The following is a 245,419-nucleotide window of genomic DNA, read 5'->3' on the forward strand; positions in this document are numbered from 1 at the left end:
AGAGTTCAGTTATCCAGATCAGAGTCCGAAAGGTACAGAACGGCAGGCAGTCTCAGGATCAGGGCAGACAGAGGTCAATAATCCAGTGTGGTAGGACATGGTACAGGACGGCAGGCAGGTAGAATGGTCAAAACTAGAAAACAGGAACTAGAAACAGACAGGAGCAAGGGGAAAACCACTGGTAGGCTTGACAAACAAAACAAACTGGCAACAGACAGAGAACACAGGTATAAATACACATGGGGTAACGAGGGGAGATGGGAGACACCTGATGGGGTGTGGAGACAAGCACAAAGATACAGTGGGGGAAAAAAGTATTTAGTCAGCCACCAATTGTGCAAGTTCTCCCACTTAAAAAGATGTGAGAGGCCTGTAATTTCCATCATAGGTACTCTTCAACTATGACAGACAAAATTAGAAAATAAATCCTGAAAATCACATTGTAGGATTTTTAATGAATTTATTTGCAAATTATGGTGGAAAATAAGTATTTGGTCACCTACAAACAAGCAAGATTTCTGGCTCTCACAGACCTGTAACTTGTTTTTTAAGAGGCTCCTCTGTCCTCCACTCGTTACCTGTATTAATGACACCTGTTTGAATTTGTTATAGTATAAAAGACACCTGTCCACAACCTCAAACAGTCACACTCCAAACTCCACTATGGCCAAGACCAAAGAGCTGTCAAAGGACACCAGAAACAAAATTGTAGACCTGCACCAGGCTGGGAAGACTGGATCTGCAATAGGTAAGCAGCTTGGTTTGAAGAAATCAACTGTGGGAGCAATTATTAGGAAATGGAAGACATACAAGACCACTGATAATCTCCCTCGATCTGGGGCTCCACGCAAGATCTCACCCTGTGGGGTCAAAATGATCACAAGAACGGTGAGCAAAAATCCCAGAACCACACGGGGGGACCTAGTGAATGACCTGCAGAGAGCTGGGACCAAAGTAACAAAGCCTACCATCAGTAACACACTATGCCGCCAGGGACTCAAATCCTGCAGTGCCAGATGTGTCCCCCTGTTTAAGCCAGTACATGTCCAGGCCCGTCTGAAGTTTGCTAGAGAGCATTTGGATGATCCAGAAGAAGATTGGGAGAATGTCATATGGTCAGATGAAACCAAAATATAACTTTTTTGTAAAAACTCAACTCGTCGTGTTTGGAGGACAAAGAATGCTGAGTTGCATCCAAAGAACACCATACCTACTGTGAAGCATGGGGGTGGAAACATCATGCTTTGGGGCTGTTTTTCTGCAAAGGGACCAGGACGACTGATCCGTGTAAAGGAAAGAATGAATGGGGCCATGTATCGTGAGATTTTGAGTGAAAACCTCCTTCCATCAGCAAGGGCATTGAAGATGAAAAGTGGCTGGGTCTTTCAGCATGACAACGATCCCAAACACACCGCCCGGGCAACGAAAGAGTGGCTTCGTAAGAAGCATTTCAAGGTCCTGGAGTGGCCTAGCCAGTCTCCAGATCTCAACCCCATAGAAAATCTTTGGAGGGAGTTGAAAGTCTGTGTTGCCCAGCAACAGCCCCAAAACATCACGGCTCTAGAGGAGATCTGCATGGAGGAATCGGCCAAAATACCAGTAACAGTGTGTGAAAACCTTGTGAAGACTTACAGAAAACGTTTGACCTCTGTCATTGCCAACAAAGGGTATATAACAAAGTATTGAGATAAACTTTTGTTATTGACCAAATACTTATTTTCCACCATAATTTGCAAATAAATTCATTAAAAATCCTACAATGTGATTTTCTGGATTTTTTTTCATTTTGTCTGTTATAGTTGAAGTGTACCTATGATGAAAATTACAGGCCTCTCTCATCTTTTTAAGTGGGAGAACTTGCACAATTGGTGGCTGACTAAATACTTTTTTGCCCCACTGTAGGTAAAACAGATCAGAGTGTGACAGGTGGTTATAAGGTCTACGAACCCTAAACCACTTCCGGCAGTCTTATCCAGCTGGCCGTACACCGCAGACGGGACAAGACCATTCACCACAAGCACTCATCTTCCACAGCCCACCATGCCAAACACCTTTGCCAGTGTGCCCCATAAAGGACTATAAAATAAATATGGACCTTTTCAATCAATCCTCAAAATTCGTCTGCCTATATGGATTCACAGAATATATTTACACAATCTGTACAGGGCTCTGTAGCAACAAACAGATGTTAGACATTCAGATATATCTAAATATCAAATCGGATTTATCACATGCTACAAATACAACAGGTGTAGACCTCACAGCGAAATGCCCTTATCCAACAATGCTTTAAGAAGACTTAAATAAATGTTAAGTAAAAATAAATGAGAAAATAAAAGTAACAAGTGGTTATACTGCAGCAGTAAAAAAAACAATATCGAGGCAATATACAGGGGGTACAGAGTCAATGTGCGGGGGCACCGGTTAGTCGACGAAATTGTGGTAATATGTACATGTAGGTTGAGTTATGCATAGATAATAATCAGAGAGTAGCAGCAGCGTAAAAGAGGGGTCTGGGTAGCCCTTTGATTAGCTGTAGAAGCTGTTAAGAAGTCTTTTGGGCCTAGACTTGGCGCTCCGGTACAACTTGCTGTGCGGTAGCAGAGAGAACAGTCTATGACTAGGGTGGATGGAGTCTTTGACAAAGGCCTTCCTCTGACACCGCCTGGTATAGAGGTCCTGCATGGCAGGAAGCTTGGCCCCAGTGATGTCTGGGCTGTACACACTACCCTCTGTAGTGCCTTGCGTTCGGAGGCCGAGCAATTGCCATACCAGGCAGTGATGCAATGAGTCAGGATGCTCTCGATGGTGCACTTGTAGAACCTTTTGAGGATCTGAGGACCCATGCCAAATCTTTTCAGTCTACTGAGGGGGAATAGGCTTTGTTGTGCCCTCATTATGACTGTCTTAGTGTGTTTGGAGCATGATGATGTGAACACCAATGAACTTGAAGCTCTCAACCTGCTCCACTACAGCCCCATCAATGAGAATGGGGGTGTGCTCGGTCCTCCTTTTCCTGTAGTCCACAATCATCTAATTTGTCTTGGTCACATTGAGGGAGAGGTTGTTGTCCTGGCACCACACGGCCAGGTCTCTGACCGCCTCCCTATATGCTGTCTCATCGTTGTCGGTGATCAGAACTAACACTGTTGTGTCATCTGCAAACTTGATGATGGTGTTGGAGTCGTGCCTGGCCATGCAGTCATGAGTGAACAGGGAGTACAGGAGGGGACAGAGCACGCACCCCTTGGGGAACCCCGTGTTGAGGATAAGCGTCAAGGATGTGTTGCTACCTACCCTTACCACCTCGGGCGGCCCTTCTGGATGCCCAGGATTCAGTTGCAGAGGGAGGTGTTCAGTCCCAGGGTCCTTAGTTTAGCAATCGGTTTGTATTGCTATTACTCTACGGATTGGGATTATTGTTGTTGTTTAGCTGGCTAGCTAGCTAGCTAAATTACAAACACCCCAAATTAAAGCGTGATGTTAGCTGACGTTAGATGGCTGGCTAGCTAGCTAACATTACGTGTATGAACTGTGTGTAACATTAGTGATGTTTTCTCAGAATACCATTTTGCATTGTCAGTTATCACCTAATGTTAGCTACAGTTGAAGTCAGACGTTTACATACACCTTATAGAATTGAGGTCAGGGCTTTGTGATGGCCACTCCAATACCTTGACTTTGTTGTCCTTAAGCCATTTTGCCCCAACTTTGGAAGTATGCTTGGGGTCAATGTCCATTTGGAAGACCCATTTGCGACCAAGCTTTAACTTCCTGACTGATGTCTTGAGATGTTGCTTTAATATATCCACATAATTTGGATGATGCCATCTATTTTCTGAAGTGCATCAGTCAATGCTGCAGCAAAGCACCCCCACAACATGATGCTGCCACCCCGGTGCTTCAAGGTTGGGATGGTGTTCTTCAGCTTGCAAGCCTCCACCTTTTTCCTATAAACATAACGATGGTCATTATGGCCAAATCGTTCTATTTTTTTATATTTTTTTCATTTCACCTTTATTTAACCAGGTAGGCTAGTTGAGAACAAGTTCTGGCCTGCGACCTGGCCAAGATAAAGCATAGCAGTGTGAACAGACAACACAGAGTTACACATGGAGTAAACAATTAACAAGTCAAAAACACAGTAGAAAAAAAAGAGAGTCTATATACATTGTGTGCAAAAGGCATGAGGTAGGCGAATAATCACAATTTTGCAGATTAACACTGGAGTGATAAATGATCAGATGGTCATGTACAGGTAGAGATATTGGTGTGCAAAATAGCAGAAAAGTAAATCAATATAAACAGTATGGGGATGAGGTAGGTAAATTGGGTGGGCTATTTACCGATAGACTATGTACAGCTGCAGCGATCAGTTAGCTGCTCAGATAGCAGATGTTTGAAGTTGGTGAGGGAGATAAAAGTTTCCAACTTCAGAGATTTTTGCAATTCGTTCCAGTCACAGGCAGCAGAGAACTGGAACGAAAGGCAGCCAAATGAGGTGTTGGCTTTAGGGATGATCAGTGAGATACACCTGCTGGAGCGCGTGCTACGGGTGGGTGTTGCCATCGTGACCAGTGAACTGAGACAAGGCGGAGCTTTACCTAGCATGGACTTGTAGATGACCTGGAGCCAGTGGGTCTGACGACGAATATGTAGCGAGGGCCAGCCGACTAGAGCATACAGGTCGCAGTGGTGGGTGGTATAATGTGCTTTAGTAACAAAACGGATGGCACTGTGATAAACTGCATCCAGTTTGCTGAGTAGAGTATTGGAAGCTATTTTGTAGATGACATCGCCGAAGTCGAGGATCGGTAGGATAGTCAGTTTTACTAGGGTAAGTTTGGCGGCGTGAGTGAAGGAGGCTTTGTTGCGGAATAAAAAGCAGACTCTAGATTTGATTTTTAGATTGGAGATGTTTGATATGAGTCTGGAAGGAGAGTTTACAGTCTAGCCAGACACCTAGGTACTTATAGATGTCCACATATTCTAGGTCGGAACCATCCAGGGTGCAGGCACTGAACGGTTGAAAAGCATGCATTTGGTTTTACTAGCGTTTAAGAGCAGTTGGAGGCCACGGAAGGAGTGTTGTATGGCGTTGAAGCTCGTTTGGAGGTTAGACAGCACAGTGTCCAAGGAAGGGCCGGAAGTATACAGAATGGTGTCGTCTGCGTAGAGGTGGATCAGGGAATCGCCCGCAGCAAGAGCAACATCATTGATATATACAGAGAAAAGAGTCGGCCCGAGAATTGAACACTGATGCACCCCCATAGAGACTGCCAGAGGACCAGACAACATGCCCTCCGATTTTTTCGTTTTGTTTGATGAGACCAAAGAACATTTCTCCAAAAAGTATTATGATCTTTGTCCCCATGTGCTGTTGCAAACCGTAGTCTGGCTTTTTTTATGGCGGTTTTGGAGCAGTGGCTTCTTCCTTGCTGAGCGGCCTTTCAGGTTATGTCAATATAGGACTTGTTTTACTGTGGATATAGAAACTTTTGTACCTGTTTCCTCCAGCATCTTCACAAGGTCCTTTGCTGTTGTTCAGGGATTGATTTGCAATTTTCGCACCAAAGTACGTTCATCTCCTTCCTGAGCAGTATGACAGCTGCGTGTTCCCATGGTGTTTATACTTGTGGTCTATTGTTTGCACAGGTGAACATGGTACCTTTAGGCATTTGGAAATTGTTCCCAGGGATGAACCAGACTTGTGGAGGTCTACAATTTGTTTTCTGGGGTATTGGCTGATTTCTTTTGATTTTCCCATGATGTCAAGCAAAGGGGCACTGAGTTTGAAGGTAGGCCTTGAAATACATCCACAGGTACACCTCCAATTGACTCAAATGATGTCAATTAGCTTATCAGAAACTTCTAAAGCCATGACATATTTTTCTGGAATTTTCCAAGCTGTTTAAAGGCACAGTCAACTTAGTGTATGTAAACTTCTGACCCACTGGAATTGTGATACAGTGAATTATATGTGAAATAATCTGTCTGTAAACAATTGTTGGAAAAATTACTTGTGTCATACATGAAGTAGATGTCCTAACCGACTTGCCAAAACTATAGTTTGTTAACAAGAAATTTGTGGAGTGGTTGAAAAACAAGTTTTAATGATTCCAACCTAAGTGTATGTAAACTTCCGACTTCAACTGTAGCTAATATTGAACCTATTTGGTTAACTTTAGCTTGCTATGACAATCGGTTTGTATTGCCAGTACTCTATGGATTGGGATTATGGTTCATTGTTTAGCTGGCAAACTAGCTATCTACATGTCTAAACAAAAGACCCCAAGTAAAGCTTGCTGTTAGCTAGCCAGCTGACTTTATAGTAGATTGCTGGCTTGCTAGCTAAAATTACATTTATGAACTGTGTGTGTTGATGTTATCTCAGAATGCCGTTTCGCATCTATAGTATAATAATGCTAAAATATTTTTACCTGGAATGTGTCTTTCAGCATCAGTAGAACATGCCTGGCTCTCCTCTACCAGTCATACAAGGAGAATGGTCTAATGCCTCCAATCAAAAAGAGAGCTGGCCAAAGCAAGCACAGGTTGGTTACACCTGAAGCACAAGACCTTGCAGAGAGTGGTGAGCTTCATCAACAACTACGCAGAGAATAATGCAATGGTATTACCAGAACACCACCCAGGACAAATACTTTGGTGGAAAGCTGCTGCCATCTCATGTGACAAAAGCAGTAGTGTGGCATCTCCACAAGAAATTGATGACAACACTTGGTATGTAAAGCAAAAACACGTTTTGATTATTTAATTGACCTCCAACATGAATGGCACTACTTTTATTGATCTCACATTATTTCTGTATTTTCCAGAGGCACGTGTAGTCAGGCTGTCTTCCTTCAAGAATCTGCTGTCCCACATCTCAAGCACCAAGCCCAGGACAGACCTGTGCTGGCAGTGCAATGGGAACAACTATGAGGTCTTCTGATCTGCCAATCTGCCAGAATCTGTTAAGTCAGCCAAGCTGAAGAAGCAAGAGCAGCATCTCATGCTTGTTCAGTGAGTGGTCTGTCTACCAGAAGATGGTTGCTATCTGCAAAACCACCTGTCAAGACCTGCAGATGGCTCTGGTGGCCCCTACTGAACCAGCAAGCAAATACATCAGGATGCATTACAGATTTGATTTTGCTCAACAAGTAAGCAACATGTTCTCCTTTATACTGATTAAGGCCATAGATGGATAGATAGATGTAAGATCAAAAAAATATATTTTTTAATATAAACTCAGCAAAAAAAGAAACGTCCTCTCACTGTCAACAAACTTAACATGTAGAAATATTTGTATGAACATAACAGGATTCAACAACTGAGAAATAAACTGAACAAGTTCCAAAAACATCTGACTAACAGAAATGTAATAATGTGGCCCTGAACAAAGGGGGGGGGGGGTCAAAATCAACAGTAACAGTCACTATCTGGCCTCCAGCTGCATTAAGTACTGCTGTGCATCTCCTCCTTACGGTCTGCACCAGATTTGCCAGTTCTTGCTGTGAGAGGTTACCCCACTCTTTCACCAAGGCACCTGCAAGTTCCCAGATATTTCTGGGGGGAATGGCCCTGGCCCTAGCCCTCACCCTCCAATCCCAGACGTGCACAATGGGATTGAGGTCCGGGTTCTTCGCTGGCCATGGCAGAACATTGACATTCCTGTCTTGCAGGAAATCACGCACAGAACGAGCAATACGGCTGGTGGCATTCTCATGCTGGAGGATCATGTCAGGATGAGCCTGCAGGAAGGGTACCACATGAGGGAGGAGGATGTCTTCCCTGTAACGCACAGCATTGAGATTGCCTACAATGACAACAAGCTCAGTCCGACCATGACGGACACTCAAATTGATCCCGCTCCAGAGTACAGGACTCATTCCTTCGACGATAAATGTGAATCCGACCATTACCCCCGGGGAGACAAAACCACAACTCGTCAGTGAAGAGCACTTTTTGCCAGTCCTGTCTGGTCCAGCGACGGTGGGTTTGTGCCAATAGGCAATGTTGTTGCCGGTGATGTCTGGTGAGGACCTGTGTTACAACAGGCCTACAAGCCCTCAGTCCAGCCTCTCTCAGCCTATTGCGGACAGTCTGAGCACTGATGGAGGGATTGTGCGTTCCTGGTGTAACTCGGGCAGTTGTTGTTGCCATCCTGTACCTGTCCCGTAGGTGTGATGTTCGGATGTACCGATCCTGTGCAGGTGTTGTTTAATGTAGTCTGCAACTGCGAGGACAATCAGCTGTCCGTCCTGTCTCCCTGTAGCACTGTCTTAGGCGTCTCACAGTACGGACATTGCAATTTATTGCCCTGGCCACATCTGCAGCCCTCATGCCTCCTTGCAGCATGCCTAAGGCATGCTCACACAGATGAGCAGGGACCCTGGCCATCTTTCTTTTGGTGTTTTTCAGAGTCAGTAGAAAGGCCTCTTTAGTGTCCTAAGTTTTCATAACTGTGACCTTAATTGCCTGCCGTCTGTAAGCTGTTAGTGTCTTAACGACAGTTCGACAGGTGCATGTTCATTAATTCTTCATGAGAATCAGTGTTTAAACTCTTTATAATGAAGATCTGTGAAGTTACCTGGATTTTTACGAATTCTCTTTGAAAGACAGGGTCCTGAAAAAGGGACGTTTCTTTTTTTGTTGAGTTAGTATACACTACCGTTCAAAAGTTTGGGGTAATTTAGAAATGTCCTTGTTTTTGAAAGAAAATCTACTTTTTTGTCCATTAAAATAACATCAAATTGATCAGAAATACAGTGTAGACATTATTGATGTTGTAAATGACTACTGTAGCTGGAAACGGCAGATTTTTTTATGGAATATCTACATAGGCGTACAGAAGCCCGTTATCAGCAACCATCACTCCTGTGTTCCAATGGCACGTTGTGTTATCTAATCAAAGTTTATCATTTTGAAAGGGTAATTGATCATTAGAAAACCCTTTTGCAATTATGTTCGCACAGCTGAAAACTGTAGTGCTGATTAAAGAAGCAATAAAACTGGCCTTTAGACTAGTTGAGTATCTGGAGCATCAGCATTTGTGGGTTCGATTACAGGCTCAAAATGGCCAGAAACAAAGAACTTTCTTCTGAAACTCGTCAGTCTATTCTTGTTCTGAGAAATGAAGGCTATTCCATGCGAAAAATTGCCAAGAAGATCTCGTACAACGCTGTGTACTACTCTCTTCACAGAACAGCGCAATCTGGCTCTAGCCAGAATAGAAAGAGTGGGAGGCCCCAGTGCACAACTGACCAAGAGGACAAGTACATTAGAGTGTCTAGTTTGAGAAACAGACGCCTCACAAGTCCTCAACTGGCAGCTTCATTGAAAAGTACCCGCAAAACACCAGTCTCAACGTCAACAGTGAAGAGGCAACCCTGGGTTGCTGACCTTGGCAGAGTTACAAAGAAAAAGCCATATCTCAGACTGGCCAATAAAAATAAAAGATTAATATGGGCAAAAGAACACAGCCACTGGACAGAGGAACTCTGGCTAGAAGGCCAGCATCCCGGAGTCACCTCTTCACTGTTGACGTTGAGACTGGTGTTTTGTCAATGAAACTGCCAGTTGGGGACTTGTGAGGAGTCTGTTTCTCTTGAATTCAGGGCCGTTCCTTACTTTATTCCCCTTCTACTTGCCTCTTCCATTTTTGCGGTAATGCTGCAATTAGTTGGATTTAATTTTGAGTACATACATTTTTAGCTTGATATTGTTTGTTAAATTAGCAAACGATTCCATTGTATCACTTATTAGTGGACAGAACCGTTAGCTAAAATTAGCTAGCAAATTATCTAACTATCTAGCTAGCTAACATTAACAGAGAACAAACCAGCCAAGTTATTTAGCTGGCTAGCCACAAACTTGCAACCTTCGGCAACACAAAACCGTTACCAACTAGTTACAGGCTTGCTCGTTAGCATTACATTCCTCCTGTTAGTAGTCTCTTTGCTTCGAGAGACAGGGGTGTATTCATTAGAGAAACCATTTACCGCTTTAGAACCAAACGGAAGCAAACAAGAAACACAACGAAACGGGGAGGGACCTACCTGAATTTTTTGCATAGAAACTCTCATTTGCGTTTGTAGTAAACAGTTTCTGTTGCAAGCCATTTTGCAACAGATGACACATTTTGCAACAGAATCAGCTTAATGATAACACCCCAAGTCTCCCGGAGGCTATCCTGTTAGCTGACATTGCCAATAGTAGTTTTTCCTGTCAGCGAACACATCTCGTTTTTAAAAGTTGTGATGTTAGCAACCTGGCCAGTTATTTAACTATATAGCTATGTATGACTATGCCAGAAATACTCATATCTGGCTATACATTGCTTTGACCAACTAGTTAACATTATCAACCAGAGAGACTTTCAGGTCTTAGCTACGATTCCTAGCTAGTTGTCTAATGCTAGCTGTAAACAGCCGAGTTGACTACCTATTTTAAAATGCCTAGATGGGTGGAATAGATATATCTTTTTACTTCGACCAATCAGGAAGAAGATCAGCAATGATCCGCAATGGACGTCACCAATAATGCGAGGTAGGCTACACCTGAAGTCAGACTGTTATTAGGAGGGTGTGTGTGGATGTGGTTAGTGTTTCTTTATCTCATCTCTCAATGATAATTTCTGTCATGCCCTGATCTCTCATTCCGCTTCTCTCTCCCTCTCCTTCTCTCTCCCAGTGTGAAGGCTGTGTGTAATGAGCTCCACAACACTCTCATGGCCATCAATAAGAAGGACAAACTGCGTTGGTGGAAGAACATCCACAGACCAGGCATACTCACTGACTCACCTCAGTTCCAGGTGCAACACACACACATACACACAGCGGGGCTAATGGAAGTTAATGGGGCCTAATGGAGTATACTGTAATATGGGATGATGTAGACTTCAGCCCCTTTGATATTAGTCTAATGTATTGAACAGTGTTACAAGCTAATGTAGCAGACTGTTTAACAGTAATGTATGGTCCAACAATGTTACCATTATTAGAGACTGCTGGAGAGTAAGACTTTATACAATCTGCCTTGTTGTTCAATGGAGTCGAATGAAACCCCTTTCACGAGCGGGCACCAAAAAAGAAAAGCAAAAAAGGGGAAAAAATAGGTAGAGGCACAACAAGGCACAATAGAGGGGATGGGTATTTTAAATGGATACTTCAGTATTTTAGCAATATCTACTTCCCCAGACAAACTCATGGATACCATTAGTATATCTCTGGATCCAGTATGAATGAAGTTAGAGGTAGTTTCGTGAGCCAATGCTAACTAGCGTTAGTGCAATGACTGGGTGTAAATGGTATCTACTAGCATGATAGCAATTACCATAGACTTCCAGTCATTGCGCTAACACTAGTTAGCAAATTCCTTCAAACTGCACGCAGAAATACAAATGGTATCCACAAGTTCATCTGACTCTGGGGAAGTAGATAAAGGGACAAAATACCCATCACATTACAAATTTAGTAAGGACAGCACTTTCTTCCTAATCTATACGTTTTTCGAGTGATTGGATTTTGAAATTTCCCAAAGGCAAACTGACAGTCGCAACCAACAATAGACATGTAATCCATAGATGGCAGTTCTCATTCAAGTCTAGACTGATTCAGATTCAGTGTTTAATAGTCATATGTACAGGGTTGCAGGTGTGATTGCAGGGTACAGTATAAATCTTAGGCTTTGAGCCCCAACATGCAGGACTAAGTGAAATAAAATAGTTAAAATGGTCATAAAAAACAACAATACAAATAGCACTATATACCAGTGGAGGCTCCTCAGAGGAGGAAGGGGAGGACCACAATTTTTTTAATCATTTTTAGATAAAAGTATTCTTAATATATTCATATATCTCCAAATAATTTATTAAAACACACTGTTTTGCAATCAATGTCTACTGTAGCCTCAACAGCACTCTGTAGGGTAACACTATGGTGTAGCCGGAGAACAGCTAGCTTCCGTCCTCCTTTGGGTACATACAAAACCTAGGAGGCTCATGGTTCTCACCCCTTTCTATAGACTTACACAGTCCAGATAGAGTCTGAATCGTGTAAACCTGCAGCACTTTCCTGTGTTGTGCTCGCCTCTCCCAGTGTCCCTAGGCAAAAGGTGTGTCAACCCAATTGTAAAGCAGTCTCTTAAAATTTGGAATCAGTTCCGTTTAGCCTTTAGCTTCCGAGGCTTTTCTCTATCAGGCCCAATCAATCAGAACATTTTATTTCCTCATGGGGCTTTTGGCATTTGGCACTCACTAGGCCTCTCCTCGCTAGCCCAATTATTCTTTGATGATACATTTGCCTTTTTTTCTCAGCTGCAGGAAAAGTTCAATTTCCCCCAATCCCACTTTTTCCGCTATCTCCAGACTAGAAACTTTGTCAGAGCTATCACACCTGGATTTCCCCATAGGCGTGCGAATACAGCTATAGAGAGCATCTTGGAGTTGAACAAGCTTCCTAGGGGCGCAATTTCAGATGTATATGCAATCATTCATGACTTACAGAACCCTTCTTTGGTGCCTTTAAAGACTCGATGGGAACTTGGGGAAGACGCCTGGGAATCTGTGCTGCACAGGGTGCACTCGTCCTCTTTTAGCACTAGACACAGCCTCATTCAATTCAAGGTGGTTCACCATATCCACCATATATTCTTCCAAGTTTGGGGGCCAAACTTGGAAGAATATTCTCTGATTTTGATCCTATCTGTGTCAGATGTAAAGTGGAACCAGCCACACTGTTGCATATGTTTTGGGGCTGTCATAAACTGTCAGGTTTCTGGGAATTCATATTTAAATGTTTCTCTGATATATATGACACTGTTATAGATCCGTCTCCCCTTACAGCCCTTTTTGGAGTACTGCCCATAGGTACCCCCCTATCAAGAATCCAGTTGGACACGGTTGCTTATACAACTCTTTTAGCTAGACAGCTAATACTACAGAATTGGAAGATGGCAGCTCCCCCATCTTAGAAATATTGGGTGAGAGATGTGTTGTGCTCTCTGAAACTAGAAAACATTTCATTCAATTCACGTGGGAACCCCAAACTGTTTAATGAGGCTTGGGCTCCATTCCGGTCTTACTTTAAACAGTCCATCCTCTGATGGCATTCCAATTAAAACTAAAATAAGTCTGTATTTGACCCCCCTGTGACTTAAGGGTTGGAGGAGCTTCTCTCTGTGTTTTTGCTGGGGGGGCATTAAGGTCCATGTGCTTATTGATTGTGACCCGTGGATGCCTTGTTCATCTTGCCCGGGCAGACACTGAAGTGTGAGCTTGTTTTTCCCAGTTATTTTTACATTTTGTTCACACTTACATGAATAATCATTCTATTTTTTTTTCAAAGCATTGTAAAGTTTATTTTTGGTCCAGTGGATGGTCGGTCTGTGGCCATGACTGTCTGTGAGTGGTTGCATTTCTCCACCCTTAGCCCTTGACTGTTTACAGGAACAATGGTGAGGTGTTAGCTCTGTCCCTGTACTATAGATTGCCCTTTAACCTTTGTAGCCTTCTGCCTGGTGTGTTTAACTTGTCTAAAGTATGGTATCTTTAAAGCAATTTCTTTATTTGTATTTCTTTATTTTTTTCTATTTTTTTTCTAGTTGAGTATATTATTTATATTGCTTTGTGTTGTCTTGTCTGTGTGTGTGTGTAAAACTTAATAAACCAAGTTTTTTTTAAAGAGAAAGACAATAGTTGAATAGTTTTGAACAAAATTAATGTCTTCAAAAATTAAGGAGAAACAAGATAGAGAGAGGGCTACCTACAGTTAAAGTCAGAAGTTTATATACACTTCGGTTGGAGTCATTAAAACTCGTTTTTCAACCACTCCACAAATTTCTTGTTATTAACAAACTATAGTTTGGCAAGTCGGTTGGGACATCCACTTTGTGCATGACACAAGTAATTTTTCCAACAATTGTTTACAGACAGATTATTTCACTGTATCACAATTCCAGTAGGTCAGAAGTTTACATACACTAAGTTGACTGTGCCTTTAAACAGCTTGGAAAATTCCAGAAAATTATGTCATGGCTTTGGAAGCTTCTGATAGGCTAATTGACATAATTTGAGTCAATTGGAGGTGTACGTGTGGATGTAAATGCAAATCAATCCCAGCAAAGGACCTTGTGAAGATGCTGGAGGAAACAGGTACAAATGTATCTATATCCACAGTAAAACAAGTCCTATATCGACATAACCTGAAAGGCCGCTCCAAAACCGCCATAAAATAGCCAGACTACGGTTTGCAACAGCACATGGGGACAAAGATCATACTTGATGGAGAAATGTCCTCTCGTCTGATGAAACAAAATTAGAACTGTTTGGCCATAATGACCATCGTTATGTTTGTAGGAAAAAGGGGATGCTTGCAAGCTGAAGAACATCATCCCAACTGTGAAGCATGGGGGTGGCAGCATCATGTTGTGGGGGTGCTTTGCTGCAGGAGGGACTGGTGAACTTCACAAAATAGATGGCATCATGAGGTAGGAAAATTATGTTGATATATTGAAGCAACATCTCAAGACATCAGTCAGGAAGTTAAAGCTTGGTCGCAAATGGGTCTTCCAAATGGACAATGACCCCAAGCATACTTCCAAAGTTATGGCAAAATGGCTTAAGGACAACAAAGTCAAGGTATTGGAGTGGCCATCACAAAACCCTGACATCAATCCCATAGAAAATATGTGGGCAGAACTGTAAAAGCGTGTGCGAGCAAGGAGGCCTAGAAACCTGACTCAGTTACACCAGCTCTGTCAGGAGGAATGGGACAAAATTCACCCAACTTATTGTGGGAAGCTTGTGGAAGGCTATCCAAAATGTTTGACCCAAGTTAAACTATTTAATGGCAATGCTACTAAATACTAATTGAGTGTATGTAAACTTCTGACCCACTGGGAATGTGATGAAAGAAATAAAAGCTGAAATAAATCATTATCTCTACTATTATTATGACATTTCACATTCTTAAAATAAAGTGGTGATCCTAACTGACCTAAGACAGGGATTTTTACTAGGATCAAAGGGAAAACTGAGTTTAAATGTATTTGGTTAAGGTGTATGTAAACTTCCGACTTCAACTGTATATGTCACATTTGTTTCACTTTCACTAACTTAGCTAGCCAATGAAGCTAGCTAGTTTAGCATACTCAAACACCCAGCTCAAACAGATAGGGATGCTATGGTACCTAGCTGGCTATGCAACACTGGAACTCTTCCAAGTCAAGGTAAGGTATTGGTTTTATTAATTTATTGCCCCCGGGGCCTGCCGGTGTAACTGATAGACTGCTTAATAACTGTACAGTGTACTGCATGATTGTTGCAGGTTTACTAATGTGTTCATTCTAGTAGCTATGTTGACTTGACGTTAGCTAATATGGTGACAACAATGTAGGCTGTGTGCAGCGGTTAGCAGTTATGATATGACCGTTTGGCTTGGAAAGTTTTTTTTCACCTGGTCACAGAAAGCTGATACGTTGTGCACTGAAGTTCACAAGTGAAGGGAAAATGTGAGAGGAGGAGAGCGTATAGATTTGTATGTGGCTGTTATGAAAGTAAACTGTGTTTGCGTGTAATCAGGGGTGTATCCATTTCACAGATTCTGTGGAAAAAGGTTTAAACAGAAGCAAACGGAATAAAACAGGGATAAACATACCTGAAATGAACCAATACAAACTATTGTTTGCAACTTTTGGACTAATGAATACACCCTAGATCAGCTAGATGCAGACAAGAGTGTACAAGACAGTACTAATTTGTCACTTACTGTCTGTCATCTTTATTACTCAAATTTCTCTTTACCTGTGTACCTACGTTGTAAACTTTCATTCATAGGCTAGGTTGTTGCAACCTTATAATGGGTATAGGGGCAATTTGAGTATCTTGTAAGGGGGCCATAGGGGGAGTAGGGGAGGGGGAGGGGGAGCTGGCTGCTGACTAGTGGTGGTTTGAGATTAGAAACTATTGGCTAGTGTTTGCCATGATGCTTCTGTTATGCCCGGATCTGAGTGATTTGAAGCGGGGAGTACAGGACATGGCTTGGTTGGCTGGGGTCCTTGATGATCTTCTTGGCCTTCCTGCAACACCTGGTGTTGTAGGTGTCCTGTAGGGCAGGCAGTGTGCACTCAATAGTGTGTTTGGATGCACGTATCACCCTCTGAAGAGCCTTGCGGTCCGCGGGAGTGGGTTGCCGTACCTGGATTTGATGCAGTTCGACAGTATGTTCTCGATGGTGCTTCTGTGAGAGCCCTTGGGACAGGCCAAATTTATTCAGCATCCTGAGGTTGAAGAGTCAATCTCGTGCATTCACTACAGTGTCCATGTGGTTAGATGATTTCAGCTTCTCTGAGATGTGTACGCCAAGGAATTTGAAGTTATTGACCATCTCCACGGCGGTCCCACTGGTGAGGATGAGGGCATGTCCAGCCTGGTTCCTCCTGAAGTCCACAATCAGCTCTTTTCTTTTGTTATCGTTGAGGGAGTGCCTACCTACTCCCTGTAGACAGTCCCGTCATTGTTGTTAATCAGGCCTACTACTGTCATGTTGTCAGCGAACTGGACTGGACTTGGGGACTGTGAAGAGACCTCTTGTGGCATGTCTTGTGGGGTATGCATCGGTGTCCGAGCTGTGTGCTAGTAGTTTAGACAGACAGCTCGGTGCATTCAACATGTCAATACCTCTCATAAATAAAAGTAGTGATGAAGTCAATCTCTCTTCCACTTTCAGCCAGGAGAGATTGACATGCATATTATTAATATTAGCTCTCCGTATACATCCAAGGGCCAGCCGTGCTGTCCTGTTCTGAGCCAATTGCAATTTTCCTAAGTCCTTTTTTGTGGCACCTGACCACACGACTGAACAACTGAGTCAAGGTGCGACAAAACTAGGGCCTGTAGGACCTGCCTTGTTATTAATGTTGTTAAGAAGGAAAAACATCACATTATTATAGACATAAAGACTTCTCCCCATCTTAGCCACTACTGCATCAATATGTTTTGACCATGACAGTTTACAATCTAGGGTTACTCCAAACAGTTTAGTCATCTCAATTTGCTCAATTTCCACATTATTTATTACAAGATATAGTTGAGGTTTAGGGTTTAGTGAGTGTTTCGTTCCAAATACAATGCTTTTAGTTTTAGAAATATTTAGGGCTAAAATGATTCATTCTTTGAAATTAACTGCAGCTCATTGTTGAGTGTTGCAGTCATTTCAGTCACTGTAGTAGCTGATGTGTATAGTGTTGAGTCATCCGCATACATAGACACTCTGGCTTTACTCAAAGTCAGTGGCATGTCGTTAGTAAAAGTTGAAAAAAGCAAGGGGCCTAAACAGCCACCTTGGGGAATTCCTGATTCTAACTGGATTATATTTGAGAGGCTTCCATTAAAAAACACCCTCTGTGTTCTGTTAGACAAGTAACTCTTTATCCACATTATAGCAGGGGGTGTAAAGCCATAACACATACGTTTTTCCAGCAGCAAACTATTATCAACAATGTCAAAAGCTGAAGTCTAACAGGACAGCCCCCACAATAATTTTATCATCAATTTCTCTCAGCCAATCATCAGTAATTTGTGTAGGTGCTGTGCTTGTTGAGTGTCCTTCCCTACAAGCATGTATACATTCTGTTGTCAATTTGTTTGCTGTGAAATAACATTTTATCTGGTCAAACACCATTTTTTCCAGAAGTTTACTAAAGGTTGGTAACAGGCTGATTGGTTGGCTATTTGAGCCAGTAAAGGGGGCTTTACTATTCTTAGGTAGTGGAATGCCTTTAGCTTCCCTCCATGCCTGAAGGCACATGCTCTCTAGTAGGCTTAAATTGAACATGTGGAAAATAGGAGTGGCAATATTGTCTGCTATGATCTTCAGTAATTTCCCATCTAGATTGTCAGACCCTGGTGGCTTGTCATTGTTGATAGACAATGTTTTTTTTTCACCTCTTCCACACGGACTTTACGGAATTCAAAAGTACAATTCTTGTCTTTCATAATTTGGTCCGATATTCTTGGATGTGTAGTGTCAGCGTTTGTTGCTGGCATGTCATCCCTAAGTTTGCTTATCTTGCCAATGGAAAAAGTTATTAAAGTAGTTTGCAATATCAGTGGGCTTTGTGATGAATGAGCCATCTGATTAAATTAATGAAGGAGCCGAGTTGGCTTTTTTCCCCAAGATTTCATTTAAGGTGCCCCAAATCATTCTTTATATAATTTATATTTGTTTCATAGTGTAGTTTCTTTTTCTTTAGTTTCATCACATGATTTCTTAATTTGCAGTACGTTTTGCCAATCAGTTGGGCTGCCAGACTTAATTGCCATACATTTTGTCTCATCCATCTCAACCATACAATTTTTTTATTCTGAATTTTTAAAGTCTGAATACTTACATAAATAAGGTATTTCTGTTTAAATGTTAATTTTTAAACCTGTTTTTGCTTTTTCATGATGGGGTATACTGTGTATATTGATGAGGATATATATTTTTACAAAATGTGGAAAAAGTAAATTGGTCTGAATAGTTTCCGAAGGCACTGTATGTTGAAGATTGAAACTTAGATAGGTGCTTATGGAATCAAATATAAATGTAATGAACAATGTTTTCAATATCCAACTTTATCCTCTTCAATACTTTTTACGGTAGGTAATATGGTGTTGTCAGGTGGTCATTACTAGGTTATGGTGTGGTCTTATTAACTATGACCCATACATAAAATACCAGTAGCACAAAATATAGTGATCAGAATTATGAACAGCTGATCAGATAGAGGTCACAATTAAGACAACATTGCAGCATTGGGTTGGTTACTTTCTAAAGGTAATCTGTTACAGTTACTAGTTACCCGTCCAAAATTGTAATCAGTAAAGTGACTTTGAATTACCCAAACTCAGTAACGTAATCTGATTACATTCAGTTACTTTTAGATTACTTTCCCCTTAAAAGGCATTCGAAGAAGACTAAAATGTATGTTACCAATTGAACGACATCTATTGCAGGATGAATCAATGTTAAAGTTTACATAGCTGGCCATAAATAGATGTTAAATTATACTTTATGGGTTGGTTATGTAGGCTTCTTCTAACCCATTGCTTTCTACTACATATAATATTTAAATTATATCTTTACATTAAAAACAAAAGTCTATCAGACCTCCAGTCATTCCGATAAATGTTATACCCCTTGATCTTCAAGAATAGGACTTGGAAATATGGAAGTATAGATTAGCCAAATTGTTTTACCTGAGCATAACCCCAAAACTAAGGACTTATTAGCCAGCCCTACTCTATTGTTTATGATTTTGTTGTCATGGAGGACTGATTGGGCTCATTGATTCAAGTTGAAAAATAAATGCTGCGCTCATGGAATGGCATGCTTTGAGCACTACTGAAAAGTGATATTTACATGTGAAAAATGAATGCCATGTTGATTTTGCTATAGGCCCATTGTGTACCTTTTTGTTGGTGGCACTTTGATATCTTGATAATATTCTGCTGTTTAAAGGGTAAATCCACAAATGTAACAATGACAAGACAGCCGCCCCGCCTCTGTTCAGATGAATAGACAGAGCTATGTATGCACGGACTGACCATCCATGACATTAAAATGATTGTTGTAACCATGTTATGAGGCTATACAGTGTTTGTTAACATTTACAATGTTTACAAACATTGGAGAAAAGCAAGCTTATATTTTGGGTTCTCATCGAGTTTGACAGTTGAACTAAGCTCATGAGGCATTTATTTATAAGTTCTATTCTTCAATAATTAATGAATATATTATTAGCCCAAAAATGGATGTAGCAACTAGATTGCCCCTTTCAGTCTATCAAAACTGTGCGAGTTTGAGCATGTGTCCATTAGGCCTATGGATTTTTTTTATCAGCATGAATTAAATTGAGCAATAAAAGCCTAACTTTTATTCCATAGGCTGGGATCCGCACTATGCAGCTGTTGCAAGAGTGCATTTTCCACTGGCTGTCCACTGGTTTCAAAAACAAAGATTCATAGGCAGCTTAAACTTCTTGAATTATTGGGTTCAAATACACATTTGGATTTGTGAACAGCCATATCCGTAAGGCGCAAATAGGTAAATGAGAGAGCAGCAGTGTGATTCACATCAATGCGCTATGTAGATATCAATAATAAGTGATATCCGTATCGCCATAGACTACACCACTGCTGTCATCCTTACCTCCAAGCGGTTATTCAAGTTGTATAGTCTTTGGATGCTGACAGCAGTCACACCATTGGAAGGCATACCTTAGTCTGTAGCCTACAAAAGCTTATTCCTCCGCTTTTCCCGCGATCGATAAAACACATTTGGTGTGTCATCATAGTGGTCTCTGACTTGTGGTCAGACTCGCTCAGGTGGAACAAACTTAAATTTGCGCCTTTTTTCAATGCTGATTTGAATGTCATTGAGAAAACAGAATTGTCAAAGATTTTTTTTACGCAAATATCCTTTCTGAATTTAAAAGTAATGCTTGAAGTAATTATCTCGTTTTTCAAAAGTATCATAATCTGATTACAATATTTTTGCTGATAATTTAACGGATTACAGTTTTTGTTTTTTGTAATCCCTTACATGTAATCCGTTACTCCCAAATCCTTCCAATTTGTAATGTGGTGGTATGAAACACTCCTCTGGTCAGTAAAAATATGTAAAAACCCTTATTTTTCAACCAGTTTGCTACCAGAATAAATCATAAAAAGACATCATACTGATGTATTTTCAACCAGGTTTTGCCAATCTGGTAGGCAACATGAATTTTAGATACATTGATGCAATGTGCTTTGAAATTTAAGTATGCTTGTAAAACATAGGCTACAAAAGTTGTATATGCCGAATCTTATGCATTAAAACATCAGACTACAGTAACTACATGGTTATGACATCTGAAATATTAGTCATAGATAAGTTTCTAAGTTCTCTGTCTGTCAAATATATCTGGTTGACAAGTTACATTTACCGAGGCCCTGTAATATGAGTTAGCCTACTGCTTGACACACGCTCCAGACAATGTAGCCTATGGAGGGTGTGCATGAGGCACTAGGTCTTACCTCCCGTGTTTGTGCGCTTGGTACAACAGTCTTCCTCGGTCGGAGTTAGTGGTCGTTTACGAGAGTCTGGGGGCACCGACTCCATGTGGTACTGTTGACTGTGATAATGAGGTTTCAAGAATATCCCGTTATGTTCAACTGCCATCATTAACCGACCAGTTTGTTGGAAAATTTCGTTATTCCACCGCGCTGGCACCACATGAATGGAAGAGAGTTGTTAAAAAATTATCCAAATCTTTCAGTTTTGACTTAAAATGTCTTGGACCACGTGTTCCTGTTTGAGAACACCAAAATAAACAGGCAATACAGCGCATTCGGTCTTGCTTGTTCTTCACGAATCTGCTTGCAGTTGGCTGATAGAGCGTCACAGAAAGCTAAATATAAAAATCCATTGAGTGAACTGCATCCATTAGCGCGCTCCTGTCACTTCAAAACATTTGTGTTGAGGAATTGTCATCTTGCCCGTGATTTACACGCAATAGTCAAGGTGACTTTAAATAATGCCTTTAAGTCAGTAGTAACACTGATGAACGATCCTATCAAAAAGGTAACCATTTGAAAGATTTTCGCCTAGGAAATATATATATTTTTAAGTAATCTTCACGCCATCTTCTAGGATAAACATAGGCTACAGTAAGTCCACGGCAGTTCGGTCGCTGTAAGTGCAGCTGTTTTTATTGTTGTCTTTGAAGTGCAAGAGGAGGGAAATATTGTTTCAAAGCTGCAAGTAGTCCTAGACCACACTGCCGCTGACAGGTGAGAGATTAAGCAAAACGACCCACCAGGCCAGGGCATCTTCTTTTATTTTTTTATGCATACAGTACCTAAGATACTGTTTTAAAGGGACATACAGGTCTGCTCTGAATTACTTTACACTGTTATTGTTCTATTTATTTATTAATACTTATTTCCAAGTGAGAAAGGAATGTGTATATATATATATGATTTATTTTGTACTTTAGATTTTTTATGATCACTTTTCATATGCATCAGCTATTTTCACTTTAAGTTGACTTAAATGGTGAAGATCTCGGTTCCTTATAGCTTATATTCACTGCTCCTACATTTTTGACTCATCCGAAAGTTTATACTTTTATATTATCTTTGTTGTTTTGTCTTTGTCTGTAGTTTATCTTAATGCTAGGGGGTTACGAAACAATGTGAAGCGCAATGCCTTATTTTTATTTGCTAAACAACTTCGAACCGATTTTTTTTTTTTTTCAGGAGTCGCACTCAATTTCTGCTGATGCCAACTTCTGGAAGTCACAATGGGGCAACGATATTTGACTTCCCCATGGCTCTGAACGCATCCGCTGAGGTCATTACTGTAATATTCATATGTGTAAACATACTGAATTGTAATTGGATGCATTTTACCGCCATATCATACTGTGCTATGATTGGTTAAGACCACCCAAATGGTTAGGTCATGGGCAGTTTGATCCTGGTTGGCGATACGTGAACATGCCAGTTATAGCTAGCTAATAAAGCGCTACGTTAAGAAATATCCTGTAGTGCTGAACCGACTGACTGGGTGGACGCGTTAGTGGTGGTGGAGAAACCACGCACAGGCAAGCTCCGAGTATGTTTCGACCCAAGAGACTTGGAACAAGGCTATCAAATGCTCCCATTATCCTTTACCGACGCTAGATGGCATCACACACAAGCTAGCGGGAGCACACTACTTCAGTGTCATGGACGCTAGATCAGGCTACTGCACTATCAAGCTCACAGAAGATTCATCTAAGCTCACAACATTCAACACACCGTTTGGACGCTATAGGTTCCGTCGCCTGCCTTTTGGGACTATCTCAGCACAAGACGAGTTTCAGCGAAAGATCGACGAAGTGTACGAAGGCCTCGACGGAGTTGTGGCAATTGTAAACAACATCCTTGTCTATGGCCGAACCAAAGAGGAGCATGGCCAAAACCTCCGCACGATGCTGCAAAGGTCTCGCGAGAGAGGAGTCCGGCTCAACCCCGAGAAGAGCACAGTCGGCGCTACAGAGGTCAGCTACTTCGGACATCTTCTCACAGCGACTGGAATCAAGCCAGATCCACAGAAGACCTCAGCCATAAAAGAAATGGAGCCACCAAAGAACCGTGCAGAGCTGGTAACAGTGCTTCGCGTGGTCACCTACTTAGCCAAGTTTGCACCCAGCCTCTCCAATGCTAATGCACCCCTGCGTCAACTGCTAAAGCAGTCCAGTGAGTTTCTCTGGGACAAGCAACACGACATTGCTTTCCAGAATGTGAAAGACTTGATCACGAGAGAACCAGGACCAATCCTTGCCTACTACGACCCCGACAAAGAGCTCAGACTCCAAGTGGACGCGTCGAAGTATGGACTAGGTGCAGTGCTACTGCAAGAAGGAAAGCCCATCGGCTACGCTTCCAAATCTCTCACAGACTGTGAAATCAACTATGCTCAAATCGAAAAGGAGCTCTATGACATTCTGTTCGGATGTAAACGTTTCCATCAGTACACATATGGACGACAAGTCATTGTGGAATCCGACCACAAGCCCCTTGAGTTAATTATGAGGAAACCACTAGCCGCAGCCCCGCCAAGGCTACAGAGAATGATCCTTCAACTACAAAAATACGACTTCACAATCACTCACCGTGCAGGCAAAGACATCCCTGTCGCAGACACTCTCCAGGAAGTTTCTTACCTATAAGGACAGCAGCCTCAGTGAAGGCATGGACATGCAAGTGCACACTGTGTACAGTAACTTACCAGTTAGTGACACATAACTGAAGGAGATCCAAGCAGAAACAGAAAAGGACTCACAACTCGCACAGCTGAGGAAAGTCATACAGGATGGATGGATGGCCTGAGGAGAGGAGAAAATGCCCTCACAGCGTCTCAGGATTCTGGAACCATCGTGATGAACTATCACAGATCAACAGAATAATTTTCAAAGGAGAGAAAATCATTATTCCTACCAGTCTCAGAGAAGAGATTTTGACAAAGATCCATGCTGGGCACATGGGCATGGAAAAGTGCAAACAGAGAGCATGGGACATTTTGTTTTGGCCCGGAATGTGCAAACAAATAGAGGACATTGTTGGTAAATGCGCTATATGTCTTGAACGACGCCCCTCAAACACCAAAGAGCCAATGTTACCTCACTGTATCCCAGACCAACCTTGGCAGGCCGTGGCAACCGATCTGTTCACCTGGAACAACGAGGACTACATCGTAACAGTGGACTACTACAGCAGATACTTCGAACTCGACAAGCTTCACAGCACCACATCTGCAGCTGTGATACAGAAGCTGAAAGCAGCCTTTGCCAGGCATGGCATTGTATAGACTTTAATATCTGACAATGGGCCCTGTTACAAATCAAATGAGTTTGAATCCTTCACAAAAGCATGGGAGTTCACACGTCACCACAAGCCCACATTACCCTCAAAGTAATGGCCTTGCTGAAAAATCGGTGCAGATTGCTAAATCACTCATGGACAAAGCAAAAGCAGACAAGAGAGACCCCTACCTCAGTCTCATTGAATACCGCAACACTCCAGTTGACAACTTCAAATCCCCAGCCCAGCTATTGATGAGCAGCAGACTTCGCTCAATCCTTCCCAGCACCAACCAGCAGCTACAACCTGAGGTCGTCAGCTGCAAGGAAATGCATGAAAAACGTGCACAGAGACAACAACAAAAGCGATACTACGACAGGTCAGCTAGACCACTGCCACCACTGTGGCAGAATCAGTTAGAATCCAGGAGCATGACCTCTGGAAGCCAGCATTCATCATCATCCAGCCAGCTGACACTGAACGTTCATATCACATCCGCACCGCAGAAGGAGTGGTGTACCGCCGAAATCGTCGTCACCTACTGAACACAAAAGAACAACACACTGATGAGATTAACTGTTCCCCTGAAAGAGAATGTGATGGACTAAACACACACCATTCTTACCTGCAACACCACAATAACTGTTGACTGACACAGAAGCATGCTCAGCATCATGTCGCACAAGGTCAGGAAGAGAGGTCAAGCCCAGAGCTGTCCTAGACCTGTGAAATGTCAAAGGGTGTAGGAGGATCGCTGCCCTAAAAGAGTTCCAGACTGTAAACTTGTTATTGAAAGTTCACTTGAAATGCTTTGGTATTGTATTTGTTTGAAATGTTAAGATGTTATTTCTACCATGAAAGCTGAGTTGCTGAGAATCCCTTGTTTGAAAAGTAACAGTATGTTGGATTATTGTTTCAGAGTCTATGTTGATTCAGTTGGTATAGTATGCAATATAAATGGTTACTTACCTTGAGTTCAAACTACAGAGCATGTATTCAAAAGAAACACTTAGAATATGTAAACATTTTTATTTTGTTTTAAAAGAAGGGGGATGTAATATTCATATGTGTAAACATACTGAATTGTAATTGGATGTATTTTACCACCATATCATACTGTGCTATGATTGGTTAAGACCACCCAAATGGTGGTCATGGGCAGTTTGATCCTGGTTGGCGATAGGTGAACATGCCAGTTATAGCTAGCTAATAAAGAGCTACGTTAAGAAATATCCTGTAGTACTGCATTTCATTATTTTGTACAAAGTGTACAAAGTGTGCAAAACAAGACAATTACAATGAAAAATACCTTTGGTGGTAATATTCTACATTCGGACTGTGACCCCTTTGGTCACTTTATTTGTCTTGTGATCAGTTACAATGACAGTGTCACGTTCTGACCATAGTTCTTGTGTGTTTTCCTTGTTTTAGTGTTGGTCAGGACGTGAGCTGGGTGGGCATTCTATGTTGTGTGTCTAGTTTGTCTGTTTCTGTGTTTGGCCTGATATGGTTCTCAATCAGAGGCAGGTGTTAGTCATTGTCTCTGATTGGGAACCATATTTAGGTAGCCTGTTTTGTGTTGGGTTTTGTGGGTGGTTGTCTCCTGTGTCAGTGTGTACCACACGGGACTGTTTCGGGTTTACACGTTTGTTGTTTTTTTGTAGTTTATTCATGTATAGTTTTCTTATTAAAAACAAACATGAATTATAACCACGCTGCGTCTTGGTCCGATCCCTGCTCCACCTCCTCTTCAGAGGAGGAGGAAGAAGAGAACCGTTACAGACAGTAAACTTCTACGGGTACAAAACCAAACATGAGAATGATGAGTTGCTTGAATCTGGAGAGAAACATATACTTCATTGGTTATCTAAATTTCACAATTCATTATTATTGATAGGAGGGGACTTTAACATTGCTATAGATAACTCAATTTAGATGGCCACCAGGTAGGCCAACCAATCAGAATTTGGGTTTAATACTTTTTATGGAGAAGTTTGATCTTACTGATATATGGAGAAAGAGATTTCCCGGCCGACGATCATTCACTTGGAGTGACAAAACAGGTTCCAAACAGTCCAGAATAGATTATTGGCTTATATTGAATTGTATTGCTCGTGTGTTACTACAAATATTTATGTTACTACAAATATTTGTACTATTCCCCTCACAGACCATAGGGCCATTTACATTTTTGTCAAAATATTTACCCCTGATAACTTGGTAAAGCGTCCTACTGGAAGCTAAATAGCTCCTTATTAAATAATGATATAGATAAGTTTGAAGTTAAAGCGCTGCTCTCACACTTTTGGGAAAGGGCTTGTTAAGAAAAATCTTATTGCATGAACTGGGAGCTCTTTAAATTTGAAGTGGCCAAATACCTTAGAAAATATGGTGGTAATCTTGCTAAGACCAGAAGAGCTAAGGAGGAAAAGGTGATCATTATGAGAACTTCCCTTTCTCAGAGGTCCACAGCCGGCTTCACAGGGGAGGCGAAGATGGAACTGATTGAGTTACAAAATAAACTGGAAAATATATATAGATTAAATAAACTGTATAATATATAGAATAAATAAACTGGATAATGGATATAGATAAAATCAATTGGATAATAGATATAGATTAAATAAACTGGATACTATATATAGATTAAATAAACTGGATAATATATATAGATTAAATAAACTGGATAATATATATGTTAAATAAACTGGATAATATGTATATTAAATAAACTGGATAAAATACATACAGTTGAAGTCGGAAGTTTACATACACATTAGCTAAATACATTTAAACTCAGTTTTTCACAATTCCTGACATTTAATCCTAGTAACAAGATTCTCTGTTTTAGGTCAGTTAGGATCACCACTTTATCTTAAGAATGTGAAATGTCAGAATAGTAGAGAGTGATTTATTTCAGCTTTTAATTATTTCATCACATTCCCAGTGGGTCAGAAGTTTACATACACTCAATTAGTATTTGGTAGCATTGTCTTTAAATTGTTTAACCTTTCTAGGGCAGGCATTCCGCTAGCGGAACCCATCGGCAACATTCCTCTGAAAAGGCAGAGCGCGAAATTCCAAAATATTTTTTAGAAATATGTAACTTTCACAACATTAACAAGTCCAATACAGCAAATGAAAGAAACTTCTTGTTAATCTACCCATCGTGTCCGATTTCAAAAATGCTTTACAGCGAAAGCATAACATATGATTATGTTAGATCACCGCCAAGTCAAAAAAACACAGCCATTTTTCCAGCCAAAGATAGGAGTCACAAAAAGCAGAAATATAGATCAAATTAATCACTAACCTTTGATCTTCAGATGACACTCATAGAACATCATGTTACACAATACATGTATGTTTTGTTTGATAATGTGCATATTTATAAAAAAAATCTCAGTTTACATTGGAGCGTTATGTGCAGTAATGTTTTGATCCCAAAACATCTGGTGATTTTGCAGAAATAATCATAATAAACATTGATAAAAATATACAAGTGTTATTCACAGAATTAAAGATAGACTTCTCCTTAATGCCACCGCTGTGTCAGATTTTTTTTTAACTATACGGAAAAAGCATAATCTGAGAACGGCGCTCAGAGCCCAATCCAGCCAGAGAAATATCCGCCATTTTGGAGTCAACAGAAGTTAGAAATAACACTATAAATACTCACTTACCTTTGATGATCTTCATCAGAAGGCACTCCCAGGAATCCCAGCTCAACAATAAATGACTGATTTGTTCCATAAAGTCCATAATTTATGTCCAAATAGCCACTTGTTGTTAGCCCAGTAATCCATCTTCATGAGGCGTGAGCACTTCGTCCAGACAAAAACTCTGTTACAGACTAAGTTCTGTTTCAGGTCGTAGAAACAAGTCAAACGATGTATGGAATCAATCTTTAGGATGTTTTTGACATAAAACATCAATAATGTTCCAACTGGAGAATTCCTATGTCTGAAGAAAAGCACTGGAACAAGAGCTAACTCTGTCGGAAAGCGTGCGTCACGAGCCTGAGACACTCTGCCAGACCACTGACTCAAACAGGTCTCATGAGCCCCTCCTTTATAGCAGAAGCCTGAAACAAGTTTCTAAAGACGGTTGACATCTAGTGGAAGCCGTAGGAAGTGCAATTTGACTCCATAGACACTGTGTATTCGGTAGGCCAAGCTTTGAAAAACTACAAACCTCAGATTTCCCACTTCCTGGTTGGATTTTTCTCAGGTTTTCACCTGCCATATGAGTTCTGTCATACATACATTCAAACAGTTTTAGAAACTTCAGAGTGTTTTCTATCCAATAATAATAATAATATACATATATCAGCATCTGGGACAGAATAGGAGGCAGTTCACTCTGGGCATGCTATTCATCCAAAAGTGAAAATGCTGCCCCCTATTCCAAAAAGGTTTTAACTTGTGTCAAACATTTTGGTTAGCCTTCCACAAGCTTCCCACAATAAGTTGGGTGAATTTTGGCCCATTCCTCCTGACAGAGATGTTTTTTAACTGAGTCAGGTTTATAGGCCTCCTTGCTTGCACATGCTTTTTCAGTTCTGCCCACACATTTTCTATGGGATTGAGGTCAGTGCTTTGTGATGGCCACTCCAATACCTTGACTTTGTTGTCCTTAAGCGATTTTGCCACAACTTTGGAAGTATGCTTGGCATCATTGTCCATATGGAAGACCCATTTGCGACCAAGCTTTAACTTCCTGACTGATGTCTTGAGATGTTATTTCAATATATCCACACCATTTTCCATTCCTCATGATGCCATCTATTTTGTGAAGTGCACCAGTCCTTCCTTCAGCAAAGCACTCCCACAACATGATGCTGCCACCCCCGTGCTTCACGGTTGGGATGGTGTTCTTCGGCTTGCAAGCTTCCCCTTTTTCCTCCAAACATAACAATGGTCATTATGGCCACACAGTTCTATTTTTGTTTCATCAGACCAGAGAACATTTCTCCAAAAGGTACGATCTTTGTCCCCATGTGCAGTTGCACGTAGTACCTTCAGGTGATTGGAAATTGCTCCCAAGGATGAACCAGACTTGTGGAAGTCAAAATTATTTTTCTGAGGTCTTGGCTGATTTCTTTTGATTTTCCCATGATGTCAAGCAACGAGGCACTGAGTTTGAAGGTAGGCCTTGAAATACATCCACAGGTACACCTCCAATTGACTCAAATTATGTCAATGAGCCTATCAGAAGCTTCTAAAGCCAAGATCCCTTTCAGGAATTTTCCAAGCTGTTTAAAGGCACAGTCAACTTAGTGTATGTAAACTTCTGACCCACTGAAATTGTGATACAGTGAATTATATGTGAAATAATCTGTCTGTAAACAATTGTTGGAAAAATTACTTGTATCATGCACAAAGTAGATGTCCTAACCGACTTGCCAAAACTATAGTTTGTTAACAATAAATTTGTGGAGTGTTTGAAAAACAAATGTTAATGACTCCAACCTAAGTGTATGTAAACTTCCGACTTCAACTGTAGATTAAAAGCAGAAGGAGCCTGTCTATACGAATGGTAACAGGTCTATCAAACTGAAACATGGCTCTTCACCTAGATTTGAGTTAAACCGAGGAATTTGGCAAGGTTGTACTATCTCACCGTGTCTGTTTTTATTAATCACCCAACTTCTTACAAATTCTTTCAATTATAGTCTTTTACAAGGTATTTCCACAGCTGGTAAATAAATTATTATAAACCAGCTGGCTGATGATACTTTTTCTGAAAGACCCTAGTCAGATTCCCATATCGATCAATGTGATACAGTCCTTTTCTAAAGCATCTGGTCTATGTCTTAACATTAATAAATGTGAACTCATGGCTGTCAAAGATTGTGTGACATCCTCATATGATGGTATTCCAGTGAAAGAAGAACTTACATATTCAGGCATAACCATTACTAAGGATTAGAACTCTAGAGGCTTGCTAAATTTTAACCCTCTTAATTTTTTTTATGTTTTAATTTTTATTTTTAAAAGGAAAAGTCCTAATAACCAAGACTGAGGGTCTCTCTAGGCTAGCATATGCTGCTCTATCTTTATATCTTGACAGTAAAATAAGCAGAGATAGACCAGATGCTTTTAAACTTTCTGTGGAGAAACCGTACCCATTACAATACGAAAAGTGTTGCAATGAACACTTATGAGTATGGTGGGCTGAATTTTCTGGACATTACTGCCTTAAACAATACTTTTAAGATCAATTGGATAAAACAATTCCAAAGAAGACCCACTACTATGTAGAACTTTATTCCTCATCATGTCTTCTCTACTTTTGGTGGTCTTAACTTCATGTTGGTTTGCAATTATAGTATTGACAAAGTTCCAGTGAAACTCTGCTTTTCACCGGGAGATTTTCTTGTCATGGCCCTTAATTTATAAGCATCATTTTTATCCACACAGATATTATATATGGAATAATCGGGACATCTTGTATAAAAATACTTTTTTTTTTGTTAATATTTGTTCTGAAATAATATCCAATTGGTGAGCCAATTTTTAAATGGAGAGTGTATTTTACTTAATTAGAAGGAATTCTTATCACTTTAAAAGATCTTTGTAACACCTAAAGATTTTTCAATGGTTTTAGATGCCATTCCATCACGTGTTGCTTTATTATTCTGGAACGCATCAAGACCTGACACTCAGAACATACCTACGAATAACCCTGTTGACTAATCAGTAGGAAAGATTTGTTTTTCTTTTGGTCCATTCAACAACAACAATAGAGCTATACGAGCCTCGTTTCAGCAGGAAGTTGTATCCATACCTTATGCCATGCCTTATTGGAATGGTTTTGTTGATAATGTCTATAATACCTGTTGGAAAAGTTTGGATGTTGCCACACATACAGTGGGGCAAAAAAAGTATTTAGTCAGCCACCAATTGTGCAAGTTCTCCCACTTAAAAAGATGAGGGAGGGCTGTAATTTTCATCATAGGTACACTTCAACTATGACAGACAAAATGAGAAAAAAAATCCAGAAAATCACTTTGTAGGATTTTTAATGAATTTATTTGCAAATGATGGTGGAAAATAAGTATTTGGTCACCTACAAACAAGCAAGATTTCTGGTTCTCACAGACCTGTAACTTCTTCTTTAAGAGGCTCCTCTGTCCTCCACTTGTTACCTGTATTAATGGCACCTGTTTGAACTTGTTATCAGTATAAAAGACGCCTGTCCACAACCTCAAACAGTCACACTCCAAACTCCACTATGGGCAAGACCAAAGAGCTGTCAAAGGACACCAGAAACAAAATTGTAGACCTGCACCAGGCTGGGAAGACTGAATCTGCAATAGGTAAGCAGCTTGGTTTGAAGAAATCAATTATTAGGAAATGGAAGACATACAAGACCACTGATAATCTCCCTCGATCTGGGGCTCCACGCAAGATCTCACCCCGTGGGGTCAAAATGATCACAAGAATGGTGAGCAAAAATCCCAGAACCACACGGGGGGACCTAGTGAATGACCTGCAGAGAGCTGGGACCAAAGTAACAAAGCCTACCATCAGTAACACACTACGCCGCCAGGGACTCAAATCCTGCAGTGCCAGACGTGTCCCCCTGCTTAAGCCAGTACATGCCCAGGCCCGTCTGAAGTTTGCTAGAGAGCATTCAGATGATCCAGAAGAAGATTGGGAGAATGTCATATGGTCAGATGAAACCAAAATATTACTTTTTGGTAACTCAACTCGTCATGTTTGGAGGACAAAGAATGCTGAGTTGCATCCAAAGAACACCATACCTACTGTAAAGCATGGGGGTGGAAACAGCATGCTTTGGGGCTGTTTTTCTGCAAAGGGACCAGGACGACTGATCCGTGTAAAGGAAAGAATGAATGGGGCCATGTATCGTGAGATTTTGAGTGAAAACCTCCTTCCATCAGCAAGGGCATTGAAGATGAAACGTGGCTGGGTCTTTCAGCATGACAATGATCCCAAACACACCGCCCGGGCAACGAAGGAGTGGCTTCGTAAGAAGCATTTCAAGGTCCTGGAGTGGCCTAGCCAGTCTCCAGATCTCAACCCCATAGAAAATCTTTGGAGGGAGTTGAACGTCCGTGTTGCCCAGCAACAGCCCCAAAACATCACTGCTCTAGAGGAGATCTGCATGGAGGAATGGGCCAAAATACCAGCAACAGTGTGTGAAAACCTTGTGAAGACTTACAGAAAACATTTGACCTCTGTCATTGCCAACAAAGGGTATATAACAAAGTATTGAGATAAACTTTTGTCATTGACCAAATACTTATTTTCCACCATAATTTGCAAATAAATTCATTACAAATCCTACAATGTGATTTTCTGGATTTCTTCCCCCTCATTTTGTTTGTCATAGTTGAAGTGTACCTATGATGAAAATTACAGGCCTCTCTCATCTTTTTAAGTGGGAGAACTTGCACAATTGGTGGCTGACTAAATACTTTTTTGCCCCACTGTACCTACTTATTAACAAAATTAAGGAAGTTTATTTTTAAATTATTCATAACTATTATCCTGCAAACCACTTATATGAAAAAGTTTAAGAAAAACATATATTCAAATTGTACTTTTTGTAATTACCACACAAACGGTGTTGCATCTTTTTTGGCATTGTATTCATGTAAGGAATCTTGAAAGACATTAGTAGATGTTTAATTTAACACATTTATGTAGATTTACGCTATAATGGAGAGATGTACTGCTTGGAATCTTTACCTATGAAACAATTTTATGTAAGCTAGAGGTTTTACTCCGTCCAGACCGGACACTGAAGGCCTAGTTTTAACATGGACATAGTCACAGTCGGTATTATATATACTGAACAAAAGAATAAATGCAACATGCAACAATTTCAACGAGTTCACTGAGTTAGAGTTCATATAAGGAAATCAGTTAATTGAAATAAATTCATTAGGCCCTAATCTATGGATTCCACACAAGTGGGCAAGGGCGCAGCCATGGATGGATCTGGGAGGGCATAGGCCAAGCCACTTGGGAAAAAGGCCCACCCACTGGGGAAACAGGCCTAGCCAATAAGAATTAGTTTTTACCCACAAAAGGGATTTATTACAGACTGAAATACGTTCATGAGCTGAAATACTTTCATCAGCTGTCGGGGTGGCTGGTCTGAGACGATCCCGCAGGTGAAGAAGTTAGACGGGGAGATCCTGAGCTGGCGTGGTTACACGTAGTCTGCGGTTGTGAGCCCTATCAAAGTCCAGGTCTGTGACCAGCGCACTGCGTCCCCCTGTTCACACAGAGGTACATAGGCGACTCACACTATACTCCTGGACATCCCTGAGAACACAATGTACTGACCATTCTGACCATAGAAACAAAACTGGCCACACAGTGACCATAGACTAGAAAGTGCCTGGACCACCTAGAGAACACAATCACTGAGCCGAACAAAATAGAATATCCTTACTGACCATGAAAAAGCTTTATTCAACAAATGACTGGAATTCTACCACTGCAATAAGATATGGGTGTGCGACTTTAATCTAATTCGATGTCTGAGGTAATGTTCTGTTAGTTAGCCTCTCTCAAATGGTTTGCGTTCTATATTAACGTACTCTTAGTATCTAATAGCAGTCCTGCCAACCCTGTCCAACTTTTTAAGAGTACCAGACGAGTGCAGCAAATTGGATTTGGATTTTCTTTCCCCCACCATACTCATGCGCGCGCTGTTTATGAGTCTGATTGCAATTACAGAATTGTACCAAATCAAGTCTATAAAAGGTTGGAAAACTTTCTATCTTGACAGCATTCTTTTTACACATATGGTAAAAGTCACTAACAAGATCCAATCACTAGGGCCAGCTCACAAATATTGGCTTTTTAGAAACGGTTCCTAATCAACACTAAAAAAGCTAAATAATTTTGCAAACATAGAAACAAAAGATCGCATCAACACAGACTGCAAACTGGCTACACAAAGTTTAAGTAGGCTACCACAAAGGGAATTTAAACACTATTCACTAGAAGAATCAGGTGTTTCAGCCTATGTAAAGGTGCCTAATGTATTTGTTTGTAGGGCATACATAATTTCAGATTTTCTAAATTGATAAAATCTCAAATCTAATGCAAAGGCATTTTAGAAACATTGCCTCTATAGCCAATACCAGACACTCATTCATTCTCAATCGTGCAGTCTTCTAAACTCCTGACTCCATTTAATACCAAGATGTTAATATTTATTTTTGAGTATACTTTTTGTGACGTACAGTTACAGTCTATCAGGTTGCGTGATCCTCGTAATATTACGTGGAAAATACAACTAATTGGAAGCAGAATTAATTGTAAACTCAGCAAAAAAAGAAAAGTCCACTCACTGTCAACTGCGTTTATTTTCAGCAAACCTAACATGTGTAAATATTTGTATGAACATAACAAGATTCAACAACTGAGACATGAACTGAACAAGTTCCACAGGCATGTGACTAACATAAATGGAATAATGTGTCCCTGAACAAAGGGAGGGTCAAAATCAACAGTAACAGCCAGTATATTGTGTGGCCACCAACTGCATTAAGTACTGCAGTGCATTTCCTCCTCATGGACTGCACCAGATCTGCACTTTTTGCCAGTCCTGTCTGGTCCAGCAACGGTGGGTTTGTGCCCATAGGTGACGTTGTTGCCGGTGATGTCTGGTGAGGACCTGCTTTACAACAGGCCTACAAGCCCTCAGTCCAGCCTCTCTCAGCCTATTGCGGACAATCTGAGCACAGATGGAGGGATTGTGCGTTCCTGGTGTAAGTCGGGCAGTTGTTGTTGCCATCTTGTTGCCATCCTGCCTCTTTGGTGTTCCAAGTTTTTATAACTGTGACCTTAATTGCCTGCCGCCTGTAACCTATTAAGTGTCTTATTAACGACCTATCCACAGGTGTATGTTCATTAATCGTTTATGGTTCATTGAACAAGCATGGGAAACAGTGTTTAAACCCTTTACAATGAAGATCTGTGAAGTTATTTATTTTTTATAAATTATCTTTGAAAGGCAGGGTCCTGAAAAAGGGACGTTTCTTTTTTTGCTGAGTTCATATCACACTTGCACATTTGCATTTAATTTCTTTCACTTGCAAATGCGAGTAAACTGCTGGCTCTTTAGAGCCCACTGAATGTCCATCTTATGTTCGCTAACGTTAGCTTGAAACATTTTGTGTTTACCTTTCCACAACACACAGAGTCAAAGGGATTTGTCCACGTGTTTACGTACAGATGACAGTCGGCAAACTCAGCATCACAACAAACAGGAGGGGCAGACACGGGGTAGCGACGTCGAATAATGATGTATTAATCTCCATGTCCGTTGACACATGTCTGTGTGTTGCAGCTCGAGAATCGGGATGTTAGATTTACTCAGTGGATTTATTTTTTATTAAAAGTTTAAAAAATAATAAATCAGGCTCTATTCATTCATACATACTTTTAACTCGGCTCTCGTACCTGAGTACATGGACAGAGACTTGCGTAGTCGGTACGCAAAATGTGTGCATGTTGGCAGGTCTGTAATAGGCCTGTGACACTAACCTGTAAACAACAGCCATCTCTATAGTGTTGGTCACCAGGAGGTTGTAACCAACGACATCAACTTCTGAAAAAAGTATTTATGTCGTTGTTCTCAATTAATCCTATTATTACATTTCATTTTTTTGTGATTTTTCACAGTTCTACAACGATTGTCAGTGTAACCAAACATTCCCTCTCTCCCACCTCTACATAGAATGTTCAATATACAGGGATGCAAACTGGTGAGGGGCCAAAAAGGTAAAACTTTTTTTTGCACTGAATTAATTCATTAACAAAGAATATGATCTACATGATCAGTCTCGTGAACCTAACTCACAGCTAAAAAATGTAAAGAAAGCAATCCAATGTTATTTGTGGGCCAGAATTTACCACAAATGACACTCAAGTCTTGAGAAAAGAAAAAAAAACACTAATATTGCAGTTAGCCATGACAGCCTTTATAATAGAACGCTTGTGACCACACACATCTAAATATTGCACTTGTGAAAAAAACTAAGTAGAAATAGAATGAAACAAACAGGCTTTCTATTTTTTCTCTATTATAGTGGCCACTGTAGTAGACATCGATCAAGTGCACAAGGCTACATGTGTACAAAAATAATATTCACTGAGTAAAAAATGTAATAATCACCCCTCACTCACACCTGTAACTGTCAAGTTCAAAACAACAAAAATAATATATTTGGGCTACACTGCACATTATTACAGATGCCTGTGGACATCTGTTCTACAATGTGCTAGCAGAGCACGATACCCTTTGTTGGCATAATTGATCTCTTTTAGGCAGAGAGTACACCTGGCATACCCCTTTTTATCCACTGTATTGAAAAGTGAGAAAGAGGTTAGGTATGTGGTGTTCCTTTCAACTCTATAGTGGCATCCAGTTTAAGCCAGGCCCAGCTCCAGCTATACTTGATCCCTGAATCCACTCGTTTAACAAGTAACGACTCATTTTCACCCACTTCTCTTATTCTGAAAATTGACCACATACTGTAGAGGGAAAACATTAGTTCACAGATAATAGTTAGTTCGTTAGCTATTTAACATTTCACGGATTGCCAGGGTCCAGAAAGCTACTAACGCGTTATAACTTGAGGAACGGCAAGGATCCGTATACCAGTTAATACTAGAGCGAATTGGTTAGGTTAGTAACGTTCGCTCACCTGATGTTGTAACGTTAGCTAGCTGACTTCATTAGCCATCAATTTTTCACACCATAAACTCAATTATTTGATCAGTGAAGTTGGCTAATGTTGCTCAACATTTTTCTGGCTAACTAACGGAGAATTCGATCAAACTAGCAATGGTAAAAATACTTGTTCCACCACACTTTCTCCCTCACCTAAAACTTTCCAAATGCCAGTTGTTTTTCGGTTACAGCTCATGAAATACGCTTCATCAATTTCTCGCCCCCATGGTCAGGCTTCTCACCTACCTCTTTGTTATCGTTCAGGAGACGCGCTGCTGTAGCTGGCAAACTGCCATTCCCCTCTCCTCTCTTTCCAGAGCGCACGCTGATGCTAATTGGTTGCCTCTTCTCTCTTCAGTCGCGTGCTGCATTCTGTTGTTGTGTAAACGATGGGCTGAGCTTTGGATACAGCCAGTATTGCCACAAACACGCATCACTCGTTCGCATACAGCCAGTAGTGATCCAAAGCCACCCCCTCGCCCAAACTTTTCTCATCGGATCTACACGAATCACATAGGTCACCTATTTTGGATTCAAAACAGCGGATTTCGGAAAGGTGACTAGTTAGCATCCCTGAATATACCAATAGCTCCACCTAGCCCAATGTTAGGCTAGGGAGAGGTTCTGACCAAATGCTCTCTCCTCCCATCTAATCATTTCAGACGGGGGATTTAACCAAGTGGGTGTTTGAGATTGATTGCAGTAGTGATGTGATGCTCTCGAACAGAGTTTTGTAAGGAAATGCATCAGCAAATCATAGGTTGTGTCCCAAATGGCACCCTATTCCTTGCCATTTGGGCGCAACCATACCCAGATGTCAAAGGACATAGCAGTGCTGCTCAAAAATACAGTACACTCCCGCCTCTCCGACCCTGTCGGGGTCGGCCGGCTCTGCCCTGGAATGCAAAGGGGTGAGCAGCACAGTGGAGATGGGAATGTCCTGCTACACCCACCAACTCTACACAACCTCTAATCCGTGCGGACGCATGTAAAAACAGACACAAGATGGATGGGTGACCACAATGGAGAAAAAAAACAAACACGGGAATTCAATGCATTCCAAAGTGATGTAGCTAAACATCCAGCCTTGCTTTTTTTGGTGAAAGGGATAGTCCACTCAAAGTACCCCCTTTGTTACCTTGCTAGCTATGTATAGTCATAGTAAGAGAGAGTGAGCAAGGTGGCCACTGTTAGGTTAGGTCGCAAATGGCACCCTTAACCCTATATAGTGCACTACTTTTAACCAAAGCCCTATGGACGCTGGTCAAAAGTAGAGCACTAAATATGGAATAAAGTACCAATTGGGGCGCAATTTTTGATGGGGTAGTTTGTAAGTTGTGTATAGGCCATCCTCACCAGGTACAGTCTGGTCCACCAGAGTCAGGCCCACGCAGCTGTTCTGACAGCTCGCCGAGAGACGACGACCGCCGGGAATACTCAGCACATCCAGCCACAACACACTGCAGAAAGAGGGAACAGTGAATACACACACACAACTGAGAGGCAACAGCAGACAGAGGGAACACAAACTAACTTGCTGGGCAGCTCAGGGATGAGTCTCCACTGGCTGCTCTTCAAATTGGTGAAAGAAAGAGTTCTATTGGAGAGAAAAGATGTTTACTCGTCTCCCACACCAAACATGACAAAACTCACTGTACACACACACAGGCACATAGGCTTACCTCCTTGAAAAGATGAATCCACTGGTCATGACCACTGAGCAGAAACACTGTCTCACTGCATCCATCTCTACACTGCACTCTGGCAGAGTTGTTATTCATGTCATTAACAATGTAAGGAAGTGATAAGCCAGGCTTTTTTATACATTTTATGTAAATAGTCCAGTGGCCATTCGATTAATTGTTCAGCAGTCTTATGGCTTGGGGGTAGAAGCCGTTAAGGAGTCTTTTGGTCCTAGACTTGGCACTCCGGTACCGCTTGCCGTGCAGTAGCAGAGAAAATAGTCTATGACTTGGGTCTGACGATTTTACGGGCTTTCCTCTGACACCGCCTATTATGTAGGTCCTGGATGGCAGGAAGCTTGGCCCCGGTGATGTACTGGGCCGTACGCACTACCCTCTGTAGCGCCTTACGGTCAGATGCCATAACAGGCGGTGATGCAACCGGTCAGGATGCTCTCGATGGTGCAGCTGTAGAACCTTCTGAGGATCTGGGGATCCATGCCAAATCTTTTCAGTCTCCTGTGGGGGAAAAGGTTTTGTCATGCCCTCTTCACGACTGTCTTGGTGTGTATAGACCATGAAAGTTTGTTGGTGATGTGAACACCAAGGAACTTGAAACTCTCAACCAGCTCCACTTCAGCCCCGTCGATGTTAACGGGGGCCTGTTCGGCCCACCTTTTCCTGTAGTCCACGATCAGCTTCTTTGTCTTGCTCACATTGAGGGAGAGGTTGTTGTCCTGGCACCACACTGCCAGTTCTCTGACTTCCTCCCTATAGGCTGTCTCATCATTGTCTATGATCAGGCCTAGCACTGTTGTGTCGTCAGCAAACTTAATGATGGTGTTGGAGTCATGTTTGGCCATGCAGTCATGGGTGAACAGGGAGTACAGGAGGGGACTAAGTACACACGCCTGAAGGGCCCCAGTGTTGGGGATCAGCGTGGCAGACGTGTTGTTGCCTACTTTTACCACCTGGGGCGGCCCGTCAGGAAGTCCAGGATCCAGTTGCAGAGGGAGGTGTTTAGTCCCAGGGTCCTTAGACCACAAAGCTTAGTGATGAGCTTTGTGGGCACTATGGTGTTGAACACTGAGCTGTAGTCAATGAACAGCATTCTCACATAGTGGAAAAGGGCAGTGTGGAGTGCGATTGAGATTGCGTCACGGTAGTGTGTACAATACTACTCTTTGTGGTAAAGCTGGAAGGGGGTAAACTGCAGCTCCAGGTTCAGACAGCTCTCTAAGAAGACAAAGCAATAGGCTATAATCATGTTCACTAGGCATTAAACAGAAGAAAATTATTCATAACAAAGTGAAAGGGGGAGGTACTATCTGAACTGTCCGAAAATAAATTCTTGTTTTCCATCATATAACATTTTGAAACACTTTACTATGGTGTTCTTAATTAACACAACCCTGCAGAACTACGTGAATACCAGAAGGGAATTGTGTGTTAACTTCTATGTGATTCAACTGCAGCGGGTGACAGATAACTTATGTGCAATGAACTCCAGGTTAAACTCTGACCATGGCTTGTAGTCACAGTAGATGTTGAGGAAAAGAGTGGCTTTGTCACCAGAGTCCTGGGGGGAAACGAGTGAAGACAAGTGTTATGGATACAGTCATGGATGAATACACTTTCATCTACCAAAGAGAGAGAGAGAGAAGTGATCAGGGTCATATTATGTTCAGTAGTCAAGAAATATAAGAAAATGTCCCAAAACAGATAGAAACATGGAGGCACTGAACTTTCCCATTAGAAAAGCTTTTTTCCAGTTATCCTACAGTGTTGCCTAATGAACATGACCCATGGAGGATATGTGTATGGGTTGGATATGTGTACAAATCCACTCACTAGGAGAAGGGTAGGGAATTTAAGAATATCTTGATGGACGTTATGCCTACGACCAGCCCCCTGTTTGGTGGGGATTTGTTGATAGCATCAGTTGATACAATCTCTGCATCAACTGAAGAGACAGACATACATTAATTAGCAAGTTGACTGACGTTACACATTTTGTACACACGCACGCACATTTTGAACTTGTATGAGTCGATTAACTTTTATGGCTTTAAGGCTTTTATGGCTTTAAGACAGGATAGTACCTATCTCCTCTTGGGCAGGCGTTTATAAAAAATAAAATAAATCACTGTCTTTCTTACCGAGAGCACACCTCACTGTCACAACCAAGTTCACCAGTGTAGCAATAATGCAACAGTAGCAGGATACATTACGGAGCTATCTCATCTTCACCTGGTATGTAGATGTACTTCTTTGGCAACAGGTCTGATTTTCTGTTGGAGGTATTGGTACATGAAACAGACAACTTTGCCTTTCAGAGTAGCGGTGAGTAACGTTAGCTCTTGCTCTCCAGCCAGCAGAGTCCGTACATGTGTTACTCTGGGACAGAAAAAGCGGCTGAAACTATCCTCTGCGAAGGGACACACTTCTTTCCCCTCACGCAGCATGCTCTTGACCTAGTAAATACCATGTATTTCATATGTATTTGCCAAAACTAGTGCAACTTCGCAACTTCCCATCACCAGCATAGGAGCAATCGAAAAGCACAACATCCGGGTGTGGGAGGAACCACGAGTAAAATGGTCAACAACTTCTAGCAAATCAGCGTGGAGTTCTTCAACCAATCACTTCACTTCATAGTTCAGTCACTGCAAAGCAATTTGTTAAATCAACCACTAGCTGTCAGCAAAATCTCAATAAAAAAGTATATGATCCTGTCTGTGGATGTTCCAAAGCAACGAAAGAAAAAGCATACAAATTTCTTGGCGTTGTATATAAATCGAAGTCATCCGTTAGTTTATTCAGTTTATATATTGACTTATTTGACTCAATGTCCTCAAACGGTTTTCATTTGTGGCTTTAAGACAGGATAGTACCTATTACTTCTGATTGGATGTGGGCTCTCCTCTTGAGCAAGCGTTTATAAAAATAAAAATAAATCACTGTCTTTCTTACAGAGAGCACACCTCACTGTAACAACCAAGTTCACCAGTCAGTCCCTGACACATTTCTACATATATCTCTGTGAGTCAAGCATCTCTAATTAAAACAATTGTTATATTGTGGAGGTGAGATGAATGATGAGTTTTTGAAGACCCCATATCAGACAGTAGGCTTAAACAATTTAGAATATGGTTATCAGTGTGTGTGTGTGTGTGTGTGTGTGTGCTAGTGATGTGCGGGTCAGTTGTTCATAACCCATCCACAACGGGCCCGACTATATGTGATTAAGTGAAAATCTGAGACCTGACCTGACCCGACCCTAACCCGCAAAAATATAAAATGCGCTTTACATTCAGTACATTTTTTGACAGGGGGTGCAGGATCTTTTTTAAAGCCTTATTTAGATAGACCTATGTTCCTGCTTAATATTTCCGACAATTTGGTAGGCTATGTTAGACAACTTGTCTATACATTCAGCTCTTCTGTCTTTACTTGTTTCCCTAGAATACTAAATAGGCTGGGTTTCTGTATAGCACTTTGTGACATCGGCTGATGTAAAAAAGGGCTTTATAAATACATTTGATTGATTGATGGATTGATAAAGAGCCTAAACCCTTGCTCACCAGAAAATATGTCATACATCGATAGAATGCTTTAATCTAAGTGATATTGGTAAAGTTATCTTTCATATCTGCTTCTCTTGAGCAGCAAAGACATTTACAGACCGGGGAGAACATGCAATAGCTCAACAACAAAAAAACAGGAAATATATTCCATGCAAAACTTCCAAATGAGATCATTTTGACCAGTTTTAAGGGAACTAAAAGCTGTGAAAACGATGCATATTTTATTTGGATGAAATAGCCTACTAGCTGTTATGATGTTGATAAAGATAGGCCCTAGCACATTTCTCCACCCCTGTTCCCAAAATGTACATTTGATGTAGAATCTTTCCAAGAACTGCTTAATTTTGTTCATATTTTATTAGGCTATGTGAGAGGTTATAGACCAGGAGTCAGTGTCCAGATTTCATTTACTGTTCCATTTAACCCATCTGAACAATAGCCTAGCCTAGTTCCTTTGACATGCCATATTTGAAGTCCCCGTCTTATGACTGTCGAATTTGTATTGTGCCTCACAAAAATCCACATAACATATTTCCCAAACATTAGGGTACCGTTCTGGCCCTCCCTTCTCTTTATTTTCTACTCTCCATTTTGCAGATTTTCTCTTATTGAATTAAACTCTGACATAGTCCTTTTTGCCTCAGTTGATCAATGTTAACATTTTCTGCCCAAATTCCCAAAAGCATTTGGCAATTGGCCTGTAGTTGGCGCCCATGTAGTAAGGCCCTAAGGAACAGGAGGGTTTCTAGGTCGAATCCAGGTCTGACTGAAAAGATAGGGTGGAATCATTTTGTGCTCTGAGACTTGACGACTGTCGCCTCATCCATAGTGAATTGCACTCGTAAACACCCCACTGGGCACAGGTGCAAGTTAAACATTTACATTTGGTTGAGTTGTCAACTAACTGAATTCAACGTGAAATCAAAAAAAAAATTCGCCATGACGTTGGCATAGGTTAAAGTTGGGTGAAAAGAGGTAGGTAGGTGGCGTTAATGCACAATGACGTTGGATGCCGGACGCCTAAAAACTCCACCGAAGAAGGGGAGGGGGCGACAATGATAGCTAGCTAGCGAACAACACTGTGTGCTAGCTTAGCCAGCTAGTCTGGTACACAGCAGGGGGGACAACACTGTGTGATAGATGCTAGCTAGCATCTATCACATGTGCTAGCTAGCACATGGTGTCCCTAACTAGCAAGCTAGCTAGTTAGGCAACACACAGTGTGCCCCAGCCTCCCGCCTGCTGTGCTAGCGACCGGTAGACAGAAGGCAGGAGGCAGGGGCCACACTGTGTGCTAGCTAACTAGTTAGCTAGCTCATGGTGTCACCCCAGCCTCTCGCCTTCTTTGCTAGCGTGTGGCAGGGGCGACTGGTAGACAGTGCCCTTTGCCCCTGCCAGACGGGTACTATTTTCCAACAGTTCTGTTAACGACGGTGAGGCGTTCATGCAGGAACCAATAGGTGCTCGAGGGGGGCCGTTCAAGCAGGGAGACAGTTCCAGAAAAAAAGGAAGTCTGTTTTTAATGAAAAACTGACTTTGTCTTGTCCTGTATTAGTCAGTGAGATCATTGGCAGTTCTTGCGGAGTAATAATGAACTTGAGTATTGAATTGAAGAAGAATATGGAGAGAAACTAGGAGCAGATACATTTTTATGTATTGTTGAGGTTAGGCTACTTAAATTGCACTAGGAGATGAATGGATATACTGTGTCATGGTGTAATACAGATTCAAAATGTTTGTTTTTTCTGGAGATGAGATGCTGAATTATTCTGATGACACCAATACCCTTCACAATTTTATTAGAGACAAATGACATGTGATCTTTCCAGTTGTGGATTCCTAGGAACTTGGAAGATTGTATATGGCATATTGGACATGCAGATATCCTCATGGAATTTTATTTATTTAAGGTTAAGAAATCACATATGTGCATTTTTGACTTATTTGCTTTGAACCAGTTGTCTATCAAGTTCAATATGACTATACGTTTTAGGGTATCTTTATCTGATATAAAAATACTGGTGTATTTCATCATTTACAAATAGTTGAACTCGGAAGTTTACATACACTTATGTTGGAGTGTAACGGCTTTCATTGGTAGAAGAGGAATCATCGGACCAAAATGCTGCAGGGTACGTGTTCATCTTTAATAATTGCACTGAACACTGAATATAGAAAACAACAAAAGGAAAACTGAAACAGTCCTGCAAGATGAAAAACACTAAGCAGAAATGAACTACCCACAAACTAAGATGGCAACACAGGCTACCTAAGTATGATTCCCAATCAGAGACAACGAAAGACAGCTGTCCCTGATTGAGAACCATACCCGGCCGAAACATAGAAATACAAAAACCTAGACAAACAAATATAGAATGCCCACCCAAATCACACTCACAAAAACAGAAACATACAAAGCAATCTATGGTCAGGGCGTGACAGTACCCCCCCCCAAAGGTGCGGACTCGGGCCGCAAAACCTACAGGGGAGGGTCTGGGTGGGCATTACTCCGCGGTGGCGGCTCTGGTGAGGAACGTGGACCCCGCTACACCTTTGGCTCGGCCCACTTAGGTGATGCCTCTAGAGCGGGGACCCTCACCGCCGACCCCGGACTGAAGGACGCCTCTGGACTGAGGGGCTGCGACTCTGGCGGCTCCGGACTGAGGGGCTGCGACCCTGGCGCCTCCGGACTGAGGGGCTGCGACTCTGGCGCATCCGGACTGAGGGGCTGTGACTCTGGCGCCTCCGGACTGAGGGGCTGCGACTCTGGCGCCTCCGGACTGAGGGGCGACTCTGGCAGCTCCGGAGTGAAGGGCGACTCTGGCAGCTCCAGAGTGAAGGGCGACTCTGGCAGCACTGGAGTGAAGGGAGAATCTGGAGGGAGAGGACGGAGAGACAGCCTGGTGCGTGGGGCTGCCACAGGGCTGGGGAGACCTACAGGAGGCCTAGTGCGTGGAGGAGGCACCGGATGAACCGGGCTGTGGGGGAGCACTGGAGCTCTGGTGCGCAGCCTTGGCACCACTCCTCCAGGCTGGATGACCACTTAAGCCCGGCCACTCCAGAGTGCAGGCACAGGTCGAACCGGGCTGTGGGGGAGCACTGGACATCTGGTGCATACCAATCTCACCTCTCCCTTAGGCTCAATGCCCACATTCGCCCGGCACGAGCGGAGCGCAGGCATAGGGCGAACTGAACCCTCCCAACACCCCGGAGACACAGTACGCAGAGCCGGCGCAGGATACCCTGGACCGGCCCTACGCACCAGAGACCAAACGCACTGAGCTGGCATAATCCGCCCTGGCTGGATGCCCACTCTCGCATGGCACTTGCAGGGGGGCTGGCCTATAGCACTCCGGGCTATGAACGCGCACTGGAGACACTGTGCGCTCCATCGCATAACACGGTGCCTGACCAGTACCACACTGCTTCCGGTAAGCACGGGGAGTTGGCTCAGGTCTCTCGCCTGACTCCGCCAATCTCCCCGTGTCCCACCCCCCCAAAAAAATTGGGGGCTGCCTCTCGTGCCTGTTGCGCTGCCTTACCTCATATCGCCGCCGCTCAGCTTTAGCTGCCTCCAGTTCTTCTTTGGGGCGGGGATATTCCCCAGCCTGTGCCCAGGGTCCCTTGCCGTCCAATATCTCCTTCCATGTCCATGAGTCCAACACTTTCTGCTCCCTGTTACCCCGCTGCTTGGTCCGTTTGTGGTGGGTAGTTCTGTAACGGCTTTCATCGGAAGAAGAGGAATCATCGGACCACAATGCAGTAGGGTACGTGTTCATCTTTAATAATTGCACTGAACATTGAATAAACAAAACAACAAAAGGAAAACCGAAACAGTCCTGCAAGGTGAATAACACTAAACAGAAATGAACTACCCACAAACTAAGATGGCAACACAGGCTAGCTAAGTATGATTCCCAATCAGAGACAACGAAAGACAGCTGTCCCTGATTGAGAACCATACCCAGCCGAAACATAGAAATACAAAAACCTAGACATACAAACATAGAATGCCCACCCAAATCACACCCTGACCAAACAAAAATAGAAACATACAAAGCAATCTATGGTCAGGGCGTGACACTTACTATACTAATTGCCTTGGAGAACTGAGAATGAAGGGTTTGGAATTATGAAGTGTCTGTTTATTTTCTGTGTTGATTTCCCTTACTTTAATAGGAGTATAGAATATTTTGATATAGAAGCTAAAATCTAAATGCCTACATTAAAATGTAATGTCTATTATCACACAAGTGATAAGAGGACGGAATGTGATGCAAAATTTTATGTTGGTGCATTTCTACATTATACATTTCTGTGTTCAATGTTTGCGCTTTTCTATAAACCTATTTCCGTGTTAATGTAAGTGACTTATTGAACAAATCCTCACTATCAGTATCTGCAATTTGGCAGTACGCCCAGACCCTGGTTTTGAGAACCATATCACAGTTTCAAGGTATCAACTTAGAGAGAAGAAGCCTTGTGAGGTATTGGTCTGTCACATGCATGACCCATTATTGGTTTTTCACAGGAATGAAGCAGACATGAATGATGAATAAGCTAAGTCATGCAAATATGACTTGTCAGTACATAAGAGAACTAACGGGACTGCCCCGTTAGCGCTCCTGACAGATGTTCACTTTGGTGCATCAAGTTTGTTGGAACCTCTCCAACGTGCTGACAATAAACAATGATTAATTTAAGATTGACTTTGAATGTCCCTGTTTAAGAGTTTCCACAACAGTGTGTTGTATGTAGAGACAGTGAGATCTCCTGTTGGACTATGTTCTCCAGTTCAGGAATAGCTTGTGCCACACTCCCAGTTGCCCTAATACCACCTGGATAATCTCCAGGCAGGATTACTGTCCACTGTAATCAGTCAACCACATTGTCACCTAAGATAGCATCCTCTGACTAAACACACACACACACACATAGAGAGAGAGAGAGAGCCGGCCCTAGCCTTTTGGGGGCCTAAGCAAAACAGAAAAAAAGTATATTTCCTGCAATTCTACACATTTTGCCATGGGGCGTAGAGAAAGTGATGCAGTTTTTAAGCAAGTTTACTGCAATTCAACACATTTTCCCATGTTAGCAGAGAGAAGATGTTTCAGTTGTATAACTTATTTTCATGCAATTCTACTCATTTTACGATGGGGTGGAGAGACAAATGTGCAGTTTTACAGCTAATTTCTTGTAATTCTGCACCATTTCCATGGGGTGAAGAGACAGTATTTGCAGGTTTTGAAACTAATTTACTGATATTCTAATAATCTTGCCCTGAGTTATTTCTTGAAATTCTGCACCTTTTCCATGGGGTGAAGAGACAGTATTTGCAGGTTTTGAAGCTAATTTACTGATATTCTAATAATCTTGCCCTGAGTCATGTTAATATGATATTTGAGTGAGAGTGACGAATAAAATCAATGGGGGCCCCCTGGAGGTCAGGGCCTCTGGGCAAGTGCCCTGCGTGCCTGGTCGTTAATTCGACCATGATTAGTACAAGTTTAGATAGTCCAGTCAGCTAACATACCAATCTAAAAAAATTAGCTGACATGGGCTAATTGAGTGATTGTCAGTGACTGACATAAAAAGAGAAAAACTGCTGATGCACAACCAAATTCCAGAATTGCACCTTATGTGTTCTACTATTCTAACTCTCAAAAGTAAGTTGAGTGGCTAGGGTGTGCTCTGCAGACACACACATGCACTCGCACGCACTCACACGCACTCGCACACACACACGCACACGCACACACACACACACACACACACACACACACACACACACACACACACACACACACGCACACAAGCATGCACACATGCACCTTACACACAAATGCACGCAGGCATGCACACACACACACGTATGTATGCACATTACTATCTTACTCATCTCACTCTCTGTCACAGAAACACACACCCACACATAAAGAATAACACACACCATGTTTTGTTTTCCTTTACTTTGTCTCAAGTCGATTGTGTTTGTTCTTCGTCTTGTTGAGGCAAGGAGCAGAGAATGTCTGGATTGTGCCTTTAATTATTCTGTATCAAATGATAAAAAGTAGTTCAAGTGTATTGATTGAATGATTGATTACACACATTACCATTCATGGGGAACTGGGGTTCAAATGCAGGGACAGAGCCACTGGGTACAAGCTGGTTGAATCAATGTTGTTTGAACGTAATTTGTCAACGTATTGCAAAAAATGAAATATACACTAACGTTCAAAAGTATGGGGTCACTTAGAAATGTCCTTGTTTTTGAAAGAAATGCAATTTTTTTGTCCATTAAAATAACATAACATTGATCAGAAATACAGTGTAGACATTGTTAATGTTGTAAATGACTATTGTAGCTGGAAACGGCAGTTTTTTAATGGAATATGTACATAGGCATACAGATGCCCATTATAAGCAACCATCACTCCTGTGTTCCAATGGTACATTGTGTTAGCTAATCCAAGTTTAGCATTTTAAAAGGTGAATTGATCATTAGAAAACCCTTTTGCAATTATGTTAGCACAGCTGAAAACTGTTGTTCTGATTAAAGAAGTAATAAAACTGGCCTTCTTTAGACTAGTTGAGTATCTGGAGGATCATAATTTGTGGGTTCGATTACAGGCTCAAAATGTCCAGAAACAAAGTACTTTCTTCTGAAACTCGTCAGTCTATTTTTGTTCTGAGAAATGAAGGCCATTCCATGCGAGAAATTGCTAAGAAACAGGAGATCTCTACAATGCTGTGAATACTTATGTAAATGTGATATTTCATTTATATATATATATATATATATATAAGTTAGCAAACATTTCTAAAAACCTGTTTTTGCTTTGCCATTATGGGTATTGTGTGTAGATTGATTGGGGGGAAAACAATTTAATCAATTTTAGAATAAGGCTGTAACGTAACAAAATGTGGAAAAAGTCAAGTAGTCTGAATACTTTCCGAATGCACGTTATATAGTGCAAGAGAACAGCAAACCTGGTTTTAAAAAACAAATAAAGCAACACCTCATGGCACAACACCTCTCCCCCATGTGACCTACTTGTTGTGTGTATATACTGACGTGTATGTGTAACTGATAGATGCACACACACACACACACTACATTACATGATAATGTTTTTAAATGTATGTAAATTGAGTCTTTTGTCTGTAATGTATTTTTCGTTATATGTCGGACCCAAATAAGACTACCTGTTGTCATTGGTGTCGGCTAATGGGGATCCTAATAAATCAAATCCTACTGAAAAATGATCTATCTACAGCTAATGGGGGATCCTAATAAATAACAAATACCAACACTACCAGGGTTTTAACCAAGCCCAGCCTGCTTAGCTTTGATATTTGTCACTGACCACTACCAATGTGCTATCATGAGAATGATTATTAAGCGATCACTTAATAACTAAATATAATCACTGTTCCTATTGAAATCAGGGTAGGTTAAAAAGAGCAAATGAAATGTAACCATACTTTATAAGTAATGTATCATCAATAATACTATTTAGGCCTATATAGCATTTGCAAAGTCATCAACAGCTATTGTTTCAATTCAACCCAGGATTAAATTTTAAAAATAGACAATACATATAAGCCTAGGACTTCAAGCTTTGGTTGATTTCAAATATTAAATATCAAATATCAAGTTAATCATTAAACTGATGGATTTTGATGGGGACTTTTTTGTATTATGTTAATTAAGGATTTTTAATGTTGGATTCAAAAATCGAAGTTAAAGAATAGGGCTAAATCAAATTTAATTTAAAGTGGATTTAAAGTTTGATTAGATTAGAATTAGGCCTATTCTTTCATTTAGATTTTTGGTTCAAATGGAGACATGAATCCGACAATATCAATGACTCATTTGTAGACAAACTGTATATTGAATTGTCAACAACCAAATATAAACATTTGAAGGAGATGTATCTTCTGCTTGGATAGTTCCATCTCTGCCAATGACTTAGTCTGGTTTTAATTCCAGTTTGTCTACAAATTAGAAATTGACATGTTGGATTAACGTCTCCATCTCTACCAAAAAATTGCAATATAATTGCAACTGGGTTAGGGATATGTGTGTGTGTGTGTGTGTGTGTGTGTGTGTGTGTGTGTGTGTGTGTGTGTGTGTGTGTGTGTGTGTGTGTGTGTGTGTGTGTGTGTGTGTGTGTGTGTGTGTGTGTGTGTGTGTGTGTGTGTGTGTGTGTGATTGGGACTGACAGCAGTCTGTATTACTGGCTGGCCAGCAGATTTAGCCGACCCATTTTAGACACTCTAATCTGGATTAACCACTGCAGTGTGTCAGTGGGGACACGGCCCGCACCCTCCTTCACCCTCTTTATTCCTTCACCTGCTTCCCCCTCTCCATCCCTCCCACCCTCCATCCACCTCACCCCAGCTTCCCTCTGCCACCTTGTTCCTCCTCCCTCCAACTCTCCCTACTCTCAATCTCTCTGAGTTTACGTGTTTTTCCTCCCCTCCTCTTTCCTATCCTCCTCCTTGACCGCCTTAGCCGATTCTCTGTAATCACTTCTGTCTACCTGTCCCCTTCCCTCCCTCCCTCTCTCTCTCTCCTCTCTCCCTCCCTCCCTCCCTCTCTCTCGGTTTCTCTCTCTCACCTGATTCACTCTGTCCTCAATCTGTTTCCATCTCCCTGTCTCTCTAACTGCACCATCTTCAACAATTCCGTCCCAAAGCTCTACCGTAGCGTAATTTGGTGTGTGTGTGTGCGTGCGTGAGTGCGTGTGTGCATGTAGGGTGCGGCACGTGGCAGCATGTGGCCAAGGATTATGGGGGCTCAGTCCTCTTCCTCTACTTCCCTAATTGCTCCTGCAGCTGTTCCACAATCTAGCTGCCTGTCTGAATCATCTGTATTGCGACAGTGTAACGGTTTTCTTGCGGTGAAGGCGAGGCGGACCAAAATGCAGCGTGGTTTCTATTCATGGTTCTTTAATAAAGACTCTACACATGAACAGACTAACAAAACAAGAAACGTGAAAACCTAAAACAGCCCTATCTGGTGCAAACACAGAGACAGGAACAATCACCCACAAACACACAGTGAAACCCAGGCTACCTAAGTATGATTCTCAATCAGAGACAACTAAGAACCATACTAGGCCGAAACATAGAAATACCCAAATCATAGAAAAACAAACATAGACTGCCCACCCCAACTCACGCCCTGACCATACTAAATAATGACAAAACAAAGGAAATAAAGGTCAGAACGTGACAGACAGTATGTAGACACTGAATAGTTGCTGACTGTCAATAAAAATGAAATATCAAAAAAGTTTAGAACAAAAGTGGTTAACTATTGGATTTGACCAAATATTTATTTGACAACAAAAAAAATCCAGAGGAAAATATCCAGCCTTAAAATGATTGTTTTGTCCAAATATTAGTCAACATTGATCTCCAAAAAGACAGCTAACGAAAGCCACAACCACGTAGTTCATTTTCTCTTAGCTTGAACTGTTGACCAACACATTGGCACTGGCACACTCACACTCACACACACACACATGGGCATCAATGATGTTAGTCCACAAAAATACGGTCGGTCGTTGTTCCATCTCGCTTGTTTAATGAGTTTAGTGACTTGTCTTTTCTGTCCATGTAAAGTATTTTTGTTATTGTTTTGAGTTGCATGTGTAGAATATATCTATATTTTCTTCATTTCTATCTGTCTGCCAGCTGTCTGTACATCTCAACACCTCTCTGTCTGTCTTTATACCTACATGCCATTCTGTCTTCTTGTCTGTCTGTCCAAGTTGTCTATACTTCTCTTTATTCTATCAGCTGATAGCTCATTCTCTCTATCCTTGTTCTCTCCCTCTGCCACTGAATGGATTGCTCTCTCTTGCCTGACTTTATTTGGAGATAAGATACTTACTTTTCAGATAAAGTATATTATTATAGCTAAATTGAATGAGCTGTGTGGATGTTTGTGAATCTGTGAGTGTGTGTTTGTTTTTACACTGGTTTATTACAGCTCACTGTAATCTTTTGATGATGTGTCAATGAATGTGTGAAAGGCTTGATTTGATGAACGGCAATTTAATGTGTGATACACCTGTTCAATAACTGATTGAAAACCTTGAGTTGCAATTCATAATGAAAGTTGAAGCCACATTCCTGAGTTTCAGCCAGGCTAAAAACCAAAATATAAATGTTGGACATTTAGGCTACAAGTTGTTATATGCTAATAAAGCATAAGTTATATTCTTAGAGAATGGTTATATAATTGAAATTACCATTAAACAGAAGAAAATATTGAAGATTGTGCAACAATCACCATCCTGTTTACAGTTGTGGTCAATCGTTTTGGTGCTATTTTTACAAGTTTCTGGTGAATTTTCAAAACTCTTACTACAAAACTCCAAACTGGTAACACTTATAACAGAGCAAGTTTCATATTCAAAACTTTTTTCCAGATTTTTTTCAATCACTTTGGTGCAATTTCCACAAGTATGTGGTACATTTTCCCAACTCTTAGTACAACATTCAAAACATATCATCAAAAAAGCAGTTGTTTCAAAACTATAAGCACATTTTCAATTGACTAAGTACAACACACAAAACCATGCAGACACTTTTTCATCAAATGTCATTTGTGTTTCGTCTAGAAATACACGTTTCACATTGCAATACATGTTAATATAAAGTAATTGCCTTTCACAAGGCAATGATCACATTACTTTTGATATGACTCATTTGTTAAAATACATTTTACTATTGCTTAATATGACTGCTCTTAATTGATAATCACTTACAAAATGTAAATCTGATATGGACAAGATCAGATATGTACTGTACTGTATGTAACAAATGCATCCCCTATCCAAAATAACGTTTTTTTGATGGGGAGTTAGGTAACACTGCGTTACTAAAATTGCATTGGCCAATGCAATACTGTAACACCGTAATATATGCCATTTACGTACGAGCCACTTTTACCCAAAGTGACAACAGAGTCCACAAATGTTCATATGTGACCCCAGTAGGAATCAAACCCGACAACTCTGCTGTTGCTAGTGCCATGCTCTTACGAACTGAGTCACGTACAGGAGCACTACAATACATAAGTACAATACAATACTGTAAAATACAATACATGATTACAATAGAGGTAGAAGATGTATGATTGTAATCCCCATGAGCCCCACCCTCCTTGGGGGCAAGGATGAGGCATGCAATAACATCAATCCAGACCTGTCAGGCAAAATCTATATTCATCATCATCATAATAATACATTACGGTATATATCATACTTTATATGTTTATACACTATAGACATACATCGACAATCCAGTTTAAAATATATATGATTACCAAACGGTTAAATTATTATAAATTAAGAGCAGTCGGATTAATTCATAGTAAAATGTATTTTAACAGATTAGAAGAGGATCATTTCAAGTAATGTGGAAGGCAACTATTTTATATGAACATGTATTGCAATGTGAAACATGTAGGCCTATTTCTAGATGAAGCACTGATTCAGTTTGGTGAAAAGTGACCGTATGATTTTGTGTGTTGTACTTAGTCAATTTAACATGTGCTGTTGAAACACCTGCCTTTTTGATTATCTGTTTTTATTTTTGTAGTAAAAGTTGTGAACATTTACCACATACTTGTGAAAATTGCACCAAAGCAACTGAAAAAAACTGCAAATCAGGGCTTAATTAGCTTAATTTGTCAAATTATTGGCAACATGTTTATTGTCCACCATATTCTAAATAAAAATGCAGTTTAGTTGGGCCAACATAACTCTACGAAACAAATCCCGTGAAAACCTCGCAAAAACACAATCAAATTAAACGAATATGAAATATTTTTCGGCGTATCACAAAAAATTGAAAGTCAAAAGAAATGATGAATAAAATGTTGGTTCAGAGGATAGTTGATTACATCAACGTTTTAATTGGATTCCAAAGTAGGCTAATCGAAATGACTCTGGACCAACATTAACTATTTTCTCATTGATTTTCAAATTATAATTACAAATTGAAACGTAAAATTTAATGGGAATATACTTTTTGAGTAATGCAATATATTAACCATGGACTCAATTCAGTCATTTTAATTACTATATTAATATAGGCCAAATATGTCCTCGGCTGTATAATTTATAATATTATGTCTTGATTTCAAATGTTTAGAGGACGAATGTTTATCAGTTGTCGTTATAAATCCTCGCATTTTAAAAAGTAGACTTACTAAATATTATTTTTTTGCTACAGCCCTGTATGTATAGTTTGAAATATACATATGTTCAACAAAAACAAAAAACGTTACCCAACCCATTACTAAGCAAAGATAAATCAGCCCAGGGCGTATACATCAGCAAATGCTTATTTTGTTCCATGGAAATGTGATGAATGCGAAAATCTTAATGTGACACATTTCGTTTTCTACTACGAAAAAGTAGACCTATCTGCAAATTTGTTTTGTAAATGTATCTGGGAATAAAAGTTTAATAGATGATGCGATGATGTGTAGTGGGATGGGCAGAGACAAAAGAGAGCGAGAAAGAGAGAGAGAGAGGGGGGGGGGGTTCTGTGCGTCCACTTGGTACCTTTAATTAGCTCACCGTGTCTGTAAAATAAGTCAGTGTCGTGGCATCACCCCGCTCACCGGCAGCACGCACCTCTTTACCTACTCCTGGCGCGCCAAATTATAAGTGTCCGCGCACTCTACTATGTCCTAAACTGCGGTGCGCAATTATCACGAGGGTTGCACTTTGTATTTTTTTGTGTTTTCGACAAGTCAAGTGAGAAAGAGTAAGAGGGAAAATAAAGAAAGGCAAATAACTTTGAGACATCTCAAGATACCTTTGTCCCTTGGCGAGGTCGATTTGGAGCGGGACCTAAACTTCAATACATTACCGACGGAGAGGGACTAGTGGGAAATAGCCAAGTAAGTCCGTCGTGTGTGCCTGTTCAGAGAGACGACCAAGTGAGGGAGAAGGCATAAAAACCCGGTGCGAGGATGATGTCCTACATTAAGCAACCCCATTACGCCATGAACATGTCTGGGATGGACCTGCTACACACCACCGCTGGATACCCATGTGAGTAAAATAATATTACCTTTTTTTTATTGTCATTTACCTCCTTTTGTATTTTTTTTGTCAGAATTGATAAAAAAACAAAAAACAACACAAAACATACACATAAAACGACGATAACATCACCCATGCCCAGACCCACCTGCTCATACCCCCATCTCCAGCGCACATATCATTCTCGGCCACATGGCCTCAAACTGCACCATAGTGTTTATCTCCATTGCCCACGCACTTTCAACATTTAGATAATAAAGAATTTACCACATTTTTTTCAATTTACCAATGTTTTTTCATTTTTCAAATATATATATATATATTTTCATTTTATATATATATATATATATATATATATTTGAAAAATGAAAAAACATTGGTAAATTGAAAAAGATTTGGTAAATTCTTTATTATCTAAATGTTGAAAGTGCGTGGGCAATGGAGATAAACACAATAGTGCAGTTTATATATATATATATATATATATAAAAATATAAATGCAACATGCAACAATTTAAACGATTTTACTGAGTTACTATTCATATAAGGAAATCAGTTAATCAAATAAATTCATTAGGCCCTAATCTATGGATTTCACATGACTGGGCAGGAGCTTAGCCACAGGTGGACCTGTGAGGTCATAGGCCCACCCACTGGGGATCCAGGCCCAGCCAATCAGAAGGAGTTTTTCCCCACAAAAGGGCTTTATTACAGACAGAAATACTCCTCAGGGTGGCTGGTCTCAGACGATCCCGCAGGTGAGGAAGCTGGATGTGGAGGTCCTGGGCTGGCGTGGTTACATGTGGTCTGAGCTTGTGAGGTCTGTACTGCCAAAAAAATTGTGTTGGAGGCGGCTTATGGTAGAGAAATGAACATTCAATTCTTTAGCAACAGCTCTGGTGGACATTCCTGCAGTCAGCATGCCAATCGCACGCTCCCTCAAAACTTGAGACATCTGTGGCATTGTGTTGTGTGACAAAACTGCACATTTTAAAGTGGCCTTTTATTGTCCCCAGCACAAGGTGCACCTGTGTAATGATCATGCTGATTAATCAGCTTCTTGATATTCCACATCTGTCAGGTGGATAGATTATATTGGCAAAGGACAAATGCTCATTAACAGGGATGTAAACAAATTTGTGCACAAATTTTGAGAGAAATAAGCTTTTTTGTGCGTATGGAACATTTCTGGGATATTTTATTTCAGCTGATGAAATATGGGACCAACACTTTACATGTTACATTTATATTTTTTCTCAGGATACATTGGCCAAAGCTTGACGCTGCTCATGCGTAAAACAGTGTGCAGTGTATGCATTATGTCCATGCACCATGGATTTTTCAGCCCCTAAGGATTGGACCCTTTTTTTCAATTTTCGCCATAAATGACATGCCCAAATCTAACTGCCTGTTGCTCAGGACCTGAATCAAGGATATGCATATTCTTGATACTATTTGAAAGGAAACACTTTGAAGTTCGTGGAAATGTGAAATTAATGTAGGAGAATATAACACATTAGCTCTGGTCTCCCCATCATCTTTGAAAAGCAAGAGAAAGGCCACAATGTATTATTCCAGTTTAGGCGCAATGTAGATTTTGGCCACTAGATGGCAGTGTATGTGCAAAGTTTTAGACTGATTCAATGAACCATTGCATTTCTGTAAAAAAATATTGTATCACGTCTGCTCAAATGTGCCTAATTGGTTTATAAATACATTTTCAAGTTCATAACTGTGCACTCTCCTTAAACAATTGCATGGTATTATTTCACTGTAATGGCTACTGTAAATTGGATAGTGCAGTTCGATTAACAAGAATTTAAGCTTTCTGCCCATATCAGATATGTCTATGTCCTGGGACATTTTATTGTTACTTACAATCTCATGTTAATCACGTTAGCGCACGTTAGCTCAACCGTCCCACAGGGGGACACCGATCCTGTAGAGATTTTAATAATGTATAACAACATAACATAATAATAATAATAATAACTACAACAACAATAAGAATAAGAATATCAATGATAATATCAATAAGAATATCAATACTACTAAGAATAGATTATTTTGAGACTTGTTCATGTGACAATATTCAACAAAGGGTAGGCTAATAGCAAATAATAGCGATTCCTATTCAAAAAGAAAATATAAAATCATTGTGAGAATTGAAAAGAAAAACAATGTCGATAGTCCAGGTTGGATAAATGTCAGAGTAGTCCTTTACATTCGGCTATGCATTTCTGTGTCAAAATTTCTATTTTTGCATCTGCCATTACCATCATCACCAGTTGTAACAATTCTTCAACTAGCACACAATCACCATTTAGTGTAACCTATATCTTCTCATATATGGGGTAAGACTAGTCAGGAAACTAATAGTTTTCACATAGCCAACATTAGCATAGGTGTCTTTCTTTTTTGCCTTTTTGTATTACTAGGCTAATACCTGCTATGATTCATTTGAATATCTCAAAATACCATAAAGATAATAGAAACTATAGGCTATGACATTGCCCAATGACTTGTTTTACCATAGAGAGTGGTCATGATAGATATTGAAACCAATACCACTGTTATCAACAGATATAGCTACATCCCTTTACCAATGAACTGTATGAATGAACAATGAACTGTACTTGCCAGCCTAATGAAATGCAATGTGAATGTCAATCACTTTGAGCACTGAGGAGTGCTACTGTCCATTAATGCCATTCCATCATACCATTATTGTCACACAGTCTCTGTGTCTCTGGATTTCTCAGCCACCCCGCGGAAGCAGCGTCGCGAGCGCACCACTTTCACACGCAACCAGCTGGATATCCTGGAGGCCATGTTCTCCAAGACCCGCTACCCCGACATCTTCATGAGGGAGGAGGTGGCCCTCAAGATCAACCTCCCGAGTCGCGTGTACAGGTACAGTCTAATGATGATGGAATTATGTTTAACCTGATTTTTTCATGACTATCTCATCTCTGTACCCCACACATACGATTATCTGTAAGGTCCCTCAGTCGAGCAGTGAATTCCAAACACAGATTCAACCACAAAGACCAGGGAGGTTTTCCAATGCATCGCAAAGAAGGGCATCTATTGGTAGATGGGTACAAATAAAATAAGCAGACATTGAATATCCCTTTGAGCATGGTGAAGTTATTTATTACACTTTGGATGGTGTATCAATACACCCAGTCACTACATAGATACAGGCGTCCATCGTAACTCAGCTGCCCGAGAGGAAAGAAACTGCTCAGGGATTTTACCTTGAGGCCAATGGTGACTGTAAAAAAAGTTACATGGCTGTGATAGGAAAAAACTGAGTTAGTTACTCCACAATACTAACCTATTTGACAGAGTGAAGAAAAGGAAGCCTGTACAGAATAAGACTATTTCATCACATGCATCCTGACAAATTGAGTGTTCCCGAGTGGCCTAGTTACAGTTTATACTTAAATCAGCTTGAAAATCTATGGCAATTGTCTGTCTATCAATGATCACCAACCAAATTGACAGAGCTTGAAGAATTTTTTTTATTTTAATTTTTAATTTTACCCCTTTTTCTCCCCAATTTCGTGGTATCCAATTGTTTAGTAGCTACTATCTTGTCTCATCGCTACAACTCCCGTACGGGCGAGAGAGACGAAGGTTGAAAGTCATGCGTCCTCCGATACACAACCCAATTAAGCCGCACTGCTTCTTAACACAGCGCCATCCAACCCAGAAGCCAGCCGCACCAATGTGTCGGAGGAAACACCGTGCACCTGGCAACCTTGGTTAACGCGCACTGCGCCCGGCCCGCCACAGGAGTCGCTGGTGCGCGATGAGACCAGGATTTCCCTACCGGCCAAACCCTCCCTAACCCGGACGACGCTAGGCCAATTGTGTGTCACCCCACGGACCTCCCGGTCGCGGCCGGTTACGACAGAGCCTGGGCGCAAATCCAGAGTCTCTGGTGGCGCAGCTGGCGCTGCAGTACAGCGCCCTTAACCACTCTTGAAGAATTTTTTAAAGAATAATGTGCAAATATTAGACAATCTAGGTGTGCCAAGCTCTTAAAGACATACACAGAAAGACTCACAGCTGTAATCGCTGCCAAAGATTATTCTAACATGTATTGACTCAGGGGCCTGAATACTTATGTAAATTAGATATTTCTGAATTTCATTTTCAGTAACTTTGCAAAAAGTTCTAAAAACATGTTTTCACTTCGTCATCATGGGTTATTGTGTGCAGATGGGTGAGAGAAAAAAATATATTTTATCCATTTTGAATTCAAGCTGTAGCACAACAAATTGTGGAATAAGTCGGAGTTGAATACTTTCTGAAGGCACTGTAGATAAAGTAGCCAATATGAAAATATAAAGAAGAGATAGTGGCATATGCTCGAAGAGGACAATTCACCAGTATTGTGGTAAAGACTGTAGAAGGACATGTAGCCTACTAAATGCTCTGTACATACACATCCCACACTCGTGACAGTTTAGCTCACAGTTCTGTCTGGTACGGTTTTGATACACAAATACTATCACAGAGTATACAGATGTAGGATCTTAAGTTGAGCCAGTATATTATGTGGATTATAATTCATGTAGACAGCCAGTATGAGGGTTTGCTCTCAAGCTAGTAAGAAAGGTGGGTTGTGCGTAGGAGAAAAAAATCAAGTTCAAAAGGTTTTTCCCTTACAAAAAAATGAATCAACCCTGACAAAAATGTCCATTCATTACAATCGAGAGTTCAAAAGGTACTCGCACTCAAACCATACAAAGGAATAACCCAAGGAGGCTGATTTATATAATTTAAGCATGGATTAAATAAAGTATATTATTTTAGCATATCAGCCTCCTTTGATTCTTCCTTTTCATGATTTGAGTGCGAGTACCTTTAGAACTCTCGATGGTAATTAATGTACATTTTTGTAGGGAATGATACATTTTCATAAGGGAAAATCAACTTCAGAAGCATTTTTAAACCTCAAATATACAACAAGTTTTAAAGTTGTAAAGCCTTCTTAAACCTCAAATACACTACAAGTTTTTTTCATTTCAATAAAGTTCTCTTGCAACAGGGTGATCAAATGAAGATCCTACATCTGTAGGTGCACATTGGCGTAGTGACAGATATATCAACAATTATGTAGTAACATGATGTCCTTTTCCCTCCACCAAACAACTTACTTTCACAATCAGAGAATTTCTACATATTTTCTTTCTCTATTCTAAGGGGTTGTGTTTGTCTGTCTCGGTATCTGCAGGTGTGGTTCAAAAATCGCCGTGCCAAGTGCCGCCAGCAGCAGCAGCAGAGCAGCGGCCAGAGCAAGCCCCGCCCGCCCAAGAAGAAGGCGTCACCGGCCCAGGACCAGCCCAGCAATGGCCCCGACCCCTCATCCAACAACCCCTCTGGCTCCTACAGCCCCTCCCCCGACCCATCAGGCCCCTCACTGCCCACTAGCGGCAACAACCCAGGCAATGCACCCATCTCCATCTGGAGCCCAGCCATCTCGCCACTCCCTGACCCTCTGGCCTCCTCGGCGCCCTGCATGCAGCGGCCCTCTGCCTACCCCATGAGCTACGGCCAGCCTCAGGCCTACGCCCAGGGCTACGCCGGCACCTCCTCCTATTTCACAGGCTTGGACTGTGGCGCCTACCTCTCGCCCATGCACTCACAGCTGTCGGCAAACGGTGCCCTCAGCCCCATCACCGTGCCCTCCATGGGGGGCTCGCTGAGCCAGTCACCCGCCTCGCTCTCCTCCCAGGGCTACGGCACGGCCGCTTCGCTGGGCTTCACCTCCGTCGACTGCCTGGACTACAAAGACCAGCAGGCGTGGAAGCTGGGCTTCAGCACCATGGACTGCCTGGACCACAAAGACCAGAATTCGTGGAAGTTCCAGGTGCTGTAGAGAAGAACAAGAACAAGAACAAGAGTGGGAGGAGTTGTGAATGAATGAGGCCCTCACCAGATACACGATCAAATACGATCAAATTATTCTGACAGATTACTTTGTTTTGGTTATTTCTTGTTTGTAAGTTTTGTTTCTCGTTTGTAATCTTGGTTTTTACAACCCCTGTAGAATGTGTTTTCCATTCAGGTGAGAGAGGAGAAGATAGACGCAGGGATATAATTGATACCTCCTGACTGTGAATGCAGGAGATCAGATCCAGTTACTTTCTCATACAGTAGAAGGGAAGGATGCCCCTGAGGATCATACTATATGGAAAGACACTCAACTAGAAACGGACTTAAACACACAGGCCATGGTTCAGATGCATTGATTGGTCTGTCATGGAAAGACATCCTCAAGAGAATTCTATTGATACAACCACGCAATACTCAATCATTCCTCTGTTCTTTTTTCTGCTGTTTTCAAGAAACATATCAATAGATCATATTCACAGGGCTTTAATACTCTCTTAGTCTCTCTCTTTTTTTGTTCTGAAAGACTATCAGTGTTAATTTGAGTTTAGTTGTTGTTATATATGCTACAATTGAAATCTTAATTTGGTTACTTTTAGGCTATTGGAGCTAACATGTTACTATGGTGTTAGGCTAGCATCGTTGCTATTACATTTTGATGGGAGAAAAAAAAATGGCTTCTATGTTTTTTTGTGTGAAATATTAAAGCTAACTTTGAATCTACATTTATGGCCAACGAACGTCATTGTGATTACAAGTTTGAGTGACATTTTCGTTTCACAATTTATATGAAGGGGTTCAGGTTTTTTTGCATTCAAATGTACTGTACATCATGTATTGGTATTCCCTATTCGGATTTTAAATTGGTTGAGTTGAAGTACAAAACTGACCCAGAACTTAACAAGTGGCCATGTTGTTATGTGTTATATTATGTGAGTGTAGTTTCTGTTGTGTTGCCCCCTTGGCCCACGAGTGCGTCTTGCTGTCAGGTATTTTTGCTGATCTGATTCTGGAGTGGCTCAATCCTCTTACCCTCCCTTTAGCAATGTCCTAAGTGAATTAGTCAGGATTACTCCTCTGTCCCCCTCTATCTCTCTTTCCTTATCTCTCTCCCTCCTTCATTCCCTCCCCATCTCTCTCTTTTCTCTTTACCTCTATCTCTCCCCCTCTTTTCCTCTTCCTTCTCTCTCGCAGTCTCTTTCCCTGTTTGTCGGTCATCTACATGTCTCTCAATCTCCTCTACCAATGGTCTCAATTATTCCCTTTCTCCTTGAAAAAAGCTAAGTATACCCTATAAAAAGAAGGAAGGACACCCTTGATGATAATACTATATGGGAAAGACTTAACTAGAAACTGATTTAAACACACAGGCTCAAACTCTGCTATAGAGGAAAATGAGTGACTCAGAGATGTCATCACTTCCTCTTTATTTATTTCCTTCCAAAAATTGTTCAATGTCCAAAGAACAATCAAGGCTGTCATCTGTGACATAAAGTATTGTCTATCGTCCCTCAGGGTAACACAAAGAACATTTACTTCCTGCCATATCCCACCCCTTCCCTCAAACCCATCTATTCTCCTTCATCTCTGCCAGCCTCTTATCCCCCTTTGCCTCCCTCCACACCCCCACTACTCCACCTCACCCCCCTCTTCTGACAACTCTGACAACTCAGTAATCCCTAGTTGACCTGGTTACATGCCATGCAATTTGACCACAAGTGGACATTTGTGTGCGGGTGTATACTTGTTTGTGAGTACAATATGTGTATTCAATGTGTATGCGATGTGTGTGTGTGTGTTCGTGTGTGTTATAAAATAGATGGGCACTGAGTTACCCTGCAGCAATGTTCCTATCTTTGCCAATACGGCATCTTCATTACAAATGTGTGTTGAAATCTAGACATTGCAAATGATGGATTCCATAACATATTTTACAGTATCTGAAGATGACTAGATTCCTCATTAGGTGACAGAGTAACAATTTGTTACTTTAAACTTGGACAAATATGGACTCTAAAAATGAAAAACCTATTAATTTATTGAACAGAATAACTTTGTTTTTCAGAGTGGAACAAAAGTATATTTATCTAACAATGTTGCGAGTGAATAACATAGGAGGGTAATGAATTGATGAAGAGTTCATTTGAACACAAACATAATAGAGTATAGCATTGAGACGTAAAAGGGAAACTGGAGAGTTTTCCATAGCGCACTCAATACGCACACCACATACGCACTCAACTCGCTGGGTTAATCCCACACTTTAATCCCTCTGCCCTCCCTCTCTGTGATCTGATTGGTTAATCCCTGCCCTCTCTGTCTGGGTCCTGATTGGTTAATCTCTCTCAGAGGGTGCAGTGTGGTTGTAATCTGCCCGTCATCAGCACAGAGAGTTTTAGACAGACAGACATGTTGCCGGTAATCTCTGAAAGGAGCAGATGTGGTGGGGGATGGAGGAAGGACAGCAGCACTCAGCAGACCTTGGGGAAGGTGAATATAGAGACACAGCATTCCCAATGTGGGTCGTGTTCATTAACCACCAAACAGACACACAGGGAGGGACTAGCTGGAGTTGTCCAATCACAAACAACATCACAAACAACAACGTCCTACTACATACCCCAGCTGCAAAACTAACCCCGATTTCTTGTTTTCCATTGCAAAGAGTTTTAAAATGTTGCCCATTGTGTGCCCTTCTCTCTGAAGTATACTCACAAACTGTAAACCCTTAACACATAAGACCTAAATCACCAAATCATGACCCCTTAAAATATAGCATTTCCTTTCTCTTTAGGGAATAAGGAACACAAACACTCAACCACATCAGTTTAAACTTTTGAGTCCAATGACTACTCTAACTCAATGATGGAGAACTTAGTTCAGACGAGATGTGCGTACCCTAATGCAAAGAAACACTTATTCACACAACAAACGCTATTTACAAAATAAAGAGTGGGTCAAGTGGTATATGTATACAACATAAACCTGTATAAACCGGTTTTAAAAAAACAAACAATTGTAAAGCAATGGTCACCAACCCTGGTGATCATTGGAGAGCTACTGGACGTGGAGGTTTTACCTCCAGCCCAGCACAAAACTACTTCATTCATCTGAGTTTATCGAGACCTTGAGTTGATTAGCTGTATCAGGGTGGTATACATTCCACCGATTCTGTTGCAAAACATTTCTTAAACGGGAGAAAATGGAATGAAACGGGGAGGGACATACCTGAATGTGTTCAAAATAAACTCTAATTTTGCTCTGTTTGCCTCCGTTTGGTTCTTAAACAGTAAATGGTTTCCGTCATGAATACACCCCAGGTGTTTTGGTGCTGTGTTGGCCGGAGAAAAGCCCTGCACACCACCGTACCTCTGCAGGACCAGGTTGATATTCATTAGTATCAAATTTGAGAGAATTTGTGCCTTTTGTGATAGAGGCACCACATTTCACACACAGCTAGGGCAAGTCCTACTACCTTCCCCAGCTGCCAAACTAACCCTGATTCAGATGACCATCCTACCCATGCTAGATTACGGAGATGTAATTTAGATTTTTTAAAATCCTAGCCCTTGTAGGAGGATGACTTGCCTATTTAAATAAAGGTGAAATAAAAAATGGAAGAAATAAACATAGGCTACCTGGGTCATATTCACTAAGCAAGAAACTGAAGGAAAAAAACAGTCCAAAACAGAGAGATACTATTTTAACTTCAGAAACACTCATTTTCATTTTCCACCGCACGTTTGGAAACTTTTGGCAACTATATATCCCTACTAGTTGGTGGAACTGTAGCGCAGTACAAACTGTGCCAAATCTACTGCTGTTCAACTTCTTACCCCTCTGGTCAGGCATTGTAAGAGGAACTAGGAAAGAAAACAGGCACGTCTACCTACGCACACGGATCTCTGATGATGTAACAAAAATAAATACATTTACAAAGCTAATCTAACTTGGGAATCGCTATCTTTCACTGCTATATAGCACATTTTCGACAATTCCTCGGAGTGGGCCACTAACAAAAGTGTAAGCAAGGAGCAAAGGATTGCAATGCATATTCACATGCAAATAGCAATTGGTTTCTATTGTGCTTTAGGAATGACATTCCATGAGAGCAACATTACTTTCAAAAACATGATTTCAAGCTGTATATCATTTGTTTGCCTTGCCTTATTGGCAAAGATAGGAACATTGGTGCAGAGTAACTCAGTGCCTGCAAAAACAAACGTTTGCGTTCTGGCTCCTTAGTTTTTTGGTTACGACAGGGCAGGGATGGGCAACTGGCTGCCGGCGGACCGCACCCCTTTTGAAGGCACTCATTCGGGGTCTCAACTTACTGTCTCAACTTACTGCAAGATAGAATAAACAGGGTGCAATTTCAAAATGTGGTTGCGCATCAAATCAAATCAAAGTTTATTTGTCATGTGCGTTGAATACAACAGGCAGACCTTACAGTGAAATGCTTACTTACAAGCTCTAACCAATAGTGCAAAGAAAAGGTGTGTGTGTGTGTAGGTAAGTAAAGAAATAAAACAGTAAAAAGACATTTGAAAATAAGAGTAGCAAGGCTATATACAGACACCGGTTAGTCAGGCTTATTAAGGTAGTATGTACATGTAGGTATGTTTAAAGTGACTATGCATATATGATGAACAGAGAGTAGCAGTAGCATAAAAAGAGGGGTTGGCGGGTGGTGGGACACAATGAGGATACCCCGGTTAGCCAATGTGCGGGAGCACTGGTTGGTCGGGCCAATTGAGGTAGTATGTACATGAATGTAAAGTTGAAGTGACTATGCATATAAGATAAACAGAGTAGCAGCAGTGTAAAAGAGGGGATGCAAATAGTCCGGGTAACCATTTGGTTACCTGTTCAGGAGTCTTATGGCTTGGGGGTAAAAACTGTTGAGAAGCCTTTTTGTCCTAGACTTGGCACTCCGGTACAGCTTGCCATGTGGTAGTAGAGAGAACAGTCTATGACTAGGGTGGCTGGGGTCTTTGACAATTTTTAGGGCCTTCTTCCGACACCGCCTGGTGTAGAGGTCCTGGATGGGAGGCAGCTTTGCCCCAGTGATATACTGGGCCATTAGCACTACCCTCTGAAGTGCCTTACGGTCGGAGGCCGAGCAATTGCCATACCAGGCAGTGATGCAACCGGTCAGGATGCTCTCGATGTTGCAGCTGTAGAACCTTTTGAGGATCTCAGGACCCATGCCAAATGTTTTGTTTGCTGAGGGGGAAATCGGCAAGTTTCTCTTATGTCAGTCACTGCTAGTCACTCAATTAGCCCATGTCAGTTAACATTTTTTAGATTGGTAAATAAGTCTAGCGGCCAGGTATCTAAATTTAGTAATCATGGTTGAATTATCGGCCAAGGGTTTCCACATTGATTGTTTTTATTTAACTAGGCAAGTCAGTTAAGAACATATTCTTATATACAATAACGGCCTACCCCGGCCAAACACTAAACCGGACGACGCTTGGCCAATTGTGCGCCACCCTATGGGACTCCTAATCACGGCCGGTTGTGATACAGCCTGGAATGAAACCAGGGTCTGTAGTGACGCCTCTAGCACTGAGATGCAGTGCCTTAGACCGCTGCGCCACTTGGGAGCCCTGTCAGTCTCACTCAGATATATTAAAAACTGCAAACATTTCTCTCCAGTTAATGGCAAAATGTGTAGAACCACAGGAAATTAGCTCTAAAACAGTTATTTCCTCTCTACCCCATAGCAAAATTAGAATTGCATGATGCACATGTGGGCATACAGACACGTGAGCAACCCCAGCCCCTCAATGACTTCAGATTTTTTGTGGCCCCCACCCCCATCAAAAGGTTCCCATCGGTAATCTAGTTGCATTTATAAGTCATATTCTTTCAAATCAAAATGGGTAGCTCACCGGAATGTTTCATCAATCAAAATCCTACATCTCTTAGACTACACACACACAAGAAGTAAAGAGCGAAACATTTGTAGAAAAGGAAACGGACAAAGACACCCATTTGGATATCTATTTATTACCACCATAATATGAGAAATTTGGAAAATACAAACATCAGCTTATTTAAACATCTGAAAATCTGGAGGAATAAGAAAAAATATAAGAAAACAAACATGAGGTTATATTGTGTATCACAAATTTCGAGGAAAAGGACAGATTCTATGGTCAGAGCTAAAGACGTGAGAGCAACAGAAAAGAACCCAAACGTGCAGAGTAACTCTTGCTACTACAAAGTCAATTTATACAGATGTGACAACTCTAATGCTCATCTTAAGAAACAGTGATCAGGTAAAGAGATTGAGAGTAGCATCATGGATAATGACAAACTGATAGTGAGAAAAACTAAATAGGAAGGCGGCTGGTATATATCGGCCCCGTGTGGCTGCCATTGGAACAGGAGCTCGCTTATGAAACAGAGCTCTTCCTGATTGGTTTAAAAATAATTCTGTAAAAACAAGAGTTTCCCATGTCTTAAAAAGTCAATCACTTTTTTTTCCTCCTTATTCCTATTTTGACATCTGGCAGTTGTAAAAAGAAAATATATGTATGAATTATATATATCTTTTTTAATGACACCATATCCACAATGATAGTAATAATAATACAAAAAATTAAGTAGCCAAGAAGAGATACTCGTTTGCCTTTGAATACAATTTGCTTGGCTGATCAGAGCTCTCACACCAACAGACTAACGGCGCTCCACAGACAACCACCCCCCAACCATCAATTTAGAGGGGCAGGAGAGTGTGGAAGGGCTGGATAGGGATCAGGGGAGTAGGCGGGGAAGGGGTCTGGCTGTGGTGGGCAGGAGGGTGCATGGGGAGAGTACCCCAGATCAGGTGTAGAGGATGGAGCAGGAAGTGGGTGAGAAAGGGAGGTGGGCAGACAGGGCAGAGGCCCTGGGGTTAGTTTAAGTAGCACCCTGCTGTGGAAGTTGCCACTCCCCTTAAGCAGACTAGCCCCGGGCAACACCCCTCTGGTCTGCCCCCCTGTGTGTGTGAGTGTTGCAGAAACCCGACGCCTGTCGCAAAACACACACATGCCTGATATCTCCCCTGGTCAATCAGAGTGGTTTTGTTGTAGGAGAGCTGAGGATGCATGGTTCTAAGCATGTGTGTGTATTTGTCTGATCAGCGACTCCTACTACATGCACAAAAAAAGATACCCTAAAGCATCTGCTGAAGACAAAAACTATGAGAGACGAGACTTTTCAAACACATTTCTATCTCATCATAATCACCATTACTCTAAAGTCTACCAAGAAGAATACAGCGAGAGGGGGCTGAGGAGAGAGATGGAAGGGCGGGGGGAACGAGAGAGTGAAGGTGAGGACAGTTAGAGGTAAAGAAAAAAAAAGAGAATAGAGCTGAAACATTGGAGAAAAGAAAGGGCGGCATCTAAGCACGCTCTCCACGGATGCGGCGTGCCAGCTGGATGTCTTTGGGCATGATGGTGACACGCTTGGCATGGATGGCGCACAGGTTGGTGTCCTCAAACAGACCCACCAGGTATGCCTCGCTCGCCTCCTGCAGACAGAATCATTTTCACACACACACACGCATGGTGAACAGTGGGTCAGCACAAAAATAGGAATTTTGAGATGTGTATAGGCCAATTAGGACATGATCTGGGTTAGGAGGAACAGAGCTTCACTCACACACAGCCACTGACCTGAAGTGCTCCGATGGCGGCGCTCTGAAAGCGCAGGTCGGTCTTGAAGTCCTGAGCAATCTCCCTCACCAGGCGCTGGAAGGGCAGCTTGCGGATAAGCAGCTCAGTGGACTTCTGGTACCGACGGATCTCACGCAGGGCCACAGTGCCGGGCCTGGAACCAACACACTGTCAGTATGACTAGGGGGAAAAAGTCATTATATTCTTTTCTCTTTTACTATAGTACTTCACTGCTCATATCCCCATGCTGAATGCTACTGCCCTGGTCGTTTCTGGCCATGGTAAACACTGAATGGTGTCGACCGTTTACCAGCAGTCACTGCTTAGTTATAAGGCTTGTTGAACGGCTAATTGAAAACAGTGTCTGCGTCTGAAATGGCCCCCTATTTCCTATGTGTCCTGGTCAAAAGTAGTGTACTATATAGGAAATAGGGTGGCATTTCGGACACATGGGGACTTATAGGATTGTCAAGTCATTTCCATAACAATATGGATTGGTAGCACCTGTGTGGTTTCACACAAGCTCTACATGTCATAATAGGGCTGTATCCACGTGTGTACTTTCAATGGTGAACACAAACTTTTATTTCTAGGGGTGAACCGATGCTTTACCTGTAACGATGGGGCTTCTTGACCCCACCGGTGGACGGCGCACTCTTGCGGGCAGCCTTGGTGGCCAGCTGCTTACGTGGAGCCTTTCCTCCAGTGGATTTACGGGCGGTCTGCTTGGTACGAGCCATGACGAGTTAGTTATACTTGAAAGACAGGAAAAACCACATTGGAAACATGTTGAATATGTGTCAACAACGCTCTGTTATACACATTCTGTGAGTTGCAAATATATTGAAATATAATTTTCCCAAGTGTTAAACGTACTAGTCTGATTAATCAGACTGTAATACACAATTCATTGGAATATACAGCCTGAGACATTTGTGTGGAAAATCTTGTAAATGTTCCTTACGAGCCAGAATGTTAAATAAGATTACATTTAAACTTACTGTACCAGTTGTCTGTGCGGTTTGTCCTTCTGCTACTCAAAATGAGAAAAAACATCCATAGGAAAGTATTGCTAACCTGACTTTTTAGAGAGCTGGTATATGGTTCAGTTCAGCACCTAGGCAGTTTGTTTTATATTGGAAATTGAATAAAAAAACATCGTTCTCCATCCTCCCCTGATTCAGAATATACAATTTTCTTTGTCATGTCATGCTTGCTTCAATAGCTACTGATGGAAAAAATATATATAAAACTAATTTTACCTAGGTCCCAAACAAATATAGGGCGTGTTCGCAAAGTATTCAGACCCCTTGACTTTTTCCACATTTTGTTATTTTGCAGCCTTATTCTAAAATGGATTAAATGTTTATTGTTTTCTACCCTTTATCAATCTACACGCATAATGACAAAGCAAAAAAAAATTGTAGGAATTTTTGCAAATTTGCACAAAAAAAAAAAAACACATTTAGGGAAACTACTCAATCCTGAGTAGTTTCCCTGTCCCCGACGCTGGAAAAACATCCCCACAGCAGAATGCTGCCAGCACCATGCTTTACTGTAGGGATGGTGCAAGGTTTCTTCCAGACGTGACGCTTGGCATTCAGGCCAAAGAGTTCAATCTTGGTTTCCTCAGAGCAGAGAATCTTGTTTTGTATTGGATATAAAACCTGGCTGGGGAGCCAGCTCTAGGAAGTCTTGGTGGTTCCAAATTTCTTCCATTTAAGAATGATGGAGGCCACTATGTTCTTGGGGACCTTTAATGCTGCAGACATTTTTGTTACCCTTCCCCAGATCTGTGCCTTGCCACAATCCTGTCTCAGCGCTCTCGAGACAATTTTTTCAACCTCACAGCTTGGTTTTTGCTCTGACATGCACTGTCAACTGTGGTACCTTATATAGACAGGTGTGTACCTTTCCAAATCATGTCCAATCAATTTAATTTACTACAGGTGGACTCCAATTAAGTTGTAGAAACATCTCAAGGATTATCAATAGAAACAGGATGCACCTGAGCTTAATTTCGAGTCTCGTAGCAAAGGGTCTGAATACTTAAGGTATCTGTTTTTCTATTTCTAATCAATTTGCAAAAATGTCTAAAAATACATTCTCGCTTTGTCATTATGGGGTATTGTGTGTTGATTGATGAGGACTTATTTATTTAATCCATTTTAGAATAAGGCTGCAACGTAACAAAATGTGGAAAAAGTCAAGGCGTCTGAATACTTTCAGAATGCACTGTACCTACAAGCTCTCTTAAAAAGTCAGGTAAACAATACTTTCCCGTGGATATTTTGTCTAAAATTTTGAGCAGCAAAAGGCCAAACCACACGTACAACCGGTATAGTAATTGTAAATGTAAATTCATTAAACATTCTGGTTTGTAAGGGATATTTACCCTATTTTTGTAAACAAATGTCTCAAGTTTATATACCAATTTATTGTGTATTACAGCCTGATTAATCAGACTAACTATTAATCAGACTAACTAGTATGTTGCTATTATGGAGAAATGATGATTGAAATGGTTCCATCTGGAGTACTACTCTGTTATGACAACTTTCTATTTTGCTGAACAGCTGAAATGCTACAGCAACAGTGGGCCAGTCATGGAAATCTATTTCTCTGGGCCAGTATCCTACCCGTGAACACTCGGATACTGCCCAACCAATCAAACTAGTATGCAGATCGCCTATCGAAAAACATCCAATCCAGTGGGCATTTTTCTCGCTGTCGACCAATCAAGATACACTACTTAGAACGTAGGGATGGGTCCACAAACCATTGTGCCGCCTCTAACCGCAAGATTATGGCCGCAGATGAAGAGGCAATCGAATAGTCTACCAATGTACTGGCAAAGAGCGGGACATGAACTTTGAAAAATCTAATAAAAACAAAGCAAAAATCAGAACTACGAGTATTAAAACATCAAAATAGACAACTGTAGCTATCCAAAAAGTTGCTTTGAGTTGTATTTGAATGTTTGTTTACACCGTACAAGCGAAGTAAAACTATACATGAAATTGGATCAGAATTGTATATCTGCTTCCGCCAGTGGAAGTAGAAAGCTTCTGGCATCGCGGCAGTCGCTTTTCCATTTCTACACCGACGGAATGGAAGGATATTTGGAAATAAAATGAAGTTTAACCAATCTAAAACTTATATAAAAATGTGGTTAAGTGTTTTAGACAAAACAACATGCTAAAATATGCCACTTACCTGACGTGAATATAAATGTTTTTTCGCAAGGAAATAAATGTTATGGTTGTCTAGCAGTTTCAGTATTTACTATCTCTTACACAATGGTGGGAACACGGCGTCCAGCAGGAAAATGGCTGCCGTGTCAATCATTCTACTCCCATAATGCAACGTGTTTCATTTTTGTAAACACCGTTTTCTGATGATTGAATCTTTCCCTGAAAGGAACATTTCCATTGCTTTCTAGTGAATTGTCTATCAATGTGAAGTAATATAATAAGAAATACCCTAAAGTGCTCAATCAATTATCTGTCTGCTTTTCCAACAGCGTGTGCTATGCCAAGGAGGCAGTCTCCTCTTTCACTGCAACAGCCTACATTTATTTGTAGGCTAAAACATGTACGTAGGCCTATATTATGCAATAAGGCATCAGCTGGCGTATAAAAGTTTGCTAACAATTTATTAAGCAAATACAAGATATTCAAAACTATGAGGATTCTGTGTTATGCAATATAGCAGTTACCATATATGTGATTGAATATTATCTGCTGTTGGCTTGTGTGGATGTATGTGTTATGCAACATTGCTGACTTGAGACATTGTTAACAGTTTCAGGCACATGGGCCTTTCTCATGATGGAAAAATACAGAATAACATGAAGACAGGAACTGTGCAATGAGTTGGGGGGGGCACATTCAGAACGTAGTGTTGCGAGAACTAACGGTCTTTTGTTAGATAACAGGAGCCAGGTGCCTGATAACAGTATATTCTACACAGCTACAACGACTGACCGCTGAAGCGCTTAGGGGGCTGGGACCAGCCTCTGCGCCAACAATCAACGATAGGCTGGGTGAGTCTAAACCACTCCCAGTCTCTACTCTGACAGGCCGGCTCGGAAGCAGGAACTACCTCTGTAAGAGTATATTTATAATATCTTTGTCAGGAACAAGTTAGTTCTCTGTTTTGCCCTGCGAGGTGTGACAGAGAGCCCGTATATACGAAAATTGCATTTACCACTTATTGCTTAGCTAATAAAAAATACATAGTATACAATCGGTGACTCAGTGTCATACTTATCCAGATACCAGATTCGAATTGATGCAACCCTAACAAAACAACCACACAATCTGGGAAAGGGTTAAGAAAAAAGGAGAGAGGCACAGACTGGTGTCAATGACCATCAAAGTGAGTGTCATGGACATTTAAAGCAAAAATCAAGGATAATTTAAGGTTTTGTTGATTAATCATGGCTGATCTGAGAGTTTCATAAAAAATATCATTTTATCGTTTAGAGATTAAGTAAATAATGTTAATTTGCCTTACTGTAGGTCTGCTTTACAACAGCCTTCCCATTGTGTGTGATGAATCGGATCACTGAATTACAGTGTTATTAAGAAGTTGTAACCACTGACATTTAATTCAAACAAAAAACAACACTTGATTTTGTAGGATGGTTTATTTTTTATGGTGGAAAGGCATGGTGTAGAAGGGTCAGACTTGATTTATGACTCGACGCTAAAAACCACATGAACAAGCAGAGTTTAATAGGCTATTGAATTCGGTTTTAAAATATTTGTAAATATTTGTAACAAACAGTGATATTGCCTCTTGTTTCTAATATTTAAAGTGAAGGTCTTTTAGGGGAGTATGCGAGGCACAGACATTCGCTTAGGCTAGCAAAATTCTGCTAGGAGCAAACCATTAGATGTTAGTTTCATGTGCTCTGTCTCCCTCTAGTGGTATGGTTTGCTTCTGCTTCTCTGAAGTTCATCATCATGTGAATATTGTTTTGGAGAAAAACTACATCAACATAGATTGATTGACAAGTGTGTAGGCTACAACTGATGTCTAATAAATTATACATTTATTCCCCTATGTATTTATTTGGACAGTGAAGCTAAACCTTTTAATTCGGCTCTCTCAGCATTTTGGATATGAGATACAATGGCTACAGTACAAAATGTCACCTTTTATTTGAGGGTATTTTCTTACATATTTGTTTTACCATAGAAATGAAAGCCTTTTATGTATATAGTCCCCATTTGAAGGTGTCATACTGTAAGTATTTGGAGAAATTCACTTATAGTATATTACATTTAGTCAAAAGTTTAGTATTTGGCCCCATATTCCTATCACGCAATGATGGGAGCATGATCTTAGTTGAGTCTGTAACTTTCTCACTCATCATTAGTAATTAATGATTATCTGTAATCATTGTAGCATTCACATTAATGTAGAAGTGTTCAGAAACATATTCTATTCTTATTTACAATAAAATTGACTCCAAAATCACCCAATGCATTATTTACTGTACATTTCTATTGGGCACAACATAATCCGAAACAACCAAAACCAAATGCAAATGCTTCCAACAAATTTTCAGTTTGCACAAGCTTGATTTAGTTATTGCATGCTAGGAATATGTGACCAAATTCTAAACTTTGGACTACATTTAATGCACTTTGTTCAAATACTTATGACACCCTCAAATGCATTCATTTCTAAACTATAAAACAGATATATATGAAAATACCCTCAAATAAAAGGTGACATTCTGTACTGTCGCCTCATATAAAACATTTGATCTGAAATCCAAAATGCTGGAGTATAGAGACCAATGAAACTTTTTAACTTCACTGTCCAAATATATAAGTAGGGGAGTGTATTTTATACATATTTCTCTATGCTTTATATCATAAAAGAAACGGCTGCTACCCTAAAGAGACACGGAGGAAAAGCCAAGAAGATGAAGGACTGTGGAACACCATCACCAGACAGGCTGAATACAGGCAACAGTGATGCACTCTCATGAAAGCCTTATATTCCACATAGGAATTACGATTATGCAAGTAAGTATTCTGTCATCTTATATACATTTTCATAGCCATGGTTTTGAAACTATTTTATTCAATTTGAAAGTAACAACAGCATTGCACTCAAACATTGTGAATGGAAAACTGTACCTGAAATTAAGTAAAGGATCTAAGGTTAATAAATGTAATCAGCGTTTGCACCTCAATGTTTCAAGTTAAAAAAGTATTGCAGTCAAGGGTTCTGTGGGGTGCCATAAACCTCAAGCAGCTGAATATGCAAGTCGGGTCATTTACGTTTTTCATATATGTTGCATGACGTATACGTTTCATATAGAGTACCAGTCAAAAGTTTGGACTCATTCAAGGGTTTTTCCTTTTTTTTATTACTATTTTCTACATTGTGGAATAATAGTGAAGACATCACAACTATGAAATACTCATTCAAGGGTTTTTCCTTATTTTTTAAACTATTTTCTACATTGTGGAATAATAGTGAAGACATCACAACTATGAAATAGCACACATGGAATCATGTACAGTATTAACCAAAAAAGTGTTATAAAATCAAAATATTTTGAATATTTTTGATTATTCAAAGTAGCCACCCTTTGCCTTGATGACACGTTTGCACACTCTTGGCATTCTCTCAACCAGCTTCATGAGGAATGCTTTTCCAAAAGTCTTGAAGGAGTTCCCACATATGCTGAGCACTGGCATCTTTCTCTTCGCTCTGCGGTCCAAGTCATCCCAAACCATCTCAATTGGGTTGAGGTCAGGTGATTGTGGAGGCCAGGTCATCTGATGCAGCAATCCATCACTCTCCTTCTTGGTTAAATAGCCAATACATAGCCTGGTTTGGGTCATTGTCCTGTTGAAAAACAAATGTTAGTCCCACTAAGCACAAACCAGATGGGATGGTGTATCACTGCAAAATGCTTTGGTAGCCATGCTGGTTATGTGTGCCTTGAATTCTAAATAAATCACAGTGTCACCAGCAAGCACACCGACACCATCCCACCTACTCCTCCGTGCTTCACGATGGGAACCACACATGCAGAGATCATCCGTTCACCTACTCTGTGTCTCATAAAGACACGGCGGTTGTAACCAAAATCTCAAATTTGGATTCAGACTAAAGGGCAGATTTCCACCGGTCTAATGTCCATTGACATTATTTCTTGGCCCAAGCAAGTCTCGTCTTCTTATTGGTGTCCTTTAGTAGTGGTTTCTTCTAAGCAATTCGACCATGAAGGCCTGATTCTCGCAGTCTCCTCTGAACAGTTGGTGTTGAGATGTGTCTGTTAGTTGAACTCTGTGAAGCATTTATTTGGGCTGCAATCTGAGGTGCAGTTAACTCTAATGAACGTATCCTCTGCAGCAGAGGTAACTCTGTGTCACGAACGTTGTTGTAAGAATCTGACCAAAATGCAGCGTGGTTTGGGTTCATCATCTTTATTACGTGAACCGGCAAAAAAACAAAAAAGAACAAAAAGAACATGACGCTATGCAGTGCTCAAGGCAACTATACACAAACAAGTGGGAAAAAGCTGCCTAAATATGATCCCCAATCAGAGACAACGATAGACAGCTGCCTCTGATTGGGAACCATACCAAGCCAACCTAGAAATAAAGAAACTAGAAAGCCCACCCTAGTCACACCTCAACCTAACCAAAATAGAGAATAAAGGATCTCTAAGATCAGGGTGTGACACTCTGGGTCTTCCTTTCCTGTTGCGGTCCTCATGAGAGAGCCAGTTTCAACATAGCGCTTGATGGTTTTTGCGATTGCACTTGAAGAAACTTGAAGAAACTTTTTGTCATTGACTGACCATGTCTTAAAGGAATGATGGACTGTCGTTTCTCTTTGCTTATTTGAGCTGTTCTTGCCATAATATGGACTTGGTATTTTACCAAATAGGGCTTCCTTCTGGATACCACCCTTACCTTGTCACAACACAACTGATTGGTTCAAACGCATTAAGAAGGAAAGAAATTCCACAAATTAACTTTTAACAAGGCATACTTGTTAATTGAAATGCATTCCAGGTGACTACCTCATGAAGCTGGTTGAGAGAATGACAAGAGTGTGCAATGCTGTCATCAAGGCAAAGGGTGGCTAATTTGAAGAATCTCAAATATAAAATATTTTGATTTGTTTAACACTTTTTTGATTACTACATGATTCCATATGTGTTATTTCATAGTTTTGATGTCTTCACTATTATTCCACAATGTAGAAAATAGTAAAAATAAAGTAAAAACCTGGAATGAGTAGGTGTGTCCAAACTTTTGACGGGTACTGTACATTCATACTAAATATGCTGTGTGAATTTAGCCTATGTCATTAAGGACAAATGCACAACAAATGATGATACACACACACACACACACACACACACACACACACACACACACACACACACACACACACACACACACACACACACACACACACACACACACACACACACACACACACACACACACACACGTGCACCCATATTCTGCAATGGCAGTGGTCTAAAGTACTTAAGTAAAAATACTTTAAAGTATTACTTAAGTAGTGTTTTGGAGTACCTGTACTTTACTATTTATTTTTTGGAGTGTGCCCCTGGCTATCCATAAAAGTTATTTTTTTAAATTGTGCAGTCTGGTTTGCTTAATATAAGGAATTTGAAATAATTTATACTTTTACTTTTACTTTTGATACTTAAGTATATTTAAAACCAAATACTTTTAGAATTTTTCTCAAGTAGTATTTTCCTGGGTGACTTTCGCTTTTACTTGAGTCCTTTTCTATTAAGGTATCATTACTTTTACTCAAGGATGACAAGAAAATAAGACTTTTAGGAGTGATGCCTACAGCAGCACTCCTACATATATGCGCCTGGGAGTTTCCCAGCCGTGCCTCCCTGCTCATAGAGGCCTTCTATATCAGCAGAAAAAGAAGGGCATCCAGAGAAAGGAGCGCATAGCAGCGCCTGCCGCCATGCCCGCCAGTAGCCCCAGTGCCACCTGTTCTCCTATGCCATCGTATGGGTCTCTCTGGATCAGTATGTGGTGGGTACCTGAGAGAGATGGAGGATGAGACAGGATGCTTAATATATGGTGTACTACTGTATACAGGAGCATAGGTGAATATATGAGTGTGTTTTATCAGAATTTCCGGATTTGACAAAACCAGGATAGTTTTCTCAACAACTGATTTCAGGGAGGATTGCTAGATTCACACCTTTTACTTGCTGACATCAGTCGTATTCACTAGGCACCAAACGGAAGAAAACGGACTGAAACAGGGAGGGACTACCTGAACTTGTGATAAGCAATGTTTTGTTTTTTATTGCAAAAAGTTTTGCTACGGTGTGCAGTAATGAATATGACCCAGAGCTCGGGTGTGTTGTCTTTACCTGATCCAGGAGCCAGGTACATGGTGTTGTGGCCGTCCATTGGGACGGACGGGTAGGAGTCGTTATACGGGTCATACACAAACTGAAAAGGATGAGAAGATAAGATAAGGCTAGGGATAAAACAAGACTGTCCTCTGAGCATCCCAATAAACATTGATCATATACTGTATGCTATGGGTTTATGGATATGGGATATATTGATACAGTACTCAGTGGTGCACGTTGTAGAAATATACTGGGTTACTTACTGGGTTTCGTCTCACCTCTAGAATTGTCAATTTCCACGCTCTGCCAAAACAGAATGAGAAAATGAGAAAGAAAGGAAGGGAGAATTAGAGAGAGAGTGAGAGAGAAATAAAGAATGTGTACTGTAAAACCGAGGGGTGTGTGTGTGTGTGTGTGTGTGTGTGTGTGTGTGTGTGTGTGTGTGTGTGTGTGTGTGTGTGTGTGTGTGTGTGTGTGTGCGTGTGTGCGTGTGTGTGTGTGTGTGTGTGTGAGGGAAAGAGAAAGAATACAGACTCACAGTGCCTCATCCTCACTGTTGGCACACAGGATCACTGTGGTACTGTCTCTAAGCTGCACCACCACCAGGTTTTCCCTGGGGTGGTTCTCTGGGGGAGAGAGACCTGCACAACAACAGAGACAGATAGGGTTACACACACTTACACACACATTATTAGGGTGTCCATATTAGGACAGCCTCAGTATAAACTGGTGTTGTGTCAGTCTAATATGGACACCGTACATTTCAATGCTTTATTTGGATCCACAGCAAAGGCACAAATCTTTTGTAGGTCAATAAAGATATTTGGACTCCACGTTCTTTCTGTAATAAAGAATACAGCATGTCTCAAGAAACTCTGGTCAAAAGTAGTGCACTATAAGCCCAGGGAATAGGTTGCCATTTCGGAAGCATCCATTGTCTGTTGAACACCCCAATCTTTCCATACACTCCCTCCTCACCTGCACACTCCAGGCCAGACTTGACGCTCACACAGCTGGTCTTGAGGCCCACTCGGTGCTCAAATTCTCGCCTACTGTCCGTCTTGTAGAAGGCCAGGGTTCCATCGATCCACAGGTCACACCAATTCAGCTTCCAGTGTTTTAGGATAGAGGCTGAAGGAAGTAAGTAAGGAAGAGAGGGAGGGAGGAAAGGAGAGAGGGAGGGGGAGATGGAGTGTGAAGTGGAGTAGAGTAGATTTGGGGTTAGTTTATGATGTCTAGTTTTCAATCGGTCAGGTCGAATTTGACAACTGTGGATACTTGTATTTAGTTTATCCACATTAACTGAAATGCTCTACTTAATTTATCCACATACTGAAATGCTCCAGCTATTTCATTTATTCACATTAACTGAAATGCACCGTCAGACAGATTCTGTCTCAATTCAGCACATACCCATTTTAGTCAATGATTCTGTAGTGGGTAGACCTACAGCCATTTTAAGTGGTTTTTATTTATATGGTTGAAGCTCTAAATCCGTTGTTGTTTTTCTCCGGCGGTTGTGGTTGGCTTGTGGCCTGTCTGTGTGAGTCACTGATTCGCTAACACTCATTAGATTATGGCCAGGCTGCACAAGTAGAGTGAGGATTGGAATTTCATAACCATCGTAACATTCACCTTCTAGAATGATTCTGATCTTATTTAAAAGTCCAAATCAATCGATCTTTATGGCATCAACAGTCTTAAGAACATGGGAGAACAGTTTTTGGAGTGAGTGGCATAGACTGCGAATGGGAGAAAAGATTTCTACAGACCTCACACGCCACTTAACCTGTCTTTCAAAGTGTACTATATAGTGCTGATATCACTCTTATACTAGTGCCCCACATAACTTCTTATGCTTTGTTGAGCTGTTGAGGTCTATACTTGGTAAAGATAGTACCTGTAAAGGCTAAGGCTGTATCCAAGACCAAAACATGTAGACACTAGGTTAGACTACAACATGACATTATTCGAGAGACATTGAAGCTACAGTACTCACTCTGTCTCCAGAGCCAGCCTGACTTCAGTAGAGCCATGGGTACGGTCAGTGAGCTGTCCACAACACAATTCCTCAAATAATATGTTTGTGACAGGAGTGTTTGTCCTGTGTATGTTGAGAGTTTGTTCTTGGTTGTGGAGCTGTCTGCAGAGAGACAGAGGGACATACGGTGCCTTTATTTTGATTCTGGCCCACACGTCTAATCTGAGAACGAGGGGCGGAGACGGGGGCTAAACTAGATAATTTGGGATTAGTGGGCCTGGATTGGCCACACCTTTTCTCCTGACTCATCTACCTCTTCCCTCTCGGACTGGAATGTTCTCACTTCCTGTCTCCTCCACCTCCTCTTCTTCCGCCTCGATTTACTCTGCTTTGCCTCTATTTATATTTTATGTATTTATGTATTTATGTCATCTCATCTGCCTTTAGGAACTAGGGTTATTGGACTACTGCATATGTTGATAGTGTGTAGTGAAAAAGGCATACCACACTAACACAACTTAATCCCTGCATGAATTAGATAACTGTTACAGTTTCTTTGGGTCACTGGTGAGAACCTTTTTTCCTTAAACCCCCATTATTAGCCAAATAGTGGTCCTTCTGCATAAATTAATTTTTTGACTGAACCACTGGGCTAAAGTTTGACTAGCCCATCTGGCATTTTCTCAAACTGCCCTATGGCCAGTCCATTTCTGCTTCCTGTTTTAGCTCAGATGCACTTGTGACCCGAGTATTCTTGAGTCACTGTAGTAATATCATTATGAAAGCTGTCCAAGTATTTTCACAAGCAGAAATGTGGGTCTGCTGAGAAAGAAATCATGATGCCAATTATATGACGTGAACCCAGTGGAAATGCTAAGGCGTATCAGATTGATTCAGTAGGGAATCACCTTGGCTCTATTTTAAACCTTACTAGAAGACTGTCTATTCTGTCCAAGTGAGCCAATCCCATGGAGGTATAATGATGACCTCCTTTCTGTTGCCTGTATCATGGACACTGCCTCAGGTCAGTGCGTTATATAGAGGGTTTGAGTTTGAGATGGTTAGAATGATCTGGATATAGCCAATTAGAAATTGCAAAACAATATCAATAACTGTATTTATAGAAGTACGAAACAATATCAGTAACTGTATTTATAGAAGTATAGATACATTAGGTATTTATTGATGCATTATTACTAATCATACTGTAATATTACACAATGAATGCCTCTATGACATAGTCCATCCCTGCCATGGTGGAACTGGGAATTTTGGGAAGTTGAAGCTCATGTACTGCAAGGAATTTTCTGGAAGTTGAAGCTCATTTATTACATTCCTACACTATTTAAAACCTCTAAAATGCTATTTGGAGAACAGCAAAAACAAGCACATATCAAATAAAATTGTATTTGTCACATGTGCCAGTGAAATGCTTTCTTACAAGCCCTTTAACCAACAATGCAATTTTAAGAAAAATGTGTTAGGTAGAAAGTAGATAAGTAAGAAATAAAACTAAAAGAGCAGCAGTAAAATAACAGTGGCGAGGCTATACACAGGGGTTACCAGTACAGAGTCAATGTGCGAAGGCACAGTTTAGTCGAAGGTAATTGAGGTAATATGTACATGAGGTAGAACTAAAGTGACTATGCATAGATAATAATCAGAGAGTAGCAGCAGCGTAAAAGATGGAGCAGGGGGGTTGTTCACGAGTCTTATGGCTTAGGGGTAAAAGCTGTTAAGAAGCCTTTTGGACCTAGACTTGATGCTCCGGTACTGCTTGCCGTATGGTAGCAGAGAGGACAGTCTACAGTTGAAGTCGGAAGTTTACATACACCTTAGCCAAATACATTTCAACTCAGTCTTGTAAACCTAGTAAAAAATTCCCTGTCTTAGGTCAGTTAGGATCACCACTTTGAATTAAGAATGTGAAATGTCAGAAAAATAGTAGCGAGAATGATTTATTTCTGCTTTTATTTCTTTCATCACAGTCCCAGTGGGTCAGAAGTTTACATACACGCAATTAGTATTTGGTAGCATTGCCTTTAAATTGTTTAACTTGGGTCAAACGTTTCGGGTAGCCTTCCACAAGCTTCCCACAATAAGTTGGGTGAATTACGGCCCATTCCTCCTGACAGAGCTGGTGTAACTGAGTCAAGTTTCTAGGCCTCCTTGCTTGCAGACCCTTTTTCAGTTCTGCTCACAAATTTTCTATGGGATTGAGGTCAGGGCTTTGTGATGGCCACTCCAATACCTTGACTTTGTTGTCCTTAAGCCATTTTGCCACAACTTTGTAAATATGATTGGGGTAATTGTCCATTTGGAAGACGCATTTGCGACCAAGCTTTAACTTCCTGACTGAAGTGCACCAGCCCCTCCTGCAGCAAAGCACCCCCACAACATGATGCTGCCACCCCCATGCTTCACAGTTGGGATGGTGTTCTTCGGCTTGCGAGCATCCCCCTTTTTCCTCCAAACAAAACAATGGTCCTTATTGCCAAACAGTTCTATTTTTGTTTCATCAGACCAGAGGACATTTCTCCAAAAAGTACGATATGTGTCCCCATGTGCAGTTGTAAACCGTAGTCTGGCTTTTTTTATTACGGTTTTGGAGCAGTGGCTACTTCCTTGCTGAGCGGCCTTTCACGTTGTGTCGATATAGGACTCGTTTTACTGTGGATATAGACATTTTTCTACCCATTTCCTCCAGCATCTTCACAAGGTCCTTTGCTCTTGTTCTGGGATTGATTTGCACTTTTCGGCGCCAAAGTACATTAATCACTAAGGAAATATAACGTGTATCCTTCCTAAGTGGTATAACGGCTGCGTGGTCCCATGGTGTTTATACTTGCGTACCATTGTTTGTACAAATGAACGTGGTACCTTCAAGCATTTGGAAATTGCCCCCAAGGATGAACCAGACTTGTGGAGGTCTACAATTTTTTTCTGAGGTCTTGGCTGATTTCTTTTGATTTTCCCTTGATATCAAGCAAAGAGGCACTGAGTTTGAAGGTAAGCCTTGAAATACATCCACAGGAGCACCTCCAATTGACTCAAATGATGTCAATGAGCCTATCAGAAGCTTCTAAATCCATAACATCCTTTTCTGGAATTGTCCAAGCTGTTTAAAGGCACAGTCAACTTAGTGTATGTAAACTTCTGACTCACTGGAATTGTGATACAGTGAATTATAAGTGAAATAATCTGTCTGTAAACAATTGTAGGAAAAATTACTTGTGTCATGCACAAAGTAGATGTCCTAACTGACTTGCCAATACTATAGTTTGTTAACAAGAAATGTGTGGAGTGGTGGAAAATGCGTTTTAATGACTCCAACCTAAGTGTATGTACACTTCCGACTTCAACTGTATGTCTAGGGTGGCTGGAGTCTTTGACAATTTTTAGGGCCTTCCTCTGACCCGCCTAGTATAGAGGTCCTGGATGGCAGGCAGCTTGGCCCCAGTGATGTACTGGGCCGTATGCACTACCCTCTGTAGTGCCTTGCGGTTGGAGGCTGAGCAGTTGCCATACCGGCAGTGATGCAACCAGTCAAGATGCTTTCGATGGTGCAGCTGTAGAACCTTTTGAGGATCTGAGGACCAATGCCAAATCTTTTCAGTCTCCTGAGGAGGAATAGGCTTTGTCATGCCTTCTTCATGACTGTCTTGGTGTGTTTGGATCATGATAGTTTGTTGGTGATGTGGGCACCAAGGAACTTGAAGCTCTCAACCTGCTCCACTACAGCCCCGTCGAGGAGAATGGGGGCGTGCTCGGTCATCTTTTTCCTGTAGTCCACAATCATCTAATTTGTCTTGATCACGTTGAGGGAGAGGTTGTTAACCTGGCACCACACGGCCAGGCCTCTGACTTCCTCTCTATAGGCTATCTCATCGTTGTCGGTGATTAGGCCTACCACTGTTGTGTCGTCTGCAAACTTAATGATGATGTTGTAGTCGTGCCTGGCCTGCAGTCATGGGTGAACAGGGAGTACAGGAGGGGACTGAGCACGCACACCTGAGGGGCCCCCGTGTTGAGGATCAGTGTGGCAGATGTGTTGTTAACTACTATTACCAGATGGGGACGGCCCGTCAGGAAATCCAGATCCAGATGCAGAGGTAGGTGTTTAGTCCCAGGGTCCTTAGCTTAGTGATTAACTTTGAGGGCACTATGGTGTTGAATGCTGAGCTGTAGTCAATGAATAGCATTTTCACGATGGTATTAATTTTGTCCAGGTGGGAAAGGGCAGTGTGGAGTGCATTAGAGATTGCATCATCTGTGGATCTGTTGGTGCGGTATGCAATTTGGAGTGGGTCTAGGGTTTCCGGGATAATGGTGTTGATGTGAGCCATGACCAGCCTTTCAAAGCACTTAATGGCTACAGACATGAGTGCTACGGGTCGGTTGTCATTTAGGCAGGTTACCTTAGAGTTTTTGGGCACAGGGACTATGGTGGTCTGCTTGAAACATGTTGCCATTACAGACTCAGTCAGGAACAGGTTGAAAATGTCAGTGAAGACACTTGCCAATTGGTCAGCGCATGCTCGGAGTACACGTCCTGGTAATCCATCTGGCCCTGAGGCTTTGTGAATGTTGACCTGTTTAAAGGTCTTACTCACATCGGCTACGGAGAGCGTGATCACACAGTCGTTCGGAACAGCTGACGCTCTCATGCATGCATGGGGCGGCAGGGTAGCCTAGTGGTTAGAGCGTTGGACTAGTAACTGGAAGGTTACAAGTTCAAACCCCTCGAGCTGTCAAGGTACAAATCTGTCATTCTGCCCCTGAACAGGCAGTTAACCCACTGTTCCTAGACCGTCATTGAAAATAAGAATATGTTCTTAACTGACTTGCCTAGGTAAATCAAGTTTTTAATTTTTTTTTTTTTTTAAATAATAATTTTTAAAAAATGCTTCAGTGTTGCTTGCCTCAAAGCAAGCATATAAGTAATTTAGCTTGTCTGGTTGGCTCGTATCACTGGAGTGCTTCCCTTTGTAGTCTGTAATAGTTTGCAAGCCCTGCAACATCCGACGAGCGATGGAGCCAGTGTAGTACAATTCAATCTTAGTCCTGTATTGAAGCTTTGCCTGTTTGATGGTTCGTCTGAGGGCATAGCAGGATTTCTTATAAGCGTCTGGGTTAGAGTCCCGCTCCTTGGAAGCGGCAGCTCCACCCCTTAGCTTTGTGCGGATGTTGCCTGTAATCCATGGCTTCTGGTTGGGGTATGTACGTACGTACTGTCACTGTGCGGACGATGTCATTGATGCACTTATTGATGAAGCCAGTGACTGATGTGTTCTACTCCTCAATGCCATCGGAAGAATCCCGGAACATATTCCAGTCTGTGCTAGCAAAACAGTCCTGTAGCTTAGCATCTGCGTCATCTGACCACTTCTTTATTTACCAAGTAAATGGTGCTTCCTGCTTCAGTTTTTGCAGAAATCAGGAGGGTAGAATTATGGTCAGATTTGCCAAATGGAGGGCGAGGGAGAGCTTTGTATGCATCTCTGTGTATGGAGTAAAGGTGGTCTAGGATTTGTTTTCCTCTGGTTGCAGATTTAACAGGCTGGTAGAAATTAGATAAAACTGATTTATGTTTCCTGCATTAAAGTCCCCGGCCACTAGGAGCGTTTTCCTGGTTTTTAATAGCCTTATCTAGCTCATTGAGTGTGGACTTAGTGCCAGTATCGGTTTGTGGCAGTAATAGACAGCTACGAAAAATATAGATGAAAACTATCTTGGTTAATAGTGTGGTCTACAGCTTATCATGAGATACTCTTCCTCGGGTGAGCAAAACCTTGAGTCTTCCTTAATATTAGATTAGATAAACAACAGCACCAGCTGTTGTTTACAAACATACACACACCGCCACCCCTTGTCTTACCGGAGGCAGCTGTTCGACTTGCCGATGCAGCGTAAACCCTGCCAGCTATATTTTATCCATGTCATCGTTCAGCCACGACTCGGTGAACCATAAGATATTACAGTTTTTAATGTCCTGTTGGTAGGATAGTCGTGATCATAGCGCATCTATTTTCTTATCCAATGATTGCACATTGGCTAATAGGACTAATGGTAGAGGCAGATTATCCACTCGCCGTCGGATCCTTACAAGGCACCCCAACCTACGTCTCCGATATCTCTTTATCATGAGAATGACGGGGATGTTGGCCTTGTCGGGTGTCTGAAGTAAATCCTTCATGTCCGACTCGTTAAAGAAAAAATATTTGTCCAGTACGAGGTTAGTAATCACTGTCCTGATATCCAGAAGCTCTTTTCGGTCATAAGAGACAATGGAATAAACATTATGTACAAAATAAGTTACAAATAACACAAAACGACACACACACAATAGCACAGTTGGTTAGGAGCCTTTAAAACGGCAACCATCTCCTCCAGCGCCATTCAGTTTCCTCAGCCATTAATTATTTAAGGGATAATCAACAAGGAGCTATGTGTTCTCTGGAAAATAATGAATGACAAGGTAGGTGTGTTCCACAACACGCTAGCGGATTGGTTAAAACCGCATTCCAGCCGACACAAGTTACCACTGGCTAAATCTATGTTAAATCTACGTTAAAATGCCTATTTACTCTGTTCCATCTGACGGCGTAATCCACTGTCTCATCAGCCCAGCCAAGCAATTTATAAACTTGATATCCACTATAAAAAGCATCTTGACATTATCTCACATTTCTTATAGACTAACATTTAGTTTTCAACAGCGTAGAATTGTATAAACCTTGCCGTCTGTCACTCCAACATTTGCAACATTGTTTCAATATTCAAATTCGATCTCCAGTTGTCCTATAGTAATGAACGAGTCAGGATGAGACAGACATGCAGGCAGCGTTTCTCAGCCAGTCGAAATCATGAATCAGCTGGCATCATTTTTTTTATATATACAAAGAAATAGAAAAAAAGTGAAATGAAAAGAAGAGCAACTAGCTTGCTGTCTTTCCATCTTTAGTTTGTTATTGGCTAGCTCCTCTGAACAACAGTGTCCTGACGAGTGAGCACATTTTCTACGCCAGGCGAAGTCGCGTCTCGTTCGTTCATTGTTATGGATGTATCCAAATAAATCTCACTATAAAACATCTCAAACAAATGCAAATGCAGCTACTTTGCTTTTATTCTGGCTTCACTTCTTGACGTGACTGTAAGTTAGCCATAGTTGGCTAGCTAGCAAGCAAGGGATAAGAACATTGCCAGCCAGGATGGCAACGGAACATTTCAAACGAATGAGTGGGTCACATCCATAGTTACAGAACAAAAAGACTGAACGACTGGGTTATGTCTCTGGCAACGGAACCGTTAGAACAAATGATCAGCTGGTTTAGGTAGCAAACCTAGATTAGACCTAGACTATATCTTGTGGAAGGATTAAATAGTTTTATTGTTTTTCATGAAAATATGTCAATCATTATTTGAATATGTTGGTAACCCGTTGTATAAAAGTGCCTTCGTCTTGGGTCTATAGGGATAGGGGTCCCGTCAGCGGGACACCTGTCGACAACATCCGGTGAAATTGGAGGGTGCGCAATTCAAATAAATAATCGTATTATTAAACATTATGAACATACAAGTATCTTATATCGGTTAAAAGCTTACATTCTTGTTAATCTAACTGCATAGTCCGATTTACAATAGGCTTTACAGCTAAAGCATACCATGCGATTGTTTGAGGACGGCGCCCCACATCAACATATTTGTCAACCAGCACAGGCTTCATAAAATCACAAATAGCGATTAAATAATCACTTACTTTTGAAAATCTTCTTCTGTATGCAATCCCAAGGGTCCCAGCTACAACATGAATGGTTGTTTTGTTAGATCAAATCCATCTTTATATCCCAAAAAGTCTGTTTAGTTATAAAACTCATTTTTCAACCACTCCACAAATTTCTTGTTTAGCAAACTATAGTTTTGGCATGTCAGTTAGGACATCTACTTTGTGCATGACACAAGTAATTTTTTCAACAATTGTTTATAGATTATTTCACTTAATCACAATTCCAGTGGGTCAGAAGTTTACATACACTAAGTTGACTTTGCCTTTAAACTCAAATCAAATCAAATGTATTTATATAGCCCTTCGTACATCAGCTGATATCTCAAAGTGCTGTACAGAAACCCAGCCTAAAACCCCAAACAGCAAGCAATGCAGGTGTAGAAGCACGGTGGCTAGGAAAAACTCCCTAGAAAGGCCAAAACCTAGGAAGAAACCTAGAGAGGAACCAGGCTATGTGGGGTGGCCAGTCCTCTTCTGGCTGTGCCGGGTGGAGATTATAACAGAACATGGCCAAGATGTTCAAATGTTCATAAATTACCAGCATGGTCAAATAATAGGTCTGGGACAGGTAGCACGTCCGGTGAACAGGTCAGGGGTCCATAGCCGCAGGCAGAACAGTTGAAACTGGAGCAGCAGCAGCATGGCCAGGTGGACTGGGGACAGCAAGGAGTCATCATGCCAGGTAGTCCTGAGGCATGGTCCTAGGGCTCAGGTCCTCCGAGAGAGAGAAAGAAAGAGAGAAAGAGAGAATTAGAGAGAGCATACTTAAATTCACACAGGACACAGGATAAGACAGGAAAAGTACTCCAGATATAACAAACTGACCCTATCCCCCCGACACATAAACTACTGCAGCATAAATACTGGAGGCTGAGACAGGAGGGGTCAGGAGACACTGTGGCCCCATCCGAGGACACCCCCGGACTGGGCCAAACAGGAAGGATATAACCTCACCCACTTTGCCAAAGCACAGCCCCCACACCACTAGAGGGATATCTTCAACCACCAACTTACCATCCTGAGACAAGGCTGAGTATAGCCCACAAAGATCTCTGCCACGGCACAACCCAAGGGTGGGCGCCAACCCAGACAGGAAGATCACATCAGTGACTCAACCCACTCAAGTGACGCACCCCTCCTAGGGACGGCATGAAAGAGCACCAGTAAGCCAGTGACTCAGCCCCTGTAATAGGGTTAGAGGCAGAGAATCCCAGTGGAAAGAGGGGAACCGGTCAGGCAGAGACAGCAAGGGTGGTTCGTTGCTCCAGAGCCTTTCCGTTCACCTTCACACTCCTTGGCCAGACTACACTCAATCATATGACCCACTGAAGAGATGAGTCTTCAGTAAAGACTTAAAGGTTGAGACCGAGTTTGCGTCTCTCACATGGGTAGGCAGACCATTCCATAAAAATGGAGCTCTATAGGAGAAAGCCCTGCCTCCAGCTGTTTGCTTAGAAATTCTAGGGACAATTAGGAGGCCTGCATCTTGTGACTGTAGCGTACGTGTAGGTATGTACGGCAGGACCAAATCAGAGAGATAGGTAGGAGCAAGCCCATGTAATGCATTGTAGGTTAGCAGTAAAACCTTGAAATCATCCCTTGCCTTGACAGGAAGCCAGTGTAAGGAGGCTAGCACTGGAGTAATATGATAAAATTTTGGGGTTCTAGTCAGGATTCTAGCAGCCATATTTAGCACTAACTGAAGTTTATTTAGTGATTTATCCGGGTAGCCGGAAAGTAGAGCATTGCAGTAGTCTAACCTAGAAGTAACAAAAGCATGGATAAATTTTTCTGCATCATTTTTGGACAGAAAGTTTCTGATTTTTGCAATGTTACGTAGGTGGAAAAAAGATGTCCTTGAAACAGTCTTGATATGTTCGTCAAAAGAGAGATCAGGGTCCAGAGTAACGCCGAGGTCCTTCACAGTTTTATTTGAGACGACTGTACAACCATTAAGGTTAATTGTCAGATTCAACAGAAGATCTCTTTGTTTCTTGGGACCTAGAACAAGCATCTCTGTTTTGTCCGAGTTTAAAAGTAGAAAGTTTGCAGCCATCCACTTCCTTATGTCTGAAACACAGGCTTCTAGCGATGGTAATTTTGGTGCTTCACCATGTTTCATTGAAATGTACAGCTGTGTGTCATCCGCATAGCAGTGAAAGTTAACATTATGTTTTCGAATGACATCCCGAAGAGGTAAAATATATAGTGAAAACAATAGTGGTCCTAAAACGGAACCCTGAGGAACACCGAAATGTACAGTTGATTTGTCAGAGGATAAACCATTCACAGAGACAAACTGATATCTTTCCGACAGATAAGATCTAAACCTGGCCAGAACTTGTCTGTGTAGACTCATTTGGGTTTCCAATCTCTCCAAAAGAACGTGGTGATCGATGGTATCAAAAGCAGCACTAAGGTCTAGGAGCACGAGAACAGAGGCAGAGCCTCGGTCTGATGCCATTAAAAGGTAATTTACCACCTTTACAAGTGCAGTCTCAGCGCTATGATGGGGCCTAAAACCAGACTGAAGCATTTCGTATTCCTTGTTTGTCTTCAGGAAGGCAGTGAGTTGCAGCGCAACAGCCTTTTCTAAAAATGTTGAGAGGACTGGAAGATTAGATATATGCCAATAGTTTTTTAAATTTTCTGGGTCACGGTTTGGCTTTTTCAAGAGAGGCTTTATTACTGCCACTTTTAGTGAGTTTGGTACACATCCAGTGGACAGAGAGCCGTTTATTATGTTCAACATAGGAGGGCCAAGCACAGGAAGCAGCTCTTTCAGTAGTTTAGTTGGAATAGGGTCCAGTATGCAGCTTGAAGTTTTAGAGGCCATGATTATTTTCATCATTGTGTCAAGAGATATAGTACTAAAACACTTGAGTGTCTCTATTGATCCTAGGTCCTGGCAGAGTTGTGCAGACTCAGGACAACTGAGCTTTGAAGGAATATGCAGATTTAAAGAGGAGTCCGTAATTTGCTTTATAATAATCATGATCTTTTCCTCAAAGAAGTTAATGAATTTATTAATGCTGAAGTGAAAGCCATCCTCACTTGGGGAACGCTGCATTTTAGTTAACTTTGCGACAGTATCAAAAATAAATGTAGGATTGTTCTTATTTTCCTCAATTAAATTGGAAAAATAGGATGATCGAGCAGCAGTATGGGCTCTTCGATACTGCACAGTACTGTCTTGCCAAGCTAGTCGGAAGACTTCCAGTTTGGTGTGGCGCCATTTCCGTTCCAATTTTCTGGAAGCTTGCTTCAGAGCTCGGGTATTTTCTGTGTACCAGGGAGCTAGTTTCTTATGAGAAATGTTTTTAGTTTTTAGGGGTGCAACTGCATCTAGGGTATTGCACAAGGTTAAATTGAGTTCCTCAGTTAGGTGGTTAACTGATTTTTGTCCTCTGATGTCCTTGGGTAGGCGGAGGGAGTCTGGAAGGGCATCAAGGAATCAATGTGTTTGGATGCTCCTTGGTTGGGGTGTGAGCAGATTATTTGTTGCAATTGCAAACATAATAAAATGGTGGTCCGATAGTCCAGGATTATGAGGAAAAACATTAAGTTCCACAACATTTATTCCATGGGACAAAACTAGGTCCAGAGTATGACTGTGACAGTGAGTAGGTCCAGAGACATGTTGGACAAAACCCACTGAGTCGATGATGGCTCCGAAAGCCTTTTGGAGTGGGTCTGTTGACTTTTCCATGTGAATATTAAAGTCCCCAAAAATTAGAATATTATCTGCTATGACTACAAGGTCCGATAGGAATTCAGGGAATTCAATGAGGATGATGTATATGGCCCAGGAGGCCTGTAAACAGTAGCTATAAAAAGTGATTGAGTAGGCTGCATAGATTTCATGACTAGAAGCTAAAAAGACGAAAACGTCATTTTTTTGTAAATTGAAATTTGCTATTGTAAATGTTAGCAACACCTCCGCCTTTGCGGGATGCACGGGGGATATGGTCACTAGTGTAACCAGGAGGTGAGGCCTCATTTAACACAGTAAATTCATCAGGCTTAAGCCATGTTTCAGTCAGGCCAATCACATCAAGATTATAATCAGTGATTAGTCCATTGACTATAATTGCCTTTGAAGTAAGGGATCTAACATTAAGTAGCCCTATTTTGAGATGTGAGGTATCACGATCTCTTTCAATAATGACAGGAATGGAGGAGCTCTTTATCCTAGTGAGATTGCTAAGGCGAACACAGCCATGTTTAGTTTTGCCCAACCCAGGTTGAGGCACAGACACGGTCTCAATGGGGATTGCTGAGCTGACTACACTGAATGTGCTAGTGGCAGACTCCACTAAGCTGGCAGGCTGGCTAACAGCCTTCTGCCTGGCCTGCACCCTATTTCATTGTGGAGCTAGAGGAGTTAGAGCCCTGTCTATGTTGGTAGACAGCTTGGAAAATTCCATAAAATGATGTCATGGCTTTAGAAGCTTCTGATAGGCTAATTGACATCATTTGAGTCAATTGGATGTGTATCTGTGGATATATTTCAAGGCCTACCTTCAAACTCAGTGTCTCTTTGCTTGACATCATGGGAAAATCAAAAGAAATCAGCCAAGACCTCAGAAAAAATTTCTGGTTCATCCTTGGAAGCAATTTCCAAATGCCTGAAGGTACCACAAGTTCATCTGTACAAACAATAGTACGCAAGTATAAACACCATGGGACCACGCAGCCGTTATACCGCTTAGAAAGGAGACGCGTCTCCTAGAGATGAACGTACTTTGGTGCGAAAACTGCAAATCAATCCCAGCAAAGGACCTTGTGAAGGTCTGGAGGAAACGGGTAGAAAAGTATCCATAGCCACAGTAAAACGAGTATATATCGACATAACTTGAAAGGCCGCTCAGCAAGGAAGAAGACACTGCTCCACAACCGCCATAAAAAAAGCCAGACTACGGTTTGCAACTGCACATGGGGACAAAGATCGTACTTTTTGGAGAAATGTCCTCTGGTCTGATGAAACAAAAATAGAACTGTTTGGCCATAATGACCATCGTTTTGTTCGGAGGAAAAAGGGGGAGGCTTGCAAGCCGAAGAACACCATCCCAACCGTGAAGCACGGGGGTGGCAGCATCACGTTGTGGGGGTGCTTTGCTGCAGGAGGGACTGGTTCACTTCACAAAATAGATGGCATCATGAGGTAGGAAAATGATGTGGATATATTGAAGCAACATCTCAAGACATCAGTCAGGAAGTTAAAGCTTGGTCGCAAATAGGTCTCCAAATGGACAATGACCCCAAGCATACTTCCAAAGTTGTGGCAAAATGGCTTAAGGACAACAAAGTCAAGGTATTGGAATGGCCATCACAAAGCCCTGACCTCAATCCTACAGAAAATGTCTGGGCAAAACTGAAAAAGCGTGTGCGAGCAAGGAGGTCTGCAAACCTGACTCAGTTAAAAAACATCTCTGTCAGGAGGAATGGGACAAAATTTGTCCAACTTATTGTGGGAAGCTTGTGGAAGGCTACCCAAAACATTTGACCCAAGTTAAACAATTTAAAGGCAATGCTACCAAATACTACTTGAGTGTATGTAAACTTCTGACCTACTGGGAATGTGATGAATTAAATAACAGTTTAAATAAATCATTCTCTCCAATATTATTTTGACATTTCACATTCTCAAAATAAATTGGTGATCCTACCTGACCTAAGACAGGGATTTTTTACATTTTCATTTTGCACTAATCTATGAATTTCACATTACTGGGAATACAGATATGTTGGTCACACATACCTTAAAAAATGGGCCTCACAATGGGCCTCAGATGCGTGTTGGTGGCAGGGAAGTCAGGCGCAGGAGAACGAACTTGGTATAACGAACCTCCCAGTAAGACAGCGCACCGTCTGACCGATCCCAGGATGACCAGAGGAGGGTGACGTATGGTCCCAATAGATCAGCCGATCGTGGACTGCAGACGGAACGTACAGACGCCCAGCTAGACACTGAGGGGGAGTGGGCTCTGCACGTGACGCCCGCTCAATGTCCACGTCCAGCTCCCACACTACCGACTCCACCAAACAAGAGGCGGGGAGTATGTGAGTGGGATCCATGGGCCGCTCCTCTCTGTCATACAGCCGGGACAATGTGTCTGCCTTAACGTTCTGGGAGCCTGGTCTGTAAGAAAGGGTAAACACAAAATGGGTGAAAAACATGACCCACCTTGCCTGGCGAGGGTTCAGTCTCCTCGCCGCCCGGATGTACTCCAGATTGCGGTGGTCAGTCCAGATGAGAAAGGGGTGTCTAGCCCCCTCAAGCCAATATCTCCACGCTTTCAGGGCCTTGACAACAGCCAACAACTCCCGGTACCCCAAGTCATAGTTTCGCTCCGCCGGGCTGAGCTTCTTTGAGAAGAAGTCACAAAAGGGCGGAGCTTCCGTGTCGTACCCGAGCGCTGAGAGAGCACAGGTCCTATCCCAGCCTCGGACTCGTCCACCTCCACTATGAACGCCAAAGAGGGATCCGGATGGACCAGCACGGGAGCTGAGGTAAACGACGCCCTCAGGTGACTGAAAGCCCTGTCCGCCTCAGCTGTCCACTGCAAGCGCACCGGGCCCCCCATCAGCAGTGAAGTAATGTGAGCCGCTACCTGACCAAAACCCTGGATAAACCTCCGGTAGTAGTTGGCAAACCCTAAGAATCGCTGCACCTCCTTAACCGTGGTGGGAGTCGGCCAATTACACACAGCTGCAATGCGGTCACTCTCTATCTCCACCCCTCACGTGGAAATGCGATTCCCTAGGAAGGAGACGGACTGTTGGAAGAACAGGCATTTCTCAGCCTTGACGTACAGGTCATGCTCCAACAGGCGACCAAGCACTTTGCGCACCAGGGACACATGCTCGGCGCGTGTAGCGGAGTATATCAATATACACCACTATACCCTGCCCATGCAGGTCCCTGAAAATCTCATCTACAAAAGCTTGGAAGACTGATGGCACATTCATAAACCCGTACGGCATGACGAGGTACTCATAGTGCCCAGAGGTGGTACTGAAAGCCGTCTTCCACTCGTCTCCCTCTCGGATAAGCACCAGATTGTAAGCGCTCCTGAGATCTAGTTTGGTGAAGAAGCATGCCCCGTGCATTGACTCTATCACTGTGGCTATGAGCGGTAGCGGGTAACTATACCTCACCGTGATCTGATTTAGACCCCGGTAGTCAATACACGGATGCAGACCTCCCTCCTTCACAAAAAATAAACTTGAGGGGACGGGTGAAGTGGAGGACCGAATGTACCACTGACGCAAGGATTCGGAGACATATGTTTCCATAGCCTCCGTCTCCGCCTGTGAGAGGGGATACACGTGACTCCTGGGAAGTGCAGCATCTACCAGGAGATCTATCACACAATTGCCCCGTCGATGAGGTGGTAATTGAGTCACCTTCTTTTTAGAGAAGGCAAGAGCCAAATCGGCATATTCAGGGGGAATGCGCACGATGGAGACCTGGTCTGGACTCTCTACCGTAGTAGCACCAACGGAAACCCCTAAACACGTACCTGAGCACGACCACCCCGTGAGAGTCCTCTGTGGCCAAGAAACAGTGGGGTTATGACAAGCTAACCAGGGTAGGCCCAGCACCACGGGAAACGCAGGAGAGTCAATAAGGAAAATACTAATTTTCTCTGTGTGACTCCCCTGCGTCACCATGCCCAAAGGAGTGGTGACCTCCTTAATTAACCCTGACCCTAATGGTTGACTATCTAAGGCATGAACGGGGAAGGGCACATCCACGGGAACAATGGGGGTCCCTTAACTATGAGCTAACACTCTATCAATTAAATTCCCAGCCGCGCCTAAATCTACGAGCGCCTTATGCTGGGAATCTCAGGAATGCTGGAAAACTCAGGAAAAGTGACAGACAAACATATGTGCAACAGAGGACTCTGGGTGAGAATGGTGCCAGTTCACCTGGGGTGACGCCAGAGTGCCCTGCCTGCTGCCTCGAGTCCCAGAGGAACCAACCCGGCACTGACCAGCAGTGTGACCTCTGCGGCCACAGATGGTGCACGAGCGGAAACCCCCTCCGGTCTCCCTGCACACCGCCCCTCCCAGCTCCATGGGTATCGGAGGGGGGGTGCGGGAGGATGGAACCACCAGACCCCGATCTGGACGTCCGCGAGTAGCCAGCAGGTTGTCCAGCCAGATGGACAGGTCCACCAGCTGGTCGAAAGTGAGGGTGGTGTCTCTGCAGGCCAGCTCCTGCCGGACGTCCTCGCGCAGACTGCAGCGGTAGTGGTTGATCAGGGCCCTGTTGTTCCATCCCGCCAGGGTCCTAAACTCCAGGGCAAACTCCTGGGCACTCCTCTTCTCCTGCCTCAGATGGTAGAGGCGCTCACCCGCCGCTCTGCCCTCGGGCGGGTGGTCGAAGAATGCCCGGAAACGGTGGGTGAACTCCTCAAAATGGTCCAACGCCGCATCTCCCTCTCTCCACACGGTGTTGGCCCACTCCAGGGCTTTCCCGGTGAGGCACGAGACGAGGGCGGACACCCTCTCACGGTCCGATGGAGCTGGGTGAACCGTGGCCAGATAGAGGTTTAGTTGGAGGAGGAAACCCTGGCAGTTGGCAGCACTGCTGTCGTACTCCTGTGGCATGGAGAGACGGATCCCACTGGGTTCAGGCGGGAAAGGGGCGCTCAGGATAGACCCCGGTTGTGCTGGTGGAGGCGGTGGAAGAACTCCCTGTCTCTCCCAGCGGTCCATTGTCTGGACAATGCGATCCATGGCGGTGCCCAGATGGTAAAGCATTAATGCATGCTCCTGGACGCGCTCCTTCACCTCCATGACCGGGGTACCTTCTCCTGCTGACTCCATAGGGGGTTGGAGATTCTGTAAGGGGTGCGTGTTGGTGGCAGGGAAGTCAGGCGCAGGAGAACAAACTTGGTATAAACGGAGTTGTTTAATAAATGCAGACCAAACTCCAAAACAATCTAAATGTACAAAATAACAAAGTGGGTACAAAACCTGTCGCACACCAACAGTAAATAGCACATCACATACAAACAAAACAATCTCCGACAAGGACATGAGGGGTAACAGAGGGTTAAATACACAACATGTAATTGATGGGATTGGAACCAGGTGTTTATTTTTTATTTTTTTAAATTTATTTTACCTTTATTTAACCAGGTAGGCAAGTTGAGAACAAGTTCTCATTTACAATTGCGACCTGGCCAAGATAAAGCAAAGCAGTTCGACAGATACAACGACACAGAGTTACACATGGAGTAAAACAAACATACAGTCAATAATACAGTATAAACAAGTCTATATACAATGTGAGCAAATGAGGTGAGAAGGGAGGTAAAGGCAAAAAAGGCCATGGTGGCAAAGTAAATACAATATAGCAAGTAAAACACTGGAATGGTAGTTTTGCAATGGAAGAATGTGCAAAGTAGAAATAAAAATAATGGGGTGCAAAGGAACAAAATAAATAAATTAATTAAAATTAAATACAGTTGGGAAAGAGGTAGTTGTTTGGGCTAAATTATAGGTGGGCTATGTACAGGTGCAGTAATCTGTGAGCTGCTCTGACAGTTGGTGCTTAAAGCTAGTGAGGGAGATAAGTGTTTCCAGTTTCAGAGATTTTTGTAGTTTGTTCCAGTCATTGGCAGCAGAGAACTGGAAGGAGAGGCGGCCAAAGAAATAATTGGTTTTGGGGGTGACTAGAGAGATATACCTGCTGGAGCGTGTGCTACAGGTGGGAGATGCTATGGTGACCAGCGAGCTGAGATAAGGGGGGACTTTACCTAGCAGGGTGAAGACGTGAAGGAAGACAAGACAAATCCAATGGAAAATAAAAAATGGATCAGTGATGGCTAGAAGGTTGGTGACGTCGAACGCCGAACACCCCCCGAACAAGGAGAGGGACCGACTCCGGCGGAAGTCGTGACACTCAGGATCTCGTCACAATATTTTTGTGCATTCAAATTGACATTCGTTGTCTGTAGCTTATACCTGCCCATACCATAACCCCACTGCCACCATGGGGCACTCTGTCCACAATGTTGACATCAGCAAACTGCTCGCCCACAGAACGCCATACACGTACGTGGTCTGCGGTTGTGAGTCCGGTTGAACGTACTGCCAAATTCTCTAAAATTATGTTGGAGCGGCTTATGGTAGAGAAATTAACATGACATTCTCTGGCAACAGCTCTAGTGGACATTCCTGCAGTCAGCATGCCAATTGCAAGCTCCCTCAAAACTTAAGACATCTGTGGCATTGTGTTGTGTGACAAAACTGCACATTTAAGAGTGGCCTTTTAGTGTCCCCAGCACAAGGTGCACCTGGGAAATGATCATGCGGTTGATGTATTATCTTGGCAATTGAGAAATGCTCACTAACAGGGATGTAAATACATTTGTACACAACATTTAGAGAAATAAGCTTTTTGTCCGTATGGAACATTTTTGGGATATTTTATTTCAGCTGATGAAACATGGGACCAACACTTTACATGTTGCGTTTATATTTTTGTTCAGTGTAGATGCATAATTCAGCTATCAAGTCACAACAAGGTCGACTTCAAATGCCGATATCCATAGGCTCGGCACTTGAGTTTCAAGTTCGGAGAAGCAATTTTTTCACTATAAAATTGCATCTTTATAATAAACGATTGCATACATCTATCATCGCATTACTAGACCAATTTAAGATGGGCTATTATTCCTAATGTGATGAGTAGATCATAATTTAGGATAATAATGTAACTCAATCCCTCTCTGCTGGTGTCAATTGGGAGACAGATTAGAGTATTTTCTTTGTCTTCTCGTTTCAGCAATAGCCATTTGCTTTCTAAACTTTGTTTTTCTTATGATTGTATTGTAAAATATTGCAATTGGCCTATTTAACTGCCTTTCACTGACCGCTGCAACTCAACAATCAGCTATTTTGTAGACCATATGCTTCACACACTGCCCAAATTACACACTTAAAACAATCTAAAGCTAATGATTCTCTGTGGCCAAATCATGCTCTCTGGTCTAGTATTTTGAATGATATAGCTAATTTTGAATCGATATAGCTAATTTTGGTACATTTAATAAAATGTACTTTAGGGGAAGCGTATCTTCTCCTAGCCAATTGGATGTGCCACCTATGCCAACATCAATGTGAAAGTAACCAGTGCATAAAACAGCTGGCTGAGTTCAAATTCAAAGCAATAAACGCCTGACCAGCAAAGCAAACTGTCTGGCATTGTCTCTGCGCTCTGCTTTCTTAAAGTGAGAGAAAGGGGCGCAGGCTGACAGCTTCTCTCCGAGCGATTTAATCTAGATTGGAATGATTTTAGTCTACATTTTTGTAGCCTACTTTTACATTTTTTGGTCTTGAGCTAGGGTATGTCAGCATACCCTGCCTAACCAAACTGAAGCCCCTGTCTCAGGGTTTGACCTTGAACTAGACTCTATTTTCTATCTCTGTACACTCTGTGGCCACTAGATGGTCCTATTCCTACCCCTATCAGTACCACACACTATTGTATTGAAGATCATGGTCAGCAAAGTCAGCAGTGACCCACTGAGTTCCATGACATTAAATTACATAACATGACAGTCCCTCAACATTCATCATAGCCCACCAAATGCATTTCTCTACTAGTGTGTTCTGTAGGATATAGTATCAGTGGTCAATGGTACAGATGTTGGTGACAGTAGCCCTATGTTTAGAGTGTAAGTGTTTTTAGACACAGCCCACCAACTTCCTGTCCTGTTAAGATAACAGACCCTCTTTAACCCAATCCACTGGCCTGCCCGAAATAACACTGACTTCTAGCTGTCTGGAAAGCACACGTCGAAAGGGGCTACATAACGCATATCATGTGTCAATAACATTCATGACAGCTAGTGTCTTGACAATTATCTCAACAATCATGATGACACAAACCAATGTGTGGTTCAGCTAATTTGCTTGGTAAAACACCAGCCAACTTGTAAAATAACTATCAGCTGTCACCTGTTATGACATTATTATGACAGCAATCAATTATATGGCTTCTAGGAAAGAGTGCTCAAGTCAAGTCATTCTGTAAACTGCACAGGCCTATCACATTACTTGTGGTGATAAAAGCAGAATTAGACTGCAGGGTCTGCAAATGTCAATAGATTTCAGAAGACTGTGCTCTCTGCAAATGAACACTTAGAGTTGAAGTCGGAGGGCTACATATACCTTAGTCAAATACATTTAAACTCAGTTTTTCCACAATTCCTGACATTTAATCCTAGTACCAAAATTCCCTGTTTTAGGTCAGTTAGGATCACCACTTTATTTTAATAATGTGAAATGTCAGAATAATAGTAGAGAGAATGATTTATTTCAGCTTTTATTTCTTTCATCATCATTCAAATCAAATCAAATTTATTTATATAGCCCTTCGTACATCAGCTGATATCTCAAAGTGCTGTACAGAAACCCAGCCTAAAACCCCAAACAGCAAGCAATGCAGGTGTAGAAGCACGGTGGCTAGGAAAAACTCCCTAGAAAGGCCAAAACCTAGGAAGAAACCTAGAGAGGAACCAGGCTATGTGGGGTGGCCAGTCCTCTTCTGGCTGTGCCGGGTGGAGATTATAACAGAACATGGCCAAGATGTTCAAATGTTCATAAATGACCAGCATGGTCGTATAATAATAAGGCAGAACAGTTGAAACTGGAGCAGCAGCACGGTCAGGTGGACTGGGGACAGCAAGGAGTCATCATGTCAGGTAGTCCTGGGGCATGGTCCTAGGGCTCAGGTCAGTTGAAACTGGAGCAGCAGCACGGCCAGGTGGACTGGGGACAGCAAGGAGTCATCATGTCAGGTAGTCCTGGGGCATGGTCCTAGGGCTCAGTTCCTCCGAGAGAGAGAAAGAGAGAATTAGAGAATGCACACTTAGATTCACACAGGACACCGAATAGGACAGGAGAGGTACTCCAGATATAACAAACTGACCCTAGCCCCCCGACACATTAACTACTGCAGCATAAATACTGGAGGCTGAGACAGGAGGGGTCAGGAGACACTGTGGCCCCATCCGAGGACACCCCCAGACAGGGCCAAACAGGAAGGATATAACCCCACCCACTTTGCCAAAGCACAGCCCCCACACCACTAGAGGGATATCTTCAACCACCAACTTACCATCCTGAGACAAGGCTGAGTATAGCCCACAAAGATCTCCGCCATGGCACAACCCAAGGGGGGGCGCCAACCCAGACAGGATGACCACATCAGTGAATCAACCCACTCAGGTGACACACCCCTTCCAGGGACGGCATGAGAGAGCCCCAGTAAGCCAGTGACTCAGCCCCTGTAATAGGGTTAGAGGCAGAGAATCCCAGTGGGAAGAGGGGAACCGGCCAGGCAGAGACAGCAAGGGCGGTTCGTTGCTCCAGAGCCTTTCCGTTCACCTTCCCACTCCTGGGCCAGACTACACTCAATCATATGACCCACTGAAGAGATAAGTCTTCATTAAGGACTTAAAGGTTGAGACCGAGTTTGCGTCTCTGACATGGGTAGGCAGACCATTCCATAAAAATGGAGCTCTATAGGAGAAAGCCCTGCCTCCAGCTGTTTGCTTATAAATTCTAATCATCATCTAATCATTCTAATCAAATCATTGTTTTGGGTAGCCTTCAACAAGCTTCCCACAATAAGTTGGGTGAATTTTGGCCCATTCCTTCTGACAGAGCTGGTGTAACTGAGTCAGGTTTGTAGGCCTCCTTGCTCGCACATGCTTTTTCAGTTCTGCCCACAAATTTTCTGTAGGATTGAGGTCAGGGCTTTGTGATGGCCACTCCAATACCTTGACTTTGTTGTCCTTAAGCCATTTTGCCATAACTTTGGAAGTATGCTTGGGGTCATTGTCCATTTGGAGACCTATTTGCGACCAATCTTTAACTTCCTGACTGATGTCTTCAGATGTTGCTTCAATATATCCACATCATTTTCCATTCTTCATGATGCCATCTATTTTGTGAAGTGCACCAACCCCTCCTGCAGCAAAGCACCCCCACAACATGATGCTGCCACCCCCATGTTTCACGGTTGGGATGGTGTTCTTCGGCTTGCAAGCATCCCCCTTTTTCCTCCAAACATAACGAGGGTCATTATGGTCAAACTGTTCTATTTTTGTTTCATAAGACTAGAGGACATTTCTCCAAAAAGTATGATCTTTGTCCACATGTGCAGTTGCAAACCATAATCTGGCTTTTTTATGGCGGTTTTGGAACAGTGGCTTCTTCCTTGCTGAGCGGATATAGATACTTTTGTACCTGTTCCCTCCAGCATCTTCACAAGGTCCTTTGCTGTTGTTCTGGGATTGATTTGCACTTTTCGCACCAAAGTACGTACATCTCTAGGAGACATAACGCGCCTCCTTCTTGAGTGGTATGACGGCTCCGTGGTCCCATGGTGTTTATACTTGCGTACCATTGTTTGTACAGATGAACGTGGTACCTTCCGGCATTTGGAAATAGCTCCCAAGGATGAACCAGAAATGTGGAGGTCTACAAATTTTTTCTGAGTTATTGGCTGATTTCTTTTGATTTTCCCATGATGTCAAGCAAAAAGGTACTGAGTTTGAAGGTAGGCCTTGAAATACATCCACAGGTACACCTTCAGTTGACTCAAATGATGTCAATTAGCCTATCAGAAGCTTCTAAAGCCACGGCATCATTTTCTGGAATTTTCCAAGCTGTTTAAAGGTACAGTCAACTTAGTGTATGTAAACTTCTGACCCATTGGAATTGTGATACTGTGAATTATATGTGAAATAATCTGTCTGTAAACAATTGTTGGAAAAATCACTTGTGTCATGCACAAAGTAGATGTCGTAACCGATTTGCCAAAACTATAGTTTCTTCACAAGAAATTTGTGGACTGTTTGTAAAATGAGTTTTAATGACTACAACCTAAGTGTATGTACACTTCTGACTTCAACTGTACCTGCTGCTAGCTCACCTCACATCAAACCCTTACACCAAACTAGCTAAGGTAACTTAATAGATTCTTTGTCTGGTGTGTTTATCTTCAGTTGCCACTGTAAAGCTTGGCCCTAAATTCCGTTGCATGTTTTTGTCCCTTTACTTAACCTCCTGGTAGCTTTCTGGGGCTGAGGCTTTTGAGTTTTTGTTGAGTTTGGTATTTTGGGGTATTTTATTAGGATCCCCCCATTAGTTGTTGCAAAAGCGGCAGCTACTCTTCCTGTGGTCCACACAAAACATAAAACATGACATAATACAGAACATCAACAGACAAGAACAGCTCAAGGACAGAACTACATCAAAGTTGTTTTTTAAAGGCACACATAGCCTGCATATCAATACATACACAAATTATCTAGGTCAAATAGGGGAGAGGCGTAGTGCCGTGAGGTGACTTGCCTAGTTAAATATTTTAAAAAACAGGTTAGAATTTGGTTTTCTGTTGACTTGCCATGTTTGTCTGATTCTATAAAACTCAGTCAAACTATCAAAAAAAAGTGGGACTCCCACTGTTTGTTATTCGCATACAAAACATATTATAGTGCTATTATGTCCATCACTCATGATTGCCATGGCAATAGTGAAAACACAACAGAGCTCAAAAGGCAGGAAGGCCAAGTATGTTTTGCAAAGTCATCTGGCACAAATCTCCAATTTGATTTCCAATATTTCTTATAGGAAACCCTCCCTGCTATTGTCATGCTCATTCTATAGAGCAAAGGTATTCAACTCTTAGCCTACGAGGTCCATAGCCTGCTAGTTTTCAGTTCTACCTGATAATTAAATAGAATGGAATAAATGGAACCGAGTCAAACATGTTGTTTCCATATGTTTGATACCCTTACATTCCATTCCAGCCATTACAATGAGCCCGTCCTCCTATAGCTCCTCCCACCAGTCTCCTCTGGTAGCGACACTTCTGAATTGGTCCCTGTTTGACATTCACCTATAAGAAAAAGTTCCTCCCATTGTGTTTTCAAGGTTTTACCCAAGACAGTACAATATGATTATAACTGATTTTCCAAAAGATAGCCTACGAGGTCTTAGCCTGCTGGTTTTCAGTTCTACCTGATAATTAAATGGAATGGAATAAATAGAACACTACGTTGGCTAGCTAAGATCATGCGCATAGTCATCCGCTCTAACGGTCGTCTTGCGCTGAACTGCGCATATATGCAGACTGTCAAATCAAGGCTCTCATTCAATATAATGTTGTTTTTGACGAAAGCTTGTCAGTTTGAAAATAACTTATCTAAATTACTTCACAAACCCCAAACACCGGCCTGGTCTGCTTGGTCTGCTTCGCAAGCGTTCCCGGAAGTATCGCGATGTTGCGCTTCTGGGTTTAGAAACTCTGTGGTTTTACTGCCACTCCGATACCTCTCCTTTGCTCTCTCTCAATATTCCCATCCCCCCACTTTGTATGGATGTCGACGTTACCAAAACGCTACTTAGAGAACCCACCGAAGTAAACCTTGGAGAAAACTGCCAGCACTGATCAAGGGAAAACAGTGACAACACCGAACTCGGCATATAATTAAAGGCAAGGTGCTCCACGATAACAAATTCCCTTTGACATTTGGTGAGTTTGATATTATAACGTGATCTAATATTTTAGACAGATGTGCCCTGAGAATGTAAATATATAGATTTGCTATGCATATATAAAATATGTAATGGTCATGCATGGTTAAAAATATTACAGATGGATGAACTAGGCTACACGTTGCACGCCATAGATCCAAGGGCAAAGAAAACAAGACAATAGTGTTTGTGTGTAGCAATGCGGCTTGATGTGTCCAACAATGTAGCCTGATCGCGGTTGCAACGGCTTTGGATCTAAATGATGCATTGTAAAACATGACAGGGACCGAGAGTGAGTGCAAAGGAATTGCTGCCGACCTCTTGTCCCGGCTATACATTTTTCCTACTCATGCAGCAACATTTTGGCTGTTGGTAAAGGTTCGTGCTGCTCAAAATGGTGTCGGGACGTTGAATGTGTGACATAAAAAAACAAGTACATTTCTGAGCGCTGTAATTATTTCAGGACCGCGTCCACATGATAGAGAGGACAGATAGGGAAAACTATTTATTTCACTTTCTCACATCAGCTGAATCCAAGTCAATCTTTCAGTTTGATATAGGACAAGAGCTGACATTCATTGACGTGTTGTAGACCTATGCGTGCAATAGCTGCCAGGGAAATGTTTTGTTATTACTTCTCCTATTTGCGGTGGTGATTATGCTTTTGGAATGTAGGCTAGTACGATGGCAAAATAGCCCCTTAAGTAGCTATGAAGTTACAATAGGCCTAGGTGGGCAAATTGTGCTTTGTGCAAGGTAAAAAATAGGCCTATGATCAAATCTAAACTGTTCAGTGATAATAATAAAACGCCTAATATTCATAATATAAGCATGCATAATAAAAATGATACTGTAATAACACTACAATATAACGAGAATAAGAATAATACCACAAATATTGTAGTTGTGATTTTCATTTTGAAGGAACAGATCACTGGCCAATAGCCTGTTGCATGTCCAAACAATTCACATTTTGAAAAATGTAGATGTCATTTGCTGCTGCTTTTAGAGAGGATGGGCAATTGTTAACAAAACCAAATATGTTGCTTTATTGACAATGCCCTTTGCTTTAGGACTTTAAAACCATAATTTAGGCCTGTGTAGGCTTGCCACCTTTGTGCATCTGAAATGGCACCCTATCCCTACTTAGTGCACTACGTTTGACTAGAGCCCTATGGGGAGCCTTAAGGGGATGTTAGTAAGACGACACAAGGGGTGCATCTGAAATGGCACCCTTGGGCTAGGGGAATAGGGTGCCATTTTGGATGCACACCTTGTGTTGGGTTGGTAACACCCCTTTATTGTTCTGGAAGGACAGGATGGACTGGCATGAGTGTCATCTTTATATTGATGAAACCTCAGAATCCATATAGACTTGTCTCTTGCCTTAGATTTAGTGTAAAGAAAATGCAAGCATCTGTATTTGAGATCTATCCCTTTCACTGTGCACTAGTAGCTACACTTGCAGTTACTTATACTTGCAGATACTACAGTTAACTGATGTAGCTTACAGGAAGGGCTAGATAGAGATTTGGGGGTATATCAACTACTTTCAATGTTGTTTTCAATTGCCAAGTACTGTATCTGCAGTGATATAACCCACTACACTCCTCCTGCCTCTCCTGGCTTTATCAAACCATGGATGTGCTTCACAATCACCCCTTGGGCTCTCCCTGCCTTTACCAACAACACAAGGGAGGGAGCGAGAGAAAATAATGACTGAGCAGAGCAATAGAGGAGAACGAGAGAGAGTGATGAACCAACATGCCCGCGGCTATGACCAACTGAACAATTCCCCTGTCTCTGTCTTTGAAGACACCCCAGGGATGTTGAGGATTTTTTTCTTTGCTGTTTTTTCTTCAAATGTTTTATTTATATCCCACTTTATCTCTCCACGCTGTGTATGTGTCTTTCTAGTTGGTTTACCTGAGGCTGATGGGGATCTCCAAAGCTCACTGAGTCATGCAGCAAGGCCTAGGGCAGAGGCACTGAGACTAGTCTAGCTTAATGTCTCAATGTCACAATCTGCTTTTTTTGTGGTTTGTTTCACATCTACCATAAAGCGAATCTACAGAGATGACTTGTAAAAATGTAATGAAAACTCAGAGATGACTGCATTGGGTTAGCACTGGACACTGCGAACAGACACATTGGCAATGCAGGGCATTGTGGGATTTGTAGTTTGGTGTGAAAAGGCTCATGCTGTCCTCACCACAGGACTGAAAGTCACATCAAACAAGATGCCCCACATGGTCATGAACCTGAAGACATCATTCAGTGCAGCAGAGCCATGTTCAATAGGCAAACATTGTGGAACATTTTAGATAGAAATGACATGAATCCCTATTCCACCCGTCAGAGGCATGTTTGTTCTACATAACATATTTCTACCTGAACGGTCCAGTTCCACTTCGTTGTGGCCTGCAGAACATGTTCCAGGTGTACACTGTGGCGTAGTATTGTGTCGCGCGAGGTGAATCTGCTACTCCACCATCTGTGAGTGCGGGTGCTGCTGTGTGATCTGCCGGGCTCCAGAGGGCAGTGAGACAAAACACACCACAGAGATGTAGAGATGCTCCAATGTAATGAAAACTCTGTGGAAAGGCACTTGTTCCCGTGTTACTGTTTTAATGTGTCTAAATGGCTGATTTCTTCGTTAATGATACACCGTTTCTCATTGTTTAATGACAAATCGTTTAATGTCTTGTGTAGCTCAGTTGGTTGAGCATGCAAGAGTTGTGGGTTCGATTCCCATGGGGGACCAATACAGAAAATGTATGCACTCACTACTGTAAGTCACTCTGTATAAGAGCATCTGCTAAATGACTAAAATGTCAAATGTAAAAATGACTAAGGCCTACCCTGTTCCACCATGTCATGTTAAAACGGTTGTTTCTGCAAGTCCTTTATCTGGATATGTACATAGTATATTGTAATTAATGTGTTGTTGGCCAGTGGCCAGGGTGTTTGTAGTGAAAGGCACAGTGCTGTAAAGTTGCTTTGAAGTTTTATCCGCTAATAGTTATAGTTAAGATTGGAAGAGGGGGAGCTGATCATTAATCTGTACTTAGGGGAAATTCAATCGCAGAGTGAAGGGGAGGGGTCAGGTCAGTAGGAGGATTGGATCCGGCAGTAGGAAGCTGATTGGCTCGTTGCTCGGTCCTCTGGGACAGATGTGTCAGAGGGAATCTGAACTCTCTCTCACCTTAGGTAGCCCTGGGCCGCTGAAACAAGTCTCCACACACGCATACTGTCGAACACTCACAACCCAAACACACAGCAGGCAAAAACACTAGCATTTGCAACTCACACACACACACACACAAGTTCTTTCTCTCTCTCTCTAACACACGCAAAGTGCACACACTCTCTCACACATTCACTGACTATACAAAACATTAAAAACACCTGCTCTTTCCTTTACATAGATTGACCAGATGAATCCAGGTGCAAGCTATTGTAAGAATATTTCCTATGTTTCTCACCCTGATTTGCTTTGGCGTCTGTGTTATTGAAGAGTAACATCAACTGCTAACACCGATCCCTTATTGATGGCACTTTTTAAATCTATTCCAATCAGTGTTGATGAAAGGGAGGAGACAAGTTAAAGAAGGACTTTTAAGCCTTGCGATGTGGATTGTGTATGTGTGCCATTCAGAAGGTGAATGGGTAAGACATAAGCATTTAAGTGCATTTGAACGGGGTATGGTAGTAGGTGCCAGGCGCACTGGTTTGTGTCAAGAACTACAACGCAGCTTGATTTTTCACGCTCAACCATTTCCTGTGTGTATCAAGAATAATCCACCACTGGCCTCCCGGGTGGCGCAGTGGTTAAGGGCACTGTACTGCAGCGCCAGCTGTGCCTCCAGACTGTCGTAACCGCGCCCAGACTCTGTCGTAACCGGCCGCGACCGGGAGGTCCTAGGGGCGACGCACAATTGGCCTAGCGTCGTCCGGGTTAGGCAGGGCTTGGCCGGTAGGGATATCCTTGTCTCATCGCGCACCAGCGACTCCTGTGGCAGGCAGGGCACAGTGTGCGCTAACCAAGGTTGCTAGGTGCACGGTGTTTCCTCCGACACATTGGTGTGGTTGGCTTCCGGGTTGGATGCGCGCTGTGTTAAGAAGCAGTGCGGCTTGGTTGGGTTGTGCATCGGAGGACGCATTACTTTCAACCCTCGTCTCTCCCGAGCCCGTACGGGAGTTGTAGCGATGAGACAAGATAGTAGCTACTAAAACAATTGGATAACACGAAATTGGGGAGAAAAAGGGGTAAAAAAAAGAAGAAGAATCCACCATTCAAAGGACATCCAGCCAACTTGACACAACTGTGGGAAGCATTAGAGACATGGGCCAGCATCCCTGTGGGTTGAGTCCATGCCCCAATGAGGGGGTGCAACTCAGTATTGGGAAGATTTTCCTAATATTTGGTATACTCAGTGTGCATACACACCTCAAAGTTATGAGGCGTGCAGGCTCACAGTGAATAGAGAAGTCTCTTGGCTGACTGCTGGCTGAGGAATAATTTTCTCCTGGAGGAGAGCCATCTTGAGATGGTTTCTATTCTCAAAATTGAGGAGAGAGAGAAATTGCGATTCCTTGGCGGGTTCTATGCGGGCTCTAGTTAAAACTAGTGTACTATATAGGAAATAGGGTGCCATTTCGGATGCATCGTAATCCCCTCTCTCTCCACAGCCCTGCAGTTCCTGTAACTGCTCTGTTTTGCTGTAAAGGAGGCACAAAAAACTCACCCCTCTCTCTACCGCTGACGTCATGGGTTCACTCCTTTCCTGTCTTCCTCTCTTCCTCTAACCTCCACATGTTCATTTGAGCCCCTCCCTTCATTTGTGTGCTGTGTTTTGATGCAGAGCTGAGGAGCTGACAGACACAGGGTTATTTTCTATGGGGGAGATCTGCTGGAATGTGTGTACAGAATTCTCCGCTGCTGTTCCGTAGGCCTCCTCCTGTGGAATGATGGAATGTCGGAGTTGTTCTTTTGGAATGTTGTACCTCTGAACCCTGTCGAGGAGGCTGCCAAAGGGTGTGTGTTCGAGTCTACAATGACTCCGTAACATGCCCATAGGATTAGGGCTGTGGCGGTCACAACATTTTGCCGGCTGGTGATTGTCAAGCAAATAACGGTCGGTCTCACGGTAATTGACCATTTAACATAAACACATTTAGCATCTCTTTGCTTACACACACAGCCTCCAAGCCATCTAAAAAATTCTAATAATTACAGTTGAAGTCAGAAGTTCACATACACTTATGTTGGAGTCATTAAAACTCGTTTTTCAACCACTCCACACATTTCTTGTTTACAAACTATAGATTTGGCAAGTCGGTTAGGACATCTACTTTGCATGACACAAGTCATTTTTCCTACAATTGTTTACAGACAGATTATTTCACTTATAATTCACTGTATCACAATTCCAGTGGGTCAGAAGTTTACATACACTAAGTTGACTGTGCCTTTAAACAGCTTGGAAAATTCCAGAAAAGGATGTTATGGCTTTAGAAGCTTCTGATAGGCTCATTGACATAATTTGAGTCAATTGGAAGTGTACCTGTGGATGTATTTCAAGGCTTACCTTCAAACTCAGTGCCTCTTTGCTTGACATCATGGGAAAATCAAAAGAAATCAGCCCAGACCTCAGAAAACAAATTGTAGACCTCCACAAGTCTGGTTCATTCTTGGGAGCAATTTCCAAATGCCTGAAGGTACCATGTTCTTCTGTACAAACAATAGTATGCAAGTATAAACACCATGGGACCACGCAGCTGTCATACCGCTCAGGAAGGAGATGCATTCTGTCTCCTAGAGATTAACATACTGTGGTACGAAAAGTGGAAATCAATCCCAGAACAACAGTAAAGGACCTTGTGAAGAAGCTGGAGGAAACGGGTACAAAAGTATCTATATCCACAGTAAAACGAGTTCTATATCGACATACAGTGGGGCAAAAAAGTATTTAGTCAGCCACCAATTGTGCAAGTTCTCCCACTTAAAAATGAGAGAGGCCTGTAATTTTCATCATAGGTACACTTCAACTATGAGAGACAAAATGAGAAAAAAATCACATTGTAGGATTTTTAATGAATTTATTTGCAAATTATGGTGGAAAATAAGTATTTTGGAAAATGTCCTCTGGTCTGATGAAACAAAAATAGAACCGTTTGGCCATAATGACCATCTTTATATTTGGAGGAAAAAGGGGGATGCTTGCAAACTGAAGAACACCATCCCAACCGTGAAGCCTAGGGGTGGCAGCATCATGTTGTGGGGGTGCTTTGCTGCAGGAGGGCTGGTGCACTTCACAAAATAGATGGCATCCTGAGGTAGGAAAATGATGTGGATATATTGAAGCAACATCTCAAGACATCAGTGAGGAAGTTAAAGCTTGGTCATAAATGGGTCTTCCAAATGGACAATGACCCCAATCATATTTAATGGCAAATTTAATGGCAATGCTACAAAATACTAATTGGTTGTATGTAAACTTCTGACCCACTGGGAATGTGATGAAAGAAATACATCTGAAATAAATAATTCTCTCCTATTATTCTGGCATTTCACATTCTTAAAATAAAGTGGTGATCCTAACTGACCTAAGACAGGGAATTTTTACTAGGATTAAATGTCAGGAATTGTGAAAAACTGAGTTTAAATGTATTTGGCTAAGGTGTATCTAAACTTCCGACTTCAACTGTACTTGTAATGTAGCCTACACCTTCACAATAAATCCATGATATATTTTAGACGGGTTTAAAGAAGCATAATATGAAGAAAATGTCTATTTCAGAAGAAAATAATAGCATAGAGTAGAGCTGGATGATATGGCCAAAATCTCATATCCTGATAGGTAATTTCATATCCCGTTAACGATACATATCACAATATAGCACATTTTCTGTAAATTCAATGAATAAATAGTTTATATTAAATTACCACTTGTAAAGGCCTATTTCTTATTACATTTTGAATTATTTTCAACAAATTAAAAGGTACTTACTCATATTTGATTATTTTATTTAGAACCTGTGCAAATTGTCAATTGAGCAAGTAACAAAATATGAATATCTAAAATGGGTAAATAGAAAACACTTAAAATATAGCCCTAAAATATATACACTGCTCAAAAAAATATAGGGAACACTTAAACAACACAATGTAACTCCAAGTCAATCACACTTCTGTGAAATCAAACTGTCACTCTTAGGAGGCAACACTGATTGACAATAGATTTCACATGCTGTTGTGCAAATGGGATAGACAACAGGTGGAAATTATAGGCAATTAGCAAGTCACCCCCAATAAAGGAGTGATTCTGCAGGTGGGGACCACAGACCACTTCTCAGTTCCTATGCTTCCTGGCTGATGTTTTGGTCACTTTTGAATGCTGGCGGTGCTTTCACTCTAGTGGTTGCATGAGACTCTACAACCCACACAAGTGGCTCAGGTAGTGCAGCTCATCCAGGATGGCACATCAATGTGAGCTGTGGCAAGAAGGTTTGCTGTGTCTGTCAGCGTAGTGTCCAGAGCATGGAGGCGCTACCAGGAGACAGGCCAGTACATCAGTACATCAGGGGACGTGGAGGAGGCCATAGGAGGGCAAACAACCCAGCAGCAGGACCGCTACCTCCGCCTTTGTGCAAGGAGGAGCACTGCCAGAGCCCTGCAAATTGACCTCCAGCAGGCCACAAATGTGCATGTGTCTGCTCAAACTGTCAGAAACAGACTCCATGAGGGTGCTATGAGGGCCCGAATTCCACAGGTGGGGGTTGTGCTTACAGCCCAACACCATGCAGGACGTTTGGCATTTGCCAGAGAACACCAAGATTGGCAAATTTGCCACTGGTTCCCTGTGCTCTTCACAGATGAAAGCAGGTTCACACTGAGCACGTGACAGACATGGCAGTCTGGAGACGCCGTGGAGAACGTTCTGCTGCCTGCAACATCCTCCAGCATGACCGGTTTGGCGGTGGGTCAGTCATGGTGTGGGGTGGCTTTTCTTTGGGGGGCCGCGCAGCCCTCCATGTGCTCGCCAGAGGTAGCCTGACTGCCATTAGGTACCGAGATGAGCTCCTCAGACCCCTTGTGAGACCATATTCTGGTGCGGTTGGCCCTGGGTTCCTCATAATGCAAGACAATGCTAGACCTCATGTGGCTGGAAGGTGTCAGCAGTTCCTGCAAGAGGAAGGTGTTGATGCTATGGACTGGCCCGCCCGTTCCCCAGACCTGAATCCAATTGAGCACATCTGGGACATCATGTCTCGCTCCATCCACCAACTCCACGTTGCACCACAGACTGTCCAGGAGTTGGCGAATGCTTTAGTCCAGGTCAGGGAGGAGATCCCTCAGGAGACCATCCGCCACCTCATCAGGAGCATGCCCAAGCGTTGTAGGGAGGTCATACAGGCACGTGGAGGCCACACACACTACTGAGCCTCATTTTGACTTGTTTTAAGGACATTACATCAAAGTTGGATCAGCCTGTAGTGTGGTTTTCCACTTTAATTTAGTGTGACTCCAAATCCAGACCTCCATGGGTTGATAAATTTGATTTCCATTGATAATTTTTGTGTGATTTTGTTGTCAGCACATTCAACTATGTAAAGAAAAAAGTATTTAATAAGAATATTTCATTCATTCAGATCTAGGATGTGTTATTTTAGTGTTGCCTTTATTTTGAGCAGTGTATATTGTCATATCGCCCAGCCCTAGCATAGTTGTCCTTATGTTAGGTACTGTGATGGCTATGCCCAATGGCTGTTGGCTACACTAGTTAATTTATCAGACAAGTTTAGAATTCCATGGAATATTTTATATTGTTTTATAGTATGACGGATACAATTGAACAAAGCTGAATAAAATATATATTTTCTCCAAACGATTTGAGGGAGTGCGCACATGCGGTTAACAAATAAATAGGTACTCCTATATGCTTAATTTAGAGTTATTCATGTAACTTGTTCTACAAACGTTGGGCTATATGTATTGATTTTTAATACATTGTAAGGCTGCATGATGACATTCTAATGATGATTTGGTAGGCTACTAATGACCAGCATCAGAGCTGGGAGAAGCCTAATTACCTTGACTAAATGGTAATGTGGAATTTGACAGCCTTCATGACTTGTGACCGCCGGTGTGGCGTTGATACGGTCACCACAACAGCCCTACCTAGGATGCCTATCGGCTCTTAACCTGTAGGGTCATAGCTTTGTCTCCATAGGTACAGCCAGGTATGTCAAAATAGACAAATCTCTACTTTACAATTCTACTAATTTCTCATCACTTATAGTTGAGGATTCAGCACTGGACCTCAACAAAAAGAAAAACTATGGAGTGAGCTCGGAAAACATTGTTTGCTTTGACCCGATCATAAGTCACTCTCTCCCTCTTGCTCTGCCATTTTGTTTACCTTGATCCAAGTGTCAGCGTCTGAGGAAACTAGAACAGCTTCTGTCGTGCTTCCCATGGCTGGTAAACACTTGTTTGCCGTCAGGGAGAGAGAAGTTAATAATTATTTATCTCCTTCTTGGGAGGCACTCTTGTGTTCGATACATGGGGCCTGGCGACAGACAGCCCACAGCAATCAGGAGTAGAGTAGTCCTGGCTGCAACGCATTCCAATCATGCACGGCTATGCTACAACGCTCCCCCAATGCTCCAACAAAGTTCCGGAGCTTGGTGTGCAATAGTGTTCTGCACTCCAGTCGTCTCTCCTCTACATCTATTAAAGTGTTGCTCTCAGTGGTGTGTGCTACTAAAATGAGAATATAAAAGGCAATAGATGGTGCTGGGTGATAGGGTGAGGAATGAGGAATTCTGGGAGGTTCTGAAGGTAGGCTATCAGAATTGGGCAAATCATCACATTGACCTTCTAACCTGGCTGTGCTAAATATCAAGGTATTATCCTGGATGGGATCAGATCTATGTAGATGTATGGTATACACAGTAGAGGTCGACCGATTAATCAGAATGGCCGATTTAATTAGGGCCGATTTTTCAAGTTTTCATAACAATCGGAAATCGGTATTTTTGGATGCCTATTGTTATCTTTTAATAGATATTTTTTACACCTTTTATTTTACTAGGCAAGTCAGTTAAGAACACATTCTTATTTTCAATGACTGCCTAGGAACGGTGGGTTTACTGCCTTGTTCAGGGGCAGAAAGACAGATTTTTACCTTGTCAGCTCTGGGATTCAATCTTGCAACCTTACGGTTAACCAGTCCAACTCTCTAACCACCTGCCTCTCATTGCACTCCACGAGGAGCCTGCCTGTTACGCGAATGCAGTAGAAGCCAAGGTAAGTTGCTAGCTAGCATTAATCCTATCTTATGAAAAACAATCAATCAATCATAATCACTAGTTATAACTACACATGGTTGATGATATTACTAGTTTATCTAGCGTGTCCTGCGTTGTATATAATCGATGCAACGCTGGGGGATGATTTAACAAAAGTGCATTTGCGAAAAAAGCACAATCGTTGGACAACTGTACCTAACCATAAACACCAATGCCTTTCTTAAAATCAATACACAGAAGTATATATTTTTAAACCTGCATATTTAGCTAAAAGAAATCCAGGTTAGCAGGCAATATTAACCAGGTGAAATTGTGTGACTTCTCTTGCTTTCATTGCACGCAGAGTCAGGGTATATGCAACAGTTTGGGCAGCCTGGCTCATTGCGAACTAATTTGTCAGAATTGTACGTAATTATGACATGACATTGAAGGATGTACAATATAACAAGAATATTTAGACTTAGGGATGCCACCCGTTAGATAAAATACGGAACGTTCCTGTATTTCACTGAAATAATAATGTTTTCGAAATTATAGTGTAATGGTTTTCTTCTGGGGAAAGAGAGGCGGACCAAAATGCAGCGTGGTTAGTTTTGTACATCTTTAATAAAGATGAAAGTACAACAATCTACAAAACAAGAAACGTGAAAAAAACAAAACAGTCCTATCTGGTGCCACAAACACAAAGACAGGAACAATCACCCACAAAACCCAACACAAAACAGGCTACCTAAATATGGTTCCCAATCAGAGACAATGACTAACACCTGCCTCTGAGAACCATATCAGGCCAAACATAGAAATAGACAAACCAGACACACAACAGAATGCCCACCCAGCTCACGTCCTGACCAACACTAAAACAAGGAAAACACACACGAACGATGGTCAGAACGTGACAGTACCCCCCCAAGGTGTGGACTCCGAACGCACAACCTAAACCTATAGGGGAGGGTCTGGGTGGGCATCTGTCCGCGGTGGCGGCTCTGGCGTTGGACATGGACCCCACTCTATAATTGTCTTAGTCCACCTCCTTAGCGTCCCTTGAGTGGCGACCCTCACTGCTAACCTTGGCCTAGGAACCCTAACAACGGGCCCCACTGGACTGAGGGGCAGCTCCGGACTGAGAGGAAGCTCCGGACTGAGAGGAAACTCAGGCAGGTTGATGAATCTAGCAGATCCTGGCTGGCTGGCGGTTCTGGCATATCCTGGCTGACTGGCGGTTCTGGCAGATCCTGGCTGACTGGCGGTTCTGGCAGATCCTGGCTGACTGGCGGTTCTGGCAGATCCTGGCTGACTGGCGGTTCTGGCAGATCCTGGCTGACTGGCGGTTCTGGCAGATCCTGGCGGTTCTGGCAGATCCTGGCTGACTGGCGGGTCCTGGCTGAATGGCGGATCTGGAAGATCCTGGCGGATCCTGGCTGACTGGCGGATCCTGGCTGACTGGCGGATCCTGGCAGACTGGCGGCTCTGGCGGATCCTGGCGGATCTAACTGATCCTGGCTGACTGGCGGCTCCTGGCTGACTGGCGGCTCCTGGCTGGCTGGCGGCGCTGGGCAGACTGGCGGCACTGGCGGTGCTGGGCAGACTGGCGGCACTGGGCGGCTCAGGCGGCGCTGGGCAGACGGGAGACTCCGGCTGCGCTGGAGAGGAGGAAGGCTCTGGCCGCTCTGGACTGAGGAGCGCAGGCGCCTCTGGACTGAGGAGCGCAGGCGCCTCTGGACTGAGGAGCGCAGGCGCCTCTGGAGCGCAGGCGCCTCTGGACTGAGGAGCGCAGGCGCCTCTGGACTGAGGGGCCCTGGCGCCTCTGGACTGAGGGGCCCTGGCGCCTCTGGTAGCGCCGGACAGGCGGGAGCACCTTTGTTGATAGGATGGAGAGACAGCCTGGTGCGGGGTGCCGGCACTGGTGGTACCGGGCTGGTGACACACACCTCAGGGCGAATGCCTTGCATACTACGCCAAATCAACTGCTCGCTCTCTTCACACTCCCCCAATTCTATTAACACCTCCTCGAGTGTCTCCTCATCTCCCATCCGTTCACTCTCCTCCATTCTGTCCAATAACTCCTCAACCCTCTCAGACTCAGCCCTCCGCTTCACCGATAGCTCCGATAACATCCATGGCTCCTTACGGTAAACAGGGGGAGTTGGCTCAGGTCTGGCTCCTGACTCTGCCACACTCTCCCTGTGCCCCCCCCAATACATTTTTGGGGGTGTCTCTCGGGCTTCCAGCCGCTCTGCCGTGCTAGCTCCTCATAATGCCGCCTCTCTGCTTTTGCTGCCTCCAGCTCGGCTTTGGGGGCGGCAATATTCCCCTGGCTCTGCCCAGGGTCCTTTCCCGTCAAGGATCTCCTCCCAAGTCCATTTCTCCAAATAGTGCAGCCTCTGCTGCTGCTGCTGCTGCTGCCTCTGTTGCTTCTCCTGCTGCTGCCTTTGCTGCTGCTGCTGTTGCTCCTGCTGCACCTGTCACTTCTCCTGCTGCTGCTGTTGCTGCTGCCTCTGTTTACCACGCCGCTTGGTCCTTGGTTGGTGGGTGATTCTGTTGGTTTTCTTCTGGGGAAAGAGAGGCGGACCAAAATGCAGCGTGGTTAGTTTTGTGCATCTTTAATAAAGATGAAAGTTACAACAATCTACAAAACAAGAAACGTGAAAAAAACAAAACAGTCCTATCTGGTGCCACAAAGACAGGAACAATCACCCACAAAACCCAACACAAAACAGGCTACCTAAATATGGTTCCCAATCAGAGACAATGACTAACACCTGCCTCTGAGAACCATATCAGGCCAAACATAGAAATAGACAAACCAGACACACAACAGAATGCCCACCCAGCTCACGTCCTGACCAACACTAAAACAAGGAAAACACACACGAACGATGGTCAGAACGTGACAGATAGTTTCTGGATTTGACCATATTAATGACCAAAGGCTCGTATTTCTGTGTGTTATGTTATAAATAAGTCTATGATTTGATAGAGCAGTCTGACTGAGCGATGGTAGGCAGCAGCAGGCTCGTAAGAATTCATTCAAACAGCACCTTCGTGCGTTTTGCCAGCAGATTTTCGCAAGCACAGCGCTGTTTATGACCTCAAGCCTATCAGTTTAATGGCTGGTGTAACCGATGTGAAATGGCTAGCTAGTTAGCGGGGTGCACGCTAATAGCGTTTCAAACGTCACTCGCTCTGAGACTTGGAGTAGTTATTCCCCTTGCTCTGCAAGGGCCGTGGCTTTTGAGGAGCGATGGGTAACGCTGCTTCGAGTGTGGCTGTTGTCGGTGTTCCTGGTTCGAGCCCAGGTACGGGCGAGGAGAGGGACGGAAGCTATACTGTTACACTGGCAATACTAAAGTGCCTATAAGAACATCCAATAGTCAAAGGTTAATGAAATACAAATGGTATAGAGAGAAATAGTCCTATAAATACTATATTAACTACAACCGAAAACCTCTTACCTTGGAATATTGATGTCTCATGTTAAAAGGAACCACCAACTTTCATATGTTCTCATGTTCTGAGCAAGGAACTCAAACGTTAGCTCTTTTACATGGCACATATTGCACTTTTACTTCTCCAACACTTTGTTTTTGCATTATTTAAACCAAATTGAACATGTTTCATTATTTATTTGAGGCTAAATGTATTTTTATTGATGTATTATATTAAGTTAAAATAAGTGTTCATTCAGTATTGTTGTAATTGTCATTATTACAAATATAAAACAAATCGGCAGATTAATTGGTATCGGCTTTTTCTGGTCCTCCAATAATCGGTATTGGCGTTGAAAAATCATAATCGGTCGACCTCTAATACACAGTATTATAAACTGGGTGGTTCGAGCCCTGAATACTGATTGGCTGACAGATGTCGTAAATCAGACCATATATCATGGGTAAACATTTTATTTTTACTGCTCTAATTACGTTGGTAACCAGTTTATAATAGCAGTAAGGCACGTTGGGTGTTTGTGGTATATGGCCAATATACCACGGCTAAGGACTGTATCCAGGCACTCTGCATTGCGTCGGACTTATAAACAGCCCTTAGTCATGGTATATTGGCCATATACCACACCTCCTCGGGTCTTAATGCTTAAATACACTCTGGTGGCATGGCTTTCAAGTGTCATTGATCATTAAATTCAATTATATTGCTTTGTTTGGTTTCCTTCCATCCACAGTTTTTTTGCATTTGCGCATCTGTCATGCTGTTACGTGTGCTCTGTGCTTCTACTTTAGAGGTGACCTACCTTGGCTTCTTCTGTTCAATTATCATGACCTATCTCCCTCACTCTTTCTCCACCTCTCTCGCTTTACCCCTTCTGTCTCCCCCTCTCCTTCCCCCCTCAATGTCTCTTTCTCCTTCCATCTCTCTGCTTATGCTACAGTCATACCCTCTCACTGCTACCTCTCTCCCAGTTTCTCTGCTTCTGTTATAATCATGGTTCATTTTCACAGATTTGCATTGCCATTTCCTCCTCCGCTCCTACACTAGCATTGCCCCGAGAATGGCCGGCGGGCACCCCACCGACCAATTCAGTTTCTTGTACCAACCAGAAAGTGCTCAGAACCTGAAGAGGTCAGTGTAGAACAACTTTGATACTTTAACCCCTCCATCCTCCCCTACCAATGTGATGAAATGGCCCAGAGTCTGTTCAGGAACGGAAATACGTTACAGAGCGTTGAGCTAGAAATAGACTGTGTAGAATAGGGAATCGTGCCAGCTCTATCTGTTACATTTTTATCTGCAACGTTATGAAAATGTTAACCTCACTGAATAGGCTACAGGTGTGAGGTTGAGGTTCACGAACTTTGACCTTGCTGACCTCCAAACATGGACCTCCACCAAATGAATATCTGAAAGTGATGAAAACAAAATTAGCAAAATGGATGACCACATCGTAAGTCCTTACAGTATGTATATATTACAGTGTATCATGCTAACCAGACAGCACGTGTGCAAGTTGATTTTGTCCACCCACACCAGGCGCGATCAGGACAAGCAGGTTGAAATATCAAAACAAACAACAAACTAATTATATTAATTTGGGGACAGGTCGAAATGCATTAAACATTTATGGCAATTTAGCTTGCTGTTAATTTGTCCTGGGATATAAACATTGGGTTGTTATTTCACCTGAAACGCACAAGGTCCTCTACTCCGACAATTAATCCACAGATAAAATGGTCAACTGAGTTCGTTTTTAGTCATCTCTCCTCCTTCAGGCTTCTTCTTCTTTGGACTTTATATGGCGGTTCGCAACCAACTTTAAGGTGCATTACCACAACCGACTGGAGTGTGGACCTCAGTTCATCTTTCAATCACCCACGTGGGTATATGCTAAAAATCATTGAGGACATGATACATGGTTATATGCTCCTAAAAACCAATGAAGAGATGGGAGAGGCAGGACTTTCAGCGTGTCAAGCATCACAAATAGAACCAAGTTGTATTTTAGCGCCTGGCTACGCAGATGCTCGCGAGCAGTATGGGTGCAATGATTTAATGACATGTATGTGTACATTTATTTTGCAACGCTAGTGCATGCGACGCGTCCGGGTCTGGTCAGCATGTAATGGTGTTATATAATTTTTTTCTATCTGCAGTATATGCAAAAATGAGTTGGTACCGAATTAACTGAATATATTGTAATTTTATTTCTGCATTTACTCGGTCACGGGTTTGGGTGGATGATGGATGTCCTGACATGTTCGCTACTTGTTTTTCTGTGTTTGAGATTTTTTGCCTCAGACATTATTTTATTTCCCAACGTCTATGCACAGTTTTATGTACAGTACCAGTCACAAGTTGACACACATACTCATTCAAGTGTTTTTCTTTATTTCTACTATTTTCTACATTGCAGAATAATAGTGAAGACATCAACACTATGAATTAACACATGGAATCATGTAGTAACCAAAAGTGTTAAACAAATCAAAATATATTTTAGATTCTTCAAAGTAGCCACCCTTTGCCTTGACAGCTTTGCACACTCTTGGTATTCTCTCAACCAGCTTAAACTGGAATGCTTTTCCAACAGTCTTTAAGGACTTCCCACATGTGCTGAGCACTTGTTGGCTGCATTTCCTTCACTCTGCGGTCCAACTCATCCCAGAACATCTCTATTGAGTTGAGGTCGTGTGATTGTGGAGGCCAGGCCATCTGATGCAGCACTCCTTCACCCTCCTTCTTGGTCAAATAGACCTTACACAGCCTGGAGGTGTGTTGGGTCATTGTCCTGTTGAAAACAAATGATAGTCCCACTTAGCGTAAACCAGATGGGATGGCGTATCGCTGCAGAATGCTGTGCTAGCCATGCTGGTTAAGTGTGCCTTGAATTCTAAATAAATCACTGACAGTGCCACCAGCAAAGCACCCCCACATCATCACACCACCTCCTCCATGCTTCACGGTGGGAACCACACATGTGGAGATCATCCGTTCACCTACTCTGTGTCTCACAAAGACACAGCGGTTGGAACCAAAAATCTAAAATTTGGACTCGTCAGACCAGACCAAAGGACAGATTTCCAATGATCTAATGTCCATTGCTTGTGTTTCTTGGCCCAAACAAGTCTCTTCTTATTATTGGTGTCCTTTAGGAGTAGTTTCTTTGCAGCAATTTGACCATGAAGGCCTGATTCACGCAGTCTCCTCTGAACAGTTGATGTTGAGATGTGTCCGTTACTTGAACTCTGAAGCATTTATTTGGGCTGCAATCTGTGGTGCAGTTAACTCTAATGAACGTATCCTCTGCAGCAGAGGTAACTCTGCGTCTTCCTTTCCTGTGGCAGTCCTCATGAGAGTTTTTGCATCTGCACTTGAATACATTTTCAAAGTTCTTGAATTGACTGACCTTCATTACTTTAACCTGTTGCGACGAGCAATCCCGTATCCGGGAGCGTAATTATAGCCTCAAGCTCATTACCATAACGCAACGTTAACTATTCATGAAAATCGCAAATGAAATGAAATAAATATATTGGCTCACAAGCTTAGCCTTTTGTTAAGACATGATGGACTGTCATTTCTCTTTGCTTATGTAACGGATGTGAAATGGCTAGCTAGTTAGCGGTGTTCGCGCTAAATAGCGTTTCAATCGGTGACGTCACTTGCTCTGAGACCTTGAAGTAGTAGTTCCCCTTGCTCTGCAAGGGCCGCAGCTTTTGTGGAGCGATGGGTAACTATGCTTCGTTGGTGACTGATGTTGATGTGTGCAGAGGGTCCCTGGTTCGCGCCCGGGAATGGGCGAGGGGACGGTCTAAAGTTATACTGTTACACTTATTTGAGGTGTTCTTGCCATAATATGGACTTCTTTTACCAAATAGGGCTATGTTCTGTATACCAACCCTACCTTTTCACAACACAACTGATTGGCTAAAACACATTAAGAAGGAAAGAAATTGCACAAATACACTTTTAACAAGGCACACCTGTTAATTGAAATGCATTCCAGGTGACTCCCTCATGAAGCTGGTTGAGAGAATGCCAAGAATGTGCAACGCTGTCATCAAGACAAAGGATGGCTACTTGAATAATTTGTTTAACACTGTTTTGGTAACTACATGATTCCATATGTGTTATTTCATAGTTTTGATGTCTTCACTATTATTCTACAATTCAAAAATAAAGTAAAACCCTGGAATGAGTGGGTCTGTCCAAACTTTTGACCGATACTGTATATATATATACAAAAAATTAGCTTCGGACCCATTGGTTAATATATGCATTTTTGACCGGACACCCTACATACATGTGTTTTACGTGAAAACGTAAGTATATGATCCTTCCTCTCTCTCTAACTGATACTCAGGGACAGAGTATAGGCCTTGAGTTATACAGTGAAGTATAATCCTATACATGGACAAAACATACATGAGTTATGTATGAAAAAACATAAGGGATTTCAAGCGTCTCCGTGCTATTTTGTGTGTGTATATTTGGACAGCCATTCGCTGGCGCTCTGCTGTCATATGAATCCTCTGAGCCCACAGTCTTGATGCTTTTTGTGTGTAGCAGAGCAGCCTGTTTTTCTCAGCAAGAACCCACCAGTTTATTTAGGGAAGGCTGAGGTAGGTGCCGGCCTTACTGCAGTGAGTGGGTAGCAGCTTGGAAGCCCTGCAGTGCTGTACCTGGGAATCATTGTATGTTTCAAGCTAGGTAAAATATGTACATTATATAATATGCATGATTTATATGTGTAGTACACTGTATATGTGCAACATATAACCAATATATTTGTAGAATATGGCAAATATATTTGTGAAATATGGTCAACGTATTGTATAGCCCATATGTGTAGTATATGGCCAATGTAGTATACAGTCAGGTCCAAAATGATTGGCAACCTTGATAAAGATGAACAAATAAGACTGTATGAAATAAATTGTACAAATTCTGAGCTACAGTGCATTAGGAAAATATTCAGACCTCTTGACTTTTTCAACATTTTGTTACCTTAGTCTTATTCTAAATTTGATTAAATTGTTTTTTTCTCTCATCAATCTACACACAATACCCCATAATGACAAACCAAAACCAGGTTTTTAGACATTTTTGCAAATTTATATACATTTTTTTTAAACTGAAATATAACCTTTACATAAGTATTCAGACCCTTTACTCAGTACTTTGTTAAAGCACCTTTTGCAGCAATTACAGCCTTGAGTTTTCTTGGGTATTGTAGAAACATCTTGGGTTGTAGAAACATCTCAAGGATGATCAATGGAAACAGGATGCAACTGAGCTCAATTTTGAGTATTATTGCGAAAGGTCTGAATATCTATGTAAATAATGTATTTCTGTTTTTTGTAATACATTTGCAAAAATGTCTACACCTGTTTTTGCTTTGTTATTATGGGGTATTGTGTATAGATGAGGATTTTTTTATTTATTTAAGCAATTTTAGAATAAGGCTGTAATGTAACAAAATATGGAAAGTCAAGGGGTCTGAATACTTTCTGAGTTCCCTGTATATTGCATTAACTTGGTAGGTTGCATGTATCTTTCTTTCAATGCCAAACCCACCACTGATGGGTGTGGCTAAAGTTCTCTATTTACAGTCATGGCCAAATGTTTTGAGAATGACGCAAATATTAATTTTCACAAAGTCTGCTGCCTCAGTTTGTATGATGGCAATTTTCATATACTCCAGAATGTTATGAAGAGTGATCAGATTCATTTCCAAGTCCCTCTTTGCCATGCAAATGAACTGAATCCGCCCAAAATCATTTCCACTGCATTTCAGCCCTGCCACAAATGGACCAGCGGACATCATGTCAGTGATTCTCTTGTTAACACAGGTGCGAGTGTTGACGAGGACAAGGCTGGAGATCACTCTGTCATGCTGATTGAGTTCGAATAACAGACTGGAAGCTTCAAAAGGAGGGTGGTGCTTGGAATCATTGTTCTTCCTCTGTCAATCATGGTTACCTGCAAGGAAACATGTGCCGTCATCATTCATTGCACAAAAAGGGCTTCACAGGGAAGGATATTGCTGCCAGTAAGATTGCACCTAAATCAATCATTTATCGGAGCATCAAGAACTTCGAGAGCGGTTCAATTGTTGTGAAGAAGGCTTCAGGGTACCCAAGAAAGTCCAGCAAGTGCCAGTACTTTCTCCTAAAGTTGATTCAGCTGCGGGATTGGGGCACCAACAATACAGAGCTTGCACTCACACCTGCCTGTTGCCATTCCTGAGCATCTGCACGCACAGTGAGGCGAAGACCTTTGGAGGATGGCCTGGTGTCAAGAAGGGCAGCAAAGAAGCCACTTCTCTCCAGGAAAAACATCAGGGACAGACTGATATTCTGCAAAAGGTACAGGGATTGGACTGCTGAGGACTGGGGTAAAGTCATTTTCTCTGATGAATCCCCTTTCAGATTGTTTGGGGCATCCGGAGAAAAGTTTGTCCGGAGAAGACCATGTGAGCACTACGATCAGTCCTGTGTCGTGTCATGCCAACAGTAAAGCATCCTGAGACCATTCATGTGTGGGGTTGATTCTCAGCCAAGGGAGTGGGCTCACTCACAATTTTGCCTAAGAACACAGCCATGAATTAAGAATGGTACCAACACATCCTCCAAGAGCAACTTCTCCCAACCATCCAGGAACAGTTTGGTGACGAACAATGCCTTTTCCAGCATGATGGCGCACCTTGCCATAAGGCAAAAGTGATAACGAAGTGGCTCGGGGAACAAAGCATTTGATATTTTGAGTCCATGGCCAGGAAACTTCCCAGACCTTAATCCCATTGAGAACTTGTGGTCAATCCTCATGAGGCGGGTGGACAAACACAAATCCACAAATTCTGATAAACTCCAAGCATTGGTTATGCAAGAATGGGCTGTCATCAGTCAGGATGTGGATGTTAATTGACAGCCTGCCCGGGCGGATTGCAGAGGTCTTGAAAAAGAAGGGTCAACACTGCAAATATTGACTCTTTGCATCAACTTCATGTAATTGTCAATAAAAGCCTTTGACACTTATGAAATGCTTGTAATTATACTTCAATATTCCATAGTAACATCTGGCAAAAATATCTAAATACACTGAAGCAGCAAACGTTGTGACACAAATATTTATTTCCATTCTCAAAACTTTTGGCCAGGCTGTACATGTCATCCAACAAATGTAAATGCCTGGAATCTGCTAAACGGCATTGGCACTTCGATTGGAACCGGTTCTATGGTCAGGTGACATGAAAATAGAGCTCTTTGGCCACGCACATCAGTGGTGGGTTTTGTGTCGAAAGAAAGATGCATATGCAGAAAAGAACCCCATAAAAATGTATTTGGTCATGGATCTTTGGTGTTCTGGTGCTATTTTGCTTCTACTGGTCCTGGGGTCATTCTTAAAGTCAACTATTGAAATTTGAAGAGGGCAGTCCATTGGCACAGAGGAAGGATTTCAAGGATCTGGAAAGATTCTGTATGGAGGAATAGTCTAAGATCACTCTGTGTGTCCAAGCTCATAAAACATTTGAGAAAAAGGCTGTGTCGTTATCCTCGCAAGGTGTCTTGCGAAAATCTCTGAACAATTTTATTTAGTACAAAATATTTCCCTTTTTTTTTGAGCATACAATACAGGTCAGTATTTGTAATATATACAGTTGAAGTTGGAAGTTTACTTACACTTAGGTTGGAGTCATTAAAAGTCATTTTTCAACCACTCCACAAATTTCTTGTCTTAACTGACTTGTTAACCAGCTATAGTTTTGGCATCTACTTTGTGCATGACATAAGTAATTTTTCCAACAATTGTTTACAGACAGATTATTTCACATATAATTCACTCTATCACAATTCCAGTGTGTCAGAAGTTTACATACACGTTGACACCATGAGACCACTCAGCCGTCATACCGCTCAGGAAGGAGACGTGTTCTGTCTCCTAGAGATGAACGTACTTTGGTGCGACGAGCAAATCAATCCCAGAACTACAGCAAAGGACCTTGTTAAGATGCTGGAGGAAACCGGTACAGAAGTATCTATATCCACAGTAAAACAAGTCCTATATCGACATAACCTGAAAGGCCGCTCAGCAAGGAAGAAGCCACTGCTCCAAAACCGCCATAGAAAATCCAGACTACGGTTTGCAACTGTACATGGGGAAAAATATTGTACTTTTTTGGAGAAATGTCTGATGAAACAAAAATAGAACTGTTTGGCCATAATGACCATCTTTATGTTTGGAAGAAAAAGGGGAGGCTTGCAAGCCGAAGAACACCAACCCAACCGTGAAGCACGTGGGTGGCCGCATCATGTTGTGGGGGTGCTATGCTGCTGGGGAGATTGGTGCATTTCACAAAATGGATGGCATCATGAGAAGGTAAATTTATGTGGATATATTGAAGCAACATCTCAAGACATCAGTCAGGAAGTTAAAGCTTGGGTCTTCCAAATGGACAATGACCCCAAGCATACTTCCAAAGTTGTGGCAAAATGGCTTAAGGACAACAAAGTCAAGGTATTGGATTGGCCATCACAAAGCCCTGACCTCAATCCTATTGAAAATTTGTAGGCAGAACTGAAAAAGCATGTATGAGCAAGGAAGCCTACCAACCTGACTCAGTTACACCAGCTCTGTCAGGAGGAATGGGCCAAAATTCACCCAACTTATTGTTGGAAGCTTGTGGAAGGCTACCCAAAATGTTTGACCCAAGTTAAACAATCTAAAGTCTATTTTACCAAATACTATTTGAGTGTATGTAAACTTCTGACCCACTGGGAATGTGATGAAAGAAATAAAAGCTGAAACAAATCGTTCTACTAATATTCTGACATTTCACCTTCTTAAAATAAAGTGGTGATCCTAACTGACCAAAGACAGGGAATATTTACTAGGATTAAATGTCAGGAAATGTGAAACTGAGTTTAAATGTATTTGGCTAAGGTGTATGTAAATTTCCGACTTCAACTGTATTGTACATTCTTTGTTCATCTTTATATTTTTGGACCTGAGTGTATATGTCTGGTTTATCACCTCTCTGTTTGTCTGCTGTCCTGGACTTTCCCTAACCAGTTGTAAATATTTTCTCTTTAATATACCCCTCCTTCAGTTCATCAACCTTTTCTTCTCACCTTGTCCATGCATCAATCCAGCATCCCATCTCATCTAATGTCTTTTTCAACATCCCCTTATCTCATCTGTCTGTCACCTCCCTTCCTCCACCTTTCCAGCTCCACTGTCTGGCCATCATGTGATCATGTCTTTTTATTCTGTTTGTCAGTCATCTTTTTCTATTTCACTCTATTTTTTATATTGCTTATCTTATTGATTTGTTTATTACTCTTAAACTCCCCCAGCGCATGCGCGCGCGCACACACACACAACCCATCCATCTCTTCACTCCTCTATCTGTCCATTCCTTTTGCTCTATATCTCTGTCTCTGCAGTGGTTTCTTGGTTATTACATTTTTCTCAATTGCAAGTAAGTATTTTTTGGAACTGAGGTCCAAAGTATCAACAGTAGAACAACAATGATCAAAATGCATGAACACATTTGCCCAAATTCTTGCCTTTGTATCTGGAATGCATATCTTTACACCCTTTTGCAAAACTATTAATTTAATTGGCATCAGGGAAATACTCTCCATCACGGTTGACAACTCCACAGTGCAATGAACCTTGGCGTGACGTCGGGCAACAGCCTACCATTCTCTGCTAAACAAACATCAGAGCAGTGACTCGCTCCTGCAGGTTCATGCTCTACAACATCCGTAGAGTACGACCCTACCTCACACAGGAAGCTGCGCATGTCTTAATCCAGACACTTGACATCTCCAGTCTGGCCTACTGCAACTGGCTGTTGGCTTGGCTCCTTGCTTGTGCCATCAAACCCCTGAAATGTATCCTGAACGCCGCAGCCCGCCTGGTGTTCAGCCTTCCCATGTTCTCCCATGTCACCTTGTTCCTCCGCACACTTCACTGGCCTCCAGTCGAAGCTCACGTCCACTATAAAACCATGGTACTTGCCTACGAATCAGCAAGAGGAACTACCCCTCTCTACCTTCAGGCTATGCTCAAACTCTACACTCCAAACCCGAGTACTCCGTTATGCCACATCAGGTCTCTTGGCCCTCCCATCCGTATGGGAGAGCAGCTCCCTCTCACCCCAGTCAAAGCTCTTCTCTGTCCTGGCACCACAATGGTGGAAACCGCTTCCCCTTCAAGCTAGGACCGCAGAGTCCCTGCCCATCTTCCCAAAAACATCTGAAACCCTACCCTTTAAAGAGTATCTGAAATAATCCCACAGCAGTGGTGTGTCTGTCCCAGGTAAGGTTGTGGAACTTAAATTCAAAGTTAATTAGTGAAAACAACATGAATACAATTCCCTTCACCCACTCTTGTTCTTATGACACATAAGCATTTTCAAGAAACAGTAGTCCCCATATCTATTCAATATATTTCCAAATAGTTCTGATTGATTACATTTTGTCCCCAAAATCAATGTCCACATGGTGTGACAGAATTGTGATTAAACAATGAGCCAGCATTTGGGCACCTTTGCATGGGGAGGGTTCTCTTGCATTGAGGAGGCACAGAAGACATGAGTGGAGCATGTGGTCTGAACCAACGATGTATATAAACCCTGGATTACTGATGCTATGGTTTGGCCATTGAGAGGCTTTGAAGCCACTGGTCAGCCATATTAGCACACTCCATTTGGAGCAGTCCTCCATAGTAATGACTGGAATTCTACAGTATTTCAGTTAAATGTATAAAGGAAAAAATTACATGTATTTCAGTATTTTGTTGTTGTCGTGGGGACAGTAACATATATTAGTAATCTCAAAAAAATTATACTTTAAGTAAAATGTTTGTTTTCTTAGCTCATATTATGTAATTTAAAAGTATGCATTAAGGTGTATTTAATAATAGAATAAACATGGCAAAGACTAATGTAGACATTAATGAATGCAATTCTATAGTGGTGGAGTGCCAAGATGCAGGCACAGTGGCTTCAACACAGCGCCCCCTATCAGTCATCTAGTGTGTGCCTCTGCTCCCACGGCTTCGGCTGTCGGGCCTCCCACTGGGTGTGCTTGGGTCTTTTCCATCACTAGAGGACTGTGCCATTTTGCCTTGTTGCGCAGCCAGGTACACCTCAATGTTGTGGGGGTCTACCTGAGTGATCCTGCCAGTCTTGTCTCAAAGATTAAGCCACTCGATTCTTATTACACACGGTCGGTACAGTGAAACTGCTAATGGCTCATTTTAAATTGGTTATCTTTCCTCTAATTGCTCCAACGTTATTTGGATGACTGCAGCAGGTACTTGCGGGCACCACAGGCGCATTTGGTGACTATAACCTCGACCGGTGATGCGCTGACGTCTACTTCCAATATCAGCCCTATCAACTTTATGTGCATGCCATGGTGAACACGGGTAATGGAATCAGAGTTAGATTCCGGGAGGGAGCTACCACATCCAAGGTAGGCACGCAAATTACCCACTGCTGACTCTGGGTGATAGTGGTGAAAAATAACAATACAGGACTCTTTTGAGGCCCTTCAATTCGAATGAGTACGCTTTAAATCCTTTAATGAGGATCCATTGCTGATGTTTAGAAGTTGCATTTTACAGTGGTCTGAAACTCCTGAAAGTGTAATTAATTATGTTTTAACCTTTAAACTCTGACTGCCTTTTGTGTATTGTCCATCGGTGTGACATAATGTCCTATGGGGTGACACCAATAAATATAGTTGCCTTGAACAAAATACAAAAAAAAATGTTAAGCATGAGGCAGGTGACATCATCATAATACACAAGTAAACAAATAGCTTTTTATCTAGTTTTGTCAAGTTACTTGATCTTCATTATACAACTGAAATTCCAGAATATAATTACTGATTTAAAAACAGAAGTAGCTAATGAGTAAAAATAATTTTGTCTATTTGAGAATCATTAAACATTTTTATATTAGCATTAATTGTCACACCAAAGGACAAAATCAAGGCTTAAATGCCTGAAATGGTTCATTTAAATTAGATTTTTTTTAAATGAATTGCAGCGGTGTATAAAAAAACTTTAATTATGGAATAAATATTTTTTAAACTTTTGTTTTGGCTATATGGCAACTACCCAAATACTAGTGGACAGAATTCTAAATGACTCTATTCATGTACAATATAGGGAACGATCTAGGCAATGGGGGACTTTTTTAAATATTTTTTTTATCAGGAAAAAATATTTGTGTATGACATTTTTTGTGACATATACAAAAAAAGTAGAGAGCGCCCATAATATTGCACTTCTTGATAAGTGTTTCCAATTTTGATCGTGATTATTTAGTGACTGCAAAGAAAATCTCTTGATTTAAATGGGATTTTTTTATACAAAGACTTGCTTTCTGTTTTGTTGGCTTGACTCAATGTGTTTGTATGTATGGTTGTAATCTCAGACACTCAGAACTAAAATCTTGTGTATGTGTCAGATGCTCGATTAAGTTCTGGACAGATGTTAGAAACGGGGACTACCTGAACTATTCCAATAAGAAACGCTCGTTTTCATTTTACATTTCTAAATGTTTTGCTACGGTGTTCACTAATGAATATAACCATGCTGTGAGTGGAAGGGTGACAGGGTCCATTTTCTCTCACACATTTTCTCTCACACGTCAAGTGTGCGCACACATATTCTCGTGTATTTTTTTTATCTGACTTAGTATTATTGCATTGTTGAGGAAAAGCCTGTAAGTAAGCATTTCACTGTACTGTTTACAACTTTGATTCAATTCCACACACACACTAGGAGAGATCTCTCTAATGTGAGGGAGGTCCTTTTTGTTCCTGGTATACCCTCTAGACTGGGGATAGGCTCCTGGCTGCTTGGGTTACAAACAGGACATTATACATTTTTGTCAATAACCAGACACTCTTATCCAGAGTGACTTACAGGAGCAATTAGGGTTAAGTGCCTTGCTCAAGGGTACATCGACAGATTTTTCACTTAGTCAGCTCGGGGACTCAAACCAGAGACCTTCCTTTCGGTTACTTGCCCAATGGTCTTAGCCTAGCGGTTAACTGCCTCCTAGAACGAGGATAGAAGTGTGTGTGTGTGTGTGTGTGTGTGTGTGTGTGTGTGTCAAATCAAATGTTTTTTGTCACATACACATGGTTAGCAGATGTTAATGCGAGTATAGTGAAATGTGGGTGCTTCTAGTTTCGACAGTGCAGTAATATCTAATTCACAACAACTACCTTATACACACAATTGTAAATGGATGGAATAATATATGGATGAGCGATGGCCGTGCAGCATAGGCAAGATGCAATGATTACCGTATATCCTGTCTAGGACTTGAACCCCGTTCCGCTAGCACCAAATACAAATCAACAGAAATCTCATGAATCAAATTTCTCAAACATACAAGTATTAGATACCATTTTAAAGATAAAATTCTCGTTAATCCAGCCACGGTGTCTGATTTAAAAAAAAAATACTTTACAGCGAAAGCTCCACAATCGATTGTTAGGTCACCACCAAAACACAGCCATTTTTCCAGCCAAAGAGAGGAGTCACAAAAAGCACAAATAGACATAAAATGAATCACTAACCTTTGACGATCTTCATCAGATGACACTCATAGGACTTCATGTTACACAATACAAAGTAAAGTAAATATTTATATCCAAAAATCTTATTTTACATTGGCGTGTTACGTTCAGTAGTTCCAAAACATGCAGTGATATTGCAGAGAGCCACAATTTCACAGAAATACTCATTATAAATGTTGATGAAAATTCAAGTGTTATGCATGGAACTTTAGATACACTTCTCCTTAATGCAACCGCTGTGTCAGATAAAAAAACAACTTTACAGGAAAAGCATAATCTGAGAACGGCGCTCAGAGCCCAAACCAGCCAGAGAAATATCCGCCATGTTGGGTAGTCAACATTATTCATAAATATCATTATAAATATTCACTTTTTGTTCTTCATCAGATTGCACTCCCAGGAATCGCAGTTCCACAATAAACGCTTGTTTTGTTCGATAATGTCCATTTATGTCCAATAGCTTCTTTTGTTAGGGCGTTTGGTAAACAAACCCAAAAGCGCGATCTGATCCAGTCGGACGAAAAGTTGAGCATTTTATATTAAAGGTCGAAGAAACTTGTCAAACTAAGTATAGAATCAATCTTTAGGATGTTATCATAAAAGTTCAATAATGTTCCAACCGGAGAATTCCATTGTCTGTAGAAAAGCCATGGAACGCAGGTTGCTCACATGTGGTTGACATCTAGTGGAAGCCTTAGGAAGTGCAAAATAACCGATATCCCACTGTATTCGATAGGGGTGAGTTCAAAAACTACAAACCTCAGATTTTCCACTTCCTGTTTGGATTTTTTTCTCAGATTTTTGCCTGCCATATGAGTTCTGTTATACTCACAGACATCATTGAAATAGTTTTAGAAACTTCAGTGTTTTCTAGCCAATACTACTAATAATATGCATATATTAGCATCTGGGACTGAGTAGGAGGCAGTTCACTCTGGGCACACTATTCATCCAAAAGTGAAAATGCTGCCCCCTATCCCAAAGATAATATACATATGAGATGAGTAATGTAGGATATGTAAACATTATTAAAGTGACATTATACCTTTTATTAAACCCATTTATTAAAGTGGCCAGTGATTTGGGTCTATATGTTGGCAGCAGCCTCTCTGTTAGTGATGGCTGTTTAGCAGTCTGTTGGCCTTGAGATAGAAGCTGATTTTCAGTCTCTCGGTCGCAGCTTTGATGCACCTGTACTGACCACGCCTTCTGGATGATAGCAGGGTGAACAGGCAGTGGCTCGGGTGGTTGTCCTTGATGATCTTTTTGTTCTTCCTGTGTAATTGGGTGTTGTCGGTGTCCTGTAGGGCAGGTAGTTTGCCCCCCGGTGATGCGTTGTGCAGACCGACAGGATGCTCTCGATTGTGCATCTGTAAAAGTTTGTGGGATTTAGGTGACAAGCCAAATTTCTTTAGCCTCCTGAGGTTGTGAGGTGGAAGAGGCGTTATTGCGCCTTCTTCACCATGCTGTCTTTGTGGGTGGACCATTTCAGTTTGTCCGTGATGTGTATGCCGAGGAACTTAACTTTCCATCTTCTCCACTACTGTCCCGTCGATGTGGATAGGGGGGTGCTCCCTCTGCTGTTTCCTGAAGTCCATGATCATCTCCTTTTGTTGATGTTGAGTGAGAGTTTTTTCCTGACATTACACACCTCCCTATAGGCTGTCTCGTCATTGTTGGTAATCAAGCCTGCAACTGTTGTGTCGTCTGCAGACGTGTGTGTGTGTGTGTGTGTGTGTGTGTGTGTGTGTGTGTGTGTGTGTGTGTGTGTGTGTGTGTGTGTGAGAGAGAACGAGTAGTCTCACGAACCTTCTTTGAAATCTTGAACGAGCTAAATATGAATGGCTGTCAAGAGAGACGGAGAGTATGTGTGTGGTTCAGTTCTTGCATGCGTGTGAAAGAGATGGGTGGTGGAAACAGGTTGAGAAAGAGGTGGAGAAAAGTGTTGCAAACAAATGAGCTCAGGTTGAAGAATGTCCTAGTATGTCAGTCATGTTTGTGCTAGTGTCTTCTTATGTGACTGTTGAAGATGTTCAAAACAGTAAGAAATACCATAATACTCAATACAGAAATATTTGTATTTTACTCATTTTTATTTAGCAACAATTGTATTGTATGCTTTCGCATTTTCTACCTGATTTACTTTTATCCTGCGGAAATAAATTGCTGCCTTCTCACGAACATCGAAAAAAACAACTTTCAAAATCAGACCTGCTACAATATTGTGAGTTTAACGGTAGTTTTTAGTACCTTTTAGTTTTTCAGATGTCAGATGTCTTTAAGCTGGCTATGGAACACTTCCAAGATGGAGACCTCTGAGCTTATGCATATTCTCAATGAATAATCATTGAATGCCATGACTTTCTTCTCACCATATGTTTATATCTCGCTCTGTCTCTCGGTCTCTCTCTCTCTATCTGTTCTCCTTGCAGTAAGGGTAGACTATCTTCCAACATGAATCCTGTGTACAGTCCTGTCCAGCCCGGGACACCGTACGGCAACCCTAAGAACATAGCATACGCAGGTGAGTGCCAAATCAACATCAGCAATAACAGCATCAATGCCATACCAATACTGTGTGTGTATGCATGTGTGCAGGAATGCGCATGCCCCGCCCACCTATTTCTTGTGTTTGAGGGGTGCAAAATCCACTTGTCACTTAAATCTCGCTGGATTGATTGCTTTCATTTGACACTTTCCCACTCTTGCTTGTGCCATTCTTTTTATTTTTTATTTTTTTTACCGTTAATGTAACGACAGCGGAAACATTTGACCTCTCAAATGTGACCTCTCAAACACACCAGTAATGGCTGAAATGGGCTCAATGGAACACATTGTCTTTCCGTTCAATCTATAAAAACAATAATGCTTCGTCAGGGATTAAACTCACGTTCTAGACACAGTCGCTAATGAAAGTCTACATACCCTTTGCATAGTCTTCACATTTAGCTGCCTTGACATCAAAATAGGAATACATTAGATTTCTTCCCTTCAGATCTACACATCCTACTCCACATTTTCAAAGTGAAAGACAAATTATAGAAAATCTTGCAAATAATAATAATAACAATAACAAAACAAATAGACCAGTATTGATTGCATGTCTCCAAGCACCTTTGACAGTCATTACAGATACTACCAATCTTGCACAACGCTTACGGTAACATATTCTCAGTAAATTTGTTTGGGGATCGTTGACGGACAACAATGTTCAAACCTTGTCTCTGATTTTCAAGCAGGATTTAAGTCGGGGCTGAGACTGGACCATTAAGGAGCACTCAATACCTCTTGGAACGCGTTTGTAATTGTCCCACTGAAAAATATAACTGTATCCCATGGTTAGGTTTTCAGCAGACTATGACTGGTTTTCCCCCCAACATTTTACCCGGGCTTAGCGCCTTTCATATTTTTGATCCTGACAAACTCCCCAGTCCCTTCCAGTGACAAGCATACCCATAACATGGTGTTGCCACCACAATATTTGAAAATCAAAGATCCACCACCATATTTTACAGGTATATGGTTATTTTCTGCTTATGCATTGTCATTTCGACGCCAAACCCACCACTGGTCTTTGATTTTCAAGTATTGTTGTGGCACATTTTGTTGCGTTACAGCCTGAATTTAAAATGGAATAAATTGAGATTTTTTTTATCATTGGCCTACGCACAATAGCCCATAATGTCAAAGTGGAATTATGTTTTTAAAAATGTTTACAAATGTATTACAAATGAATGCTGAACTGTCTTGAGTCAACCCCTATGTTATTGCATGCCTAAATAAGTTCAGGAGTAGAAATGTGCTTATCAAGTCACATAATAAGTTGCATGGACTCACTCTGTGTGCAATAACAGTGTTTAACACGATTTTTGAATGACTATCCCATCTCTGTACCCCACACATGCAATTTTCTGTAAGGTCCCTCAGTCGAGCAGTGAATTTCAAACAGATTCAACCACAAAGACCAGGGAGTTTTTCCAATACCTTGCAAAGAAGGGCACCTATTGGCAGATGGGTACAAAGATACAGGCATCCTTCCTAACTCAGTTGCCTGAGAGGAAGGAAACCGCTCAGAGATTTTACCATGAGGCCAATGGTGACTTTAAAATAGTTGCAGAGTTTAATGGTTGTAATAGGATCACTGAGGATGGATCAACAACATTGTGGTTACTACACAATAATAACCTAATTGACAGAGTGAAAAGTGGGAAGCCTGTGCAGAATAAAAATATTCCAAAACATGCATCTGTTTGCAACAAGGCACTAAAGTCATCTGCAAAAAATGTGGCAAAGCAATTCACTTTTTTGTCTGTAATACAAAATGTTATCTTTTGGGGCAAATCCAACACGAACACATTACTGAGTACCACTCTCCATATTGTGTTCTTGTAATCATTAAGGACTGGGGAGTTTTTCAGGATAGAAAATAAACCGAATGGAGCTGAGCACAGGTAAAATCCTAGGGGAAAACATTGTTCAGTCTGCTTTCCACCAGACACTGGAAGATGAATCCACCTTTCAGCAGCACAATAACCTAAAACACAAGGCCAAATCTACAATGGAGTTCCTGAGTGTCAAAGTTAGTTTTGACTTAAATCTGCTAGAAAATCTATGGCAACACCTGAAAATGGTTGTCTAGCAATGATCAACAACCAATTTGACAGAGCTTGAAGAATTTTGAAAAGAATAATGAGCAAATGTTGCACAAGCCATGTGTGGAAAGCTATTAGAGACTTACCCAGAAAGACTCACAGCTGTAATCGCTGCCAAAGGTGATTCTAACTTGGATTGACTCAGGGGGTTGAATACTAAGACATATTAGTGTATTATTCTTCGTAAATGTTTTTACAAATGTTAGAGTTTTTTGGACATTAGTGTATTTTGTGTAATCCATTTTAATCCCACTTTTGTAACACAACAAAATTTTGAAAAAGTCACGGAGTGTGAATACTTTCTGAAGGCACTGTATCTACCGCTACCAGTCTACCACCCCTGCACATTGTAAATATGGTTTTGGCACTGACCCTGGAACTGACTCTGTATATAGCTTGCTTATTTTCTCGTGTTTTTTGCGTTCTACTTAACTTTTTTATTTGTATAGTACTACTGATATTGATTACTGCATTGCTGGGAAAGAGCTTGCAAGAAAGACATTTCACTGTACTTGTGCATGTGACAATAAAAACTTGAAGGCGAGGTCGGTATCCTCCCAAGGCGAGGTATTAAAAACAGGGGTGTCAATAATTTTGACCTGCCTTTTCGAAAAGAAAAGTATTATTTTCTAAACAAAATCTTTCTCTGAGTACTAGTATTGTATGATATATTTTTAGCATAAAGTATAGCTCAGTAATTGAATTATTTTATACAGTAATTTTTGCTGATCTTTATCAAGGGTGTCAATAATTTCGGACTCCACTCCATATCCTTTCCCTGCTCTCTTTCTGAAAAAAATAAAATTACTTACTCTCTTTTGCGCTTTAATTCATTTGAGTTGCTTTCCATTTTCTCTCCTGTCATCCCCATGACTGGGTTTACAATGGAGATTAATTGTTTTTCGTTTTACAAGGACAGTGCAGCATTGAAGGTGTCCCCACTGATACAAACTTTGCAGTTTCTTAGTCCCTCCTCCCCTTTTCCCCATTAAGCAGACTAATGTGGGTCATAAAACGATTGGGTGCCTTCAATAGATTTTTGAAGGGGAAAACCTATGTACGGAAATGGTGTAGTGGTGGTATATTGTGATCTGTTTACAAAACAAACCCTTGTAGTAAGAATGGTAGAATGGTAATGATTAGTAAGCTCCTCTAATGGCTGGTTGGCATAATGGGCTGTTTTGTCACCGAAAGCCAAATGTCAGTGTCACCGCCTCTGTCACATACTGTATTAGGATGTATGAACCATATGCATGTAGAAGTAGTGCATCCACCACCGGATGAGTCTATGCATCAAATGAGCTGTCTGTGCAACAAAATAATAATTCACATGGTATGTCCAAAGAAAGGTGAAAAAAGGGAGGGCAGGAAAGGTGGAAATAGAAATGTGATTTCTCTGGTGGTGTTTTCCTCCACTGGCTCAGGAGGGCAGGGCTGGTTACTTGGCTTGTGATTCATAGGCCAGGCTGTTACCACATCACTGGCTTTCATAAGAGAGAGATTATTTTAAAGGTGCCCTCAGCTCTCAATGTTTTTTTTTTTCTCTAGTCGCTTCTTCCTACCCACAATGTATTGCTGCTCATCCTTAAGTTACAGCTGATCAGGGAGTTAAGAGAAAGGACAGACGCTTGCAGTGGTTGCAGTAGGCTTGTGTTATGGATGCTGTGTGGAGGGAGGCAGGAGGTACATATGCAGGAGCTCACACACATACACAGACACACATGTACACACACACCCCTGGGGACAGCAGACCAAGGGAGTGCAGTTGTCGTTCTCAGATACTGCTGACAGTAGGGATCCCTCCCTCTATTCCATTCCTCCCTCAGTTCCTCCCTCCTTTTCAGTGTCGCTCTCTCTCTACTGCTCTCTCTCTACCTCTCTTTCTCTAATTGTCTCTGGCTGATTCTCTTTTGCTCACAATTAGTCCACAGTCACACTGTTCCATAAATACGAGGGCTAATTAGTGTGTGTGTGTGTGTATAAATACTGAGGCTCTGACTGTGCGTGCGTGTGGGCTGTCGGATCAGGTTGCGTAGGTGTTGTGTAGCCTCAGGATTGAGACACACACACAGGCTGCTCCTGCATTCTATGTTATTTCCAATAATATGCTACTTTGGTTTAGTGTGATTGCTATGCGATCAGTACAATTCATAGTCATATCAATAGCACCTGTCATTATAGCATAGAGAAGGCATACATTCATAATATATAGGTCTGCCTAACCTTAAATAAATATTGTCCCTTTTCTTCCATATTCTCTCCACATTCCAGACCCCTTTATTTTGCTTATAGGCCGCCTACCATCAAGTAAATATGTCTTTATGTTCCTCTTCTATATCGTCCATACCCCATATTTTCCACTTACAGGGAAATGCTGTGTGCTTTTTAGTTTAGTTTGCATCTGATTGCTTTTTGACTATACTATAATCTAGGCTTTGCAGTGTCTTTGGATGCATCCCAAATGACACTCTATGCCCTATATAGTGCACTAGCTTTGACCAGAGCTCTATGGGCCCTGGTAAAAAGAAATGGACTATATAGGGCATAGGGTGCCATTTGGGATGCAACCAAAGACACTTCTATGCCTAGATTACTAGCGTAGTATATAGTGCACTATTCACAGTGTACAAAACATTAAGGAACACCTTCCTAATATTAAGTTGCACCCCTTTTGCCCCGACAAGATTGTGGTTATATGAAGAAACCGATAGATTAATATATATCCAAGTAACCAGGAGAGAGTGAGCGGTCCGTTACAGTGGCTTGCGAAAGTCAAATCAAATTTTATTTGTCACATACACATGGTTAGCAGATGTTAATGCGAGTGTAGCGAAATGCTTGTGCTTCTAGTTCTGACAATGCAGTAATAACCAACGAGTAATCTAACCTAACAATTTCACACCAACTACCTTACACTTGTGTGTATAAAGGGATGAAGAATATGTACATAAAGATATATGAATGAGTGATGGTACAGAACGGCATAGGCGAGAGGCAGTAGATGGTATCGAGTACAGTATATACATATGAGTAATGTAGGGTATGTAAACATTATATAAAGTGGCATTGTTTAAAGTGGCTAGTGATACATTTTTTACATCAAATTTTCCATTATTCAAGTGGCTGGAGTTGAGTCAGTATGTTGGCAGCAGCCACTCAATGTTAGTGGTGGCTGTTTAACAGTCTGATGGCCTTGAGATAGAAGCTGTTTTTCAGTCTCTCGGTCCCTGCTTTGATGCACCTGTACTGACCTCGCCTTCTGGATGATAGCGGGGTGAACAGGCAGTGGCTCGGGTCGTTGATGTCCTTGATGATCTTTATGGCCTTCCTGTGACATCGGGTGGTGTAGGTGTCCTGGAGGGCAGGTAGTTTGCCCCCGGTGATGCGTTGTGCAGACCTCACGACCCTCTGGAGAGCCTTACGGTTGTGGGAGGAGCAGTTGCCGTACCAGGCGGTGATACAGCCCGACAGGATGCTCTCGATTGTGCATCTGTTTGAGTGCTTTTGCTGACGAGCCAAATTTGTTCAGCCTCCTGAGGTTGAAGAGGCGCTGCTGCACCTTCTTCACCACGCTGTCTGTGTGGGTGGACCAATTCAGTTTTGTATTCAACCCCTTGGCATTTTTCCTATTTTGTTGCCTTACAACCTGGAATTAAAATTGATTTTTTGGGGTCTTTATATCATTTGATTAAACACCCAGATGATTGAAGATGAAGAATATGTTTTTATTGTCAAACCAAACAAGGAATAAGACAAACTGAAAACTTGAGTGTGCATAACTATTCTATTCACCCCCCAAAGTCAATACTTTGTAGAGACACCTTTTGCAGCAATTACAGCTGCAAGTCTCTTGGGGTATTTCTCTATAAGAGTGGCACAACTAGCCACTGAGATTTTTGCCTATACCTCAAGGCAAAACTGCTCCAGCTGGATGGGTTCCGCTGGTGTACAGCAATCTTTAAGTCACACCACAGATTCTCAATTGGATTGAGGTCTAGGCTTTGACTAGACCATTCCAAGACATTTAAATGTTTCCCATTAAACCACTCAAGTGTTGCTTTAGTAGTACGCTTAGGGTCATTGTCCTGATGGAAGGTGAACCTCCGTCCCAGTCTCAATTCCCCTGAAGACTGAAACAGGTTTCCCTCAAGAATTTCCCTGTATTTAGTGCCATCCATCATTCCTTAAATTCTGACAAGTTTCCCAGTCCCTGCCAGTGAAAACATCCCCACAGCATGATGCTGCCACCACCATGTTTCACTGTGGGGATGGTGGGGTGTTGAGTTTGCGACAGACATAGCGTTTCCATTGATTGACAAAAAGCTACATTTTAGTCTCATCTGAACAGAGTACCTTCTTCCATATGTTTGGGGAGTCTCCCACCTGCCTTTTGCTTATTTTTTTCTTTAAGCAATGGCTTTTTTCTTGACACTTCCGGAAGTCCCAGTTCTATGGAATGTAAGGCATAAAGTGGTCCTATGGACAGATACTCCAATCTCCACTGTGGAGCTTTGCAGCTCCTTCAGGGTTATCTTTGGTCTCTTTGTTGCCTCTCTGATTAATGCCCTCCTTTCCACTTTTTAATAATGGATTTAATGGTGCTCTGTGGGATGTTCAAAGTTTCTGATATTTTTTTATAGCTCAACCCTGATCTGTACTTCTCCACAGCTTTGTCCCTGACCTGTTTGGAGAGCTCCTTGGTCAGAATAGGTGTGTATATATACTGAGATCATGTGACACTTAGATTGCACACAGGTGGACTTTATTTAACTGATTATGTGACTTCTGAAGGTAATTGGTTGCACCAGATCTTTTTAGGGGCTTCATGGCAAAGGGGGTGAATACATATATACGCACCACTTTTCAGTTTTTTATTTTCTGGATTTTCTTTTAAACAAGTACTTTTTTTCATTTCACTACACCAATTTGGACTATTTTGTGTATGTCCATTACATGAAATCCAAATAAAAATCAATTTAAATTACAGGTTGTAATGCAACAAAATTGGAAAAACACCAAATGGGGATGAACACTTTTGCAAGGCACTGTATTCACAACAGTGAACCAATCTGTGAGTAAAGTGACACTGAGACTCGAACCCAGCACGCCATGGCTTCCCTTAGAGGAAAAGTCAAAGAACAACTTGGAGACGCAAATGAGAGCAGTTGCCAGCTGAATTATATCCAGAAAAACACATCTAAAATCCTCTCTAAATCTGTTGTTAAGTAGATTTGCTCGAAAGGAAAGTAGTCTATCGAGTCAGATATGCATATACAGGGTGGGTGAGTGGACGAACAAGACAAAAGTCAATTGTTCTGTGTGTGTGTAGGCGAGAGGGTGTGAGTGGGTGTATGTGTGGGTATGTGTCTGTGCATATGAATGGGAGAGTGGATGTGTGTGGGCGGGAGAAATGTGACGAGGCGTGGGTTGTAGAGATACAAAAGAGGTAATTAGAAACAACAATGAGATTAATGATGATTTCTGATAATAAGTTTCTATGAACATTTATATAAATCAGAATTAATCAGCAGTTGGATGGATCCTATAGCCTTCTTAGACTCAACAACTCTGAAGTAACTATCAGCAGACAAAAAAATAATCATTAAAAACAGGTCACCCAGGATGAAATATTAGATACGGTTAAAACATTTGCCTGTACAAAAGCACCAGGAATGGATGGCTTTCTCAGAAATCTATTCAACATTTTGTGACAAAGTAGCCACCTTATTTACACATGACAACACATGTCACTTAATTCAGTACTCCCTAGTTGCATGTATCAAACAGTTATTTCAGTTATATTAAAACCAGGAAAATCTGGAGTCCCTTGCTGATTTATAGACCCATAAGTTTAATTCATTGTGACAATAAAATAATAACAAAGCTTATAAGCAATAGAATGGCAAAAATATTACCAGACTTGATACATATTAATCAAACTGGGTTTATTAAAAATAGACACTTACTGTACAAACAAATACAAGAACATGTTCCAGTTTAAACCTCCTTAGGGATTCCGTAGGATCGGTGTGTCCCTATACCGGGACGGTTGTTGCTAACGTGCGCTAATGTGACTAGAATGACATTGTAAGTAACAGCAAACTTTCCAGGACATAGACATGTCTTATATGGGCAGAAAGCTTAAATTATTGTTAATCTAACTGCACTGTCCATTTTGTTGTTTGTATAGAGTGCACAACAACAAAACACTAATCACGGCAACTGGTTTGATACATTCACCTCTGAAGGTAAATAATGTACTTACATTCAGTAATCTTGCTCTGATTTGTCATCCTGAGGGTCCCAGGGATAAAAATGTAGCATAGTTTTGTTCGATAAAATCAGTTTTTATATTCAAATGTGGGAACTGGGTTCTACAGTTTGAAGCCCTGCTGTCTCTGGCTCCACACCCACCCCTCCCGGCCATCTAGATGTGTGAAAGTTAGTGTATAAGCTAATGATCCATTATGCATGACATTTCTGGGAGTGTGTAAACTTACATTTTATATTACCATATCATTTTTGTATGTTCTCTATAGTTATGTACTTAAATGTATAAATTGACCATTTTTAGGCAGACTTGATAGAAAATATTGTGCAGTATTGCAACACTTCATTGGATCAATCTGAAACTTTGCACACACACCTCTGCCATCTTGTGGCCAAGATCAAATATGTCTAGACTCCTATATTATATTATGGCCTTTCTCTTGGATTTCAAAGATTATGAAACAAAAATAAATAATAGGAAACACATGGATTTTTTTCTTTGTATTAGCTTTTACCAGATCTAATGTGTTATATTCTCCTACATTAATTCTCCTACATTCACATTTCCACAAATTTCAAAGTGTTTCCTTTCAAATGGTATCAAGAATATGCATATCCTTGCTTCAGGTCCTGAGCTACAGGCAGTTAGATTTGGGTATGTCCTTTTAGGCAAAAATTGAAAAAACTGGTCCGATTCTTAAGACGTACAATACGCAAAAAAAATGGATATAGATTTATCAATAATGGCTGTTGATGTAGAAAAGGCTTCACATCGTCTTGAATGGCCTTTTCTATTCAAATGTTGAAGTTTTCAACTTCCAGCTAAATTAATAAATATTGTATAAATGTTCTAAAGCAAAAATATACACAAATAATACATTATTTTATTATATTGCTTTACAAAGCGGCACAAGACAGGGATGTCCCCCCTCCTGTTTGTACTGTATTGAACCAGTTGCAGAAAATTAGACAGGCCCCAAACGTAACAGGTACCAGTATTGGTAAACATGAATTTAAACTAAACTAATTTGCATCACCTGACATACCTGACCAATACTGAACTCAATGTCCCCTTTGCAAAAAATATTTTCAGAATACAAAAAAACCTCAGGTTATAAAATTAACATGGGGAAAAAATAAAGAAATAATGGCAATGAGAAAAATAATAACTCGATCTACAGCAATCCTTTAAGTTGACCACAAAAAAATATTAAATACTTGGGAAGCTTAGTAAGTGACAACAAACAACACATATATAAAGAACTTTAATCCATTACTCAACAATATGAAAGCAGATCTAATTCAAATGGAATAAAGCTTTTTTTTTCTTATTTTTTTTCTCGGTGCTACCAATTACCCCACCAAAGACATTATTTTTAAAAAAGTATACTCGGTCATAAGACTTTTTTTATATGGGCGAATAAAATTCAGAGAATAAAAAGGAAAGTTTTACATCTTCCTAAGTCTTAGGGTGGTTTTAACTCGCTACCCAAGGCTTTTACTTATAACATATAGTTAAATGCACTGAGGAACAATGGGTACATATTGAAGATGCGCATGCTCATCCCCAGCATTTGAAGGTCCCCAAGAACAGAGTGGCCTCCATCATTTTTAAATGGAAGAAGTTTAGAACCTTCCAGAAGGACAACCATCTCTGCAGCACTCCACCAATCATGCCTTTATGCTAGAGTGGCCAGACAGAAGCCACTTCTCAGTAACAGGCACACGATAACCCTCTTGGAGTTTGCCAAGAGGCACCTAAAGGACTCTCAGACCATGAGATACAAGATTCTCTGGTCTGATGAAACCAAGATTGAACTCGTTGGCCTGAATTCCAAGCGTCACGTCTGGAGGAAACCTGGCACCCTCCCTACAGTGAAGCATGGTGGTGGCAGCATCATGCTGTGAGGATGTTTTCAGTGGCAGGGACTGGGAGATCAGTCAGAATCGAGGGAAAGATGAACGGAGCAAAGTACAGAGAGATCCTTGATGAAAAATATTGTAGCGTCATACCCAAGAAGTATTTTTACTGTAATCGCTGTCAAAGGGGCTTCAACAAAGTACTGAGCAAAAGGGTCTGAATACTTATGTAAATGTGATATTTCAGTTTTTTAATACATTTGCAAAAACTGTATACTTTATCATTATGGGGTACTGTGTGTAGTTTGCTTATGATAAAAACAACAATTTAATCAATTTTAGAATAAGGCTGTAATGTAAAAAAAAATGTGGAAAAAGCCAAGAGATTCTAATTCATTTTCTAAAAACCCAACAGACCTGAATACTCTCTTAATGTATGTATTTTTACTTTAACCTTTATATACCTAGGCAAGTCAGATGAGAACAAATTCTTATTTTACAATGACGGCCTACTCCGGCCAAACCTTCCCCTAACGACGCTGGGCCAATTGTGCACCGCCCTATGGAACTCCTGATCACGGTCGGTTGTGATACAGCCCGGGATCGAACCAGGGTCTGTAGTGATGCCTCTAGCGCTGAGATGCAGTGCCTTAGACCACTGAGCCACTTTGGAGCATTATATGTGGATGGGTTGCATCCACTACATTGCCCAATCCATATGTTTTATGAATCCGGTGCAGGAGGGTGGTTTAGGGCTGTAAATCACTGTGACAGGTATGTGGGGAGATGGAGGCTCCATAGAGTAATAAACTGATTTTTCTCCTCCACACAGGCACTCTGGAACACTGTCTTTTTGCTGTCCTCCCTTTGTCCTTCCATCTCACAACACACACATTCACTTGTATACTAATGTGCATTCACGTACATATACACACTCACACGCGTGCTGCACACACACACACACACTCACTCAGTGGATGATGTTCTAAATAGCTTCTATTCTCTGTCCTCAGGCTATCCTGCAGGTTATCCTCAGGCTCCTACCTACACACCCAACCTCTACCAGACTGGCAGCCCAGGCTATCCCCAAGGTAAGAACACACATGCACACATGAACATGCACGGAAACACACATCTGCGGAAACACACATCCGCGCAAGCACACACAGACATGCTTGCAAGCACACACAGACATGCTTGCAAGCACACACAGACATGCACATAAGCACAGACAAGCCTGCACACACAGTTTTATCAAACTAGAAATCCACTCTATCTCCGCAGGTAAGAATATACACACATGTAATAGAACACACACTACATGACTGAGATTGTTGGTGCATGCTATTCAAAGGTAAGAACACCTGCATGCACAGTTCTTGAGTGCATCACTCACAGCACTCCCGCAGCACGCCAGAACGTCTCAATCCACATATTCACAGTATTCATGGAATGGGATCTAGACATTGTCATGTGTCTAATCTTGGCACCTTCTCAGAACGTGGAAGGAAAAGGTGAATTTGCCCCTAGACACTGATCTTGGATCAGTTTGGCATTTTCCCCACTAATGGTTAAGATTAGGTGAGGGGATGCTGATCCAAGACCTGTACCTATGGGAAACTTCACCCCAGAGCCTTCACAATGCCTTGAGTACTCTTATGTAGAGCTGCTAAAGAGGCTTTGTTCATATTGCATCCACACAGTGCTCTAGAAAGTTCTGTTCAGATTCCCAAAGTGTGTGTGTGTGTGTGTGTGTGTGTGTGCTGTGTGTTAAGTCATAGGGAGTACATGTTGGCCATGGCCACAAAAAAGATTGTTAATAAGATAATTCCTAATTTATTTTCTGTTTTATTTGGATAAACGATTTTCAGATGTAGGCCTTAGTATGGTTGTTGGTTAAGTTTGCCCTTTGTTGTTAGATGATGGCTTGAGATGTTTGTCACTTAGTGAAACTGAAATAACCTGGGGTTGAATTGGCTTTTTATTATCATAAATACTGTAATACTATTTATCATTGAGATGTCTAGAAGCAGGTCTCTCTATCACCTCCTTGTGCTAGCTAGTACACATGAATATAGTTCCAATGTAATGCATCTCTCAACCCCTGTGCATGGAGAGGGAAGGGTTGTGTAGATACAAGGGTTGGGGTCAATTCCTTTTAAATTCAGTAAGTACATTTCAATTCAAATTTCATCCATGGTTCTCTGAGAAAAAAATGTACCTGAAATTTCAGTTTACTTCCTGAATTGACTGAACTGAGATGGAATTGACCCTAGCTGTGGTAGCTAGTGGTTTGTGTCGTGGTTGGTGGTGATCCATATTTGTTATGTGTAGTGGTTTTACTGCATTTCTCCTGGAGCTCCAGTGGGTTTGATGGGCTTCAAAGAGTGTAGTGAAATAGGTCAGTGAGAGCTGGGACAGCTGTGCCATGTTGTCGTCGACAGTGCAGTGCAGCACTGCCTTTACTGGGTTGGGTCATGTTTACTAGGCATGAAACACAAGAAAATACGTCCAAAACTAAGCCCAAGTTCTGCAATAGAGGAGTGTGTGTGTGTTGATTGTGTGAAACGTTATGTATTCTACTGTATATGTGTACTTTCTGTGTGTGTACTCTCTGTGTGTGCACACTTTGTGTATGTACTCTATTTCTGTACTGTGTGTGTGTAAAGTTTCTAGTGAAAGTCTACATAGTCTTCACATTTTGCTGCCTTAAAATGTAATCTAAAAATGTATTTGAAAATGTTTTCCTACCAATGTACACAACGTACTCCACTTTCAAAGTTAAATATAAATTATACAACATTTTCCTAATTAATACAAATTATAAAACAAAGATGTATTGATTGCGTATGTCTTCACACCCCAGAGTTAATACTTGGTGGAAGCACCTTTGGCAGCCATTACAGCTGTGAATCATTTTGAATACGATTCAACAAACTTTGCAAAACTCTTAGGGCAACATATATCCATTGTTTTTGTCAAAATTGCTCAAGCTCAGTAAACTTGTTTGGGAGTCATTGATTCACAGCAACATTCAAATTATCTCTGATTTTCAAGCAGGTTAAAGTCAGGACTGAGACTGGACCATTGAGGAACACTCAACACCATTCTGGTGTGACTTTGGCATAAACATTTGTAATTTTCCCGCTGAAAAATCCCAGGGTTAGGTATTCCGAAGACTGAGGCAGGTTTTCCTCTAACTTTTTATCTGGGGTTTACTCCTTTCATATTTATTTTGATCCTAACAAACTCCCCAGTTTCCTTCCAATGACAAACATACCAATAACATGATGCTGCCACTACAATACCAGAAAATATTTTATCATTTTTCTTTCACTTTGAAAATGTAGAGTAAGTTCTATAGATTGGTAGGAAAATTATAATTTGTTACATTTTAAAAATAATAATAATTTCAAGGCAGAAAAATGTTAAGACTGCAAGGGGTGTGTAGACTTTCTCTAGTGACTGTATGTGTACTGTTTACTCTGTGTGTATTCTCTATGTGAGTGCTTGTGTGAGTTCATTTGCATGCGGTGTGTGTTCTATTACTATCTATCCATGTCTGTCTTCTGTGTCTCTGTGTTCTATTGTATGTGTGTGTGAGCGTGTGTGTGTGTGTGTGTGTGTGTGTAATCTCTCTGTGTCTGTGTCTGGGACAGTGCTGCTGGTGAAGCAGGGCTGGCCCCAGGCCTCCGGTGCTGCAGGGGCCCTAGAGGGCTCCTATGACCTGGCCATGGACGCGGGCTCAGAGGGCCGCCAGTACCAGGCCTCAGCCGCAGCTTTCAGTAAATATGACCCTATGTACTCTACACACTCACACACAAACACAGATCCTATATGTATGCACACAGACATACACACACGTTTGTACGCACACACACGTTTGTACGCACACACAGATGTATGTACACACATGTTGCACACGCTGGCATGGCTGGGGTACATTCAATGCTGGACTGGGTTTTTGAGCTGTTGGGAAATGGGTTAGGAAAAGGTTTGGAGTAGGACAGGCTGTAGAAAGATGTGAGGTAGTGAGTGAAATCACAGGGGCAAGTGACATCTTAGGGGAAGGGGCTGTGTGTTGGCATCATGCTTGGTTTTGTGCTGTATCATATAACACGGATGCTGGATACTGCAGCAAACGTTCTTCTCACATAGGGAAACGACGTTTCAGTTGGATAGGTAATGTGTGTTTCAGTCATGAAAGTGATTTGGTGGTGTCCTAACATGAATGTAATGATCCGTGTCCTATCACCCACCAGAACGGACAGTTATGTGTGTGCGCGTGCCTGTGGGTGTTTTGAGTATTATTTGTTTTGGTTTTGGTTAACATTCTGTGTGTAGTTAGTCATCGCTAAGTTGTCTAACATGTGAAATGTTCACCATTGCAGTTGACTACCGACTGATAAATATAGAAATTACCGTGCGTCACAATAACTACTAATTATTATTTGTAGATCAGTCGGTCACAATTGACCAAAACTGCATCACGTCTGCTGCAATGTCGAACAAACCCAGCAGGTTGAGGTTTATTGTGATGAGTCTTGTCCTGGGGGAATAACTGAGGGATTTCCCCTTAGAAAGGCCAGCTGCACAGTCAACATTTGATATATTGTTAAAAATTCATGAAAGCAAAAATGTTTTTGCTCTTAATTTAAGGTTAGGGTTAGGCATTAGGTTTAGTAGTGTGATTCGGGTTAGGTTTAAAGTCAGATTTTGTGGCTTTGCCAGCTAGTGACCACTCTGCGGAGCTGTTTTCTGAACCAGATTCATGATGAAAAACACTTTGGGCATTCATACCGCTGGTTCTGCTTCAAGTCTATGGAAACCATAGACTTAGATAGACAATGCATCATTATATCTGTCCCATTATGGCGTCTGTGACAGCACGGGCAGCATGCCATTGAGACCTTTTTTATTTTACTGCTATGCGTTGGCAAACAAACAAAGGGTGCACACTGCCATCTAGAGTCTGTTGTTTGAACAAGTATAAAGCCAAGGTTGGCAATTTACTTGTCACCTGTAGTTATGGAGTATAATTCATTGGCTGATGCCTCAGGGGGACCTGGATGGAATTATGTGATCCTTCCTTAAAACTTCTTAGGGCTGAAATCCCGTTAACGGGATCGATATGACAACAGTCAGTGAAAGTGCAGGGCGCCAAATTCAAAACAACAGAAATCTCATAATTAAATTAAAACATACAAGTATCTTATACCGTTTTAAAGGTAATCTTGTTGTTAATCCCACCACAGTGTCCGATTTCAAATAGGCTTTACAGCGAAAGCACCACAAACGATTGTTAGGTCAGAGCCAAGCCACAGAAAAACAGCCATTTTTTCCAGCCAAAGAGAGGAGTCACAAAACTCACAAATAGAGATAAAATTGATCACTAACCGTTTATAATCTTCATCAGATGACACTCCTAGGACTTCATGTTACACAATACATGTATCTGTATCTCATGTATCTGAGTTTACATTGGCGCGTTACGTTCAGTAGTTCCAAAAACATCCGGTGATTTGGCAGAGAGCCACATCAATTTACAGAAATACTCATCATAAATGTTGCTGAAAATACAAGTGTTATACATGGAATTAGAGATATATTTCTTAATGCAACCGCTGTGTCAGATTTCAAAAAAGCTTTACGGAAACGGCAAACCATGCAATAATCTGAGAACAGCGCTCAGAAAACAAATAAATATATCCTCCATGTTGGAGTCAACAGAAATCAGAAATAACATTATAAATATTCACTTACCTTTGATGATCTTCATCAGAATGCACTCCAGGGAATCCCAGTTCCACAATAAATGTTTGATTTGTTCGATAGTGTCCATCATTTATGTCCAAATAGCTTCTTTTGTTAGGGTGTTTAGTGCACAAATCCAAACGCACATTCAGGTCCAGCCGAACGTTAGACGAAAAGTTATATTACAGGTCGTAGAAACATTTCAAACTAAGTATAGAATCTATCTTTAGGATGTTTTTATCATAAGTCTTCAATAACGCTCCAACCGGAGAATTCCTATGTCTGTAGAAAAGCAAAGGAACGCAGCTCCCTCTCATGTGAAATGCGCGTGACCAGTGTGTGGCGCTCTGCCAGACCTCTGACTCATTCCCCTCTCATTCGGCCTCACTTCACAGTAGAAGCCTCAAACAAGTTTCTAAAGACTGTTGACATCTAGTGGAAGCCTTAGGATGTACAACAACCAATATCCCACTGTATCTTTAATAGGGGCTGAGTTGAAAACCTACAAGCCTCAGATTTCCCACTTCCTGTTTGGATTTTTTTCTCAGGTTCTTGCCTGCCATATGAGTTCTGGTTATACTCACAGACATCATTCAAACAGTTTTAGAAACTTCAATGTTTTCTATCCAATAATACTAATAATATGCATATATTAGCAACTGGGACTGAGGAGCAGACAGTTTACTCTGAGCACCTTATTCATACAAGCTACTCAATACTGCCCCCAGCCATAAGAAGTTAACCCATAGGAAGTCCCAGCCAGTTGACTACTTCAAAATCGTGAAAGTACTCAGTGGCTCTGCCCATGCTAAAACAGGCTTTTGGGCTCTAGAGTCCTATATCTACGTCTGTGGTAGAAACTCAGCAGAAAGTGTTCATGGGTAGTGTAGTTCTGCATGACCAACTCCATGGTCCAGGGACTAGATAACCTCATACACTTATATGCATGGTTGACATCATTTACATGTCTTGAGCCCTCATCATTTTGTATCATTGAAAGGGGTTAATGGTAGAAGATGAGTAGTCACCTTGTATCTCCCAAGTTAGGCCTAGATAAGCTTTCACTACAAATGGACTAATTAATTTATATGTATATTGTATAATGATATATTTTATATATTTTTGCCAAAGGTAACTGACAAAATAATGGAAACGCTTGAGTAAATGAGGGATTCAAAGTATATTGCAAGCAGGTGCTTCCACACAGGTGTGGTTCCTGAGTTAATTAAGCAATTAACATGCCATCATGCTTAGGGTCATGTATTAAAATGCAGGGTAGACCATTATTTTGTCTAGCATGGCTATGCCCCCAAGGGTTGACAATGCCCCCATCCACAGGTCACGGGTGGTCACTGAATGGTTTGATGAGCATGAAAAATATGTAAGCCATATACCATGGCCGGCACAGTCACCAGATCTCAACCCTGTAAAGCTTAGAGAGGATCTCATGTCAAATGCTGTTGAAGTAATTGGCTACAGGTTCACCTGCCTCATCTAAAGCCTGTTCTGGTGGGAAGCTGCTACAGACCACCAAGTGTTAACAGTTAGTATCTGGATAATATGTGTGAAAGGCTTGATAATATATGTGGTATCAACAAAGGTATATTTTCTGGGTGATCTAAATATTGACTGGCTGCTCACTCAAGAAAAAGCTTCAAACTGTAACCATGCCTGCAACCTGGTTCAGGTTATCTATCAGTCAACTACCATGGTATTTACAAACAACAGGAATAAAATCATCCACATGTATTGATCACATCTTCACTAATGCTGCATAAATCTGCTCTAAAGCAGTATCCAAATCCATTGGATTTAGTGATCATTATATAGTAGCCATATCTAGGAAAACCAAAGTTTCAAAGGCTGGGCCTAATATAGTGTATAAGAGGTCATATAATAAGTGTTGTAGTGATTCCTACGTGGAAGATCTGTGGTGTGTAACGAGGGGCAACCAGACGCTGCAGTTGACACATTAACAAAATAAATAGCTTATTCCAGTTACTAATAAGCATGCGCCTATTAAGGCAATTACTGTAAAAACTGTTAAAACCCTGTAGATTGATGAGAAATTGAAACATTGTATGGTTGATTGATGAGGGAAAAGGAATGGCAAATAAGTCTAGCTGCACAGCCGATTGGCTAACATGCTGTAAATTGAGAAATCATGTGACTAAACAAAAATAAGAAGAAAATACTATGAAACAAAGATGCATGATAAGAAGAATGATAGTTAAAAAGCTTTGGAGCACCTTAAATTACATTTTGGCCAAAAGTACAAACTCTGCTTCATCATTCATTGACTCAGATGGCTCATTTATCACAAAACTCACTGATATTGCCAACTACTCTAAAGATGTTTTTCATTGGCAAGGTTAAAATCCTTAGGCATGACATGCCAATAACAAACCCTTAACTTTTTCCACATTTTGTTTTGTTACAGCCTTATTCTAAAACAAATTAAATGTTTTTCCCCCCCATCAATCTACACACAATATCCCATAATGACAAACCAAAAACTGTTTTTTACATTTTTTTGCAAATGTATTTATAATTAAATTTTTCACATTTACATAAGTATTTAGACCGTTTACTTAGTACTTTGTTGAAGCACCTTTGGCTGTGATTGAAGCCTTGAGTCTTCTTGTGTATGACATTTGGGCAGGTTCTACCATTCTTCTCTGCAGATCCTCTCAAGTTCTATTAGGGTGGATGGGGAGTGTTGCTGCACAGCTATTTTCAGGTCTCTCCAGAGATGTCAGTTTGGGTTCAAGTCCGGGCTCTGGCTGGGCCACTCAAGGACATTCAGAGACTTGTCCAGAAGCCACTCTTGCATTGTCTTGACTTTGTGCTTAGGGTTGTTGTCCTGTTGGAAGGTGAACCTTCACCCCAGTCTGATATCCTGAGTGCTCTCAAGCAGGTTTTCATCAAGGATCTCTCTGTACTTTGCTCCATTTATCTTTCCCTCAGCCTGACTAGTCTCCCAGTCCCTGCCGCTGAAAAATATCCCCACAGCATGATGCTGCCACCACAATGCTTCACTGTAAGGATGGTGCCAGGTTTCCTCCAGACTTGACGCTTGGCATTCAGGCCAAAGAGTTCAATCTTGGTTTCATCAGACCAGAGAATCTTGTTTCTCAAGGTCTGAGAGTCCTTTAGGTGCATTTTGGCAAACTCCAAGAGGGCTGTCATGTGCCTGTTACTGAGGAGTGGCTTCCGTCTGGCCACTCTACCATAAAGGTCTGATTGGTGGAGTGCTGCAGAGATGGTTGTCCTTCTGGAAGTTTCTGACCTCTCCACAGAAGAACTCCAGAGCTTTATCAGAGTGACCATCGACTTCTTGGTCACCTCCCTGACCAAGGCCCTTCTCCCCGATTTCTCAGTTTGTCCCGGCAGCCAGCTCTAGGAAGAGTCTTAGTGATTCCAAACTTCTTCCATTTAAGAATGATGATGGCCACTGTGTTCTGGGGGACCTTCAATGCTGCAGACATTTTTTTGGTGCCCGTCCCCAGATCTGTGCCTTAACAAAATCCTGTCTCGAAGATCAATGGGCAATTCTTTCGACCTCATGGCTTGGTGTTTGCTCTGACATGCACTGTCAACTTTGGAACCTTACATAGACAGGTGTGTGCCTTTCCAGATCATGTCCAATCAATAGAATTTAACACAGGTGGATTCCAATCAAGTTGTTGAAACATCTCAAGCGTGATCGATGGAAACAGGATGCACCTAAGCTCAATTTCGAGTCTCAGCAATGGGTCTGAATACTTATGTAAATAAGGTATTTGTTTATTTTTTTAAATACATTTGCACAATGTTTTAACCTGTTTTCGCTTTGTCATTATGGGTTATTATGTGTAGATTGAGATTTAAAAACAAAGCTGTAACGTAACAAAATGTGTAAAAATGGAAGGGGTCTGAATACTTTTCGAATGCGCTGTACACATCCATGCATAACTGACCGAGTTATGAAAGACAGGCATTGTAATTTTTAATTCTGTAAACTAAGTGTCGAAGAGGTGATTTTTTGTTTGTTGTCTATCAACAATGACAGGCCACCTGGGTCTGACAACTTGGTTGGAAAATGACAGGATGATAGCGGACGATATCGCCACTCTTATGTAGCAAAATTTCAAATTGTGTTTTTTTTTTTACATTGAATTAAAGTAGAGACTCAGAGCTAGAAAATTATATATCATACACTGCATTTGAGGAACAATGGGGAAAGTAATTCTGCTTTGAAAGTTGATCAACCCCATTTAAAAAAAGGCCCTTGAATGTTTTGGTACACCTACTGGCGAGCTCTTCTTTGTCTACACCCATTCAGCATCATTCACATCCTATTACACCTTAGTCCCACCCATCTCTTTAAGGATTCACAAGTGAGGCCATGTGCTAAACAGAGTGAGTAGTGTAGTAAACAACCAAAGATTAAGACTAATTGTGATTTCAGGACTAATTGTGTTTAAAAGTAGTAGCCTACAATAAGGGAAAAACCCCAGGTAAATTATATATTTTATCTAGTCCTTGGCCTATATCCTAATCTGACTTTGGTGCAGGTCATGTTGTTCTTCACATCACCATCTCTGGTATACAAAAACTATATGAAATAAAATCTACTCAAAATGGTCTATGACTAGGGTGGCTTTGACAATTTTTAGGGCCTTCCTCTGACACCGCCTGGTATAGAGTTCATTGATGGCAGGAAGCTTGGCCTCGTTGATGTACTGGGCCGTACGCACTACCCTCTGTAGTGCCTGCATTGCGATCAGAGGCCGATCAATTGCCATACCAGGCAGTGATGCAACCCATCAGGATGCTCTCGATGGTGCAGCTGTAAAACCTTTTGAGGATCTGAGGACCCATGCCAAATCTCAGTCTCCTGGGGGAAATTGGTTTTGTTGTGCTCTCTTCACGACTGTGGACGACTGGACTAGGGATGCATGATATATCGGTGAACATATCGGAATCGGACGATATTAGCTAAAAATGCCAACATCGGAATTCCCCGATGTCTACTTTAACGCCCCAATGTGCAAAACCGATGTCAAAGCTGACGTGCACTGTCTTAAAAATGAGGGTTATTTTAGATGATGTCACCTAGCTATATAAACTCAGCAAAAAAAAGAAACGTCCTCTCACTGTAACTGCATTTATTTTCAGCAAACTTAACATGTGTACATATTTGTATGAACATAAGATTCATGAACTGAACAAGTTCCACAGACATGTGACAAACAAAAATGGAATAATATGTCCCTAAACAAAGGGGGGGGAGTCAAACTCAAAAGTTAGTCAGTATCTGGTTTGGCCACCAGCTGCATTAACTACTGCAGTGCATCTCCTCCTCATGGACTGCACCAGAGTTCTTGCTGTGAGTTGTTACCCCACGCTTCCACCAAGGCACCTGCTATTTCCAGCACATTTCTGGGGGGAATGGCTCTAGCCCTCACACTCCAATCCTACAGGTCCCAGACGTGCTCAATGGGATTGAGATCCGGGCTCTTCGCTGGCCATGGCAGAACACTGACATTCCCGTCTCGCAGGAAATCACGCACAGAACGAACAGTATGGCTGGTGGCATTGTCATGCTGGAGGGTCATGTCAGGATGAGCCTGCAGGAAGGGTACCATGTAAGGGAGGAGAATGTATTCTCTAACGCACAGCATTGAGATTGCCTGCAATGACAACAAGCTCAGTCCAATGATGCTGTGACACACCACCCCAGACCATGACAGACCCTCCACCTCCAAATTAATCCCGCTCCAGAGTACAGGCCTCGGTGTAATGCTCATTCCCTCAACGATAAACGCAAATCCGACCATCACCCCTTGTGTGACAAACCGCGACTCGTCAGTGAAGAGCACTTTTTGCCAGTCCTGTCTGGTCCAGCGACGATGGGTTTGTGCCCATAGGCGACGTTGTTGCCGGTGATGTCTGGTGAGGACCTGCCTTACAACAGGCCTACAGCCCTCAGTCCAGAGGCTCTCAGCCTATTGCGGACAGTCTGAGCACTGATGGAGGGATTGTGCGTTCTTGGTTTAACTCATGCAGTTGTTGTTGCAATCCTGTACCTGTCCCGTAGGTGTGATTTTCGGACGTACCGACCCTGTGCATGTTGTTACACGTGGTCTGCTACTGCAAGGACGGTCAGCTGTCCGTCCTGTCTCCTTGTAGCTCTGTCTTAGGCGTCTCACAGTACGGACATTGCAATTTATTGCCCTGGCCACATCTGCAGTCCTCATGCCTCCTTGCAGCATGCCTAAGTCACGGTCACGCAGATGAGCAGGGACCCTGGTCATCTTTCTTTTGGTGTTTTTCAGAGTCAGTAGAAAGGACTCTTTAGTGTCCTAAGTTTTCATAACTGTGGCGTTAATTGCCTACCGTTTGTAGGCCGTTTGTGTCTTAACGATCGTTCCACAGGTGCATGTTCATGGTTCATTGAACAATCTGGGAAACCGTGTTTAAACCCTTTACAATGAAGATCTGAAGTTTTGGGATTTTACGAATTATCTTTGAAAGACAGGGTCCTGAAGATGTCCTGAGTTTAGTTAGCTAACTATAGCTTCTGAAACAGATTGTCATTTTGCTATGTTTTTGTGGAAGAACATTGTTTTCACCCATGAGCTTTTTATGACCAGCACTGTAAGTGCGCAAGACAACTTTATCAGCATCATAGCGTACGTATTGCTGAATAGTTGTGATAATTGAAATACGTATGTTAGTGTAATCAATGTGTAATAACTATGTAAAAAATTGTATGAACGCGTTAAATTATTATGTGACGTGCAGTCATATTCAGGTCCTGATTGGTCAACAAGCTTATTTGACAGGCAAAGACCCAAACAGCGTTCCATAGTATGAGAAATCCTGGTTGAGAATGAAACGACTGAACAAATGAACAACGAAACAGCACAGAAAGTAAGTGAAAGAAATAGGTTTGATTATGTTTTACTGGTAATGGGGACATACGTAAATGCCAACACAAAAACTTTTTTGTGTGTGTGTGTGTGTGTAACCTTTATTTAACAAGGCAAGTCAGTTAAGAACAAATTCTTATTTACAATGACGGCCTACCTTGGCCAAATCCGGACGACGCTGGGCCAATTGTGCACCGCCCCTATGGGACTCCCAATCACAGCCGGATGTGATACAGCCTGGATTCGAAATGGTGACCGTAGTGACGCCTCTTGCACTGAGATGTAGTGCCTTAGACCGCTGTGTATGTGTGTGTGTGTTATCTATTTAACTGTACTAGATTGCTTAAATGGCTGCTAAAATTAAAAAATATATTTTATCGGTATTTGGTAAGGAAAATATTGGATATCGGTATCGGCCAATAATGTCATAGCGGTGCATCACTAGCTTGGACCAGGTTAGTTTGTTGTGGATGCCTAGAGAGTTTATCTGTATCTCATGATAAGCTGTATACCACACTACCTCAGACGAGCAAAACCTCGAGACTTTCTTAGATATCGTACACAAGCTGTTGTTTACAAATATGCACAGGCCCCTGCCCCGTGTCTTACCAGAGGCTGCTGTTCTATCCTGCCGATTGTGTATAACCAGCCAGTTGTATGTTATTGATGTCGGCTTTCAGCCACGACTCTGTGAAATATAAGATATTACGGTTTTTAATGTCCCGCTGGTAGGATATACGTGCTTTCAGTTCGTCCCATTTATTTTCCAGCGATTGAACGTTAACTAACAGTACAAGGCACCACAATCTCTTTCCACGAAATCTCAGTTTTTCTCCAGCGAATGACTGGGATGAGGGCCTGTTTGGGTGTTTGGAGTATATCCTTCCCGTCCGACTCATTAAAGAAAAATTATTAGTCCAATTCGAGGTGAGTAAACTGCTGTTCTGATGTCCAGAAGCTCTTTTCGGTCATAAGAGACGGTAGCAGCAACATCATGTACAAAATAAGTTACAGGTGGTGGGTTTGGCCTTCGAAAGAACAATGCATATGCAGAAAATACCTTAACCTCTCTGGGATATGTGAAGGCAAACGATGCTATTATCTGAGGATAGCACCTCCATAAACAAAGAGAGGAACCATTAATCAAACCCTGCAGGCGTGACACAAAACGCAGAATAAAAATATAATACATGCCTAACCTTTGACGAGCTTCTTTTGTTGGCACTCCAATATGTCCCATAAACATCACAAATGGGTCCTTTTGTTTGATTAATTCCATTGATATATATCCAAAATGTCCATTTATTTGGCACGTTTGATCCAGAAAAACACCTGTTCCAACTTGCGCAACGTGACTACAAAATATCTCAAAAGTTACCTGTAAACTTTGCCAAAACATTTCAAACTAATTTTGTTATACAACTTTTAGGTATTTTTTAACGTAAATAATCGAAAAAATTGAAGACTGGATGATCTGTGTTCAATACAGGAAGAAAACAAACTGTAGCATGCTTTCTGGTTACGCACCTCTATCTAACAGTACACTTCAAGTGACCCTCGTTCAAGATGGCCGTACTTCTTCATTACATAAAGGAATAACCTCAACCAATTTATATAAAGACTGTTGACATCCAGTGGAAGCGATAGGAACTGCAAGAAGGTCCCTTAGAAATCTGGATTCCCAATGAAAACTCATTGAAAAGAGTGACCTCAAAATATATATCTGAGTGGTTTGTCCTCTAGGTTTCGCCTGCTAAATAAGTTCTGTTATACTCAGACATGATTCAAACAGTTTTAGAAACTTCAGAATGTTTTCTATCCAAATCTACTAATACTATGCATATCTTATCTTCTGGGGATGAGTAGCAGGCAGTTGAATTTGGGCATGCATTTCATCCGGACATGAAAATACTGCCCCCTGTCACCAAGAAGTTAACTATCTTGTGTCTAGCTCTTTTAATAAACGTAGGATAGGCCTAAATTCCCTTCTCTCTCCATTTGATAGGCTATTTATATGATTTTGGGCAAGACTACCCTACACTTCATCCAGATCAAACAATGAATGAATCTAACGGAGTTCCATGTCCTAAAGTTGCCACTTTAAAAATAAAATAATTAGTCAGTCTATAGACAGGTTAGCTGAGAACATCACGGAACGATGTGCAAGCTTCAATGGGACAGAAGGCCGTGTGTAGCTAGCAGAAATGACAAACTGCCATGTGGGGAATTTAAAGTGGCACGTTTCATCTTGTTCTTAATAGCAGGAATTGTTTTGAGTTTTCACTGATGTCATGTCTATGCTAATATGACTCAAATTAGATATCCAACAACTGCAACGAAGTATTTGAGAATCAGGTGCTCATTGTGCAACTTAATGTTTTAAATAAACGTTGGATACCATATTTTACATGTCAATTTAAGCCAACCCTGTCTGTTTTGCCCCGTAGTTGCGCACACATTGGATTTGTTGCTAAACAACCAACCCGTCTACAGGCCTAGGCATAGCATAAGGAATGCGCTGAGAGTCAGGAAGCAAGTTCAGGGCGTGAGTGTTTTTAATAAATTAACAAACCATGAAACAGAGTCAATAACACCTGAGGAAAGAACCAAGGGTAGTGACGGATATATGGAAGATAATCAAGGAGGTGATGGAGTTCAGGTGAGTGTCATGAGGCGCTGGTGCGCAAGACGATGGTGACAGGTATGCGGGATAATCAGCAGCCTAATGAACTAGAGGCCGGAGAGGGAGTATATGTGACACATTGGCTATTTTCAATCACAGATTTATGAGAGATCAAGAGATTGAACAAACAATACTAAGAGAGGAGGATAAGGCAAATAGTCATTATTATCCAGTTCTGAAGACAGTAGACTTTGCTTCTATCTAGCCCATGATTTATAACTTAACTCACTAAAGTAAAACATCCCGTTCCTCATCAGTTGACGGTCACTTTTCTCCATAATGTGCGTGCCACACAGATGCAGTGTCACGTGTGCTCCCTCCCCGGCCTCTAGGTCACCAGGCTGCTCATTATGGTGCACACCTGTCACCATCGTTATGCGCACCTGCGCATCATCAGACTCACCTGGACTCTATCACTTCCTTGATTACCTGCCCTATATATGCCACTACCTTTGGTTCTTTCCCCAGGCATTATTGTTACTGTTTCATGTCTGTGCGGCGTTCGTGGTTTGTTTATTGATTAAATCAATCACTCACTCACTCCCTGAACTTGCTTCCCGACTCTCAGCGCACATCGTTACATGCAGACAGACGCACACAAACTTGTTTCATGCTGAAGCTCCACCAGTAGTCTCTGTCCAGGGTTCCAAAACCATTATCTCTCATGATTCGTACAGTTGTAGCATGTGTTTTTTGCGCTATAGCCCAATGTTTTTTTTAGCAGCATTTTGTTTATAATATATATATATATATGATTATGTTGGCCAATAGAGGGCATTACCATTATATATCCCAATGTTTTGTGAGTACGTAATCGCAAAACAAAAAAAGTTGCCCAACCAGCGCTTTGGAGCAGGCAGAATGTTTTCGTGTTATTTAGTCAGTGAGACGTGTGCCCTCACTGTTCTGCTCCTTCAATGAGACACTGAATCTCAAGAGAATGACAAATGATCTGAAAACTGAAACTAGGTCTCTCACCCCATCTTTTCTTCCCCTCTCTTTCTGCCCCTCGCTTTCTCTTTCTGCATCTTTCCCTTTCCCCTCCTGATATCTCTCTTCTTCTCTATCTTGCCCCCCTCGCTTTCTCTCACATCTAGGATACACTGCTGGGACACCCTACAAGGTGCCCCCTGGCCAGTCCACTGGGGCGCCCCCTCCGTACTCCCCATCCCCTAACCCCTACCAGACGGCCATGTACCCAATCAGAAGTGCCTATCCCCAACAGAACCTCTACGCTCAGGTAAGGACCTGACATGGGCTCTATTCACTGGGGTTGGTTGTCTGTTAATATCGCCTACCTGCCTCTAAGACGTGATTGATTTACTCCCTGTACTTGTTTTTGGATTGTTAGTAGACGGCTAGCTTGCTGAGTAAAATGATCTGTGCTATAAAAGTAAGAGGTCAATTCTCCCTTTGTTCCTTTTCTCTCACTTCTTTCTCTTCCTCCCTATCCTCTCTCTCTCTCTGCCCACCCTCTCGCTTGCCCTCTCGCTCCTTTATTGTATTATCTCCTTCTCTCTCTACCTTCTTCCTCTCTCTCTCCCCTCCCTCCCTATCTCAGATCAATTCAAGATGCTTTATTGCCATGACATACATTCTTCAATATTGAATATTGCCAAGGCAATATTCCAAAAACCACTTATATCTTCTCTTCTCTTTCTCTCAGGGTGCGTACTACACACAGCCGATGTATGCGGCTCAGCCTCACGTTATCCACCACACAACAGTGGTGCAGCCCAACAGCATCCCCTCCACCCTCTACCCTGCCCCTGTCCAACAACCCCGCTCCAACGGCCATATGGCCATGGGCATGGTAGCCGGCACAACCATGGCCATGTCTGCTGGTAAGAAGTCAACACTCAACTACTAGGGTTGAAAAATTCCCAGATTTTCCAGAAATCCCAATTGGAATATTTGTGGAATCAGGAGGTAATAACTAGGAAATACTACAACCAAGATTTCTGTAAAAACCTGGGAATTTTGGGAAAGGTATTTGAATTTTCAACTCTACAAACAACTCAAAAAAATTGTTCACACTATAATTTGCAGTCATGTTTCTGTTTGGGGTGAAGGCTCTGTGTTTATAACAACTTTATAACAGTACTCGGCAACCAGCGTGTTTCCTTAATGATAACTGTCTGTCCATTGTTACCATGGTGACCTCTGTCTGATTGACCCTCTCTGCCCAGGTACTCTGCTGACCACGCCTCAGCATGCCACTCAGCACATCGGTGGGCATCCGGTCACCCTGCCAACGTACCGGCCCCAGGGGACGCCTGGGTATAGCTATGTGCCTCCTCACTGGTAGACCCCACTGGACCCCATTCATGTAAGTTACTGTTCCTATAACCCAATGTTATCCCAGTCTATGGTTAGGAGAGTTAAGGGTCGATGCATAAGTGCTTAGATTTTGTATGCATTTTTTATTATGATAACTCTAATTTTGAGTAATTGTTACATTTGCTTTTGGAAAATGATTTGCAAGACACGTGATATTTTCTTTGTAAATTACATGTACTGTGTGTATAGATAGACGTGTGTAGTATATATACAGTGGGGCAAAAAAGTATTTAGTCAGCCACCAATTGTGCAAGTTCTCCCACTTAAAAAGATGAGAGAGGCCTGTAATTTTCATCATAGGTACACTTCAACTATGACAGACAAAATGAGAAAAGAAATCCAGAAAATCACATTGTAGGATTTTTAATGAATTTATTTGCAAATTATGGTGGAAAACAAGTATTTGGTCACCTACAAACAAGCAAGATTTCTGGCTCTCACAGACCTGTAAATTCTTCTTTTAAGAGGCTCCTCTGTCCTCCACTCGTTACCTGTATTAATGGCACCTGTTTGAACTTGTTATCAGTATAAAAGACACCTGTCCACAACCTCAAACAGTCACACTCCAAACTCCACTATGGCCAAGACCAAAGAGCTGTCAAAGGACACCAGAAACAAAACTGTAGACCTGCACCAGGCTGGGAAGACTGAATCTGCAATAGGTAAGCAGCTTGGTTTGAAGAAATCAACTGTGAGAGCAATTATTAGGAAATGGAAGACATACAAGACCACTGATAATCTCCCTCGATCTGGGGCTCCATGCAAAATCTCACCCCGTGGGGTCAAAATGATCACAAGAACGGTGAGCAAAAATCCCAGAACCACACGGGGGGACCTAGTGAATGACCTGCAGAGAGCTGGGACCAAAGTAATAAAGCCTACCATCAGTAACACACTATGCCGCCAGTGACTCAAATCCTGCAGTGCCAGACATGTCCCCCTGCTTAAGCCAGTACATGTCCAGGCCCGTCTGACGTTTGCTAGAGAGCATTTGGATGATCCAGAAGAAGATTGGGAGAATGTCATATGGTCAGATGAAACCAAAATATAACTTTTTGGTAAAAACTCAACTCGTCGTGTTTGGAGGACAAAGAATGCTGAGTTGCATCTAAAGAACACCATACCTACTGTGAAACATGGGGATGGAAACATCATGCTTTGGGGCTGTTTTTCTGCAAAGGGACCAGGACGACTGATCCGTGTAAAGGGAAGAATGAATGGGGCCATGTATCGTGAGATGTTGAGTGAAAACCTTCCATCAGCAAGGTCATTGAAAATGAAACGTGGCTGGGTCTTTCAGCATGACAATGATCCCAAACACACCGCCCGGGCAACGAAGGAATGCCTTCGTAAGAAGCATTTCAAGGTCCTGGAGTGGCCTAGCCAGTCTCCAAATCTCAACCCCATAGAAAATCTTTGGAGGGAGTTGAAAGTCCGTGTTGCCCAGCAACAGCCCCAAAACATCACTGCTCTAGAGGAGATCTGCATGGAGGAATGGGCCAAAATACCAGCAACAGTGTGTGAAAACCTTGTGAAGACTTACAGAAAAAGTTTGACCTCTGTCATTGCCAACGAAGAGTATATAACAAAGTATTGAGATCAACTTTTGTTATTGACCAAATACTTATTTTCCACCATAATTTGCAAATAAATTCATAAAAAATCCTACAATGTGATTTTCTGGATTTGTAAAAATTATTTTGTCCGTCATAGTTGAAGTGTACCTATGATGAAAATTACAGGCCTCATCTTTTTAAGTGGAAGAACTTGCACAATTAGTGGCTGACTAAATACTTTTTTTGCCCCACTGTACATATATCACATTTACATAACTGTTCAGACCCTTTTTTCAGTACTTTGTTGAAGCCTTGAGTCTTCTTGGGTATGACTTTACAAGCTTGGCACACCTGTTCTTCTCTGCAGATCCTCTCAAGTTATGTCAGGTTGGATGGGTAGAACACTGCATAGCCATTTTCAGGTCTCTCCAGATATGTACGATCGGGTTCAAGTCCGGGCTCTGGCTGAGCCCCTCAAGGACATCCAGAGACTTGTCCCGAAGCCACTCCTGCATTGTCTTGGCTGTGTGCTTAAGGTTGTTTTCCTGTTGGAAAGTGAACCTTCTCCCCAGTCTGAGGTCCTGAGTGTTCTGGAGGAGGTTTTCATCAAGGATCTCTCTGTACTTTGTTCATCTTTCTCTCAATCCTGACTAGTCTCCCGGTCCCTGCCGCTGAAAAACATCCCCACAGCATGATGCTGCCACCACAATGCTTCACCGTAGAGATGGTGCGAGGTTTCCTCCAGACGTGACACTTGCCATTCAGGCCAAAGAGTTCAATATCGGTTTCGTCAGACCAGAGAATATTGTTTCTCATGGTCTTTAGGTGCCTTTAGGTAAAGTCCAAGCAGGCTGTCATGTGCCTTTTACTGAGGAGTGGCTTCTGTCTGGCCACTCTACCATAAAGGCCTGATTTGGTGCAGAAATGGTTGTCCTTCTGGAAGATTCTCCCGTCTCCACAGAGGAACTCTGGAGGTTTGTCAAAGTGACTATTGGGTTGTTCGCCACCTTCCAGACCAAGGACCTTCTCCCCCGATTCCTCAGTTTGGCCGGACGACCATTTCTAGGTAGAGTCTTGGTGGATCCATAACTTCTTCCATTTAAGAATGATGCCAGTCACTGTTCTTGGGGACCTTCAATGCTGCAGAAATGTTTCGGTACCCTTCCCCATATTTGTGCCTCGACACAATCCTGTCTCGACCCTCTACGGACAATTCCTTCAACCTCATGGCTTGGTTTTTGCTCTGACATGCACTGTAAACTGTGGGACCTTATATGGACAGGTGTAACTTTCCATATTTTTTATTTAATTTTTAATTTTTTTTAACCTTTATTTAACTAGGCAAGTCAGTTAAGAACAAATTCTTATTTACAATGACGGCCTAGGAACAGTGGGTTAACTGCCTGTTCAGGGGCAGAACGACAGATTTGTACCTTGTCAGCTCGGGGACTTGAACTTGCAACCTTTCGGTTACTAGTCCAACGCTCTAACCACTAGGCTACCCTGCCGCCCCATATCATGTTTAATCAATTGAATTTACCACAGGTGGACTCCATTCAAGTTGTAGAAACATCTCAAGGATGATCAATGTAAACAGGATGCACCTGAGCTCAATTTTGAGTGTCATAACAAAACGTCCAAATACTGTAAATACGGTATTTCTTTATTTTTATTTTTTTTGCAAACATTTCTAAAAAACCTGTTTTCGCGTTCTCATTATGGGATATTGTGTGTAGATGGATGATGAACAAAAAATGATTCAATTTTAGAATAAGACTGTAACATAAAAAAGTGTGGGAAAAGAGAATACTTTCCAAATGCACTGTATATACTTTTCCCACATTTAGTTTGTTACAGCCTTATTCTAAAATTGATTAAATAAATAAAAAATCAGCAGTTTACACACAATACCCCATAATGACAAACCGAAAACAGGTTAGAAATGTTTTCAAATAAATAAAAACTAAAGAACAGAAATACCTTATTTACAAAATTATTCAGACCCTTTGTTATGAGACTTGAAGTTGAGCTAAATTCAATTGATTGGACAGTTCCTCTGTGGAGATGGGAGAAACTTCCAGAAGGACAACCATCTCTGCAGCACTCCACCAATCAGGCCTTTATGGTAGAGTGGCCAGACGGAAGCCACTCTTCAGTAATAGGCACATGTCACTCTGACTCTCAGACCATGAGGAACAAGATTCTCTGGTCTGATGAAACCAAGATTGAACTCTTTGGCCAGAATGCCAAGCATTACGTCTGGAGGAAACCTGGCACCATCCCTATGGTGAAGCATGGACCTCAGACTGGGACAGGACATGACTTAAACCCGGTCAAACAGCTCTGGAGAGACCTGAAAATAGCTCTGCAGCGACGCTCCCCATTCAACCTGACAGAGCTTGAGAAGATCTGCAGAAAAGAATGAGAGAAACTTCCAAAATACAGGTGTGCCAAGCTTGTAGCGTCATCCTGAAGAAGAATCAAGGCCGTAATCACTGCCAAAGGTGCTTCAACAAAGTACTATTTAAAGGGTCTGAATACTTATGTAAATGTTATTTCAGTGTTTTATTTGTAATAAATTAGCAAAGATTTCAACAATCTGGCTTTTGCTTTGTCATTATGGGGTATTGTGTGTAGATTGAGAAAAAAATAACTATTTTATCAATTTTAGAATAAGGGTGTAACGTAACAAAATGTGGAAAAAGTCAAGGGGTCTAAATACTTTCCGAATGCACTGTATATAATACATTGTTCATGTGAAATTTTTCTTCTCCATCCCTCTACTTCTCTCCATCTCTCTCTGTACCTCTTTCCCCTCAGATCGGGAGTCAATATCACTCACAATAACTCAAGTCTTACATTGGTGCAGGAGGCCTGGCATACAAGCACCAAGTTTGTCTGCAAGAACAAAAAACTAAAGTGCAAGGATCACTTTATGCATTCTTTTGTGATTTGGAAAAGCTGCTTTTTCATGTTTTTATTATTTTTGACCAGCCTCAGTTTTTTGGGGATTAGTTTCTTTGATTTTTGACTCTCTCTTATAATCCAGACACACACTGACCAACAGTATGGTACATTTATAGTACATTTGTGCTTATTTTGTATGTTTGTGTGTGTGTATTTTTGTGTTCTGAACACTGGTTCTGACGCAAAGCCAGTCCCTTCGCCGTGAGAATGTACACGTCTTTGTATGCTGCCAAATTCTAATGTTGGAGAAAAAAATCATACTTTTTCAGGCGAGTACCGGTCGTTTATTTTCCAGTCATTCGTACAAGTATCACGCCTCAATTTCCTTTCACCCTTTTTGATTTGCCTTCCCATTTGTGTTTACGTTCACACACAATCATCTTCCAGCACAAGATAATAAGGGTTGTCTTCCAGCTTGTAGCAACAGTGCATTAACTTGGCTTCTTTAATATTTTACCCACTATATCAGTCAAGTTGGGTGCACATTTGTTTTTTTTGCCCTAGCACTACGCAGCTGATTCAAATAACCAACTCATCATCAAGCTTTGTTTATTTGAATCAGCTGTGTAGTACTAGGGCAAAAAATTAAATGTGCACCCAGAGGGGCCCCCGGAACCGACTTTGGGAAACCCTGCACAAGGAGAAAGACTAATACCGTAAGTACCATAAAAGTTACACACCATGTAGAGGATATTTTCAGTAAGTTCAGTGGACATAGTTAGCTTGTAAGTCTACTAGAGTAGAGTAAGAAATTGAAATATCTATACATGACTATATTATATATAGGTATACTGATGTGACAGCGAGCGCCTGTGCGCGTTTGTAGTTCTTTTGTACACATAAAAGCTTGCCGAACATGCAAACGCACTCGCATTTAGGTATTTCAGTTGGCATGCGTAAGGTGCGCACTGACACACTTGCTCACAGATATACATTACAGATGTATAGGACATCGCACACATTTTAAAAGTGTAGATGGTATAGGATGCGATGGATAGATGACTGGATAGGGTCTCCCTCGTACCTTGCAGGCTATGTTGTGAACTGAATCCAGTTCTAGTGTCGTATCAACGAAGGTGCATGGAGTTTGAGGGGTGAGGCAAATTGTCAGTAGGACCAGGGATAGCTAAGTCAAAGGATTCAAAAGGGATTTTAAAGTCAATAGCTGGCCGGCACACTTAAGAACAGCAGACTTGAAAGAGGGAGAAAGGAGTACAAGGGGGAAAAGGAAGAAAATAATCTAAATTGTTTAGTGGTCAAGTATCAATACCCATAGCCCTGTGCTGCATGCCTCCCATCAATCTCACAGGCTAGAGATAAGTGTTATTCGCAATAAAGATCCCATGTGATGTCATGTTTACATGTTTAATAGAGATTTAGCCCCTGATCAGTGTCATCAGTTCCTCAGGTGACCAGGAGAGAGCAGAAGTGAGGGGTGCACGGCCCCCTATTCCTTACCAATATAGGGCTCTGGTCAAAAGTAGTGCACTATATAGGGAATAGGTTTTAGAAACCTGACTGACCTCAACACAGATGTGTCCCAAGAGAATTGTGTTCCAGAGAATTGTCTCTATGTGTATGTTTCTGAGTAGTCCATGCAATTGAAACTAGTTCACCAGTCTGGTGAATGCTTTTAAACAATGGCAGGTGGAAAAACACTTTATTTTGGACCTAGGTCTCATACAATTAGTGAAAGGAAACATTTTGTTTGCATGTTGGTCAACCTGCTACCTTGCTAGGCCCTCCCTCCTCTGCCCTCCCTCCCTTCAGAGTAGCTAATAGAACAGGCCCAGGACATCATTGTTTCCAGGGCAGACACCATGGAAGGAAGTTAGGATCATGAAGGGAATCATGCGTATTAGGGAAACATTTGTGTTGAAACAGGAAATTGGGGGGGAAAATTGAATGGTTTCATGTCCCTTTAGTCCGTGGGGCAAAAACCCTATGACTGGGGCACTGGGTTGGGAGAGGCCCGTGTGGGACATGTGTTGACTTCCAAATCGAACCCTAGCCCCCAGGGTTGGGCTCAATTCCAATTTTATTTAAAATTTCAATTAAATTCTTGAATTCACTATGAAATGGAGAATTTGTTGAATTCAATTTGAATAAAAATATTTTGGGGGAATTTTATGGAATTGTAATTCAATATTTGTTAGTTGATGGAACTAATGCACTTAGTATAAAAAATGGACTGCAGGATTTGTGTTGAATCATTTCAACTTGTAATTTTTGGGGATAATATTGAATTATGAATTGAATTATTGGAATTGACCTAACATTGGAATTGAGAGGAATTTAATTATCTCTGGATTCAATGACTGACCTGGCATTTGAATTGTATTTATTGGAATTTACAGGGAGAGGGAATTGAATTAGTGGAAGTAACCCCAACACTGCTAGCCTCAACTCCCTCCCTAGTCCCTACAACTGCAGACCTGAGAAGATTGGGATAGGTGAACGCAATATGGCTGACATTTCTACCTAGCCAATCAGAAGGCAAGATGAAGCTTTTACTGTAACACGTACGGTATATTGACCCAGTCCGCCTAGATCCACAAGAGTGGTTATCGATCCATTTGGAATTTATAAATGGAGTTGGCAAGGAAACAGGGTTCAGCTTGGGTTGAGTTCAGCTTGGGTTGTGAGGAGGAGTTCCATACTCTGTTATTATGGTTCAGCACTAGCTTACTGTGTCATGACCACATATCAGTTATCATGTGAGTGTGTAAAAAAATGTATTGCACAAACATCTAAAAGTAATAATCTATGCTAAATAACAGGTACTTAGCTCATCTTTTAAGAGACATCTTACGATTTCTTAAGAGTTAATTTAGTTCAGTGCATTTTGATAGTGTACTCTTTGGTCTCAATAAACAACTGTACATTTAAGATATCTGTTGTGAATAATTGCTACTGCTTCTTTCAATCTGTTACAATTAGTTAACCACTATGTACAATTCAAAATGTTATTTTATTTGATGCCACGTTACCTCGCCAGTAAAAAAATAACATAAAGGTATCCTGCACCCAAAATATTACAATTTATAGAGTATCATTCACTAGTGAATGGGGTATAGATGTGTGTGTTGACTGTGTGAGGAAAGTTATCAGTGGGCAGTGTGGTATCAGCACCTCACCTCCCGTGTAGTGTGTCCGTGTGTGTCTGTGCGTGTGAAGCATGTATGCAGTCCTGTGTGAATTTCCTCCCAAAATTGCACTGGTCAGGCTGTAGAGCTAACGTTGCCCAACCTCCACTTTCCCCTGTCAGTAGCATATCACAAAGCCAAATAGAAGAAGAACATTGAAAACAAGTCTCAAATGTACATTTATTGTGCTACATTTAGGGGGGGGGGGCATTAGAGCAAAGAAACACAAACAACCAGACAGCTTTTTTTTGAGACCATTGACAAATATTGTTTTGTAGTGCTATTCACTAGAACATGTAATGTGATGCAAGAACTGAACAAGGCATATGACTAGTTGCACAGGCCCAAATGTATGTGAATGCTATGCTGAGTGCTAAATATCTGGAGGTTCAAAACCTCCAAAATAACCATGTGTACTACGAGTATAACCTCTGTGTTAAAAAAAAGGATTAAAAGAATGATACACTTTTCATTTCTGGTATGTAATTTAAGAGCTTTTTACCATAAGTGTTATTTAAGGTTTTGTTGATTGATTAATGTTTATTATTCTTAAAATAGAAGATCATTATGGTTGAGCTGATGTGGGTTGTCTCTTAGGGCTTCAGGGGGCATTTCAGAACACAAGTCTGTAGGATGAGTGGAGCAGATGTGGGGAGGGGCACAATCTGGCAACCTGGTCAGAAACGACTGGCATACAGTCCCCACTCGCTGGCCTTTCCCCTCAAACACCCAGGGCATTGAAACACACGAGAAATGTTCCCAGAACCTAACTGACACCATAAACAGATGTTCCCTGAACATCTAGGGAACCGAATGTGCTAACTGGGCATATTGTAGACTGAAATCTAGCCTGGAGTCAAGTCCTTACACTACAATTCATGTTTATTGAAAAATGTTAAAGGGTATGGGTCCAGAGATTGTGGATTGAGGCATGAGATTTGTAAACGGGGATCAAAACTCCTTTTGCTACAGTATGTTTCACCGCTGTTCACTTCATGTTATGTGTAACATCCCTGCAACGTAGCAAACTCAGTCTGCAATTTTAAGAGCTGGGAGCTGCCCTGGGTGTCTCATTGCCTGGAGGTCGAGAAGCAAGCAGCTCCACCAATGTTGAACATGAAAGAGTAACAATCCCTATGCCTTTTCTGTTTCCTTTGGTCACGATGAACTTCGGCCTTGTCAAACTTTTGATTTGAACACTAATTTCGAGAGAGAGAAGTATACTCGTCTTCACAAAAGAGTATCTATTTTTAAGACCGACTTTATAAGAGTCAGCACCTTGAGATTAAAACTACTTCCCAACTAATGGCCCCCAGAGTCTTTGCTATGTTCTGTCACTACGTTGCAGCAATGCTGGCAGAACGTTTTATAACATGCGGTTGGGACGTTCTTGAAGCAAAGACCCACATCAGACTTGTGTATATGAAGTGTAAATCTGTTTTTGTTTTTGTTCTAATGAGGATCGGATAGTGGTCCTGGTGACAAGGCAAGTTTGTAATTGTATAATACTTACTGTACGATGTAGAACATTCAATAACTATTAAAATATTTCCCAAAAAGCCCAGCTTTTACGTGTTTGTGTCCTGCGCCAATTCATCATAAAGGAACATTGTGGCCTCTCTTGATTTGTAAATTATTGTTTTGACTGTAAACTGCAAAAAAAGCAAACGTTCAAGGGATAAGATGTACACTACACATCAGATTTCTAACAGCCGCTATGCTATTGAATGAGCCGGTGTGGGAGCCTTGAGGAGCCGGGGCCGATTTCTGGTCCAAGTCTGTCCCTGTTCACAATTGCAATGCAATTGCATTCTCCCATGAATCTCTTATCAGACTCAGTGCACTGCTATCTACTGATAGCCTATAATCATAATAGTAGGCCTGTACAAAACAACCTGGAAATGGTTTTACTCAACCATGTTGAATCTGTATGCTTTTGCCTTGACATGTCACTTATCTGTAGGAATAAATCTCTATTAATCTCAGATAATTGAGGGGAAATTATAAAATAGGTGTTTTTCTGAGGGCCACAGCATAGATTTAAACGCACAGATGTGCAGTGGTCAGATATGATTCACCTAATCTCCAACGAATCCCCATGTTTATGCAGCGGACATGGCCACGGTGAGTCTACATCACAAATTCCTAACAATAAACAATGCAATCCCCAGGAAAAATCCCGTGTACTTCCTCAGTGTGCCGCCATCCCTCCTCCACCGGAAACCCTGCTGTATCGCAAACTTCGCTGTTATGTTCCCGGAGGCAGTCGATTTTCAACAGGACTTCATCGGTGTGTTGAGTTGGGTCGACATGGCCGCCTGAACCAGACTAAATTCACCCAGTGCGTGGTTCTCATTCTGTAATTTATATACAATCGAAAGTTTTTTTGCGGATTAACTTCAATATTTGTTAGGGGGGAAAACATCAATGTAAAAATTCTAACATGCAGCCTCCGCCAAGAAAGGTGAGTTGGCCCGGTTTTACTTTTCTCTGCAAATGTTTCGACGAATGTTGCTTATGTAGCCTAATTGTTGAAAGATGCACGCTTTGTTATAGTCCAATTTTAAGATATGCAACCACCAGGTCGGCACAACGTGTTATAACGTCAGTTCTTATCAAACGCAAACACGACCTTTTGGTTAGTGAGTTGTTTTTAGATATTCTAAACTTGAATATTTTTATTATGTTCCAAAGTAGCCTAAGAAATGTCCTGGGTAAAATGGTACCGTGGGGTACTCAATTCAATAAAAAAAAACGAATGTTCTCACGGTTCCAAATTGTAGCTTTTGCTTGGATTAAACTATACAAATATATATACATACATTGTAACAGTCTTAGTGGAGAGTTGTTACAAGCGAACGCGGTGCTGGATGGCAGAATTTAGACCTCTAAAGATTAAAGGTAACTAAAACAGCAACAAACATATGGAATCCTGTTATATGTCATGTTCCAAAAACATTACACAGAAGTCTGTTGCTGTTTGGATAAGAAATTGTACTTCTGTTAGAATTCCTACAGTCGAGGTTCAACTATATCAAATTATTTAGAGTCAAGAGTTGTTGTTAATGAAATAGAACTTGATTTTATACTGGACAAAAAATGAATGCAACAAGTGTTGGTTTCATGAGCTGAAATTAAATATCCCAGGAATGTTTCATATTCACAAAAAACCTAATTTCTCTCATTTTTTGCACACATTTGTTTACATCCCTGTTAGAATTTCATCCACTTGACAGGTGTGGCATATCAAGAAGCTGGTTAAACAGCATGATTACTACACAGGTGCATCTTGTGCTTGGAACATTAAAAGGCCACTCTAAAATGTGCAGTCACAACACAATGCCACAGATGTCTCACATTGAGGGAGCGTGCAATTGGCATGCTGACTGCAGGAATGTCCACCAGAGATGTTGCCAGATAATTGAATGTTCATTTCTCTACCATAAGCCGCTTCCAACATCCATTTTAGAGAATTTTGCTGTATGTCCAACTGGCCTCACCACCGCAGACTACATGTCTCCACATCTGCCTTCTTCACCTGTGAGATCGTCTGAGGGGGCCCTGAGGAGTATTTGCATCTGTAATAAAGCTTGTTTGTGGGGAAAAACATTCTAATTGGGTGGGCCTGACTTACAAGTGGGTGGGCCTATGCCCTTGCCCAGTCATGTGAAATCCATAGATCAGGGCCTACTTCATTTATTTCAATTAAATGATTTCCTTATGAACTGTAACTCAGTAAAGTCTTAGCAATTATTGCATGTTGTGTATGAATTATCACTGTTACAGTACATTTGCCAATTGTTATGTTCATGATTGTTTATGGATTACATTTCTCTCACAAACAGGGGAGCTTTAGCATACTAATTGCTCAGGAATAGGCTAAAGCCATTCAGATGTCAGTGGTAGCGCTACAGATGATTCATTTCCTGAAATAGAAACACACCGTGGCCTATTAGATCAACCACTTGACCTGTTTTTGTAGTTGTCTGAATATAGCCTTATTTTAGCCTCAGTATATTTTCCCCTAATGATTGGCTGTGTTAGTCAGACAACTAATGCTCATGTGAGATCATTGAATAGTGTTCGACCTGACCATTCGTTTCAAGTTTTTAATGTCACGTGCACAAGTACATTGAAATTCCTTTCTTGCATGCTCCAAACCCAACACTGCACTACTCAATATAGCACTAAAAATAACATAAGGTCAAAGCTGTGGGAAGTAGGAAAATCTGAATTTAATATACACCACATGACCACAAGTATATGGACACCTGCTCGTCGAGCATCTCATTTCAAGATTATGGGCATTAATATGGAGTTGGTTCCCCCTTTGCTGCTATAACAGCCTCTACTCTTCTGGGAAGGCTTTCCACTAGATGTTGGAACATTGCTGTGGGGACCTGCTTCCATTCAGCCACGAGCATTAGTGAGGTTGAGCACTGGTATTTCGTATTTTATTACTTGGCTACTTGGCTACTCAGAAGCACATTTTGTAATAGTGTTGAATAATTTCTACAGATGCCTTGAAGATCGACCAGTCGATAGTGATCGACCGGTTGGCGACTACTGGTCTAGAATGTGATTGTATGCTGTAGCGTTAAGATTTCCCTAAACTGGATCTAAGGGGCCTAGCCCGAACCATGAAAAACAGCCCCAGACCATTATTCCTCCTCCACCAAACTATACTGTTGGCACTATGCATTGGGGCAGGTAGCGTTCTCCTGGCATCTGCCAAATCAAATTTTGTCACCGATTACAACAGATACTGTGAAAAACTTACGAGCCCTTAACCAATAATGCATTTAAGAGTTGATAAAATATTTACACATTAAAATAGTTGAAAAAATAGTAACACAATAATGGGGCTATATACAGGGGTACTGGTACCAAGTCAATGTGGGGTACAGGTTAGTTGAGGTGGTATGTACATGTAGGTAGGGGTAACGTGACTATGCAAATAGTCTGGGTAGCCATTTGATTAACTGTTCAGCAGTCTTATGGCTTGAGGGTAGAAGCTGTTAAGGAGCCTTTTGGACCTAGACTGGGAGCTCCGGTACTGTTTGCCATGCGGTAGCCGAAAGAACAGTCAGCATCCCGGAGTCACCTCTTCACTGTTGATGTTGAGACTGGTGTTTTGCGGGTACTATTTAATGTAGCTGCCAGTTGAGGACTTGTGAGGCGTCTGTTTCTCAAACTAGACACTCTAATGTTCTTGTCCTCTTGCTCCGTTGTTCACCAGGGCCTCCCACTCCTTTTTCTATTCTGGTTAGAGCCAGTTTGCACTGTTCTGTGAAGGGAGTGGTACTTTTACGAGATCTTCAGTTTCTAGATCATTTCTCGCATGGAATAGCCTTCATTTCTCAGAACAAGAATAGACTGACGAGTTTCAGAAGAAAGGTCTTTGTTTCTGACCATTTTGAGCCTGTAATCGAACCCAAAAATGCTGATGTGCCAGATACTCAACTAGTCTAAAGGCCAGTTTTATTGCTTCTTTAATCAGAACAACAGTTTTCAGCTATGCTAACATAATTGCCAAAGGGTTTTCTAATGATCAATTAGCTTCTTAAAATGAAACTTGGATTAACTAACACAACATGCCATTGGAACACAGGAGTGATGGTTGCTGATAATGGGCCTCTGAATGCCTATGTAGGTATTCCATTGAAAAATCAGCCGTTTCCAGCTACAATAATCATTTACAACATTAACAATGTCTACACTGTATTTATGATCAATTTGATGTTATTTTAATGGACAAAAAATGAGCTTTTCTTTAAAAAACAAGGACATTTCTAAGTGACCCCAAACTGAATGTGTGTGTGTACACACACAAATACAGTACCTGACAAAAGTTTGGAAACCTTCTCATTCAAGTGTTTTTCTTTAGCTTTACTTTTTTCTACATTGTAGAATAATAGTGAAGACATCAAAACTTTGAAATAACTAGAGGTCGACCGATTTATTGGAGGACCAAAAAAAGATGATACAGATTAATCAACCGGGTTTTTTATATATATTTGAAATAATGACAATTACAACAATACTGAATGAACAATTAACACTTTTATAACTTAACATAATACATACAATCTATTTAGTCTCAAGTAAATAATGAAACATGTTCAATTTGGTTTAAATAATGCAAAAATGCAAAAAGTGTTGGAGAAGAAAGTAAAAGTGCAATATGTACCATGTACAAAAGCTAACATTTAAGTTCCTTGCTCAGAACATATGAAAGCTGGTGGTTCAATATTCCCTGTAAAGAAATTTTGGTTGCAGTTATTATAGGAATTATGATGCGTCGACTATTTCTCTCTATACCATTTTGTATTTCATATACCTTTGACTATTGGATGTTCTAATAGGCACTTTAGTATTGCCAGCCTAATCTCAGGAGTTGATGGGCTTGAAGTCATAAACAGCGCTGTGATCAAGCATTGCTAAGAGCGGCTGGCAAACGCAGTACAGTTTGAATGAATGCTTACGAGCCTGCTGCTGCCTACCACCGCTCAGTCAGACTGATATTTCAAATCATAGACTTAATTATAATATAGTATATAGTAAACACAGAAATATGAGACTTTGGACATTAATATGGTCAAATCCGGAAACTATAATTTAAAAAACTAAACGTTTACTCTTTCAGTGAAATATGGAACCGTTCCGTATTTTATCAAACGGGTGGCATCCATAAGTTTAAATATTGCGGTTACATTGCACAACCTTCAATGTTATGTCATAATTATGTCAAATTCTGGGAAATTAGTTTGCAACGAGCCAGGCGGCCCAAACTGATGCATACACCCTGACTCTGTTTGTTTGCACTGAACGCAAGACAAGTGACACAATTTCCCTAGTTGATATTGCCTGCTAACATGAATTTCTTAATATGCAGGTTTAAAAATATATACTTGTATATTGATTTTAAGTAAGGCATTGATGTTTATGGTTACGTACATTGGTGCAACTACAGTGCTTTTTTTGCAAATGTGCTTGTTAAATCATCACCCGTTTGACAAAGTAGGCTGCGATTCGATGATAAATTAACAGGCACCGCATTGATTATATGCAACGCAGGACAAGCTAGTTAACTACACATAGTTGATGACATTACTAGCTTAGCTAGTGATTATGTGAAGGTTGTTTTTTATAAGATAAGTTTAATGCTAGCTAGCAACTTACCTTGGCTCCTTGCTGCACTCACGTAACAGGTGGTCAGCCTGCCACGCAATTTCCTCGTGGAATGCAATGTGATCGGCCATAATCGGCGTCCAAAAATTCCGATTACCGATTTGTTATGAAAACTTGAAATCAGCCCTAATTAATCAGCCATGCCCATTTTTAATTGGTCCACCTCGAGAAATAACACATGGAATCATGTAGTAACCAATTGTTAAACAAATCAAAATATATTTTATATTGAGATTCTTCAAAGCAGGCACCCTTTGCCTTGATGACAACTTTGCACGCTCTTGGCATTCTCGCAAGCGGCTTCATTTAAAAAAATGTTGTGCTAAGTTTTCTGTTGCAATTGTTTTTGCTACAGTGTGCCCTAATGAACATGACCCTGATCGATTCAACGACTTGCCCCTGTTAATGTGTCAACCGGAAACATGCAGATATACAGAGACTGTTAAAAATAATGTATTTGTGCTTTTATGACATTCAGTGCACTTTTTAGGAGTTTACGGCTTTCTTCTCCGTATACAAAAGATGGATTTGGTTGTCTAGTCCATTTCTTCTGACATTTCTTTTCTCCCTCAGGTCAAGGTTACCCAGGAGCTAAAGCATACTCATGCTGAGCAGATGAGCAGACTACACATCAAACACCAGACGGAGTGTGACCTACTAGAGGACCTGAAGTAAGGGGAGGGTGGAAGTTGGTGGTGGAGGGAGCCGGTGGATGGCAATTGAGGCTGCGTCTCTATCCCCAGTTCAAAATCAACCCCTACTACCTAGGCACTTGCGTAGTTGTGAAAGGCTTGGAGAGATATAATCAATGACAATTCTACATGGGGGGGGGGGGTTTAGCCACTATAACCATATTGGTAATACCAATCTGATCTTTGTACATGTCTATCATATGAAGTACCCTGGCAGGGAGGCTAAGGGTTTATTTGGAATGTAGCGGTAGTCTTGGGTTTCGCTTTCTTTTCTTTGGCTTGGGTGAGGTGGCACCGCCCACACTAAACAGCTGGAAGTGAAAAGCAAGGAGGGCCTCCACTCCAGATGTTCTGGCTGCCATAAGTAGTTTGTTGGGGGGGGAAAGAGAGGATAACAAAGAGAGAAGAAAAATACCTAGAGATCGAATAGGCCCGAAATGTTCAGCCAGTCACTCTTGGAGGAAAATCGAAGTTGGATAAAAATAACTTTCAGTGTTAAAATAAGAGTGGCATCATTCCCAAAGATTCCTGGGATCAGGATGGAATAATCAGGAATCCTGCAAATGGTGATTTGATTTCGATTAAGTTACCAGAATAAAGTAAAAAACATGTCACAGGGAGAATGATAGGGACAGGCAGTGATATAGTATAAAGAGGCAGGGATGTGTTCATTAGGTACCAAACATACTGAAACAGGGAGGGATTGCCTGGACTCCAATAAGAAATTAATTTTTGTTTTCCATTGCACAGATTTTTAAATCAATGTTCTCTAATGAACACGACCCATGCAGAGGGAAAGGATCTGTCTTGTCAGTTTGGCTTTGCTGTATACTGGAGCACTCAGACAAATATTAACACACTCTGTAATTTACTATAAAATGCCCAGTGAACGTGTGCTAGAAAAGAAGACTCACGAGCAAGGGTGTCTGACTGTGGCCCTAGAACTCAGAGGCTCTCGTCCTCTAATCAAGGAGGCTGTAGGGTAGGGAACACGCAGGAAGCCCCCAGTGATGCACCACCTTTTGTAGAGCCTTCCAGATGAGGGAAGTGCAGTTGCTGTACCAGGCGGTGTTCCAGCCGGTCAAGATGCTCTCAGTTGTGCAGTTATAGAACTTCTTGAGGACCCGAGGGCCCATGCAACATTTCTTCAGTAACCTGAGGTTGAAGAGACGCTGTAACGGTGGTGGTGTGATTGGACCATTTTAGGTCCTCTGGTGTGTACGTTGAGGAACTTGATGCTTTTGACCCTCTCCACTGCAGCCCCGTCCACTGCATCCGCTGTTTCCTGAAGTTCATGATCAGCTCCTTGGTTTTGCTGACATTGAGGGAGAGGCTTTTCCTGGCACCACTCTACCAGGGCTCTAACCACCTTCCTCTAGGCTCCTGTTGCCATCGGGGATATCATGTTGTTGGCAAACTTAATGATGGTGTTGGAGTCGTGCATGGCCACACAGTCGTGGGTGTACAAGAGGGGGCTGAGCACGCACCCCTGGGGGGCCCCTGTGTTGTAGGTCAGTGTGGCAGAGGTGTTGTTGTCTATCCTCACCACCTGGGGTTTGCCTGTCAGGAAGTCCTGGATTCAGTTGAATAGAACAGAGCCTGGAATAGGGAGAGAGACCGGGAGAAAGGAGGGACTAGTGGCCCTGGAACGGGAGGAAAAATAAGTACAGTTACTGAAAGAATTCAGATTATTTTTGTTGTGAGAATGGAGGGAAGGACATAGCTCAGTAGACGCTGTGGTTCTCCAACTGTACATGTGAGAGAGAACAAGCTGTGCCATACTCTGCTCACTCCTGGAACTGTAAAGACTCCAAGCAATAACACAACTGGGAACCTGGGGATTATTCATTAGACATCAAATGGAAGAAAACAGACTGAAACAGGAAGGGACTATTTTAACCAATAATGCATTTTAATCTTTTTCTGTTGTAAGTGTTTTTCGTTGCATGCCCTAATGAATATGACCTCGATAAGCAGTGAAATAAAGCAGTGAAAAATAAATAGTAAAAATATTACAGCACGTCTACACTGCATAGTTATATGCACCACTCTACTATTTTGATCAATCAAATGATTTGTCACAATTTATCACTTATTTAACAAGCCATCACATTCATTAGATATCGGATTGATACACTATATATACAAAAGTATGTGGACACCCCTTCAAATTAGTGGATTTGGCTATTTCAGCCACCCATTGCTGACAGGTGTATAAAATTGAGCATACAGCCATGCAATCTCCTTGGCCATGCTGAAGAGCTCAGTGACTTTCGACTTGGCACCGTCATAGGATGCCACATTTCCAACAAGTCAGTTCATAACATTTCTGACCTGATAGAGATGCCCCTGTCAACTGTAAGTGCTGTTATTGTGAAGTGGAAACGCCTAGGAGCAACAACGGCTCAGCCGCAAAGTGGTAGGCCACTCAAGCTCACAGAACGGGACCACCAAGGGCTGAAGTGTGTAAAAATCATCTGTCCTCGGTTGCAACACTTATTACCTAATATCAAACTGCCTCTTGAAGCAACATCAGCATAAGAACTGTTCGACAGGAGCTTCATGAAATGGGTTTCCATGGCCAAGCAGTCACACACAAGCCTAAGATCACCATGTGTAATGGAGTGGTGTAAAGCTTACCGCCATTGGACTCCATTGGACTCTGAAGCAGTGGAAACGCATTTTCTGGCAGCTTCACCATCTGGCAGTCCAACAGACGAATCTGGGTTTAGCAGATGCCAGGAGTACGCTACCTGCCCCAATGCATAGTGCCAACTGTAATGTTTGGTGGATGGTTGTTTTTCATGATTAGGCCACTTAGTTCCAGTAGCGCTAGTGCAGCCAATAACATTCTAGACAATTCTGTGCTTTATTTTTTATTTATCTAGGCAAGTCCGTTAAGAACAAATTCTTATTTACAATGACAGCCTACCCCGGCCAAACCCGGACGACGCTGGGCCAATTGTGCGCCGCCCTATGGGACTCCCAATCATGGCCGGATACAGCCTGGATTCGAACAAGGGTGTCTGTAGTGACACCTCTAGCACTGAGATGCAGTGCCTTGGACAACTGCGCCACTCGGAAGCCCACTTTGTGCCAACAGTTTGGGGAAGGCCCATTCCTGTTTCAGCATGACACTGCCCCTGTGCACAAAGCGAGGTCCGTACAGAAATGGTTTGTCAAGATCAGTGTGGAAGAACTTGACTGGCCTGCACAGAGCCCTGACCTCTACGCCATCAAACACCTTTGGGATTAATTGGAACGCCGACTGAGAGCCAGATCTAATCGCCCAACATCAGTGCTCAACCTCACTAATGCTCTTGTGGCTGAATGGAAGTCCACACAGCAATGTTCCCACATCTAGTGGAATGCCTTCCCAGAAGAGTAGAGGCTGTTATAGCAGCAAAGGGGGAACGAACTCCATATTAATGCCGATGATTTTGAAATGAGATGTTCGGCGAGTAGGTGTCCCCGTACTCTTGGTCATGTAGTTATGATGCCTAGCATGTCATTGGCTTTTGAATCTAAATGTACCATGCATTGCTTAACTCATATAGTCTTGTAGTGTCCATTCAGTCTCTCTTCCCAGTTAATTATTATATGGTGTATATAATTCTGTTCTACCTTCGTTCCTTGTAGGACATTCAGTCAGAAGAAAGCCGCTGTAGAGAGGGACTATGCCCAGGTGAGTCTTCTCTCTCTCTCTCTCCATCCTTAGTTTGCTCTCTCTATCCATCCTTAGTTCGCTCTCTCTATCACTCTGGAGGCGTGTTCCATTCTGCATATGGATGACATTATATTGTGGCATTGCTGAGGTCTTATTTGTGTCGCCAAAAAAAGAATCTTCCAATAATGACACACAAAGACACCAACTGCGCCACCATACGAGGTTTGGGTAAAGTTACGGTTGGCGTCGTTGGGAGGATCAGGGCTCAGTTGTGGTCTGATGGATTACTCCTCTATCTGAGAGGACCACTCTAAGGGCTCAGACACATTTGCTGGCCGAGCGTACTTAGCACCTCCTGAATGTAATTTGCAAACTGAGTACGCACCTACTTCACATGTAGAATCTCGTGAAAATGTTGGTAGTCATACGGTACAGTGGGTGGCCCTAAATCAGACGACCACAAGATCCTCATTCGATGCGATGTGTGTCAGCTCTAAAGTCTTCTGTCTCAGTTGTGGCGTTTTCGTGTGTGGCCCACTTCCTCGTTGTGGAGTTGTTTTGGCCACAGCTTCCTGTAAATATAAATGTACTGTTTCAAAACCCCCCTATGCTCCTGCTTTGGTCTATTCTGGCGTTGCATCCCCGTGTTGAATGTGAACCATTACTGTGATTTAAAAGAGGGTTCTGGCTTGGGAGTAACCCCAACCAGGAACTACCCAGCCACTTTTGTGGGGGGGGGTGTATTTCGAGGATTTCATTCATATTCTTTCTCACATGCCATTCATATGTACTACAGGCTTCTATATATCAAGAGTCACCTCCAAGACACTTTCTCACACCCACTCTCCAACCAACACTATCTAGTCGGCTAAAGATTCAGGGTGCCACACAAGAAAACCAAGTATTTCGTGCACACACTGTGAGCCTGCTGAAGGACACTGAACAATTCCCATCACCACATTATCTATTCATGAATAGCGTTGTTGTGCTAGTAGCTGTGTTGTGCCGCCTGTCTCTATCTGCCCTAAAACCAATCCTGTGAGCTGCTATAGATGCACACACATTAAGAGATGTATTATTTAAGATACTCTTTGAAGAGGTAGGATTTCAGATGTTTTCGGGAAGATGGGCAGGGACTCTGCTGTCCTAGCATCAGGAGTAAGCTGGTTCCATTATTGGGGTGCCAGGACAGAAGAGCTTTGACAGGGCTGAGCGAGAGCTGACCTCCCATAAGGGTGGGGCGACAAAGAGACCAGAGGTGGCAGAACGGAGTACTCAGGTTTGGATGTAGGGTTTGAGAATAGCCTGAAGGTAGGGAGGAGCAGTTCCCCTTGCTGTTTTTTAGGCAAGCACCATGGTCTTGTAGTCAATGCGAGCTTCAGCTGGAGCCAGTAGAGTATACGGAGGAGCATGGGAGTACTTGGGAAGGTTGAACACTAGGCAGGCTGCGGCATTCTGAATAAGTAGCAGGGGTTTGATGGCACAAGCGGGGAGCCCATATAACAAGTGCCTGGAATAGAACCTGCGCAGCTTTATGTGTGAGGAAACGTTGTACTCTACTGATATTGTAGAACGTCAATCTGCAGGAGTGAATCACTGCTTTTATGTTTTAACAGAACGACAGTGTGTTGTCCAGGATCACGCCAAGGTTCTTTGCACTCTGGGAGAGGGACCCAGTGGAATTGTTGACCATGATGGAGAGGTCATGGAGCGGGCAGGCCGGAAGAGGAGCGGGCAGGAAGAGCAGCTCCATCTTGCCGAGGTTGAGCTTGAGATCCAAGCAGAGATATCTGCTAGGCACGCAGAGATGCGGGTCACCACCTAGGTGTCAGAAGGGGGGAATGAGAAAAGTAGTTAAGTGTCATCCGCATAGCAATGATAGGAGAGACCATAAGCGGATATGACGGAGCCGAGTGACATGGTGTATAGAGAAAAGAGGGCCTAGAACCGAGCCTTGGGGGAGACCAGTAGTAGGGGCATGTGGTACAGACACAGATTCTCTCCGCTCCACCTGGTAGGAGCGTCTTGCCAGTCAGGATGCAATCCAGGAGTGTGCAGAGCCTGAGACGCCCAGCCCTGAGAGGGTAGAGGGGTGGATCTGATGGTTCACACTGTCGATGGCAGTGGATAGATCCAGGACGATGAGAACAGAGGGTCTACTTTGGCTGAGCATTCTCCATTGAGTGACCCGTATTGAAGCCTGACTGGTTATGATCTAGAAGATCGTTCTGAGTGGGATAATGAGAGATAACAAGAGAGACGGCACATTCAAGGAAAGTAAAGAAGGAAGGGAAACTGGTCTGTAGTTTTTTACATGAGATGGGTCGAGTGTTGGTTTCTTGTGATGGGGAGCGACTGGCAATCTTGAAGTCAGAGGGAACGCAGCCAGTAGTCAGGGATGAGTTGGTGAGAAATGGGAGTAGATCTCCAGATATAGTATGGAAGAGGGATGAGGTCCAGTGGGCAGGTTGTCGGGTGGCTGGACATCACTAGTTGTAGTATTTCATCTGGAGAGAGAGGGGAGAAAGAGGTCAAGGTGTATGGTAGTTCTGGGAGAGTAGGACCATTGGACTCAGTAGACTGAGTGAATGAGGAGTGGATGTTGTCAACCTTTTTTTCAAAGTGGTTGACAAAGCCGTCTGCAGAGGGGGGAAGTGGTGGAGAATTAATGAGGGAGAAGGTGGAAAAGAGTTTATGGGGATTGGAGGCAGAGGCTTGGAATTTAGAGTGATAGGAAGCACTTTTAGAAGTGGATACAGAAGAGAAGGTAGAGAGGAGGGATGCTAGGTCCTTGTGGAGTTTCGTTTTCCCCAAATTGTCATTCAGCTGCCTGCTGCCCTGTTCTGTGACGACTCAGTGAGTCACTCAGCCACAGAGCAGGAGGGGAGGGTTGAGCCGCCTAGGAGGAAAGTTGACAGTGGGAGTCAGAGGCGGAAAGGGAGGGTCGAGGAGGCAGAGACGGGAGGCAGGTGGGAGAACGATTTAGCGGAAGGAAGAGATTATGGGATAGAAGAGGGGTGGTAGGAGGAGAGACAGAGCGAAGTTTGCGATGCCATGACCATCTGGGTAGGGGCTGAGTGGGTAAGGTTGGAGGAGAGGGGGAGAGAAAAAAAAAAGTAGGGATCAGAGACCTGGATGGGGGTTGCCGTGAGATCAGTCATCGAACAGCCCCTAGTAAAGATGAGGTCAAGAATATTCCCTGCATTATGAGTGGGAGGCGACTGGGAGGTCAGGGTGAGTTCAAAAAGGCAAGGAGAGGAAATAGAGGTGGAAAGAAATGAGTCTGCGCCAGGAGGTTGACATTGCCCAGTACGATGAATGGTGAGCCATCGTCTGGAAATTATGGGTTGTGCTCACAGGGTACACTAGATTAGAAGGGTTGCATCCACTGGGTGGGGAGCATCTGTAAAACATACTGAGAGGAGTGAACAGGGATAGAAATTACACACATACTTGACAAAGTTCCAAAAGAGAGAAATGAGAATCTGAAAATAACTACATAAGATACTGAAGTGAGAGAGTGCCGTGAAGCCTTTGGCTCTTTCCTTCCTCGAAGAACTCTGCAGAACGTCTTTGTTTTGGGTGACAACGCCGCCGCATGACAACGCCACCGCTGAAAAAATAGGGGCAACTGAAGTACTATAACTATTTGATGATTGCCTAGCAGAGGAGATTAAAAATACCCCCTCTAACACTCATCTGCCAATTATCAGAAAGCTATCACAAATTGATCTGAAACCAGTCAATGTTCCCAACACTTCGCAGGCACAAGTACTTAGCATTCAGTTGTTCAAATCAATGATTAAACAGACTACTAAATGTAGAAGGGCAGCACTTAACTAGAATTGATTTAGCCAGACTATACCAACAACCTATTGAAAGAATATATACTACAAGGCTACTCTTGCAGACATTAGCTGTCTTCGCTCTGTCTCTCTGTATATGTCTCTCTCTCTCTTACCAAGACACTCAGGACATCACAGCAATGTGCTGGCATCCCAGTAGAGGTTGAAGGTCATCACGCAGCCCTGCTTTTGATATCCTGTCAATGTGTGTGTGTGTGTACTTACTAGGAACCAAATGATAGCGAACAGAACTGGGAGGGACCTACTTAGTTTTCTAAACTAATTTTTCATTGCAAAATGTTTCGCAACGATGTGCGCTAATGAATAGATCCCAGGTAGTCCATCCCTGTTTGTCTATTTTCTTCCCTTTGTTGCTTAGTGAATATGACCCTGCTTCAGGTCGCAAACAGTGAGTTCAGAGAAACTGGGCATGTAGCGTTAGTTATGAAACCGCTTTGTGAAGTGCAGCCACAGACACACACACTCCCAACAGTCTAATACCTACATGTTTCATGAAAACCACCATAGTCCTTGTGCCCAAGAAGGCCAAGATAGCCTGTCGAAATGTCTGTCGCCCCGTAGCACTCACATCTGTAGCCATGAAATGCTTTGAAAGGCTGGTCATGGCTCACATCAACACCATCATCCCAGACACCCTGGACCCAGTCCAATTTGCATACTGCCCCAACAGATCCACAGATGATGCTATCTCTATTGCATTCAACACTGCCTTTTCCAGCTTGGACAAAAGGAACATCTACGTGAGAATGCTGTTCATTAATTACAGCTCCGTGCTCCCCAAGCTTACACAATAGTGCCCCCCAAGCTCATCGCTAAGCTAAGGACCCTGGTACTGAACATCTCCCTCAGCAACTGGATGTTGGACTTCTTGTCGGGATGCCCCAAGGTGGTGAGTGGAGACAACAACACATCCACCACGCTGACCCTCAGCATGGGGACCCCTCAGGGGTGCCATGCTTAGTCCCCTTCTGCACTCCCTGTTCACCCACGACTGCGTGGATTTGCACGACTCCAACACCATCATTATGTTTGCCGATGACGCAATGGTGGTAGGCCTGATGATGAGACCGCCTAAAGGGAGGAGGTCAGAGACCTGGCAGTGTGGTGCCAGGACAACAACCTTTCCCTCAAAGTCAGCAAGACAAAGGAGCTCATCGTGGACTACAGGAAACTGAGGACCGAGCACGCCCCCCTTCACAATGACGGAGCTGTAGTAGATCAGGTCAAGAGCTTCAAGTTCCTCGGTGTCCACATCACTAAGGTTCTATCATGGTTCAAACACACCAACATAGTCGTGAGGAGGGCACAACAACACCTCTTCCCCCTCAGGAGGCTGAAAATATTTGGCATTGCCAGATCCTCAAATAGTTCTATAACTGCACCAATGAGAGCATCTCCAGGATCTCTTTTAATTTTTTTTTTTTTTACCTTTATTTAACTAGGCAAGTCAGTTAAGAACAAATTCTTATTTTCAATGACGGCCTAGGAACAGTGGGTTAACTGCCTGTTCAGGGGCAGAACGACAGATTTGTACCTTGCCAGCTCGGGCCGGTGTCTGAGCAAGGCCCTCTAAATGGTCAGACTCCAGCCACTCATGTCATAGACTTGACTGGTTAACTATCTGGATTGACCCTTTTTTGCAATAACTTTTTTTTACTCATCACATACGGTGCTACTACTGTTTCCTATTCTGTCACTTTATTCCTAGTTATATGTACATATCTACCTAAATAAAAATGTTTTAAGTATAGCAAAGTCATTACTCATTGTATCTATTACTTTTAATATTACGTCTTTTACTTTCCTATTATTTCTCTTTTCTTTCTGCAAGGGCCAGTAAGTCGTCCACACCTTTGTTTATGAAGAATGTGACTAATAAAGTGTGATTTTGATTTGACATGTCCCCCACTCAGTAATATACACTGAGTGTACAAAACATTAGGAGCACCTGCTCTTTCCATGACAGACTGACCAGGTGAATCCAGGTGAAAGCTATGATCCCTTATTGATGTCACTAATTACATATAGTGTAGATGAAGGGGGGGAGACAGGTTAAAGAAGGATGTTTAAGCTTTGATGCAATTGAGACATGGATTGAGAACGTGTGCCAATGGGCAAGACAAAATATTTTAGTGCCTTTGAACAGGGTATGGTAGTAAGTGCCAGGCGCATCGGTTTGAGTACAAGTACATGTAATATCCCATAGAGAATGTTAACAAAATGCTAATGAACGCATTGCGAGAATTCTACAGTCTTTGACCAAAACAATTTGCAGGACAGACATCCCAGCACAAAGTTTTACATGTAACTCAAAAATGCTACTCACAACGCACAAAAACAAATATTAGACAGCAAGGCTCTTGATCCAGGAGGGGATTCTCTGCTATTAGGCTAACAAGTGACGCTTGGTTTTGGAAGCAGCTAACCACTTAGCTAGATAGCTAACTAGCTACTACATTAGCAAACAAAAAGCAGAACTGCAGAACATTTAGTACATTTTAGACCGTTAACATAATAGTTATAAGTAATTAGATCACCTGGAGCATGCTGCACAACAGTGAGTGAGCAAACACCACACAAATGGCGGCTACCAGTAAGCTTCATCGTGGGAAATGAAATGAACGCAATCTTTTATATCGTAATGTATTGCACAAGTTGACTGCAGGTATTTACTTAAGTAATTACAAGTATTCAAAAACTTTTAAAATAAATTGTTTTGGCGGTAATTGAAAAACCATCTCGTGGCTATTTCCCTTATACCCCGGTATACCGCCCAAGACTAGCGTCAAGAACTGCAACGCTGCTGGGTTTATTACCCTCAACAGTTTCCCGTGTGTATCAAGAATGGTCCACCACCCAAAGGACATCCAGCCAACAGCAGGCCAGTGGTCAAAAACGGTTAATTGATGAAAGAGGACAAAGGAGGCTGATGTGAATTGTGCAGAGCAACAAACTGCTACAGTTAGTCAACTGACAGTCCAGTACAACATTGGTGCCCAAAGACCAATAAAAGAATGCACAACTTATCGTACTTTGACGCAAATGGGGTATGGCAGCTGACAAACACCCCCTGTCTACCTAGAACGCGTTTGTGGCTTCTTTTTTTCGTAATAGGTAATTATAGTAATTATAGATTATAGCCATTTTGATTTCCCTAAAGAGCACACACACTGGCACAGATCGAGCAATGAGGCAGATGTTTAACCGGATGTATACATCTAAAGGGAAAGGGGGATACCTAGTCAGTTGTACAACTGAATGTGTTCAATTGATATGTGTCTTCCGAATTTAACCCAACCCCTCAATCAATGGTGCGGGGGAGGGGGGCTGCCTTCATCCACGTCTTCGGCGCATGGGGAAAAGTGGGTTAACTGCCTTGCTCAGGGGAATCCGGTTGGCATTTCCACTTCCATTTCCACCAAATATGATGATGAGAGGAAGCCCAGTGGGAGGAGATGGATTTCTGTCATTGCCAAAACATTTAATCTCAATTCAGTTTTTCCCCCAAACTAAAATCTGTTATGAACCGAGTGCACTAAGTTTTGTAGACTTTACCCTTTGCCAAAGTTTTAAATTTTTTTGTTGTTTAGGCGCACAAGAGCGAATGTAGTTATTGCATACGCACACTTCAGAGTAGGCGTTCCATAACTGAAATATGCCAAAACATGCTAGAACGCGCCAATAGCATCCCGCTAGCACGTGCTTGGGATCTGCTTGCCTGCTCTATGATTAATTTGCTCCCATTGGAATTGACAGGCTGTGGTATATCTTGGGTTAGTTATATAAAAATCTCTGGTCGTGAGAAGTTTCCCCTAGGATCAGCTTCCTCTCACCTAATCCTAACCTTAAAGTGGCACTCTGTGATTGCTACATAATTGTTTTTACATTGTTAATACCCATTTGATTATTTTGTAAAACATATTTTGAAGGATTATATATATATTTTTCACAGTACAGCGGGAGATGAGGGCATAGACAGAAGGTGGCCAACATGGGTCTCAAACCCTCGTCACCAGGGGGCATTTTCTGGTCCGCTACACCAGACTTCGGCACTACCCATTGATTTGTTGAGGTATATAACTTAGAAATGCCTCATGCGCTTGTTTACTCCAATGTTTGTAAACATTGTAATTGTAAAAACATTGTCATTTTTAAATTTATTTTTACTATAGGCTCATAACAAGGCTCATATAAATTAGATCTCACAGATAGTCAGTCCTTGCATCCATAACTCTGCCCATGAATTTGAGTGGCACCATCAGCTGTTTACCAAATCAGTGGTGGGGTGTGACCACTTTATTGTTTGAACGGCAGATTGTCCCTTTGACCATTAGTCGGGAGAATGAAAAACTGACTCAAAATCAGCGTCTAAGGGCACCTTTCCCTTACACCAAGAGCACACCCTGTATAGTTGTTCAGCAATGAGTTTTGACGGTACATGCAATCAATACGACTTTCCCAATATGTTTCAATAACAGACAGTTGTGATAATACAACAGTATTCTTCTCACTCGGCTTTCTACTTTGGTCTCTGATCTATTAAGTTATGTGCCTTTGGCATCAACTGGAGGAAAAGAGACAAACAGAATACTAATTCATTTGTACTAATACTAATTTCATTCCATTGCAATATGTTTCAAAACGTTTGCCGTAATGAACAGGACCTTGGTACAAGCAGCAGATGTCTTTATTGGCCCTGTGCAGGTTAAATGGCATCCTCTGTTTTTTGGCGCCAAATTAGAGACTAGAGTTAGACTGTTAAATCAAAGTGGGTCACAGTGGACTCTGAAACTCTTCTTTTCCTCTAGCCTACCCCTCCTCCTTCTGGCTCTTCTTCACTAACCCTCTCTTTTTCATCTCTTAACACCTGCATGCTGCCATGGTCCGATTTGATATTCAAATCACAGTAAGTGATGAAATGACACTCTGTCCCTTGTTCTTACCCCATCCTGCCATCCCTTCTTCCCTCACACCCTGCTGGCTGCACTCTCTGACTCCCACAATGGCTGGGTTTGTGGTGGTAGATTCTGCCGTTTGGGGCTTTGACACCAGAACCTAGAGAGACCAAAGGGTTTAGAGACTGGGCCTAAAGTGTGTCCCTTGTGGATTGACTTTAGCCTGGTCCCATCTGTTGGTGCTGTATAGCCAACTCAAATAGTTCTGTTATGGCAATGACCATAGGAGTTGGCTAGATGGATCTGACCGCCCTGCATGAACTTTAAGTCCCAATCACCTGTCTTTCTGTTCAGCTGAGAATGTGCTCTGTATAGCCCTGCGTGCGTGTGCACGTTTTTGCGAACAAATGCTCCCTCGCATACTAGGGCTGGGAATTTCTGAGAGACCTTACGATACGATATTATCATGATACTTAGGTGCCGATGTAACCGGTGTGAAATGGCTAGCTAGTTAGCGGGCTGCGCGCTAATAACATTTCAATCGGTGACATCACTTGCTCTGAAACTGTGAAACTCTGTGGAGCGATAGGTAACGATGCTTTGAGGGTGTCAATTGTTGTGTGCAGAGGGTCCCTGGTTCGAGCCCAGGTAGTGGCGAGGAGAGAGACTGAAGCAACACTGTTACACCACTACGATATCTATTCTCTCTCGCGATTCGATACTGTGATTTTATTGCGATTTGATGTTCCAAACATTGCTGACCATATGTCTGTTGCAGAGGGACAAGAGAGAGCCATGAGAAAATGAGTTTTGATCAGTCATGGAAATAAAAGTGCTAGAAACAAATTGGCTCCCTATTTAACAAGATGGAGAACAAGCTATGAATGAAAAATACTGGAGTTTTGGTGCCAGTACAGCCAAATAGTGTGAAAATAATATTGCGATATTGTCAAAACGATATAATATATTGTCAACTGTAGCGGCCCCCCCCATCATTATCGCATGCTAAAGTCCAGAAATAAATACATGTAAAGATGTATGTTCTTTGTTTTCTCTGCAACGCTATTTCAGTTCCTCAAAGCTCAACCTTACTGCCGACCCACGGTATTTCCGGGTGTGCTGCTCTGGTTTAACTCAACTCTGGACCTCAAAGCCAGTTGCACTGCATTTTTTCATTGTTCATCTCTAATCAGGGACTGATTTCAAACTGGGACAAGAGGTGTGTGTGTATAATTAATTATCAGGTAGAACAGAAAATCAGAAAGCTCGACATAGTACAGGTGAATGAGTCCATGGCTGCTTCTGAAATGGCAATCTCTTCCCTATATTGTGCTGCACTCCTTTGACCATTGCTCGTAGGTGTCTATATACAGATTACGGTTTAGTGTCGTGTTCATTAGGGCATACCGTAGCAAAACTTTTTGTAATGGAAAGCGAAAAACAAGCATTTCAGTAAGTACAGTTGAAGTCGGAGGTTTACATACTTAGGTTGGAGTCATTAAAACTTGTTTTTCAACCACTCCACAAATTAATTGTTAACAAACTATAGTTTTGGCAAGTCAGTTAGGACATCTACTATGTGCATGACACAAGTCATTTTTCCAACAATTGTTTCAGACAGATTATTTCACTTATAATTCACTGTATCACAATTCCAGTGGGACAGAAGTTTACATACACTAAGTTGACTGTGCCTTTTAAACAGCTTGGAAAATTCTAGAAAATGTCATGGCTTTAGAATCTTCTGATAGGCTAATTGACATCATTTGAGTTAATTGGAGGTGTACCTGTGGATATATTTCAAGGCCTACATTCAAACTCAGTGCCTCTTTACTTGACATCATTGGAAAATCAAATGAAATCAGCCAAGACATCAGATTTCAGCAATTTCCAAATGCCTTAGGGTACCACGTTTCTGTACAAACAATAGTACGCACAATAGTATGCAAGTATAAACACCATGGAACCACGCAGCCGTCCTAATGCTCAGGAAGGAGATGCGTTCTGTCTCCTAGAGATGAACGTACTTTGGTGCGAAATGTGCAACTCAATTCCTGAACAACAGCAAATGACCTTGTGAAAATACTGGAGGAAACAGGTACAAAAGTATCTATATCCACAGTAAAAAGAGTCCTTTATCGACATAACCTGAAATGCCACCCTGCAAGGAAGAAGCCACTGCTCCAAAACTGCCATAAAAAAAGTCAGACTACAGTTTTCAACTGCACATGGGGACAAAGATCATAGTTTTTGGAGAAATGTCTGATGAAACAAAAATAGAACTGTTTGGCCATAATGACCATCTTTATGTTTGGAGGAAAAGGGGGATGCTTGCACGCCAAAGAACACCATCCCAACCGTGAAGCACGGGGGTGGCAGCATCATGTTGTAGGGGTGCTTTGCTGCACGAGGGACTGGTCCACTTCACAAAATAGATGGCATCATGAGGGAGGAAAATGATGTGGATATATTGAAGCAGCATCTCAAGACATCAGTCAGGAAGTTAAAGCTTGGTCGCAAATGGGTCTTCCAAATGGACAATGACCCCAAGCATACTTCCAAAGTTGTGGAAAAATGGCTTAAGGACAACAAAGTCAAGGTATTGGAGTGGCCGTCACAAAGCCCTGACCTCAATTCTACAGAAAATTTGTGGGCAGAACTGAAAAAGCATGTGTGAGCAAGGAGGCCTGCATACCTGACTCATTTACACCAGCTCTGTCAGGAGGAATGGGCCAAAATTCACCTAACTTATTGTGGAAGGCTACCCGAAACGTTTGTCCCAAGTTAAACAATTGAACGGTAATACTACCAAATATTAATTGAGTGTATGTAAACTTCTGACCCACTGGGAATGTGGTCAAAGAAATAAAAGCTGAAATAATAAATCATTCTCTCTACTATTATTCTGACATTTCACATTCTTAAAATAAAGTGGTGATCCTAACTAACCTAAGACATGGAATTCTTACTAGGATTAAATGTCAGGAATTGTGAAAGCCAAATACATTTAAACTCAGTTAAGGTGTATGTAAACTTCCGACTTCAACTGTAAGATCAGTAAGTGGGGCACAGTAAGTGGGTCTGGAGTTCAGAGATTAAAGGTCATCGATCCTCTTCCTCCCTCCCAGGCTCTACACAAGCTTGCCAATCAGTACCTGAAGAGGGAATGGCCGGAAAGCCTATCAGAGGAGCCAACAGACCACGGGTAAGACCTCTAGCCAAAGAGTGAACCATTATTGTATCAGAAGCATCAGAAATGTCTCTCTCATTCTCTCAAGTGTTCTTCCGTAATAGTACTACCAGTATCAGTGTGTATTATTGAAAGCTACATATTGTTATTTGGCATTTTTTGCTCGACTCTTTGATATTTTGTGCTGTATTTAGTCCAGGTCCTCTTATGTCCGAATTGTCATTGCCTTTTAAATAAAGGTTCTTGTGCAAAAGATTAACTGGTTGAACCAACAGTTGTTGTATTGTGTTGTCACAACCATGAACATAAAAAAATATCAGGGATATTACCAGTATTCACACTGACTATTGTGTGTCTGTTGTCACAGGAACATGTACACGTTGTGGAAGGCATACCTGGAGGGCATAGTGCATGTGAGCCAAACCAGGATCACGGCCTGTGAGAACTACAGGAACCAAGTGTCGGACCCTGCCAAGACTGCCAGGCTGCAGAAGGAGCAGCAGCTCAGGAAGGTATGGAAGGCAAATCACTACAACACTGCTGAGCTTTCCATAGTTTAGACCCCCCCCACCTACCTCTATCCTCAATCTCGCTCGCCCTCTTGCTCTCTCACATGGTTTAGATTATTTGACGCATGTCTCCATTTATACAGCTGATGAGTTGAAATGACTGAAGCAGTTCAGGATATGTGCTTTCTAAAGGAGAAGTCGTCTGTTCTTTGGATACAAACCAGTGTATACAGTGCATTTTGCAAAGTATTAAACCTCTTTTACTTTTTTACAGCCTTATTCTAAAATGGATTAAATCAAACATTTTCCCCATCAATCTACAAACAAAACCCCATAATGACAAGCGAAAACTGGTTTTCTACATTATTCAATATGTATTACAAATAAACAGATACCTTATTTACTTAAGTATTCAGACCCTTTGCTATGATCACATGTATTTATAAAGCCCTTTTTACATCAGCAGATGTCACAAAGTGCAATACAGAAACCCAGCCTAATACCCCAAACAGCAAGCAATGCAGATGTAGAAGCACGGTAGGTAGGATAAACTCCCTAGAGATTCAAAATTGAGCTCATGTGCATCCTGTTTCCATTGATCATCCTTGAGATGTTTCTTCAACTTGATTGGAGTCCATCTGTGGTAAAATCATTTGATTGAACATGATTTAGAAAGGCACACACTTGTCTATATAAGGTCCCACAGTTGACAGTGCATGTCACAGCAAAAACCAAGCCATGAGGTCAAAGGAATTGTCTGTAGTGGCCTCCATCATTCTGAAATGGAATAAGTTTTGAACCACTAAGACTCTTCCTAGAGATGGCTGCCTGCCCAAACTGAGCAATCGGGAGAAGGGCCCTGGTCAGGGAGGTGACCATGAACCCAATGGTCACTCTGACAGAGCTCCAGAGTTCCTCTGTGGAGATGGGAGAAACTTCCAGAAGGACAACAATCTCCGCAGCACTCCACCGATCAGGCCTTTATGGTAGAGCCAGACAGAAGCCACTCTTCAGTAAAAGGCACATGACAACCCGCTTGGAGTTTGCCGAAAGGCCTCAGGAGGCTAAAGAAATGTGGCTTTACACCTAAAACCCTCACAAACCTTTACAGATGCACAATTGAGAGCATCCTGTCGGGCTGTATCATCCCCTGGTACGGCAACTGCACCTCCCACAACCGCAAAGCTCTCCAGAGGGTGGTGCGATCTGCCCAACGCATTACCGGGGGCAAACTTCTCGCCCTCCTGGAGACGAAGGCCAAAAAGATCATCAAGGACATCAACCACCCGAGCCACTGCCTGTTCACCTCGCTATCATCCAGAAGGTGAGGTCAGTACAGGTGCATCAAAGCTGGGACAGAGAGAAGCTGTTTTTCAGTCTATCTCAAGGCCATCAGACTGCTAAACAGCCATCACTAGTACATCAGAGGCTGCTGTCTGTAGACATAGATTAGGAGTCACTGGCCACTTTAAGGAAATTAAACTGTACTCTATACTATGCCACCCTATCTTAGTCCAATGCCTCTTTGACACATTTATATATATTCTTAAATCATTCCTTACTTAGATTTAGGAATGCACATTATAGGGAATATTTAGAGGTGGAAACGTTCCGTGGGAATATGGGAATTAATATTAATACCATTTAAATGCATTGGATATATTTACCATATCATATGGAGACAGAAACATAAACGTTTTACCTTATCATAAGTAGACATAATTGCAAATGATTAAATCCTTCCAATATAACTAAAAAAACAAACATTTTAGTTAGGCATTTAATGAAATGAGTTGACTCTTCACGTGGGATGATTTCACTGAACAACAAAAGAAAGGGAATATTGAAAGATCCATCGCATCTCGCAAAAACGTTTATATCATACATCTGTAAAATGATAGTCTAGAAACTAAAGCTTTTGTTGTCGACCTCTCAGGCTTCCATGTCTTCTCCCTGGACCTTCTCAATGTCCACCTCTTGAACATCAGACTCAACACCCTGACCTGGACTACCTGGAATTTTGACCTTTGACCCTAGATGTAATTTATTTGACCTCCTCTTTCATATGAGCACATATGTTTTGTATGGAAAATTTTGGGGTCCCCTTTTACCAAGGTAACGCCTCTCGAGGCGAGAACCCCGAAAATTTTAAAATTAATTTTTCGTCGTAGGCGAAAAGTTAATATTTTCTAGAGACTAAATAGATTCCGAACGCGCCGATATCAAATTTATACCCGTCGCTTACAATGACAACGTTTCGCCTGATTTCTCACCAGTTCTCACCGAAAATCCTTTTCTCAATTATTTATTTCCCATTGGAATTTTGGATTCTTTTTTTTTTACTGTAATAGGCCATCCTCTGAAATGTGCAGGGCCGAAAGAAAATTTCAATTCCGACACTTTTTCACCATTGTATTAATATTTTAGTGTTTTTTTTGTTACCTAGCCCTGAGTTTCACCTCTTGAGGTAATGTGATAAAAATGTTATATCTCAGGAAATACTGCTCTGAAATCAATTTTTTTAAATTAGAAACGATGGTCTAGTGCTTGCAAGACTCTACACCAATTTTGACAAGTTTTAACGCATTTCTGGGTGTTTTATGATTTCATAATGCTACTCTGGCCTGGGATGACCCGCACTAATTTATTCGGGAACCGGTACCGGGCAAACGACAAATGTTGCAAACGCTTTGCCTTCACTGTCATTTAGAGGACAACGTTGTGTAACTTTAGAGACAAAACTCAACGCAATTGCATATTGGGAACTATTTTTTAATAATATTTTCCCAATTCTGTACTCCCATAGGGGTGCATTAAAATCGAAGCTAATTTGAACCCTTGTATCGTTGTGCCTAGTAGGAGTAGAAACAAATTGAAAATCTGCTCTGTTCCTGTTGATCTAGACCTACAATTTGAGACCATTTGTATAAACATTGGAGCTTTTTTCAGCTGTTCATAGATCCCCAGACAATTTAGAAAAATAGGCCTCAATTGAACGTACAGCCAAAAAGAGCCAGTTTTGAGGGTGCATAGAGCCGTAACTAGGATAGTCACATTGATGTACTTTACATGCTCTGTTATAGTTGATCTAGACCTACAATTTGAGACCATTTGTATAAACATTGGAGCTTTTTTCAGCTGTTCATAGATCCCCAGACAATTTAGAAAAATAGGCCTGAATTGAACGTACACACCAAAACGAGCCAGTTTTGAGGGTGCATAGAGCCATAACTAGGATAGTCACATTGATGTACTTTACATGCTCTGTTACAGTTGATCTAGGTCTACAATTTGAGACAATTTCTGTAAACATTGGAGCTTTTTTGAGCTGTTCATAGATCCCCAGACAATTTAGAAAAATAGGCCTGAATTGAACGTACACCCAAAACGAGCCAGTTTTGAGGGTGCATAGAGCCATAACTAGGATAGTCACATTGATGTACTTTACATGCTCTGTTACAGTTGATCTAGGTCTACAATTTGAGACAATTTCTGTAAAGATTGGAGCTTTTTTGAGCTGTTCATAGATCCCCAGACAATTTAGAAAAATAGGCCTGAATTGAACGTACACCCAAAACGAGCCAGTTTTGAGGGTGCATAGAGCCATAACTAGGATAGTCACATTGATGTACTTTACATGCTCTGTTACAGTTGATCTAGGTCTACAATTTGAGACAATTTCTGTAAAGATTGGAGCTTTTTTGAGCTATTCATAGATCCCCAGACAATTTTGAAAAATAGGCCTGAATTGAACGTACACCCAAAACGCTTCCATGTCTTCTCCCTGGACCTTCTCAATGTCCACCTCTTGAACATCAGACTCTGAGGCCTCATCTTGACTGTCACTTTCCAACCTTGTTGAGGATGGCTTGTTGTTGGGCTCAAAAAGCCTAATTTGCCCAGATGACCACCAATTTTTCAACCTTTGGTTTGGTCAGCCTGTTGCTTGCTTTGGTGTGTGTGTGTTCCCAAACAAGGACCATTCGCCAGACTGCCCAGAACCTTGCCCTCATCCAGGCCACGGTGGAGAGACACAGTTGTGATGAAACCATAGGCCTTGTTAATCTCTGCACCAGACAGCATGCTCTTGCCAGCATACTTTGGGTCTAACATGTAAGTTGCGGCGTGTATGGGCTTCAGGCAGAAGTCTTCATGCTTTTTGATGTATTTCAGAACTGCAGTTTCCTCTGCTTGGAGCAACAGTGAAGTGGGCAGGGCAGTACGGATTTCTTCTCTGACATCTGCAAGCAGACACGATGGCATTGTCTCTCTCAATCCATGCAATGGCTACTGCTATAGGTTTCAGGAGTTTCAGGCTGCTTACCACTCTCTCCCAAAATACATCATCCAGGAGGATCCTCTTGATGGGGCTGACCATATCGGCAGACTGTGATATGGCCATTTCTTAGAGAGACTCTTTCCCCTCCAGTAGACTGTCAAACATGATGACAACACCACCCCAACGGCTGTTGATGGGCAGCTTCAATGTGGCGCTCTTATTCTTCTCACTTTGCTTGGTGAGGTAGATTGCTGCTATAACGTGATGACCCTTCACATAACTAACAATTTCCCTGGCTCTCTTGTAGAGTGTATCCATTGTTTTCAGTGCCATGATGTCCTTGAGGAGCATATTCAATGCATGAGCAGGACAGCCAATGGGTGTGATGTGAGGGTAGGACTCCTCCACTTTAGACCAAGCAGCCTTCATGTTCGCAGCATTGTCTGTCGCCAGTGCAAATACCTTCTTTGGTCCAAGGTCAGTGATGACTGCCTTCAGGGTCATATGCAATGTAGAGACCGGTGTGTCTGTGCTCTTGTAGAATACTGGTTGAGGGGTGGAGATGATTCAGTTAATTATTCCTTGTCCACATACAGTCTGCTTTCTCTATGATTTGCTTGACCTTCACTTTAACTCTTGAACTCTGTATCCAGCAAATGAGTAGATAAAGCATGTCTGGTTGGAGAGGTGTATGCTGGGCGAACAATACTCAGAAATCTCTTTCAATACACATTGCCTGTGAGCATCAGAGGTGAACCAGTTGCATACACAGCTCGAGCAAGACATTCATCACCATTTCTCTGACTACGTTCCTCCATTGAGTAAAAAAAAACTTCTGATTCCAGGAGGACCATGAGCTGTTGCTATCGATAAGGTTTCTGATTCATCATTATCACCTTGAATAGATTTAGTGGGACTTTTGTCAGAAGTTGCTTGTTGTGAGCGCTGAGGGAACTTTAGGCACTTGGCCAGATGATTTTGCATCTTTGTTGCATTCTTCACATATGACTTGGCACAGTATTTGCGAATGTACACAGCTTTTCTACATTAGCTGCAGTGAAATGCATCCATTTTCTTGTAAAGATTTGGAAAAAATGAGTAAAAAGAAACATACAATTCCATGTACAGATAATTAGTTAAACAGTTATATTAAACAACTCCTTTGTAGGATAAATGTTTTAAAATAAACATGTATGGAAAAGGGTGAATTAACACTCCTCAATTAGCAGGCTAAAGCAAACTAAAAACTGACATGGTTGCAAAAGCTAACTAGCATAAAATGTTAACTTTTTGAGTGTAGGGGGCAGGATTTTCGTTTTTGGCTAAAAAACGTACCCATTTGAAACTGCCTATTTCTCAGGCCCAGCCACTAGAATATGCATATAATTGTCAGATTATGATAGAATACACTCTAAAGTTTCCAAAACTGTCAAAATATTGTCTGTGGGTATAACAGAACTGATATTGCAGGCGAAAACCTGAGGAAAATCAAACCAGGAAGTACTGTTTTTCCTGAAAGCTCTCTGTTCCATTGGATGCCTTGCCTCCATTTAAAGGGATATTAACCAGATTACTTTTCCTATGGCTTCCTCAAGGTGTCAACAGTCTTTAGACATAGTTTCAGGCTTTTATTTTGAAAAATGAGCGAGAAAGATAACATCGCGTCAGTGGATAGCTGGGTGTTCGCAGAGTTTTGCTTGCGCAACAGAGTGGGGCAGCCATTGTCTCTCCTTCTCCTATTGAAAAAGCGACAGTCCCAGTTGATATATTATTGATTATATATTTTACAAACAACCTGAGGATTGATTATAAAACATCGTTTGACATGTTTCTGTGGACATTACGGATACTATTTGGAATTTTCTTCTGCGATGTCGTGAACGCTCGAGCCTGTGGATTTCTGAACGTAATGCGCCAAACAAATGGAGGTATTTTGGATATAAAAATAATCTTTATGGAACAAAAGGAACATTTATTGTGTAACTGGGAGTCTCGTGAGTACAAACATCCGAAGATCTTCAAAGGTAAGCGATTTAATCTATTGCTTTTCTGAATTTCGTGACCAATCTACTTGGCTATATTTTGTCGACTGAGAGAGATGTTCTTACATAAACACTTGTTATGCTTTCGCCGAAAAGCTGTATTGAAATCTGACACGCCAGGTGGATTAACAACAAGCTAAGCTGTGTTTTGCTATATTGCACTTGTGATTTCACGAAAATTAAATATTTTTAGTTATTTAATTTGAATTTGACGCACTGCAATTCAGCAGGTGTTGATGAAAATGATCCCACTAACGGGATGGGTGCGTCAAGAAGTTAACAAGTTAAAAATGATTGAAACACACTTTGCTGTAGGCTACTATTTACTAGTTAACACAATCATGTGTGCCATATAAAATAAACGTCCTCTTGCTGTCAACTGCGTTTATTTTCAGCAAACTTAACATGTGTAAATATTTGTATGAAAATAAAATTCAACAACTGCGACGAACTGAACAAGTTCCACAGACATGTGACTAACAGAAATGGAATAATGTGTCCCTGAACAAAGGGGGGGTCAAAATCAAAAGTAACAGTCAGTATCTGGTGTGGCCACCAGCTGCATTAAGTACTGCAGTGCATCTCCTCCTCATGGACTGCACTAGATTTGCCCGTTCTTGCTGTGAGACGTTACCCCACTCTTCCACCAAGGCACCTGCAAGTTCCCGGACATTTCTGGGGGATTGGCCACAGCCCTCAACCTCCGATCCAACAGGTCCCCGATGTGCTCAATGGGATTGACATCCGGGCTCTTCGCTGGCCATGGCAGAACACCGACATTCCTGTCTTGCAGGAAATCATGCAGAGAACGAGCAGCGTGGCTGGTGGCATTGTCATGCTGGAGGGTCATGTCAGGATGAGCCTGCAGAAAGGGTACCACATGAGGGATGTCTTCCCTGTAACACACATCATTGAGATTGCCTGCAATGACAACAAGCTCGGTCCGATGCTGCTGTGACACACAGACCATGACGGACCATCCACCTCCAAATCGATCCCGCTCCAGAGTACAGGCCTCAGTGTAACGCTCATTCCTTCGACGATAAACACGAATCCGACCATCACCCCTGGTGAGACAAAACCGTGACTCATTAGTGAAGAGCACTTTTTGCCAGTCCTGTCTGGTCCTGCGATGGTGGGTTTGTGCCCGTAGACGACGTTGTTGCCGGTGATGTCTGGTGAGGGACCTACCTTACAACAGGCCTACAAGCCCTCAGACCAGCCTCTCGCGGACAGTCTGAGCACTGATGGAGGGACTGTGCATTCCTGTTGTAACTCTGACAGTTGTTGTTGCCGTCCTGTACCTGTCCCGCAGGTGTGATGTTCGGATATACCGAACCTGTGCAGGTGTTGTTACACATGGTCTGCCACTGCGAGGACGATCAGCTGTCAGTCCTGTATCACTCTCTTAGGTGTCTCACAGTACGGACATTGCAATTTATTGCCCTGTCCACATCTGCAGTCCTCATGCCTCCTTGTACTATGCCTAAGGCACGTTCACGCCGATGAGCAGGTACCCTGGGCATCTTTCTTTTGGTGTTTTTCAGAGTCAGTAGAAAGGCCTCTTTAGTGTCCTAAGTTTTCATAACTGTGACCTTAATTGTCTATCGTCTGTAAGCTGTTAGTGTCTTAATGACCGTTCCACAGGTGCATGTTCATTAATTGTTTATGGTTCATTGAACAAGCATGGGAAACAGAGTTTAAACCCTTTACAATGAAGATCTGTGAAGTTATATGGATTTTTACGAATGATCTTTGACTGAAAAGGGTCCTGAAAAGGGGACATTTCTTTTTTTGCTGAGTTTATATTCACTCCACTCAGTATTGTAATCAAAACTTACCAGAAAGCATGTAGTCCTCGGCTCAGAAAGTGTATAGTTTGGGCTCAATAGCATTTCATTAGTGTGCAAGATCTTGAGAATCAGCTGGACATGTTTTTTATTTATTTTATTTCACCTTTATTTAACCAGGTAGGCTAGTTGAGAACAAGATCTCATTTGCAACCTGGCCAAGATAAAACATAGCAGTGTGAACAGACAACACAGAGTTACACATGGAGTAAACAATTAACAAGTCAATAACACAGTAGAAAAAAAATGGAAGAGTGCGCTGTACATGTGATGGAAGAATGTACTGTGCATGCAGAGGGTTGCAATTCCATTGAATTGGGGATAGTTTAACCAAAATATGCCACAAGACCTAGAATTGCCTTGTGTATCCCACAAAAAAAGGTTCACTGTTATAAGCTAACTTTTTTTGATGGATTTATGCAAAATTCCAGGACTGAACTTCCTATGGAAAATTTCCGGAAATTTCCCGGGAAGTTTCTGACCCTTTGCAACCCGACTTAGATGTACGTGTATTTTTGTTGTTGTGTTGTGAAACTGTTGGATATTACTGCACTGTCTGAGCTAGAATCACAAGCATTTCGCTACACCCGCAATAACATCTGGTAAACACGTGTATGTGACCAATACATTTTGAGTTGATTTGAAAAGGCACCTAAAGGACTGTATTTACTTTGCCACCATGGCCTTTTTTGCCTTTACCTCCCTTATCTCACCTCATTTGCTCACATTGTATATAGACTTGTTTATACTGTATTATTGACTGTTTGTTTTACTCCATGTGTAACTCTGTCGTTGTATGTGTCGAACTGCTTTGCTTTATCTTGGCCAGGTCACAATTGTAAATGAGAACTTGTTCTCAACTTGCCTACCTGGTTAAATAAAGGTGAAATAAATTTAAAAAACTCTGACCATGAGAAACAAGATTCTCTGGTCTGATGGAAACAATATTGAACTCTTTGACCTGAATGCCAAACATCACGTCTGGAGGAAACCTGACACCATCCCTACGGTGAAGCGTGGTGGCAGCATTGCGATGGGGGATGTTTTTCAGCAGGGACTGGGAGAACAGCCAGGATCGAGGGGCTGATGAACAGAGCTTGATGAATCTAACAAAATGTGGACATATTTTATTTAACTAGGCAAGTCCGTTACGAACAAATTCTTATTTACAATGACGGCCTAGGAACAATGGGTTAACTGCCTTGTTCAGGGGCAGAACAACCAATTTTTACCTTGACAGCTCAGGGATTCGATCTAGCAACCTTTCGGTTACAGGCCCAACATTCTAACCACTAGGCTACCTGCCGCCCCAAAGTCAAGGGGTATGAATACTTTCCGAATGCACTGTATATACAGGGCCGTGCAAAAGTATTCAGACCCATTGGATTTATTGTGTTACAAAGTGGGATTCAAATGAATTGAATTGTACTTTTTTTTGTCTACAATCTACACAAAATATTCTAATGTCAAAGTGGAAGGAAAAATAGTAACATTTAAAAAAATAAATAACCATGAAATAACTATAAAATATAGTCGTTGCATAAGTATTCAACTCCCTGGGTGAATACATGTTAGAAACACTTTTTGGCATTGATTACAGCTGTGAGTCTTCTTGGGTAAGTCTATAAGAGCTTTGCCCACCTGCATTGTGCAATATTTATTTGCCCATTTATTTTAACCATTCTTCAAGCTCTGTCAACATATTGGGGATCATGACTAGACAGCAATTTAAGTCTTGCCATAGATTTTCACTCTGTCATTAAGAGTGGAGTCGACTACAATGTTGTTGATCCATCCTCTGTTTTCTCCCATCACAGCCATTGAACTCTGTAGCTGTTTTAAAATCCCCAATGGCCTCATGGTAAGACCCCTGTGTCTTTGTGGTTTAATACATACTCCACAGCATAATTATTACCTTGACCATGCTTAAAGAGAGATTCAATGTCTGATTTTGTTATTGTTATCAAATTACCAATCACTGCCCTTTGAGGCTTTCGAAAAGCTCCCTGATGTTTGTAGTTGATTTTATGCTTGAAATTCAATACTTGACGGAGGGACCTTACAGATGTTATATGTATGGGGGACAGAGGAAGTGTTAGTCATTAAAAAAGTGTGTCCATGTAACTTATATGATTTGTTTTCTAAACAAATGTAGGCTTGCCTAAACAAAATGGCTGAATACTTCTGCAACGACTATTTTAGTTATGAATTTATCTTAAATAAATAATCATTCTTCCACTGACAGAGTATTGTGTGTAAATTGACAACAAAAAAAGACACTTAAATCAATTTTAATCCCACTTTGTAACAAAAGTGAAGACATCCAAGGGGGTCTGAATACTTTTGTAAGACACTGTATTAATATATACTTGGTCATAGTTCAGGTGGGCCTTCACACTTCAGCAAACAATGTTTTTCTTGGTATGCTCTTTTCATATACTGGGTCATGTTCAGTTTGGCACACTGGAGCAAAACCTTACCTCCATGTTTTAGTCCATTTTGAAACGTTTTCGCCCCACTGAACATGCCCAAGCCTGGACGCTTTGCTTCAATATCAGCTAAGAGTTGGCCACATGGCCGCCCTGTCCATATGATCACTGGATGTCAGGCTTTGGCCAACACTTGCTCTCTATTTATCTCTATCCATGTTCCGCTGGCTACCATCAACTAGCACCCTCTTGTTCACCCTGACTGACCTAATAGGTATATCATATTTATTCTTAGTACAAACATCTTAGAATGGCTACCAGTGGAACAGGCATGCTTGTCCAGGTATGTTGTTAGTCACATGTACAGGAACGCAGATGTAATTGCAGGGTGGGGGGAGCAGGTAGCTGCCTAGTGGCTATTCATGGTCTGGGGGTAGAAGCTATTGGCCAGTCATCGCCCTGATAGTCCTGCACTGTCTGAGTGAAGGAAGTGAACCATGGCTTGGGTAACTGTATTAGCAATGAGTCAGGATATTTGACATGTTTCACCACATGAGCCATACTGTGCCAGCTGACTATGTGTATTGACCAGCTGACTGTATGTCCTCTGGTTGTTTCTCCAGTAGTGCTGAGCTATTAGTGCTTTTTTTAGGTCTATTTAGGTTTCGGTTAAATGATTTAACAAATTATCACAGTTTTTGGTTGCGACAATTTTTTTAAAACATGAAATGCATTATGAGATAATGACGTTACATTGATTTTAGAGCTTTTAATGGAAATTCCAAAGCCAAAAATAGTGAACATTGATAATATTTCATTGTCTCTGTCAGGTCCACATTGGGTAGACATCAATAGAAAAATAGGAAATTACTATGCAATATTTCAGCTACTTAGTTTTTATTTGATGGCTTTATTATTGTTCATTCCTTAAAGTAATCATCTCTGCTCAGGCAGTAGCAGGCAGCCAGGCCATATAACACCTATGTGCTCCCCATACTGTACGGTCTTCGTATTTTGCCAAACTGCATATTATGCTGCAGAGCTGGCTGACAATCATTTTACTAGTTCTTCAAAGTTGATACGGCATACTTTCACGAACTGTCTCTGTCCCTCTTGTCGTTGTGTACATTACTCTCTCATGTGGTCTATGCAGTCTGTGTATCTAACCTAATGTAGCAGGTGTAAAATGTATCCGTCCAAAGATCTGTATATAATGACGAGATGCTCCCGTTTACCGCCTAACAATGGGAGTTGTTGTCCCAAAGGCGGGAATGCAGGCGACAAGCTTAGGTCCAAACTAAGCCAATAGACTTCGCATTGGGCTTATTTCTGACAGATCTTGGCCAAAGTGAAACCTCTCACTTTCCCTCTTCCTCTCTGAGCCGTCTGTCTAAATGGAATTCAAGTAATTGAACCGACATCAGTCAATTGGTTGTTTAATAACAGAAAACCCCCAGAAAAGTTGGTTAATCGCTCAGCACTATTCTCCAGAGTACTCACCAGCTGACTGTATGCCTTCTGGTTATTTGTTCAGTGTATTGACCAGCTGATGCTGGTGCAGGCAGAGCTGCAGGACTCGGTGAAGGAGCTGGCTAAGACCAGGAAGAAGTATCAGGAGACAGAGACCATGGCCCAGGCCGTCAGGGACAAGGCCGAGCAGGACGCCAAGTACGTGCACGCACACACACAAACTAAAAAATCCTACCCCTACGGCCTTGTGGAGATTTGAGAGGATCAGATGGGTAACATCTGAGGGAAAGGTGGAGCTATTGCCGTAATGCTACCTATCCAATCCTCACGAATGTACAGGAGTGACAATGTGAAAGATTATAGGGAATCATTGGTCTTGTGTGACTCTGTTCACATATATGTTCCATCTCTCCCTCTGTTCTGTCCAGGTCCAAACTGAGTCTCTTCCAATCCAGGTCCAGTCTGCAGAGGGCAAGTGTAAAGGTGAGAGAATTAAATGAATCCATTTTATGTATGGCCAATTGGCCATGACTACAAACTCAAGTGCATATGGGAATGGAGAAAAAAAGTACAACTATCAAACTAAGTTACTGACGTGCATGTTTTCAGCTGAAAGCCAAGAGGAGTGAGTGTAACTCCAAAGCCACCCATGCCAGGAACGACTATCTCCTCACGCTAGCTGCGGCTAACGCTCACCAGCAGCGCTATTACGACACTGACCTGATCGACTGCATTAAGGTGAGGCGTTGGCACACACAAAGTATGCGGGCATTCCAGGTACTTTTTTTTGCAGTTGCCTCATATCTCAGGTGATTGCTGTGTCATAGTTAGCATGACTGCAAAAACAGGCTACCTGGAATGCCACCACCAGTGTGCGAGTGTGTGAGATGGAGGGTTATTGCTGCATTACTGATAAATTACAAGGTAAGTTATTTCCCTGTTTACTGCGCTCCTCAGGTCCTGGATGGGAGCATCTATGAGCAGGTGAAGGACTACCTGGTCTCTCTATGCCAGATGGAGCTTGAGTCCTATCAGGCTGTTCACAACACTTTCAACATCCTCCTGGAGAACTCCAACAGGGTGAGCGCACGCAAACTAGCCCAGTGGCCGTGTGTCAAGTGTCTCGAAGGAGCGCTGATCCAGAATCAGTTTAGCCTTTTAGATGAAAAAAATGTATAGGAAATGGAATTTGAACGGGGAATTCTGAGATGCTTGATACTAATGGCCCCAGGTATTATCCTTCATTGAACTAGCCTGGACCAAGATCTGTTTGTGCTGTTTTGCCAACTCCTATGGTCTAATGATATTGGCTATACAGCACAAACCAGGCTTTTATTGGAGTTTTTTTTTAATTTTTTACTTTGGGAGAGAGTTTCTATGCAGAGAATGCTGGGAAGTCGGTGTAACAGGTGGTTAGTCCAGAACCTTGTCTGAAAGCTGAAGGATTGCATTAACACCCCTGAGCTAATGCCTAGGCTTTAGCTCAGTGTGCAGGAGACCCAGATTCAAAACCCAGATGGTCAAGTTAGCATGTATACCATTGTTTAGGTCCATATTTTTCTTTTAAAGCTAGAATTGTTCATTTAAACAATAACAAAGCATCTCCCCACCCCTGTTTTGCTAAAAAGCTCAGGGATAGGGCTAGAGAGTTATGCATGCAACAACTGACCCTCCATGATATCAAATGTATAGCTTTAACCATGTTTTGAGGCTATACAAGTGAGGCTATACGACCATTAAACAAAGCTCATGAGGCATTTATAAATGATCTTCTTGACAAATCTATGGGTATAATATAATTTAAGTCCAAAAATGTATGTAGCAATTATGGAATCTAGCTTTAAAGATTTAGAGATGACTTATCCCAATACGCTGTTGTCTTCCTACCTATTCAGTTACCCCTCAGCAATCTTAGTCCTGGGCTCTTGGGGTCATCTTGTGTTTCTGTAACCCGACTGTAGTTTACAGTTAGTTTCCGCTCAACCCAGCATGAACGTACAGTACCAGTCAAAAGTTTGGACACCTATTCAGGGTTTTTCTTTATTTTTAGTATTTTCTACCTTGTAGAATAACAGTGAAGACATCAAAACTATGAAATAACACATATGGAATCATGTAGTAAACAAATTAAAATATATTTTAGATTCTTCAAAGTAGTCAACCTTTGCCTTGATGACAGCTCTGCACACTCTTGGCATTCTCTCAACCAGCTTCACCTGGAATGTTTTTCCAACAGTCTTGAAGGAGTTTCCACCATATGCTGAGCACTTGTTGGCTGCTTGTCCTTCACTCTGCGGTCCAACTCATCCCAAACCATCTCAATTGGGTTGAGGTTGAGTGATCAAATAGCCCTTACACAGACTGTTGGTGTGTTGGGTCATTGTCCTGTTGAAAAACAAATGATAGTCCCACTAAGCGCCAACCAGATGGGATGGTGTATCGCTGCAGAATGCTGTGGTAGCCATGCTGGTTAAGTGTTCCTTGAATTCTAAATAAATCACAGACAGTGTCACCAGCAAAGCACCCCCACACCATCACACCTCCTCCTCAATGCTTCATGGTGGGAAATACACATGCAGAGATCATCCGTTCACCTACTCTGCGTCTCACAAAGACATGGCGGTTGGAACCAAAAAACTCAATTTTGGACTCATCAGACCAAAGGACAGATTTCCACTGGTCCAATGTCCATTGCTTGTGTTTCTTGGCCCAAGCAAGTCTCTTCTTCTTATTGGTGTCCTTTAGTAGTGGTTTCTTTGCAGCAATTTGATCATGAAGACCTGATTCACACAGTCTCTCTGAACAGTTGATGTTGAGATGTCTGTTACTTGAACTCTGAAGCATTTATTTGGGCTGCAATTTCTGAGGCTGGTAACTCTAATGAACTTATCCTCTGCAACAGAGGTGACTCTGGGTCTTCCTTTCCTATGGCGGTCCTCATGAGCCAGTTTCATCATAACGCTTGATGGTTTTTGCGACTGCACTTGAAGAAACCTTCAAAGTTCTTGAAATGTTCCGGATTGACAAACCTTCATGTCTTTGAAGTAATGATGGACTGTTGTTTCTCTTTGCTTATTTGAGCTGTTCTTGCCATAATTTGGACTTGGTCTTTTACCAAATAGCTATCTTCTGTATACCACCTCTACCTTGTCACAACACAACTGATTGGCTCAAACGCATTAAGAAGGAAAGACATTTCACAAATGAACTTTTAACAAGGCACACCTGTTAATTGAAATGCTTTCTAGGTGACTACCTTGTGAAGCTGGTTGAGAGAATGTCAAGAGTGTGCAGAGCTGTCATCAAGGCAAAGGATGGCTACTTTGAAGAACACTGCATGATTCCATATTTGTTATGTCATTGTTTTGATGTCTTCGCTATTATTCTGCAATGTAGAAAATAGTAAAAATAATGAAAATCCCTGGAATGAGTAGGTGTGTCCGAACTATTGACTGGTACTGTGTATATGCAGGGAGGCAGCGAGCTGTAGGTGCCAGATCCCACAGAGGGGTCAGATTTCTACCAGCTGACTCATATAGTTCCTCTTTCACTGTGACGCCACAGCAGGCTGTGTGTGTGGGTGTATAGTTTTGACCTCTCTCTGGTAATCTTCCTATGACCCTTGAGGTGACCGTGAATGCTCCCCTGTGACTTTAGGTCAAGCTTTAGGTCGCGCTCTGCTCTGACCGTCAGTGGTCCTTTGATGGCCCTGGCTTAAATAAGAACAGTGTGGTCACTCGCCGATGACATAATAAACTCTCAAAGGAGTTTAAGGCCTCTTCTGTCATGATAATGAGTTTTATCTATTCTAATCCCTTTATGCCTCTTTCAGATTATCAGTTGCTTCTATTGTGCTGTATTATGAGGTTAACTAAATGGCTATGTGTGCGTGTCTGCATGTGTGTGTGCATCTGCGTATGTTCGTGTGTTCTCTTCAGATGATGCAGGACTTTCACCAGCAGCAGTTTGTACAGCAGAACCAAGTGTTCCACAGTACCCCAGCCATCCTCTTCCAGCCCATCAACACTGACATGGTGGGTAGTAGTGCTACGCTAATGCTACTTCTCTCATGGAACGTGTTGGCTAGTGCTACGCTACACACTAGCTATGCTAAAGCTACCCTCTTGTAGAACCCCTGGTCCTTCTTCACTGCTAGGCTAGCTAACCTGCTCTACCGTACATGCTTGTGCATATGTGTAACCAAGTTGAATTTGTAGGCTCACTCAACTTGAAATGCCTCTCCCCATGCCATTGAATTGCTAGCTTTTCTTTGGCGTAGCTGGCTAAGGCATTGCGAGACAGGATTGGGATTTGTAAAATCCATCACAGTAGTGGACCTGTGAGGGAGGAAGCAAGCTGTTAAATGACAGTGACGTCCATTACATGCAATGCTTGTGTTTTGGTGAGTGTGTTTGTGTTGCACGCAGTTAAAAAATAAAAATGTTTAAGGGGTGGATCAGCTTAATATTGCGGAAAGAATGTTCGCTTCCAATGTAATTGTCTGCATCATTTCCAATCCCCCATATTGTTTGGTAAATATATATATCCATAAACACATGCATACATATACACATATATACATACACATACCTATATAGACAGACTTTTTAAAAAGAATATACCTTTATTATTATTCCCTGCAAACCCTACCGCCGATCCCCCAATTGGAGTAAACTAAAAAACACTTCTGCTTTTACCTTCAATTTATACATCTTATACACACTCTACAGACAGTCTACTTTACAATAGCTCTCTTGTTTGTTCTTAGTCCTTTCTCTATTTCTGATGTCTATCCAGTTTGATTTCTATTTGTAACTATGCTATTTCACAAAAGTTCCGAACCTATATACATTTTACAGATCCCGTATGCTTTACAATGTTTATCTTGTTATTAGTCCCACCCTTCAGCTCCATTCAACCCCTCCCATCTATCTCTCAACATCATCCATTTCGGATTTCTATTTGCCATATATTTTTCAACTGTGCTGTGATGCTTCACAAAATAATTGAACCTTCCTATTTTCATAGCTTCTACAGATTGTAAATTAAAAATAAACATTTTTGCTAAAATAATTATTATATTATTGATTGATTTTGACTATGGCTTTTCAAATCACCCAGTATTGCTATCTGTAGCGTTAGTTCTAGGCAAATGTTGCAATTCTTCAGCCATTCCTGGACCTGTGACCAAAAACGAGCTACATATGTACAATACCAAAATAAATTATCTAATGACTCTGCCTCCTCACAGCAGAATCTGCAGAGCTGGGAAGATTGTATCCTCCATATATATAACATTATATTAGTTGCAAGAATTTTGAATAGTAGTTTAAATTGAAAAATTCAAAGTTTTGAATCTGCCGTTGTTTTGCGTATCAATTCATTGCACGCAGGTTTGTTTGTATGTTATATGGTGTGCATGCGAGCCCCAGAGGAACATGTTCTCAACTGACCCAGCCTGCCAGTCAGTCTGTCTGCCCACCAGTGCACTTTTCCGCATCCTCTGCCGCCTGCAGAGGGTGTTTGTCTCCAAGACCCTTGTTGTTTTCCGTTGGTAGTGAAACAAGCGGTGGCCTGTTCCTAAAGAAAACATTTAGTGATGCAGTTGCACCCTCCACCTCCCTCAAACCTACCCCCCCTTTCCCCTCCCTAAACAATGTGACAGAGGTATCCGTATCTGGCTCTCGCTCTCTCCCTCGCCTGGCTCTCGCTCTCTCCCTCGCCGGCTCTCGCACTCTCCCTCGCTGGCTCTCGCACTCTCCCTCGCTGGCTCTCGCACTCTCCCTCGCTGGCTTTCTGTTCTTTTTTGCTCTGGCTCATTATTTTGTGAGGGCTTAGAGATTAATCAGCTGTGTGCGCATGAATCATGCCAGGGGTCATCATCAGTCATGGTGTATTGGTCAACTCCTTCCTGAGGAGAGGTGAGACCAAACTTTGTGGTCCTGTTGCGCATGTCCATCAGATGGCCAGTGATCTCTGTTCATTACCAAGTGCAATGGAAAATGTTTAAAATCATTTTGTATTAGGAAACAAAAATTACCGTTTGATTATTAGACAAGTCCAAGGACGTCCCTCCCCGTTTCAGTACGTTTTCTTCTGTTTGGTGGACAATGAACACTTAGTGTTACAGAACGTTCTGATATAAGTCTATTATGTAGAACGAATATGATTGTAGGTCATGTAGACTAGAGAACCGTGTCAGCTCTATTCCTTTATATTTTGAAGTGTTCAGAACATATCACATTACACATCAGAGAGGCCTGGACTGAGACTTCAGGCCTTGTAGATGAGTTGTGGAGAGAAATAAGAACAAGATTATTCCATTTTTAAATCTGGAATTTATGTTTTTCTGATCGCCTTTTAATCCTATATTATTGGAATCAACCTACCCCCGAGCAAATATCAGACATTTCACATTGTACTGATTACATCCCTGATTTAGAGACCTTGCCTCTCATCCCATTGGGATGTGGATTGGCTGTGTTCCTCTTGTGAGGTCATCCATAGAGGAAGTGCTTTCCTCTAGGTTGTTTTCCTTTCGACACAAACACACACTGTTTCGTCGTCTGCCTCAATAGTGGAATAATGTTTTTTACTACGCCACCTTGAGTTCATTCCTCAAAAATCTAATTTCATAATATTTGCCAACATTCACCCTCAAACAAATATCAGCTCCAATATCCAACCATAAATATTTAGGTGAATGTCTGTTTTATATGTACCATATATTATATATGTCTTTTTGACTTATTTTAATAGATGCACGGACAGATACGGATGCTGAATATGTTTAGCTGAATATTATCAATTATTATTCAACTCTCTCTCTTCCTCCCCTATACATCATCCCTGGTCACTAGGTTGGGCAGTTGCAGAAGGAGAGTGGCACAGTGGAGGAGCACAGTCTGGATAAGGAGGCACGGAAGTGGGCGACCCGAGTGGCACGAGAACACAAGAGCATCATCCACAGTCAGAGGGTGAGAGAGAGGGAGGAAAAGAGAAAGGGATGGACATTTTAAAAAGTGAGAGCGAGGGATCGCCTATTCAAAGTGTCTCAGAGTAGGAGTGCTGATCTAGGAAAAGTTCTGCCTTTTAGATAAGATTACATCGACTCATAGACTTTATGAATACGGGCTCAGATTTGTTCAACTTCAGTACACTTCCAACTGACTCAACACGGAGATATCATTAACCCAATATAAAATACTAATAATTAATCAGTTTTATGATGCTTGCACTGTGTCAGAGGGAAGGGAAGTGAAAACGTTTAGGAAACGTTCGAACCATCGCCCTACTGGCCTGATGGTTTGTTGTTAAAATTTGGTGATAAGATAACGGATGTAGGTAGTTCTTGGCCAAACTCTGACAAGTGTTTTCCAGTAAACCAGGATGTAACATGGCCCTTTAACAACCCCGTGACTTGAAATTATATTAAATGAGTCATGCTTTATCTGTGAGTTTTACAATTTCTTCTATTCACTGTAATGTTGTCTACCATTTATTACTTGATTATTTCAGCGTTTCTCATTTTCATGGCCCTATTGTTTTAACATTTCCTGCTTTTGATTGTGATTTGGTTCCTTCTTTTCATTGTGCGGTGGTGTAGTTTCTTTTAAGATTTGTCATAGGTTTTGTCTGTAATGGAAACCTATTCCCTACTGTACTATGCAGGGAATAGGGCTCCATATCAGATGCAGCCATTAAGATGAGTTTGTTCTCTACCTGTTACCTGTGACCTTTCAGGCCCTGGAGGACTATGGGACCCAACAGGGGCTTTCGGAGCAGAACCGCAGCGAGCTAGAGCTCAAGATGGAGGAGGCCAGGGAGAACCTGCGGAGAGCAGAGGTAAACTTGTGCGTGTGTGTAGTGAAGTTTAGTAGGATTGTTGTGATTTTATTTTTTATTTATTTAACTAGGCAAGTCTGTTAAGAACAAATTCTTATTTACAATGACGGCCTACACCGGGCCAATTGTGTGCCGCCCTACGGGACTCCCAATCACGGCAAGTTGTGATATAGCCTGGATTCGAACCAGGGTCTCGCCTCTAGCACTGAGATGCAGTGCCTTAGACCGCTGCGCCACTCGAGAGCAATGAGGTAGCCCTGCCTGTGGCTTAAAATCTGTCACCCTTGGCCCAAGAAGGAGACGTTGGTTTCCTGAGCAGGAGACCATGGTTATGATTCCACCAGTGCTCACGTGTGTGTGTGATCCCTTACTGAGGTTTGTTTATCAGTGGGCCAGCAGGTTGTCTCACCTTAGACTTTCTTGCCTCTGATGTCCCCTGTTGGTGGATAAGGCAGAATACATCCAACATAGTTCTAAGGGAGCTTTTTATTATAGCATTAGTCATTACTAGGGTTGCAAAATCCCAGGTTTTCCAGAAATCCCAGTTCGTAGATTCCTGGAATTAGGAGGGAATAAAAGCATGAAATTCATAATATGACAAAATAAGCATGAAATTCATAATATGTCACTAACTCCAGACCGTGAAGCTGAAGGCAGATGCTCGTCTGGCTCTACTGAGAGAGGCAGGCATCACAGTGGAGACGTGGCTGAAGAGCGCCATGAACCAGGTGATGGAGGAGCTGGAGAATGAGCGGTGGGCCAACCTAAATGCCCATGATCTTTCACTCTCCGTGAGTCACAAAACACACATGTATTCAAATACGAGACAAAATTTCATACACACAAACGCATCTCGATTTGTCATTTTGTCCCCTTTATACCTGCCTACTGGAATTTGCCGGTCTCAGGTAAATCCCATAAGGGAGCTGAGGTGTGTCTTTAAGACACTGTTTCTCAACCTTAAAGTGCTAGCTTAGCCTGTGCTAGCTTAGCCTGTGCTGTGTTTGTGTTTTGAGATTGACTAGCCTTGTGAAACCAAGCTAACAGTATGTGAGCTTGCGAGATCAGGTTGATTTAACAAGGCTACAAATTTTGCAGTCACCGATCACTGATCTACAAACCACCTTCTCACTATGTCACTTCTCAAACTCATTCCACGGAGGGCCGGGTGACTGCAGGTTTTCGCTCCTCTCTTGCACTTGATTGATGAATTAAGGTCATTAATTAGCAAGGAACTCCCCTCACTTGGTTGTCTAAGTCATAATTGAAAGGATAAACAAAAAAAACAGCAGGAACTAGGCCCTCCATGGAATGAGTTTGACACTCCTGCACAAGGTGATCGAAAGTATCGATTCTGCGGCTTCCCTTGCTCAAAGGGATCCTCTACAACTTGCTGTGTGTGTGTGTTTTTAGGGTACAGGTGACCTAGAGAGGGAGGAGGATGAAGATAGTGGAGAGGTGTTGGACGACAGCAGCTCCAGCCCCTCCAGTACCCTCAGGAACTACCCCCTCACCTGCAAAGTTCTCTACTCATACAAGGTACCCACACACACACAGAGTGCTTTCCTATTATCTTTAAGCTGGCAATTAACTCAACACCTTAGATGCGGTGCAGTATGGTACCGTACCTCGTACCATATACAGTGGGGAGAACAAGTATTTGATACACTGCCGATTTTGCAGGTTTTCCTACTTACAAAGCATGTAGAGGTCTGTAATTTTTTATCATAGGTACACTTCAACTGTGAGAGACCGAATCTAAAACAGAAATCCAGAAAATCACATTGTATGATTTTTAAGTAATTCATTTGCATTTTATTGCATGACATAAGTATTTGATCACCTACCAACCAGTAAGAATTCTGGCTCTCACAGACTTGTTAGTTTTTCTTTAAGAAGCCCTCCTGTTCTCCACTCATTACCTGTATTAACTGCACCTGTTTGAACTCGTTACCTGTATAAAAGACACCTGTACACACACTCAATCAAACAGACTCCAACCTCTCCACAATGGCCAAGACCAGAGAGCTGTGTAAGGACATCAGGGGTAAAATTGTAGACCTGCACAAGGCGAGGATGGGCTACAGGACAATAGGCAAGCAGTTTGGTGAGAAGGCAACAACTGTTGGCACAATTATTAGAAAATGGAAGAAGTTCAAGATGACGGTCAATCACCCTCGGTCTGGAGCTCCATGCAAGATCTCACCTTGTGGGGCATCAATGATCATGAGGAAGGTGAGAGATCAGCCCAGAACTACACGGCAGGACCTGGTCAATGACCTGAAGAGAGCTGGGACCACAGTCTCAAAGAAAACCATTAGTAACACACTACGCCGTCATGGATTAAAATCCTGCAGCGCACGCAAGGTCCGCCTGCTCAAGCCAGCGCATGTCCAGGCCCGTCTGAGGTTTCCCAATGACCATCTGGATGATCCAGAGGAGGAATGGGAGAAGGTCATGTGGTCTGATGAGACAAAAATAGAGCTTTTTGGTCTAAACTCCACTCGCCGTGTTTGGAGGAAGAAGAAGGATAAGTACAACCCCAAGAACACCATCCCAACCGTGAAGCATGGAGGTGGAAACATCATTCTTTGGGAATGCTTTTCTGCAAAGGGGACAGGACAACTGCACCGTATTGAGGGGAGGATGGATGGGGCCATGTATCGCGAGATCTTGGCCAACAACCTCCTTCCCTCAGTAAGAGCATTGAAGATGGGTCGTGGCTGCGTCTTCCAGCATGACAACGACCCATAACACACAGCCAGGGCAACTAAGGAGTGGCTCTGTAAGAAGCATCTCAAGGTCCTGGAGTGGCCTAGCCAGTCTCCAGACCTGAACCCAATAGAAAATCTTTGGAGGGAGCTGAAAGTCCATACTGCCCAGCGACAGCCCCGAAACCTGAAGGATCTGGAGAAGGTCTGTATGGAGGAGTGGGCTAAAATCCCTGCTGCAGTGTGTGCAAACCTGGTCAAGAACTACAGGAAACGTATGATCTCTGTAATTGCAAATAAAGGTTTCTGTACCAAATAAGTTCTGCTTTTCTGATGTATCAAATACTTATGTCATGCAATAAAATGCAAATGAATGACTTAAAAATCATACAATGTGATTTTCTGGATTTTTGTTTTAGATTCCGTCTCTCACAGTTGAAGTGTACCTATGATAAAAATTACAGACCTCTACATGCTTTGTAAGTAGGGAAACCTGCCAAATCGGCTGTGTATCAAATACTTATTCTTCCCACTGTAGGTCCTGTGAGCAGCATGCAGCTCCAACCTATAATATATTAACGTAATTGACTGGGGCAGTCTTGCAGTAATGAAACATGACCTCTTTCCTCTCTCTTCTCTCCCAGGCGTCTCAGCCAGATGAGCTGACCATCGAGGAACAGGAGGTGCTGGAGGTTATCGATGATGGGGACATGGAGGACTGGGTCAAGGTACAGAGCGCTTTTCAAGAGTGACGCTACCTCAGTTTGTGTTTTAACTACAATAAAGCAAGTGGTACTCTGAAGTCATATCATACTCCTACTGTACACATCAGGGGTTGTGTCCAGTGGGGAGAGAACTTTTTTGAAACAGAGTGAAATAGGGAGGTACTACTTAACTTGTTCAATAAGAACTTTGTTTTGTTTTCCATTACAAAACATGTTGCTGCAGTGTGCCCTGCTATCACTGACGATAACCCTGTGTGTGTGTGTGTGTGTGTGTGTGTGTGTGTGTGTGTGTGTGTGTGTGTGTGTTCCAATATTGTCTCCAGGCCAGGAACCAGACAGGCCAGGTGGGCTATGTCCCGGAGAAGTACCTGCAGCTGCCCTCGTCCAACAGCCTAATGAGCATGCTCCAGTCTCTGGCCGCCCTGGACGCTCGCTCCCACTCCTCCAGTAACTCTACCGAGCCCGAGCTGGCCGAGTCAGAGCTACACACGCTGGGCACACCTATCGCCAACGGAGATTCCAGTGGTGGTGAGAGAGAGTGAATTTGGCCGAAACGTTTGGAGCAGCATGACTCAACGTTCTCTCACGGGCGAATCCTGACCTTCACTTAAGTCCAATTTTCACTTAGTCATGCATTGATGTCAGTGGGAGATGAAAGGAAATTGGATTTAAGTCAAAGTTAGGATTCGCCCCACATTGAATAAACAATGTCATTGAGATGTTGTGACCATTGCTTTTTTAAATGTTCTCTTCATTTTGATCTCTTCCTTGCTCTCTTACTCTCTCTTTCCCCTTCCACCTCCCCTTTTCACCTTTGCTCTCTCCCCCTCGCCACCCTCAGTGTGCTTCGCCAAGGCCCTGTACGACTACGCGGGCCAGACAGGTGAGGAGCTCTCGTTCCCTGAGGGTGCCATCATCCGTGTGCTGAGCCGCGAGACCTACGAGGATGACGGTTTCTGGGAGGGCGAGTTCAATGGCACCGTGGGTGTCTTCCCTGCTGTGCTTGTGGAGGACCTTCTGGCAGCGGGTAGTGCCGGTGGAGACAGCGAGAATGGCGACGTCTTAGGAGAGGCCAGCAGCAATCCGCAGGTACACACATGTATGCAATCACCATAGGAGCTGTTTACCATACAGATGGATAGAGGACTAGTGCCCAAAAGCCCGTTTTAGCATGGGCAGCACCATTGAGGATTTTCACCATTTTGTTGAACTAGTCAACTGGGTGGGACTTCCTATGGGTTAACCTGGATGGAATTATATGATCCTTCCTTATCATTAGCCAACCTTTGCTTTATAGCTGTTCAAACAACACACTACAGGTGGCAGTATGCATTCTTTCAGTTTGTTTACCAACTCATAGAAGTAGTAGAAGACAATGTACCACTACAAAATGGAGATGGCCTCAACGGCGCTGCCCATGCTATCACAGACGCCATAATGGGACAGATACAATGTTGTGTCCTCTATCTATTTACACACATGAATCATTGAGTGAATGAATGGAGAAAAAAAGGTTCTCACGGCTCACATTCTCATCCATACAGTATACGTCATAAAGATACTGTATAACAGTATCAATATATTACTGTTTTATTTCATTCTGTGGTGTGCGCTGTCTTCCAGGCATCCCCCGCTCCTCTTTCCGAGTGCTCTCCACAGAGTCCCTTCCTTCTGGGCCCGTTCCATAGCAGCCCCTGTAAGAGCAGCCCCCTCCTGACCCCCACTCTGCCCTCGCCCCAGTCTAGCCCCTCCAGTGCCAGCGCCTCCCCCATACCCCGCCCCCCCTCCATCAACGGCCACCATAGGCCACCGCCCGCACCACTCAAAGGCCACTTGCAAAGTAAGAACCACTCCTCAAAGGCTGACTATTTATTATTTTGTACTTCAAATGTTATTGCAATGCATATGATTCTTTGCCTGGTCCCAGATCTGTTTTGTGCTGTATTATAGTCCATGGCATGACAACAAGCATAGGAGTTGGTAAGACGGCACAACCAGATCTGGGACCAGGCTATGTTATTTATCATAATAAATGCATGTAAAAAAGTAGGGACGTGGACAAGTAATAAACAGCATGGATTTTAAGAGTCCTCATTCTGAGATTTGACACATCTGGGTTTTTTTCATTAAGGCACAATGTCACTACCCTGTAGTGATTTCTATGCCAAGATGTGGTGATGATGACTCTGTCTGCCCCCCTCACCTTCAGGTCCTGCCCAGAACTCCACCCAGCCCCCCAGGTACCCAACAGATGGTGGTGCGGGGGGCACCATTCGACCTGTAAGTCACACTGTATGGATACTGACCCTTGTCCAGTTTGAAAATACTCGTTGTTGAGGTTCCACTTGGCGCTCAAAGGAATAACCTAGCTTGTTTGTATGTTATGGACAGGTCCGCGCTGCACCGCCGCCCCCCAAGCCGCAGCAGCCTCGTGGCCAGGTGAAGAAGAGGGAGGAAGTGGAGATCACACTGGTGTAACACCGCCGCCGAGATCAGACCTGGTGGATCCAGGTCCCTGACCGACTGACCCCCCAGGGAGAGACAACAGGCTCCAGAGACCCTGAACCAACCAGGGGTTATCCCCACTCCCCACCGGAGAGGCTCCATGAGGTAGCCCAAAATTTGGTTTGTCTCCCTCCACACAGTCCAAAGCCAGTAGGGCTGAAACGTTGTGCGGTGCGGAGAACCCAAATAATTGTGCAATTGACACTGTTTCCAAATTCCAACCCCACATCCCATTTTCTAGTTCTCTTTATTATTTTTCTCTGTTACCCATCTTTTTCCTTGGTCTACACCTCCTTTTTCTCTGTGCTGTATTCTAACTCTGTGTTCTCTACCTCTTTCTCTCTCTCTGGCTAGCTCCCTCACCTTCATAACTGGGCATTGAGCAATGGGGGGGGGTCTCGCTCTTGTTCGAGCAAGATATCGCCATTGGATTACTATTCAACAAAGTGTTACTGATTTTGTGAGAGGATTGTACATTTGTCAATGTTTTTTTTAAAACACAGCTAAATTCCAAGCCAGATCTCTGTTTGGTTCTTGGTAGATTGTGTTAATGTTGTCTCCGCACATTTCAGGGAAATTGACAACACGGTAAAGGCGGGTATCACTCCTGTACCTGAAATACGTCTTTAAAAAGTGTTTCCAACATTTCATAAACAAGGGAAAAGTGGCAATTTTGGAGGGGTGTAATTGTTTAAGATAGGAATAGCCCCATTGAGGGCAAAATCTGGGTCACACTGTGAAACTAGAACAAAACTGCCCCTGACATGTCAATTTTACTACTCTTCTAAATGTATTTGTACAACTTCCTTGTGTTAAAACTTGGGACATTTCAAGATTGCCAGGGCCAGTCTATAGTGTATGTATGAGTAAATGTAGACTAAATGTGCTACTTTTTGTTGTAAAAACAAGGATCTAACTATGTTGTCATCAATACTAATCTAGGCGTAAACTAGCCAATAATGGTTGCTGGTGAGAATAGTTTTTTCAGTCAGGAATGCAGACTGGGTCGCAGTTCAAGACGGAAAGCATCGCAAGGTGATTTGCAGTTGTGCGGTGCGTCCCTGGGTCAGACCATGAGTCAGACGTGCCTTAAAGTTCCCGGAAGAGAATCTCCATAGTTCCTAATTCCCTACAGGAAGTGTGAACTGACTGAAATACTGAAGCACTTTTTTGATATTCTGTTAATGCTCTTTTCAGTATTGCTGCTTGGTCTCTCTTGTGGTTGCTGCATTGTTTGTCTACTTTAATTTTTTTTGCTCAATCTATATCGGTATGAGTATTGTTCTCCTTGTGAAATGCATTTGATTTGTCACCAAAAAATATATATATCTGTTTACGTTGTGAGGTATGATTGATTTTATTTGATGTATGCCTTTTAATTGTATCTTTTAAATATTAATAGTTTACAGAGCTTTGAGATGGATAGCTGTGCAGCAATTTTACATTAAGGATTAAAACATACGGAAACGTATAAATTGTTGATCATAGGAAATCAGGAATCTGTCAGCCACGTTGCTGTGTTCTCGTTGATCTCCTTGAGATTTGAATGTCAAACTTATTTTGAAGTTTACCCTGTTATATTGAAAAAATACATGTGGTTGTGAAATACTTTGACACAACCATGAAGTAGTTTTTTGTCATTATGTTCCTGATTTATTTTCAGTATCTTCAGAGATACGGTAGAAACAAACGGCCCACTCTGATGTAGCATCTGCAGCAATAGCAGAAAATCTAAATTATTTAATTGGATATTAAGAATTTTTTTGTTAAAATAAATATGGAATAAAATTGGCTGAAATCACATTTTGTTCTGTTTTATTCAACATTTCACAAAATAATCGTGGGTTTCCACTAGATGCCACAGACACGAAGTCAACATTGGCTATAAACTTTCACTCAACGTCAACAAAACAAAGGAGATGATTGTGGACTTCAGGAAACAACAGAGCGAGCGCCCTGCTATCCACATCTATGGGACAGCAGTGGAGAAGGTGGCAAGGTAAGTTCCATCAGCGTACAAATTGAAATGGTCCATCCACACAGACAGTGTGGGGAAGAAGGCACAACAGCGCCTTTTCAACCTCAGGAGGCTGAAGAAATGTGGCTGGTCTCTTAAAACCCTCAAACGTTTATAGATGCACAATCGAGAGCATCCTGTCGGGCTGTATCACCGCCTGGTACGGCAACTGCACCGCCCACAACCACAAGGCTCGCCAGAGGGTGGTGCGATCTGCACAACGCATCACCAGGGGCAAACTACCTGCCCCCCAGGACACCTACAGCACTCGATGTTACAGGAAAGACAAAAAGATCATCAAGGACAACCACCCGAGCCACTGCCTGTTCACCCCGCTATCATCCAGAAGGCGAGGTCAGTACAGGTGCATCAAAGCTGGGACATGAAGATAGCTTGCCAATAGAACAATCTCTACATCGGCACAAAGTTGGTTTGCAGTAGCTGGCTAGCTAGCCCAACATGATCACTGGCTATAGTCATGCTAACTAGTAGTTCAAGTAGAAGTTAGTTAGCCCCTCAACATGCTACAAGATTAAGCTGCCAGGCCAGAGCTACCTGCTGAAGAAAGGTGAGATTTCTCCATTTCTTTCTGTAGCTAATTTAGCTAGACCTGGCTGTGCTTAGTAACTGCTGTTCATTATTACTCAGTAATATCTGTCCCTTTTAACTATCTGGCACTTTGCATCGATAACTTTGCTATTGCTTACACATGCAACAATATCCAGTGAAGCTATATATCAACTTTTACAACCTTACAGTGAAATGCTTACTTACAAGCCCCTAACCAACAATGCAGTTATAAAAACATGAATAATAAATAAAAGTAACAAGTAGTGAAAGAGCAGCAGTAAAATAACAGTAGGGAGACTATATACAGGGTACCGGTACAGAGCCAATGTGCGGAGGCACCAGCCAGTCGAGATAATATGTAAATGTAGGTAGAGTTAAAGTGGCTATGCATAGATAATAACAGGGTAGCAGTTGGTGTGTGTGTCCTGAATGTTACAGCAGGAGAAGGGCACAGTATGGCATCTGAGCAGATAATCATGAACTTCATGTAGTTACATCAGCCGATACAGTAAGTTCAAATGTGCCTTTTTATCGCTATGGGTATACTTCAAACATCCTACCTGTTCACTACAAATCAGCCTACTTCTTGGAATGTATACCCCTTGTCTGGGGGGGAGGGGCTGATGATTAATGATACATAGCCAGTCTGATCTTACTTGATTACTGACCCTTCTCTCTCTCTCTCCCGCCCACAGGACCATTCACACAGTTCAGTCACTCAGCCTTATCCATTGGACATGATATTCTCAAGGTCCTGCACTACCGTCTCCTACAACACCCTGGTGCGAAGCAATAAGCCTGGCCCCATGGCTGTAAATCAGCATATCTCTCTGATAAATGTTAACAGGAACATCTACATAAGTATTCAGATACTTAACTCAGTACTTTGTTGATGTACCTTTGGCAGCGATTACATCCTCGCTACAAGCTTGGCACACCTGTATTTGAGAAGTTTCTCCCATTCTTCTTTGCAGATCCTCTCAAACTCTGTCATGTTAGATGAGGAGCGTTTCTGCACAGCTATTTTCAGGTCTCTCCAGAGATGTTCAATCAGGTTCAAGTCCGGGCTCTGGCTGGGCCACTCAAGGACATCCAGAGACTTGTCCCGAAGCCACTCCTACGTTGTCTTGGCTGTGTGCTTGGGGTCGTTGTCCTGTTGGAAGGTGAACCTTCAGCCCAGTCTGAGGTCCTGAGCGCTCTGGAGCAGGTTTATATCAAGGATCTCTCTATACTTTGCTCCATTCATCTTTCTCTCGATCCTGACTAGTCTCCCAGTCCCTGCCGCTGAAAAACATCCCCACAGCATGATGCTGCCACCACCATGCTTCACCGTATGGATGGTGCCAGGTTTCCTCCAGACATTATGTGATGCTTGGCATTTAGGCCAAATAGTTCAATCTTGGTTTCATCAGACCAGATAATCGTGTTTCTCATGGTCTGTCTTTCGGTGCTTTTTGGCAAACTCCAAGCGGGCTGTCGTGTTTTTACTGAGGAGTGGCTTCCGTCTGGCCACAAAGGCCTGATTGGTGGAGTGCTGCAGAGATGATTGTCCTTCTGGAATGTTCTCCCATCTCCACAGAGGAACTCTGGAGCTCTGTCAGATTGACCATCGGGTTCTCGGTCACCTCCCTGACCAAGGCCCTTCTCCCCGGATTGCTCAGTTTGTCCGGACGGCCAGCTCTAGGAAGAGTCTTGGTGGTTCCAAACTTCTTCCATTGAAGATTGATGGAGGCCACTGTGTTCTTGGGGACATTCAATGCTGCAGAAATGTTTTGGTATCCTTCCCCGGATCTGTGCCTCGACACAATCCTGTCTCGGTGCTCTACGGACAATTCCTTCCACTTCATGGCTTGGTTTTTGCAAGTCATGTCCAATCAATTGAATTGACTCCAATCAAGTTGTAGAAACATCTCAAGGATGATCAATGGAAACAGGATGCACCTGAGCTCAATTTCAAGTCTCATAGCAAAGGGTCTGAATACTTATGTAAATAAGGTATCTTTTTTTTGAGAGAGATTTGGAACATTTTCAACATGTGTTTTCTGTCATTATGGGGTATTGTGTGTAGATTGAGATGTTTTAATTGAATCAATTTTAGAATAAGGCTGTAACGTAACACAATGTGGAATAAGTCAGGGGATCTGAATACTTTCCTACTGCACTGTATAGATGACTCTTAGACAGTTTCAAATTGTTTGCCTGTGAATGCTTGTCCACATCAAGTTATTTACGTGTTAACTTTGTTCTAATACTGAGTCCCTCTCATAGAATTTGCATGATCCCTTAACTGCCACATGCTCTTTCTCGCTACAGGATACATTAGGGGAGTTGCTTTGCTGTTGGCACCCCCTCATTCTAAATTTTGCTCACTTTTGTTCAACTGCTCTTTGATTAAGTTAGTTTAATTCAACGTTTAAATTTGCTTCAAGTGGGTTTTTTACGTAACGTTGACAGATGGCACTTGTAAGGAGGGATGTGGGGGGAGAGTGGATAGATGGGTTTGGTTGAAGAAACTCCCTTTCCCCTTCTCTTGAGTAATAAAAGTAAATGTAATTGCAGCATTTTACCTGTGATCCAAAATCAAATAATGTTAGCTTTTAGCTTATACAATATAAGACAAAATGAGATTTATCCATTCACTACTGACCAAATGCGTTCACCAACCACTTCAAGCTAGCATGACCTGTTTTAGGCCTGTTTTTAAGTCTTAATGTAAAAGCACTTTGGATGAAGTGTTCAAATGTGATACAGGCTGTATTATTATGCTTATGTACAGACAACCCATAGCACGACATACCACTGTGGCCAGGACTGAGCAGCCCAGCAGCTTGGGTTTGGCTAAATAGGCATCTCTCCTGGGCATGTTGTCAATACAAACTCCTTTAGTCATACTTTATTCAAAATAAGGCATCCAGACCTTATGAAAGTTGCCCAGTATACACTTAATCTGGTAATAAATCAATTCTAGTGATACATGACATTGTGAGAGGATAACCAACCTTCCAATTAATGGCAATGCATTACTTAGCCGCTATAAATGCTTAGTTATACAGTTTCTACAGATAAGTCTCCAGTATCAACATCTCCAAACAAAAACAGGAGAAGGGAGAATCGTTAGACATACTGAGATTAAAGAACATACTCTTTGCTAGAATTCAGCCAGCCTTCACAACACCATAACGTATGCAAATATATGTCCCCTTTTGTGTTTTACACCTCCAGCAGAGGAATTACATCTCTGAGTGCATGATATTCTGTTTCATTGGCAAATAGTACATTCTATTGATGGTCTTAAACTGCAGTACTTTGTCTGAGATGATGTGGGCATTGAAATATATCTGTATCCATTCATAATCATCAATAGCTTCTACCAGGTCTTCCTCACATTTTTGTTTGTTTTGTGTCATCTGGAAAAGCCTCTATCAACCACATTTTGGAAATCAACATTGGAGGTTTGTCAGACTGCCTTAAAATAACATCTGGCTTGTCCAGTGTTTGCTGCACAGAGAGAATAAAGTGTTGTATCTGCAAAAATTCACCTCACCTCCATCACAGACTGGTCTTCCCTGGCTGCCTGACCCTGCTGAGACACCTGTCACCATCTGATCCTCCTAAAATGAGGCATGACAAAGAATTATCTTGGTGTATATTTATACATTATATTATCCAAGAATAGAATCAATGGTTCAATAATTGAAATTACCATTACTCTCATATCCCAGACTAGGTTTAGCTGCTGTCCTGTAACTACTGTAGTTCTACCCATCAATTCAAGATGGAACTTTGTACTAGAGGTTGACCGATTAATTAGGGCCGATTTCAAGTTTTCATAACAATCGGAAATCGGTATTTTTGGGCGTTGATTTTGCTTATTTTTTTTATACCTTTATTTAACTAGGCAAGTCAGTTAAGAACACATTTATTTTCAATGACGGCCTAGGAACGGTGGATTAACGGCCTTGTTCAGGGGCAGAACGACAGATTTTCACCTTGTCAGCTCGGGGATCCAATCTTGCAACCTTACAGTTAACTAGTCCAACGCTATAACCACCTGCCTCGTTGCACTCCACAAGGAAGCCTGTTATGCGAATGCAGTAGAAGCCAAGGTAGGTTGCTAGCTAGCATTAAATTTATCTTATAAAAAATCAATCATAATCACTAGTTATAACTACACATGGTTGATGATCTTACTAGTTTATCTAGCGTGTCCTGCGTTGCATATAATCGATGCAACGCTGGGGGATGATTTAACAAACGCGCATTTGCGGAAAAAAGCACAATCGTTGGATGACTGTACCTAACCATAAACACCAATGCCTTTCTTAAAATCAATACATAGAAGTATATATTTTTAAACCTGCATATTTAGCTATAACAAATCCAGGTTAGCAGGCAATATTAACCAGGTGAAATTGTGTCACTTCTCTTGCGTTCATTGCATGCAGAGTCAGGGTATATGCAGCAGTTTGGGCTGCCTGGCTCATAGCGAAACTAATTTGGCAGAATTATAAGTAATTATGACATAACATTGAAGGATGTACAATGTAACAAGAATATTTAGACTTAGGGATGCCACCCGTTAGATACAATACGGAACGGTTCCGTATTTCACTGAAATAATAAACGTTTTGTTTTCGAAATGATAGTTTCCAGATTCAACCATATTAATGACCAAAGGCTCGTATTTCTGTGTGTTTATGTTGTAATTAAGTCTATGATGTGATAGAGCAGTCCGACTTAGCGATGGTAGGCAGCAGCAGGCTCGTAAGCATTCATTCAAACAGCACTTTAGTGCGTTTTGCCAGCAGCTCTTCGCAAGCACAGCGCTGTTTATGACTTCAAGCCTAACGGCTGGTGTACCCGATGTGAAATGGTTAGCGGGGTGCACTCTAATAGCGTTTCAAACGTCACTCGCTATGAGACTTGGAGTCGTTATTCCCCTTGCTCTGCAAGGGCCGTGGCTTTTGTGGAGAGATGGGTAATGCTGCTTCGAGTGTGGCTGTTGTTCCTGGTTCGAGCCCAGGTAGGGGCGAGGAGAGGGGACGGAAGCTATACTGTTACACTGGCAATACTATAGTGCCTATAAGAACATCCAATAGTCAAAAGTATATGAAATATAAATGGTATAGAGAGAAATAGTCCTATAAATACTATATTAACCTGTTAAGTGGCAGCATGTCACTTTTTGATTAATTGAGTGCCCAATCTGAACCGCCTGCTACTCTGTCCCAGATGCTAATATATGCATATTATTAGTAGTATTGGATAGAAAACACTGAAGTTTCTACAACTGTTTGAATGATGTCTGTGAGTATAACAGAACTCATATGGCAAGCAAGAACCCGAGAAGAAATCCAAACAAGAAGTGAGAAGTCGAATTTCAAAACAGAGCCAATTTAAATCCCTGATAGATATGGATGTTCTTACACTTCCCAGGGCTTCCACTAGATGTCACCGTCTTTACATCCTAGTTGTAAGATTATACTATTAAAGAGGGGCTCATGAGACCCATTTTAGTGAGTGGTCTGTCAGGGCGCCTCAGTCTCATGAAGCGCGCTCCCGAGAGAGTGTCCTCTCGTTCCAGGGCTTTTATGCAGACAATGAAATTGTCCGGTTGGAACCTTATTAATGATATTTGTTAAAAACATCCTCAAGATTGATTGCAGACATGTTTTGACTTGTTTCTACAAACTGTAACGGAAGTTTTTGAGTTTTGTCATGGAGGAAATGGTCCCACCTCCATGAAGATGGATTACTGGACGGAACACGCTAACAACAGGTGGTTAAATGATGGGCTATATGGAACAAACGGGTCATTTATTGTCGAACTGGGATTCCTGGGAGTGCCTTCTGATGAAGATTATCAAAAGGTAAGTGAATATTTAGTGTTTTTTCGAACTAATGTTGACTCCAAGATGGCGGAATTGTCTAGTTTATAAGCAGGTACTGAGCACCATTGTCAGATTATGCTTTTTCGTAAAGGTTTTTTGAAATCTGGCATAGCGGTTGCATAGAGGATCAGTCTATCTTTAATTTTGTGAAAAACACTTGCATCTTTTATCAATGTTTTATGAGTATTTCTGGGAAAATCATTTTTTGGAAAATCAAATTTTGGAATCAAAATATTACTGCACGTAACGCGCCAATGTAAACTGGGATTTTTTAATATAAATATGCACATTATCAAACAAAACATACATGTATTGTGTAACATGATGTCATATGAGTGTCATCTGATGAAGATCAAAGGTTAGTGATTAATTTGATCGAAATTTCTGCGTTTTTGTGACTTGACTATGACCTAACAATCATATGTGGTGCTTTAGCTGTAAATCATTTTTGAAATCGGACACCATGGGTAGATTAACAAGATGTTTATCTTTCATTTGCTGTATTGGTCTTGTTGATGTGTGAAAGTTACATATTTATAAAAAATATCTTTTGAATTTCGCACACTGCCTTTTCAGAGGAATGTTGAGGTGGGGTTCCGCTAGCGGAACGCCCGTCCTAAATTAACTACAACCTAAAACCTCTTACCTTAGAATATTGAAGTCTCATGTTAAAAGGAACCACCAACTTTCATATGTTCTCATGTTCTGAGCAAGGAACTCAAACGTTAGCTTTTATACATGGCACATATTGCACTTTTACTTCTCCAACACTTTGTTTTTGCATTATTTAAACCAAATTGAACATGTTTCATTATTTATTTGAGGCTAAATGTATTTTTATTGATGTATTATATTAAGTTAAAATAAGTGTTCATTCAGTATTGTTGTAATTGTCATTATTACAAATAAAAAAAATAAAAAAATTGTCCGATTAATCGGTATCTGCTTTTTTTGGGGTCCTCCAATAATCGGTATCGGCTTTGAAAACTCATAAATCGGTCGACCTCTACTTTATACCATTCACTGATATTGTTAATATACTGCAAAATTCACCTGAGCTCCGTAGACTGGTCTTCCCTGGTTGTCTGATCCTGCTAAGACGTGATGAGCATAGTGTTGTGTACTGACTGCACTAGAGTTGAAATCCCACGGGATGCCTGAGGGACCAACAGATCATTACTGCATTTTTCATGCTGCAGGTTGGAGCGGGCGGTAAGACAACTGTGGGATGAAAATATTTGGTGTCCTCCCTATTGTATTAAAAGCACATTTTTCACATTTATGCACACAGAATTCGCTGATTCGACTTCAGTAGCCTACCTTTCCTAGTTGGGCGTGAGAGTTTAAGCTGCCTAGCATGTGTGGTCTCATTGAAATAGAGGTTGCGGTCCAAACACAAAAGACACCCTATCCCCTCAGCCCTCAAATTAAGTGGACACGTCTGATGAGTATACACTTGCAGGGTGAGGGAAGAAGGAATGATTTTTAAAAGGAACACCCTTGGCCGGAAATTCGTCACTTGTTCATCCCGCGATGATTGTGTTTTCAGCCACCGGCAGCTTGTGGGTGCTTTATATGTGCTACTTATTTGCATTTGTTTTTACTTACACTTGTATGTTAACTTCTCCATTGATGTTGTTTTTAAGTTGCGGTTTTAGCGGATGTACAATCGTCGAATTGAATTATGGGGAGTTTCAGGCCCCATAGTGAACATAATTGTACACTCGCAAAGCCGACTAAAAACGTGGGCTGAGGGGCTTACATTGCAAACTTTCTTTGCTTCGCTAATCATTCGGCCCACCCTCCAAGATGGCGATGGGGATATCCCCAAGGGCATAAGGTGAGGGTAAGTGGACGAGGGTGTGTCTTAAGTGTTTGGATCTCACCCAGAGTAGGCTGCTTACATGGGTGGAGAAGCATTTGGCAGTTAATTTGAATATTAAATTAACTTCAATGTAATTAGACTGTAGTTTACTACAGTATCTGTATATAAATATTGATAATGGAAAGAGGTGGAGGGTGCTCAACCAACATGAGTCGAAGTACAATCAACAAATGTAATCATGGAAAAGGCACAATGCGCACATACAGTTGAAGTCTGAAGTTTACATACACTTAGGTTGGAATCATTAAATCTTGTTTCTCAACCACTCCACAAATTTCTTGTTAAACTATAGTTTTGGCAAGTCGGTCAGGACATCTACTTTGCATGACACAAGTAATTTTTCCAACAATTGTTTACAGACAGATTATTTCACTTACAATTCACTGTATCACAATTCCATTAGGTCAGAAGTTTACAAACTAAGTTGACTGTGCCTTTAAACAGCTTGGAAAATTCATGTCATGGCTTTAGAAGCTTCTGATAGGCTAATTGACATCATGTCAGTCAATTGGAAGTGTACTTGTGGATGTATTTCAAGGCCTACCTTCAAATTCAGTGCCTCTTTGCTTGACATTATGGGAAAATCAAAACAAATCAGCCAAGAACTCCACAAGTCTGGTTCATCCTTGGGAGCAATTTCCAAACGTCTGAAGGTACCACGTTCATCTGGACAAACAATACTACGCAAGTATAAACACCATGGGACCTCACAGCCGTCTTACCGCTCAGGAAGGAGACACGTTCTGTCTCCTAGAGATGAATGTACTTTGGTGCGAAAAGTGCAAATCAATCCCAGAACAACAGCAAAGGACCTTGTGAAGATGCTGGAGGAAACCGGTACAAAAACACCAGCTCTGTCAGGAGGAATGGACCAAAATTCTCCAGACTTATTGTGGGAAGCTTGTGGAAGGCTACCCGAAACATTTGACCCAAGTTAAACAATTTAAAGGCAATGCTACTTCTGACCCACTTGGAATGTGATGAATGAATTAAAAGCTGAAATAAATAATTCCCTACTATTATTCTCACATTTCACATTCTTAAAATAAAGTGGTGATCCTAAGTGACCTAAAACAGGGAATTCTTACTAGGATTAAATGTCAGGAATGGTGAAAAATGTAGTTTAAATGTATTTGGCTACACTTGAGCATCAATACATTACCCATCCCCCAACACTGTCAACCAAGAGTCAAGACTCAACCAATTCACTTTGGTGGTAGTGCAGACTGGTTTTATATTATTCTTAATGATTTTGCACAAACCAGGAAAAATGCAACAATATGTCTGTGAAACTATATATTCACAGTTATGAAAGAATTGTGGTTTATTTGGTAGCATTTCATAGTGTGACTGATGTTACTAATTGCATTTAGTACTGTACAAAGTTAGAGGTGCGCTATTTGATAGATTTCCCCCGCTCGGGCTTCCAGTGGGGAGACCTGAGGTCAACATGCCCCCGCCCCATCTTGTACTTCTGAGTGGGAGACCGTCCCAGGCAGTAGCCTGCCTAGCTCACAAACTAGAATAAAGGTGCCCACTCCGACAAGGTTAATTGACCCGCAGTCCCACACTGTGACATGATATCATTGACTTGTCGTGCAAATGAGGGATAGAAAAACAATCACACAAATGTCACCATTCCACATTTTTTTTGTGCAGGCACACCATGGGCATGCGCCCATATACCTAAATCCACCACTGGTTAGGCTACTATGGTGAGCAAGCGTTGCTCCTTTTTCTTTAAGAAGTATCGTTTACCCATTTATTTGTCTCTGCTTACAAATCGTCCTCCCAAAAGGTAAGCTATATCCTATAGGCCTATGCAAAACATAGCAAGTGTTGCTGTCCCGTGCATCATGACAGTGAAACCTATAACATTTGAGCTGGTTGTTACTGTATCACTGTGAAAAGTAGGGATTTAGTTAGGGAAACTGACAGATCAATAACGTTACATTGCCATACTGACCAATAAAACTCATATTGCACTGAAAAAAACGTCAGAATATCTTCAAACGTTTGGCTGATAGTTTCATTGTTTGATTCAGGTCTAACGTTAGTGTGATTGAGGGGGTGGGTATCATTTGTGTAACGTTCCAACAGGAATCTGTTCCAAAAACGTAAATAACATCAATGTATACAAAGTTGTATAGCAGCAGAATAAGATATCGGGTGGGCTATTTAATTAAGTTTTTCACTCGCCAGGTTTATTCCTAAAAGTGTCTGTCCTCACTCTGGTAGCCTATTCATTCACCCCAGCCGAGAATTGATTAAACATTAGACAACATTACATGTCAGTTATAATACTAACTCAGCACAACAAGTAAACACTTGTTTAGGTTTTTTTTCTGTTAAGTTAAACAGCCGTTACCTTCCCAGCTACATCAGTCAACTGAAGAGTAGCCACTTTCTGCTATGTTCTCTTTAACAACTTGGTGAAAAAGAACAACACATACACACTGAACTATGCTCAACTCTCCTGTGCTAGTCCAGCCAGGTTTCCAGAAGCTTTGCCTTCACACAGCCTTAACCAACCGCATGGTCAGAAAGCACTTTTTTTTTCTTTTTTTTTTTACAAATTGCAATGATAAAACTGGGAGGGCCAAAAATCTTAATCACATAAAGCCTATTATTTGGCAGAGAATACTATTTGTAGATCAGTGATTTTACTACTCACTTTGCTCAAGCTGATCCTCTTGCAGCTAAAAATGTTGCAGTTAAAGGGGTCAATGAAACCAATTTAAGTATATTCTAGAACATTCGGGGGGTAGACCGGGACTTGAACCCTGATCCAACGACTGTCAATCCAACATCTTAACTCGTATTTCCCAAACTCGGTCCTCAGGACACCAATGGTGCGCATTTTGTTTTTTCCCCAACACTACACAACATATTCAAATGATCAAACCTTGATTAGTGAATCAGCAGTGTAGTGCCAAAACGTGTTTGTGAATCCCTGCCTTGACAGTATGGAAATAGGTTTGGACCACACAAACCCAACAGTTACTAGCCAGCTAATTACAATCCAACTTTGTTCCGTTGTTGTTGAGTTCGTTCTTGTGCAGGGGTGGGCAATTCCATCCTCGAGGGCCTGATAGGTGTGTAAACTGGGGCAAAACTGTGACACCAGACTCCAATAATCACCTAATCATGATCTTTAGTTTAGAATGCAATTTGATTAATCAGCTGTGTTTGCTAGGGATGGAGAACACGTGTGACACCAGTCCCCGAGGGCCTTATTGGAGTTGCCCACTCCTGTTCTAGTGGCATGCTAACGTCTGCATGTTAGCTAACATTTGTGTCTTCCTTTCACAGTAAACACACTTTAAGCGTGTGTTTAGGTAGAATAGCTTAAATACCTACAAAATGTAATTGATCTGGAATGTTATACCAATCTATTTATTTCCGTCAAGTAGTGTACGTTTTAGCTTTGTTGTTTAAAAAATATATACTTTCAGCTGTGTTTGAATCTGTTGTGTAGTGTTGGGGCAAAAACCAAAGACAACAGAGCTAAAACAGACAAACTAAAACGTACACTACTTGACGGATATAGAATTGTATAACATTCCAGATCAATTACATTGTGTACGTATTTCAGCTATTCTACCTAACGCAGTGAGGAATCTGGGAATGTGCATGCGTTTAAATGAAAACAATAGCATATGGTTATTTCCGGGAAGCAGGAACAGTCTTTCCGGTCTATGACACGTCCAAAGATGGCAGTGCAAATATCTAAGAAGAGGAAGGTTCGTACCGATGTATCTTTAGTTTGAGAGATTTCAGTTCACATATATAGAAAACACCCTTATAGTTAAGAAGTTAGTTACTGCGGTAACATGTCTTGTAATTAGATGTACAATTTTCCGAAGTTTTAATTTTTTTTAAAGCTACGGCTGGTGACCTAGCATGCTAGGCAGCACGCGCACATGATCCCATACTGTAGTGTTTAAATCTATTCTTCATTGACCAGTGTAGTTTTCTAAAGATGTTAACTAACTAGTTACTTTGCTAACCCACTGGTACCTTTCTTATCTACAGCTTCAAAATGTCAATCAATCCCCAACCTGCAGGGTATTCTCCTGGCCATGCAAGTTTAGTTCGTACAATATTACTATGCCAGTTTTCCATAAAACAACAACATGCCACCGTGATGCCAGATAATGTGTGCGTCGGTAAAATAAGTTGCCTCCGGATATATGGGGTTTTCTCGGTTCTAATGTGATCAAAGTGTACATGTTACATTCCAATCTTTACTTTGGTTAGACGTGTCCTTTGTAAGTCTACTGATTGTTGCAATGAGCAGCTAGGATGCTGTATTTCAAACGGGCCCTGCTAAATTACTTGCTGATTACCTCACTCACACTCCTCCTGTCTTCATATTTTTACAGTTTGTCGCTGATGGCATCTTCAAAGCTGAACTGAACGAGTTCCTCACCAGAGAGCTCGCTGAGGATGGCTACTCAGGTGTGGAGGTTCGTGTCACCCCAACCAGGACCGAAATCATCATCCTGGCTACCAGGTGAGTCCAAAAACCTGGAGATCAAAACCACAGGACTAGTGGTTCTGGCACAGGACTAGTGGTACTGGCACAGTCTACTCCAAATCAATGCCTCAAAAGTAGTCTGTCAAGATGAATCCACACATGGTTGTGCATGTCCAGCTACATGCCTGACCCCCCCCCACTGCTGTTGAGAGCCAGTGAATTGACTCAAACTGTTGAGGTGCCAACAGACCAAATACTCTTTCTCCAGGACACAAAACGTTCTTGGTGAGAAGGGGCGTCGTATCCGTGAGCTGACTGCAGTGGTGCAGAAGAGGTTTGGCTTCCCAGAAGGCAGTGTTGAGGTAAGGTAGGCTTGGTTTCAGACACCAATTGTCATGTTATGGGCATGATAGATCTCTATATTTTTGTTTTCATTGCTTCGGGATCATATTTTAGGGGTGGTGGATGACTATAAAGTTAATATTTGCTTGTGGCTCATTCCTTGTCAAATACGACCAGAAATTCTATCATTGTCATCTGGTCCCCTAAACACTTTCTACTCTGTGAAAGTTTGCAACATACTGTGAGTGTGGTTATATAACTGTCCTTGTCTGTTTTTCTTGGCATCAGCTGTATGCTGAGAAGGTTGCTACTCGTGGTCTGTGCGCCATCGCCCAGGCAGAGTCCCTGCGCTACAAGCTTCTTGGGGGTCTGGCTGTCCGCAGGTGAGGATTTTTGCCCTGTGTTTTCTCGTACTAACTATGGTTAGTACTTAAAGGTTTGTATTAGTTACTTTTTTATTTAACTAGGCAAGTCAGTTGAGAACAAATGATTATTTACAATGACGACCTACCAAGAGGCAAAAAGCCTCCTGCGGGGACAGGGGCTGGGATTAAAAATACATTAAATAAAAAAAATATAGGACAAAACACGCATCATGAAAAGAGACAACACTACATAAAGAGACCTAAGACGACAACATAGCAGCAACACAACATGGTACAAACATTATTGGGCACAGACAACGGTACAAGGACAAGAAGGTAAAGACAATAATGCATCATGCAAAGTAGCCACAACTGCCAGTGTTAATGATTTGAGTATTTTTCTCTCTCCAGCTTTAAAGCAATTTTCCTGCAATTCTACACATTTTGCCATGGAGCTGAGAGAAAATGTTGCACTTTTAAAGATGTCCTGCAATTCTATGCATTTTTCTACGGCTAATGCTGTGTTCTTTTGATCAAACATAATTAACAAAATCAATACTGCTAAATTAACTGTTTTTGGAATGTTCAATTCTCCCTGACTAGTTTTGTATTTTGTTGATTGTTAGTTTTCAAAGATTATATATATATTTTTAAAGTCCATTTATCTTTCCTACATGCTTAGTCTGGTTTTAGGGGTTATAAGTTTACACTGAAAGTGTTTTTCATCCTGAGAAGTTGTGTTCATTTTTTAAAAATCTCTTTTTTTTTTACTCTGCTCTAAATTTGGAGATGCAACTATACTGGCCCTCCCAAATATTTCAATGGCAAAAAATCTCTGCTATATATTTTTTAAATGCAACTACTTAGCGGGTAAAATGTATAAGCACTGGCAACATTTCAAACTCTAAGATGTTTGTGGAGTATGTCAAGTGCTGTGAAAATGTTACCTTTTGTTTCCAGTTGTGTACTGTAAGCTTTTTGGTTTAAGCCCTTTTTCACTTTAAAACGCGAATGAATATTTTTCATGTACTTGAACGGACATTCTTAATACCCATCCTGTCAAACCTTAAAGATAGTGAAGTGATGCAGTGGTATGGCATACCTCTTGTGACTTCAGTTATTCTTTTAGGTGTTAGTTGAAACTGGAAGATCCCAGTGTTTGAGCGCAATCTCATCTTTTACAATATTTTACACACTACTCTAAAGGGTGGGATGAATAGAGTTTAGGAGATCAAGACTGCGATTATCTGTTGTATATTTTCCATGCCATTGTCTGGCAGAGTTGAAGACCTGGGACTTGTAAGATAATATGGTGTTTTAATTCTGCTTGTTTTGGTGTTGCAGAGCCTGCTATGGTGTCCTGCGCTTCATCATGGAGAGCGGATCCAAGGGTTGCGAGGTGGTGGTCTCTGGAAAGCTCAGGGGTCAGAGGGCCAAGTCTATGAAGTTCGTGGATGGCCTCATGATCCACAGCGGAGACCCCGTTAACTACTATGTCGATACTGCTGTCCGCCATGTGCTGCTCCGTCAAGGTGAGGTCACCCTGGGGTTTTATGCCTGATTCACACTATAGGCCCAAGCTGTCTGGACTGGCCTTTTTACGCATCCACCATGGTTGCTGTCCGTTCCAATGTGGCAATGTCCCAATGATCTTATTCGTCCCAAAGTGTGTAATGCTTGCTTGTTTACTTCCCTTAACTGATTTGAAAGGAAATGACTGCTATAAGACATGGTGGAAACTCCCTCTTTGTTTTTTTTTTTTTTTTTTTTTAAGTATGCAATGAATGCACACTTCAAGAGGCGATTATTATTGGGATGCACACAGTGAGAAGAAATGACCCAAGCTATCTCCATATGGTTCGGATCGGCCCTAGAGTGTGGATCGGGCATTAGATGGGCCAGGTCAAGACTAGTGTTGCACAGTATACTGGTACCACAGTAGTAGCACGATACCAAAATGTCTTGATACTTATGTTACCAAAATTTTTGAATACCGTAGTACCGTTTCATGATACTACCACATTTTTCAGCCCTACCGATTTAAAGAACCTGTCGGCGTCGGTTATAAACATGTTATGAAGTCTGTTTCGTTTAAGCAACAGGCTCTAAATCAAATGTATTTATAGAGCCCTTTGTACATCAGCTGATATCTCAGTGCTGTACAGAAACCCAGCCTAAAACCTCAAACAGCATGCAATGCAGGCGAAGAAGCACGTTGGCTAGGAAAAACTCCCTAGAAAGGCCAAAACCTGGGAAGAAACCTAGAGGAACCAGGCTATGAGGGGTGGCCAGTCCTCTTCTGGCTGTGCCGGGTGGAGATTATAACAGAACATGGCTAAGATGTTAAAATATTCATAAATGACCAGCATGGTCTAATAATAATAATAATCACAGTAGTTGTCGGGGGTGCAGCAAGTCAGCACCTCAGGAGTAAATGTCAGTTGGCTTTTCATAGCCGATCATTAAGAGTATCTCTACCACTCCTGCTGTCTCTAGAGAGTTGAAAACAGCAGGTCTGGGACAGGTAGCACGTCCGGTGAACAGGTCAGGATTCCATAGCCGCAGGCAGAACAGTTGAAACTGGAGCAGCAGCACGGCCAGGTGGACTGGGGACAGCAAGGAATCATCATGCCAGGTAGTCCTGAGGCATGGTCCTAGTGTTCAGGTCCTCCGAGAGAAAGAGAGAATTAGAGAGAGCATACTTAAATTCACACAGGACACCGGATAAGACAGGAGAAGTACTCCAGATTTAACAAACTGACCCTAGCCCCCCGACACAAACTACTGCAGCATAAATATTGGAGGCTGAGACATTGTGGCCCCATCTGATGATACCCCCGGACAGGGCCAAACAGGAAGAATATAACCCCACCCACTTTGCCAAAGCACAGCCCCCACACCACCAGAGGGATATCTTCAACCACCAACTTACCATCCTGAGACAAGGCCGAGTATAGCCCACAAAGATCTCCGCCACGGCACAAACCAAGGCGGGTGCCAACCCAGACAGGAAGATCACGTCAGTGACTCAACCCACTCAAGTGACGCACCCCTCCCAGGGACAGCATGAAAGCGCACCAGTAAGCCAGTGACTCAGCCCCTGTAATAGGGTTAGAGGCAGAGAATCCCAGTGGAAAGAGGGGAACCGGACAGGCAGACACAGCAAGGGCGGTTTGTTGCTCCTGAGCCTTTCCGTTCACCTTCACACTCCTGGGCTAGACTACACTCAATCATATGACCCACTGAAGAGATGATTCTTTAGTAAAGACTTAAAGATTGAGACCGAGGTCTTTGTCTCTCACTTGGGTAGGCGGACCATTCCATAAAAATGGCACTCTATAGGAGAAAGCCCTGCCTCCAGCTGTTTGCTTAGAAATTCTAGGGACAATTAGGAGGCCTGCGTCTTGTGACCGTAGCGTATGTGTAGGTATGTACAGCAGGACCAAATCAGAAAGATGGGTAGGAGCAAGCCCATGGCTCTAGTCTCTTGTATGTTCATGTGCAATAATATCCACATCACTTTCATGCGCATATCACGTGTGGCGGCTGTAATCAGCCAGCCGCATCCTCTACCAGCCCTCGCTCACCTGCTGCCCTCTGTCTGCTCTTCATGATCATCTATTCCTCCATAAGTTTTTAAAATATAATTTTGCCTTGATGGCAAATGGGGATGCAGACCCTGAGTCTTGATTTGTTACATTGGAGCAGCAGGCAGAGCAAGCAATGTTGACACATTGTATAAATTCATCACCTGTTATAACCAAGAGCACAGGCCAGTCTGAATAGATTTTATAATTTCACTGTCATGCAGCCTCTGAGTGCCAGAGAGGGCATAGAAAATGGCTTGTCTCTCGCCAAAACGGTAAAAAAACATGACCCTTATTACCGGAGATGCCTTTAGTGCTTTCCATTGTGATTCGCGTGATATTTAATTTCACAAACCATGTAGCAGGCTGTTTTAAACTAATCCTGGGTCGCAAATTATTGGTTTGATAACAACCAACGTTCAGTCAGTTTACCTAGCTAACTAACAACCTGGTAACTTAACAGCAAATTTGATTAGCACAGGAAGAAAAGGGTCGGAAACTCATGAGATGTGCTTCAAAGGAAGGTTTCATATAGGGCTAATGTAAGCCTAAACTACAGTGGGGCAAAAAAGTATTTAGTCAGCCACCAATTGTGCAAGTTCTCCCACTTAAAAAGATGAGGCCTGTGATGTTCATCATAGGTACACTTCAACTATGACAGACAAAATTAGAAAAAAATCCAGAAAATCACATTGTAGGATTTTTTAAATGAATTTATTTGCAAATTATGGTGGAAAATAAGTATTTGGTCACCTACAAACAGTAGGCTCTCACAGACCTGTAACTTCTTTAAGAGGCTCCTCTGTCCTCCACTCATTACCTGTATTAATGGCACCTGTTCGAACTTGTTATCAGTATAAAAGACACCTGTCCACAACCTCACAGTCACACTCAACTCCACTATGGCCAAGACCAAAGAGCTGTCAAAGGACACCAGAAACAAAATTGTAGACCTGCACCAGGCTGGGAAGACTGAATCTGCAATAAGTAAGCAGCTTGGTTTGAAGAAATCAACTGTGGGAGCAATTATTAGGAAATGGAAGACATACAAGACCACTGATAATCTCCCTCGATCTGGGGCTCCACGCAAGATCTCACCCCGTGGGGTCAAAATGATCACAAGAACGGTGAGCAAAAATCCCAGAACCACACAGGGGGACCTAGTGAATGACCTGCAGAGAGCTGGGACCAAAGTAACAAAGCCTACTATCAGTAACACACAGTGCCAGTCGTGTCCCCCTGCTAAAGCCAGTACATGTCCAGGCCCGTCTGAAGTTTGCTAGAGAGCATTTGGATGATCCAGAAGAAGATTGGGAGAATATCATATGGTCAGATCTTTTTGGTAAACTCAACTCGTTGTGTTTGGAGGACGAAAAATGCTGAGTTGCATCCAAAGAACACCATACCTACTGTGAAGCATGGGGGTGGAAACCTCATGCTTTGGGGTTGTTTTTCTGCAAAGGGACCAGGACGACTGATCAGTGTAAAGGAAAGAATGAATGGGGCCATGTATCGTGAGATTTTGAGTGAAAACCTCCTTCCATCAGCAAGGGCGTTGAAGATGAAATGTGGCTGGGTCTTTCAGCATGACAATGATCCCCTTGAAGCATTTCAAGGTCCTGGAGTGGCCTAGCCAGTCTCCAGATCTCAACCCCATAGAAAATCTTTGGAGGGAGTTGAACATCCGTGTTGCCCAGCAACAGCCCCAAAACATCACTGCTCTAGAGGAGATCTGCATGGAGGAATGGGCCAAAATACCAGCACCAGTGTGTGAGAACCTTGTGAAGACTTACAGAAAACATTTGACCTCTGTCATTGCCAACAAAGGGTATTTAACAAAGTATTGAGAAACTTTTATTGACCAAATACTTATTTTCCACCATAATTTGCAAATAAATTCATAACAAATCCTACAATGTGATTTTTCTGGATTTTCTTTCTCATTTTGTCTGTCATAGTTGAAGTGTACCTATGATGAACATCACAGGCCACATATTTTTAAGTGGGAGAACTTGCACAATTGGTGGCTGACTAAATACTTTTTTGCCCCACTGTATATACAAAATTAATCTTTCTTTTGCTCCTTAAATTCTGTTTGGTGCCTAATGTTTTAAGCTGTGAGCAATGTGCGTGTTTGTGGGAGAGGGTCTGTGTTAACTAAAGAGTAAAGAACGTTTCATGCAGTGTTTTACCCTCACTGCCACAATGACATGCAGCTCATTATGCATGTATATTCCTCCAACCAAATCACAGGTAGGCCTTTGCAAATATGAGCAAATCAGCCATTCTATTATACAGTGAAGTTAAATTGAATGTGTTGTATTGAATAGGTGTGACTGACCGCTTTTTGCATAGCACATACGCAGAACGTTTAGAAAACGCAGGGTTCGCACAAGGTGCTTAAAGTACTTGAATTTGGAACTCAGAAATTAAAGTATTGGAATACCTTAAATCAGACATTTTCACAAGTTGTTACTTGAAAAGTACTTGGATTAAAATGAGAGAACAGATAACCAAATATGTTCATGAAAAATATTAGAAAAATGTATTTGTTTTACAAATTAATTTCCAGGCAGACTGAGTTATTTCCTCACGTGTTTCATGCTGTGGTTGCCAGGTGAGCTCGCTCATCCCATCCACTCAGCCAGGCAGGTACAGAACTGACTGTACCTGCCTGGCAACGTCACATCGATAGCTAAAATGCTAGGCAAATGTAGATTTAATCCTACCTTTTGTGGGTATGGAACATTTCTGGGATCTCCTAATTTCAGCTCTGAAAACATTGGACCAACACTTTACACGTTGCGTCTAATATTTTTGTTCCGTATAATTTACCCACTTTTTTTTTTACAACCCCATACATCACTGGACCCAATCACCCCACACTTCTCTGCAACAACCTCCAGCTTTGTTGCCAATAGCCCCATTTACAGAGCGCCCGCGATATTCTGCTTTATCAAGCGGCGGCCATGTGCCTGCTGTTCTGGTGGCTGTTCCATGCCATTTTCCCCTCACACAAGCCACCCGCTCTTTCCCAACTAGCAACACTAAAGCTGCAGTCGGACACAAGATGTTTTTCTGTAACTTAATTAGTAGATTCCCAAATACCCAATAAAAAGTAATTCAGCTGGAATTGTGAATAGGAAATGTGTTCACCAGTAGGCATGTCTCAACTCTGCTCCTCACTACTCAAATTACCATCATTAGTACTGACTTAACACTCATATGTAGTGAAACATCGTATTATTTAGTAGAACTTGTAAGGTAGTGATGAATACTGTTTTTCCCCCATGAGGTTGTGGCAATATATTGCCACCTGGTGGCAACTAGAAACAATTGCATAATATTAACTGTTACAAATTGATGGTCCTTGAAAATAGATATTAGTACTTGAAAGTCCTTACTTGACTTGCCACTGTCTGTACGAATCCTGAAAACGGGAACACGCGTCTGTGGGGGGTGAACAGGACACTAGGTTGCTGATTTCCCCCTATGGTATCGCAATACTGCTTGGTATCGTGATAATTGGCCTGGTATCGTTAGTACAAGGTTTGTATAGTGACAACACTAATCAAGACAAATTGTCATCTTATGGAACAGGACTAGAAATGATAAGTGGTAAAATGGTGTCAAATATTTGAGGTGCAATCTGTTCTGCCTGTCCAAAGGTGTGCTGGGGATCAAGGTGAAGATCATGCTGCCCTGGGATCCCAGCGGTAAGATCGGCCCCAAGAAGCCTCTCCCCGACCACGTGAGCATCGTGGAACCCAAGGACGAGCAGGTCCCTTCAACCCCCATCTCAGAGCAGAAGGGAGCCAAGCCGGAGGCCGCTGCCGTCGCACCTGCGACACCCGTCTCTACAGCATAACCATGAGGGAGACCCAAACCAGAGTCACAATTTTCCCAGTGTAAGGCAGGTTTAGCGAAGTGTTAAGGCAGGATAAGTTCCAGTACAGCTTGCACAGTGCTGCTTTGTCGTTCCCCCTGAACACAGAAACCCTGTTTCCTACTATCTCGGTCTGTCTGCATCCCACAGCTGGCAGGGAGGCTTGGTTTCAGACACCACATCGCCCGTTGACATAAATCTATGCATTTTGTTAGCATAGCCTAAAGGGAGTGCTAAAAAGGTTAAGGTAGCAAAATGTCTGATCTAATTTTCCCTATTAAAAAAAATAATAATTGAACAGGTCATCATGAGTCATCTGGAAATTCTCCAAATACGTTTTTCAATTGTTGATAAAATAATTTTAAATAGTGTCTGTAAATGTTTTCTTTGAAATGATTTGACCAAATTGCCTTTCACTATGGGAAGTTACACAATGCTTGCTTTAAAACAGAGCCTTTGCCTTTTAAAGTCACTTTGGGTATCTTGATACCCACCCCAGAGCATCTAGAATGTAGTTGCAACCTATTGCCAAACTGTTACTTTTACTTAATTTGTCATAATGGTGGTTAGCAATTTACAAGAGGCTGTGTGAATTACAATTGCATGAGTAATGTATAAAAAAAAATGCATCTGGAACATTTTGTATGACAAAGTATGGACAACTGCTCATGCCAAAATCATGGGTATTATTATGGAGTTGGGCCCCCCTTTTGCTGCTACAACAGCCTTCACTCTTCTGGGAAGGCTTTCCACTAGATGTTGGAACATTGCTGTGGGGACTTGCTTCCATTCAGCAACAAGAGCATTAGTGAGGTCAGGCACTGATGTTGGTCGATTAGGCCTTTCTCGCGGTCGGTGTTCCAATTCATCCCAAAGGTGTTCAATGGGGTTGAGTTCAGGGCTCTGTGCAGGCCAGTCAAGTTCTTCCACACTGATCTCAACAAACCATTTCTGTATGGACCTCGCTTTGTTCATGGGAGCTGTGTCATGCTGCAACAGGAAAGGGCCTTCCCCAAACTGTTGCCAAGAAGTTGTAAGCACAGAATCATCTAGAATGTATACTGTAGCATTAAGATTTCCCTTCACTGGAAGTAAGGGGCCTAGCCCGAACCATGAAAAAACAGCCCCAGACCATTATGCCTCCGATCAGGTAGTGTTCTCATGGCATCAACCAAACCTAGATTGGTCCGTCGGGACTGCCGGATGGTGAAGCAGTTCTTGTGCTGACGTTGCTTCCAGAGGCAGTTTCGAACTCTGTAGTGAGTGTTGCAACTGAGGACAGACTATTTTTATGCATTTCAGCACTTGGCGGTTCAGTTCCTATACATTTCCACTTAACAATAGCAGCATTTACAGTTGAAGGGGGCAGGGCAGATATTTTACAAACTGACTTGTTGGAAAGGTGGCATCCTATGACTGCCATATTGAAAGTCACTAAGCTGTTCAGTAAGGCCATTCTACTGCCAATGTTTGTCTATAGAGTGTGGTTGTGCTGCATTTTATACACCTGTCAGCAACGGGTGTGGCTGAAGTGGCCAAATCCACTCATTTTGAAGGGATGTCCACATACTTTTGTTACATTACTTGTGTCAGTATTTACCATCACTCATTGCATTTGAAAAATCAGGGTAATTGACTTCTAAATCATGTTTTAGTTGGGTGAAAGACAGCTTTGCATGGTGGTAAAGCTTTGAATCTATAATTCTATAGTTTTCCCAAAATGATATTTTTGCTGTGGAGACTCATCCAACGGACAAATAAGTTTTTTTTTTAAACAATCTGTACTTCACTGTTTTATTTTTGACAACTTTTACTTAACCACATTCCTAAAGAAAATGTACTTTTTGCTCCATACATTTTCCCTGACACCCAAAAGTACTCATTGAATTTTGAATGCTTAGCAGGTCAGGAAAATTGCCAAAATCACACATTTATCAAGATAACATCCCTACTGCCCCTGATCTCACTAAAGACATACTTTGTTTTTCAATTATTCCTGAGTGTTGGAGCATGCCCCTGGCTATCTGTAAAAAAAAAAAAAAAAAGAGACGGTGCCATCTGGTGTGCTTTTTATAAGGAATTTGAAATTATTTATACGTTTACTTTTGATACATAAGTATATTTAAAAGCAAATACTTTAACTCAAGTAGTATTTTACTGAGTGACTTTCATTTTTTGAGCCATTTTCTATGGTGCTCCGGTACTTTTATCCCCACTGATTGTTCGTGGCGTTATAAGTGGATGA

General features: G+C 42.0%; 7 protein-coding genes across 10 annotated transcripts; 4 read left to right on the forward strand and 3 right to left on the reverse strand.

Moving 5' to 3' along the window:
- Positions 1 to 39,853: 39,853 nt before the first annotated feature.
- Positions 39,854 to 41,353, reverse strand: LOC112258038 (KICSTOR complex protein kaptin-like). 3 transcript variants are annotated; one of them, XR_006084099.1, is made up of 4 exons: positions 41,032 to 41,353; positions 40,633 to 40,744; positions 40,305 to 40,360; positions 39,854 to 40,017 (listed from the first exon to the last, which is right to left on the reverse strand). XR_006084099.1 is itself a non-coding variant. In XM_024432093.2 (3 exons), the coding sequence occupies exons 1-3, from the start codon at positions 41,244 to 41,246 to the stop codon at positions 39,959 to 39,961; spliced, it is 330 nt and encodes a 109-aa protein (XP_024287861.1). In that variant the 5' UTR covers positions 41,247 to 41,353; the 3' UTR covers positions 39,854 to 39,958. The 3 variants fall into 3 exon arrangements, 1 of the variants encoding a protein (XP_024287861.1); XR_006084098.1 differs by having other exon boundaries at positions 40,941 to 41,353; XM_024432093.2 differs by lacking the exon at positions 40,633 to 40,744.
- Positions 41,354 to 54,972: 13,619 nt separating this feature from the next.
- Positions 54,973 to 62,076, forward strand: LOC112258029 (homeobox protein otx5-like). The gene is made up of 3 exons (XM_042327856.1): positions 54,973 to 55,453; positions 58,207 to 58,357; positions 60,662 to 62,076. Exons 1-3 carry the CDS (start codon positions 55,372 to 55,374, stop codon positions 61,335 to 61,337), a joined length of 909 nt encoding a protein of 302 aa, XP_042183790.1. The 5' UTR covers positions 54,973 to 55,371; the 3' UTR covers positions 61,338 to 62,076.
- A 5,270-nt stretch (positions 62,077 to 67,346) lies between these two features.
- On the reverse strand, positions 67,347 to 72,393 carry LOC112258037 (histone H3.3A). Its single transcript, XM_024432092.2, has 4 exons — positions 72,238 to 72,393; positions 69,634 to 69,776; positions 69,022 to 69,175; positions 67,347 to 68,876 (listed from the first exon to the last, which is right to left on the reverse strand). The coding sequence occupies exons 2-4, from the start codon at positions 69,759 to 69,761 to the stop codon at positions 68,748 to 68,750; spliced, it is 411 nt and encodes a 136-aa protein (XP_024287860.1). The 5' UTR covers positions 69,762 to 69,776; positions 72,238 to 72,393; the 3' UTR covers positions 67,347 to 68,747.
- Positions 72,394 to 77,768: 5,375 nt separating this feature from the next.
- On the reverse strand, positions 77,769 to 80,609 carry LOC112258033 (pleckstrin homology domain-containing family B member 1-like). Its single transcript, XM_024432088.2, has 6 exons — positions 80,421 to 80,609; positions 79,400 to 79,552; positions 78,960 to 79,062; positions 78,685 to 78,724; positions 78,437 to 78,518; positions 77,769 to 78,097 (listed from the first exon to the last, which is right to left on the reverse strand). Exons 1-6 carry the CDS (start codon positions 80,584 to 80,586, stop codon positions 77,964 to 77,966), a joined length of 678 nt encoding a protein of 225 aa, XP_024287856.1. The 5' UTR covers positions 80,587 to 80,609; the 3' UTR covers positions 77,769 to 77,963.
- A 23,686-nt stretch (positions 80,610 to 104,295) lies between these two features.
- Positions 104,296 to 171,849, forward strand: LOC112258031 (protein FAM168A-like). 2 transcript variants are annotated; one of them, XM_042326939.1, is made up of 8 exons: positions 104,296 to 104,758; positions 134,573 to 134,664; positions 145,936 to 146,013; positions 148,582 to 148,707; positions 161,374 to 161,516; positions 161,943 to 162,120; positions 162,466 to 162,605; positions 166,993 to 171,849. In XM_042326939.1, exons 2-7 carry the CDS (start codon positions 134,595 to 134,597, stop codon positions 162,582 to 162,584), a joined length of 714 nt encoding a protein of 237 aa, XP_042182873.1. In that variant the 5' UTR covers positions 104,296 to 104,758; positions 134,573 to 134,594; the 3' UTR covers positions 162,585 to 162,605; positions 166,993 to 171,849. The 2 variants fall into 2 exon arrangements, with proteins under 2 accessions (XP_042182873.1, XP_042182874.1); XM_042326940.1 differs by lacking the exon at positions 148,582 to 148,707 and having other exon boundaries at positions 104,482 to 104,758.
- Positions 171,850 to 172,475: 626 nt separating this feature from the next.
- LOC112258024 (F-BAR and double SH3 domains protein 2-like) lies at positions 172,476 to 220,174 on the forward strand. Its single transcript, XM_024432076.2, has 20 exons — positions 172,476 to 172,749; positions 178,050 to 178,147; positions 181,808 to 181,853; positions 193,725 to 193,801; positions 194,154 to 194,298; positions 206,430 to 206,563; positions 206,794 to 206,848; positions 206,975 to 207,103; positions 207,323 to 207,445; positions 210,304 to 210,399; positions 213,226 to 213,342; positions 214,109 to 214,210; positions 214,849 to 215,001; positions 215,624 to 215,749; positions 217,566 to 217,649; positions 217,970 to 218,174; positions 218,488 to 218,735; positions 219,270 to 219,486; positions 219,856 to 219,926; positions 220,038 to 220,174. Exons 1-20 carry the CDS (start codon positions 172,729 to 172,731, stop codon positions 220,122 to 220,124), a joined length of 2,334 nt encoding a protein of 777 aa, XP_024287844.1. The 5' UTR covers positions 172,476 to 172,728; the 3' UTR covers positions 220,125 to 220,174.
- A 13,945-nt stretch (positions 220,175 to 234,119) lies between these two features.
- On the forward strand, positions 234,120 to 243,545 carry LOC112258030 (40S ribosomal protein S3-like). Its single transcript, XM_024432086.2, has 6 exons — positions 234,120 to 234,257; positions 234,900 to 235,030; positions 235,263 to 235,356; positions 235,625 to 235,719; positions 237,046 to 237,233; positions 242,957 to 243,545. The coding sequence occupies exons 1-6, from the start codon at positions 234,174 to 234,176 to the stop codon at positions 243,154 to 243,156; spliced, it is 792 nt and encodes a 263-aa protein (XP_024287854.1). The 5' UTR covers positions 234,120 to 234,173; the 3' UTR covers positions 243,157 to 243,545.
- The last annotated feature ends 1,874 nt before the right edge of the window (positions 243,546 to 245,419 follow it).

Source organism: Oncorhynchus tshawytscha, linkage group LG09 (assembly GCF_018296145.1).
Source record: "Oncorhynchus tshawytscha isolate Ot180627B linkage group LG09, Otsh_v2.0, whole genome shotgun sequence".
Classification (NCBI taxonomy): domain Eukaryota; kingdom Metazoa; phylum Chordata; class Actinopteri; order Salmoniformes; family Salmonidae; genus Oncorhynchus; species Oncorhynchus tshawytscha.

Excerpts from the sequence above, each read along its gene's own strand:
- LOC112258029 (XM_042327856.1), top strand. The coding sequence starts at position 55,372 with ATGATGTCCTACATTAAGCAACCCCATTACGCCATGAACATGTCTGGG. Across the intron at positions 55,454-58,206 it reads CACCACCGCTGGATACCCAT|CCACCCCGCGGAAGCAGCGT; the intron begins GTGAGTAAAATA and ends TGGATTTCTCAG. Across the intron at positions 58,358-60,661 it reads CTCCCGAGTCGCGTGTACAG|GGGTTGTGTTTGTCTGTCTC; the intron begins GTACAGTCTAAT and ends CTCTATTCTAAG.
- LOC112258033 (XM_024432088.2), bottom strand. The coding sequence starts at position 80,586 with ATGTCCCTCTGTCTCTCTGCAGACAGCTCCACAACCAAGAACAAACTC. Across the intron at positions 78,725-78,959 it reads AACAGTGAGGATGAGGCACT|AGCGTGGAAATTGACAATTC; the intron begins GTGAGTCTGTAT and ends CTGTTTTGGCAG. Across the intron at positions 78,098-78,436 it reads GTACCTGGCTCCTGGATCAG|GTACCCACCACATACTGATC; the intron begins GTAAAGACAACA and ends CATCTCTCTCAG.
- LOC112258031 (XM_042326939.1), top strand. The coding sequence starts at position 134,595 with ATGAATCCTGTGTACAGTCCTGTCCAGCCCGGGACACCGTACGGCAAC. Across the intron at positions 134,665-145,935 it reads TAAGAACATAGCATACGCAG|GCTATCCTGCAGGTTATCCT; the intron begins GTGAGTGCCAAA and ends CTCTGTCCTCAG. Across the intron at positions 162,121-162,465 it reads AACCATGGCCATGTCTGCTG|GTACTCTGCTGACCACGCCT; the intron begins GTAAGAAGTCAA and ends CTCTCTGCCCAG.
- LOC112258038 (XM_024432093.2), bottom strand. The coding sequence starts at position 41,246 with ATGCTGCGTGAGGGGAAAGAAGTGTGTCCCTTCGCAGAGGATAGTTTC. Across the intron at positions 40,361-41,031 it reads GAAGTACATCTACATACCAG|GACTCTGGTGACAAAGCCAC; the intron begins GTGAAGATGAGA and ends GTTTCCCCCCAG. Across the intron at positions 40,018-40,304 it reads TACTGTGACTACAAGCCATG|AGAGCTGTCTGAACCTGGAG; the intron begins GTCAGAGTTTAA and ends TTGTCTTCTTAG.
- LOC112258024 (XM_024432076.2), top strand. The coding sequence starts at position 172,729 with ATGCAGCCTCCGCCAAGAAAG. Across the intron at positions 178,148-181,807 it reads GACCTACTAGAGGACCTGAA|GACATTCAGTCAGAAGAAAG; the intron begins GTAAGGGGAGGG and ends CGTTCCTTGTAG. Across the intron at positions 206,849-206,974 it reads TGCAGAGGGCAAGTGTAAAG|CTGAAAGCCAAGAGGAGTGA; the intron begins GTGAGAGAATTA and ends GCATGTTTTCAG.
- LOC112258037 (XM_024432092.2), bottom strand. The coding sequence starts at position 69,761 with ATGGCTCGTACCAAGCAGACCGCCCGTAAATCCACTGGAGGAAAGGCT. Across the intron at positions 69,176-69,633 it reads AAGAAGCCCCATCGTTACAG|GCCCGGCACTGTGGCCCTGC; the intron begins GTAAAGCATCGG and ends TGTTGGTTCCAG. Across the intron at positions 68,877-69,021 it reads CCGCCATCGGAGCACTTCAG|GAGGCGAGCGAGGCATACCT; the intron begins GTCAGTGGCTGT and ends TTCTGTCTGCAG.
- LOC112258030 (XM_024432086.2), top strand. The coding sequence starts at position 234,174 with ATGGTTATTTCCGGGAAGCAGGAACAGTCTTTCCGGTCTATGACACGT. Across the intron at positions 235,031-235,262 it reads ATCATCATCCTGGCTACCAG|GACACAAAACGTTCTTGGTG; the intron begins GTGAGTCCAAAA and ends CTCTTTCTCCAG. Across the intron at positions 235,357-235,624 it reads TCCCAGAAGGCAGTGTTGAG|CTGTATGCTGAGAAGGTTGC; the intron begins GTAAGGTAGGCT and ends TCTTGGCATCAG.